The 288358-nt window shown below is 41.4% G+C and overlaps 4 protein-coding genes across 8 annotated transcripts in view; 2 read left to right on the top strand and 2 right to left on the bottom strand.

Moving 5' to 3' along the window:
* The window catches only part of LOC117827979 (solute carrier family 66 member 2), a 63228-nt gene extending 51217 nt beyond the window's left edge, over positions 1 to 12011 (top strand). For all 3 annotated transcript variants that reach the window (XM_034704900.1, XM_034704899.1, XM_034704901.1), the window contains one exon: positions 8535 to 12011. In XM_034704900.1, coding sequence (XP_034560791.1) covers positions 8535 to 8745 — 211 coding nt within the window. In that variant the 3' untranslated portion in view covers positions 8746 to 12011. The remainder of the gene's footprint in view (positions 1 to 8534) is intronic.
* A 4135-nt stretch (positions 12012 to 16146) lies between these two features.
* kcng2 (potassium voltage-gated channel, subfamily G, member 2) lies at positions 16147 to 83346 on the bottom strand. Its single transcript, XM_034704217.1, has 3 exons — positions 82871 to 83346; positions 58248 to 59136; positions 16147 to 20011 (listed from the first exon to the last, which is right to left on the bottom strand). The coding sequence occupies exons 2-3, from the start codon at positions 59028 to 59030 to the stop codon at positions 19184 to 19186; spliced, it is 1611 nt and encodes a 536-aa protein (XP_034560108.1). The 5' UTR covers positions 59031 to 59136; positions 82871 to 83346; the 3' UTR covers positions 16147 to 19183.
* Positions 83347 to 140860: 57514 nt separating this feature from the next.
* ctdp1 (CTD (carboxy-terminal domain, RNA polymerase II, polypeptide A) phosphatase, subunit 1) lies at positions 140861 to 281719 on the bottom strand. 3 transcript variants are annotated; one of them, XM_034704475.1, is made up of 13 exons: positions 281213 to 281715; positions 276453 to 276536; positions 271838 to 271931; positions 270257 to 270385; positions 261471 to 261621; positions 258871 to 258961; positions 255946 to 256112; positions 249779 to 250816; positions 239812 to 239953; positions 237850 to 238080; positions 228529 to 228682; positions 201256 to 201491; positions 140861 to 142753 (listed from the first exon to the last, which is right to left on the bottom strand). In XM_034704475.1, the coding sequence occupies exons 1-13, from the start codon at positions 281497 to 281499 to the stop codon at positions 142576 to 142578; spliced, it is 2982 nt and encodes a 993-aa protein (XP_034560366.1). In that variant the 5' UTR covers positions 281500 to 281715; the 3' UTR covers positions 140861 to 142575. The 3 variants fall into 3 exon arrangements, with proteins under 3 accessions (XP_034560366.1, XP_034560368.1, XP_034560367.1); XM_034704477.1 differs by lacking the exon at positions 140861 to 142753 and adding an exon at positions 197676 to 198364 and having other exon boundaries at positions 281213 to 281719; XM_034704476.1 differs by lacking the exon at positions 140861 to 142753 and adding an exon at positions 199806 to 200110 and having other exon boundaries at positions 281213 to 281719.
* Positions 225789 to 227103, top strand: LOC117827745 (zinc finger BED domain-containing protein 1-like). Its single transcript, XM_034704478.1, has 2 exons — positions 225789 to 226203; positions 226341 to 227103. Exons 1-2 carry the CDS (start codon positions 226012 to 226014, stop codon positions 226857 to 226859), a joined length of 711 nt encoding a protein of 236 aa, XP_034560369.1. The 5' UTR covers positions 225789 to 226011; the 3' UTR covers positions 226860 to 227103.
* Positions 281720 to 288358: the final 6639 nt, after the last annotated feature.

Raw genomic sequence — 288358 nt, 5'->3', positions numbered from 1 at the left:
TGCAGTGTTAATAGTTTTCAGGTTGATGCTATCATTAGACAGTCCACAGCTTGGAGAGCCAGAGGTACATGCTGAGACTGAGCAGCCTTCCATAAAACAAATACAATAAAACATACACAGACAAACACAAAACACAAGGGACGTCCACACAGCCAACTGCAGCCTTATAAGGCTTGTGGGCTTGAGCTGTTTCCCAGTATGCTAGATAAGAGTGCCAGAGCCTTATTTAGCCTGCAGGGTGCTGTCCACACACACAAACACACACAGCCACGTGCTGGGATAGATCTGTATTGACGGGGCCGTCACCCCTGTGGCCAGTTGCATGGTGCTTTGGTGTTTAGCATGGCTGCAGAACAGAGCAGCTTGGGGCTCCCTGCAGCGGATCACCACAGCTGGAGAACCTTAGGATCATCCATCCAGCATGTCCCTCCCCCGTCTGCTCATATCACTCAGGGAGCCGAACATGAATCAACCCACTTCTGTTCCTTCAGGAGGAAAACCTTATTGGATTTCAGAAATGGAACTGAATATTTTTATGTTAATCTTTTTTTCATTAAACCGATTACAAATAATTTAGCCAAAGCCAGAAGACAAAAGACATCCAGAATTAAATTCTAAAATAAGTTTGTCCCCTTTGAAACATAAAATGAACAGAATGGTTACAAGTAATGAGAAACGTCAGTGCCCAATCCGTGACAGTGTTCTATTACAGCCAATACATATATATTTAGAGAAATGTCCTGATAACATTAATAATAATAATAATAATAATAATAATAATAATAATAATAATAATAATTATAATTATAATGATACAAATAATACATTATTATAATAATAATATTACAATAGTAATAATATTAGTATTAGTATTAATAACAATCATTTTAATAGTAATAATAAATATAACCCATAACAACAATGATAATAATAATAATAATAATAATAATATTGAAATAATAATAATAATATTTGAGTATTAGTATTAATAATGATAATAATAATAATAATAATAATAATAATAATATAATAATAACAATAATAACAATAATAATAACAATAATAATAATAATAATAAAAATAATGAGAATAATAACACTACAAATAATAATACAATAATAATAACAATTATAACCAATAAAAATGATGATAATAACAATAATAATAATATATTTTTTTTATAATGCACTCAAGATTGAGAAAATCCCAAAGTGCTAACATGTACTCAAAGGTGAAATGCAAATTAAAACTTTTAAACTTTAACTTTCTTTAGATATTTGTCCAGACACTGTTCAGTATCGCCAGCATTGTGTGATATGATACCGTTTCATACTAAAATGGTGACCATTAACAATCAAGTTTTTAACTTTAATTTCTCCTTAGGAATAAGTTCACATATTTTAAAGAATCTTAAAAATCTTCTGCATGAGAATTTACATATCATTGTTGCTCCCGGACACAATGAGGATTCACACTGACCACTTTCTATTCCAGCCTTGAGCCCTAGACACATGGGATTAGTAATGCCTGACCTCTCATAATTGGTGATAATTGGGAAGGACGTCTGTGTTTTTAATACGTGCAGATCGACTGTTTGTCAAGTATAAATTCCAGGACATATCATACCATATTTTGAGACATACAGAGCCCCTCCTATAATTTTGATCCAGTCTGAACTGGCTTCTCAGTAATTTGAGGTCGTAGACTTTTCTCAGGAGCTCTCTGTAGATTTTCTGCCCTTTGTCAGGCCAAATGATGGACATTGTAAACATTGTCTGACATCATTTTGAGTCTGAATGAATCCGGATCATATTGTTGATTCATACACTGATGGTGTTCTGCCATCTACAAGAAAGAGATCATGAGTATTTCCTCCAAAAACAGAGTGAGACTCTGTCTTTGTTTCTACCATCTTTGCAGTGTGCCAGGTGACATCAAGAGACAGTCACACACACACACACACACACACACACACACGCACACACAGTTATTTAAAACTCTGAGGACCACTTTTGGAATCAAGGCCCAGCATTTCCATACTTTGCATGTGCAGCTTGATACTAAAGTGATTTCACTTGATGTAGCTTATTTATTTAGCCCATGATCTACATCAGAGTGCTGGATATGTGCATTATAAACAACGTTAATATGCTGATATAATATGATGTCTCCAGATCATGTGCTATTCCTTCTTAATCTAATGTTTTCCTATAGCACATCACTTATCCGATGTTGGATCAAGTCTTTGCAAATATCTTTATTCAGACACACACCAGTCATCCTGCGTAGTCGGTCTCAAACTATGCTTTTGGACTGCTTCACTCAGGTCTCAGGCACTTGTACGGTTGCTGAGTTCACATCTGCAGGGATGTGGCTGTTGCAGACCTGGAGAAGTGTGGATTGTAGATGTGCTGTAAACTTGTCAGATGTTTTTCATATTAAATCAAAACTGCATTGTAATACTGCTGCAGTGAACAGCTACACAACCTTGTTTCAGACAGAGGATAAAAACTGAGGAACAGAATCAGATATTCAAGGAACAGTTTTGAACTGTGACTCATGCAAAGCTGCTCTGGTACACTCCAAGAGTAGAAATATAAAGCTGGAAAGGATCATAAAAGGTCCCCTTACAAGTATTTTGGTAGGTGCATGATAATTCAGCGCTAAAGTCTCCTTTCCTCCACGTTTTCATTACCTGAGGAGCCGGTTGTTTAGAAGCTCGCAGGTTGTCAGCTGCAGTACATATGGTACATGAGTATGTATTAGGGATGCTCCGATCAGATTTTATGCTGCCGATTCCTATACCGATCAGCCATGAGTGCCGATCACTGCCGATCACCGAAACTGATCACATGGATTTTCTGTACGTTTTTCAATTTAGTTGTGGTGAGTGCTACATCATCTGGGAAAAAAGGAACCATAAAATCACCTTAATTTAGAAAAAAACGTCTTTTTACTGACTTCTTCAAGAGACAAAATACAAAAAAAAAAACAACCTTGCAGGCACAATGCAGCAACTATTCAGTCAAAAGGACAACTGAAAGACAATTAAATGTGCCTGCTATCAGTAACACAGTCTTTAACAGATTGGAAACATTAAGGCTCTCAACAGGCTAAATAGTGCAGAAAGTCAAATAAATAAAAGACAATATATCTCACAAGTTTGTCTTTCAGAATATGTTTGAAACTCGTGAAACTTACAGAGAATGGGATTCCTTCTCTAGGGAGACGTTCGATGTGAGAGTACACTGCCTGGTGGAGCTCTGACAGCGCTACGTCTCTATGAATTATTTACGTCCCGGTGGCACGTAGCGGGGCTCCAAGTGAGAGAGCAGTCGGCGGAACCCGGTGTCTTCCACCACTGAGAAAGGCTCATCTAGCCCGATGAATTCAATTATTTTTCGGGTTATTTGCTTAGCCTTCTGACTGTCACGCTCATACAGGCGAGTGTTGCCACCGTGGGCTGTGTTAGCTGCCGTCTGACTGATGCTGCTCCGGCTGTCTTCTTTTCATTCACTGCTGTGAGTCTCAAAAACTCACCATACTCCACCAAGTGTTTGTTCTTTAAATGTCTTATTAAATTGGTTGTGTTGAAACTTTTTTAACGTGCTTCCCCTGCGAGGTATTTTTTCGTCGCATGCGTTGCAGGATGCAAACTTTACATCACTCTTAGACTGTCTAAAAGTTCCACACGGCAGACATGTTTGTTGTGGTTTGCCGCTGCGCGCCTGAGCAGGGTGAAGGAAAGGAGGAGGGGGCACATTACACACAGGTCCTCTTCAGGCTGCAGGCTGCAAAGTATGAGCTACAGGTGATGGTTTTTTATGATCGGCAATGAAAGGCATTGATCGGCAAACGCCAATCACATACTTTTTCACAGAAATCGGCCGATAATGATCGGTGGCCGATCGATCGGAGCATCCCTAGTATGTATTTACACTGAAAAAAAAAACCCGCAATATCCTCGCAACAATTTGCACTCATAATTTTCAGGTACATTTTACTGCTGCAATATCAAGTCAAACTTACTTCCCATTATCAAGTAAAATCGACTTAATACTTAATGTAACATTTGTGAATCAGGACTGAGTGGTGAACTCATGATACAACGCTTATCTCAACTTGAAAACCGAGCTGGGTTTCAAATGATGACTGCACAGTGCATATCCAGTCCCCTGTACAGATTGTCTGGTCCAATGTTGCTCTACCTAAGTGCTGTACTTAAGCTGCAGCCTGCAGCTCAGCATGCTTTCTATTCCTGCCTCTATATGTCTCAGAGAAGATGACACATACAGTAGATCGTCAGACACGCTCACACCTAGTCCCCTGGCCCTCCCCATGTTACCTCCTAATAGGCGACCAACAGAGGAGCTGATCAAACCTGAATCCTGCCTCTCTCATTAGTACCTGTAGGTACACAGTGTTGTAATGTTGACCAGAGATGCTGAGGAGCAGGTAAGGAAAGGGAGGGAGCAGTGTGGAGTGAAGCGCTCTTTTCAAAGAACTAACAAGCTTCTTACTGAGAGTGGAAAGCATATTGCCTCCCTCCCTGCCTCCCCTCCTCACAAACAGGTATAGAAAGGCGCAGGCGATTGTAAGGAAGCGGTGGGAAGATAAATGGACGAGGAAGAAGTGCTGTAGAGAGTGGGCTTCAGAAAAAGAAAAAGTTGTGAAAATGGAAGCAGGGCATTCAGAGATTATGCCCAGAAAGAGCTAGGAGATGGACGACGTGGTAAATGGCAAGGTTTGCACAAATTGGCCGTAAAAATGAAAAGGGCTAAGGTGAGGCTGCAGGCATGAATAATGTAAGAGAAGATTTGGCAGCAAAGCTGCGTTTCGACCGGTGGACCCAGGGTCTAAATTTAGTTCAGGGGCCCCTAAAAAGCCCCTGTTGGGGGTTAGTACTTTTCAAAGGTCCCGGGACTTTCTGGGGGTGGGGCCTACAATGCTGAACATGTCTGATTGGTAGATTAACCTCAGTGTTTTTATTCTGCCCCCTGTCCACAATAACATCACAAACATCTGTGATTCACTTGATTTCTCTTTCTTTCATTAGTTTTGATTTGTTCTATCTTTTTTGTATGTGTGTGTACTTTTCAAAAGAAGAAGCTGTGATTCTCTTGATTTAGCAGCTTGTAATAGTAGTCTTCTCTCAGTCCACCGTGAATGAGTCTCTCCCGGTGTTCTGGTTTTAAAAGTGACCCTGTAAACTGGAGACCTTCAGCTGAACGTGTCAGTGTTTGTGGAGTTTACACAGCTGTTGAAACACAGAGGGAGTTCCTGGGAATGCAAACTAGTTTAGTTTTTATTAAGATTTCAAAATATCCTCATCAGATATTTAATGATCGTCTAAAGACGTTTATGAGGGATGCATCCGGCTGAAAGTCTCCAGTTAACAGAGTCGCTGTTTAAACCAAAACACCGGCCGATCTCTCCCACGGCTTTTTGAGTTCAAAAGGATTTTAAAGGCGTGTTGAAACGTCTTTGCTACTCGCACTTATCTCCTCTGACGTGTTGATTCAGTGAATCCATCTGTGATGAAATATAGCACCATCTAAAACAGCACCAGCTGAGTCTCTTCATGCTAACAGGCTAACTGTTGTGTTGCTCATAATGATACCTGCCTGTCCGTCTGCTTCTATGGTGTCATCTGTGATGAATGGCATTCCTCTTTGTTTTACTGCCCTCTACTGTTCTGGTGGTGTAGTGCATTTACTTTTTTTTTCTCCATACGTCACTGACCTGATTTGCACAATCTACCCGGGACTTCAGCCTGTGGTCGAAACGCAGACAACAATGGGGGCACTGGAACCTTTTAGTTCAGGGGAAAGTAGTTCTGGGGGCTAAGAGACCCCGGAAGTCTTGGTCCAAATGCACCATATGAGTAAAAGACACAGAGACGGACTGACCGAGCAGACACTAGATAACCTCTCATGCATCCTTTACATTTGTAAAGAGGCTTATAGACAGAAAGACAAACACAGAGACGAGGCCTCTGCTTCTACAGCATGTTGGATACTGAGCACAGCTTTGTTCTGTGATATGTTTATTTCACGATGCTCTGAAAGACTGACAGGACATGTGGCTGAATTCAACAATGAGTAATAGCTGATATTTTGGAGTTTTTCCAGCACTTGTACAAATAGACAAATCTCTAAAGCACAACCTCCCCCGTAGTTTAAAACCTTAAACAGGTAAATCAAATATACATTCAGGACGATGCTGCACGTCTGAATACAGCTGTAAATAAACCAACAACCCTCCAGTTCAGTGGAGCAGGGAGCAGAAATACCTCTTGCGATGTGTATTCAAATAGTGCTGACCAACCAAACGTTCCGCCTGAGTGAAAGGATTTCAAAGGTCTTAGTGTGCGCTTGTATTGTTGTAGGCAGGTTGCTTTAGGAGGCACATCTGAAAAGTGCTGTGTGAGTGTGTGTGAACACAGGAGCATTGTAGACACAGTGCTGGCTCAGTCCTTTCTTTGCCAGCGTTGCCTACACTTATCCCTGCCTCAAGCAGAAAGTATAAAAAAGTACACTCCTCTCACAGAAGTGAGCTCTGGAGGTGATGTGTGTCCTGATATTGTCGCTGGAGTGGAAAACACACATAACCAGCACTGCTTTAGACGAGGCCTATGTTTTCTGCTTTTCTTTTAAAGACTTGTAAATACATTTGCGTGCTTTGATTCCAAGGCTTTGTTCTTGTTTCTTTAACTCTCATTAGGACTTCCTTTTTCACCTCATTAGCATAGTTTACTGTGATTCCCAGTGTTAGAAAGAGGACTACGCTCATGCTTATCCCATTTCAGTGGGGCTTTTCTCTCTTCACTTTTAAATCCATTCATCCTTTCCAAGAGAAAACCGCACTCTGAGAAAATGAAAAAATGAATTATGGGGGGATGTGCTTCTCTCTTTGTCTGATCTGATATTCATTTTTCTGACCTCTGCTGTGTAACCAGGCTGAATTTAGACACAACAATAATATTCTGTCATTCTTCAGTGTATCTACAGCGGGGCAAAAAAGTATTTAGTCAGCCACTGATTTTGCAAGTTCTCCTACTTAGAAAGATGAGAGAGGTCTGTAATTTTCATCAGAGGTACACTTCAACTATGAGAGACAAAACAAATCCAGGAAATCACATTGTAGGATTTTTAAAGAATTTATTTGTAAATGATGGTGGAAAATAAGTATTTGGTCACCCACAAACAAGCAAGATTTCTGTCTCTCACAGACCTGTAACTTCTTCTTTAAGAAGCTCTTCTGTCCTCCACTTGTTACCTGTATTAATGGAACCTGTTTGAACTGGTTATCTGTATAAAAGACACCTGTCCACAGCCTCAAACAGTCAGACTCCAAACTCAACCATGGCCAAGACCAAAGAGCTGTCCAAGGACACCAGGAAGAAAATTGTGGACCTGCACCAGGCTGGGAAGAGTGAATCTACAATAGGCAAGCAGGTTGGTGTGAATAAATCAACTGTGGGAGCAATTGTAAGAAAATGGAAGACATACAAGACTATTGATAATCTCCCTCGATCTGTGGCCCCATGCAAGATCTCATCCCGTGGGGTCAAAATGATCATGAGAACGGTGAGCAAAAATCCCAGAACTACACGGAGGGACCTGATGAATGACCTGCAGAGAGCTGGGACCAAAGTAACAAAGGCTACCATCAGTAACACACTACGCCGAGAGGGACTCAAATCCTGCAGCGCCAGGCGTGTCCCCCTGCTTAAGCCAGTACATGTCCAGGCCCGTCTGAAGTTTGCCAGAGAGCATATGGATGATCCAGAAGAGGATTGGGAGAATATCATGTGGTCAGATGAAACCAAAATAGAACTTTTTGGTAAAAACTCAACTCGTCGTGTTTGGAGGAAGAAGGATGCTGAGTTGCATCCCAAGAACACCATACCTACTGTGAAGCATGGGGGTGGAAACCTCATGCTTTGGGGCTGTTTTTCTGCAAAGGGGACAGGACGACTGATCCGTGTTAAGGGAAGAATGAACGGGGCCATGTATCGTGAGATTTTAAACCAAAACCTCCTTCCATCAGTGAGAGCATTGGCTTGTGATCAAACAAGTTAATTTAGAGCCCTGGTTTATACATGTATATACATGTATGTACATGTATGTACATGTATATACATTTATATACGATCCTATTTGTCTACCAAACCCGGGATACTAATTGTACTCATAATGACATTACCAAGCTTTTAATTTTCTTTTACAAAATATTTATTTCTCTCACCACTATTATCAACCTCATTTTATAAGAATGTTTAGACAACTGTCGTTTCATGTATCTTTTTACTCTCTGGAAAATGCTTTGTAACTTTGACTAGCTGCAAAACTTGTTTCAATTTTGTTCTGAATAAAAACTTCAATAAAAAAATAAATAAAAACCTTCAGTCTTCTGATTCTGTGTTGTTAACTTTTAGCTGACTTGTTATAAATCCTCTTTTTTATAAAGAGATATAATATAATTACATTAGTCTCATCAGTGGTGTCATCTCCTCTTGTCTCCTCTCCCAGTATCAAGATGGTGCTAATGTGGACCAGTGGAGACACCTTTAAAACCGGCTACTTCCTCCTCACCCAGGCTCCGGTCCAGTTCTGGATATGTGGCCTTCTACAGGTCTTCGTTGACTTTGCCATCCTGTTCCAGGTCTACTACTACAGTCTCTACCCACAGAAGCCGCTGTCCCACACCGTCTCTCACACCACCAGTGCCAAAGCCCTCTGAAAGCTTCTGCCAGCTCCCAAAGGATCTGGCACCACCCACAAACAGCAGGGAGGAAACGCTCTTCGAGGATCATTGGACGTGTATAAACACACATGAGTACCACCCCACAGTGACATGGTGCAGGCTGCTCACCCACTCCTCAAAGTATGCGTAGACACACACACACACTCATAAATAAGGCATGAACATACACAGACACGTTGTGGTGTTGGAGTGTCAGCAGCCAGAGCTGGAGAACATTTGTTACAAACCTTTTAGTTTTATTTACGCCACTGACGTCCTCTCAATGCAGCGGTATGCTCGTGTCTTGGAATGCAGACTTATCTCCGTCAATCAAGCTGTGCATGTGGAGAGTATTATGCACAAACATGAAGATATGCAGATGTATGCACTGGAATCTGCGCTCAACAAAACCTGGACCAGCTTCTGTGGTCCACATTAGCTGATGATTGTAGCATGGACCCTCTGCCTTAAACACACACATTTAAACATAGCTTGTTGCTTCACCAGCAACACAAATGTAAGGATCAATCAACAAATATCACAACTCCACTGAATGTAAAAGATGGCATTAGTTTTTAGTTTGTTGTATTCTCTGACACGGTGGAGAGATGCTGGTCAGTCTACCACGTGTTGGACAGACGGCGGCGGCGAGGAAACAAGCTGGAAGACACTCGAGGCAATCAGAGATCACCAAACAAAGAAGAGTCCTAGAGGCTTACAGAGCAAACTCACTGAAAACAATGGTCTTTAAAATGAATCATGATGTTCAGGCTGCAGGAGTCATTGAACGGCCGATGCCAACATTTTTGTACTGAAAATATTTGTAATATTTTGTATATGATTTTGAAGACTTTCATTCCACAGGAGTCAGAGTGATACAGCACAACACACACACACACACACACACACTGACAGAGGGGCTGAAGGAAGAGTGAAGCCAAGATGACATGTTTTTCAGCAAAGGTGACATTTTTGGTTTATTAACAGACGTACAAACAGAATATAAAACAGGAAGTTATAGAAACAAGAAAATGATTGAGAATGACTTGAGTAAATCACAGAGAGAGATGAGGTCACAGTCAGAGGAGCTCTGCACAGACTCATCATCACCTGCATGTATTGCTCCTTAGCTACAGCGCACATTCAGGTTTAAGACACATGGACGGTCTTAGCTCAGTTTATTTGATCTAGCTTGTCCAGAAGCTCCTTGAAAATCTTTCCTCCGTGTCACAGTCCTGTTACAAGTTTTGTCCCCCCTCCGTCAGAATGTAATCCTTCTGAGACGACAGGCTGTCTTCATTAACATCTGATTTGATCCATATTGATTTGCCAACTGTGATAGTTCTTCAGCCGTATTTTTCTGCCAGTGGTTTGTTTACGTTCTGTTGTTTTTCATCTGGTGGAAGTTAGTGTCATAAAGGGCTGTACAGGACTCAACGTGTGTTCAGTTGTATTGAATCAGCCTTTTCAATAATCAGTAACTGACTTCCTGCATCAGCACCGGTCTTCAACATGATGGCTGACTGATGTGAACTCAGTCATCAGCTGTGGTCTCACGTTTTCAGAGAAACATGCTGAGCTTTAAGGCTGATTTATACTTCTGCGTCGCCCCTACACAGCAGGGGCCAACTTCAGCGTGAGGACCACATACTTGTGTGTCGATGTGTCCGTGTCGCGCAGCAATTCTCCTCTGAAACGCTTGAGGGCATTGTGGTCTCTCTGATAGCCGGTCGCCCCGCTACGATCTCTGCACGTCAGCTACGTGCGTAGGCCTCTGCGTAGGTACAGGGGCTACTCGGACCTCCAGCGTAGGCTACGCCGTCGATTTGACGCAGAAGTATAAATCAAGCTTTAGTCCCCTGAACACAGCACATGAGCTTCAATCAAAGACTGTATTGGGGAACATCTTCATGCTGTGTTTGAGTTATTGGGTCTGTTAGTTTATAAAGGGAGGAGACCTCTAATCTTGATTTGGCTTTCTGTTATGACCCTGATGAAGCTGAGGACCTGGGAATAAGATAAGGGCAGCTGAACATCTGGTGTCAGGATGTCATGTGACCCTTAAACAAATCAGAAGTTAAATCACAGAAACCTCCCACTGCTTGGCAGCTCTGAATTTGGCTTTGGAAATAAAGAACTGATACAACTTTAACTCCCTCAGGCTCTATCACTGTTAGGACCACAGCTGAGATCAACAGGCAGCTCAACAAAGTCCAGACTCTCTCAGACATGATTATGACGTGTGGTAGCAATGGTTAGCATTAGCAGTAGTAATCACAGCTGAAGGTGTAACAAGAGACTTAAGTTGTAATGAAGCTGCATTATTCCTTCAGAGGTCTGCTGTATGCTTCAGTGATACTTCTGAGCATGCTCAGTAACATCACATCATACTGACTATGGGCACCACTTTCTGGCCAGTTCATTATTTATGATGCAGATCCAATAACTCTCCTGACGTCCCCCTCATGACTCCACATGGCGGTGTGAAGCAGCCTCGTGAACCAGTCAGGATTTGTATTGTTGTTGTTTTTGTAATTTTTCTCTGTGGAGAGGGGAAATGCCAAACCAGGAGGTGTACGGCTGTCAGCCCGTCAGTGAACTGTTTGCCGGAGCAGACCTGATTCTGTCCTCTTCATTTTCAAGCTCAAGAAATGGAAACTTCAGTTTTTTTGTCCTCCGGGGACGTAGACAGAGTTGATTTTTCTTTGCTTTTCCTTCCTGGAAATACACAACAGCCGGATCTGAAGGACTGACTGGCTGGTTTCTCAGCAGTATGTGTGTTAGCATCTGTTCCTGGTTTCTGTTCTCATTTTTATAATGCCAGTTAAAGAGAGTGTTGTTGAGGTGAGGCTGGCTGTTGTATGAGATATATCAGTGTTTTGTTATGCTCACCTGAACCATTATATCCTCAAAGTTACGATTGAGTTACTGTTCCCTCACCAGGTTTTGATTTGACCTGTTTTACTTTGTATTTTGTATCATTATTTTTTACCATGTCCAGGTATTTTCCATAGAAACTGCCAAGGTTTTCATTTCTTCTATATGAAGCCCACTCCTGGCTTCAAATGTACCAAAAACATCATTTCTGTATTTTCATTTTGCTTCTTTTTCTTTGTTTCTTTGTATTTTTTGTTGTCGATAATTTGCCAACTATCCACCTCAACATCTCATGCCATCCGTCTAAACTTCAGGCTGTATAAATCCCATGCATTGTTGAGATTATAATTTGGCATCATCTCCCAATAAAGGACGTTAGAAAGTTGTGTCATGCTTTGGATGCTTTGCAGAGATCCAGCGGTGCTCCCAGCAGCAGTGCATCCCTGGCAGACTTCAAGTGTGAAAGAACAGAGAAGCCCACCAGCCCTGATCCTTTTTTGGGCTTTGAGTAGAACTAGGTAGTAAACACATTATAATCTGCTGGGCTTTCACAAGAGCTCTCAATTTACAGGGAGGGGACGGAATAAAAGCTATACAGCAGCAGGGGTACATAAAAAAAGAAAAGTATGACCATGATAATGATCGTTAAAAACATTTTCTAATTGTAGACGCCTCTTTACCTCACACTAAGGGTGCATCTCAAAGCTCCTCGCATCATTTCCTCGCGTCTTAGTCCCGCCCACCAGAGATGAGAGGAGATAAAACGAGAGGAGAGAGGAAAGAGGAGATTTGTATTTAGAGAAATGAGACGTCCTCTCCTCCGGAGACGTTGGTTTGTGATGACAGCTTTAACAGCTGTTTGTGTCTGCACTCATGTTCACTGTAATAACTCTGATCAATTTAAACAGTAACAGAGCTCTGTCTCTGTGTTTACCTGTTTAACACACACCTGTTTAACACACACCTGTTTAACACACACCTGTTTAACACACACCTGTTTAACACACACCTGTTTAACAATTATTTATTATTTTAAGGGAAAATAGAAACCATGCAATTCTTTTCAAACCCTGTGCTCATTAATGATCAGCCTCATATGAAACTTTATTAACCTGACAGGAAATATAACACGTGTTTTTACTAACAGACAAACTTTACTGTCAGACTTCTCTTCATGAAGAGAACGAGAACAAACAGGGAAACTAACAGGAGGAATAACTGATCATTAATATATATTCTTTCTGATATTAGACTCTATTACTCTATTTCATTAGACAGTGAATCTGAAATAAACAATTAAATATAACATAATCCATCCTCTGTTGTATTGAATTTATGATTTTATGTTCAGTTTTTTGTTTTAAAATCTCACATCAAACAATTTTTAATCTCAGCTCATCAAAAACAGACTGTTTAGAAACTGACATATGTTTAATGATCTGTTTCAGGGCACCCTTAGTGCCTGTTTTAAGGTCTGTTTCAGGGCACCCTTAGTGCCTGTTTTAAGGTCTGTTTCAGGGCACCCTTAGTGACTGTTTTAAGGTCTGTCTCAGGTCACCCTTAGTGCCTGTTTTAAGGTCTGTTTCAGGGCACCCTTAGTGACTGTTTTAAGGTCTGTTTCAGGTCACCATTAGTGACTGTTTTAAGGTCTGTTTCAAGGCACCCTTAGTGACTGTTTTAAGGTCTGTTTCAGGGCACCCTTAGAGCCTGTTTTAAGGTCTGTTTCAGGGCACCCTTAGTGACTGTTTTAAGGTCTGTTTCAGGTCACCATTAGTGACTGTTTTAAGGTCTGTTTCAAGGCACCCTTAGTGACTGTTTTAAGGTCTGTTTCAGGGCACCCTTAGAGCCTGTTTTAAGGTCTGTTTCAGGGCACCCTTAGTGACTGTTTTAAGGTCTGTTTCAGGTCACCATTAGTGACTGTTTTAAGGTCTGTTTCAAGGCACCCTTAGTGACTGTTTTAAGGTCTGTTTCAAGGCACCCTTAGTGACTGTTTTAAGGTCTGTTTCAGGGCACCGGTGGTGACTGTTTTAAGGTCTGTTTCAGGGCACCCTTAGTGACTGTTTTACGGTCTGTTTCAGGACATCCTTAGTGACTGTTTTAAGGTCTGTTTCAGGGCACCTGTGGTGGCTGTTTTAAGGTCTGTGTCAGGGCACACTTCGTGACTCTTTTAAGGCCTAATTCAGGGCACCCTTAGTGACTGTTTTAAGGTCTGTTTAAGGACATCCTTAGTGACTGTTTTAAGGTCTGTTTAAGGACATCCTTAGTGACTGTTTTAAGGTCTGTCTCAGGGCACCCTTAGTGCCTGTTTTAAGGTCTGTTTCAGGTCACCCTTAGTGACTGTTTTAAGGTCTGTTTCAGGGCACCCTTAGTGACTGTTTGCAGGTCTGTTTCAGGGCACCCTTAGTGACTGTTTTAAGGTCTGTTTCAGGGCACCCTTAGTGCCTGTTTTAAGGTCTGTCTCAGGTCACCCTTAGTGACTGTTTTAAGGTCTGTCCCAGGTCACCCTTAGTGACTGTTTTAAGGTCTGTTTCAAGGCACCCTTAGTGCCTGTTTTAAGGTCTGTGTCAGGGCACCCTTAGTGCCTGTTTTAAATTCTGTCTCAGGGTACCCTTAGTGACTGTTTTAAGGTATGTCTCAGGGTACCCTGAGGGACTGTTTTAAGGTCCCTCTATTCTCTGTTATTAAACTCAGCTGATGTTAAGTTTCAGTTAAGTTTGAGCCGCTGCAGTGTCCAATCAGTGAGAGGTGTTCGATAAGGGGCGTGTCTGTCAGAAAAAAGACTTCTGCGAGGTCTGATCTCGTGTTTCGGCGATTATCCCTCTTCCGATCAGTCTCTTCTCTCCTGTCTCCTCTCTCCTCCAGCAGAATTAAGAGCTTTGGGACACAAGTTAAAATTGCGGGTCAGTAACTACTTCTGATTTGGCCAAGGAGCGAGGAGCGAGGAGCGAGGAGACTGAAGTTAAGAGCTTTGAGATCCACCCAGAGTTATGTTGAGTTCAGTATTTCCAATATGGCTCCTGCCGACGATTGGTTTCAAAACAGTGTTTGAAGAACAGATGGGTGACGTCACGGACACTACTCCCATTATTTATACAGTCTATGGATTTACTTTAATGCTAGCTGGACTAAGTTAAATGGACTGAGCTAAAGACATTGTTTAGTTAATTTGCTTAAAGCTGGGGTTGGTAGTCACGGAAAACTAGCATGAATTTGAATGTAGCATTTCCTCAGGACTCTGTCTAACCCCCCTGTCAAAGCTCCTCCAATGCCGCCCCCGCTCACATGCATGAGCGCCGCTGATTCGCGACCAGTTTCTGGTTTCCTCGCTCAGAGGTCCCGTCGACTCATTCTCCAGGTTCCCTGTTGGCGGCCAGGCTGAATCAACTGCAGTCCTGTGTTGTAGATCTCCAGATCTGTGCTTCCAGACCCCCCTCCTCCCACTGATGTGTTCTCCTGATGACTTTTTGGTGTTTTGTTGGGACGACTTGTATCCGTCCCTTAAAGCTAGGGTTGGTACTCGCAGAAAACTAGCATGGATTTGAATGTAGCATTTCCTCAGGACTCTGTCTAACCCCCCCGTCCCCTCCCCTTGGAGCTCCTCCGAAACGAGCACCGCTGATTCACGACCATATGATGGTGACTGATTCAAAACCGGTCCTCAGCACATGGTTTGTGTGATTGGTTTCATCATTTGGCTCCTGATGGCAGGGATTGGTTGGTGTTTTCCCAGGTTTTCTCCGGCTGTAGATAGCAGCTTTTTTTACCTCTTTTTGAAGAACACATTATGTATTGATTACCATCAGGACAGAAAGATCATTTTAACCAGTATAACAAAAAGTGGATCTAAATCTGACTACCAACCCCAGCTTTAAACAAAAAAACTAATAGATAAAGCAAAAATGTACTATCCAGGCAAATACAAGTGTTTCCAAAAAATCCATTTAGCAGTCTCTGTTAGAAATCAGTGTTTTAGAAAGGAGATCTTTATGGATAATTTGTCTCTGAGTAAAAATGCTTCTTCACTGCTGGATGTGAAACAGAAGATCAATGCTCAGATCTGTACACCTGAAACGAGAGTCTGACATCTCCCGTCCATACAATCAGCTCGTTGTTTTCTCATTCACATTAAGCTTTAAAATGTGCTCTGAAGTATCAGAGTCTACAACAAACTGCTCCAGCTCACCGTCATGACATGAAGATCCAGGGTCTATTTTTCCCTTCAGCATCATCATTTTCAGCATCACCTCAGAGCTCCGGCTGTGTGAACATGAGAGTTCATTAAACAGGCTCCTCTCAGTCCAAGCTGAACATTTGGTGGAAGCACTGACACCATCTATAAAACTTACAGAGCAGGGAGCCGACATCACTCCGGAAACGGCTCATTTATTATTAATAACGGGTGTGGGAAAAAAACATTAACCAAGACACAGACAAACCAATTTAGGATGTTCTAGCACACAGTGTCCTAAATCTAAGAGCGTCCTTGTTAGTGGTTCAATCAAAGCCTCTCCACATGGGACAGTGTTCATTATCATCTTTATTTCATGGGTTTATGATGCAAAGAACAAATCTATTTCAATAGTTTCTATATTAATGATGTCTCATTTGTATTTCTTCAAACCAAAGACATGTGGTTATAATAGCATTCAATATTCTGTGTAACGTTTCCATGCTCACTGATTCCGCTCATTCAGTGACTGCGATTCAGAGTTGGCAGGTTTAACTTCAACTTCCAGCAAACACTTTTATTTGCACTGCAGAGCACCTTCTGCTTTGATGGGATCCGACTTGACAACAAATTGAGGAAACAAAATGTGAATGTGTTTCTTTGGAGTACAAAGGCACTCAAGTCAAAGGAAGAGAAAGGGGTTTTATTTGCAGTGATATGAGGGAATCCTGTAAGACTGAAATGTGTTTGCAGTATCTGAGAAAGTTGGAGTCTGTTTTTCTCACTGCCTGGATGTGGATGAGTAATGTTTGCCTCTTTGAAGAGAATCAAAGGGTGTTTGCCTCTGATTGGTTTCATTAACGTTGAGTTATCACTCAGACGTAAGGAAATGTACGCCACTGCTCACTTTAATTAAACAGGTGATCCGAAAATTTGCACCAACAACACCTCCATGTCTCCAAAAGAACGTCTTCCTCTCACCAGTGCACAGTCTACATGTGGTATAAATGACTCTTAAGGCCAAATTCCACCTGATCCGTGTCCGGTCCGTCTCTGATCCGTCACAGCACCAGATCTGATAGGTTTCTATTCTAGTCAATGTGTTAACTTCCACTGGATCCGCTCTGTTGCGTTCCGGCTGCATCTCTGCTCCGGCAGGTGGGAGCCCTCCGGATCAGATACACAAGACTTCTATTTTTTCCCGGATGCCGGAGCACAACGCATCGATCTCAACAGAGCAGATAGAGCGGGACAGGAAGTCAGGTTTCATCAAAACAAAATGAAAACATCAGGTTAATTTTCAGAATAAAACACCCTGTGTTATCACCAGATCGTATTGCACTTAAAGCTGCAGTTGGTAGGATTGGGGTAGAAAACTGTGCTCATTTTGTGCTGTGTTTGGCAAAAAAGTCATAACACTCCTCAACAGCCATCAATAAATGAGGTATTTTGAGATTATTGCGAGATCTCTGTGTTTTCCTATGCCTCTTTATCCAGCAATCTATAAATTCCAATCGCTCCCGTCAGCTCCGACCAATCAGAGCCACTCCCCTGATGGTCCTCCTACATCGTCCTGATTGAGCGTGCACTACGATCTGTTTGTGGGCGGGGCTTACAGGAGCAGAGAGGGGGGGAGAGGGATGTAGTGAGAGGGAAATCTGGTGTGGAGCATAGACTATATATAATGGACAGCGTCGCTCCGCCTTTTGCCAAAGTACGGTTTTGAAGCCAAAATTTCCCGTTCCAGATTGCTGCCATCATGTAAATTTTCTGCAGCCAGAGTCTGCACAGTAGGGAATTGGTGTGTTTCCACGGTAACAAGCTCCGCCCTACAGCGTACCGTCCCGAGGTCCTACGGAGTTTCTCTCTACGGCAGCTGTCAATCAAAGTAAACCTGGAAGTAAAAAAGTTTTTTAAACTCTAATAACTAAAGAAAAAGACACTTTTCAGGAAAAAGAGGCCTTGAACACAAAACAGTCAAATAATAACTACATATCACCACAGCATACGGATGGGAGAAACATTTGTACCACGTGTGTGATTTTTTAAAGTTGACTGCAGCCCCATTCAAATGGATGGGGGAGACAGAGTTTTTACTGCAGCCAGCCACCAGGGGGAGCAGTTTTTGTGGCAGCCTCACTTCAAGCCGAGCGAGATGACGTCCATTTTATATACAGTCTATGGTGTGGAGGGGTAGAGTTGACTTTCAAAATCTCTCCCTGAACTGATGTTTCCGGACACGGATCTGGTGGAAATCCCGTGTTAGCTATTACAAACAGTATCCAGAAAGTTCTGCAGGTAGCTCTAACTTGGTGGTGGTTAAGATGTGTGAGTCCTGCAGATGCACTGATTTCAATAGTTCATGGAGAAGATTTCAGAGCTGCAATCATCAACCTTTAAATCAAATAAATGAAAGATATTATCCACTTCACCTCACACTGTCTGCAGCTCCCTGCAGACATCTCTCTGGCTCCAGACCTCCACAGAGAGAGACTTAAAGGTCTGAATGAGCCGGTCTAGTTAACACGACACATCTCATGTCCTCTGCTATATTATTGGAATGAAAGACTGTACATGTGTGTGTAATCCACATCACAGGAGCAGTCTGTCAACATCCAAATAACGTGTGAAACTCAATCAGTGCGGCTGGATGTAGGAGGCTTATTACTAAGTGTTAAAACATCTTTACATTTAATATCTGAACCCCTCAGGCTGTCGTCTTGGTTTGACTGGCAGTGGATGTTTCATGAACACACTGAGAGATTTTTTATCTTTTCTTAATGCAAGAACATTTATGACACAACATAATAAAGAGAACATTCATGCATGAGAGGCTCTGTGCAGAAGACAAGTCTGAATAATTTAATGAAAATATGCTCCTTCTGTGGTGAATATAAAAGCAGCCTTAAAATATATCTACTATGACTTAAGATGCAGGAGAGTACATGGATGATATTGCATTAGAATAATATATATATATATCCCCTAAAATGCAGCTACATGGAGGGATTGATTATTAGACGGAGGGTTGAATACTGTGATTTCTCTTTCTCTGTATGTCAAATCTGAATCGCAGTCAGAGCACCGTCTCAGTTATGTTTTCATCTCATTTTAATTAGGTGGTTTAATCATAAACATTGTACACTCATCCATGTTTTCAAGTCATATTTGTGCAGCAAAAAGATCCCTGCATCTCCACTGTAAAACTGAACATATTCAGAAATGCTCTGCTGCACAGGCGCTTCACACGATCAAAGCAGAGACCTCGAGCTCCGGAGAGAGAAATCTCCTCCCAGCTCACAATCCTACAGCTTGTCAACTTTGAAGTCCCAGCGCCCGGCGTCACAGCCTCCCCGGCTGCCACTTGACACAGCACGGCAGACGGAGCGGCTACGTTCGCATGGACACTCTAATCTCAGCAGCCCTCTGAGCCGCCATGGCCTTCCTCCGCTGTAAGGTCGAGGCCGTGGCCTCCGTGATGCCGTGGTAGCTGTCCGTCTCTTGAGAGTCCTCGCTGTTTTGAGACTTGGTGCTGTCCTGTGAATCCGGCTTCTGCCTCAGTGCTCGGTTCTGTTCCTCCTTCAGCTCCAAGTACGAGCGGGAGAAGGTGTGAAAGATGGAGGTGACGGGGAAGGCCATGAGGAGGATGCCGCTCAGGATACTGCTTAGCGCCACCACCTGGCCGGGGATGCTTCTGGGCACCATGTCTCCGTATCCGACTGTGGTCATGGAGATAACGGCCCACCAGTAGCTGCCGGGGATGCTTGTGAACTCCTGCTTGGCCCCCATCTCACTCTCAGCTAGGAACACCAGTGGAGAGAAGAGAGCCATGGCCACACAAAGGAACAGGAGCAACAGGCCGAACTCACGCGTGCACCTCCTCACCGTCAGACCGAGCGTCTGCAGGCCTAAGGAGTGACGAGCCAACCGCATCACGTAAAAGATCCGCAGAGCTCGAAGGACTCGAAGAACTAACCCCACCTTCTCCAGGTAGTTGTTCCCTGAGCCTGTAGGCTTCCCTCCCACTGACAGAGAGTCCACGATGAGGGTGATGTAGTAGGGAAGGATGGCCACCACGTCTATAACATTCAGAGGAGTACGGAGGAACATACACTTGCTCTGGGTCTGAATGAAGCGCAGCATGAACTCCAGTGAGAACCAGGCAACGCACACAGTCTCCAGGACAAAGATGTTAAAGCACCTCTGGGAGCACTCACCCTGCAGAGGACAAAGAGCAAAGAGTCAGACATCAAGGCTGAAATACGCTCATACAAAAGCACCATTCAGCGTGCAAGACTTTGAAAGTGTCTCAGATAAAGGTTGAAAGACAGACAGGATGAAGCTCAGTAATCAAGAGTCCATGTCAGAGGCAGCAGTGTGATTGTTGGTTTGTTGTTTATAGCAGAGATGGTTTCATTTGATCTCACAACAGAAAGATTGTTCTTTTAGTTCACAGAACAAAACACAACAGAGAGAGTGCTTAAAGATTCATGGAGAGGAAAGCCTCCAAACCTCCAAACACTTTGTGAAATGTTAATAAAACCAGAGTTTGATGTTTTGCAAATCATTTAAAGTCCATATTAAATTTAAAATACTGTGAAGACAACAAACCAAGTTTTAAAACGGAGGAATTGTATTGTTCAATGTAAAATATCAACTTAAAAGTTTGGGCACGGGCATGTTTCCTATTGGGTAAAAAAAGTTTGAGCTTACAGACAATTTAATTTTTGAATAACACTAATAGTCTTGATTTGGAAGCCATGCAGTGACTTCCACTACAGAGTCATGTCTGTTTTTAATGCAGTGACTTCCATTACAGAGTCATGTCTGTTTTTAATGTGGTGATCTCCACTACAGAGTCATGTCTGTTTTTAATGTGGTGATCTCCACTACAGAGTCATGTCTGTTTTTAATGTGGTGATCTCCACTACAGAGTCATGTCTGTTTTTAATGCAGTGACTTCCACTACAGAGTCATGTCTGTTTTTAATGCAGTGACTTCCATTACAGAGTCATGTCTGTTTTTAATGTGGTGATCTCCACTACAGAGTCATGTCTGTTTTTAATGTGGTGATCTCCACTACAGAGTCATGTCTGTTTTTAATGTGGTGATCTCCACTACAGAGTCATGTCTGTTTTTAATGCAGTGACTTCAACTACAGAGTCATGTCTGTTTTTAATGCAGTGACTTCCACTACAGAGTCATGTCTGTTTTTAATGCAGTGACTTCCACTACAGAGTCATGTCTGTTTTTAATGCAGTGACTTCCACTACAGAGTCATGTCTGATTTTTTTAATGCAGTGATGTCCACTACAGAGTCATGTCTGTTTTTAATGCAGTGATCTCCACTACAGAGTCATGTCTGTTTTTAATGCAGTGACTTCCACTACAGAGTCATGTCTGTTTTTAATGCAGTGATGTCCACTACAGAGTCATGTCTGTTTTTAATGCAGTGACTTCCACTACAGAGTCATGTCTGTTTTTAATGCAGTGATCTCCACTACAGAGTCATGTCTGTTTTTAATGCAGTGATCTCCACTACAGAGTCATGTCTGTTTTTAATGCAGTGACTTCCACTACAGAGTCATGTCTGTTTTTAATGCAGTGACTTCCACTACAGAGTCATGTCTGTTTTTAATGCAGTGACTTCCACTACATAATCATGTCTGTTTTTTTAATGCAGTGATTTCCACTACAGAGTCATGTCTGTTTTTAATGTGGTGATCTCCACTACAGAGTCATGTCTGTTTTTAATGTGGTGATCTCCACTACAGAGTCATGTCTGTTTTTAATGCAGTGATCTCCACTACAGAGTCATGTCTGTTTTTAATGCAGTGATTTCCACTACAGAGTCATGTCTGTTTTTAATGCAGTGATCTCCACTACAGAGTCATGTCTGTTTTTAATGCAGTGATCTCCACTACAGAGTCATGTCTGTTTTTAATGCAGTGATCTCCACTACAGAGTCATGTCTGTTTTTAATGTGGTGATCTCCACTACAGAGTCATGTCTGTTTTTAATGCAGTGACTTCCACTACAGAGTCATGTCTGTTTTTAATGCAGTGACTTCCACTACAGAGTCATGTCTGTTTTTAATGCAGTGATCTCCACTACAGAGTCATGTCTGTTTTTAATGCAGTGATCTCCACTACAGAGTCATGTCTGTTTTAATGCAGTGACTTCCACTACAGAGTCATGTCTGTTTTTAATGCAGTGATTTCCACTACAGAGTCATGTCTGTTTTTAATGCAGTGACTTCCACTACAGAGTCATGTCTGTTTTTAATGCAGTGATCTCCACTACAGAGTCATGTCTGTTTTTAATGCAGTGACTTCCACTACATAATCATGTCTGTTTTTTTAATGCAGTGATTTCCACTACAGAGTCATGTCTGTTTTTAATGCGGTTATCTCCACTACAGAGTCATGTCTGTTTTTAATGTGGTGATCTCCACTACAGAGTCATGTCTGTTTTTAATGCAGTGACTTCCACTACAGAGTCATGTCTTTTTTTAATGCAGTGATCTCCACTACAGTCATGTCTGTTTTTAATGTGGTGACTTCCACTACAGAGTCATGTCTGTTTTTAATGCAGTGATCTCCACTACAGAGTCATGTCTGTTTTTAATGCAGTGATCTCCACTACAGAGTCATGTCTGTTTTTAATGCAGTGATCTCCACTACAGAGTCATGTCTGTTTTTAATGAAGTGATCTCCACTGCAGAGTCATGTCTCCTCCAGGTGTTTTTTAGTGTTACACAACTTTTAACCTGTTTTGTCATCCCTGTTCCAACTGTTCTGCTGCTGGTATCTAATTTACAACATGTTTTTCAGAAAACAATTCTCACAGCATCCCCACTCTTTGGCATTAGGTTGTAAATCAAACCTGAGTGATCATGCAGTGAAAACTGTAAGAGGGGCAAAGCAATTGTACACAAGAATTGAACTTCGAGTCATTTTGTGATTTTTTACTGCCACTAAAGCTGAAATATTCTCTCATTTATGTGATGATCATTCTTTAAGACTGCTGGAATAATGTTCATAAATATTTAAAAACATAATTATAAGAGATTACTTGGTTATTGAGTCAAAGTTACCCTTGGGGGGAACATAAATAAAAAATATAGTGAGAGTTCATTTATCCTGCAATGTCATTAAGTGTTATTTTAACCCTCCTATTATCTTTCAGGTCAATTGGACCCTATTCAATGTCTAACGTCACTAAATTAATAATTAACATCATTTTTTTAGCTTCATATTTCATGAAATTTCTTCATTTAATGGGGACAACTGGGAAAACCTAATATTAAAATGTTGAAATATTCAAATTTCCTGTGAAAAAAATTACACATCGGTGTTCCTTGGGGTCAATTTGACCACAGGCTGTTTTAGCAGTATATAACATAAGAAAGATCAACATTTAACGTACAGTTCTTTTAGTTGTTTTGGATGATTTTGAGGTCACTATAAAATAAATTGTTATAACCTAAAGAAACACCTGAAACAGAAACCTGGGTAACAATCAGTTTCTGGAGGTTTAAATTGCTGGGGTCAAATTGACCCCAAGGATAAAAGATGTTTGCAAGTTTGAGGGTAACAGGAGAGTTAATGAACAAATAAATCTTTGCTTTATTGGTGTCAGCTCATTGATAGATTGATTGATATGAGATAACGTGGAGACATGAGGCAATGATAAAAAAAACTGTCCTCATGCTTTTATCCTGTAAATCTCTCTTCTCAAATGTCGTGTAGTACTTTGAAACAGGTATTTGAATCTTCTCACACTCCTGCAGAGTGGTTTACTGTATTCTTGGTGCAGATATTCATGATCAGACTTTTGAGATTGTGCTGAGAGCATCATCGGGACATCTACACACGTTCTATCTCAAGGTGTAAATGTGCAGAGGTGTGAATACAAAAGCTAAAACTTTTTATTTGCATCTGCTTGGTCAACAGATCTGCTCCGTGGAGACATTATTAACTCCCCTCTCAGAAGAAAAAGTCCTCTCAGATTGAACCTCATGAATCTTTTAGAGAATACATTTAGTTTTGCATACAGCCAGTTCTTTTTGCCCTTGAGACATCAAACCACTAAAACCATTAAGGTCTGCATATCACTGATCTGCAGAGATGGAGTTACAGTTTTTCATTCAGCTGCAGCAGCAGCAGCAAAGCTTCAGTGCGTAAATGAGGCTCAAATAAGAAACTGTAAAATAAGAAAGTGATGACATTGATCTGTGAAGTCATCATGATCAGAAGTGTTCAGATCCATTTACTGGTGTTTTGTTCATCATCAAAGTCTCAACAATAAACACTGAATGTCTCTGATCCTGTCTCTGATCAAGTTTCAAATGAGCCTCTGACCAACCTTCAAATGTGACTTTGAAACAGGTTTGGAAATAAAAAAAAAACAACAATCATCTTTAGCTTGAATAGTGTGGGTCTGTTATTTTATCCGATATCTGCTTTTGAATTTTTTATTATGAACATGATTTTTCACATTTCAACCACATAAATGTATAGTTAGTGTGTGGAGTCCAACGTCATGGCCAACACAGCACACCACACACTAACAGACGCCCTTCACCAACAACCACAGTCCTGGCTCTAATGACTGGAGATCCCACAAGCTCTTTAACATCACTAGAGTAACGGCCAAATTCCACCAGATCCGTGTAGGGTCCATCTCCGATCTGTCACAGCACCGGATCTGATAGGTTTCTATTCTCATCAATGTGTTAACTTCCACTGGATCCGCTCCATTGCGTTCCCGTTCCCTCCTTTGATCCGGCAGGTCAGAGCCCTCCGGATCAGATAAACAAGACTTCAATCAATCTCAACAGAGCAGATGGAGCGGGACAGGAAGTCAGGTTTCACCAAAACAAAATGAAAACATCCGGTTAATTTTCAGAATAAAACACTCTGTGTTATCACCAGATCGCATTTCACTTAACTACAACAACAAACCAAAGTCATGATGAGCGGAGCCAGGCCTGGAGTCAACAGGTCAGAGGTTTTCAGAGGACCAGAAAGACAACATGGATAAGGAGAGGAGGAGGAGGAGAATCCTTGATTCAGTGATTACCACGGGAAAACCTCGGTCACATGACTCCAGCTGTCTGGAGGTCCTGCTCCGTGATGCGTTCTGAAAACACAACTGGTGGATGTTGACGGATGAGAGAGGACGGACCACAGCGGATTGGAGATGGACCGAACACGGATCTGGTGGAAGTCCCGTGTAAACAAACATGGTGAACGACAGGGTGGCTCTCCAGGTAAATATCACCATGGAACGCTGACTGACGAGGAATCACTGGGACTATTTTCAAAAACTGTAAACATAAATCAGTTAGCTTAACATGCTGATGTGAGTGGTAGAGCCGCTAAGCTGCTAGCATGGCTATTTACTATAGCTGGATGGAAAGCCTAACTAAAATTGAATTTGACTGGTTTAAATATAAACACAGTTGAAATGTAAAACTCTATTATCCTGAGTTAATTATGAATTTTGTATATCTGGTGTTGACTTTAGTATGACAGCACACCCTGCCATCGAGAGGGAAGAACAGAGCATGTAGACAGGGAATACTATTTTGTGTTAGTCAACATCACATCAAAAAGTCTCTGCTGGATGAGATCCACAGTTAAAACAAACAGCGGGGAGTCAGTTCTCTGCCTCAGCACAGCTCCAGTCCCTGCCCAGCTGCTAACAAGCCTCCATACTTTTGTTTTGAAATGTGAAATGATAAAATTACCGTGCGGTTAAGAGCAAAGATCTTCACAGCATCAGTTTTTTAGGGATTTTATGCCAAATTGGATCAGAAATGTGAAAACAAAAACACTGTTCAAATCCCCCGGTTTGAGAAAGCCAGAAACATTTGGATAGATAACAGAAGCCACAGTGTTTTACTGACTATTATTGTGTTCACTGAGACACCCCCTCGATTCAGTGGAGACTCAAATATAAACGTCCCTTCTGGTAGTCTAGCTCTCAGTTTATTATCTGAGTCCTCTTCATATAATTCACTTCTTGTCCCTGTTATCTAACTTTTAGTCGTCTACTCTTCTGCTCACCGAAGTCTTTCTGTTTTGGACCAGATTAAACGTGGAGGAGAAAAACATGGCCTTCTTGAGGCTCTGCTGCTTGAGTGCTAGAGTTGAAATCAGAGCTGAAATCCACCCTCTTACCACATGCTCTCATTTCAGATCCAAAGTGCGGAGTCTGAGGATTCAACGGGATAAATGTGCTTCTGCCTAAACCCTTAAGGAGCTCACTCATTAACTCATGTTTGCAAGTATGTTTTACACTTCCTCTGCTATTCTGCTCCTCAGCATCCACAAGGGAGTCTGTTTTGCTTGTGACACACTGTAACTGATACTGTCCCTCTCCTTCAGCAGCTTATTTGTAATGTTTCTGGCTGAATGCATCTTCCACTCCCTGCCCCCGTACTCTACGCTGAGATGCATCTGATGTGTGCACACAGGATCAAATTAAAAGCACACGGTTATCCATGTGAGCAATCAGTGGACTCTGATCCTGTCACTGCTCCAAGACAAGCATGTAAAGCAAACAAAGCGGGGGGGGGGGGTCTCAACTCGGATCCATGCAGATGAGCTGGAGTGGGTGCGATTCACTCACAGAGCTACGAGTGCTTCAAGTGACAAGTTGGTCTTTGACACACCCATGCTTTTAATGGATTTATTCACCACTCTCATTCATCCACCTCTATGGACTCTGCTTTGGGACTGAGTGCTGTGTGCGTGCGTGCGTGCGTGCGTGCGTGCGTGCGTGCGTGCGTGCGTGCGTGCGTGCGTGCGTGCGTGCGTGCGTGCGTGCGTGCGTGCGTGCGTGCGTGCGTGCGTGCGTGCGTGCGTGCGTGCGTGCGTGCGTGCGTGCGTGCGTGCGTGCGTGCGTGCGTGTGCCGGACAGATTGAGTTTCCACAATTTCCCTCTCCTCCAGAAACCACCTCAGTGTTCTCCTTCAAAAGCAAAAATCTTGTTACAGAACAATAAGTTGATTGTGTGAATCCTCCAGACTTATGGTCAAGAGAGGGCTTCTTCCATACTCGAGGATGCATGCTCAGATGCAATACTGATGCAAAAGCAGATAAAAAGAAACATTTGTCTTAAGAATGATGTTTTATTCTACTGTTGACATGCTTTGATGTTTTTTCACATGAAACCATCAGCTGCCAGGCAAGTGTTCAGTCATGCATATTTAAATAGATGGAGACCAGTAACAGTCTGGATGAAGAGAGCTCTTTTACCAGAAAAGACATCATACTGTATATAAAGATAACACTTATTGACTGATGTGCACTTTAACAGACTGAAGTTTTCAGGGGTTTTAGACGGATATATAATCTTCTGTTGACAGAAATTCTGCCTCCACACTTTCCCCGTATGTAAATTTCTCATGCATGTTATAAATATCTATGAGCTTTTAACTAGGCGAAGTGATGCCTTCCTGGACTTAAACGGAGGTAAAGAAGTAAAAGGGATTTACAGTGGGGATGTTCAATCAGTTCTGATGGTATGTGTTGTCAATGAAGCAATAAATTACTTCAGCCTGGAGCAACACTCGGCATATTGTTGTTGTGTACCAGGGTGAATTATGCAAACGGCCAGAGCCTTGACTCCACTGCATCCCCTCCTGCTGTAAACTCAGGCTCCACTGAGAGTCAGCTCAAAAACTGTGAAGGGTAGTCTCCTCAGTGGCATCATAAATATTCATATGTCAGACCTTATTCTGTAGCTGGACACGGCATGATTTTTAGGCTGGCCGCACACTAGATGACTGTCACAACCCATGTGCAGAAAAATAAATATTCTAATAATAAAAGAACAAAGCTTATTAAAATGTCCAAGCTCTAAATCTAAAAGAAAACACTGGAAACACTGGGATAAAGAAACACGGTGAACACAAGGAAGACGTACAAAGATCTAATAAGGGACAGGGGAAACAGAGGAACTAAATAGAGTAATCACACAGGTGTGAACACAGGACACAGGTGAGACTAATGAGGGGAATCAGAAAGGAGGGAAACACACAAGGACAGGAAGTAACACTAAACTGGACACAGAGGGATCCAGAACTACAAAATAAAACAGGAAAAACAAGACAAGAGTAAGAAACATAAGAAAATACAACCAGCTGCTGTAGACGTCCTCCTGCTGTGGACGTTCCAGACTCCAGCCGATACGGACGTGCTGGACTCCAGCGGCAACAGCTACTACTACTCATCTCATCACTATCACCACTCCCTCTCTCTCTTATTCTCCTCTATCCCTCTTTCCAGACCCAACTCAGTCTCAGCAGATGTCTGTCTAACATGAGTCTGGTTCTGCTCAAGGTTTCTGCCTGTTAAAGAAAGCTTTTCCTCGCCGCTGTAACTAGCTAAATACTGTGAGGTGTAGAGGTGGACGGTAAACCGGTGTCTTTACCGTCACCGGTATTACATTTTGCAACAAGATGGATTTTGCAATACTGTAATTACCGCAGCAAAGCTTTGTTACACATAATTTGGGCCAAGTAGTTATATGTGGGAGATTTATTTCTCCCAACTTACTGAGAGATCACCTTTTTGCTTTGCTACAGCCATTCTTAAAAGTAAACGCTCATACACATTTAAGGCCGGTGACACAGAGTCAGTGACGTCGCTTACTAGAGGAAGTAAACATTTACCGGTGTGCAGAAAGCGAAACAGCGAGCCAAAACACAGCTGAGAGAGGATACTATTATAGGAACCCAATGAGCAAAGTTACCGAACCAGATGGGGAGACTAACTTGGAAAAACTGGTGCCGAAAAAAGGAAGTACCTCTTCCATTATTTGGAACTGGTTTGGCTTTGAAACATCTGACACAGAGCAAACTACTCTAATTTGCAACATGTGCCATCGTGCTGTGTCAGCCAAAGTCAGTAACACCAGTTATTTGTTTCATCACCTCTGAACCATGCATGTCTGTGAGTATGAGCAGGCTACGAAAGCTAAAAGTGCTCATGGTTTTGCTGCAGCCGGCAGCTCTGCAACAGCAGCGCGCCCGAAAGCAACGCAAATGTCAATACCGGCCACTGACCGTCCTCTCGTATGGCACAGCAGTATTGAAGGTGGCCAACGAGCACACTAGTGAAATAATTGCAAATGGGCTAAAGGAAGAATGTCTGCCTGTGGCTTAGACGAGGCTCGTCCGGTGTGCATGATGATGGACAGTGGTGCAAACATAGTTAGAGCACTGCAGCTCAACAGGCTACCCTGTTTTGGACACAGGCTGCACAATGCTATAGGTAAGTGTCTATGGTCAAACCTCAAAGCCTAATGTGTGATACAACCGAATTAATAAGGCTAACAGGTAAATAGGCAAAAGCAAGTCCTTGAAGATATATTTTATATTAGATAAAGGTACTGAACATTTTTCAACAAAAGTAGTGTCATTAAAATAAACATATTGAAGCAAAGAAAAATAAAAATATCACAGTATTCTTCAGTTAAGCTATAACATTTAATTAGTGATGCATTAAAGCTTTGTATCTGGTAAATACAGGGGTCATTTTGGAACTACTTTAAGTTGTGAATTCAATTGCTCAACCTTTAATGGCAGACACACACATATATGAAAAGATGTTTCTTTTTTTAAATCTACATTTTTTAATTTAACAGAGCAACTAGGAGCTGGAGAGGGTTTGCTGTAGTGATAAGCCAAGTGTTTTTGCTATCATGTTTTACAGCATAACTGTGTAATAATTATATGGAGAAATAACTCCCTCTTATCAGGCTGCCCCAATAAGTCTCTAAAGATTCTTCAGCTAGTTCAAAACGCTGCAGCTCGAGTATTGACTAAAACTAGGAAGAGGGAGCACATTTCTCCAGTGTTAGCTTCTCTACACTGGCTCCCAATAAAATGTAGAATAGAATTTAAAATCCTTCTTTTAACCTACAAAGCCCTTAAAAATCAGGCACCCTCGTATCTTAAAGAGCTCATAGTGCCCTATAACCCCTCTAGAACTCTACGCTCCCAACATGCAGGCTTGCTAGTTGTACCTAAAATCTCTAAAAGTAGTATGGGAGGTAGAACCTTCAGTTATCAGGCCCCTCTCCTTTGGAATCATCTACCAGTCAGGGTCCGGGAGGCAGACACCCTCTCCACTTTTAAGAGTAGACTTAAAACTTTCCTTTTTGATAAAGCTTATAGTTAAGCTGGATCAGGCTTGGACCAGCTTTTGTCATGCTGCTATAGGCCTAGACTGCCGGGGGAACTGGCACACTGACACACTGGGATCCTAGCTCACCTTCTTCCCCCCAACCCCTTCATCACTTACTTTAACTCTGCCTGTCCCATTAAAGTTACTAACCATAGACCTTTCTGGAGTCCCTGAGCTCCATTGTCTCGTAGATTCCTCTGAGCTGCCGTTGACGTCCTCCTGCTGTGGACGATCTGGACTCCAGCTGATACGGACGTGCTGGACTCCAGCGGCAACAGCTTCTACGACTCGTCTCATCACTATCACCTCTCTCTCTTACTCCCCTCTATCTGTCTTTCCAGACCCAACTCAGTCGAGGCATGATGGCTGTCTAACATGAGTCTGGTTCTGCCTGAGGTTTCTGCCTGTTAAAAGGAAGTTTTTCCTCACCACTGTAACTAGCTAAATACTGCGATGTGCAATGCTCATGATGGATTAAGGTGGGGTCAGACTGAGTCTTACCCTGTCTTGGTGTTGGCTCTCTGTTCATAATTTGACATAGTGTGGTCTAGACCTCCTATGTTTGTAAAAGCGTCTTGAGATAACGTTTGTTGTGATTTGGCGCTATACAAATAAAGATTGATTGATTGATTGATTGATTGATAGGTAGAGATGCAATAATAGTGCTGCATGTAAAACAGCTTTTATTTGAAGTACCTTTCTTGCAGTCAAAAGTAAACCTCCGAGATGAAAATGTTGAAAAGTTAATGGCCTTGCAATGTGGTTGTCGTGGCTCAGTGAGAAGTTGTGGGTGGAGGGTGAGCAGGGATATGGGGCCGATGAGTTCGCAACATCCAGTTGGGGATGCCTTCCAGTCTGCTCCTCTCTGGGTACTATGGGTATTCTGTCAGCAGCAGTCTAACCTGGAATCTGACCGGGGAGGCTCCTACACTTTCCAGAGCGGTAAGATAGTCGTATTGACACCACACCATTATTTGGACCAATAATCAGTCACAACAAGCCTTTAATCAGGCCGTGCCACCTCCCTGATAATTGTGGGTAGCGAACTGGGCCATAAATCATGACTAACATTGTGTAGTGTTTGGCATGCCTTTGCTAGTTTGCAATTCCAAAGAAGGCTGGGACTGGAAATCCAAATTCAGCCAATGGTTCACACTTTGCACCGATTTCGATCATGACAAATGGCAGCGCTAGTTTCACAAGGTAAATACATTCTGCAGCTGTGCAACCTACCGCCTTAGTGACAGACAATACAGGAAACAACTGCAGCCATATCATATCATTTCACTAGTTCAACAACAGGAAAGAAATCCCCTCAACTAGATCTGGTTCACTGAAACGACGCCTTCTGACAACCTTTGCTATAAAATTTAAAATGTGGTCTGAAAACACGTCTTTGAACTCGCGAACGCCCCCTGCACAGATCACAAGGACACGCTTCATTGAGGGGTTGCTCCACTCTTGCTTTTTTCAAACACCCTGTCATGGAGGTAAGGCGTAGTTATCTTTATTTGAAGTGAGATCACACTCCATGTTGTAATTGTACAAAGAAGGTTTTGAAGATCAAGGTGGTAAGGTTTGGCTTATCCAGCCAGCTTCATCAAGCTGCAAACCTTTTCAGAATATCATCCTCCTGGCAGACAGCATTTTATCTCCTACTATGTCAGTGTGTCAGTGAGGAGTGATTTGATGAACTAAAAGAAATAATAACCAGTTACAAAGTCATTAAACAATACCACAACAATGGTACACAAATAGCAAACAGAGAGACATCTAACAAACAAATCCAAGAATTCAAAATACTGAAAATACAACAGAGTAAAAGGCAAATAAAAAAGACAATCATTAAAACATGATCTCCTTTGAAGAGACAGAAATATGAAGGAAAAGCCTGTTCAAAAGTTTGAGAAGCTTTGTAAAGTGGGGCAGTGACTCAGCCGATCTGATAGAGTGGGAGTTTGATCCACAAAGTTGGAGCAATAAAAGTAAAGCATGTTCTCCCCTTTGTTTTACGCCTGAATCTGTTCACAGTGTTTGATTCACTGATCACAGGCGCCTCAGAGGAGATTAGGATCCCTGAGTTCTGAAATACGGAGCATGGCCAGACAATAAAGTAATCAATACATGCTTACATACAACTCTTTTACAAATATAGAGCAGTGATTCAGCCGGGACTGGAGTGATGTGTTACCCATGTGGAGTTGTGGTAAATAAGCAGCAAGCTGGTGAAGACTGTCAGTAACATCAGTATGTTGGATGCTCTCAGCCTGGAGCCAGGGTTAGAAGAATCCTTCTAGAACACCTCTTTAAGTAGGAACTGGGTCAGGATAAAGGTGTGTGTTTTTAGTCTTTGTGTTAAGAAGTCAGATTATGTCAGACCTTGACACTCGGCATGCTGACAGCTGGTATCATAGGAGCCAACCTTGAATACTTTAACAATTTCAAGTCTGAATCCAGGGATGCTGGAAGTTCCTGCAGGATGTTCTGCTTTCTTCAAGCTTCTACATCTTAGTAGCTCAAAGCAGTGTTCATTTTGGCGGCTATTTTAGATTTAGTCTTTTTTTTTCAATTTTCTTTTTATTTAAGTTCAAGATAGATTTATACAGCACACACAAATGATCACTTTTTTTCACAAGAAAAACAAAAACAAAGAGGACAGACAAAATTACTACAAACAGAAAACACAACAGTCCATGTGTAGCAGTGAACTAAGGGAGTTACAGTACAGCTGTAGATTAACCTGAAATCCGTTCTATGGGGGTTAATGAACTCAATCCATCCTTTCTAACATTTATCAAAAACATCACTTTTGAGTCTCAAAGTAAACGTTAGTTTTTCCATTACAAAAGTGTCATGCATCACATTAAACCAATCTACTAATGCAGGTGAGTCTTGACATGACCACTTTTTCGTTATGGCTTTTTTGCTGGTAACCAGAATTACTCTAAACATGTACACTCTGGAAAAGCCAAGAAGTTGAGGTGGTATCTTACCCAGATACAATACTTGAAAACATAAATCAATCTTGTTTTTAAAACTTGTTCCATACTATCTCTGATTGACTTCCAGTAGTTTTCAATCTCTGAACAATCCCAGAACACATGAAAGTGGTTTGCTCTCTGAGTCCCACACCCTCTCCAACATGCTGTCTGCCCCTCTGAATGTTTTTGTACAGGTGTTATAAAAAACCTAACAAAGTTCTTCCAATTGTATTCTCTCCATGACAGGGAGTTGGTTGACTTCCATTGCTTGGCATTTAAATCCTCCCACTCCTCCATCGAGATTGCAAAGTTACCCTCACGTTCCCATTTCTCCTTTATGTAGGATGTACTCGCTTTAGATTTAGTCTTAAGGCTGATTTATACTTCTGCGTCTCCCTTACGCAGCAGGGGCTGACGCGGACATGAACACCATTTACTTGTTCATCGATGTGTCGATGTGTCGCGCAGCAATTCTCCTCCGAAACACTTGAGGGCAGTGTGGTCTCTCTGATAGTCGGTCGCCTCCTTCTGGCCCCGCTACGATCTTTGTTTCCTTTTCCACAGAGATTCAGATCAGAATCAGAATCAGAATCAGCTTTATTCGCCAAGTATGCTTGAACACACAAGGAATTTGACTTAAGTAAACTGTGCTCTCTTTGTACAAGGCATAAGAATAGGAATAAGAGCGTGTTCTGTTAATCTACAGCTGATACATGTTGCTGTTTATCATACAGACATGATTACATGAAGAATAGAGAGGAGGAGATGAAATACATGGACGAAAGTGATATAAATGCGGGAAATACAATGCCGCCGAGCGGACCAATCACAGGGCTTGTGGTCCGCGTCGATTCTACATGTAGTTACATTTTGGAGGAGGTGCACGTCAGCTATGTGTGTAGGCCTCTGCGGAGGTACGGGAACTACGCGGACGTCAAGCGTAGGCTACGCCATCGATTCGACGCAGAAGTATAAATCAGGCTTTTACCTTTAGATGAAAATGCCTGTTATAGTCACATTTTAGTCTTTTCAGTCCTTTATAGTTTTAGTTTAGTTTCAGTCAACGAAAAAATCCAAACATATTAGACTTTGATTTTTGCCAAAACATTTTCTCTATTTAAAAAAACTTTCTTGATGTGACCACTGTGAAGATATTTTGATTCTCTTGATTCAAATAAAAATGACATGAACACAATATAAGGGCTGTGTTGCACTTTTACGACGGTCCCTGAATGCACCTGCAGTGGCACGCTCAATTGAGAACCAGTTTTTCGTGTTTCCACAGCGTGTGAAGCGGCTCCCGGCCAGGAAAACCAGTTCCAGAGCAGCTCTCCACTGGTCTAGAACCGCAAACTGCTTACATCAGGGGTGAGGGGCAAGGGGCGGGGTTAGCGTGATCAAAAACACAAACCAAATGTGTTTCTTCCATTGTCCTGCAGCAGAAAAATAAAAGAGACTAATGGATTCCAAGGCAAAGCAGTGGTCGGCCGAGGACACAAGCTGCAGCTGTCGGCCATCATTGTTGTTGTGAGGGACAAAGCGGTCACGTAAATCTGACGTCATGACGTGCCTCTTCCATGGGTGCTGCATTGGTTCGCAAATTCAACCAGCTCTGAACCAGCGCGAGTACCAGCCCGGAAATTCACGTTGATCGAAAAGAGGTATATTGGCAAGACATGTAACCCCAAACTGCCCCTGGTGGCCGTGCCAGCAGTGATTTGTGTGAATGGGTGAGGGTGACATGTAACGTAGAAGTGCTTTGAGTGATCAGAAGATGAGAGACAGAGCTGATAAACACAGACCATTTAATACTGGTGCTGGTTATGGAGGTTACCACAAACCATCTTCTGAAGACTGCTGCTGCACAGACTTACCAGTAAATATACTTTAAAGGGATTAACCAGCCCCAAAACACAAACTATCTTCTCTCATGTCCACATGACTTATGGATCAATATACACAACATCAATATACACAACAAAGCACCGCACACCTCTAAAGATTCAGAACACATTTCATCAAATAAAAAATATACAAGTATTAATAATGTTTCTACTCCACCTGCAGAGTTTGGGGCCTTCCAGGTGCAGATGTTGTGAATTGCAAACTCTACACAACCATAGTGGAAATATATAAATGTGCACTTATGCCCCTTTTTAGACTAACACCCTGTTTCCTGCCACTCACCTGGTGCATTCTGGAACAGGCTCCTGCCCCCCACAGTTCAACATAGACTCAATAACCATTAGTGCCTATTTGACCTGTTACATTTCACTGTCAGCACATGGACTCACGGCTGTCGGCTGCAGATCTACTGTCAGAAAATACACTTTTCACTCAGGAGTATTTTCCTCTCCTCATCTTAATCCCTATCTCACAACCTAAGAGTGACATGCATTCATCCACAATTCTATAACAATGCATGCTGTGGAGGGAGGAATCTGGAGTCTGTATGTTATACAAAAATTATAATAAGTAAGATGTATATATTCACTAAGTTAAAAGCTTGGTGACCCATTGTGTGTCTAATCATTTCTTAAGATGATGACCAAATAATCTGAGCAGTGAGGACTCCGACTTGGTCTCAGACTCGAGCATTGACTGCAAAAGGACTCGGGTGACAGAGAGGAGGACTCAGCTTATATATTGATACAGACTGTTTTAAAGCTGGAGTAAGACATCCTGAGAAAGCCGCAGCAGTTAGCTTGATTTTGAAAGCACACAGGCGAAAAGAGCCGTCCCCCTTCTTCAGGGCTGTCTGTAGGGAGGGGGGAGGGACATGTCTCCAAACACATGAACGCGCTGTGGCAGACTACAGCTGGAGGATGACATCACGATAGATAGCTGTGGAGAGGCAAGCGATTGACTTTATTTTCATTGAAGGAAAACATGTCTATCTGTGTTTGTTTTTTATCATCTGAATACAGCTAGAGTAAGTTGTTGCTGCCGGGCTAATAACTCCTGGCTAGCCATGTTTATTTTGATTTAGCATTTCATGATGTTTTATTACTAAACGGCTACAGTACCTATACATTTATTAGCTTTCACCATTGTTGACAGTCTTCATTTTCGTGTTGGAACTTCAACATATTGACTGTTTTTTGTGCTTGTTAGAGCTCTCATGATGACTGCTGATTACGATCCTGAGCCAAGCACCTCAGGTCGGAGAGGACGAGACCGGGGTCCAGTGCAAGGCGAGCCAGACGAGCGAGAGGGAGAGCAACGACCGGGGACGAGCTCCAGATCCTGGGGACAGCAACAGAAAGTTCCGCCATGCTGCACTGACAGGTTGTTGCCTGGCAGCATGGAGCACTTGGTGCAGGTCATAGAGGAGTAATACCTTGTTGCTGTATCTGGAAAATCCGTGACCCTTACCCAGATCCACATGGATAGTATAAAGGTTTCAGTGGGGAGTGAATGAAACTATGACATGATTACATACAATACTTGTATGGTGACCCTTTAGTTTCTTTGCATATATTTTATATTTATCTTCATGTAAAAAAAATACTTGAGTGTGCTGTGTATACATTTGTTAAATAAATCTTTAAATTTACACTGGCCTTCTCTCTTCAAATTGCAAAATAATTAAATCCATATCAAGTAACATACAACATTATAAACAAATAATTGCAATATCAAAGAGTTGTTTTACATTTACTTTTATTAGAAAATGTATTTTTACAGAAATATAAATAATGGCTGTTGAAGGTAAACATGTTGACGTGGATCATCTGGCCTCCTGGTTCTCTTCTTTGGCATCCCCCCAGTTGCTGTCAGCCTGTGCAAGCCTATGCGTCCCGTGTTCTAACGGTGTGGACATCGATGTTTCCTTCTCGTAGCTATGAAAACACAGACAAGACAGCATGTAGACTTTGTACAATACCCCATTCCTGCTGATAAAGGGCAACAGAAGAGCTAGCAGCTAACAGACTGTATACAGGTCTCTATAAACATAGCTACAAGCCGTTAGCCGGCCGCTAGCATTAGCCGAAGTTACCGCTAGCTGTCTCATAGATGAACTAAACCATGAACACAAAGACAAATGAAATGACATGATTACCTGTCCAGTAGAAAATCAGCAACCATGGCGTCGCTTTAGAGACCCTTCAAATCCTTCAGCTGTCGTGGAAAGCATCCTGAATATTGACTCGTGTTTGTATCTTCACCCAGCGTTTTGAAGTCGTCGCCTTTTCCATCACAGTCTCCCTCTTCTTGCTCTGCGTAGCGGCAGAACTTGAGGGCAGAAGTTGGGCTAAAATCGTCGGTTTCTCTCTCTCTGACATGTTTATCAGATGTTCTGTGTTAGTGAACAGCCTGTTGATGACAATCTCAGTCAGGTCACGCGCACTACGGTAAACAGTAGGTGTGTCTTTCGGCAGGTCACAGGTCATCCGGCAGGTCAGCCAATGACTGCCCTCGGTGGCGAATGAATGATTGGATGAACGTATTGCAGTCTAGCTGCTGACACAGACAAGTGAGATTTCTCATCTCAGTGTTAGACCACTTTGTGTATTACTCCCTATTGATGTATACATTGCTTTTTGCTAGTGATTGATACAAATATATCAGAAGAACTTGTCCTACTCCAGTTTTAATGTTCATGTTTGATTTTGTATGTTTCATATAATGTATTCCGTTCAGAGCGAGGGCTGGCAAAAGCGTTCGCCTGCATGCGCGTTCACCTGCATGCACGTTCACGTGACGTCTGCCAGGATTAAAAGACGCTACCAGCCGTGCGTTCTTCTTTCAAAGATTTCACAGTAAATGCAGCGAGAGCAGAGCGACATGTTGGAGATTTAAGAGCCTCTTCAAGGAAAGACAAGCTCAAACTTTAACAGCCATCTGTACAGGATGAACCCAGAGAAGAGAGATGCTAAAGTTACTGAGCCCATTCATCACTTTACTGTGTTAGCATGCTAACGATAATATTATTAAACCACAGTTATTAAGTTGATTGGTAAGTTAGAATTCTGATGAATAGTGTTTGGGCTGAGTTTATTGGACACCAGCAGTGATCCCAGTGCAGCAGAATCTCTGAGCGCGTCCTCTCATTGATAGAAGCGCGGCGTGCATTAACACACGGCACACAGCGCTGTGACTTCATTCATAAATCTCCAGTCACACCGGCTGGATTTCATTAGAATCTCACTGCAGTGGCAGTGAGACCTCGTCAATTTACTAAAATCAAAACTGGATCACAGTCAGTCCAGGATCAGGATCAAACACATTTTAAATGTCCAGGAAAAACTGCAGTTTCTCTGAAGTCTTATTAAACTAAAAAGGTTTCTCATTAAAAAGCCAGAAGCGTCCTCATGCTGTAACGTCTTCTGGTAAAAGAAACATTCACCTTTCCCGGGGTCGGCCCAAGTGGCAACCTCCGATCTCAAAATATGAAGCCCATGCGGAAGTGTTATAAACTGCAATTCATCGAGTGTCCACTAGAGGCATGCTGCAGAAACACCAGAAACCACATACACACCCATTCAAAGAGACGATCTTTACAGCAGTAATAAACATGTTTACAGCCTGGGTCAAAAATGGCTTAGGTCGACGTAGCTCATTTCTCTATCAGCACACACTGTACGGGGTGAATTTATTTCTAACGCGACGGTTCAGAAGATATTAAGATTACAAGTTTTTGCTCAAATAAGGACATGAGTGACTTGACTGACAGGGGGGTACACATAGCTGTTGACTAGGAGGCTCAAACTCCGCCTCTTTACCTCACACCAAGTCTGGTTGAGTTCAACATTTCCAATATGGCTCCCGCCGTCAATTGGCTTCAAAACAGCGCTCAGGACAGATGCGTGACATCACGGATACTACGTCCATTATTTATACAGGATATACTGTATGTCTGCCCCATACCTGCGCATCTAGGTGCAAAACCATCAAACTATCAAAAAGAGCACTAAAATAAAATAATAATAATGCACATGACATTGCACTCAATATAAACAACAACAAATAACTAACATAAAGTAAATATGTACACAAGATGATGGAAATCGCTCCAACAGTAATGATAATGAAATGTGTTCATTTCATACAAAAGGTCCCACAAAGTTAGTCCAGGATCAGACAGTCAGACCAGGTCTACATAGTCAGTCAATAGTTTAGACTAAAGCAGCCGCCCTCCTTGTAATAAGTAATATTACCAATGAGGCCTCGACTTAGATGTGAACACTGAGGACTCGGGACTCGACTCGGACTCAGGGTTTGGTGACTGGACTACAACACTGCCTCAGAAACCCGGTCTTCTGAGCGTCAGTGGAGTGGATTTCCTCAGTGCCTCTGGAGGTTTGTGTGTGTGATAAGACAACAGAAGCTTATTAAGCAGGCAAACAGCTCTGCTGTACTCAGATGCAGTGATTACATACGGTGTAGAACATTTAGAGATTTTAATGAACATCATCTTCAGTGAGATGAGGGGTCTAATCCTCGGCTGCAGCAGAGTGATCCACTGTTTTAATCATTTAAAAAATGTTCTTATTTCTCAATGTCCTGCAAACCCTGCTGCATCTAAAAACATGGCATACTGGCTTCATTCACTGTTGTTGTTTATCAATATGTATTATTATATTCAGTTCTTTGGGGAGGGAAGGAGAACTTCATGACAGTAACAGCTGCTGTCTGTGCTTCCCTGGACCAAAATATTCTCCACCCTTCAGCCCTCGATGTTCAGCAGTGTTCAGACACACTGTTCTCCTAAAGCCACAAACACACGTTACACACTTTAATGCATGTGTCACCTGCATCTAGCGCTGTGCTAATAATGTGCTTCATCAATTTACACCACTGTACACATTAATGCATTGTTCCTTCTGTTCACCTGATAATGGAAGAGCTGGCCATCCATTACAGCCTGCAACATCAGGACCAGCGTGCTCCTCCATTGGAAGCCCATACATGTTATTTATATCATGTTCACTGCTGCTCTGACAGCACAAATTCCCCATGGGAGCCATTACAGTTTCATCTTATCTCACCTAATCTAAAGTATCACTGATATTGATGGCTGATGCCTGACTAGTGTATCCTCTCACTTGTGAATCCCCGTGTTCTCATACATCACTGTAACTGAAGCACAGCAGGCAGCACAGAGGCAGTGAGTTAGAGACATGTGCAGCTCTAAAATCCTTCTTCACAGTTACATCTCATACAAAGTGACTTCAGTTTATTTTGATATGAAGGGAGTGAGCGCTTCAGCACAAAGCTGTAACATGCAGAGTTTTTCATACATGAGCCTGGGCCAGGATAATCTGACTTAACTGATTCAGAAATGACTTCTAGAGATAAGAGTAGAGCAGTGTTCATTTTGGCAGCTATTTTAGATTTAGTCTTAGTCTTTAGACAGAAATGCCTGTTAGTTTTAGTCACATTATAGTCTTGGATTTTTGCCGAAACATTTTCTCTCTTTAAAATAATTCACGTATTTGATCAGATATCAGTATCAGGGTTGTACCAAGTGTTAAAATAGTCAATATTTCACTCTTTAACACTTTTGCTTCTGTAATATCTTAAGTGAAATAATTCAGCCTGTCCCTGCTAAAGAGTAAAAAGAATGTGAGATGTGACCACTGTGACTGTATTTTCATTCTCTTGATTCACAGAAAAATGCCATGAACACAATATAAGGGCAATAGCGCAATAGCACATTTACAACGGTCCCTGAGTGCACCTGCAGTGACAGGCACACTGGACAGACCGTCAGTTCATGGCAAACATCAAATATTTTTAAAGGCAAACTCAAGACCTATCTTTTTAGTCTTGCTTTTAAATAAGTTTTATTTTTATTCTTAACAGTTTTATCTATTTATTTATTTATTTATTTATTATCTATTTCAAATGTAGTCACTTTTATTCTACTTTATTTATTTATTTACTTATTTATTTATTTTAAGTCTCACATCTTATTTTCTTTTAATGGTTTAATATTTTAGTCTTTTATTATCTTAGAAATGTATTTTACTTTGGTGATTTTAATTTCCTGTTTTGAGTTTTAACATCTTATTTTACCTCCAGTGTTTCCTCATTAAGATAACATGAGAGCGTTTCCTCAGTTCATTCAGCAAATTATTTAGATTTTTTATTTATTTATTTTATTGTTTTTATTACTACTGTTGCATATTGTGTTGTTAACCTTAGGATTGTGGGGGGGGGGTTTGGGGCTGGGGCTGGGGCTGGGATCTTTTTCTTAATTTATTCTATTTGAAGTTGTTTTTATGTACAGCACTTTGTGTTACAATGTCATTGTGTGAAAAGCGCTTTATAAATAAAGTCTGATTGATTGATTGATTGAATATTAAACAGACGTCCCCCAGTTGTGTCTTTGTCACTAACGCACACCGGAGTAAAAATCAATGAAGACGAGACAGATGCATGGAGGTGAGGAAAGCTGGTTCATAAAGCGCATTAGCTCGTCATAGTCTTGTTTTCGTCATGATTCTCATTAACAAAATGAACACTGGAGTAGAGGCAGGATACCATACTTAATACATGACCAACAATAACAATACTGTTACAATGAAATAATCAATCAATAATAGTGGAATTCAACCGTACGATAATACAGCACCGTGTCAAATTAACTGAAGAATACAAAATGTCACTAAAAGGCAAAGCACATGTTTAATGTGTTATTGACTTCACCTTGGTTTGGTTTCACAAAGATGAATCAATGTTCATGTTAACCTGATTGATTGAACCTGTAACAGCTGCAGTTGTTTTAGATTTGATGCCAAAAACTACGGCCGGATAAATCTTTTGGAACATGACTGAACCATTGTAGTGCATATTACATTATATTATATAATTAACTTTGTTTTATTATATTATGTTATATTACATTATTATTTTTTACTACAACTTAAAGTCATATTAATACCAATATTTATTTATTATATTGTTTAAGCTGTTATTACCAACTAGGGATGCACGATAATTATCGGTGTTGATAATTATCGGTTCTAGGGATGGGAATTTAAAAAAACCTTGTAATCGGTTACTCAAGATTACTTGAGTACTCACAATTACTTTTTTTTTTTTAACTATAAACAAAAGTAAATAAATAAAAGTCCGTCGGACTGCCTTTTCTTCAGACATCTTTTCCACTCTCATAGTTGTTGTTCTCTGTGATGGTAGCTTGTACTCCGACTCGACTAACGCGATCAGCTCTTTGAAGCCTTCTCCTTCCACAAAACTTAATGGAAGCATATCTCCAGTTAACATTTTGGTTATTATCAGGCTAATCTTCTCCGCTCTGGTTTCATCACAACAACGTGTGCTAACAGGGTGAGCAAAGACGTGATGCCAGACTGCCTGTTATCTGTCTCCACTGTTTTCTCCTTGTGCTTTAAGCGTATGTGGTTAATCATCAAACTAGTGTTTCTATGGTATGTAAGTTTAACGCTACATATCTTGCACTGCTCATTAACTTCATCGTTTTTTTTAAGTACTTCCAAACATCACTTGACAGACAAAATGGTTGAACATGTTGTCAGAATATGTCAGTCATATTTCTGTACATCTCCATCAGACTTTTTTTCTAAATCTGTCCTGAATTGGTAAATTGCTCCAATAAATTGTGAAGCATTAGATCAACCAATGATCAACCAGTTTTCTGAAATAGCTCAAAGGTGCATCTCATGAACCATCAACTTGCAAGTATATATATAGCCGGAGCACAACACAATGTTACAATGTCTGACAATGGAAGGACAAGGAACTGGACTGGGTCAACAGCCAGAGAGAAGGAGAAGAAGAAGAGGAGTGAGGCTGCGTGGTGGAGGAGTTGGGAGGCAGAGGAAGAGGCAGAGGACATCTGCGCGTTCCTGATAAGATAAGAGCCACAATACACTAAGGTGTAACTTACAATTTACAATAACTGTCATCAAATCTTAGCCATAGTTCAGCCATAGTACCAGAGTACACTGGTATATTGACAACACGACTCAGCAGTTTGTCTTATCCGTACACATCGACACAAGGACTTGTCACTCTGATGGCACTGACATGTTCATTGACACAGATATTTACTTTTGAGAGATGGACTAAGGATTTTGAGCAAGATACTGGCTTTTGCAGGTAATCCATGGTGTTTTGCTATTTGTACCAATTGTTTTGACAAATGCACTTACTGTTTTGCAAATGTCGAGGATGATTCAAGAAATGTACCAAAGCGACTGAGAAAAACTGTAATAGAACTGATCACATTAAGACACAACTTATCTCGTAGGTTCCTCTGAGCTGCCGTAGACGTCCTCCTGCTGTGGACGTTCCAGACTCCAGCTGATACGGACGTGCTGGACTCCAGCGGCAACAGCTACTACTACTCGTCTCATCACTATCACCACTCCATCTCTCTCTTATTCTCCTCTATCCCTCTTTCAAGACCCAACTCGGTCGAGGCAGATGGCTGTCTAACATGAGTCTGGTTCTGCTCGAGGTTTCTGCCTGTTATAGGAAGTTTGTCCTCTCTGCTGTAACTAGCTAAATACTGTGAGGTGCAATGCTCATGGTGGATTAAGGTGGGGTCAGACTGAGTCTTATCCTGTCTTGATGTTGGGTCTCTGTTCATAGTTTGACATAGAGTGGTCTAGACCTGCTCTGTTTGTGAAAGAGTCTTGAGATAACGTTTGTTGTGATTTGGCGCTCTACAAATAAAGATTGATTGATTAATTGACTGATGACAAATGTACCCTCACACCCCGGGAGACAATCACTGGATATCCTTTATTTTATGGAGCAAACTGCTTCCTTTCAGGTAACACTGAGAGAAATGTTCCTTGGAATACATTTGGTATTTCTGCACATTGTTTCAATAAACAGCAGAGAGACTGCTCTGGCTGCAAGCTTACTGATGCAAATGCTTCTATGGTAACAGGAGAGGGATTTTCTAATACTTAAAGCCGATGATGTTCCCTCTTCATGCGCTGAGAGGCTGTTTAGCTGGGTGTGCTTGCAGCTCTGCAGGGAGGAGCAATTAGAGAAAGCTCAGCTGAAGTATTTTCTGTTAACAGTAAGTAAACGGAAACAAGGAGAAATGCTTTTTAACCTTTTAGTCACAGTTCAGACCTTTGGTTTGCAGTGTACCAGTCTGCTAAAGCAAACAGAGGACAGATAGATAGATGTATATAGATATATAGCAAGATAGATACATACCTGTGGGGATATAAAACAAAAGGGTAGATGTATGGTTCCCAGCTCCATGTCAGGATGGATTCAGAATTTATGCTTACTAATGAATACCTTAACGTGTTTCATGAATAAGTCCAACATTGATGTATGGTTTCAACTTTCAAGTTATTAAAACTGGTCTTTGCTGCAGCTTTTCTGCTCTCATGTCAGACAAACAAACGTAGACACTGTATTTTCTCATTTTCAGCTGCCAGAGCTTTACTAATTATTGCTTACTGCTGCATTATACATGTTCAAAACAAACTCAGATACACAACCCTCACTGGAGAAGTGCCCGACAGAGCGGTCCACAAAGGTTATTAAAAGGATTTATTAAGAAGGGTTATTTTATGATGCTTCTCATCAAACGTATGATTATGATTCCATATTTAAAAAATGCTTTCCTTTACGATAAGGTGGTTCAGAAACAAAAAACATTATTTTCAGGCAATCATGCTACAAAATAATAAATTGTAAGATGTCCCTATGTTCAAACATTTGTAGTTTCACATTAAAGGTGCATCAAAGCTGCCAGAGCAACATTATCCCAATCATGTTTCATGCCACCTGCCAGGAAAGTCCAACATCCCACCAACTATTAAAACTCCCAACAGTCCTGCTTGAAAAACTTAGTAGTCTGGTTTTGACTCGTTCTCCTAAAAGTGCATTTAACAGTCTTGGTAGAAATGGAATGAAGTATTCATAAATGTGTTAAAATGAATAGAATCATTTTGTTTGTTAACTTAGAACATGCCTTTTAACATTGGACTTCCACCAGATCTGCTGTGGTCCGGCTCTGTGCTCTCTCGTCCATCAACAACCACCAGTTGTGTTTTCAGAACTCAGCACGGAGCAGGACCTCCGCACAGCTGGAGTCAACTGACCGAGGTTTTCCCGCGGTAATCACTGAATCAAGGATTCTCCTCCTCCTCTCCTCATCCATGTTGTCTTTCTGGTCCTCTGAAAACCTCTGACCTGTTGACTCCAGGCCTGGCTCCGCTCATCATGACAGTTTGTTCTTGTAGTTAAGTGAAATACGATCTGGTGATAACACTTTGGGCCCGATCTACTAAAGGTTTGCGTGTATGAAAACACGTGCAAACTTGATGCGCACGCAAAGCAGATGTACTAACCGGGTGCACCGAGGATTGCGTCTGTCAAATGAGCAAAATAGAGCTCGCAATCCATTTAGCGTGTCTGCAAAATACATGCAGATTATCAGAACGCGCAAAATACTGGGAGGAAGAGATGAAAATGTAATCATTTAGCACACACAATGTGATTTATCAAACCTGAAACAGATAGCGGGCAGTGTTTTTGCGTCTATATTTAGCACGTTTGAAAGACAGGTGCAAACTGGCACAGCGTTACGCGTGCAATGTTTTAGTTTGCACATGCAATATAGCGCTCGTTATTTGAGATCATAGTAGATCAGGCCCACAGTGTTTTATTCTGAAAATTAACAGGATGTTTTCATTTTGTTTTGGTGCCTGACTTCCTGTCCCGCTCCATCTGCTCTGTTGAGATTGGAACACAGCGGAGTGGATCCAGTGGAAGTTAACACATTGACTAGAATAGAAACCTATCAGATCCAGTGCCGTGACAGACCGGAGCTGGATCTGGTGGAATTTGGCTGTTAGACGATCCCGCTTTTGTCCGATGGGTTTTAAGGAAATATATATATCATATTGGGGTCAGTATGGTAGCTTAACTTTCAACAAAGTGGATCACAAATGAAACATAAATGATGACACGATAAAAGGAAAGAGTGCGTGTGGAAGTTAACACATTGACTAGAATAAAAACCATCAGATCCTGTGCTATGACGGATCGGAGACGGATTTGGCCGACACATGGAAGGGACAAATTAAGCTTGTATGTGGTTTTGTATTTGTCCAAAATGGACCAGTTGGAAGAAGAAGGAGAAGAAAGCTGAGCTCTTGTACACTAAAGAATACATATTGATAGCCACATGTGAAGGTAAGAAACTTGACAAATGGAGGCTCATACTTCTCATTTATCACAGCAGCTCCTTGTCCTTGAAGGCAAACGCTGCTTATAGAGCTTCACATACAGGAGCGGTGAGCAAGGGCAGGGGCGCATTTCAATCTAAACTCTGTCTCCTGGATATCACTAGCAAACTGCACCTCTGATCTCTGGTATGTCATGCCGGCTCAAACGTTGAGCCTGCCTGCTGGATGAGGTTTAGGTAACATAAAGGAGCTGGGGTATGTGTATTTGTGGGCAGAAAAAGCAAACTGTTACTTGTCATGGTAATTTACAGCTCTTTTACAGCTCTTCTCTGCTCAGTGGCCTCACACAGCTTTTGATTGGAACTGGAGTTTGCTGACGTTAGCCTAAATGGCAATATTCCAATGGTGATTTAGAGTTTATATTCAAAGTGAAATCATTCCTCCACTCATCAAAAATTATTCACCAACACTGGATGAGGAACACAAATCATAAGCACCATGATGGATTGCACATTAGTCTGGGTCTGAACAGCAGTATTTCCACTCAGACAGAAGGAATGAGTTAGGTGCAGCTCTCGTTTTCTGCAGAGACACTATTCTCTGTTCCCCTTCTGCTTTTTCACATATTTGTCTTCCACAGATCCACACCCTCTGAGCTCTGCGGTTCCTCTTTGATGATATATTACTGGGGCTGGGTGCACTTTAAAGTGGCAAGGATTTACATAAGAATGGAGTGTATAGGGCTCTGAGGCACGAGCAGAGTCACTGAAAGGTTAGATCCACAGCCGGGGCTCCTGCTGGTGATAAATGGGACAAGAGCACAGTTTCCAAAGATGCTTATGAACAGAGTAAGCAATACTGAAGGAAGGAATCGACAAAACACTGGAGATGTTTAATGCTCTATTCATTCAGAGAGTGGTGAAGAGGGAGCATGAAATGTGAAATGCATTATGGCTTCTGTTTTTCCTTGTGTGTCTGTGTGTGTGTGTGTGTGTGTGTGTGTGTGTGTGTGTGTGTGTGTGTGTGTGTGTGTGTGTGTGTGTGTGTGTGTGGATGAGGATAAAGAAAGGTCTCCCATCCATTGAATGCCTTTCTATGAGCCACATTAGATTAGGCAGCCAGACTAAGTGCTCTCCATTGCAGGCAGCTTTTTAAAAAATTCTGCTTTCTGCCTGAACTCTGTACTCAGGACCAGAAGAACCGGGTGCAGAAACCATAGACTGTAAATAAAAATGGACAGCGTTGCTCCGCCTCTTCCAGTTGTACAGTTCTGAAGCCAAAAAATCCCTCTCCTGGGCGCAGCCATTGTGCAGCCAGAGCCTGTGAAGCCACTGTAATAACCTCCGCCCTACAGTGTAGCGTCACAAGACTTTGAAGTTTCTCTCTACGGCGGCTGTGAATCAAAGGAAACCCGGAAGTAAAACCCCGTTTTTTAAACTCTAATAACTAATGAAAAAGAAACTTTTCAGAAAAAAAGAGGCCTTGAACACAAAACAGTCAAATACTAACTACATATCACCACAGCATACGGATGTGAGAAACGTTCGTACAACGTGTATTTATTTTTTAAAGTTTGACTGCTTTTTTGACCTATACTGCAGCCAGCCACCAGGGGGCAGACACACGGCTGAAAGCCTCACCACCAAGGCCTTATCTGGCACGCTTGGCAGAAACCTGTCCGCTTCCTGCATTGTAGGTTGCATTGCATTGTAGTTATGCTGCCATAGGCTTAGGCTGCCGGGGGGAACTGGCGCACTGACATGCACTAACGGGGGGGGGGGGGCCCCCCCCCCGTCACTTACTTTAACTCTCCCTGTCCCATTAAAGTTACTAACCATAGACCTTTCTGGAGTCCCTGAGCTCCCTTGTCTCGTAGGTTCCTCTGAGCTGCTGTAGACATCCTCCTGCTGTGGACGTTCCAGACTCCAGCTGATACGGACGTGCTGGACTCCAGCGGCAACAGCTACTACTACTTGTCTCATCACTATCACCGCTCCCTCTCTCTCTTATTCTCCTCTATCCCTCTTTCCAGACCCAACTCGGTCTCAGCAGATGGCTGTCTAACATGAGTCTGGTTCTGCTCGAGGTTTCTCCCTGTTAAAGGAAGTTTGTCCTCTCTGCTGTAACTAGCTAAATACTGTGAGGTGCAATGCTCATGGTGGATTAAGGTGGGGTCAGACTGAGTCTTAACCTGTCTTGGTGTTGGGTCTCTGTTCATAATTTGACATAGAGTGGTCTAGACCTGCTCTGTTTGTAAAAGAGTCTTGAGATAACGTTTGTTGGAATTTGGCGCTGTACAAATAAAGATTGATTGATTGATTGTCCTCCTTTTTCACTGTGTAATTAAATTAAAGCCTACGTCCATGCCTGACAGCTTTTAGCTTTGTGAAAGAGAAGTTAAAAGTGGTGAGACGCTTCAGGTGACTTCGATGGCTTGCATAACTATGTTTAAAGGGATCTCTGGAGAGTACAGAATCAAATATCAAACAGCTGACTCTGCTGTTCCTCTCAGCTTTAAAATAATGCTGCCATCGCTTGGCTCAGTGTCTTGGTTTTCTGGCCCTAAACTGTATTGTTTTGGTTCACTTACAGCCCACATGGTTTTCACCCACAGGAGGCAGCTGGAGCAAACTGCACAACCTGTGTATCACTCAAAAAATAGAAGCAGGCAGAAGTAAGAAAATATCTAGTGAGCATGGCCATATTCTGCAGCAGTTGTTGTGTAGAGAGAAAACCTCATTTACACCATTTAAAACCACTGGAAGTTTGTGCCTACGATGATTTTATGCAACCGATCTAAAACATTAGCCATGTAAATCTAAAAGGTGAAGATGAATCAGGTTTGTGTCATATGATCTCAAGTTTAATTCAATAATCAGCCATAGTTTTTTAATTCAACTTGAATGTCAGCTAGTGCTGGGTGATGATTCAATAACGATTATTGTTGAGATATAATTTTTCTTGATATAAATATAGAAAATGTTTGATAAAAAATTGATATAAATAAACATGTAATTACACCACCCAGCCACCTAAAAAGTGGCTAATGAGCCTTAAACGCTAGTTGCTACCCAACATTAGACAGAAGAAAAAGGCGGCATTGGACAGCCAATCATGTTGCAGGGTGAGAGGTAGGCGGGGCTTAAAGACGTTTGGAGCAGAATGTAAACACAGCTGAGAGGAGGGACAACGACACTGAAGAAAACTCAAAGCCTAGCAGCTCAAAGCAGAGTCGTTAGTCTGACACTGAGTCGACTCTGCATTAATCATTAACATAATAAGAAATTCAAGAATTTCTACCAGTCCAGTTGCCTTACGGATCAAGCTTTGGATTACCATGACCTGGATGACTGAGAGCCTTCACAGATTATTAACTTATTGCACTTCCTTAAATATACTGTCAGGATGTGGGTAAAGGAAGAGCATGGAGAAAACTTCTGCTGTGCATTTCGGACACGTTTAATGTCCACCGTAACCGTAGGACAACTGAACCCTGAATAACCGTGATGCATTCATGTTAGCACCATCAGAAATGATGGATTCAAGAAGCTCATCAGAAAACTAAATCCAGATACAAACTAACATGTCAGCTCCTGAGTCAGGATCATTGTCTTTCTATCCAACATGGAGTGCGGTTGCTTTCATACCCCAACACCAGAACCAGAACTGAAACCTAACAAACACACTGCATAACGAAAGATAATATGCTATAGAATTGGGAAATGCTCATTTCATTAGTTTCATTGTCAGAGGGAGATCTGAGCAGTTGTGACTGGCTATCAAAGCTAATGGATATTAGGAGGCTGTGTATGGAGTATGAGTGGGCAGACTCAACAGAAAGAAATGTGGTAATTAGCAAAAGCAATTCACCAAGCTGGATTCATGAAAGTGTTCAGCTCCTTGAACGCTTGGCTTTACATTCGTCTGAATTTTTGCAGCAGAAGAAGTGAGGGGCGTTAACAGAGCACAAACATCAGAACACAAACATGTCCTAACAAGGAGAGGAGTCTGCATCGCCACGTCTGTCTGATCAAACAGTACGGGTTCATGGAGCGCCATCACACCTGCATTTTTCTTTTCAAGCCATCGTGTTAAAATCAACTTTGTCTCATTTGATGCTGTGTTCATTTACGAGCATGTTACACTTCCTAACAGCCGGAGGCTGCAAGTACTTTCACAGCATCTGAGGTTCAAAGTGATGTTGTTTCCTGATGTGCCTCCTCATATTAACTGTACCTGGCATCAACACTTTGTCTTTATTTACCCTCTACAGTGTTGATGCCAGTGAGGAAAGTGTGAAGATGGCAGCATACACCGTATAAATAATGGACGTAGTATCTGTGACGTCACCCATATGTTCCTTAGTGCTGTTTTGAACCCAATCATCGGCGGTGGGGGCCATATTGGAAATGTTGAACTCAAATTACCTTAGTGTGAGGTAAAGAGGCAGAGTTTGAGCATCCTAGCCAACAGCTATGTGTTCCTGCCTGTCAGTCAAGTCAGTCATGTCCTTATTTGGGCAAAAACTCGTAATCTTAATATCTTCTGAACCGTCGCGTTAGAAATAAATTCACCCCCCATACAGTGTGTGCTGATAGAGATATGAGCTACGTAGAGCTGAGCTGTTTTTTGAACCAGGCTGTAAACATGTTTATTTCTGCTGTAAAGATCGCCTTCTTTGAATGGGTGTGTATGTGGTTTCTGGTGTTTCTGAAGCCAGCCTCAAGTGTACGCTCGATGAATTGCAGTTTATAACACTTCCACATGGGCTTCATATTTTGAGACCGGGGGTTGCCGCTTTGATGGCAGATTGGGGTTAATCTTACTTTGATGTGTAGGTTTTTCAAGAGTGACACAGCCATCTCATTAATCTAGTTAAAGCTGGGGTTGGTAGTCAGATTTAGACGGAGTCCTGAGGAAATGCAGGAGGAGTGAAACTCACTTCTTTCAGGCATGTCTGCGTAGTTAATTGGTGCCACAATGAAATGGTTTTCAGACACTGACAGCACTAAATGTGCACCTAAACACACCTGTTGCCTATTGATTCAAATAACTGAAGCTGTGGATTCAAGAAGCCATCTAAAGACATATGGAGCCTAATTAGAGATAAAATCTGGTTATGTTTCAGCTGCTGCACATTTCCCTTTCATTCTTTTTGTCGTCCTGATTGAATTTCCCTTTGAAGCACTTCTTGCTATCACCCCTCCCCCTTGCAGATGAAGACATATCTTGGACAGCGGAGGCTGCAGGATTGTTCTTTAATCACACAACAGTCTGCTGATGTCATTCAAAGGATAAATTAGAGTAAAATAAAGACACTCTGGAGCCAGATCTCTGAGGCCTTCTCAGAGTCTCCAAGGTAAATGAGGACATGAATAGGCTGGGGTGGATGACATCATCAGCTTTAATACGCTCTCTTTTTGCCTCACTTGTCAAAGACTGTGACAACACGAGCCGTAAGTGGGAACAAAAGCCGGAGGTGGAAATATTTCTCCTTGTTCAGGATGAAAGCTTCATGCAGCAACAAGTGGATGTGCTCTGCTCTCACTTTCAGACCTAATGAGAAACCAGAGACTGTTGCTTATTAGCATTAACTTTTTGTTCCACTTAAAGGTTGTAGAGTTGATTTATTATCAGATGTTTCTTTGGGGAATTCACTCCTGAGTAACAGCCATACAAACAGAAAGAAGCAAAGCATGCAGCACCAAACTGAACCTTGCTTTAAGCATCACAGGAACCTCTATTTATGAGTGAATTAATTGCCATCCGACTAACTACAGCAATGTGCCAAATACTGTTGGTGAGGCAGTGCATTGGCTTGGTCTCTCAGAGTCACTCTGGAAAACCTCTCTGTGATGGCAACACTACAGGACTTCTGCCAGGTTGTAAGAACTGAGTTATTTTCTGACATTATGTTACTTTCTACCAGAAAAGTGAAGCTCATGATAAATGAGCAGCTTTCTGAGCAGAGGGTTAGAGACTGTGTAAAGAAAGGTTTTGAAGCAAACACTCAATAACACTCTTTATAATATAAAGATTAATAACAAAAGAAAAGTAACCAGTCCACTTTCTGGAGTTTGGAATGTAAAATACAGTTATGGGCATCTAGTACTGGTCTTCAGCCTTGTCCCTCTTGTACAGAGATGTTACACCCAGGAACAGCCTCGAATGGGCCTCCTCTGGCACTCTTATGATTCAGACCCATCTCCTCCTCTTTCGTTCTCACGTACTGCAACCCTCCCTCCTTTTTTTTCTATTTCTTTCTTTCCTTCTATACGTAGGGCCCTAAAGACGGTTATGGTATATGGACTTGTACTTATATAACGCGTTTCTAGTCTTTCTGACCACTCAAAGCGCTTTTACACTACACGTCACATTCATCCATTCATACCCATTCACTCACTGATGGTAGCGGCTGCTAATGTAAGGGACCATCAGTGTTAGCTAATCTCATTCGTACACATTCACACACCTTTGAACAACAGAGGGAGCAATTTGGGGTTCAATGTCTTGCTCAAGGACACTTCGGCATGTGACTGCGGAACTGGGATCGAACCGCCTACCTTCCGAGCTACGGAGCTACGGGCGAATCTCCTAACAAGCTTTTCAACAACATTTGATATGTTGCCTTTGCACTATTGTCGATCAAATAAAGATCATAAATGATCTGCAAACCAAAAAGTGTGTTTTTATAAACACTTTGCACTGTGTCCCGGCGTTTTAACATTGGGGTTATTTAAATTGTCTGTGATTAAAGCTAGGGTTGGTAGCAACGGAAAACAAGCATGAATTTGAATGTAGTATTTCCTCAGGACTCCGTCTAACCCCTCCCCCCCCCCTCATGCACGAGTGCCGCTGATTCTCGACCATATGATGGTGACTGATTCCAAACCGGTCCTCAGCACATGGTTTGTGTTTTGCACTACGTCAACTCATGTCTCACTCAGCGGTAAGAAAACACCAAAACATTCTCATAGTGAAAGTTAAAAACACAAACAAACAGGAAATGTACGCTCTGCAGGAGGCGGGCAGAACGGCAGGACGGGATTTGATTGGTTTCATCATTTGGCTCCTGATGGCAGGGATTGGTTGGTGTTTTCCCAGGTTTACTCCGGCTGTAGACAGCAGCTTTTTTTACCTCTTTTTTAAGAACACATTATGTATTGATTACCATCAGGACATAAGATCATTTTAACCAGTAGAACAAAAAGTGGATCTAAATCTGACTACCAACCATAGCTTTAAATGAGACAGTTTGATGTAAATGCATATGAAAATTACTTTTAAAGAATTGCACATCACTGGTCAATGATTTAACGTGCATGCAAAATAGAAAATGCTTTCTGGGAACTGTCTCAAGGCTAGAGCTCCATCCATATAGTACAGTTCAAAGGCCAACATTTTTTGATGGTAAAAAAAGCTCAGATGTTTTTAGAGTTGCTGCTCTGGTGTCTTGCTTTCATTCTACACAGACCTGATCTAGCTGTTTCCCTCTGTTTCCAGTCTAAATAATAATAATAATAATAATAATAATAATAATAATAATAATAATAATAATGCATTTTATTTAAAATGCGCCTTTCTTAGCACTCAAGGTCATAGTACAGGGCAGAGTTTAAAAACAATATCAAAATTAAAGCTGGGGTTGGTAATCAGATTTAGATCCACTTTTTGTCATACTGGTTAAAATGATCTTTATGTCCTGATGGCAATCAATACATGATGTGTTCCTAAAAAAGAGTGAAAAAAAGCTGCTATCTACAGCCGGAGTAAACCTGGGAAAACACTAACCAATCACCGTTTTTTGGCTCCCCAAATTTTAAACCAATCAAATCCCGTCCAGCCGTTCTGCCCGCCTCCTGCGCGTACATTTCCCCTGCGTGCACTCCTCCGAGTCCCCGTCTCCTGCCTCTACTTCCCCTGACTCTACTGACTGCCCCTCTCGCTCGTCCTCGGGCCTGTCCCCTCTGACCTGATGAGGTGCTTTGCTCAGGACTGTAGTCCAGATCAGAGTCTAAAAAGCTCTCACCAACAAGCAGAATAATTAATGACGTTCAGTAAGTCCTACAGAAAATATATATTTATTGTAGCGTCCGTCCGGACGCTGTAGTGATGACGAGCCGATTCGTGAACACGTTGAGCTTTAATAACCGGTCACTGTCGGCCGTGATCACGCCAACCAACAAAACAACAATCAATGTTTGAATGAATGAAGAACTTCTCCTCTTGTCTCTCCTCTCTCCCACTCGCACACCCTACACCTCTCCTGATGCCTTCACTGACCGTCAACACTGTAGGAATTAAGAACATCTACACTGAACACGTTTAACAAACAGTAGAGCTGTTACAGTATTATATATGTGTTATAACTTTTCTCCTGATATCATGTCACCAGTACAACTGGATAATGCTAGCATGATAGTTGTAGAGTACTAACAGCAGCCATGTTTGTTTGTGTTTTTAACTTTCACTATGAGAATGTTTTGGTGAGGACCGGTTTTGAATCAGTCACGATCATATGGTCGAGAATCAGCGGCACTCGTGCATGTGAGGGGGGGGGGTCGTTTTGGAGGAGCTCTGAGGGAGGAGGGGAGGGGTTAGACGGAGTCATGAGGAAAAACTACATTCAAATTCATGCTGGTTTTCCGAGACTACCAACCCCAGCTTTAAGCTGCTAAAATCAACAAGGCATGATACAGTGCAATTAATACAAACAAATGAAATGATCAGGATCAGATGCAGTGCAGTGAAGGGGTGTAATCTGAGTGAATATGACAGTTTAAAAAGATGTGTCATGAGATGTGATTTAAAAATGGAAAGAGAGTCCATATTACGGATGTCTGGTGGGAGGGAGTTCCAGAGGCGGGGAGCAGACCGGCTGAAGGCTCTGGACCCCATGGTCAAGCAGGCGGGTGGTGAAGTGAGGTGAATAGAAGAAGAACACCTGAGAGTGCGGCTGGGTGTGTTGATGTAGAGGGGTTCAGAGAGAAAAATAAATATATAAATGCTAGTGTTGCTGACCGTGCCCCAGCTCCACTGACATACCGAAACCATCTTCTCTCCTAACTTACAGGAGGAATAAGAATATGTACTTCTTCCGTTGCTTAGCGCCGCTCCAGTGGCTGCTTGTTGCAGCAGCTCTCTCTTCGTTGACTCTTTTTTCACATCTGTTTACTTATCTTTGTATTTGGAGCCTGTCATGACTTTTAATGACTCATTTGTTGGCCATCGACACCAAACTGGCTACGTTTGCAGTGGTGTTTTTACCATTTTTGTTCTGTGTCCGGAGATCCTGCGTGTATCCATGGTAACATTGTTTACATACGAGATCAGCTGTTGGCAGCCCGTAGCATGTTGATGCTAAACGATGCTAGGCCCCATGTTCCCTACGAGCTGAGGAGAATTAGGCAAGCTAAGAAAAGACAACATGGACCTGTCCTTCCACCCACCGTTATGAGGAATGTAAGATCTATCTACGATAAGGTGGACGAGCTAACCCAGCACCAGAGGGAATACTGGCAGAGTAGCATCATGCTAACAGAGCTAACACCGGACACGAACGCCACATTGGAAGGATTTCACCTGCTGTGGGCGGACAGGATACAGGAGAGCAAGACTGAACTAACTGGTGAAGGAGGCCAGCTCAGTCCTGGAACCTGTGGAGGTGGTGGCTGACAGGAGAATTATGGCCAAGCTGTCGTCTTTGATGAACATTTCTTTTCTACACAGCGTGCACAATTATTAGGCACGTGAGTATTTTTGTGAATATGTTAAAAACTATGTTAACAGTCGTTTTCAAATTTGTCAAGAAGTCAGATAGTGAATATATTTCTTCAACTGTGTGGTTAAAATGATGCTTTTTAAAGTACGTTGGCTGTATTTGTAAATTAATGCAGAATCTGCAGAAATGAGCGTGCCACATTATTATGCAAGTTGGTGATAAGAGCATATAACTTGTAAAAATTAAGAACTAGGCACCATTTTAAACGTTCTATTGATTGAAAATAATAATATTTACTACAACTGTATTCAAACTTCAACAAAAACAACTGTTTTCTTTACATTTGTTTCATGAGGCGATCCTCTTTTGTATTTTCCTGCATGGAGGAAAAGACATTCAGCTCAAGTGAAAAAGATGCTAGTGTTCATGCATGAGCACAATGCACCGTCACATGCCTCACGTTATTCCCAGGACAGGATGACATCTCAGGGCTTTAAAGAGGATCGCCTCATGAACTGGCCTGCCTGCTCACCTGATTTCAACCCGACTGAGAACTTGTGGTCAATAAAGAAGATAATTTACAGTAATGGCAGAAATACAGCTCAAAGAGCCTCTTTGGAAAGCCATACAAGGTACAGCTCACAGAGTCAGCAGAGAAGTCATCAGAAACCTCACTGAATCAGTTTACAGTGACCTCTGACCCTCACTGAAAGAAAAGGAGCTTACATTGGACATTTGAGAAACACTTTAGATTTGAAATGTTTTAAAGACATTAACAGTTTTATTTTGTAAACAAATGTAAAGAAAACTGTTGTTTTTGTTGAAGTTTGAAAACAGTTGTAGTAAATATTATTTTCAATCAATAGAACGTTAAAATGGTGCCTAGTTCTTAATTTTCACGAGTTATATGCTCTTATCACCAACTTGCATAATAATTTGTCACACTCATTTCTGCAGATTCTGCATTTATTTAAAAATACAGCCAACGTACTTTAAAAAGCATCATTTTAACCACACAGTTGAAGAAATATATTCACTATCTGACTTCTTGACAAATTTGAAAACGACTGTTAACATAGTGTTTAACATATTCACAAAAATACTCACGTGCCTAATAATTGTGCACGCAGTGTATATATATTCTTGTTGCAATTCTTGTACTGTACACCTTCTTGTTTGCTGCTGTAACTCCATGAATTTCCCTGTTGTGGGACGAATAAAGGAGTATCTTATCTTATCTTATTAGCCTCTGAGAAGTCATACATTTCCCTTTGTTTTTAAATGTTGGTGTAAGCACATAATCTTGGATTGCAAAATCAAAGAGGCATTTTAAAACAGCACATATAGCAGTTTAAATACATCTGTTTAGCATCTCTGTGAACATGCAGCAATGTAAGACTTAATGCATTTCCAACCAGAGCTCCTAATTAATTTAGCGGTCAGCTGGTCTAGATAAGGTTTGAGTAAACAAGCCTTGACTGTACGGATTGAGGCTTCATGGCTACAATTTGCATAATCATTGCATCGTTACATAACAATAACGAGAAGCTATTTCATATTCATTTCAGATTATTTCACATTTGTTTTTTGGAAGCAGGTCAAGTAAATCAACAGCATGGGGAGAATATCTGTGGGATTTTACAGAACTGAAGCCCAAAACCAGATTATTCATCTGAAGATGTGCAAACAGCCTTTTCTTCTTATGTTGTGTTCACTCTCGATTACAGCGTACAGTTGGGAACACGCAGATTTAATGTTTCTATATTAAGAACTTTGTGCAGCAGGAACAGTAAGTGGAGCTACACAACGGGCTGCTTTTCAGGTGAATGGTGAGGAAGCCTGGATGTCCCTGAGCATTCCCCTCTGTCACGATGATTTACAATAAAGCCCAGGAAGACTCCGTATGTGGGCTGCCACATCAACATAATCTGAATCCTTATGTAGCAGCTGTAGAGCTTTCACATCCCTGAGGCTGTTGGTTTGAAAAAGGAATCCTGGGACCTGAGTGCCTCCAGTTTATAGATATGTGTGCAGTACAATGCCATAACTACTTCTGTGTCTTTAAAATTGTGTTCATGAACCATCTGAACATCTGTTTTGTTGTTGTTGATGTTGTTAAAAAGCCGCAAAGAGCTTCTTTTACCCACAGAAGTCAGATAAGCATTACTGTCTTTTTAGCTTTCATACAGCTTGTAATTTGATTCAATCTCACCTAAAAAAGATCACAGATGTCTTGCTTTTGAAGTCTTTGTGTGAGTGACAATGATAATAATGTGGAGGCTGAATGAATTTAGTGCAGTAATCATCAGAAGGTCATTCCAGGAAGAATAAAGGAACCCAGACATCTGTTAAAATCTGTTAAAGAAAGAAGTGATCAGCAAAGAGAGATTAACTCACCCTCTCCTCCTCCTCTCTGAGGTCTGGCATGGTGCTGACACACAGCGTCACAGCAGTGATTGCTACAAATACCACTGACAAACAGGCGAAGATCTTCCCTGGCAGGCCGGAGTGAGGGTTCTCCACCATGTCCCGAAGTCGTCGCATGCAGCCCCCCGAGCAGGTCTCCTCCACCTCTGGAGGGAGCTGCTGATTCTCCTCACAGGACTGTGGAGAGGTGAGATCATCCTCCTCCTCCTCCAGCCTCTGCTGCTCCTTGTACTCCTCTTGCCTGAGCCGCAGCTTCCTGAGGCAGCACCAGTCCAGGTTGTCCTCCTCCACCCCCCAGTACAGCAGCTCCTCCTGGAAGGACAGGGCGCACATCTCCCTCAGCAGGCGCAGCTTCCCCGCAGCCAAGAAAGAAACGATGGTGCGGAAAGCTGACGGGCTTCGATCAAAGAAGTACTCGTTACGGCTGCCGTCGTAGTCGTCACACACGTCCATGATCTCGGCCTCATTGCTACAGCCGCGCAGCTTGCCCAGCCGAGTCAGGGGGAACTCCTCCAGCGTGGACCAGGGGATGCAATACTTGATGCCCCCAACGTTGATAATGGCTGCTCCATCAGCCAGGCCAATCTCATCTCCATCCTGTTGGCGAGACTGGGGCTGAAGAAGGAGCTGGGCCCGCTTGTAGAACAAACCCTTCTTAGGGACGACCTCCTGAGTGTTCTCCACACGGCCGAAGTGGAACGGCGTAAACTGCTGTTCAGTGCTGCCAGCTAGGAATGCAACTTCCTGGTACATTACTGCTACTGATGGACTCTGTCCTGCACAATACGATGGAGAGGAACTTCACAGGGTCTGTGAGGTGACTAGTTGCTCGTCACCCATTCAGCAACACAGTCTGACTCTGTAGGGCAGAGAAGAAAAGTAACCTTTACTCAGTGTTTATGCTAAACATGAAATGTCACTGTGTGAAGAGTCTGAAAGTGGAGCTGGTGTGACTGGAACTGATAAGTTTGGTCCTCTCTGGGAGCTGAGCGTTGGACTGCCTTTCTTTCTTTAGATATGATAAACCATCACCAGACCAATTCAACTCTGTGAATATGATCTGTCCGATTCATTCCCTTTTTTCAGAGAGAATCGGTCGCTTTTGGACAAGCCTCTAAAAGCAATCGGAGAGAAGAAGCGACGTAGAACAGAGCGGCAGAAAATGCATAATGACAGTGTTTAACGGCAGATCCATTTCCTCTCTCTCTTCAGCTGTCCTTTCAAATAAATGCAAAACGGCCAAAAATATAACTTGAGAAATGTTAAGATGGAATAAAAGTTTGTGATAAAAGCTTCAGGTCAAACATAAAGTTGCACAATCATGATGTCTCTTTTTTTTGTCAAGGCTGAAATTAATGAATTTAACTTCTGATTAGCTGAGGTGTTTTGAGCATAGACTGTATAAAATATACCCATTTGTTTCTTAAAGGTGACATATCACACTTTTTTCATCAATATATATTGGTCTAAGAGGTCCCCAAAACATGTCTTTAAAGTTCATGCTCAAAAAAACACTTTGAAATCAGATTTTGGCATGCCTGAAAAACCCTCTTCTTCAGTCCTCCTCAGAACACTCTGTTTTCCCTCTGACCACGCCCCCTCAGGAAGTGGATGTGCCTCGGCTGTCCAGCACGTTGATCTACTGTTTACATGTTGGCTGAATATACACAGCTGCTGTTACTTCAACCCTCTGAATCTGATCCAGAATCTGATCCTGACGGAGAGGCGCCTGCAGCAGGACCTTTCTGAAGGATTGGTCACAGATTTAGTGTTTCTTGTTGTTTTATTTATCAGTATGTCGACGTGTGTCTTTGTACACAGCCACGAACATGTAGCTATGTGGCTATGCTAACTAGTGCTAGCACTTATCTATGATAAATAAAAAATAATCCACTAGATCTTCAAATCTGCAGACGTGGGGAGTAAAACCGACCTCTAACAGAAAGGCAGCAGGACCTTTCTGAAGGATTGATCACAGATTTAGTGTTTCTTGTTTTATTTGTCAGTATGTCGACGTGTGTCTTGGTACACAGCTACAGCTACAGCTATGAACATGTAGCTATGTGGCTATGCTAACTAGCGCTAGCACTTATCCATTATAAATAAAAATCATCCACGTGGGGAGTAAACCGACCTTTGTGTTTATTAAGACAGCCTACAACTAGCATGCCTCCCTCCTAAGCTCCTTGTTAGCACACATGTGTGCAGGTAATGAAAAACAGAGGAGGGATTCAGTATTATTTTATACAGTCTATGGGCTGAACAAGCTCCGAGCTCTGACTCCGTGATAGACCGGATATTGTTGTTACGTAACAAAAACACTGAAGTCTGAAACGGCTCGTTTCACACACATTTACAGAAAGGTGGAGAAATCAGAACAGGGGCAGAATGGATTTTTTCATTCTCAGGGGGTTTGTAGACAGGCCAGGGAAACATATTTCAGGTAGAGAACCATTAAAAAGTCAATTTTGCATGATATGTCACCTTTAAGCGCTGTTTTTGGGCTAATCGGCGGCGGCAGCCATATTGCTGCTGTCGAGCAACTGTGATGTAAAGAGGCCTCCTAGCAGACAGCTACAGTGTTCCCGCCTGTCAATCAAGTCAGCTGTGCCTCTCATTGGAAAACTCAATATCTTTGAAAGTACCACGTTAGAAATAAATTCAACCCCCATACAGTGTGTGCCGATAGAAAAATGAGCTATCCAGACTACACTCGTCTTTTGAACCAGACTGTAAATATGTTTATTTCTGCTGTAAAGATCTGCTTTTTTTTATTTCAAATATTTTTATTGAGTTTTGAACACATATGACAATACAAAACACAGCACACCCAAATACAAAAAAAAAAAAAAAAAAATAAGACAGAAAACACCGGGGTTGGGCGGTAATGTTCTACATTGCCACAGATGGTACTGTATTGTGCAAAACAAGGAAGACGAACAGGTCTCTGCGGCAGTGATAGTAATACCTGACATAGTGCAATAGCCCTTCCCACCCTCCCATCTCCTCCCTCCATCCCCAGCTGTCCTGAAAAATTGAGGCGTAATATGTAAGAGTCAGTTTGCAGCGCACCACACAGAGTCAGATCTTACTTCTTATGCCAAGGGCCGTATAAAAGCTCATCTTATGATGGTTTAGTTTGGGTGTCATGAAAGTAGACTAAGAAAGGGTCCCATGTCTCATAAAATTTCCTCTTCGAGCTACTGATAGAAAAACGTAGCATCTCGAGTTTAAGACAGGACATTACATCCTGACGCCACTGGTCAAGCGTGGGCAGGGCAGCACCCTTCCATTTTAGCAGGATTGTACGTCTGGCCAAGAGCAAGGCAAAGGCAACCATGCGGTGTTCTGTAGGAGTGAGGTGGGGGTTATCTCCACCAGCAATACCAAACAGGGCAAGAGTAGGGCTAAGATTTACATTTTTCTGTAATACTTTAGACAAGGTGTGGAATATATCATGCCAGAATTTCTGCAACTTAGGACACAGCCAGTACATGTGTATCAGGGAAGCATCATTACAATTGCACTTGTCACAGGTGGGAGTTATATCGGGGTAGATACTGGACAGCTTGACCTTGGACATGTGAGCCCTGTGGACCACCTTAAATTGAAGCAGACAGTGTCTAGCGCAGATGGAGGATTTATGTATTGATGATAGAATGGAGTCCCATTGGTCATCAGATATGTGTCCCAAGTCCTGTTCCCAAGCCGCCTTAATCTTGTCCAGTGGTGAACTTATCAGCTTCGAAATGGTATTGTGTAATTTGGACAGTGCACCTCTGGACAGTGGATCGAAGGAGAGAAAGGTGTCAATTGGGTTAGCTATGGGTACTGAGGGGAAACAAGGCACAACCGAGCGGACATACTGTCTGACCTGTAAATACCGAAAGAAATGTGTTTTGGGTAGGTTGTATTTCTCAGTCAGTTGATTAAAGGAAACAAAACAGCCGTCTTCAAACATGCACGCAAATGACCTGATGCCCCTTTCATGCCAGGTCCGAAAAGTCGAGTCAGAGCGCGAGGGGGTGAAAAGGTGGTTGGAAGCAATCGGACTCAGAGGGGAGAAGAGTTTGTATCCAAAAGATCTCCTAAATTGGGTCCACACCCGAATGGTATGACGCACTACTGGGTTATTCAGTGATTTTGGTAAGGGGCAGTCAAGCGGCGCACCGAGGAGTGCAGGAAGGGAGACATCTCGGCATGAGTTCAGCTCCAGAGATGTCCAGTCTGGACCGTCCGACTGGAGATAAAAGCGGGTCCAAAAAGTAATACAACGAATATTGGTAGCCCAGTAATAATGTCGGAAATCGGGGAGTCCCATACCTCCGTCCCTTTTGGGTCTCTGAAGCAGGGCTTTGCTAACTCGAGGCCTCTTGCCCTGCCAGATGTACGAGGAGACAATGGAATCTAGTGAGACAAAAAACGATTTTGGAATAAATACTGGAACACACTGAAACAAATATGTAAATTTTGGGAGTATGTTCATTTTTATAGAGTTAATTCGCCCAGCGAGCGATAATGCAAGGGGGGACCACTGTGACAATAATGTTCTGACCTGGTTCAGCAGGGTAATAAAGTTTTCTTTTAAAAGGTTCTTAAACTGCCGGGTAGCTACCACTCCCAAATAAGTAAACTGTCTCTCTTCAATTTGGAATGGGACACTACTGTAGTCTAAGTCAAACGCCTCTCTGTTTATTGGAAACAGTTCACTCTTGTGCATATTGATCTTGTATCCAGATATAGATCCAAATTGCTCAAGCAGGGAGAGCGCTGCTGGAAGAGAGGTATCTGGGTCCGAAATAAATAGCAAGAGATCATCTGCGTATAAAGACACCCTGTGCTCTATACCCCCTCTCCAAATACCAGAGACACCCCGGCTGTTCCGGAGAGCCATTGCGAGCGGTTCGATCGCTAAGTCAAAGAGAATTGGGCTTAGTGGGCAACCCTGGCGGGTGCCGCGACCTAATGCAAAGGGCTGAGAGACTGTGCTGTTAGTTTGAACTTTAGCAATGGGAGAAGCATACAATAATTTAATCAAGGCTATAAGTAGCGGGCCTAAGCCAAAGTTTTCCAAGACTTTAAACAAATATTTCCACTCTACGCGATCAAACGCCTTCTCGGCATCTAGTGATACAACACATTCAGGGACATCACCAGAGCTCGAGTAGAGAATGTTAAATAAGCGTCTGACGTTAAAGAAGGAGTGTCGGTTCTTTATAAAGCCAGTCTGATCCTGCGCTATTATTAAGGGGACAACTTCCTCCAACCTGCGTGCCAGTGCCTTAGCGAGGACTTTCGCATCTGTGTTCAACAGGGAGATTGGTCTGTACGAGGCACAGTGGGTGGGGTCCTTACCCTTTTTAGCTATAAGAGTGATACGAGCCTCGTTCATCGACTGAGGGAGTGAGCCATTCTTAAGAGACTCTGAAAAGACAGTAGCAAGGTGTGGAGAGAGAAGTGCTGAAAATTTCTTAAAAAATTCAGCTGGAAAGCCGTCAGGGCCAGGGGATTTCCCGGATTGCATGGATGAAATAGCTAGGGCTACCTCCGCCTGGGACAAAGGGGTCTCCATTTTCTCCACCAACTCTGGTGGAATGGTTGGGGTGGGCAGGGGGTCAAGAAAGGCCTTAATAGCTGCATCATCACCGTTAAATTGTGAGGTATACAGTTGGGAGTAAAAGCTTTTAAAGGTATCATTTATCTTGGTGGGGTCTAGAGTAGTGTCTCCGCTGTCTGTGTGAATACTTGTTATAAGTTGTTTAGCCCTTAATCCCTTTAGTTGATTAGCTAGTAGTTTCCCAGTTTTTTCACTATGTTCATAGTAGGTGCTTTTGCTTTTTGACAGAAGATTTTCCGTTTGGTAAGTGGTAAGTAGGTCAAACTTAGTTTTCAGTTCCAACCGTTCATTGTATAGTTCTGGAGTTTGTTTAAGTGCATATTGTCGATCGATTTCTTGAATTTTGGATACCAATTCCAGCTGTTCCTTCTGAGACTGTCTTTTCTTATTAGCAGTGAACGCTATAATTTGCCCCCTCAAGTACGCCTTAAATGCATCCCAGACCACAAGAACAGAGACAAGATCTGCTTTTTTGAATTGGTGTATGTGGTTTCCGGTACTTCCAGAGCCAGCCTCAAGCGGATCCTCAATGAACTGCAGTTTTTAGCACTTCTGCATTGGACTCATATTTTTAGACCGGAGGTTGATGCTTGTTTTGGGGAGACTTGGCCAGGCTGATTACTGTAAAAACAACACAACTCAAAACCTAATTCACTATTTCATATCATATTTTCTATTTCATTTTGAAACATTTGGGGTAAAGTATTACCCGCACCAAGTTCCTAAGTTTAAGTGAGAGTTCTGCAAAATATGACTTGTGATCTAAGATTTTCTGTCATCATTTTGATCTATATCTATATATATTTTTTTTTTAACAGCTAACATGTATTTAAAAAAGAAAAAAAAATGAAACTATAGAGGTCATGCTTGTTAGTGTTAGGAGTGAGTTAATGTCTGTATAAGTCCTTTACTTTATTTTTTTGTTCTGTTTGTTGATTTTGTTTTTGTTTGTTGTTTCATGTTACTGTTAATGTAATTGTCCCCTGTGTTTTACTGTTTTATTTTTTATTTGTTTGGGTGTCATCTACATTATGTTAAATGTTCAAAAAATAAATTATACAAAATAAACAAAATGTAATCACTTGTTTTGGTGGAACTGGATGATATCTTATGGATTAAATATTTTCTTCTCCCCTCTGAAGTCCTCCATCTGAAGATTTCCCTGCTGGATAGATTAATCTAATGAACATTAACTCATTAGATCTACACAGATAAGTAGTGTGAATGAAATCTTGAAGCACATGGAGATTTTTTTCACCACAACAGGACGTGGAACACCAGGCACAGTCGACTCTGCAGCCTGGGGGAGGGGAGACATTTAACTGAATGAAAAATCCAAACACAACGCTGTAGAAATGCTCCACCTTAATTCATGCTCAAGAATAGAAATCTAATTCCCCAGTAATGTATTATAACACACCACAATTCTCTTTTGAAAGAATACAAGGAAAACATATATGTAAGGGATAATGTATAGTTAGCAGGTAGTTATGGGAAAAATAACCCCTTCAGGTTGGACAAGACCGTGACATTAATAACAACCTGCTAACCATACATTATCCCACTTATTACTTGGATAATAACTTAAGATACAAACACGCTGTTAAAAACATTGATTAAAGATGATTTATTGATTTAAATGATTTATGTTTACAGTTTTTAAAAATAGTCCCAGTGATTCCTCGTCAGTGATCGTTCCATGGTGATGGATTCTTCTCTGCCTGTTGCTGTGGGTTGAACATGAAACTGTCCTCATTCAGCTCTCCTTCTTCTCTGAGCTCTGTGGTTCACACACCTTTAAAAAGAAACTAATGTCACAACTTTGAACCCTGCTGCTATCATCACCACCGCTCATGGTTGAAGTTTCTTTGTAGAGATCACCAACCTAAAGTTTCTCTCACCTGCTCCGCTCCTTCATCATATTGATGGACAGGATCCAAGATGGACACGTATGTAGCCTGCTGATTTAGCATGCTAACTGAAGCTAACATTTTAGCTATATTGTATTGATGCTAACGGAAGCTAACAGTTTCCCCTCACCTTACGGTCTATGGTGTCAACAAGCAGAAGCTAAATGTGTCAGAACTCTTTACTGTGGATTGATTTGACATGATGTGTGATCAGTTTGTCTCTGGTGTTGATCATGTTAGTGAAAGTTAATAACCGTCGTCAAGGGGTTTTGACCAATCAGAATCAAGCTTCTTACACAGCCGAAAGATCAGTAAGATAGCCGTGTAATAATGGTTGTCAGGCCTTATGCCCTGATCACAGACCAGGGCCCATATGCACATCCAGCAATTACACAAACAGGACCATTAGCCTTAAAGTGCCATTATGGAACGGCCCATTTGGCTGTAGCGTTATCCGCATGCACGACTGCAAATAATTGGCCAATTAACTAATTGCGCCATGAAAGCGAGGCTGGTGCAAAACGTCATATGTCCAGGGAACCTCCTGGAAAACCCCGATCCAACAAATTCAAACTGCACATGCCTGCTACGCATAAACAACAATAAACATGGCGAGCAGTACCGCTGTGACTGAGAGAAGATCAAGAAAAAACAATGTTTCAGCAGAAGAAGAAATGGACATTTGATTAGAAGAATATAGAATGATAGAATGAGCAAACAGCTGTTATCAGCAAGTCAATCCTCAAAGAGAACAAACAAGGAGAAAGGGAAAGTTTGTCTTCAGATCTTGAACCGGGTTAATGCGTGTGGTGTTTCTGAGCGCACAGTAGAAGACCTACAAAATAAAATAAGCAACATGAAAGCGGCTTTGCGCAACAAGCACCGCCACCAACATGGTCCAGGTGGAGGACCACCTGTCCCCCCATTGAAGGATGAGGACTTGTTAATGGAGTCGTTTGGGAAGGATTCACTTCACAGTGTTGCTGCTAGGTTACCTAAGAATTATGTTGCATCTCCTAAATCTGAATTTGATGTATATTTCGACATCGTCATACTTTTCCAAAGGATTCCTTTGATCCCTAAATATCTGTTGTCTTCTCATATTTTGTCTTAAACAGTAACGCATAAGCACAATGTCCTCCATCCTTTAAAGAGGTGCGGTAATCTTGCCGTTAGCACCTGTAATGGTGAGGTCTACCTCCATTAAATGTAATGCTTTGTTGGGGCGTTAACCTGGCTCATGCATACCGCTAATCCATTTTTTTTTCATCATTTGTACAAACGGCCCATTTTCATAGCTAATGGATGGACATGCATATGGCCCCTGGTCAGCAAATGAAACAGAAAATTAATCAATATTGTACCCAATCAATCTTTACAACCTTTTCTATCCTAGTCCAGGCTGCTGACTGAAAAGGAGCTGCTTCAACAGATCTGAACTCTGAAGGGAACAGAGAGCCAGAGGCGTCAAAACAGACAAACTCCTGTGGATTATTACCTGTGTAGCACATTTATTATTTAACTGAACGCAGAATACATCAATCCAAACACCGTAAAAGCTGCAAAAAAACATGCTTCAGTAAAAACAGAAAGAAGCAGTAATCAATTTTCTATTTCCAATCTCAGTGAGCCTTAAAGTGCTTTATCAGCTGGACCCCATCTTCACCAGGATCTTCAACAGATCTCTGGAGCTGTGCAAGGTCCCCTCCTGCTTCAAACGCTCCACCATCATCCCTGTCCCCAAGAAACCCTCCATCACAGGACTGAATGACTACAGGCCTGTTGCCCTGACATCTGTAGTCATGAAATCCTTCGAACGGCTGATGTTGAGCCACCTGTAGGACATCACAGGACCCCTGCTGGACCCCCTGCAGTTTGCCTACTGAGCAAACAGGTCTGCCGAGGATGCAGTCAACATGGGATTGCACTACATCCTACAGCACCTGGACTCTGCAGGGACGTACGTAAGGATCCTGTTTGTGGACTTCAGCTCGGCGTTCAACACCATCGTCCCCAACATTCTCCACCAGAAGCTCTCCCACCTCTCTGTGCCAGCCCCCACCTGTCAGTGGATCTCCAACTTCCTGATAGACAGGACACAGCAGGTGAGGCTGGGGAGTATCACATCCAGCACACGGACAGTCAGCACTGGCGCCACCCTTGGGATGTGTTCTCTCCCCACTGCTCTTCTCCCTCTATACAAACGACTGCACCTCAGGGGACCCCTTTGTTAAACTCCTGAAGTTTGCGGACGATACCACCATCATTGGTCACATCCAGGATGGTGATGAGGCTGCATACAGACGGAAGGTGGAACAGTTGGTCCTCTGGTGTGGCCAGAACAGTCTGGAGCTGAACCCACTCAAGACTGTGGGGCTGACAGTGGACTTTAGACGAACCAACCCCCCCAACTTCCGGTTCCTGGGATCTACTATCTCCCAGGACCTGAAGTGGACCTCCCACATAGACTCCATAAGGAAGAAGGCACAGCAGAGGCTGCACTTCCAGACAGCTCAGGAAGTTCAACCTGCCCCAAGAACTGTTCATCATCTTTTACACCTCCATCATCCAGTCTGTCCTGTCTCTCTCCATCAAGGTTTGGTTTCCCTCTGCCTCCAAATGTGACAGGCACAGACTGCAGCGCATAGTCAGGTCTGCAGAGAAGATCATTGGAGTCAGTCTGCCCTCCATTCAGTAACATCTCTGCAGACCCCTCACACCCTGGACACTCACTTTTCAAACTCCTCCCCTCCGGTCGGCGTTACAGAGCTCTGTACGCAAAAACATCCAGACACAGGAACAGTTTCTTCCCCCAGGCTGTCACACTGATGAACACTTAACACTGTGTCATAAACCAGCTACCTCATGGACAGCCACCTTCATCCTTGCACTATTGCACATTATCATGTTTGTCTATTGTTTCTTTTTATTGCACTCGTGCCTTTTGTACTTTTTTTAATATATATTTTTTATTAGTACTTGATTTTTAGTGTCTGTCTTTATGTTTGTACAGGGAGTACGCAAAAATACCGGAGTCAAATTCTTTGTATTCTTGAGATACATTGAGATTAAAGTTCTCTGTGATTCTGATTCTGATTCTGATTATGTCAGAAAGTGAATGAACACATTAATTTTGATCAATGAGCAGAGATATATGAACCATAAAAGTGCTTTAAAGCACACGTGAAGTCAATACATGTTTAATGTTTAATGTCTGTGCTAATGGTTTATTTATTCATTTCCATATGAACACACACACACATTTCTTTACCTCCACATGCTGATGGTGCACTCAGTATTAATATGACAATAAAACAATATGATTTATATACTTTTACTATTGATGGTGAAATATCTTAAGTGCAAAAGCAGCAGCTAAATACAAATTATGAATGAGGGAACAACCAGCACAAGGAGAAAAGGAGAAACTTGAAGTGAATGATTTCCTCTTCAATGTAGCATACCTGCCAACATTGGATTGGGAAAAATAGGGAGATTTTCTAGAGTATCGTAAAAATCTGTCTATACCCAGCAACCCCGTCCATATATAACCCTGAACTACAGATGAATACACTTAATAAATGGATATGTAAGTCAAATACTTTAAATGTCTCTTCATTTCAAGGTTTGCAGTAAAATAAAATATTGAAAACATACAACATTTACGAATCCATGTCTAATAAATATGGCAAAACTCATCAACATGTTGAAGAGTGAGAGTAGAGTGAGCCACTGCAGTGAGGAGTAACACAAACATGTTCCAGGTAGAGGGGTTTGTGTTGACACCATATTTTGATGTTAACACCATTATAGTATTATTTCAATACAGGAGTCTCTGTAACAGGAATCTACATCTCTATGTGCTTTTTAAAGTCATTTATCTGGGTCCTTTAAATCCTATTTATTAGCTACAGCTAAATGTTCTCTGACCTACAGTAACCTCTGCATCCTCAGCCTCTGCTGCTTTCTGCTCTTTATTTAAAGAAGGAAGAGATTTCCTCTGCATCTCCACCTGAGGTTATCAGGTAGAGTTAAGTGATTTCATAACTTCACCTGTGATATTGTGATAGTGACGCTGTCAGCACTCTGTCATCAGATTCACACAGCTCTAAACTCTCCTGATGAACTTTAAAAATGATGCTGCATAATTGCACGTCACAACTGAAGTTAGCTATAAGAACAGGGCTAACCCACTTTAATGAGGGATGGATCAAATCTATAAACAGTGCAGAAGTTTGTTGAACTCATAACAACTTGTCTAATGAACACTTCAGCAGCTTAAGTGGGTCCCTCAGGTAGATCTGTGACACCGGTAGCGTGTCACAGATCTACCTGTCGCTCTGTGTCTGTGGGTCAGTGGGTGTGTACCAGTACCTGCTGTCAGAAACCCTCTCATGCAGCATCTTTTGGATCTAACCATCTACAGGGAGAGGAGGGGTGGATGTTTTTTGGGGTTTGAATATAAGGCTCAAGTAGAGGACTTCTTGAAAAAGAAGTTGAGGGACACTCATTTGATTGACATCAACATCAATCAGGGAGATTGTCCAGAGAAATAACAACTCGGGAGTACAGTGGGAGAAAAAGTTAAAAAGCGGTAGACTCCCGCCTGAATCGGGAGTGTTGGCAGGTCTGATGTACTTGTGTGAGTATAATAAGTGACAAGAGAGTAAGAAGTAAGGTCCATCAGTTGATCACACAGAGTCAGAGTGATACTCATTACATTTTAGGGGGGCACTTTCTGTTTTGTCCAGTTTTGTATTCCTTGAGGATGGGCCTACACTCATATTGTGCTCATTCATCATCCAAACACAACACAGAGGTTTTTGATGAGATGAGGAGTTCTACCATCAGAGGGACAGTGACAGCCCATAGAAAGACTACCCATTTCATTAATCCTCGTCAAGAGGACTCAGAGAAATTCTGAAGCCCTCAACACAACCCGCAAACACGAAGTCAGACAGATTTTCATCATCGTCCATCAGCATGTGTTGCTTGTTCCCAATAACAGATGTTATAATATGCAGGTGAAAATTAGCTTATCATATAACCTACCTATATGACACATGTTGATGTGTGGACTAAATTGTCCCACATGGTTCAGTCTGCATTGCTCACCTTCCAGAGCTCCCTGTCTCACTGTTTCACCCGCTTTCTTCAATTTTCAGAAGTTACACCATTACCTTTGGTTAGTGCTGGGCGATAATTCGATAACCACAATTATCATGATCGAATTTTTCTCGATATAAATATAAACATTTTCAATAAAAATTTGACATGAATAAACATGTAACTACACCCCCCGGCCACTTAAAATGGAGTGGGCGCTAATGAGCCTTAAACACTAGTTGCCGCACAACATTTGACAGAAGAAGAAGGCGGCATTGAACAGCCAATCATGTCACAGGGTGAGAGGGGTCCAGGGCTGAATGTAAACACAGCTGAGAGGAGGGACAGCGGCACTGAAGAAAACTCAAAACCTAGCAGCTCAAAGCAGAGTCGTTAGTCTGACACTGTGTCGACTCTGCATTAACTATTAACTTCATACACTTCATTAAATATACTTTCAGACTTGCTTCTATGTGACTTCTTTTTTTCTTTCTATTTTATTTATAGAAGATTTTAAACATTTTAGACAGACAGTGTGATATACAACATAAGGTATAAAAATATAGAATAAACATCAATTGTCACATCTGAATGTCAACTCCCTTTCCCACCCCCCATTACAAGGCCATTCAACAACTACAAAAAATATTTAGTAGTAGTAATAATAATAATAATAATAATAATAATAATAATAATAATAATAAAATAATAATAATAATAATAATAATAAATACATGCATAAATTAATAAATAATAAAATAAAATAACATTGATAATACATACATGGGAAATAAATAAATAAAATAGAATAGTCATATTAATTAAAATAGACAACAAAGAGTAAGTTAAAATTGCACATATCAGTCCTCCAACTGCAGGGAGAAATCTAGAGAATGTATATAGTTCAAAAAGGGATCACAAGTAACATGAAATGATTTCACCGAGCCTTTTATTGTAATCCTGAGCTTCTCAAGCTTCAAATTATAAAGCACCTCTTCATCCAATGAGAAGGGGGGGCGGGGGATGACTTCCCTTTTTTTCTACTTTTAACACACTTTTTTTTTAATTTAACTAATTCATTGTTTTTAATTTTTCTTGATTATTTAATTTTTTTATCATTAATTTTTTCATTTATTATTTTAATGTTCTTTATCCTTTTCTCTTATCTCTGATGTGATGTTGTCCTCTTCTTAAAACCTTTTTATCGTCATTTAATGCCTTTATTTATTTGTTTATTTATTGAATTATTTTCTTTGAAAATCCTCTGTAACAATGATTTATGGATCTACTGTTTCTAGGGATGGGCAATGATTTTCGAATAATTGTTCACCTAGTAAAAATCAAAGAGTTACTTTGAATATTTTCTCATTTAAAAAGTAAAATTTTTCATCGTTTTTACCGGTTCCTGGTTGTAATACGTATTCCCACCAGACGGTGGCTACAGAGCGTCTGGAAGCTATTTGCTAACCGCATTAAGTCAGCCTATTTTCACCTGCGCAATATTTCTAAAATTAGACACTTCCTATCTCAGAGCGACGCAGAAAAACTAGTCCATGCATTTGTTACCTCCAGGTTAGATTACTGTAACTCCCTCTTATCAGGCTGCCCCAATAAGTCTCTAAAGATTTTTCAGCTAGTTCAAAACGCCGCAGCTCGAGTATTGACTAAAACTAGGAGGAGGGAGCACATTTCTCCAGTGTTAGCTTCTCTACACTGACTCCCAATAAAATGTAGAATAGAATTTAAAATCCTTCTTTTAACCTACAAAGCCCTTAAAAATCAGGCACCCTCATATCTTAAAGAGCTCATAGTGCCCTATTACCCCTCTAGAACTCTACGCTCCCAACATGCAGGCTTGCTAGTTGTACCTAAAATCTCTAAAAGTAGTGTGGGAGGTAGAACCTTCAGTTATCAGGCCCCTCTCCTTTGGAATCATCTACCAGTCAGGGTCCGGGAGGCAGACACCCTCTCCACTTTTAAGAATAGACTTAAAACTTTCCTTTTTGATAAAGCTTATAGTTAGAGCTGGATCAGGCTTGGACCAGCTTTTGTCATGCTGCTATACGCCTAGACTGCCGGGGGAACTGGCACACTGACACACTGGGATCCTAGCTCACCCTCTTCCCCCCAACCCCTTCATCACTTACTTTAACTCTGCCTGTCCCATTAAAGTTACTAACCATAGACCTTTCTGGAGTCCCTGAGCTCCATTGTCTTGTAGATTCCTCTGAGCTGCTGTAGACGTCCTCCTGCTGTGGACGATCTGGACTCCAGCTGATACGGACGTGCTGGACTCCAGCGGCAACAGCTTCTACGACTCATCTCATCACTATCACCTCTCTCTCTTACTCCCCTCTATCTGTCTTTCCAGACCCAACTCTGTCGAGGCATGATGGCTGTCTAACATGAGTCTGGTTCTGCCTGAGGTTTCTGCCTGTTAAAAGGAAGTTTTTCCTCTCCACTGTAACTAGCTAAATACTGCGATGTGCAATGCTCATGATGGATTAAGGTGGGGTCAGACTGAGTCTTACCCTGTCTTGGTGTTGGGTCTCTGTTCATAATTTGACATAGTGTGGTCTAGACCTCCTATGTTTGTAAAAGCGTCTTGAGATAACGTTTGTTGTGATTTGGCGCTATACAAATAAAGATTGATTGATTGATTGATTAAATGGAGCGCTGCCTGCAAGCTAGTTCAGGCAGACAACTCGAGCCGCGCTCATCATACTGACACGTCACCACCTCTCCATCAGCTGATCTCAACATCCTCATTCGGCGGTCTATTTAAACGGCAAGTCTCCCTGTCTCTGCCTCTGCTTGCAGCGCTCCTGCTGTTCTGCTCAGTTCTGTGTGAAGTTCGTCCCCACCTCCTCCCCGGCTTCCACCTGCGGGCTCCGAGGGGGGTTAGTCCTCTCTCATTGCTCCTAATGTCTGCATTTAAATAATCTACAAGGAGTAATGAAGTTCGGAGCCCACACGTCAAACACAATACTGTATGCTGCAATAAACTTATTAAGAAAACGTGAGTTGTCTGACTGAAATAACAGAAGAAGAAAACATTAGAGACAGTCGCAGAGATTTTCTCTGTTTCTGAATCTCACACTACTACACATGCATTTCCAGAGACTGAGCCTGACTGTAAAATGTAAACACACATGCCACGACACGTCACAGAAACACCGACATAAAGATGGAGACAGACGCTGTCAGTGCCCACTACTAGCAGCACCTCGTCCTGCTGCTGGTTAACGTGACTGTCACATAGTTGGGTGAGGGGTGTTTATTCGAATAATCGTTGAATAGAAGCCAATGATTATAAAATAGTATTTTAACTTGAAATGCCCATCCCTAACTGTTTCATCACTTAATTCTATTTAATTTGAGTTTATTCTTTTTAATCTTTTGCATTGCATTTTGGTTTTGCATCTTTAGAAATTCTACACTCCTATCTGTCTGTTAAAGTTTTTTACCATCATCCGAATCCTGCCACGCTTGGTTAGTCAATCCTTCAAACAATCAATCAATCTTTATTTGTATAGCGCCAAATCACAACAAATGTTATCTCAAGACTCTTTTACAAACAGAGCAGGTCTAGACCACTCTATGTCAAATTATGAACAGAGACCCAACTTCAAGACAAGGTTAACCTCAGTCTGACCCCACCTTAATCCACCATGAGCATTGCACCTCACAGTATTTAGCTAGTTACAGCGGAGAGGAAAAACTTCCTTTATCAGGCAGAAACCTCGAGCAGAACCAGACTCATGTTAGACAGCTGTCTGCCTCGACCGAGTTGGGTCTGGAAAGACAGATAGAGGAGAAGAAGAGAGAGGGAGTGGCGATAGTGATGAGACGAGTAGTAGTAGCTTGTCAAAGTACTTTGTTTGTAACATTTGTTTTTAAGGTGCTATATTAATAAAGTTATTATTATTGTTATTATTATGTGTCACATCTGTTATTATTATTGTTATTATTATATCATGTGTCACATCTGTGTAACTTTACTAGTATTACTTTCTGACGGCAAAGTAAAGCACAGAACGTTTTCTAAACACATCCGTGTTTGGGTCAGGATTTCCTTAAATGAGCTAAATGACGTGGTAAAGCTGACCTTGTCTGCAGTGTGGGACAGTTCAGCTTCAGGGATCCAAATAAAAAATAATGATACATAAAAATAAAAATAAAAAATAAATGAATAAATAAATAAAAACCTTCAGTTGCGATTTCTCAACAAAGGAGCAGAGCTGATCAACATCAACTCATACAACCCCACAGGTGATGCAACTGTCCCTTTAACTGAGGAGAGGCTGCTGACCACTGCTCCATAGACTGAGGAAACCTCAGGAACTCAAAACCTTTTCAAAGACAGTTGGCTGATCCTAAAAAAACTACATTAAAGAGATGATGATCAAGAGATGCCAGCTTTTAAGCTTTTGACGTTGTGACAGTGATTTACAGCATCCTGCTTTTTGGCTGAATCAGATCTGTTTCATCACTCTCTGATCAAACAGTGAGACGTGTCAGTCAGAGAGGATTGACATGTTTCTCATCCTCTGAGGAAAAAAAGGGTCTTTAAACCCAACTACACATCTATGGAGTCATTCTGTTTCAACAAGCTAAGACGTTTCTTGATTTTATTAAACATTGCCGTCTGGATACACCATCGTGAAAGCACAGGGTGAAAGTCTACCAGTGATCCTTGAATGACTGTAGTGGACCTGAGGCTGCGGAGCTGATGAGGGGAGGCTCAACACATCATCACAACAAATTAAGAGTGGGGACCCTCTGGCTATCCTCAGAGTTTGCTCCTCTGCTATGAGGCCAATCATTTTCCAAGCAGGACGTTTTCTCCCTGCGAGGAGGCAAAGTGCAGCACCTCTACTACGAGCCTGCAAAGTGCCTCTGACAGCAGCAGCTTATTGAGTCTGACACTGCACCCAGAGATGGCTTCAGGGCCACAGCAGGAATTCATTCAACTTATATAGGAGGAGATCAACAGAAGGGCAAATATGTCTCTTTAACATTCAAGCTTCTGCTGTTTGGGCTTTTAAAAGTATTACTGATTTAGAGTTTCCAGACCTAGAGGGCATCCGTTTGACATTTTTGGAATTGTGCTTTTTCCCTTTCTTGCTGGCAGTTACATGATAAGATTATAGTTAATCATATCAGCATAAAGACTGAGCTGGGGAACCAGCAGGCCTGGCTCTGTCCAAATTAGGCCTGCATGATACAAGTCATTACTGCATTGTGGGATAACATTATCTATTGTGGACTGTGTTTATATAGATTGTAGGAAAAAAATGTATTAGCACTGGTGATACAAACCTACTTTGCATTCAAGAAGAACAAGAACTTGGCCACCAACTTCCTTTTACAGCAGAACTTGGACAACGATTAAAGGAGCCATCTTCATTTTGACTTTTTTTGTGTGTGGATTGAAAACTTGCGGGAGTTTTCGTTAGCTTAGCTTTAAGGCAGCTTCTCAGCTTGGATGGAGCTGAACCCAAACTCCAAATAAGGTATATTATTGAGGTGTTAAATCTATTCCACACTCCATGAGACTTAGAAATTACACTGGTAGTCAATTACACATCTAAAGATATATGCTACCGCCACTTAGTCAGTTGTAATTCTGACGTCTGACAGTCTGCAGCTGTGAGCCTCACACATAGGCCCACCTCAGTTGGAAGCAATGACTTGTGTGTATTTTTAGGTCTTGGTGCAAAAGCACTTTGACTTTTAAGCCATTAATAACTAAGTATGCATTTTCGAAACAGTCTAAACCAAGCGGCAACCTCCGGTCTCAAAATATGAAACTCATGCAGAAGCGTTATAATTGATTGATTGATTTTTTTTCTTGTTTTGTTTTATTTTGCTGCCTTGCTTTTCTTTGCTTTTTTGCACTGTTTTCCTTTTGCTTCCTATTGTATAATTGTATTTTCATATAAAGCGCTTGGAGAACCTTTTAAAGCGCTTTTATAAATAAAATGTATTATTATTATTATTATTATTATTATTATAAACTGCAATTTATTGAGAATCCGCTTAAGGCTGGCTGCAGGAACACCAGAAACCACATACACACCCAATCAAAGAGACAATCTTTACAGCAGAAATAAACATGTTTACAGCCTGGTTCAAAAAACTGTTTAGGTCTGAATAGCTCATTTCTCTATCAGCACACACTGTATGGGGGGTGAATTTTTTTCTAATGCGACGGTTCAGAAGATATTAAGATTACCAGTTTTTGTCAAAATAAGGACATGACTGACTTGACTGACAGGCGGGAACACATCGCTGTTGGCTAGGAGGCTCAAACCCTGCCTGTTTACCTCACACCAAGTTAGGTTCAGTTCAACATTTCCAATATGGCTCCCTCCGCCGTCTTCAAAACAGCGCTCAGGAACAGATAGGTGATGTCACAGATATTACGTCCGTTATTTATACAGTCTATGGTTCATATGTGTCAGAACAGCCAGAACCAAGGAGAGCAACCACCCACATGTTAGAGCAACTTCTCCAAACTGTCCAGGTGTGAGAGCACTTTGAAAAAACAAAGGCGAGGTCTTGTTTCGCTTCTTAAGTGAAAACAGCTGTGTATGTGGACTTGGGGAATACAGAGTCTTGTCAGAAAATCTTGTCAGTTTACAAAAGTGTAACAACAAGTCAGTAGTATCTAATATGTTTTCTGAGTAAATGATAGTGCTTCTCACATTTAGTCTCTGCATCACATATTTGTTTGTCTGCAAAAAATATGCCAATGAGTCAGTAAAAACAAACACAAGCAAGGATCTGGCACACATACAAACCGGACTATTAGAGCATCAGCGTACCTATTACATGTGATTCTGAGCGACAATTTGCTCTCATTTCAAGTACTTTACATCACTCTGTTCCTCGTTAGAAGAGTCAAGTACAGCAGGTGAGGTCATTTTCTTTCATCCTCAACAGGAGAGCTCTTTCCTGCAACCTCAAGGCCTCTGTGCATGTGTTCAGAAACAAAATCAGTGAACCATCACTCTCTGAACAACATGAACTCTTCTTCCTCTCAGCTCGAGGTGACAGACGCAAACAGGAGCTCTCTTTCCTTCTTCAAAATTAAGAAGATGGAGACTGCATGTAGACCCTGCGCTGTTCTCTTACCACCAGTTGCTCATGCAAATATAATTTACATGCCTCTCTGCATAAATCCACAGCCTATGCATCACTGATACATCTGCCTTCCCACATCCCCTCCATCTTCATCTAAAAGAGGCCCTGAAGCAGAAGTCTATTTTGGGACAGAGAGATCTTGACTGACACTGAACCATCACCTGACCTGCTGCTAAATCAGACTGATTGCGCCTCCTCGATGTGAACTTTCAGTCAATGACAGTCCGTACTCCAAAATATGAGGACAATTAAGTTCTCTGCCTGCAGAAGCAGTGCAGCAATTAGCGGAGAGAAAACGGTTTTATAACCTAGAATGACGCCAAATCTCTCTCTCTCTTTCTGACTCCAACAATCATGGGAAGAGTCCTTCTCACAGAGCAATCACAGGGGCTGAAGGGAGAGGCACCTTTTAGACTCTGAGTCACAGGAAGTGAGCACATTTTTAAAAAGCTTTAACATTATTGTTTCAAATTACAATGCCATTATTGAGGCAGCAAAACATGAAGGCCTGGTTTCAACAGCATGAATAATAAATGGGTTGATCCAAGTAGACAAGATTTCCCTTATTCTAAAACGTCACTGTTTACATGGTGTAAGCACAAGTTCATGAGACATGTGATTTTACTTTCACACGAGGAACCTTCTTTCTTCTACAGTCAATCAGCAAACTACAGTGTTTAAGGGAGTGCAAAGTATATTCTATTAAACAAGGTCAACTGAGCTCCTTAATGCATTATTCTAAAATCACAAGTGAGGAAGGACAAATGCCCCCATCTCTGCTCACCAAGTCTTCCCAGCACATTTCTCTGCAGGCCTGTTTGTCCAAAATAAGGTTAGCTCCAACTTTTCCAAACAGTCACGTTAACCAGCGTTGCCAACTTAGCGACTTTGTCGCTATATTTAGTGAGTTTTCAGACAAATCTAGCAGCTTCTTCTGGTGTTAATGGAGACTTTTGGAGACTGACGTGAAAGCATGTATCGTTCTGACTCGGGGAATCCACAGGATGCGTGTGCGCCGCGTTACGGCTGCAACACGGCTCTGCTCCATCCCGGGGCTTTCGCCCTGGTCCATAGGATGCGTGTTTGGAGCGGCGCGCACTCCGGAGCAGGAAACTCAAGATCCCTCGAGAACTCCAAAACGCGCGAGAACAACACAGTATAAACTTTTCCTCGTCCATGGTGTCGGATATCTTTTGAGACTGACGTCTGGCCCGATGCCACAGGTTATGACGTAATGTTGAAGAAGTGGTGAAATTTACGATCTTGTGTTTGCACATGGTGTTTATTTTGAAAGTGAGCGGATGTTGCATATGATCCTCGTGCCTGACTTCCGGGATAGTTCGATCATTTCTGTGTCGATTGACGCGTGCTGGGCGCGGAGAGCGGCGAAAATAGACTCCCCGCGTATCTCTGGCAGAGCGGCGCGGCGGAACACTCCAGAGACTGAGCTGGGACGCGCCGCAGCGCGCCCTGTGGACTCTAGAGCATTGACTTGAATGGGAACCTATTTGCTGCGACGTGCGCGGCGCAGCCGTAACGTAACGCGACGCATCCTGTGGATGTGGGCTTTACTCTACTCAATGAGCAGTGGATGCTGCTGTGAGTCCCTCCTAGCTGCATTCAGAGCAGGAGGAGTTCACCCCTCAGCATCCAGACTGCTAATGTATCATGCACGAGGACACCGCTGATTGATCCCGCCTCCTGTCTCTGTTTGGTCCATTTAGATAGTTAATGTAGATTGTATACAATAAACATGTAGAACATGTTCTGGTTGAAAAATGGAATGTTTTACTTTGATTTGTTGGAGGCTCCTCAGTGTAGTTATAAACATATTTAGGGTGTTTTTTAACCTCTTGTTGTCTCTCCTTCAACGTTACTCATCTCTCCTGCAGCGTCCATTATAATTACAATTATGCAAATTAAATGATGACGTCATCTAGCGACTTCTAGCGATTTTTAGGACAGCCAATAGCTACTTTCCTCCCTGAGGAGTTGGCAACACTGAGCCTCTCATCTCAGACAATGTAGCTGTAATCAATGAATCAATGAACAATTGTTCTTGTAAAAGTATTCTTGACATTCAAAAAAGGGGATGTGACACAATGGTACAACAGGTAAAGACAAATAAACAAAGGAATACTTGGCTGAATGTATTTTAGTAAGCCACATGGATAAGTTAACGACCATTACTAATGAGCTATCTTACTGATCTTTCAGCTGTGTAAGAAGCTTGATTCTGATTGGTCTAAACCCCTTGACAGCAGTTATTAATTTCACTAACATGATCAACACCAGAGACAAACTGATCACACATCATGTCAAATCAATCCACAGAGAAGAGTTCAGACACATTTAGCTTCCGCTTGTTGACACCATAGACCGTAAGGTGAGGGGAAACTGTTAGCTTCCGTTAGCATCAAAACAACATAGCTGAAAACGTTAGCCTCAGTTAGCATGCTAAATCAGCAGGCTACAGATGTTTCCATATTGGATCCTGTCCATCAATATGATGAAGGAGCGGAGCAGGTGAGAGAAACTTTAGGTTAGTGATCTCTCCAAAGAAAGTTAAACGAAGAGAAGAAGGAGAGCTGAATGAGGACAGTTTCATGTTCAATCCACCACAACAGGCAGAGAAGAATCCATCACCATGGAACGATCACTGACGAGGAATCACTGGGACTATTTTTAAAAACTGTAAACATAAATCATTTAAATCAATAAAATCATCTTTAATCAATGTTTTTAACTACGAGTTTGTATCTTAAGTTGGTAGCCAGATAATAAACAGAGTAATGTATGATTAGGGTCTTGCTTCACCCTGTCAGGATTCTATTTCCCATAACTACCTGCTAACCTTACGTTATCCCTTATGTACTGTAGTAAACTTTGAAAATGGACGTTTTATAAAATAAGACAAAAAGGTAACAGTGGACTGTTAATGTGATGCTGACCTGCGATTTATTTTCCTCTTTGTTTTTTCTCTAAAACTCATTCATCATATCTCCTCCTGTGCTTCTGTCATATCCACCACAGCTGTCACATACTGATGTTTTAATCACCCTCTCCGTGTTGGGAAAAGCTGCACGGCCCTCTCCCTTTGGCATGGGCCCACCAAAAATACAAAACCATCCAGCGCCTTAGCTGGAGACTTCAGAACTACACTCCCGATCTGTTACACTTCATATCAGCACCGCTTCATGAAAGTTACTGAAGTACAGAGAACATCTCTAATTGAAATTGAATCTGCACTCTGTGCCTGGCAGTCAGTGTCAATCAGGCGATTCAAAGGGCTGGATTAACATAGTGTGAGACAGGGATGAGGAGATAATGGGTTGAGTAAATTGCTGCAAGGGAAAGGATCTATTTGATGCCATGAGTCTGAAAGCAGGGAATGTGATGTTTGTGTGGAAGCACAGTCATTAGGACACAGAGTTTAGAGATCACAGCAAAATACAAAAGACAACAACAGCTGCCTACTTACAAACACATGAAATGTGCCACATCACTCCTCTTTTCTCTGTTTTACATTCTCATTACGCCCCGCTTCTCCATCCAAAAACCCTTTACGCTCATTGACTCACCTTCAGCTCCCGAGCAGGAGGACTAATGAGTGAGAAGAGATGCTGTTTAATTTGGGTGCAGGGCAAATTTTGTTGTTGAAAGCCACCAAGATACAGTGCAAGTTGTCATATTTGGAACATCTGTGCTCATTAGTTTGTACTCAATGGCTTCAAGGGCCCACTGGTGTGTGCTAAGACCGGAGGATTTACTGCGCAGGAGAGACAAAGGCATCCGTCTCCTCACATCAACAGGTTAATGATCCCACACGGGGAGGCAGTGGCAGGAACATATGGACAATCAATAGGAGAAAGTGGAAAGGGGGGATGTCTTTTGAAGGCAGGGTCGCTTCTGATCTACTTATGTTGTAACTCTTTTACTGAAAATACTGACAAACCCAACAAACAACAGAACATGCTCCAGGCTGCCTGAGGAGAGTCACAGCACTCTCTCATAGATGTCTTTAAGGGAGGACTGAAGATAACAGTCTTATATGGTGATGGTGATGACAGGAGCTCACCATGAGGAGGAGGGGAAGAAAAGTACCACGAGGACACTTCATGAAGCACTCCGCCTGCAACATGGCACTTCCAAGTAAAACATTTAAAATCAGTGACTCTTTCACTCACTCCCATGTGGAAACCAAAGCGATACACACAATAAATAAAGAATTTTATCACACATGAGAGATATACTGCAACTATCCAGGCTCCAATCAAATGTGTGCAGTGGCGTGTCCAGAAGGGTGGGCAAGGGTGGCACTGGCACCCCTTGGAATCCAATTGGCCACCCCAGGGACCACCCCAAAATCCTAAACTATGACTGGCTGTTAAAATCTTTAATTTGGGATGAGTTAAAAGGCTGACAGTAGATTTCTTGATTAGTGCCCTCAAATGTGACTTTGAAAAAACATATTTTTTTAGTCCTTAAAGAATCAAGCTTAGAAGATTTAGGACACTTTGTCATGTTTGTGTTTTAAGTCAAAGGCAATATAACAACTATAAAATACTTAAATGAAAGTAGGTTGTGAAGACAGAAAGGGTAAATGTGATTTATGTGTAAATGCACTGGCCACCCCTGCCTATGTGAGAGCCTCGGTAGGGCCACCCTGGTCAAAAAGTTCTGGACATGCCCCTGAATGTGTGTTCAGTCATTTAAGCTTCCTGATTATGGCTCCGATAATTAAAATGTGTCTTAATTCAATCAGAAACACAAAGTGATGATGGGATAAACATCCTTGTTCCCACACTTACCCAGTGTCTCGGGCTTGTGTCCATCTGGCTCAGCTTGCTCGCACGGTCGGAACAGTCAACATGCAGCATGCCTTCAAGTTTTCCACGCAGATGCTCTGGGACATCGCAGGAAAAACATGAACTCTGAACACGATTCGTAGCGCTCACATGCCGCGAGGACTCTTAATGATTCTGAAACTCGCCGTCTAAACGTTTAAAACATGAACGCGGTGAAACGCGTGCCAAGCGCCAAAACAATGATTGGGTCCGCGAGAGACGCAGAAGAGGTAGACATGTTACTCCACAGCAGCTGATACTCAGTCAGTCCAGTCCTCTCTCCACGAGAGACGACGTGGCAGATGTTTGCAGAGGAGTGTTTGAAGCTCGGAGAAAGTGAAAGGCTGTTTCCTGCTCCCTGATGGTCACTCCGTTCTCCGCTCAGGTGCGTCCGGAGCTCGGCGGCGCGCTGCGCTCTGCCCAACTGTGTCTCTGGGAAACCACGAAGTGCTTCAGAATAATGCCACAGCGTCAGTGGGAGTGTTCTGTATTTATGTCTTCTTCCTGCTGTGCCACGGTCTGGACTCTAATTATTACCTTTCCCCTGAGAACGGTTTGGACCATATCATCATCATTTGTCTCACCTGGCAACAACATTTGACTAACAAATGATTTCTGCTTTATGAAGCTGATCACTGAAAATGACTGATGCTTATGTAGGTCAGAGCTCAGTGCTGTGTTGACATAATTGCGATTTTATTTAGATATCAACCAAAAACTCATAACTGGGGTCCTTTTCTTATCTTTGTTCTTCAAAACACATTGTCGTGTTAGACCTGACTCCAAACGAAAAAAGAACTGAAGAAGTCTCAGCAGGTAAGCGGCATGATGGGGTTTAGAAAAGGTTTAAATATGGATTTAGATTTTGCTTTTGTTTTACAACAATCTTTTTCCCTTGGCTGTCCTGTTACCGGAAGCCAGATGTATCTCATTTTGTTTGGTTTTCTCTTTATTATTTCTGTATTGTCTTTGTTGTTTTTGATCTTTGTCTGTATGGAAAATTAAATAAATATATCATGACTTAAAGCTGGGGTTGGTAGTCTCGGAAAATGGCATGAGTTTGAATGTAGCATGTCGTCTAACCCCTCCCCCCCTCCCCTCGGAGCTCCTCCAAAACGACGCCCCCGCTCACATGCACGAGCGCCGCTGATTCATGAGCAAATGAACGTGACTGATTCAAAACCGGTCCTCAGCAAAACATTCTCATAGTGAAAGTTTAAAACACAAACAAACATGGCTGCTGTTAGGACTCACAACTATCATGCTAGCATTATCCAGTTGTACTGGTGACACGATATCAGGAGAAAAGTTATAACACATATATAATACTGTAACAGCTCTACTGTTTGTTAAACGTGTTCAGTGTAGATGCTCTTAATTCCTACAGTGTTGACAGTTAGTGAAGGCAGTCAAGGAGAGGGTGTGTGAGAGAGTGTGCGAGGGCGAGCGGTAGAGAGGAGAGACAAGAGGAGAAGTTCTTCATTCATTCAAACATTGATTGTTGCTTTGTTGGTTGGCGTGATCACGGCCAACAGTGACCGGTTCTTAAAGCTCAACATGTTCACGAATCGGCTTGTCATCCCTGCAGCATCCGGACCGACGCTACAGCAATCTACATTTCTGCAGGACTTACTAAATGTCATTAATTCTTTTGCTTGTCAGAGTCCCCGTGGTGAGAGCTTTTTAGACTCTGAGTCAGACTACAGTCCTGTGCAAAGCACCTCATCGGGTCAGAGGGGACAGACCCGAGGTCGAGCGAGAGGGGCAGTCAGTAGTGTCAGGGGAAGCAGAGGCAGGAGAAGGGGGCTCGGAGGAGTGCACGCTGGGGAAATGTACACGCAGGAGGCGGGCAGAATGGCAGGACAGGATTTGATTGGTTGAAAAATTTTGGGACCCAAAAACGGAGATTGGTTGGTGTTTTCCCAGGTTTACTCCGGCTGTAGATAGCAGCTTTTTTTACCTCTTTTTTAAGAACACATCATGTAATGATTACCATCAGGACATAAAGATAATTTTAACCAGTATACAAAGTACCACAAAAAGTGTATCTAAATCTGATTACCAACCACAGCTTTAATATGGACTTAGGCATCCACCACATAGGACACTTTGGGCCCGATCTACTAAAGGTTTGCGTGTATAAAAACACGTTCAAACTTTATAGCTCGCGCAAAGCAGATGTACTAACCGGGTGCACCGAGGATTGCGTCTGTCAAATGAGCAAAATAGCACTCACTATCTATTTTGCGTGTTTGCCTTCATGAATATGACGAATACATGTAGATCATCAGAACGCACAAAATACTGGGAGCAGGAGATGCAATTGTAATCATTTAGCACATGCAATGTGATTTATCAAACCTAAAGCAGATAGTGCGCGGTGTTTTTGCCTATATTTAGCACGTTTGAAAGGCAGGTGCAAACTGGTGTTACACACACATGGCTGCGGTCACTGTAAGCTCATCATAACATCGCGTTACAACATGCCCGCGGGGCTTACAAGCATTACTACAATTTTTCACACAGTTATGTCATTTTGAAGTCAATCAAACGGACATGAAGTCTAACAAACCAAGAGGACAACAAAAATAGCTAAATAAAACAACACAAATTCAATGCAGTTCAGCACCACGGATAGCGACCGCATCATCGTGACAGCGGAGAAGTTCTTTTTTCACTCTCTATCCTTCTTTCCTTGCGCCATGATTGCAGGGCAGGCTGACCAGATGCACAGGTCTGTGTCCTTATATGGTGGTTATTTTCTATTCATGGGCGGGGATTTATGCTAATTGATGATCACCGGGCGCGCTGTCAATTTACGATGGGTTGTCATTCATGATCTTACACACGTATTTACATTCAAATCTGAGTTTCCTGTGCCGTTCATGAATCCGGAGTAGAGTTCTAGTAACGTGAGCTTTTATGTGCCAAGATACACACAGATTGGAAAAACTCACGTTTCATGAATGAGACCCAATGAGAGACAGCACAGAGACAATAATTGCAGCAGTCTGATTGATGCTAAAGTAAACAGTGAGGATGGCAGTAAAAGCCTTCATTTGCAGGGTTTCTGGTTTGTAAATACCCGCTTACAGCTCAGGGTGAACGCTGCAGATGTGGTGACATGAAAATTGACTCTGGTCAAATTTAAATGGGGTTCATCGACTAAAAATAGGATCACAGCAAGGTGACTGTTCCAGGAACTGAAATATATAATGATGTTAAACTCCTGTTCATCGTGCTGGAATGTCAAGTAAAAACCTGACCTCTCGCTAGTTCAAGAGGTTTGACCTCTGCAGAGGCTTTCTTTACAGAATAAAACATAACTTCACAAGGAGAAAAGCTTCACCAAAATGTCTTCCCTTTAAAGTGACAGCAGTTTAGTTTTCTTGCTCCTGAGGAAATGCTACATTCAAATTCATGCTAGTTTTCCGTGACTACTAACCCTAGCTTTAAGAAGAAAATGCTTAAGAATGGTCAAAAACGTATTCCAGGTTATGATTTAATGAAGGGCAGCTGTGGCTCAGTGGGTAGATTCTCAATCTGAAGGTTGGTGGTTTGATCCCAGCTCCTGCAGTCACATGCTGAAGTGTCCTTGAGCAAGACACTGAACCCCAAGTAGCTCCCTCTGTAGTTCAGCGGTGTGTGAATGTGTATGAATGAGATTAACACTGATTGTCCCTTACTATAGGAGCCTCTACCATCAGTGAGTGAATGTGGTGTGAATGGGTGAATGTGATGAGGAGAGTAAAAGAACTTTGAGAACTAAGTAAGAAGAGATATAGAAGTCCATTAACCATTTACTCTCAGTCTTAAGTGTGCAACTCAGTGCAAAATGATGCAAAAGGGTCTAAATATTGTACATCATCAAGTTTTGTGATTAGAGTAAGTCCGATAAAGAACAGCAGCAGTAAGTATTGACTTGCTTTATGAAATATCCTGCTTCATCTCCTATCTGTTTACATTCATCATCCATGGGAAGTCAGTATGCTCACTATTGGATTTCTTGCTGATATCTATCATGCAGATATTTCTCAACTCATTTTTGCAGCCCATTTAAGCCCACACTCGTTTCGTGTGTGTATTGTCCTCATCGTTGCATGAACAGTGCTGCATCAATAGATATATACTCTTTGTATTGTTTATCCATCAGCTGCAGATATCACCAACTTGTTCCATTAACAAATTATATCAGATTCAGAAAAATGCTTTTTCATGCATTTACTGTGGAAACCAGATAATCACTACAACTTCAGGGTACATGCGAAACATTCCATATTCATCTTTATTGACATATTGAACCTGTGTGACTGTGGCTGTTACAGGAGGATGGGTTAACAAACCTCTGAGGCCTTCACAGAACAGCTGTGTTCATACTGACAGTTTAGTAAACACAGGTAGACTCTATTTACTAATGAGGTTCTGAAGGCAGTTGGTTGCACTGGATTTTATTCAGGGGTATCAGAATAAAGGGGGTGAATACTTATACATGGCATACTTTCAGATTATTATTTTTTAAAATCTTTAACAGCATGTATCATTTTCTTTCCTCTTCACAGTTCTGCCCTACTTTGTGCTGGTCTATCACATAGAATCCCAATAAAATAAATTTAAGTTTGAGCTTGTAACGGGACAAAATGTGGAAAAGTTCAAGGGGTATGAATACTTTTGGAAGGCACTGTATATGAAGTGTTCTTGTTGTTGTGGCCATGATGAAGTACTGCTCTCTCCAGAACTATTATGGTGCGTTCACACCAAACACGAATAAAATCATTGCCGCAAATGGATTACATGTAAAGTCAATGTAGAGATGCGAGTAGACGCGAGTAGTGGTCTGGCGACGCGTATCGGGCAAATTGGGCGGCGCGATTTGCGCAAATGATTCGAACCATTCGCGCTAATAGCACGCATTGGCGCGTACGGCGGGATTTGATTCACGCAAACAATTTGCTCTAGCGAATGTATCGCGACGCGATAGCCAGTCAGCTTGCAGATCACCTGGTGACATGTGTTGTGTAACGTATGGACCAGCAGAGATTCCCTCATCTGGAATATATGGGACACTTTGATTATATCTCCGTGAGGCTTCCCCAAACTCTGTGACTCTACCTGTTTTTATGGGATCAGGAATAAACAGGAGCTCACTGTGAGGACAGAGAGGGAGGAGGATTATCTGCTGAGTTGTGAAAACTTTGTGTCACTTGAATCCAGCTATGGGTTGTAGTAGGAAGTTAGCTCTGCCCCCTCCAGCATAGCCGGCTTCCCTATACAATGTACACAAGCTCAACCTTGTTTGATGAAAACAGACAGCTGTGGCATGGGAGCCCCCCTCCCTCTCGCGAATATTTGCGTCTTGTGCACTCTGTACAAGCGATTTTGACACATGAATTGAGCGAGTCATTCACACTCACATATTCAAGCGCATAACGCGATCGTACGCGTTTGGTGTGAACGCACCATTAGACCTATAGCAGCAATAAAAACTAAACAAGCATATGAACGAAGAAAGTTACCAAAACATTTTTTAGTGATGATGGATTCAACTTAGATTTTTTTTGGAAAAGTTATGTTATTCCTTCTTTTATCAATCAATCAATCAATCTTTATTTGTATAGCGCCAAATCACAACAAATGTTATCTCAAGACTCTTTTACAAACAGAGCAGGTCTAGACCACTCTATGTTAAATTATGAACAGAGACCCAACACCAAGACAGGATAAGACTCAGTCTGACCCCACCTTAATCCACCATGAGCATTGCACCTCACAGTATTTAGCTAGTTACAGTGGCGAGGAAAAACTTCCTTTAACAGGCAGAAACCTCGAGCAGAATCAGACTCATGTTAGACAGCCATCTGCCTCGACCGAGTTGGGTCTGGAAAGAGGGATAGAGGAGAATAAGAGAGAGGGGGAGAGGTGATAGTGATGAGACGAGTAGCAGTAGCTGTTGCTCCAGCACGTCTGTATCAGCTGGAGTCTGGAACATCCACAACAAGAGGACGTCTACGGCAGCTCAGAGGAACCTACGAGACAAGGGAGCTCAGGGACTCCAGAAAGGTCTATGGATAGTAACTTTAATGGGACAGGGAGAGTTAAAGTAAGAGATGAGGGGGTTGGGGGAAGGGGGTGAGATAGGATCCCAGTGTGTCAGTGCGCCAGTTCCCCCATCAGTCTAAGCCTATAGCAGCATAACTTAGATCTCGTCCAAGCCTGATCCAGCTCTAACTATAAGCTTTATCAAAAAGGAAAGTTTGAGGCCTACTCCTAAAAGTAGAGAGGGTGTCTGCCTCCCGGACTCTGACTGGTAGATGATTCCAAAGGAGAGGGGCCTGATAACTGAAGATTCTACCTCCCATACTACTTTTAGAGACTTTAGGTACGACCAGCAGGCCTTTTAAAGGTCACATAGTCGAGCTTTGAGTTGTACTGGGGACAAACATCATCAGCCATCCCCTGAAAAAGACTGTTCTGCTTTGAAATAGCTGCACTCATTTGTTTTATTCACCTGCCTTTGACACATCACTCCTGTCCTGACTTTGAAGAGGAGGTACACAAAGTATCAGGCATACACTTTAAAGGCATCCAGAAACATATTGCACTATCTTAAAAAAACCTGCCTTCCTCTGGCCAAAAACAACTTCATGTGACTTTAGGGAGGAGGACCATAAAGAGAGACATCGCTTACGTTTGGGAGAAGTTAACAGGACTTTTTAATGGAGCTGGGAAATCACATTGTCAGCCAAAAGAGAACCCTTTAAAGGTCTCCTCTGGGAATTATTAAATCTGCAAGTTGATTCCTCTTTCTGTTTGTGTCTCTCACTTTAGTTGATTATTTTCACAGTAAATTCCAGCTCACATCAAGGTAAGAAATCCTCCCTGGCCTCTTTGTCTTCTGGCAGACATTATAAATCTGTCATCAGTTACCTTGAATTTATTCTCTCTCACCACTCAGACTCCACTCTTCCTGTACCACTGTGTGAACTTGTTTTTCACTGAGTTCCCACTTTACTTGATGAAAGGAAAAAGGAAGTTTGTTGTTGTTGTGTAAAATCATATTTAATTTAAGTGTTCTAGGTCGGGCAGCTATTTTGGGTTTTCATGGGTTACATGAAAAGCTTGCTTCATGATGAATATTCATAACAGGCGAAAAAACAACAACAAAAAGACATTTACAGTCTGAGAGATAACTGCAGCGACAGAACGATTAGCTGCTCTCCACACACTCCTGACATTGATAATAACCATGCTACAAATGTGCTGCATCAGCTGTTTGGAGACAATAAACTTTGGTTTCATGGTTTGCTCCTTCACCTCCTGCTTTAGGAATGCAGGGACTGCCTGATGGAAAAAAAAGAAAGAAACTGCTGACTATGTTCACAGCACCTTTCCAGCACTGTGTCCCAGACCTGAAACAGAAGAGCACTTCTAGACGAAGCTGATCAAGACGTGTTTACAGTCAGACACAGATGGTTGATACTCATATTGTCCATTTAAACACTGTTCTCGTGTCTTAGGTCATTTGTTATGTTTCGTTATAGGCTCAGGAAGAAGTTGTCAGACTGTTTTTTAATCAAATGACCTATGGTTTCTTACCTTTTCTTTTGTCTGACATAAATTAGATCTGAGATAAAGTTGGTAACATTGATCCAAATCTGTTCATTTCATCTTAGCTGATTAAATAAAAAATATTGATTGAATATTTTCCATGCAACCAAATTTGAACATTTTGGTGCACTTAACAATTCAATTTTTTTGTGTCCTCATGATTCACATTTAGACACGTTTAAAAGAGACAAGTTAATGAGAGATAATATTCATTTTACAAAGATTATGTGATATTTAATTATTGTCAGTCTTCTTTGGCTCTTGAACTCTACAGGAAGAAATCCTTCTTCTGACCTACAAAGCCCTTAATGATCAGACACCTTCTTAAAGAGCTCATAGTGACCTATTACCCCTCTAGAACACTACGCTCCCAACATGCAGGCCTGCTGGGCGTACCTAAAGTCTCTAAAAGTAGTATGGGAGATAGAACCTTCAGTTATCAGGCCCCTCTCCTTTGGAATCATCTACCAGTCAGAGTCCGGGAGGCAGACACCCTCTCTACTTTTAAGAGTAGGCTTCAAACTTTCCTTTTTGATAAAGCTTATAGTTAGAGCTGGATCAGGCTTGGACCAGCTCTTAGTTATGCTGCTATAGGCTTAGACTGATGGGGGAACTGGCACACTGACACACTGGGATCCTATCTCACCCCCTTCCCCCCAACCCTCTCATCTCTTACTTTAACTCTCCCTGTCCCATTAAAGTTACTATCCATAGACCTTTCTGGAGTCCCTGAGCTCCCTTGTCTCGTAGGTTCCTCTGAGCTGCCGTAGACGTCCTCCTGCTGTGGACGTTCCAGACTCCAGCTGATACAGAAGTGTTGGACTCCAGCGGCAACAGCTACTACTACTTGTCTCATCACTATCACCTCTTCCTCTCTCTCTTATTCTCCTCTATCCCTCTTTCCAGACCCAACTCGGTCGAGGCAGATGTCTGTCTAACATGAGTCTGGTTCTGCTCGAGGCTTCTGCCTGTTAAAGAAGGTTTTTCCTCTCCGCTGTAACTAGCTAAATTGTAAGGTGCAATGCTCATAGTGGATTAAGGTGGGGTCAGACTGAGTCTTACCCTGTCTTGAAGTTGGGTCTCTGTTCATAATTTGACAGAGTGGTCTAGACCTCCTATGTTTGTAAAAGCGTCTTGAGATAACGTTTGTTGTAATTTGGCGCTATCCAAATAAAGATTGATTGATTGAGGTATGACCAGGTGATGCAAACAACTGATGACTGCAGGATCATGTGGAGGAGTGAGCACAATGATGAATTGAATTAGAAAAAAGAGCATAAAGAAACTCTTCCTGACTGAACGTTCACTGGAGCTTCATGTGATCTTAATGGAACATCTAAAGCATCAGGACAGTTTATTCTCTTATATTTCTTCCTCTCCTTCCACTATAAATATTTTCGAAATTTGACCAAAGTTTTCAAGTGGAGTGCCTCAAGGCTCCGTCCTTGGCTCTTCTTCATTCTCCTTTTATATATAACATTCAGGTAAAAGATTTCTCATTCAACTCCAAAATCAAATGTACAATTATTCTTATATTGTCATTTTCCCAGCTGTCGAACATCTGCTGCAAAAGAGATGCCATATTTTGTGTTGGATATCCAATCTAAAGGAAAACATCTATTTTATAGGTGCCTAAGTTTTACTGACACCTGTTCATAAAGGACAAACCCTCTTTGTCTTCAAACCATCTTTTGTGTTCAGTTGATTTGAAATGTACAAATTAAAAACAGACATGACTTTGTAGTGGAAGTGGATGAGTGCCTGGACCATATTTTCTTAATTTTAGCGAAATTACAATAAATAGGCGGCCCTGTCTGCACAGAATTGTAGCCTAGCTTACCTGCCAGTCATCTGGGAATTTTCTCAATAAAGGGGAAGAGCTCACCGATACTCATTGTGGCTAGCAGGAGCACTAGTGTAATGAAATTCATACGAACCCACTTAAAAAAAAACTGAAATATCCCCTTCAAGATGGACTGTGGTGAAATTGAAAACCTTCCTGTGTTCTGTTAAATCAAATTTTGCCATTCTTTTAGGAAATCATTGGATGATGTGTCCTCTGTCCAAAGAGGAGAGGGGGATGCTACATAATGGTAGACATGCCCCCCTCACAACTCATTTACACAGCATCCAGCATTCTTTGGAGTTCAGGTTTTAATACAGCGTAGCTTATCTGAAATGTACAAGCTTTTCACTTCCACTCTCTCTAACTAGTTTGTCAGCACTGATCACAAAACAATGTTTAGACCAAACATAGGATTCTCCAGGATATTCTAATCCAATGTGTTTGTTTGTTTCCTGTTTAGTAGCTTTACTCTACCATCTGTTCACATATATAAATACTGAGATAACTGACATATGTGACCCAATATGCCATTTTAGATGTTGAAATTAATATTTAAAGTTGTTATTTTCTAATATTACTGTTTCCTTAAGAATTGATTGAGTCTATGTACTATTGTAAAGGTGTTCATTTTGCCTGAGAGATTTATTGATTTTCTCTACACAATGGGTTCTTTCTTCTCTACCTGAGTTCAAAGTGTATCCTTCTGGCACAATGTAAATAAGGAATCCAATAATCCAGGGTTTAGCCTTGTGATTATGACCGGCGGTTATAATGAGATGCTCACCTGGTGAAAGATCTCAATATAACCAAGGCCACCAGAGAGGACTTCTACATTATGCATGTACACAAGCTCATGAAAATTCTCTCTCTGAGCTCACAGCTGGTATCAGTAAAAAAGCTCAAACCTTCTTGTGAAAGAAAAAGAATGACCTTAAAGACTCTTCTGTCCTTGATCGTCAGCAGAGTGGCTAGAGCACACCTTAAGCAGCTGCCCAACAGCCCTGGGAGAAGGCCGCTATCGCTGGCGGCATGACCGGGTACTGAAGCCCACTGCAGAGACAATCTCCAACTCTATGGCCAACATCAAACATGCCTGCCACCAGAGGGGCATTAGATTTGTCAGGGCTGGGGAGCATCCCCATGCGCAGCCTAAACCAGGAGTCGGGATCAGTGTTAATTTCTTTAACAAATTTTTTCATGAGGAAAACGAGATTATGACGAGCTGAAGTGCATCACTGATAATAAAAACTCTGACAAACATATGTTTTGATTTTGTCAACAAGACGATGACGAGATGAAAACATAAGTTGCAGACAGCCTGACATTCAAAATCCATGTTTCCCCCGCTGTGCGTCTAATCTTTAAAGATTAAAGTGATGACTTCCTGTGACAGACTGAGTTATTACCTGAGGGGCAAAGTGTTAGCTTGGTCTCTACCTGCAGCAGGTGTGCTTTATGAACCAGCTCTCCTCACCTCCATGCATCTGTCTCATTTCCATTGAGGATTTTTACCCCCGGTGTGCGTGATGGGTGCGTTGGTGATACATCAGACACATTTAGTAAGTTTGGATCAACTCCTTGTCATCAAAGATGCAGATGCATTTCAGAGTGCCGTGAACTGACTGTCTGTCCAGTGCGCCTGTCACTGAAGGTGCATTCAAGGACCGTCGTAAATGTGCAATACGGCCCTTTCATGGCATTTTTCTGTGAATCAAGAGAATCAAAATACAGTCACATCAAGAATGTTTTCTTTTGAATTTTTTTTGTAGGGACAGGCTGAATTATTTAACTAAAGATATTACACAAAAGTGTTAAAGAGTGAAATGTTGATGATTTGAACACTTGGTATAACCCGGTTACTGATATCTGATCGACTACATGAATTATTTAAAGAGTGAAAATGTTTTGGCAAAAATCAAAGACTAAAATGTTTTGAGTTTCCTTTGACTAAAACTAGACTAAAACTATAAAGGGCTAAAAAGTCTAAAACTTGACTAAAACTAACAGGCATTTTCATCTAAAGACTAAGACTAAATCTAAAATAGCCGCCAAAATCAACACTGGTCGGGATGTTCACCTCGGCGTCAGATTGTGAGCTGCAAGTTGATCTGGGGAAACAGCTCAAGTTCCCAGTCCACATCACGGCAACTTCTTTAAGGCCAGACGTGGTGATAACATCAACCCCCTCAAAGCAAGTGCTCCTGATAGAGCTGACAGTGCCCTGGGACGACCGTATCGAGGAGGCAAATGAACGGAAGCAGGCCAAGTACCAGGAGCTGGTGGACCACACTGCAAAAACTCAAAATCTTACCAAGTGAAATTGTCTCATTTTAGTCAAAATGTCTTCTTCCACTTGATTTAAGATACATTTACTCAACAAGTTACATTTGAGCGAGATAGAGGGACTTGTTTTAAGACAATATATCTTGAATATACATGCACACAATGAAATACCTACTTTAGAGCATAGCTGGCTTATCCTAAAAAAACAACATGACTGAATATTAGTATATCCAGCTCACTATGGGAAGACATTATATCTCAAAATGCTCAAATTAAACTTTGTCATCTTATTTCAAGTACAAGATGGTCTTAAACCTAGAGAAGTGCCGCTATAATACAACTCAGATTAAGGTGAATATATCTCAAATGAAGAAGTTGACATGAAATGTGTTAGTGCAGAAATCTTTTTTTGAGTGAAAAAATACTAATTGTTAACATTCCTGTCTTATTCTGAGACACTAAGCTTTAAAATACTGGTAAAACATTGCTTAAAATACGTTTTTCCCTGCTAATTTTAAAATCACAGTTTTCTGAATATTACATCTTATTTTAAGAAATCTTACCAAGCAAATTTTCACTTGTTCTATTGGCAGATTTTTTTGTTTATTTCAAGGTAAAAGTACCTTGAAATACGTTTTTTTGCTTGTTTTTAGAGGGGCATCTTTTCCAGTGTGATGTTTTGTCAATTTGTTACTTGAGCTTCCTCTAACTGAGTCTGAGTTTACCTTTAAAGTTTGCAGACGAGAGGCCAAGATCATACTATTCAATGCACACCACCTTTACAGTAGAGGATGATTCAATACCTTTTGCTTCATGCTGCCTTTTAGCGATGATTGGTACTTCCTGAGTCCACCCTTTATTCAGAGATGAATGACATTTAAGAAAAAGCCCATGAAAGAGAGAAAAAGTGCTAAGTATAAATGCATCTCAGTAATTTATTCATCTGTAAAGTGCTTTCTCTATAAATCGATTTGACCATTATGACTCATTATCTCATAATGATGACTGCATGGTGGAGAGCTGCACCTTCTGGGGAGGAGGAGGGAGATATTTTTCACTTCAAGGAAAATCAGCGAGAAAGGTAAATGGCTGTGAGGTTGCCGTGGGGATAAATGCCATTCAATGGTGACATTTGGCTTTTCTCCCCTCTCTGTACACGCATTTATTTTACAGCTTTATTTCTGCTCACAGCCCCATTAGCTGTTGCCCCAGTGACGGCTTGTCTTGCTATGGTCCAGAATGAAACAGTAATGGAACAGCCCTATTCCATTATGTCTGGCAAATTATCTGCATGTCAGTGAGAATAAATGGAAGTTACTGTACAGCTGATTTTTATGGACAAGAATCAGCTGGCAATGAGATTAGGCTTTAGAGTTTTTTGTTTGCAGTGGTACCAAGTCTTAATATATGGCGCATAGAGTCAGTGACATCGTTTAAATCTCTTCTTAAAACCCAGTTTTACAGACTTTTATGTGACTTCATCCTTTTAACCGCTTTTACTTCTATTTCATTATTATTATTATTAGTTTTTATCCAACTAATTCATTGTTTAAATTTGTATTTGATTATTTATTGTTTTAATGTATGTATTCATTTATTTTTCCTTTTGTTATTTTAATGTTCCTAATTTATCCATTTCACTTTTTCAAATTTTCCAGAAGTGATGTCGTCCAATCTGATGACTCTGAATGAGTAGCCTAAGGTGTCGGCGGGTAGTAAAAGCAGTAAAGGGACCAATAAGACACATGTTGGAATTTGTCACGTGGCGATGGAGCGTTTAATTTCCTTTCCGTCAACGCCTGGAAATGCTTCTGCCTCCTCTGCGCTCTCTCTTGTGGTGTTCCACAGGGATCTATTTCGGGTCCCCTTGCTTCCCCTGGGGCAAATCCTGCAAAGGCTCAGTGTAAACGTTCACTGCTATGCAGATGACACTCTGCTCTATGTCCCATGAAAGCCTGGCTCCACTGATGTTTCTCACATTATGTCCTGTCTGACTAAAATCTAAGTTTGTATGTCTGAAATGTTCTGACTGACTGACTCCATAAGTGCAGTCATTGTCATTTCCCCCTCTGCCCTCAGTCTGCCTGCTCTATCTAATGATGTGTATATGCATTTATTTATTTAACACTCGACTATTTTAATCAACTTTAATCCAACACCACCGAGATTGCAGTAACTCAAAACACTGCTGCCAAGTTTTTAACACATGTCAAGGGAAGCACATCATCAGTGATGTTCCTGGGGTCACTGGGTGTTTTGGGTCTCGCAACATCATACACCCTCTCTCAGGTGACCAAGCCTGGGTTGGGTCCCAGCAGCACTTGCCCACGGCTCACTCCTCCTGAGCCACAACTATCTGGAGGCCCTTTCCACTGCCTCCATGGCAGACTTGATGGCTTTCCTCTTGCACCTGAATCTGCAGCTCATCTCAGCTGAGCCATCCACAGGACTTTACAGGGGTGTCAGGGCAACAAAATGATGATGCAATAATCAGTATTTTGAAATAAAGATATAAAAAACATAAGGGTTTTCCAGATTACTAGATTAATCAGAGCACATCATTTCTGCTTTTAAGGGGCGGCTGTGGCTCGGGGTGGAGTTGGAGGATCCCAGGTTCCTCTGTCCACATACTTAAAGCTGGGGTTGGTAGTCTCGGAAAACTAGCATGAATTTGAATGTAGCATTTCCTCATGACTCCGTCTAACCCCTCCCCCCCTCCCCTCGGAGCTCCTCCAAAACGACCCCCCCCCCCCCCCCCCCCCCCGGCTCACATGCACGAGCGCCACTGAGTTGCGACCATATGATCGTGACTGATTCAAAACCGGTCCTCACCAAAACATTATCATAATGAAAGTTAAAAACACAAACAAACATGGCTGCTGTTAGTACTTACAACTGTCATGCTAGCATTATCCAGTTGTACTGGTGACACGATATCAGGAGAAAAGTTATAACACATATAATACTGTAACAACTCTTAATTCCTACAGTGTTGACAGTTAGTGAAGGCATCAGGAGACTGAGGTGTAGGGTGTGCGAGCTGGAGAGAGGAGAGACAAGAGGAGAAGTTTTTCATTCATTCAAACATTGATTGTTGTTTTGTTGGTTGGCGTGATCACGGCCGACAATGACTGGTTATTAAAACTCAACGTGTTCACGAATCGACTCGTCATCACTACAGAGTCCGGGCGGACGCTACAGCACATCTACATTTCTGTAGGACTTACTAAATGCCATTCATTCTTCTGCTTGTCAGAGCCCCCGTGGTGAGAGTTTTTTAGACTCTGATCAGGACTACAGTCCTGAGTAAAGCACCTCATTGGGTCAGAGGGAACAGGCCCGAGGTCAAGCGAGAGGGGCAGTGAATAGAGTCAGGGGGAGCAGAGGCAGGAGACGGGGGCGAGGAGTACACACCGGGGAAATGTACGCGCAGGAGGCGGGTAGAACGGCAGGACGGGATTTGAATGGTTTAAAATTTTGGCACCCAAAAATTTTGGTTGGTGTTTTCCCAGGTTTACTCCACCTGTAGATAGCAGCTTTTTTTTACCTCTTTTTTAAGAACACATTATGTATTGATTGCCATCTATCGACATAAAGATCATTTTAACCAGTATAACAAAAAGTGTATCTAAATCTGATTACCAACCCCAGCTTTAAGTGACTACGGGCAAGAGACCTAACCCCAAAATGCGTTCTGAGATCAGACTGAAGGCCAAATTCCATCGGATCCGTGTCTGCTCTGTCTCCGATCCGTCACGGCACTGGATCTGATAGACTAGTCTAGTTAGTGTGATCCGGCTGCATCAGAACGCAACGGATCAGATACTCAAGACTTTTTGCCGGATGCCGGAGCAGGACGCATCAATCTCAACAGAGCAGACGCAGCGGGACAGGTTTCACCAAAACAAAATGAAAACACCCAGTTAATTTTCAGAATAAACACTCTGTGTTATCACCAGATCGTATTTCACTTAACTACAACAACAAACCGTCATGATGAGCGGAGCCAGGCCTGAAGTCAACAGGTCAGAGGTTTTCAGAGGACCACAAAGACAACATGGATGAGGGGGTTGACGGAAGAGACAGCACCGAGCTGGACCGCAGCGGATCGGAGAAATATCTGGTGGAAGTCCTGTGTAAGAGTTCCAGCCCCTTTGAATTAGGGATGAATCCACATTTAATCACCTTATACAGTTAGCAAGTGTGTAAGTGAAATTAGGCCAGATATGCTTAATCACTAGTTAAATAAATTAGTCTTCATTTAAAGTTTCTATCTGTCAGCTGGAAGTCAGTTGGGTCTCTCCTTTGTCTTCACAAACACGTGTATCTGAGCTGCTCAGATTGGACCGAGGTCTAAAGATTGGTGCTGAATTAATTTTGTAAATTTATGGTTCCAAATGTAAAAAGGTGGGGGTTAAGATAGGTCTGTTTTGGGATGACCTGGTCTCTGGTCACCTCAAAGGAAGGAGTTTTAATCCTTAATTTTGATAAAAGTTTTTCCTGGTATTTTGAAAAATTCACAGGCGCTGTCCTCACTACAGTTGGGTCTCTGCTTTGTCTTCACAAACGCGTGTATCTGAGCTGCTCAGATTGGACCTTGAAGGTCTAAAGATTGGTGCTGAATTAATTTTGTAAATTGTTTTATTTTTGTTTTAATTTTCACTAAAAATTAGCCTCTGCTGCTGCTGCAAAGAAAGTGAATAAGAAAAGTGAATATATATCCACTTTAGATTTTGTCTGCTAGAAAATCCAACCAATGAACAAAGGACTAGTTAAAGATAGGAGAGGATAGTTAAAGAAATTCAAAAACATCCAACTGTAATACTATTTTGTTACTGCTATTTTAAACCCTATAATAAGTCATTGTTTGTCCTCTTTGGGAATCTGTACATCAAAAACACCATCACTGACCAAATGTTCCTGGAACAAACTGATAACAGAGCAATAGAGGCAAGTCTAAATAATCCCAAATAAAGACCAGGGCCAGTATGCACGTCCAGCCATTAGTGGTGAAAACGGGCCATTTGTACTAATGGTGAAAAAAAATGGATTAGTGGTCTGCATGAGCCAGGTTAACGCCCCAACAAAGCATTACATTTGATGGAGGTAGACCCCACCATGACAGGTGCTAACAGCAGGATTACCTCACCTAACTCAAAATTTAAAATTAAATGTGCTTTATTGAATGTTAGATCACTGTCTGCTAAAGCTGTTTTAATAAATGAGATTATATCAGATAATCTCTTTGATATATTCTCACTAACTGAAACCTGGCTGGGTGAGAATGAATACCTTAGTTTAAATGAAGCCACTCCTCCTAGTCACCTTAATGCTCAAAACCCTCGAGTAATTGGCCAGGGTGGTGAAGTGGCAGCTATTTTCAATTCTAGTTTTCAGATTAACCCTAGACCCAAACTGGGCTGTTGCTCCTTTGAAGGCCTAGTTCTCAGCTTTCCCAATCCAGTTTCTAAAACAGTGCGACCAATCTTATTCGTTCTAATTTACCGCCCTCCTGGCCCGTACTCAGAATTTTTAACTGAATTTTCAGAGTTTTTATCTAATTTAGTCCTCAGCTCAGATCAAATAGTCATTGTAGGTGACTTTAATATTCATGTAGACGTTGATAATGACAGCCTTAGCATTGCGTTTATGTCCCTGCTGGACTCAATTGGCTTCTCACAGGTTGTTAACAAACCTACTCACCGTTTCAATCACACCCTCAATCTTGTTCTGGCTTATGGTCTTGAAATTGAGGACTTATTAGTCTTCCCACAAAATCCGCTGTTATCAGATCACTGTTTAGTAACGTTTGATTTCCTCCTAGTAGGTTCTACTCAAGGTAATAAAAACGTAATAACCTGGAATTTGTCTGATAGTGCCGTAGCTAAGTTCAAAGAGGCTATCCCTGCTGCGTTAAACTCAGTATTTAGTCCAACCTTAGCTCAAAGCTTGTATACTAGCTCCAGTTTCTCACAGCTAGATCAGTTTGTAGATAACACTACAGGTTCTCTGCAGGTTACCCTAGACCTAATCGCTCCTCTTAAACAGAAGACTATTAGACGACAGAGGCTAGCTCCGTGGTATAATGCTCAAACCCGTGAACTAAAACAAAACTCTAGAAAACTAGAAAGATTATGGCGCTCCAATAAAACAACTGAAACCTGCTCACTTTGGAAGGATAGTCTTAATAAATATAGGAAGGCCCTGCAGCATGCTCGAGCTGCTCTTCTCTAATAGAAGAGGATAAAAACAACCCTAGGTTCCTCTTCAGCACTGTAGCCAGGCTGACAGACAGTCATAGCTCCACTGAGCCATGTATTCCTTTAGCCCTCAGCAGTGATGACTTTATGAGCTTCTTTAATGATCAAATCTTAAAGATTGGAGATCAAATTAGTAACCTCTTACCTTTAACAAGTGTAGGACCCTTTACCAACAGCGGGATCATTGAAACGGCGTTAAAGCCAGATGTATACCTAGACTGTTTTTCACCCATTGACCTTCCTGAACTGGTTTCAACAGTTTCTTCAGCTAAACCATCGACCTGTCTTTTAGACCCAATCCCAACTAAGCTGCTTAAAGAAGTCCTTCCACTAGTTAGCAGTTCTTTACTCAGTATGATTAATATGTCTTCACTGACAGGCTATGTTCCTCAATCATTTAAAGTAGCTGTAATTAAACCTCTCCTTAAAAAGCCCACTCTTGATTCAGGCACCTTATCTAACTATAGACCGATATCTAACCTCCCCTTTATCTCTAAAATCCTGGAGAAAGTGGTGTCAGTTCAGCTCTGGGACTTTCTTAAGAGCAACAGTTTGTTTGAGGACTTTCAGTCGGGGTTTAGAGTCCACCATAGCACAGAGACTGCACTGTTAAAAGTAACCAATGATCTACTAATGGCCTCAGACAGTGGTCTTCTTTCCGTACTTGTTTTATTAGATCTTAGCGCTGCATTCGATACGATTGACCATCAAATCCTGTTACAGAGATTAGAGCGACTAATTGGCATTACAGGAACTGTTAGCTTGGTTTAAATCGTACCTAACAGATCGATCTCAGTTCGTTCACGTTAATGAAAAGTCCTCAGTGCAGACCAGGGTTAGTCAGGGAGTTCCACAAGGATCAGTGCTAGGACCAATTCTTTTCACCTTATATATGCTTCCTCTAGGTAACATCATGAGGAAACACTCAATTAATTTTAATTGTTATGCTAATGACACTCAGCTCTATTTATCAGTGAAGCCAGAAGAAACCAATCAGTTATCTAAATTAGAAGCTTGTCTAAAAGACATAAAGACCTGGATGACCAGAAATTTCTTACTGCTAAACTCAGAAAAAACTGAAGTGATTGTTATCGGCCCCAAACACCTCAGAGAGACTTTTTCTAATAATATAAGTACCTTAGACGGCTTTAGTCTGGCATCCAGCACCTCTGCTAGGAATCTAGGAGTCCTATTTGATCAAGATTTATCCTTCAACTCTCAATTCAACAATCTCAAGGTCAGCCTATTTTCACTTGCGCATTATTTCTAAAATTAGACACTTCCTATCTCAGAGCGACGCAGAAAAACTAGTCCATGCATTTGTTACCTCCAGGTTAGATTACTGTAACTCCCTCTTATCAGGCTGCCCCAATAAGTCTCTAAAGACTCTTCAGCTAGTTCAAAACGCTGCAGCTCGAGTATTGACTAGAGCTAGGAAGAGAGAGAACATCTCTCCAGTGTTAGCTTCTCTACACTGACTCCACATACAATCTAGAATATAATTTAAAATCCTTCTTCTAACCTACAAAGCTCTTAATGATCAGACACCCTTGTATCTTAAAGAGCTCATAGTGCCCTATTACCCCTCTAGAACACTACGCTCCAACATACAGGCCTGCTAGTTGTACCTAAAGTCTCTAAAAGTAGTATGGGAGGTAGAACCTTCAGTTATCAGGCCCCTCTCCTTTGAAATCATACCAGTCAGGGTCCGGGAGGCAGACACCCTCTCCATTTTTAAGAGTAGGCTTCAAACTTTCCTTTTTGACAAAGCTTATAGTTAGAGCTGGATCAGGCATGGACCAGCTTTTGTTATGCTGCTATAGGCTTAGACTGCCGGGGGAACTGGCGCACTGGGATCCTAGCTCACCCCCTTCCCCCCAACCCCTTCATCATTTACTTTAACTCTCCCTGTCCCATTGAAAGTTACTAACCATAGACCTTTCTGGAGTCCCTGAGCTCCCTTGTCTCGTAGGTTCCTCTGAGCTGCCGTAGACGTCCTCCTGCTGTGGACGTTCTGGACTCCAGCTGATACGGACATGCTGGACTACAGCGGCAACATCTACTACTACTCATCTCATCACTATCACCTCTCTCTCTTGCTCCCCTCTATCCCTCTTTCCAGACCCAACTCGGTCGAGGCATGATGGCTGTCTAACATGAGTCTGGTTCTGCCTGAGGTTTCTGCCTGTTAAAAGAAAGTTTTCCCTCGCCACTGTAACTACCTAAATTCTGCGATGTGTAATGCTCATGATGGATTAAGGTGGGGTCAGACTGAGTCTTATCCTGTCTTGAAGTTGGGTCTCTGTTCATAATTTGACATAGAGTGGTCTAGACCTGCTCTGTTTGTAAAAGCGTCTTGAGATAACGTTTGTTGTGATTTGGCGCTATACAAATAAAGATTGATTGATTGATTGATTGTTAGGCTGTTCCTACGCACTTCCACCCTGTAGTGCACGCCAAATCGTAACCATGTAAATAAAAGTTCTTCTGTAGATTATTTCACATGAATGAATTAGAAAATAATTCTTAGGTAATCTACCAGTAACACCGTGAAGTGAATCCTTCCCAAACAACTCCTTTAACAAGTCCTCATTCTTCAATGGGGAGACAGGTGGTCCTCCACCTGGACCACGTTGGTGGCAGTGCTTGTTGCGTAGAGCCGCTTTCATGTAGCTTATTTTATTTTGTAGGTCTTCTACTGTGCGCTCAGAAACACCACACGCATTTACCCGGTTCAAGATCTGAACAAAAGAAATTTCATTCCATATCATGCGACAGCTTGTGTTGGTATGGCCCTGGTGTGTCATGTCACTGATTTTACTTTAATACCAAACATTGTAAAGAATCTTCTCATGAATAATGATATTTCAAGTCAATGCAAGTCTTATGCTACATCATACCTTAAAAAAAGCATCCACCCACATTATGTTTTTAAATTGTTCAAATTATCAAAACATATATGTACATGGTTAGAGCATTTATAGTGACACACAAAGAGAAGTCACATGACTCTTCAGTTCCTCCCTACTGTTAGCTCATTGTTTGGGTTACTTAACCAGACAAAATCTAAAGTGGATATATATTCACTTTTCTTATTCACTTTCTTTGCAGCAGCAGCAGAGGTTAATTTTTAGTGAAAATTAAAACAAAAATAAAATAATTTACAAAATTCATTAAGCACCAATCTTTAGACCTTCAAGGTCCAATCTGAGCAACTCCGATACACGCGTTTGTGAAGACAAAGCAGAGACCCAACTGTAGCGAAGAGAGCGCTTGTGAATTTTTCAAAATACCAGGAAAAACTTTTATCAAAATTAAGGATTAAAACTCCTTTCTTTGAGGTGACCAAAGACCAGGTCATCCCAAAACAGACCTATCTCAACCCCCACCTTTTTACATTCGGAACCATAAATGATGACACAGGAAGAGCTGTCTCCCTGTCCAGATCTCCTTCTCTCTGTGTTTAACTTTTTCCAGATGTGTGCAATTAAATGCTTTCTTCATCAGAAAAGGACTTGTGGACATCGCCAGGAGAAAGGACGATAAAAATTATTTTCAGCTCACACTCTAAGGGAAGTTTTAGACATTTCCAAATGTATATTAACACATGATTTTATCATTCTGAAGCTAAGATAAAAACTTTCATTTTGAGACTTTGATAAGAATAATGAAATTCCCAGAGTTCTACAATGTATAATGACAAAGTTATGAAACATATTTTAATTGTGTTTTCTTCTATGTGGTCAACACCGTCATCTAGAGGAGACGACGTGGTAGATGTTGTATTGTGTAAACCCTGTGTTATAAATTCTGTTAGTTATTTTAACGTCTCACAAGTTATGAAATCGTCATTCTAAGATAACGATAATTATTAATGAGAAATCCTTTATTCAGAGGCTGTGTTAAAGTTGAAATCCAAAAAGGAGGAGGGAAAGTCCTGTGAAGGCCTATAAAAACAGACGCGAAACCCCCTTGCCTTCTCTTCACTTCCTGACCCTGAAGGCTGATTTATACTTCTGTGTTGAATCAACGGCGTACCCTATGCCGGGGGTCCGCGTAGCTCCCGTACCTACGCCGAGGCCTACGCACGTAGCTGACGTGCACCTCCTCCAAAATGTAACTCCCCGTAGAGCCGACACGGACCTCAAGCTCTGTGATTGGTCCGCTTGGCGGCTTTGTATTTCCCGCATTTTCAACACTTCCGGGATCCCGGACATCGGCCGCACATCGGCTGTGTATTTGATCTCCTCCACTCTATTCTTCATGTAATCATGTCTGTATGATAAACAGCAACATGTATCAGCTGTAGATTAACATAACACGCTCTGAATCGATGTGGAAAAGTAAACAGAGATCGTAGCGGGACCGGAAGCAGGCGGCCGGCTATCAGAGAGACCGCACTGCCCTCAGGCGTTTCGGCGGACAATTGCTGCGCGACACAGACACACCGACGCACAAGTATGTGGGGCTCATGTCCGCGTCAGCCCCTGCTGCGTGGGGGAGACGCAGAAGTATAAATCAGCCTTTACTCTTCTTTCTGGACGCACACGTCCTGGTGCCCCTGTCAGGCAGCTCTGCTGCCAGGCCCCCCTTAATTTTAGGCCTCTACTAAGATTTTAGGCCTCCTTTGTCCCTTGTGGCAATTCTATTTTTCTAGAAACCTTTATAAGTTTATCTTTTATTGAACTGAAGTCCATTTTTCGTTTTAAGAACGTTTTTCTTATTTCTAGTCTTTTACACTGATGCCACGCACAGCAAAGCAAAGCTTGTCTTTTTGATAAAGACATTATTCTTAGTCTACGAGACTTTTTTTCCTCTTTTTGATCAACAAGCATTTAAGAAATTTCCACATCTCTGGAGCTGCAGTCTGTGGACGAGACCACGTGACCACGCAACAGAACCAAGCCGTCTACCCCCGGGCCAGCTGATTCAAATCTCCTCTTCACGGCGCCATTTTTCGGTTCTTCGGATGAAAATCCGGCGGACACGAAGACAACATGCCGAGAAACTGGAGCAAACTCCTCTGGACCCATCGGAGACTCACTGACGGTTCTAAAAGATAGTAAGACTGTTCCAGAATTTCTGTGGTCGAAGTTGATTTAGGCTTCATTCTGAAAGTCCCATAGTTTTACTTTATTTCCAAATCAGAGATTTAAATTAGTGTCTAAAACTCTGTTTTAAACAACTAACTAAATCGCTATCACCAATAGTAGTCTTCTACTAGCTATCCTTGCTCAGAGTTATATTTGTCTGTTTATCCGTTTGTCTGTTATTCATCTATGTTCATTATCTGCCAGAATCATAATCTATTTTTCATTCTATTTACATTAAACTTCATATATTATAAAGGATTTTGTCTGTATATTCATTTCGAAGCAGGGTGGGCCAATGTGTTTGTAAAGAATTCATAACTTCAGATTTAAATTGTACAAGACTGATTTTTATTTGGTCAATCATTAGTGTTCAATTTTCATTATCAATCACTGTGATTGATCCACAGATTTTGACTCTGGGTGGCGCCCCATTGATTTATACGAGGAAAATTATATGAAATATTAATTTCATTGAAAAAAATAAATTTAATCTAATTTTTTTTTTTGAAATATTAATTTCATATTTAATATCTGAATTACCCATACAAACTTAATCTGATATAGAAACACGTCTTTAAACAAAAACTAATCCGACTTATTTAACCAGTGATGAAGCATATCTGGCTTCATTTTACTTACACACTTGCTTACATTATAAGGTGATTAAATGTGGAAGTAGTTTCTAATTCAAAGGGGCTGGAACTCTTAGAATCCTGGCTCAACGCCCTGGTAGTAAAAAAATGAAGTGTGGTCTCAGTTACAGGACCGTGAAAACCCTTTGGAAGAGAACATTTTCATTTGTAGACCTGCAGTGAAAACAAATGTCTTTGAGCTGTCTTTATGCAAGGATGAAATAAAGGGAGGCAGTATTTGAAAACCAAGGTGCAGGATTTATCCGTAAAGATGGTCCAAAGGGCAGTAGCTCTATAGTTTCAGCCTTCTGTAATCTACACCAGTGTAGACAGTTGTATTCACTGAGGAGAGGTTCACATCTCTGCACAGTTTTCAGACTTGTCAGGCTGTCGAAATGTGGGGATAGAAGTAAACTCCTGATCACAGTAGTGTTGGTGGTGAAGATAGTTTCATCTGGAGTTACAGAGATGAGAGTTTTGAAGAAAGTAAATAATGTAGGGCCTCCTGGCAAGCTCTCTTTTTGGTATCTCGTCCCTTCAGAGAACAGGTCTTTCTCTCTTAATTGGCCGCATCAGGTTGACAAGTGCTCGACTGCTGTGGTGCAATATTGAAGAGAGGAGAGAGGAGCCAATTCCCACACCAACTGCCGTCCTACTGTGGTGTCCTTTTTTCTTCGCATCTTTCATACCACATCTTCGTTAGATGGAAGAATCCTCTCTTTACCGAGCCTGCAACCAAAGTGACAGGAGATGAAACAATCCACTCGTTCACCACAGAGACGGAGTTAGCAGCAGTGGAACCTCTCATGGCAGTCTTAATGAAGCTGAATGTGCAGTGGTGCACATATTGTGCACTTGTGCATTAACATGTGTGTGATTTGATTTGCGAGGAAGAACAGAGAAATTGGTATTAGATTTGAGCATGTTTTGATTTGATTTGAAAGGGAAACAAGCAGGGGTGGAAAATGTCAACGTGTCCACCAGGATGCACATCGGCTCCTGCATCTAAAGAGCGCAGAGACACAATACTTACTGCACAGTTTACATCAGCTGTTTTACCTGCACGTCTTTCACTTGCACCAATCCCACGAGTAAGAGATGAAACAGGAACTGCGTACAGAACCTGACGTCTCTTGTCAGACAGTGAGCACAAACGAGGAGCTCTGCAGGCTTCAGAGAGCGGTCTCTGCAGCAGCTGGATGAACTTCTGACTGCTGACAACCTGGCTCCACTCATTTTGCTTTTCTTACACACATCCAGGACTCTCCTGGCAGCTGAAGACGACATTGAGAAAAAATCTATAAACATCTCTCCCTAACAGTTCTTATACAGAGCTCTTTGGACTCATTCTTCTTGAAACATAAATGGGCTGCCAGTGAGATAATTCCACTTCCACAGGAGACAATAAGGCAGATCTCTGCACCAATACAGCACAGAGAATGCCTTTGAGTAGCTCATTTGTTTTGAACAGAGGTGAAAGGATCCCACTCTATCATCAGATTATTTTCTATATAGAGGGAAAAGATATTGTTAGGGTCGTCAGGTGATTTGGCTTTATGAAACAAAAATATATCTGAAACAAAATAAAGTACAATTTGAAAGAATAAAATAAATATTGAAAAAAAACTATAGAAAAATAAAGCATTCACAACATGCATATGGCAGCCTCTTCCCCCAGACATCATGCTCACAGCTGAATCATTAAGTACTGTTCTTCTGTTCCCTCCAAGGTTAAAAATCATGCAGACGTTCTTACTCTTATTTCAGCGCTTTGAACACAATTAATAGAAAAATTCCTGAGAGATATATTATTTAGTCTGAAAACATATCTTATATCTAAGTTATTAACTCATTGGTTAACAGCACTATGACTATATAATATAAATGTCTTAGCCAACAGTATTCTTAGAGATGAACTGTTTGGATGTTAGTGTGGAGTCTTATCTATTTCAGCGTATGATCAATGAAATGTTTACCTTGAAGTATAGCCCACTTTATTTTTACTACTCCTAGTAGCTGATCAATGTATCAGCTGTAACTTAGTCAGATTTCCAATCCATCAATCTTTATTTATATAGCGCCAAATCCCAACAAATGTTCTCCTCAGACTCTTTCCAAACAGAGCTGGTCTAGACCATCCTCTATGTTCTATTATTAACAAAGACCCAACATCAAGACAGGATCAGATCCAGTCCCATCTTACAGACAGGACTCAGTCTGATCTCATCTTAATCCACCATAAGCAGAGCACTTTGCAGCATTTAGCAAGTTACAGTTAGAGCTCATGAGCTCAGGCATAAAGTCGGAGAAAATGGCCGAGAATTTGTGAGAGTGCTGAGGTCATGTTTGTGCCACCAACTTTGAAGTCTTTTGTGTGTGGTTATTTTATTCTCTACTTGGCAATGTGCCAATGTCGAATCTGATCTGGCTTCAGACTTTCCTATTTGATAAAGCTTATAGTTAGAGCTGGATCAATCTTGGACCAGCTCTTAGTTATGCTGCTATAGGCTTAGACTGACACACTGACACACTGGGATCCTCTCTCATCACTTACTTTAACTCTCCCTGTCCCATTAAAGTTACTAACCATAGACCTTTCTGGAGTCCCTGAGCTCCCTTGTCTCGTAGGTTCCTCTGAGATGTCGTAGACGTCCTCCTGCTGTAGACATTCCAGACTCCAGCTGTTACGGACGTGCTGGACTCCAACATGAACAGCTAATACTACTCATCTCATCACTATCACCGCTCCCTCTCTCTCTTATTCTACTCTATCCCTCTTTCCAGACCAACTCGGTTGAAGCAGATGTCTGTCTAACATGAGTCTGGTTCTGCTCGAGGTTTCTGCCTGTTAAAGGAAGTTTGTCCTCTCCACTGTAACTAGCTAAATACTGTGAGGTGCAATGCTCATGATGGATTAAGGTGGGGTCAGACTGAGTCTTATCCTGTCTTGGTGTTGGGTCTCTGTTCATAATTTGACATAGAGTGGTCTAGACCTGCTCTGTTTGTAAAAGAGTCTTGAGATAACATTTGTTGTGATTTGGCGCTATACAAATAAAGATTGATTGATGATGATTAAAATGAATGTATGCTTGCACATTTTGATAATAATGATAATAATAATAAGAAGAAGAAGAAGAAGAATTATCATTATTATACTATTATTATCATTATTTTTAGTATTATTATTTTTAGTATTATTGTTTTTAGTATTATTATTATTATTATTTGAATAATAATAATAAAACACTTATTTATGTAACATAAATGGAACTCAGCATCACATTAACATTGTCATCATGAACACATAACTATGTTGACATATCCATTAACACACCACTGTTCAACAACCTCACAGAGCAGAGTCACTAACACGGCCAGAGACTCTTATTTGGTGTTATTTTTACCTTCTTCAGAGCTGGTGCTGTGAAGAAAGACCTTGAGGCTCTGTGTGCTTTCAGAAATATATCGAGCCAAGCTGAAAGAGAAAGTATGTAGTTACTCCAGTGGTCACGAACAGCAGAAATACCTTCACCGAGTGTTTGTCCTCCTCTCTTGGTACTTCACCAGTGGGATTTTCAAAGGCTGGATTACTGAAAGAATCCACTAATGCTGCCTGTTTTTGTGAGGGTGATTGAAATTGGGCTTTGTAATGAACCTGCAGTTACTTAGACAGTTTACTGCTGTTACATTAAATGTTCTTTTACAGCAAAGCAATCACCCCTGCAAACATTTAGGCAATCAGGGCCGGGTGCTGAGCACGGCTTGAACTACAGGGGTAAAAAACAAACTGGCAAAGAGTGGCCTCTGCTGCAATGAGGACACTACCTGTTTAATGAACAACGGTCTGCTTTTCTATCTTACACTGTGACATGAGAAAGCACATCGCAGCTCCCACTCAAGCCAGGGGACAGAGGCTTTATGAGCACTGTAGATCAAAGTGGCATTGATATTTTATTTTAGACTAAGTCACAGATGTTTTCTTTCTTTGAGAATCAGGTGGAGGAATTATTCTCCTCTTTTTTTTTTTTAAGATTACAAAAATCCATGTGTTGTGAAGCCAAGCATCATGTTAGAAGAAAGAAACGTAGTTATTGGGATAAACTCCTTGAGATGTGCCATCTCGTTTTAGAGGGGGTCCCAGACAGACATTGACAAATAGAAACAGTACAATACAAAACATGAATCCTTCAAAACAAAAACAAAGAAAAAATGTTAAATGTACTGACTTGTACTTATATAGCGCTTTTATAGTCTGTCTGACTACTCGAAGTGCTTTCACACACTACTCATCGCATTCACCCATTCATACCCATTCACTCATTGATGGTAGAGGCTGCTAATGTAAGGAACCATCAGTGTTAGCTGAGGGGTATACTACGAAGCGAGTTCAGCAAATCCTAGATATCTTCTCCTGATCCGGCTTCACTGAACCTAACAAAGGAGATCACACTAAACTGTCATACGCAGCTGGTTATCAACATGTTGAGTCAATCCAGAATTACCCTGAGCGGGTTCACATGAACGGGGCGGAGAAGGCAACATGTGACCAATCACAGACACAGACAACCTGCCGTCAGCACATCAACATGAAATTCAAACACTGCACTGACATTAGAAAAATATGAAGAAGTTAAAGTCACAATCCAGATTAACTTCAACAAAGATGTGTTTGAAATAGAAGGAAGAACTGAGGGATAAGACAAAACCTGTTTAAATGCGCAAATGACGTCTTATTTCTCATCATTATAACTCTGTTTATTGATCATTAGATATATCTGACTATAAAAACTGTGTATTCATCATTAGATATATCTGACTATAATAACTCTGTTTATTCATCATTAGATATTTCTGACTATTATAACTGTGTATTCATCATTAGATATATCTGACTATAATAACTCTGTTTATTCATCATTAGATATTTCTGACTATAAAAACTCTGTTTATTGATCATTAGATATTTCTGACTATAAAAACTGTGTATTCATCATTAGATATATCTGACTATAATAACTCTGTTTATTGATCATTAGATATTTCTGACTATAAAAACTGTGTATTCATCATTAGATATATCTGACTATAATAACTCTGTTTATTGATCATTAGATATTTCTGACTATAAAAACTGTGTATTCATCATTAGATATATCTGACTATAATAACTCTGTTTATTGATCATTAGATATATCTGACTATAATAACTCTGTTTATTGATCATTAGATATATCTGACTATAATAACTGTTTATTGATCATTAGATATTTCTGACTATAATAACTCTGTTTATTAATCATTAGATATATCTGACTATAATAACTATGTTTATTGATCATTAGATATTTCTGACTATAAAAACTCTGTTTATTGATCATTAGATATATCTGACTATTATAACTGTGTATTCATCATTAGATATATCTGACTATAACAACTCTGTTTATTGATCTTTAGATATATATGACTATAATCACTGTTTATTCATCAGTGAAAAGAGGGTTTGTACACTTATACAACCACATTATTTCATTTTTTATTTTTTATTCTTCCCCCTAAAAGATTTTAATTTTGTTTTCAATTGAATTGTTCATATCATAGGTCACATTAAAGGTGGAAAAAGTTCTGACATGATTTATCTCGTTCTCATTATTTTACACCACAAAATCTGGCATTTTAACAGGGCTGTGTAGACTTTTGCTATCCACTGTATAAAATCATATAGGTAGACAAAGTGTCCTGCCCGTCTCTTCTCCACTGCAGGCTTGACCGCAGTTCAGATCAACTCACAGGGCTCCGTGATCGAGCGATCTGATTGGTCAGTGGGCGGAGTTTACTACAAACTGATCTCTGATCCTGAGCATAACCTGCTCCGGAGCAGGTTAGGAGTTCAGCATGAGTAACCATGGTGATCTACCCTGGTAAAGAGTGAACCACCTTCATAGTACTGAAAATCCAGAGTTAACCCTGAAGTTACCTCGATAACCGCAAATCTGACAGGAGTACACATCTCTGTTTACTACAGCTAATAGCAGCATAACTAAGACCTGGTCGGAACCTAGTTCAAAAAATGAGTTTAGGTCTAAATAGTTCATTTCTGAATTTTTTCGTAACGCAGTTGTTTCAAAGATATTAAGATTACGAGTTTTCCATTAATTAGAGGCACAGCTGACTTGATTGACAGGCGGGAACATTGTAGATCTCTGATCTCTCATTTTGTACACATTCACACACCGCAGAACAACAGCGGGAGCAATTTGGGGTTCAGTGTCTTGCTCAATGACACTTCGACATATGACTGCCAGAGCTGGGATCAAACTGCCAATCTTCCGATTGTAAGACGACCAACTCTACCCACTGAGCCACAGCCGCCCCTAAAAAACAAACAATTAAACAAAAAAAAACAACAACCAAAACAACAACCAAGGAACAGTCCCCTGTTTGCGGGTTGTCATCAAGTCCCCCGACTTAACGACGACGACGACAACAACAACAACAACAACAACAACAAAACAAAACAGAGGCTGGTACAACCTTAAACAAGCTACAACCGACAAGAGAAAAATAGATAAAATTCAATAAACTAAAGGAGCATTGATTAACCCTCCTGGTATGTTGCGGGTCAAATTGACCCTTTTAAAAGTCTATCTTAGGCAATATAAGCCTTCCAAACCAGCTAAATGCAGCATAAAAATCTGGGCAGCATGTGACAGAAGAGGTGTCGTGTTAATTTATCAACATCACTTAATAAAAATAAAAAAATTAAATGTAAAATAAAATAAACAAAAATCTATTTAATGTAAAACTATTGTATTTATATTTAGGGCTTTCCAATGTACATTTAAAAAAAGTTTCAACATGAATTTTAATGAAAAACAAGTGAGTTATCCTCATTGAACCATGATCTGTGAGAGTTAAAGAACACCAATGGACCAAATCTTTAAATGATTTGTAATGGAGTTAAACATTTGATTAAAAAAATGTCTATTGGGCTTTTTTGGGGTTCTGACACTTTTGGATAATTGAATATGCCCCAGGTCAAATTGACCCAGGAACATTATTGCTGTTCCAGAGAAACGAACATAACAGGAGAGTTAAACACACATAAAATAATAATAATAATAATAATAATGATAATGATAATGATAATGATAATAATAATAATAATAATAATAATAATAATAATAATAATTGCTATAAAAAATAAATGAATAAATAAGTAAAGGAGGTAGAGGAACAGTGAAGGCTTTAATGAAAACGTAAATAGTTTGTTTTGGGAAAACAAAGAATTTTTAAATAAGGGAAAAGAAGACAAAGAACGAATATTTAACGAATGAAAATTATTCCAGTTGAAAGGATCCTGAAACATAAAAGCTTTTTTACCAACTTCCTTGGCTGCAAATACCATCAAAAGAAAACGATATGAACTTCCTAATGAATAACTTGAAGCAATAGGTATTAAATAATATTTTGAACAATCAGGATAGTTCAAATCAGAACATTTAAAAATAAATTGATACCAGTGAAAATGTCGTCTTATGTCTGGAGGGAGCTGAGACTGTCAAATATTATGCAACGGTGTGTGAAAAAAGAGCAACCTAATATAAATCTGGAGTCTATTGTAAATAACATTGAGAGGATGGAGATTAGTTTTAGTTGCATTTTTATAAACGATGTCGGCATAATCGATAATGGGTAAAATTAGTTGTGTCACAAGTCTTTTTCGAACATTGAATGTAAAGCAATACCTAGAGCGATACAGGACACTGATACTCAGCATGTTAGTGTATGACATCACCTTTATGTTATTACCTACTATGTTTCATAAGTCATTAATCAGACGTGTGATCAAATTATATGATTATATCATAAGGGGGTCAGGCAGTGGGGGTAACACATTTACTGTAAAAATCAAATGTATTGATGAAAGAAAGGGTGCAGAGGAACACTGGTGAAATCATATTTGAACATTAATCTATACCTAACTGTCAGACAGGAATATAAAAGTGTAACTCTCTCACACATAGGTGTAGAAATGATGGGAATACTACGTCAGTGCTGCTGATCTCCCACATATATATATATATATATATATATATATATATATATATATATATATATATATATATATATGTGGGAGATCAGCATATATATATATCCTGGATCTAAAGGTCACCAGGATGCAGCACTTTAAAGCCTGTGAAAAAGCCATAAGTCAGCGATCCCGAGCCGAGCCTCATATCCCTCTGCAGCGGAGACACAATTGGCTCATCATAAAGCCGTCAAGCAACCCAGTCATCCACATGAGCACACACGGCAACACCTCACCACCACAAATAACACACCGGCCATTAATGCTCTCATACGGTTACCACGGAGCTGCTTCTGCTTTGGGATATTAGTAAGAGTGTTTTCTCTGGGAGCAAGAAGGCTGTCTTTGAATAGTTGATAGGAAGTGTGAGGTTGCTATTGTTTTTTGTATTCCCTCCCACGCCTTGCTCCTTCATATCTGTTTATTCAGTAACAAACATCATGTTCCGCTCCATCTGTTGCTAGAAGTGTTGCCTTTTTGAGAAACAGGAGCAAAAGTCTTGGATTTTAGTCAAGGCACATACACGATTTGACTGTCTTAGCAATTTGAAAGCAATATCTGAAACACAGTGATGATTTTATTCTTTCTAAGGATAATAAAGGAACTCATGTTCATGTTTGCACTGTGAGCTGAAGCAGTGCATCACAGTATTAATGTCTTTCACATGTTTGAAGAGTAAAACCTATGTTAATACACAAAGTAACACATAAAGATGGTGTTATCAGGCGGTTGTTTTAGCTTTTCAAAGTTCCAGTGATGTTTGGAGAATCCAGATTACATAAACTGCATAATAGCTCACAGAGCCATAAATAAGTCTGCCTGTATGAAACACAGTTTGTTAAAGGACTTTGATGTTTGCAAACAGAAGATGGAAAATCAACGGCAGTACATGGAAATGGATAAAAATACCATGGGTTATGATGAGTGCTGTATTTCTGGAGAAACAGAAATGAGCTGAGGTGTGAGGTTTGATTAATATTCTCAGTCACTAATGACTCAGGACTACAGAGCTATCGGCTGGTAATAGCTAGATCTTCCACTGACAGACATACCATGTGGATATATGGAGTGATTCTTAGTCTTGCAGACCAGTTGTGCCTTGTGACAGTAATTTATTATATATTCAGAGACTAAAGTTTGACATTAATATCACTTAATTCTATGCCAAGTGAAGCTTGTGCTGTGAGGGGGGATGCATTAAAGCTCTAACGCTCATTTATTTATTTGTTTGTGTCAAGCCGCAACCTGCGCAAGTGTTATAAACTGCAGTTCATCAACCGTCCACTTCAGGCTGGCTGCAGAAACACAACGGAAACAACAAGTTGTGGAAAGAGGGATAGAGGAGAATAAGAGAGAGAGGGAGCGGTGATAGTGATGAGACGAGTAGTAGTAGCTGTTGCCGCTGGAGTCCAGCACGTCCGTATCAGCTGGAGTCTGGAACGTCCACAGCAGGAGGATGTCTACGGCAGCTCAGAGGAACCTACGAGACAAGGGAGCTCAGGAACTCCAGAAAGGTCTATGGTTAGTAACTTTAATGGGACAGGCAGAGTTAAAGTAAGTGATGAGGGGGGTTGGGGGGAAGGGGGTGAGATAGGATCCCAGTGTGTTAGTGCGCCAGTTCCCCTGGCAGTCTAAGCTAATAGCAGCATAACTAAGACCTGGTCCAAGCCTAGTTCAAAAAATGAATTTAGGTCTGAATAGTTCATTTCTCTATCAGCATCATTTCCATTAATTAGAGGCACAGCTGACTTGATTGGCAGGCGGGAACACTGTAACTGTTAGCGAGGAGGCTAAACGCCCGCCTCTACCTCACACTAGCTCGACAGAAGTTAGGTTGAGTTCAACATTTCCAATATGGCAGCCGCCAACCATTGGCTTCAAAACAGCTCTTCGGGAAAAGATGGGTGGCGTCACGAATACTACATTCATTAATTATACACACTCATCACACACGCATTTAGAGGAGTTCTTCTGAAGCAGGCATCGTTGAGATCGCCTAGAAGACGAGGTCTGTGTTAGCTTCCAATCAAAGTCAGTTTGTTTGCAGCAGCAAGATCAACCACAACCAGAACACATAGCTGATCCACTCCAGTAATGAGAGAGGTAGTTGGCATAAAAATAGCAACAGGCTAATGTTACTCACTGTCTGCTCCACTTCATAACCGGCAGAAAGGCTGGTGCAAGGCGTAGCATCCTTACAGGACTAGACATCGACTGGTTTAACAGCTGGTTTAGTTCTGAGACCTGGAACCAAGGGAATTCATCATCACTGGAACTTCTACTTTGCAAGCTGCTCTCGTACCGTTACATACAGCTGTTAAGTCTCTTGAACTTCAAATGACACTGCTCTGCAGAGCAATGAAAGCTCCTCTCATGCCTCACAAGTTTGCAAACGTCTGTATTTTTGTGCGTGGTGTCCAACATTTGACAAGTCTGCTCACCTGCCTAGCATTTTGGAGCTGGCTTCCCATCATACAAAGTGTGACCAGTATGCTTGGCAATTGTTTACCAGTCCATTGGAGAACACTGGACAAAATGCCCCTCCAAAAACAAGTAAAAAAAAAAGCAAAAAAAAATCTGCCGATAGAACAAGTGAAAATTTGCTTGGTAAGATTTCTTAAAATAAGATGTAATATTTAGAAAACTGTGATCTTAAAATTAGCAGGGAAAACTTATTTTAATCAATATTTGACCTGTATTTTAAATCTTAGTGTCTCAGCATAAGACAGGAATGATAACAATTAGTATTTTTTCACTCAAAAAAAGATTTTTGCATTAATACATTTCACGTCAACTTCTTCATTTGAGATATAGTCACTTTAATTTGAGTTGTATTATACACTTCTCTAGGTTTAAGACCATCTTGTACTTGAAATAAGATGACAAAGTTTAATTTGAGCATTTTGAGATATAATGTCTTCTCATAGTGAGCTGGATATACTAATATTCAGTCAGGTTGTTTTTTAGGATAAGCCAGCTATGCTCTAAAGTAGGTGTTTCATTGTGTGCATGGAGTTTGAGGATGTATATTTTTATTTGATTTAGAAGAAAGAGTGTCTGAAAACTGAAACCCACCCTTTAAAAAAAACAACTTTTCTTTCTGTCTTTCTTTCTTTCTTTTATCAATGGAGCTGTTTTCTGATAGATTCTCCAATAAAATGCATTTACTTAAATCAAGTAAAGGGTTTGTCTTAAATCAAGATTATCCGTCTTCTACAAATAAGATCTCAGCTTGAAAAATGTCTGAAATGTAAAATAAACCTTGTTTCTTCTAAATTATAACTCAAAACAAGATCATTTCAAGATTGTTTGACTTAACAAGATATTTAAGATGTCTTAAAACAAGTCCCTCTATCTTGCTCAAATGCTACTTGTTAAATAAATTTATATTAAATCAAGTGGGAGAAGACATTTTCACTTAAAATAAGACAATTTCACTTGGTAAGAGATATTTTAATAACAAAACAAATGAGCCACTAGTGTGAGAGCATCCTAAGATAAGTAGTTACCATATCTGCACCACAAATGTAATTGTAATAACAGCTGAATGTTACTTTAGCTGAGTACGACTTTGAAAGAGAACCTCTCATCCCTCCACAGCTCTAAAGCATAACTGGCTCACTCTCAGTCCTGACTCCTCCAAGTCATGAACTACCAGATCAAGCAGCATGGTGGTCTAATGTACAGTCATGGCCAAAAGTTTTGAGAATGACACAACTATTCATTTTCACAAAGTCTGCTGTTTCAGTTTTTATAATGGCAATTTGCATATACTCCAGAATGTTATGAGGAGTGATCAGCTCAACTGCAATTAATTGCAAAGTCCCTCTTTGCCTTGAAAATGAACTTCATCACCAAAAACACATTTCCACTGCATTTCAGCCCTGCCACAAAAGGACCAGCTAACATCATTTCAATGACACACAGGTGTCACACACATTAACACAGGTGTGGGTGTTGATGAGGACAAGGCTGGCGATCAATCTGTCATGATTGAGTGACTGGACACTTTAAAAGGAAGATGGTGCATGACACCATTGTTCCTCATCTGTTAGCCATGGTTACCTGCAAGGAAACACGTGCAGCCATCATTGCATTGCACAAAAAGGGCCTAACAGGGAAGTTTATAGCAGCGAGTAAGATTGCACCTCAGTCAACCGTCTATCCAATTATCAAGAACTTCAAAGAGAGAGGTTCAATTGTTGCCAAACAGGCTCCAGGGCGCCCAAGAAAGTCCAGCAAGCGCCAGAACCGTCTCCTGAAGGTGTTACAGCTGCGGGATCGGGCCACCACCAGTGCAGAGCTTGCTCAGGAATGGCAGCAGGCAGGTGTGAGTGCATCTGCACGCACAGTGAGGCGAAGACTTTTGGAGGAAGGCCTGGTGTCAAGGAGGGCTGCAAAGAAGCCACTTCTCTCCAGTAAAAACATCAGGGACAGACTGATATTCTGCAGAAGGTACAGGGACTGGACTGCTGAGGACTGGGGTAAAGTCATTTTCTCTGATGAATCCCCTTTCCGATTGTTTGGGGCATCTGGAGGAAGGCTTGTTCGGAGAAGACGAGGTGAGCGCTACCATCAGTCCTGTCTCTTGCCAACAGTGAAGCATCCTGAGACCATTCATGTGTGGGGTTGCTTTTCGGTCAAGGGAGTGGGCTCTCTCACAATCTTGCCTAAAAACACAGCCATGAATAAAGAATGGTACCAGAACGTCCTCCGAGAGCAACTTCTCCCAACCATCCAAGGGCAGTTTGGTGATGAAGAATGCCTTTTCCAGCATGATGGATCACCTTGCCATAAAGCAAAAGTCATAACAAAGAGGCTCGGGGAACAAAACATTAAGATTTTGGGCCCTTGGCCAGGAAACTCCCCAGATCTTACTCCCATTGAGAACTTGTGGTCAATCCTCAAGAGGCGGGTGGACAATCAAAAACCCACAAATTCTGACAAACTCCAAGCATTGATTATGCAAGAATGGACTGCCATCAGTCAGGATTTGGTCCAGAAGTTGATTGACAGCATGCCAGGGAGAATTGCAGAGGTCTTGAAAAAGAAGGGTCAACACTGCAAATATTGACTTATTGCATGAATTCTGTGTAATTCTCAATAAAAGCTTTTGATACTTATGAAATGCTTCTAATTGTATTTCATTATACCATAGAAACATCTGACAAAAACACCTAAAAACCCTGAAGCAGCAGACTTTGTGAAATTGTTATATTTGGGTCATTCTCAAAACTTTTGGCCATGACTGTATATGTCAACAGTGTCTTTAAAGCCCTCACCATCCACCGCAAATGAACCTTTACATGCCGGAATTTCATGGACTTGGAGTTCCCCTCTCCTTGGAGAGAAGATCTCAGCACATCCTTGAATTATATCCTAGAGTCTTTCCAACTCTATTAGCTCACAGATGAACATCAACGACTATGCCATCAGGGTCATATCTCTGTACCAGCCACCTCTATTCCATCTCAGGACAGAGCATGACAATGGAGTTAAAACTGGCACCAGCTCCTCTCCTCCTGGAGGTGCACCTTCTCATATGATGATCATGTCCAAATCGTCCCCCGTCACTTCCCCCTCTTCTATTTTCAAAGTGAACAAAGTATCATAGCAGCCATTCTTTCTCACAGAACAAATATGCTCTGTGAGATGAAGTGTTTTTGGAAAGGTTGTGTTTTTTCATACCTATCAGGAAGCGTTGTTCCTGTGCCATGCTGTGTTTGTGAAAGTCATGTTTACTTGATATCGTGTCCTGTGAATTTTCATGTTCTAAAAATGAAAGTTTAATACTGTGTTGAGTGAAACGTTGTTCTGTGTTGTTGTTGTTTTTAAAATGTCCTTGTGCCACCTTTAAAAAAGACCTAAGTTAAACATATTCTATCAAAGTGTTCCTTCTCTACTTCTGCAACCTCTTTCAGACTAACTTTAAAAGTAAGGTTATTAAAGTGTGTTCAGTCTTGACTCAATATAACCTGAAAGGGGAACATATCACTTACTCTGAACATGCCCTCCAGCAGTCCAACCACATGTGTGACTTGATTTATCTGCTTCCATTATTCAGTTTGGAGCTCGTGCTGTTATCTATCTCACTAACTTCCTCTTAGGGTGATGGATAATCATGCTTGAAGACCTTGTAGGATTACATGGCTGGTAACATGTATCATTCAGAGCATGTACAGTGATGATGAGGAAGCAGAGAACCCCTGCTCACAAGAGTTGAAAATAAAATGAATGAAGCTTTAATCCTCTGTGTATGATGCAATCATTTATTTTCATGATTAAAAACACATCTGTAACTGATTGAGTCAATAACAGTGGATGCAGGATTCTGTAATGCTTGGTTAATTCAAAGTAATCAGTCTTTTTTACTCACTCAATAAAGGAAGCGTTCACTGATTTACAGCCGTCTGCTGACCAACATACTCTCACAGCTGCTGCACGTCTGCACTCTGGAAATCCAAGGTGTGAACGCTTTAGAGAGCCTTTGATCTGAGCTCTTTTATTATTCATCACCTTGGATCACCTTTGACATGCACTCACATGACTCAAGATGTAGAAATCTGTTATGACACACATCATTTCTGATCACAGAAAATCAAACCAGTATCTTTTAATGGACCTCATTACAGGATTAAGAAATCACTGCATTTTAACTTGTTCTTCTTCTTATTGTCATCATCATCATTATCATCATTATCATCATCATCATCATCATCATCATCACTATCATCATCATCATCATTGTTATTATTCCATCCACTTGTTTTTCAGCACAACTTTGTAACTTCAAAATTCGATTTAAAAAAACAGATATAAGAAATTATTCTTAAAAAGTTAGAAAGGCAATCAGTATATATATACACCAACACAGTCTCAGCAGATGGCTGTCTAACATGAGTCTGGTCCTGCTGGAGGTTTCTGCCTGTTAAAGGAAGTTTGTCCTTGCCACTGTAACTTGCTAAATGCTGCAAAGTGCTCTGCTCATGGTGGATTAAGATGAGATCAGACTGAGTCCTGTCTGTAAGATGGGACTGGATCTGATCCGGTCTTGATGTTGGGTCTTTGTTAATAATAGAACATAGAGGGACCGATCTACTAAAGGTTTGCTTGTATAAAAACACCTGCAAACTTGATAGCCCACGCAAAGCTGACGTACGAACTGGGAGCACCGAGGATTGCGTCTGTCAAATGAGCAAAATAGCACTCGCTATCCATTTAGCGTGTTTGCCTTCATGAATATGCAGAATACATTTAGATCATCAGAACGCACAAAATACTGGGAGGAGGAGATGCAAATATAATCATTTAGCACATGCAATGTGATTTATCAAACCTGAAGCAGATACCGGGCAGTGTTTTGGCGTCTATATTTAGCACGTTTGAAAGGCAGGTGCAAACTGGCACAGCGTTACGCACAAATGGCAGTCACAAAAAGGAGCCATGCCATATCTCCTATGGAGAAACTCCTTGCAACACTGCATTTTCTTGTAATAAAAAAATAATAAAACATCACAAATTCAAAGCATTTCAGCACTACGGATAGCGACCGCATCATTCTGACACCCCCTTTAACTTTTTCAACTGATGAGAGCACAGTAGGTCACTGTATCAACAGATATACAGTTAGTAAAATTGGCACAGCGGCCCACATGTTCCCATACAAACAAAAAATCCATGTGAAGTACTCGGCCTACTCACCACTGTTTGGACGAGCCTTGAGCTCTGCAGACTTGTCCACGATGCGCTGTATGTCCATTTTCTTTGCTCTGTCATTCTCAATGGACAACATGGTAAGTCCACTCAGTTTCTCCTGTCCCACCATGCTCCTCGAGGGGTTTTTAATTAGTTTTAACTTGGAGAATGAGCGCTCAGAAGTTGCAACCGTGACTGGAAGAGTCAAAAATAAAAGGAGGTCGCTGCAAACCTCACTACTGGGTGGTTGACAGTGAGCATTTTTGCCAGATCCCTAACAGACTTTTGCTTTGGTATCTGGTCCCTGAAAGAGGTTCTAAAAGAAAGCAGTTGGCCAGGGAAGCTGGGGGCGATGTCCCGAATGTAGTGCTCACTAAGCCGCCAGGCAGCTTGGTGTAACTCCTCATCTCGTGCTTGCAGCAGTGTGTTGGGGTGAATTGCCTCAAACATGTTCACAGTTCCATTTAAGCTAATCGTGAATCTTTGGGACAGTTGCTGGATGATGATATCAAGACAGGCATTGAAAACGTTCACCCGAAAGTTGCTCTCTGCGTCAGTGAGGCGACAGTCTTCATCAAAGTGACGCCTAACTTTTCTGGCCCTGGTTGTTTCAAACTGCGATTGACTTCCCAATTAAGTAGCTAGAGCAAGAGTGGCAGACTTTTGAACTAATTAAATGTGTTCAATATAAGAAATTTTATGAAGGGAAAGTTTTTCCTTAGTTCTTCTGCGGATATCTTGCCATCTTTTTATTTCATCGGCAGATCTTCTGTTTTTTCTCCCAGTATTCACCTTTTCACAGGCCTCCCAAAAACGCTGAGATGTCTCTGCTGAAGTTCACCAATGCGTTTATTTGTCTCCTTCACAAAGACCTCCAACTCCATGGCTTCAACCTTCATTTTTCGTTTACGACCATTCTGCTCTCTCAAACTCTCCATGGTGACAGCCGATAGCACACGCAAAATCCTCATTTAAGGGCGGTTCGTTACACTTTTGCACTCGTTATCATTTGCACACGCAATCATAGTAGATCACCCACAACACGCCCAGAAATAACACACGCAACATAGCGCTCGTTATTTACGATCTTAGTAGATCAGGCCCAGAGTACGGTCTAGACCTGCTCTGTTTGGAAAGAGTCTGAGGAGAGTTTGGATTTGGTGCTATATAAATGAAGATTGATTGATACCATTAAAAGCGCTATACAAATTTGATCAATTATTTTTGTTATTTCTATTATAACTTAGATCTACAAAGTAGATTAAATTAATTATCCATTTTCATATACTGGTCATGTATATGTGAAAGTATGGGTTTGATAGCAGACAAGGAGTTTTGTGTAAGACTTTAAAAAGAGAAAAAACCTCCTGTTTTCTTATGTCCACATAATGAAAAGTAATGGAGTAAGTTCAATTATTTTATAAAGCTTAAGTTTACTATTTTATGAGCTTTTAATAAAATTTTCATCCAGAAATTCTTTTCAGCATTTCAAACTTAGGTTTTTAACTTTTTGAAAATTTTGCATTAGAGGATACACACTACTCCAAAAGATTCAACTTCAGGATCTATTTTTGACATTTTAGGTGCAAGAATTTGTTGACAAGAGAGGTTTTTTGTTCAGGAAATAAAAGTGAAGAACATTTAAGCATTCCAAAATAACCTTCATGTTAAGTATATGCTGCATTTGCCTCACTGTCACGCTGCAAGCAGCATGCAGTTTTTGATTAATAAAGCCGAGCTACATATAAATATTTTCCTTTTTCATGCATTTTAGATAATGATGATGACACAGATAGCTCTCAGGCAGCAGTCCCCTCAACTTCGGCTTGGAGGCAAGTTACCCTTTTCACGCTTGCTGCTCAGGGAGCTAGGTGGAATGAGGAGAGGATGAATGAATGTCATCGGGCAGTGACCAAGTTCATGGTGAAAGGGTTACATCCTTTCTATGCTGTAGAACAACCTGATTTTCGGTAGATGGTAAAGACATTCATATACAGAAAGTCAGTCTGTGAAGGCTACAGCTCAAAGCAGATATACATCAGTATGTGGACACAAATGCCTATTTTTCTTAAGAGGACTTGTGTATTTGCAATGTTATATCACTGACATTTGATATCCTTTTAAGATAAGGAGTGTTAAGCAGTAATTTAGCATGTTCAAGAAGACTGTTTTTTCCTGACTGTGTGTGTGGCTTTTTTATTTATTGTATCAGTCTATTTTATTTAGGCTGTATGTTGTTTCAACTTATTGTTCAGTATGTTCAAGTTGAATATGTTCATGTTCAGTCTTGTGCAGACATAATTTTGGAAATAATAAAATAGTTCCTTTTGGCGTGGAACACTATGTAGAACTACTTTTTTTCCCCTCAAAAAAATACTCAAGAATCGTTCGGAGAATTGATAAGGAATTGGATTGATAAGAAGAATCGACAATGGCATTGACATTGATAAAATGTTTTCAATTCCCACCCCTAGGTTGCAACCACTAGACATGGTGTCAGTCATGTTTGGATGTTTTAAAATGTGAGCAAAGATTTGATCCTATAATGTCAATGATATTAAAAACCTGTAATATACAGTATTATATTTTTACACTCTGAGATAAACTGGCTTTTTAAATGATGTTATGCATGTTGTCTTTAAGAGGGTTTTGTTTTCTGATAAATGTGTCTCAACTGCAGCAGATAAAGTAGCTTGTTATAGGTCTAACCGCTCTGCACAGGCTCTGTCATTGCTCGAGCTGCAGCAACCACTCACCCACCCTGCAGAGCTGTTGTTGACCTTGATGCTGTTGACCTTTCAAAGCGCAACAAATCAGATAACAGTCATAAGTGAGTTAACCTAAAGGGATTCATGCAGCCGGCTGGGTGCAGAGATGTATCTGTATGTTTCCAGAAGTCTGTGAATGTTGTTATCACCTGAAGGCAGCTTACTAACCAACCATCATTTAACTCACAAGAGCACACTTAGACAAATAGATGTGGTGAACAACTCTTTTTGATATAATGCTAATTAAGAGCTTTCTAGTTTCTGTTCTGTGGGTTTATATCGAGCATCAGTCGTCAGTTCTATAAACACATCTCCACACCCTGCAGAGTGTTTATTAGTGAGGTACAACACATCCAACACCTCAAACTGACACCTCTGTTAAGATAGTAGAGAGTAAATCCATTGCCTCACACACCCTCAGGAGTTCTTTGTTTCCTGCTTTAAAGACAGACTGCCTTCATCAAGACCGGTGCTCACTTCTCAGTCCCTCTCTCAGATCGTCTATCAGCCCTGAATAGAAGTCCTCACACAGCCCTGACCTCAAGTGCCAATCAGACCAAAGCCTCTCATTGGCTTCATGTCCCATCAATCAAATCATGACTCCAACTTCAGGACAAGACAAAGACAAAGGAGGAAAATGAAGCTCAGCGGTTGAGATCTGAGATGTGACAGTGTATCCTTGGGAAGGTGCCAGTGGGAGTTTCTGTCACTCAGCAGTGAAGAAAGCATTCCTCATGCCGGTCAACCTTTGGATCCGGAAAACAAAGTGCTGAAAGCTGCAAGAGTCTCAGCCTCTCTCTTATCAAAGTCTGAGTGAGCAGCTGAAGGTTTTATTTCTTAATCCAAATTAAAGCACACAGCAAGTATAAAAAAAAATAATCCCACTTACTAGCTTTTTCAGAACTTTTAATTACTTCATCTTTAAACACAGAACCACCCAGCAGGAACATATTCCAACTGCAGAGCGAGGATCACTGAGCGTGTGCTGCTGAGCTGAAAGCTAAATGTTGCTGCACGTTTCAACCAGAGAACAGTTTGTTAAGCAGATTCACAGAAACTGACATAAAGCTTGAGGAGTTAATTATGACAAATTTATCTTTGCTCTATAAATCAGCTGTTCATCATCTAGCACAGGAGTTCCCAAACTTTTCAGCCTGTGACCCCAAAAATATAGGTGCCAAAGACTCGCGACCCCCACTGTCCCTCAAAGGGATTTAATGTGGCTTCATTCAGCTGGTCTGCAGAAAATGACCCTACATGAGCATGTGTCTGTGTTTCCTGTGCTGTTATGAATGAACCTGCTGCTACTGATGCTTTTGATAATTAACTGTTCACTAACCGTAAACTTAGGAGTCATCTGGAGAAAAGAAAGGCAGAAAACTCATTCCATTTTATATTTTCAAGGTTTTATTTCAAGTTTTGCTACTATTTTTGTTGATATTTTTTTACTATAATGGGTGAAATGTATTATTTTAGATAACTTTTGTCATTCAACTTTCTTATTGCATTTTTTTCAGTATTTCTTCATTCACTACAAGTTAACAAGTTATATATAAGTAACACGAAACCAACAAAGAGAAGAAAAAAAAAATACAATAATAATAATAATAAAGAAATAATAATTAACAGTAAAAACAAAAAGGAAGATAAACATGAGTAAACAAGGTAAATAAACAAAAATAAATAATAATAATACATTTTTTTTTAATTCTGGAAGACATCTTATGACCCTCCATTAGTGTCTTGCAACCCTCCAGGGGTCCCAACCCACACTTTTGGAACCCCTAGTCTAACAAACACGTCTGCTTCTTTTGTCATAGAGACTTTTAAAAGTCTCTGGCTGTTTCAGAAATGGCCTTCTACATACTACCTACTAATGTTATAGGCAGTAAGTTCTGCCTACTACACACTGCGTTTGAATTCAGTCTGTAGTATGACTGTTCTGTTCGATCTGTGTTGCAGTACGCTGGGCCAGACATTGCTGGATTTCCGGTTTCGGAAAGTGGAAGTAAACAACAGCGAAGCCGATAGAGAAACTCCTTCTTTAGCATCACTTTTGATTTAAAAAGTTAGGAAGTGGTTTATATGTAATTTAATAACTTTCACAGCACCCAAAAACGGGTTTCCTCCCGTCAAAAAAGAAGGAAAAAGAAAAAGCGGAACAAGCGCTGTGCATTATGGGAAACAGTACGTGAGGGAGACTGGTCTGATGCATGCTGTGAAATTTTCCCGAATTAGTAGACATCCGGGGAGTTTTGGCATACTGCAGAGTTTGGTCTTGTTCACATACTACATACTGAATTCTGGCCAAATCAGTACTTACTGCTAGTATAATAGGTGGTTTCAGCCTCTGTTACGTGCATTGAGTCAGGACGAGAGCAGGACGGAGAAATGTATGAGCGGCAGGACGGCATTTGATTGGTTCCTACCATGAGCACCTCGTGGCAGTGATTGGTTGCTGTTTTACTCGGTTTACTCACGTGATGTATTGATGCCACCGGGACATAAAGATCATTTTAAACAGTATAACAAAAAGTGGATCTAAATCTGACTACCAACCCCACCCTTAAAGACCCATCTATTCAGTCTGGCTTTTATGAAGGCTTTTTAATATAACTTCTTTTAGTTTAGCATTTAATTTAATATTCTATTGTTTTATTTATTTTTGACTCTTCAATTTCTCTTAATTTATTACTATTTTGTTCTAATATTTTGTTTTTTTTTATTAATTTTTGACTTTTATCTTTACCTTTTTTATTATTTGAACTCATCATGTTTTATCTTTTATTTACTTATTTTTGTATCTATTTCCCTTTGTTGTTTATTTATATATATTTATTGCAACTGGTTTGCTTTGGTCCGTACTTATATCCATTTCTGGTTCATGTTTAGTCATGATATTACATTTATTTATGTTATTTTATTTTTTCAATTGCTGCACTTTGAATTGCATTTAATTTGTATGAAAGGTGCTATATAAATGAAGCTTGTTTGATTGATTGATTGATTGATTGATTTATTGATTGCTTGATTGATTGATTGATTGATTGATTGATTGATTGATTGATTGATTAATGGTAGCAATGAGTAGGTGTAAGCTAGCTTGCCACCTGAAATTTTTGACAAAGGAACGTTGAAAACATGGAGCCGACCTTGGCTTCACTCAGTTATGCACAAAGAGGGGGATTGTGTTGGACCCTAGCGGCAACCTCGAGTCTAAAAATATGAGTCCAATGCGGAAGTGCTAAAAACAGCAGTTCATCGAGGATCCGCTTCAGGCTGGCTCCGGAAGTACCGGAAACCACATACACACCAATTCAAAGAAGACGATCTTTACAGCAGAAATAAACATGTTTACAGCCTGGTTCAAAAGACGAGTGTAGTCTGGATAGATCATTTCTCGATCGGCTCACTTTGTACGGGGGGTGAATTTTTCCTAACGCAGCAATTTCAAAGATATTTAGATAACTAGTCTTCCAATGAGAGGCACAGCTGACTTGACTGACAGGCGGGAACACTGTAGCTGTTGTCACACTCGCTCAACAGCAGCAATATGGCTGCCGCCGCCGATTGGCCTCAAAACAGCTCTTCAGAAACAGATGGGTGACGTCACATATACTACGTCCATATTTTATACAGTCTATGGTTAGACCGTCAGTCTCAGGTAAAGAAACAGCTGCTTGTAGTCTGTATAGTGATCTCTGAGGCTTTCAGCTGGATGATGATTCTGGTAATCTGTTTTCCACTTACTTGTCCATCTCTCTGAGATTGCTGTATTGAGGATCCAGGTAAGATTTTTCCTGACTCTAAGCGTTTTTGCAAATCTGACATCACACTAGGACACAGTATTTATTGGTTGCCTAACAGTTGTTAAACGTTCTGCAGCATCTATAACCATTATTGTAAAATCAGTCATAACTCCAACTCCGTTGTTAGCATACTTTTGAACTTCAGTATTCCAGACGATCACTGTGTCTCTCCATCTTTCATCCCTCTGGCGCCGTGGTTGTGAGTGACGACTCGCCATAGTTATGAGTTCACTAACTTGTCCACTGTTGTGATGTAAACAAAACATGTACTTTTGAGGCGCGTTCCCGCTAAGTCCGTAAGGGCTTAGGGCTGTCCCACTGTCAAATCATCAAGTGTGTGAGGGATCTCTCGCTGACTTTTTGAGCCCTTTATGCCCCCTCTCTGCAAGTGGGCATTTTAGCAGACTTAGCGTAAGGGAATTACCCAGAGTTCATAGCATTGTGACATGAAACACAGGATTCCCAGGGGAAGCCCCGTGAGCATGGAAGAGTAAACTAACGCTGAGCATGACATAAATAAAGAGAGAAAGTAAACAAGAAGCCTGAAGGTACAATTAATGTTAACGTTACAAAACAGTTTGCCTGTAAGTATAAATGTAGAAAACAGCCTTAATCAGCCTAACTCTATTTCTCTTCACACATGTGTATAAACAGTATAATTTATATATTTATAGTTATATATTTTAAATGTGTGGTTAAGCAGTCTGTACGGTAAGAGCCTGGATCACATGGCAGTCAGTCAGTCAGTCCCCTAAGTGCCTTGAATTTGAGAAGTCAAAATTGTGCAATAAAAATTCTCAACACTGCTAAGGTGAGCTTCGTGACGTCATGCAGGTTTCGTGAGACATCTCAAAGTGCTCTCCCATTCCCAGTTCTAGGGTTTGAGCCCTTACAGCCTCCTGCCCTCAATCACTTTACAGGTGACGTCATTTAAGTCAAGAAGGACTCAGGGTTCAGGGTTCAAGGTTCAGGATTCAGGGTTCAGGGTTCAGGGTTCAGGGTTCAGGGTTCAGGGTTCAGGGAGGACATTGAGATTGGGCTATACACTCATGCTATCAACATGCACTTAAGGAGTGAGGAGGCGGTATAAAGGCAATTTCTTGTTCAGGTTAAGATGTCAGACTGATCGATGAGATAAACTTATGGAGAAACAAATGGTTGTCTTTTGTCGAGTCTTTATTATCAACACTCTTTACAAAGAGGGAGAAAGCAGTGACAACGAGTGATCTTTTCTCAGTCAAAGTCATAGTGCATGAAAACAGAGTATATGAACCAGTGAAAACACGTGTGTCATATCACAGGAAGCTCTTCCAAAAAAGGTACAATCCTCTAGTCTAACAGAGATTACTGGCTAAGCAGAAAACAAGACACATGAGAGAGCACAACAGGATACCTAAAAAAGCTACGTGAGAAAGCTAGAATGGGAGTACAGGAATCCCCCGCCTGCGGCCTTGGAGAAATCTGCACCAGCACCAGTTTCCATCGAACCTCCCGTCTGCGACCTTTGGAGAAACTGCACCTGCAACAGTTTCTATCACTCTTACACAGAACATGAGTCATTTTCCACCACAGCGGCCATCAACCAGCAGCCCCAGAGCAGTTGGGGATTCAGTGCCTTGCTCAAGGGCACCTAGCCAGTTCCGGGTCTTGAACCAGTGACCCTGCAGTTCCCAAGCCAGGTCCCTATGAGCTGAGCTACTGGGGCAGACATCAAATACAAGACAATCTCATTTTATTGTGTGCGTTTTTGTATTTGGAGTCAAATTTTAAAGGCTGGAACAATGTAATATAGCAAGCTAAGCTAAGCTAAGCTAAGCATCGTGGTTTAAAGTGACAGCTTGTCAGTGGATTATGTTCTACTATCTGATTCTGAAAGTCAACAATAGTCTTTTGAGTCTCTCCATTAAAACTAAATCCCTGAAATCAAATCCTGATTGTAATATTCAGTTCAAGTCTTTGTAGGAAATGTCTATTCCTCTGAAGCCATTGTGTAGTCATCACTCTTCATGACAGTTACTCAGCTGTCATAGTTCTTCTTCTCAGAGGGCTGCAGTGATGTTTCCTCAATGACCCCATCAAAGGTTTGTTAGGATGTCAAAGTGTTCACCTGTCCCCATGTCAGGTCAGACACATCATTTCCTGCTCGCTCATCAGGTTATTGGGCCTCATTTACCGACCGTTCTTAAGAACACATTTGTTCTTTATACACATTGAAGAAGTTTTTAATTCTGACATTCCCCAACGTTTTCTGATCTGGGATTTATTCGTAGCTAAGAACAAAATACAAGAACACTGCAGAGCGCTCTGACGCACAGCTGAGTGCTGACACGTCAGAGTCAAACTGCTGGATAGAGTGGTTTCCTTCATTTTTCACATTTATATATGTAAGACTTCATAAATATGATTTAATCAACTTTTACTTAAATCATGAAATGTTTATCTTAAAGCTGGGGTTGGTAGTCATGGAAAACTAGCATGAATTTGAATTATCATTTCCTCAATGCTCCATCTAACCCCTGCCCTCGGAGCCGCTCAGCGCTCCTCCAAAACAACGCACCCGCTCACATGCATGAGCGCTGCTGATTCACGACCATATGATGGTGACTGATTCAAAACTGGTTCTCGTGAAAGTTAAAAGCACGTAAAAACATGGCTTTTGTTAGTACTCACAACTCACAGCGAGCGGGAGAGAGGAGAGACAGGAGAAGTTTTTAGTTCATTCAAACATTGATTGTTGCTTTGTTGGTTGGCGTGATCACGGCCGACAGTGACCGGTTATTAAAGGTCAACGTGTTCACGAATCAGCTCATCATCCCTACAGCATCCACACGGACGCTATAATACATACATTTCTGCTTGACAGAGCCCCTGTGGTGAGAGCTTTTTAGACTCTGATCTGGACTACAGTCCTGAGCAAAGCACCTCATCAGGTCAGAGGGGACAGGCCAGAGATTGAGCAAGAGGAGCAATAGACAGAGTCAGGGGAAGCAGAGGCAGGGGAGGGGAGTGCACACTGGGGAATTGTATGCGCAGGAGGCGGGCAGAACGGCAGGACAGGATTTGATTGGTTTCATCATTTGGCTCCTGATGGCAGGGATTGGTTGGTGTTTTCCCAGGTTTACTCCGGCTGTATATAGCAGCTTTTCTTACCTCTTTTTTAAGAACACATTATGTATTGATTACCATTGGGACAGAAAGATCATTTTAACAAGTATAAGAGACAGATATAGATCTACAGACATGGAACCATAAACTGTATAAATAATGGACATAGTATCTGTGACGTCACCCATCTGTTCCTGAAGCGCTGTTTTGAAGCCGATCGGCGGCGGCTGCCATATTGGAAATGCGGAACTCAACTTAACTGCTGTCGAGCGAATGTGAAGTAAAGAGGCGGGCCTTTAGCCTCCTCGCCAACAGCTACAGTGTTCCTGCCTGTCAATCAAGTCAGTCATGCCCTTATTTGGGCAAAACTCGTAAGTTTAATATCTTCAAAAATAATAAGTCATAAAAAAATGTACCCCGGACAATGTGTGCTGATAGAGAAATGAGCTACGCAGACCCAAGTTGTTTTTTGAACCAGGTTGTAAACATGTTTCTTTCTGCTGTAAAGATCGTCTTCTTTGAATGGGTGTGTATGTGGTTTCTGGTGTTTCTGCAGCCAGCCTTAAGCGGATCCTCGATGAACTGCATTTTATAACACTATCGTATGGGCGTCATATTTTCAGACCGGTTGCATGAAACATTAATATTAACCTGATGTACAAGATGACATAAGACAATAATAAAGACTACAGTTTGAATAATAAATGATGAAAGGAAAACGTATTCTCCCCAACAGGAACTCACCTTCACACACAATGACTGATCTGTCACATGTCAATCAATTTACAGCTTTTAGAATAAAGTCACTAAAGTACAATTGGATCAATTTTTGGATGGAAAGTCTGAGATGTGTCTGTCTCAGAAAACTTTCCTTCAGATTAGAGATGAAACATTTTATTTCACGTCCTCTGCTTCGCGTCTTTTTCTGGTCACACCATTTCTGATGAAGGTGATCTTTGAATGAGTGATGTTTGAGAATATATTTATTTATATTCACTACTTAGGCTTTAAATATAACAAAAAAATATCAGCTTGTATATCAGCACTTCAAGCAGCCCTGCCTCCGTATCAGATTAAATGAATTACTTAGAGTTAAGTTTAATCAGCTAAATTGAATGTTTGCATTCCAGATGTCTCTCCTCTTCCTTTCTTGTGCCTGTGGGATTCCTGTGCGTGGCCCTGCAGTGTCATGCCCTTATACACACATCAATCTTTATTTGTATAGTGCCAAATCACAGCGAACATTATCTCAAGACTCTTTCACAAACAGAGCAGGTCTAGACCACTCTATGTCAAATTATGAACAGAGACCCAACACCAAGACAGGATAAGACTCAGTCTGACCCCACCTTAATCCACCATGAGCATTGCACCTCACAGTATTTAGCTAGTTACAGCAGAGAGGAAAAACTTCCTTTAACAGGCAGAAACCTCGAGCAGAACCAGACTCATGTTAGACAGACATCTGCCTCAACCGAGTTGGGTCTGGAAAGAGGGATAGAGGAGAATAAGAGAGAGAGGGAGCGGTGATTGTGTAGTAGAGTAGTAATAGCTGTTGCCGCTGGTGTCCAGCACGTCCATATCAGCTGGAGTCTGGAATGTCCACAGCAGGAGGACGTCTACGGCAGCTCAGAGGAATCTACGAGACAAGGGAGCTCAGGGACTCCAGAAAGGTCTATGGTTAGTAACTTTAATGGGACAGGCAGAGTTAAAGTAAGTGATGAGGGGGTTGGGGGGAGGGGGTGAGATAGGATCCTAGTGTGTTAGTGCACCAGTTCCCCCGGCAGTCTAAGCTTATAGCAGCATAACTAATACCTGGTCCAAGCCTAGTTCAAAAAATAAGTTTAGGTCTGAATAGTTCATTTCTCTATCAGCACACACTGTACAGGGATGAATTTTTCATAACGCAGTAGTTTCAAAGATATTAAGATTACAAGTTTTCCATTAATTAGAGGCAAAGCTGACTTGATTGACAGGCGGAAACACTGTAGCTGTTAGCGAGGAGGCTTAAGGCCCGCTTCTTTACCTCATACTAGCTTGACAGAAGTTAGGTTGAGTTCAACATTTCTAATATGGCAGCCGCCGACCATTGGCTTCAAAACAGCGCTTCAGGAAAAGGTGGGTGGCATCACAAATACTACGTCCATTTATACAGACTCATCACACACGCATTTAGAGGAGTTCCTCTGAAGCAGGCATCATTGAGATCGCCGATGAGTCTAAGCCTATAGCAGCATAACTAAGAGCTGGTCCAAGCCTGATCCAGCTCTAACTATAAGCTTTATCAAAAAGGAAAGTTTGAAGCCTATTCTTAAAAGTAGAGAGGGTGTCTGCCTCCCGGACCCTGAGTGGTAGATGATTCCTGAAGGAAATGTATTTTATTGGGATAAACTCCTTGAGATGTGCCATCTCGTTTAAGAGGGGGTCCCAGACAGACAATAACAAATAGAAAACAGTACAATACTAAATATACAACAAAAGATGAATCCTTCAAAAGAGAAAAACCAAACAAACAAACAAACAAAACAAAAAAATAAAAAACAACAACCCATGAACAGTCAGACAATAAACCAACTCAATGACAAAAACAACAACAAAAAAAGAGGGGTTGGTTCAACCATAAACAAGATATAATCGACAAGGGAATGAAAGCATTTAAGAATAAACTGATACCAGTGGAAAAGTTGTCTTCTTTATGGAGGGAGCCTACCGAGACTGTCAAACATTATGCAACGGTGTGTGACAAAACAACAACCTAAAATAAATCTGAAGAGTCTATTATAAATAATATCGAGAGGATAAAGATTATTTTTTGTTATATTTCTGTTAACGATGTCAGCATAGTCGATAATGGGTAAAATGAGTTGTAAAACAAGTCTTTTTCGAACATTGAATGTAAAGCAATGCCTAGAGCGATACAGGACACTGATACTATATCTTACTTTTTTAATAAAATTCTCAATATGTGTTTTATAATTCAGTTCAGAGTCTAACCACACACCTAGGTATTTAAATGTATTAACATTTACAATCTGCCATCGTTACATTTAAGCACCAATGATTGAGATTTTGTTTTTGACTTGAGGTTTTGATGCACTCCAAACAGCATAGAATACGTTTTATTCTTATCAAGTATTAATTTATTAGCCAGCAAGCAAGTTTGCAAAATGTCAAAATTAGACAGTAGGGTCTGTTGTATTTGAGAGATAGATGGCTTGGAGGTATATATTATTGTATCATCAGCATATAGTTGAATATTAGTATTAGAAAAAATGAGTGGGAGATCATTAATAAAAATAGAGAAGTGAAGTGGACCTTATGTAGAACCCTGAGGGACCCCTCTCTATTGAGTATGAATATCAGATCTACCAAAGCAACGCATGCCGAGAAAGACCTATGAAGTAGAGCTTATCCAAAAGCAGGTAGTGGTCGACCAAATCGAAAGCTTTGGTTAGATCTATATATATCGCTCCAGTATGGTTACCACAATCAGATGCAGAGAAAACATCATTCGTGAATTTGAAGAGAGCATAGTTTGGGGAGTAGTTGGATCTGAAACCAAATTGATATTGAGAAAGTACATTGTTGTCATTAAGATACAGTGATATATGATTGTTGAGGTCGAGTGTCACCACTTTTGTGGAGAGGTGTGATGCGGCCAGATTTCCAGATGACAGGGATTACATATGTGGATAATGAGAGGTTAAATAAATCAGCCAAGGGATAAATAAGAATATGAGCTGCTAATTTAATGAATTTTGTCTCAATCCCATCAAGTCCGGGACTGCTGCTCTCTTTCAAATCCTTAATGGCATTGCTGACATCATTAGGAGATATTGTAAGAAAATTAAAAGAGCTTTGGAAAGGTATTAGAGGTCATACATACATTGTTAGAAATTAAATTGGAACAGACAGAGGAAAAATGCTGATTGAATGCACTGGCAATAACAGAAGGATCATTCAGTATTTTATCAGCAACTCTTAATTGTCTAATTGAACATTTGTTTGTCATATGAAGTACATTTTTATATTTTTCCAAAACTGTTTAGGATTTTTGAATTTATCACTCAAACATTCTTTGCGATAATTAGATTTAGTGTTTCGGACTTGAGTTTTGCTGATATTTCTTAGTCTCCTGTACATTTCCCGGTCAGCATGTTCCTTTGTAGAGTGAAACTTTGCCCATGCTTTATCCCTCTGTCTGAAAAGGGATACAAGTTCTGAATTGATCCATGGTAAATGATTGCCTTTAACTTTTGAAAGTTTCCAAGGAGCATGTTTATCAACTACCTTTGTAAATTCAGAGAAAAAGAAATCCCAAGCATTTTGGACATCAGGGATTAACTGAAATCTCCCCCAGTTTATAGAAATTAGGTCATTAATAAACATATCTGAATTCATTTTTAACTGTCTAATTTTAACAAATTTTGGTGGGAATTTGGATACTTTAATTTTCCATACACAAAAGACTGTAGAATGGTCACTAAAACAATCTGCCAAGACACCTGCTTTTAAGATTTTGTTTGGATGTGAAACAAGTATCCAGTCGAGTAAGGACTGGGAGGTGGGACAGATTCTTGTGGGTTCCTCAATTAGTTGTGTTAGATTTAAATTAGCAAAAACATTTTTATGTCTGTAAGAGGACTTATCTAACCATTTTTTTGTTAAAATCACATAATCATTTCATTGCTACAGTCAATTGAATTAATAGTTGAGTTCAAACAACTAGATGACTCGGCAGGTGCAGCTGGGGGTCTGTATATACTTCCAATTGTAATATATTTATTTTCATGTAGTATTACTTTTACAAATATGCACTCAAAATGATTTGGCTCAACATTGGGAATTATCAATTCAGAACACCAGTTTGATGAAATGTATACAGCAACTCCACCACCTCTGGTGCATCTGTCTGCTCTGTATAACACATAGTTTGGTATTGTGATTTCATTGTCTGCAGTTCTACTACTCAGCCATGTTTCTGAGTGCAATGATACCAGGTTTGTGAAGGGCAACCCATGCTCTCAGGAAATACATTTTTGGTACAAGGCTCCTGATATTCATATGTATAATTTTTAATCCTTTTATATTATCCAGTTTCCATTCAAACAATAGGTAGCTCTTTCTCTGTTCCTGTGTGAACTAAGGATTAAGTTGCCCCATAGATATAGTAAAGGTTTGTACAAAAGGACACATACATTACAAATACACAGGCAAACATAGAACATAACAAATACACGTCTAACTTGAATTGTGGCCATCCACCGGGCCAACAATCAGTAGGCCAGGACATCACAGAAGTTAAACAAGAATAAATCTCTGTTAGAGATCATTGACTAGCACCGTTTGCTCAGACTGTAAAATGACAAAATAGAGTGATTAGAGGCAGGTAATCTGATAAACAAACTAAATTCAGTATAGTCGTCCAATTAAATAGCCCACTTGAAGTTAAGTTCACAGAGCTTTTTCTTGACCGTGTCAAAGCAGCGGCGTTTCTTCGCCAGCTCGGCACTGAAGTCTGGATAGATATGAATGTAGAGCAACTCTTTCTTTTCTCTGGCCAGACGTAGGATTTTGACTTTATCCTGGAAGTTGATGAGCTTTATCAGAATGGGTCGAGGAGTGGCTCTGTCATCTCTCCGGGTAGTTGGGCTGCGATGAGCCCTTTCGATGGCCGGTGTCAAATGCTCTCGCCCCAGGAGCTCCGGGATAAGCTGGGACATGAAACTGAGGATTTTGCGGCCCTCCGCCGACTCCGGAATCCTTAAAAAGCAGACATTTGAGGATCTACAACCACAATTCCAATGAAGTTGGGACGTTGTGTTAAACATAAATAAAAACAGAATACAATGATTTGCACATCATGTTCAACCTATATTTAATTGAATACACTACAAATACAAGATATTCAATGTTCAAACTGATAAACTTTATTGTTTTTAGCAAATAATCATTAACTTAGAATTTTATGGCTGCAACATGTTCCACAAAAGCTGGGACAGGGTCATGTTCACCTCTGTGTTACATCACCTTTCCTTTTAACAACATTCAATAAATGTTTGGGAACTGAGGACACTAATTGTTGAAGCTTTGTAGGTGGAATTCTTTCCCATTCTTGCTTGATGTACAGCTTCAGCTGATCAACAGTCCGGGGTCTCCGTTGTCGTATTTTACGCTTCATAATGCGCCACACATTTTCAATGGGAGACAGGTCTTGACTGCAGGCAGGCCAGTCTAGGACACTCTTTTACTACGAAGCCACGCTGTTGTAACACGTGCAGAATGTGGTTTGGCATTGTCTTGCTGAAATAAGCAGGGACGTCTCTGAAAAAGACGTTGCTTGGATGGCAGCATATGTTTCTCCAAAACCTGTATGTACAGCATTAATGGTGCCTTCACAGATGTGTAAGTTACCCATGCCATTGGCACTAACACAGCCCCATACCATCACAGATGTGTAAGTTACCCATGCCATTGGCACTAACACAGCCCCATACCATCACAGATGTGTAAGTTACCCATGCCATTGGCACTAACACAGCCCCATACCATCACAGATGTGTAAGTTACCCATGCCATTGGCACTAACACAGCCCCATACCATCACAGATGTGTAAGTTACCCATGCCATTGGCACTAACACAGCCCCATACCTTCACAGATGCTGGCTTTTGAACTTTGCGTCCATAACAGTCCGGATGGTTCTTTTCCTCTTTGGCCCGGAGGACACAACGTCCACAATTTCCAAAAACAATTTGAAATGTGGACTCATCAGACCACAGAACACTTTTCCACTTTGCATCAGTCCATCTTAGATGAGCTCGGGCCCAGAGAAGCCGGCGGCGTTTCTGGGTGTTGTTGATAAATGGCTTTTGCTTTGCATAGTAGAGTTTTAAGTTGCACTTACGGATGTAGCGCCGAACTGTATTTACTGACAGTGGTTTTCTGAAGTGTTCCTGAGCCCATGTGGTGATATCCTTTACACATTGATGTCGGTTTTTGATGCAGTGTCGCCTAAGGGATCGAAGGTCACGGGCATTCAATGTTGGTTTTCGGCCTTGCCGCTTACATGCAGTGATTTCTCCAGATTCTCTGAACCTTTTGATGATATTATGGACCGTAGATGATGAAATCCCTAAATTCCTTGCAATTGTACGTTGAGGAACATTGTCCTTAAACTGTTTGACTAGTTTCTCACGCACTTGTTCACAAAGAGGTGAACCTCGCCCCATCTTTGCTTGTGAATGACTGAGCAATTCAGGGAAGCTCCTTTTATACCCAACCATGGCACCCACCTGTTCCCAATTAGCCTGTTCACCTGTGGGATGTTCCAAACAGGTGTTTGATGAGCATTCCTCAACTTTCTCAGTCTTTTTTGCCACCTGTCCCAGCTTTTTTGGAACGTGTTGCAGCCATAAAATTCTAAGTTAATGATTATTTGCTAAAAACAATAAAGTTTATCAGTTTGAACATTAAATATCTTGTATTTGTAGTGCATTCAATTAAATATAGGTTGAACATGATTTGCAAATCATTGTATTCTGTTTTTATTTATGTTTAACACAACGTCCCAACTTCATTGAAATTGGGGTTGTACTTTGGTTCTCCAAGTCATCCACTTTATCAACAAGGTAGGCATTTTCCTTCTGGAGTTGTTGAAGCCGGGTTTGGAGACCCTGAACATTATCTTCGTTTGAGCTGACTCGTTGCTCAAGCTCAGAAACTTGCTCAGATAAGGTGTTAAGAGATAACTGAATGTTGTACAGGCTGTTTTGGATCGGATCCATCTGTGTGTCGAGATGGGTCAGCATATTTGTCTTGATTGTTTGGACAGCCTCCGACAAAGTTTGCAACGAGATCGCTTTCTCCATTGTCTTATGAGCTCAGCGTGCACTCAGCTTTCAATCTCGAGTGATCTGTCCTTTTCAGGTTAGCTTATATAGGTTATTTTGATTCTGAGGTATTGCTCCTTCTCAAATGAAGTTTAGGATCAATTAAAAGTTTGTTTAACTATGGTGAAGTCATTCACAGACCTGAGTTTCCGGTGCGGTCAGTCACGGTGCGGCCATGATGTTTTGGATGGGAAATCAAATCAATCTAAAAGCATCCATGGTCAGGGTGTATCCTCCTGTGTCCTTTGCAATCAACATTACTTCCTAAGACTCATAACCTTCACTGAATGACTAAATGATAGCTATCACCTCTCCCCTACCGACCATACACACCAATCGTATGTTTATATATAGTTGAACTAAGAACTAATCTTCTCCCTCTGGTGTCTGATACTGCAAACTGAAGACTTGTGCTGTCTGTACTCTCCAATGATGAGCCGGCCTGTCTTATACTGGACTTCCACCAGATCCGTCAGAGGTGGGCTAAGGTCCGTCTCTGATCCACAGCGGTCTGGCTCTGTGCTCTCTCGTCCGTCAACACCCACCAGTTGTGTTTTAAGAACAAAGCACGGATCTGGTAGAATTTGGTCGTTAGTGTAATAAGTAGGAAGAGAAATCAGAGGCTTGTCAACACACGTACCAACCCAGTGAACAGATATGGAACAAGGCCTAATGGTTGTGATACAGTTTTCATGACATGGAGGTCATTAACGGAGAATCACGCTGCAGCAGGAGACTCTCAGTGCCAACATAATATTATGAGGCAAACGTTCAAACCAGCAGAGAATAAAGGAGACGTGACTCTCTCAGTGATCAGGGACATAAAATACTTCATGCATGTTACACTCAGACAAAAAGAACAACTGTTGAGTTCTTTATAAACATCTTTATTCAATGAAAGTATTTTATCTCTCAGGGTCACGTAAGAAATAGACTTTACAAATACTTTACGTTAGCTGTTTCACCAAAAATTCATGGTTAGACCATGCCAACACAAAGGAAACAAAACACACAGGACGTTACTGTGAAGGACCATCTGGATGAAAGTGAGGAGAAGTCATTCATTCAGCAGAGACCCACACACACATCTGCTCTCCTGCCTGGAAACAATAACATGTTCCTTCAGGGTCAGGAAGAACTCCTACCGAATGATTTCAACAGAGGCAACAACAAAAAGTCAGTGCTGTAGGTTTCACTCTAAAGACATGCAAAATATCTAAACGACAGGATGAGACAGCACCGCTGCACGACAGTGGTTCAAGAAGACAGTGAGGATTCGATTCTTCGATAAACAGAAACCCTGAAATGTGGGATCCAAGTGAAGTGTGTGCAGGATGGCTGCGTTTTCCAACCAGGCGGGTTAAACCAAAGAACACCAGAGAGGTTCATGATGCTGGTGACTCCTGCTCCGTGTCCTTGCTGATTCAGACTTACTGGGTTTTTGGGGCCGGCAGGGAAAAAAGGACTCATCTTAGCTTATTGTGTTATACTCTATACTGTAGAGGGGTCCTGTCCACCAACAGGACTAGAACCACACTTTTTAAAGGATCTCTGGCTGAATCTACGGTGCTCTTTTTATTTGGCATTCCTGCTCCCACCCTATAACCACCAAGACGGTCGAGAGATTCTGTCCCTTGCTTTGATCATATGCAGCGAAACCTTTAGAAAACATCACAAGTTCATGTTAAATATCCAAATCATGGATTAATAATCTATGATAGAAGTGTGACCCTCTGTTGGTCCACATGCAAACTTCCTGGACCCTCTAGACTGTGGTGTGGAGCTGGAGGTAGATGTCTGGGAGTCCTACTCTTCAAAACCTGGGCAGAAAAAGCAGCCATCTGCATGGTGAGACAACACCGTGTGTGTGTTTGTGTGTGTGTAAATGATGTCTTTTCAACATATAGACTCCAGTGTACTTGAGGCCTTGTAAGAGTGCCTGTAGAGGGCTGAAGAAGGAGAATAGGAGCTATTATAAAACACATGAACAAGACATAACCCTGGGGTCTAGTTCAGTTCACAATGATAGTGCATCCTCAAGTGGCTGGTTATCACAAACATGACAAGCTTCTCTTACCATCAAACTATCAAAAGTACAAACACCATGAGGAGGAAGAAATGACTTGGAAAAACACATTCAGATGTCTTGATCCGCTGGCTGCATTGAAGACCCAAAGAAACGGTTCAGGCCCAAAGAGAGTCAAACTGGAAGTCCAGAGTCAAACATGGAGCTACACGCTGTGGCAAACCTCTCTGAACTCTTTGGCATAAACGACCAGAAAAAAAACACTTCTTCTTCTCAACGATATAAAAATCCAAATAGAAAAGTAAAAGAAAAAGGTATCAAATCCCACGTCTGCTCAGGTTTGTTATCTTACAATAAAATGTTAACCTCAAATTGTTTTAAGCCAAAAAGGCCGTATATCAATGCTACAAAAAATAAGCCTTTATTTACACGGCGACACATCATTCTGTACAGGACACTCCTTTATTACAGCACACACTCACACAGACTCCAAACCAGAAAAATAGGATCTCTATGTACCACTTGCTCGGGCGACTGGGGTTGATTTGTTTAAACAAGTCTCTTCACATAAAGTCATTTAGCTCCGCCTCCAAGGCAGCCGCCATCTCGTCTGCCTCTGAGCTGCTGCCGCCCTCTTCTTCAGCGGAGTCTTTAGAGGACTCGTCGGCAGATTCCTCCGCCTCCTCCTTCCTCTCCTCGGTGTCTGCCTCCTTGGCTTCATCGTGCTTGCGTTTGTGGCCCCTAAAGAAAGAAAAAAAAAACAAAACAGGGCCATTCAGAGAGAAAACTACGGGTATGTTGAACTCATCTGCTGAACCCTGGAACTTTAGACCACTAAACCCACAAAACACCAAAACCTGCCTGTGAACTAGCTTGTGGTTAGCTATCAGTCTTCATCTCTCTGTAGGAATCAGTAAAAGCTTTTAATCTTTTAAATTTATGATGAAGCCTTTAGGATGCTCTGGTTATTTGCTGTAACATGTTGTATGTCAACAATTTCAACAACAGAGACAGTGAGTGCAAAGTTAGCATTAGCCACCACAGGCGCAGTAATAAGACATGGAGCGACACCTGGTTTTCATCTAAGACGTGAACACTTCCAAACCAGGGCCCGTATGGACGTCCAGCCATTACACAAACAGGACCATTAGTCTTAACGTACCGTTATGGAACGGCCCATTTGAAGAGAAGAATATAGAATGAGCAAACAGCTGTTATCAGCAAGTCAATCCTCAAAGAGAACAAACAAGGAGAAAGGGAAAGTTTGGCTTCAGATCTTGAACCGGGTAAATGCGTGTGGTGTTTCTGAGCGCACAGTAGAAGACCTACAAAATAAGATAAGCAACATGAAAGCAGCTTTGAGCAACAAGCACCGCCACCAACATGGTCCAGGTGGAGGACCACCTGTCCCCCCATTGAAGGATGAGGACTTGTTAATGGAGTCGTTTGGGAAGGATTCACTTCACAGTGTTGCTTGTAGGTTACCTAAGAATTATGTGGCATCTCCTAAATCTAAATTTGCTGTATATTTCAACATTGTCATATTTTTCCAAAGGAAAATCCTTAAATATCCGTTGTCTCTGCATATTTGTTCCTAAACAGTAACACATAAGCACGATGTCCTCCATCCTTTAAACAGCCTAACAGGTGAGGTAATCCTGCTGTTAGCAACTGTAATGATGGGATCTACCTCCATTAAATGTGATGCTTTGTTGGGGCGTTAACCTGGCTCATGCAGACCACTAATCCATTTTTTTTCATCATTAGTACAAACGGCCCATTTTCATAGCTAATGGACGAACGTGCATCGCATCAGGTCACCTCTACCAGCTGAGGATGGTCATCGAGGAAACATCAATCAATCTTAATTATAAAGCACCAAATCCCAACAAATGTTCTCCTCAGAATCTTTCCAAACAGAGCAAGTCTAGACTGTCCTCTATGTTCTTTAATTAACAAAGACCCAACATCAAGACAGGATAAGATCCAGTCCCATCTTACAGACAGGACTGAGTCTGATCTCATCTTAATCCACCATGAGCAGAGCACTTTGCAGCATTTAGCAAGTTACAGTGGCAAGGACAAACTTCCTTTAACAGGCAGAAACCTCCAGCAGGACCAGACTCATGTTAGACACACATCTGCTGAGACCGTGTTGGAGAGAGGGGTAGAGGGAGATGAAGAGAGAGAGAGATGATAGTGGTGAGATGGATAGTAGTAGTTGTAGCAGCTGGAGTCTGGCACGTCCACAGCAGCAGAGATCCAGAGGAACCTAGATTGGTCATGTCAGCATCCAATCAAAGAGGGATGTTTCCTGCTAAACTAAGCTTGGGGTCTGCAGTGTTATCCAATGATACAGAATAAATATAAACATAAACTCAAAGAGCAGCTGCTGATCTGGAATATGAAAGTGATCCAGTAAACCGATCTGTCCGTTTAAAGAGAGAGGGAATAATTCGTCATCTTGCCTGTTCAGCACGGCACGTCCCCTTGAGGAGGACACGATGCAATAAACAGACTTGTTCTCCATATAGACTATATGTAGAGCAATCTCACACCGAGACACTCACTGAGCTGCTCGGAGACTTGAGGGCTCACTAATGTTTAAGAAAAAGGCAACAATGTGGTGAGGGATTCAGAATCCTCCAGGAGCTGGGGATATGAAGACAAAGGAGACATGGATCAGGGATGGAGGGAGGAGGGAAGGACAGATGGTTAGATAGAGTGAAGAGGAGGAGGGAAAGAATGTATGTCTTTGAAGATATGATATAAAGTTTCAAGGATCTAAAAACCACACCAATACCTTCAAATAAAGAACCACTATTAATAACAAAAAGTCTTGAGTCGTCTAGTTTCATGAGGCCATGATTTGGCCTTTTAACAAAAGGAGCAGATCTGGAGCTTTGATGTCAAACCTGCACATTTTAAAAGGTCTGAAACTTTCAGGGAAAAGTTAACCTCGGGGAAATATGCGTGTTTGCTTTTTTCACAGAGTGACAGGATAAAATCTCTATCCATCTGCTTAACATAGAGCTGTCATCGGCTCAAAGGCTCAGAGAGAGAAACTGGCTTCCACACTAAATGTTCATGGACTTAATCCAAGCCAAGAAGCGAGAAACCTCGGTGTTTTATTTGACTCTGATTTTAATTTTAAATCACATGTTTGTTTTATCACCAAAACAGCTTTTTATCATTTAAAGAACATTTCTAGAGTGAGGCCGTTTCTCTCTCTGAGCAACACAGAGAGACTAATGCACGCTTTTATAACCAGCAGGCTAGACTACTGTAATGCTTTCCTTACTGGTCTTCCAAAAAAGTCAAGTTAAGTCAACTTTATTTATCTAGCACATTTAAAAACAACCAGTGTTAGCCAAAGTCCCTTAAAAGGTAAAAAGTAAAACATACATGAAAACAAAAATAAACAACACAACATTGCGGGATATTAATGTCCTCTTCACGAGGAGAAGGCCAAAGAGAAGAAATGGGTCTTCAAGAAAGATTTCAAACATTACTATTGCAAAGGCTCGGTCCCCCCGGGTTTTAAGCCCAGTTTTAGGCACATCCCGGAGAAGCTTGTTTGCTGACCTCAGTTCTCGAGCTGGATTATGAACATGAAGAAGATTAGCCAAGTGGGATGGTGCCAATCCATTTAGGGCCCTGTATGTTAAAAGGGCAGTTTTAAAATCAATCCTGTGACGGACTGGGAGCCAGTGGAGAGCACGCAGCACAGGTGTGATGTGCTCCCTCTTTTTCGTTCCAGTCAGGACACAAGCAGCAGAATTTTGAGCAAGCTGCAGGCGCTGAATAGACACGTCTAAGCCCACATACAAAGAGGTACAATAGTCAAGCCTAGAAGTAATAAAGGCATGTACTACTCTCTCTAAATCTTTGGGAGGGAGATAGGCTTTGAACTTAGTTATGAGTCTAAGCTGGAAGAAGCTGGAACTAACCACAGAAGATATTTGTTTTTTAAATTTGAAGGCACTGTTGAAATAAACACCAAGGCTCTTTACAGAGGAGTGAATATTTGCTCCGAGAGGGCCCAGAGTGCTCCCATCGAACTGTTGGGGCTGTCCAAATACAATGACCTCAGTCTTATTCTCATTTAGGTGCAGAAAGTTTAGGCTTAGCCATAACTTGACGTCGTTCAATCGAAAAGGACTGCAGGGATCCGTTCCTTTTTAAGCTGAACGGCATGTAAATCTGCACATCATCAGAACACAATAAACAAACTGCAACTAATACAAAATGCAGCAGCACAAGTTTAAACAAAGACCGGAGGGAGAGCACACATTACGCCTGGTTTCAAATCTTTACATTGGCTCCCTGTTGTTTTTTTTGATCGATTTTAAAATTCTTCGACTACTTTTTGGTTGCATGGACTTTTTTTGGACTTTTAAACGTAAACAAAAAGCGTATCTATTCAGTCTGGCTTTTATGTAGGGTTTAACTATTTTATTACTTACTTTTTAAATGTTGTTTTATTATTTTTTGTAAATTTTAACTGTTAATTTTATTTTTATTTATTTATTTAAATTGATCTATTCAGTTTTATTGACATTTTTTTGCCTTAATTTTATTTTCAACTCTTATCCTTACCCTTTTTAAATTTATTTATTTTAACTATTTATATTCTTAATATTAATTTGACACCGTAACCTATTTTAATTACACATATTTTATTGTTGCTGGTGTTCATAAGTCTATATCTAAAATCCATTTTAGTTTTTTTTAATGTCTTTATGCCATTATTTTATTTCTGCTTCTTTCTTGTTTTCAGTCGCTATAAAGCACTTTGGGTTGCATTTGATTTGTATAAAAGGTGCTACATAAATAAAGATAGATAGATAGATAGATAGATAGATAGATAGATAGATAGATAGATAGATAGATAGATAGATAGATAGATAGATTGATAGATTGATAGATTGATTGATTGATTGATTGGAGCCAGTAAGCAGTTAGCCTAGCTTAGCATGAAGACTAGAGGCATTATCTATTCCTCTGATCTTTATCTTTTGTTTCTATTTCTGTAGTTTGATATGTTTGCTCTGTGTACTCTAATGTTTACCCTCGGTCTTTATCCGGGGCTTCAGCTGTAGAAAGAGCCTTACAAATAAAATGTGCGACTGTAAACATGCCATCCCTCTGTCCGCTGCTCTCCAGCCTCTCCATGTTCCTCCCCTGCAGAGTAGCTTATTAGCATGATGCTAATGAGGTGTGCAGGGGTTTTGTTATGGTTATTGTGGAGGACTGACAAGGGCTCTGCTAAGAGGGACCCTCTCATTAGACCACATCGCTGTCAGACAGCCTCGCTAACCTCCCACAACAGCAGGGCTCTGCTTGTGTGCTCATTAAAGGTCAGATGTCGACTACTATCAACAGAGAGGCTTGGTGACAACACATTTACAGAGGACCCCTGTAGACCAGCTTGGTGTGTGAGTTAAGAGGGATGGTGTTGTGTTTTTGTTGCAGCAGTGAAACGCTGAGCCTCTAATTTGACAAGTTTAACTTTCAGGTATAGGAAGGTGTAGACTCAGTGTGTTGAGTAGTATAACGCTGTGCTTAGAGTGAGGGTGAGCTGGGTGGTTGATGGTGTTTTGGCACGCGTGAGGAATCCCCAACAGACCACAATCAGCAGTATTTTCCTTGTTATTGAGCTGCTGGGTCACACTGAATGAAATGTGGAATCTCGCTTTATTTCCTTATTATACTCATTTATTTTTCTTGTTATATTCATGTATTCTCTCTTAATAGATATATTCATATGTTTTCTTTTGTATGACTTATCAAGTCACGAGCTAATAGTAGGGTATAAGACCAGCATCTGTGCAGCTCCTGGAAAACATGTTTGACCGAGGTCAGATCTATTTGCCTCAGAATCACAAGATCAGTCAGCCAGGATGAGATGGTTCATCTTTGCTGATTTGCTTTGAAAGCACAGGAAATGTAAGCTCGTGCTTTTACGGTTGTATGTAAGCTTAGGATATTTCTGGCTACTAAGGCCACGTGTTTTATGTTAAATGAATGACCATATGTGTATACATTTATAGTCTTCTATGCATGGTGACTTATAAGTCACAAGACTGATGTATGCCTCTATTGTTTCCATGTGCTATGCTTTAAATCGATATCCTTCTCCTATAGTTGCAAACCACGTTTCCCTCCTCCCCAGGGCACGAGGAGATGTGTAAAGAACTGTATGTTTCCCCCCTCCCTTACACCTCCCTTATGTTTGAAGAACTATAAAGTATTGAGCATCTCTGTCATTTGTCAGAGAACTTCGGATGCTCCCTGAGTATGCTGTAACTTCTCTCTCATGCAGGCTTCAAACTTTCCTTTTTGATAAAGCTTACAGTGAGAGCTGGATCTGGCTTGGACGAGATCTTAGTTATGCTGCTAAAGGCTTAGACTGCTGTGGGAACTGGCGCACAGACACACAGGGACCCTATCTCACCCCCTCTCCCCAACCCCATCATCACTTACTTTAACTCCCCCTATCCTATTAAAGTTACTAACCATTAGTGGTGCAACGGATCATCGCTGATCCGTGATCCGTATGGATGCCTCTCCACGGTTCAGCACGGACATGGTCCGCGGATCGGTTAATGAAAAAAGTTGCGCGTGTTCACGTGATGACCGCATGTTCAATCCACACTCACTCGTGAAGCGCAGCGGTAGTGATGGCAAGTGAAGGAGCAGAGGAACATTATAACCCTCCTGCATCTTGTAAGTCACATGTATGGGAGCATTTTGGTTTCCCTGTGAAATACAGTGAATGCTGAATGTGCTTGAGCCACGTTATGAAATTCCGTTGCGCACCCACTAGACCAGAGGCCCTCAATACGCGGCCCGCAGACTGCATCCGGCCGCCTATTTGTGGCCCCTGAACTGTTATTTCTTCACTCTGTGTTTTGGTCGGGTCACCCCGTGTTTACCGGGACTTGTCTCCATGTCAACGATACGCAGACAGGCTGTTACTGGGTCACTTAGAGTCCACTGCGAGTGCAATTTTTAACTTTCACTTTCGTTTATGGAGCAGTTCACATATTGGCACTTTGCCAGCTGTAGGACCCTAGAATGCAAGAAAACGATGTGTTCCAAGTTTGTTGCTCAAAGATAACTGGACAGTGAAAATCAGCAATTGAAAGAAGAATGGAGTGAAACTTTTAAAGTTCATCTGCTCCTTCACTTGCCATGCCATGAAATGCAGTGAATGAGGCAGGACTGGGCCAACAGATAGGGTGCTTTGCACATGCAGTACATTTTGAGTTGAATGTTGTTTTTATTTAATGGGCAAAGTGTTTTACAAAATAAATGGAGGGACAAAGTTGTATTTGTCTTGTCTTCTTTCTTTTTTTCTTTTTTTTTGCTGATCCGAAAAATGATCCGATCCGTGACTCAAATCCGTGATACGATCCAAACCGTGAGTTTTTTGATCCGTTGCACCCCTACTAACCATAGACCTTTCTGGAGTCCCTGAGCTCCCTTGTCTCGTAGGTTCCTCTGAGCTGCCGTAGACGTCCTCCTGCTGTGGACGTTCTGGACTCAGGCTGATACGGACGTGCTGGACTCCAGCAGCAACAGCTACTACTACTGGTCTCATCACTATCACCGCTCCCCCTCTCTCTTATTCTCCTTTATCCCTCTTTCCAGACCCAACTCGGTCGAGGCAGATGGCTGTCTAACATGAGTCTGGTTCTGCTCGAGGTTTCTGCCTGTTAAAGGAAGTTTTCCTCGCCGCTGTAACTAGCTAAATACTGCGTGCAATGCAATGCTCATGGTGGATTAAGGTGGGGTCAGACTGAGTCTTATCCTGTCTTGGTGTAGGCTGTTCATAATTTAACTTAGAGTGGTCTAGACCTGCTCTGTTTGTAAAAGAGTCTTGAGATAACGTTTGTTGTGATTTGGCGCTAATAAAGATTGATTGATAGAATTCCTGCAGTATATCCATATATTCACATAGAGAGTGAGTGGAAGCTTGGTTAGTGTGATTCTACACCCTGCCCAACCATCCCTCTTTCATATTTCCAAATATTAACAGTTGCGACAGCAGGGGTTGGAGGGGATGACTCCCTCCATTGCTTTCTGCTCCACATCATTACATCCAATCTAAATCCTTGTCTATTAATCCAACCACCCACCGTCTCACAGTGGTGAGAACTCCCATCACATTTACTCCTGTCAGCTCTTCAGATGGGAGCCGCTTATTACAGAGTTTGTTGGTTTCACATGCTGTTAAACTGGGAACAACTTTACTTACATGTCAGGTGTTTTAACAAACACACCACTCATAAACGCACCTTCAGGTAATGCTCAGGGCCTGTATGCACATGCAGCTGTTAGCGCTGAGAACAGGCTTTGTTCTAATAGTGAAAAAAAATGGATTTGCAGTATGCATGAGCCAGGTTAACGCCCCAACAAAGCATTACATTTAATGGAGGTAGACCTCACCATTACAGGTGCTAACAGCAGGATTACCTCAACTGTTAGGCTGTTTAAAGGATGGAGGACATCGTGCTTATGTGTTACCGTTTAAGACCAAATATGCAGAGACAACGGATATTTAGGGATCCAACGAATCCTTTGGAAAAGTATGATGATGTTGAAATATACAGCAAATTTAGATTTAGGAGACGCCACATAATTCGTCGGTAACCTACCAGCAATACCGTTTTTTTTTTTCCAATACCACTCGCCATGTTTATTGTTGTTTATGCGTAGTAGGCATGCACAGTTTGAATTTGGTAGATCAGGGTTTTCCTGGAGGTTTTCAGGACATATGACCTTTTGCACCAGCCTCGCTTTCATGGCGCCATTAGTTAATTGACCAATTATTTGCAGTTGTGCATACCGTTAATGCTACGGCCAAGTGGGCCATTACATAACAGTACGTTAAGACTAATGTTCCCATTTGTGTAATGGCTGGACGTGCATACAGGCCCAGGTTTCAGACCTCACTGGTGTCACAGATTCCAATAATACATCTAAAAGTCGAGATCATAAAGAACATATCATTGTATTAATTTGATTCACAAATTAAAAGAGACATTGGGGAGAGCTGCTTTCCATCATTAAAATTGGCTTAAAAACTGCAAAATAATGCAATTTCAAATAAGTGATTAAACATAAATGTAATGGGGTGCTGGTGGCCTAGCAGTCTAAGTGTGCGCCCCATGTACAGAGGCCATAGTCCTCATCGCAGCGGTCGCAGGTTTGACTTCCGGCCTCTACCATTTGTTGCATGTCTTCCCCCTCTCTCTATTCCCCACATTTCCTGTCTCTCTCTAGCTGTCCTATCAATAAAGGCAAAAAAACATAACCTAAAAAATTAAAACAAAAACAAAAAAATGTAATTGCATGCGAGTATAAATACTGCGATTAATCACGATTAAAAATAAAATAATCATGGACATTCCTCAACAGGGAGGTGATTACTTTCAGGAGTTGTTTTCTGTTTGTACTATGGGAGTATTACTGCATCAGGGGTATTAAAAGGTCAGCTACAGTGTCTGCTGGAGAGAAATCCAATGAGTAAAATTATTTATCAAAGTTAGAAAAACTATGTCTGCCCCTTAGTTGAGATACATTTCATGGAGCTGTGTGTGTAAGTCCAGCAGCACAAATGCATCTAAGGGAGGATTTAGAGTGGCTGTGTTGGCCTACAATTTAATCTCACTGTCATGCAGGGAAACTATCTCCAACCATTAAGAAATAAGCTCTCACTGAAGTCAAAGGCTGTAAACTCTACCCAAGGCTTCCCAAAGTAGCAGTGGTGAGAGAAGAGGCAGATAAATATGAGTGGAGGAAGCCGTGTAAAAAAAAAAAGAGACTTCAAACACTTCTGACAACTCTGCTCAGAGCAGTTGAGGGAAAAGAGGAGTAAAAAGGCAAATGGAGTGTGAAAGAGGAGGAAACAGAGCATGCAAGAGAGAAGATGGGGGTAATGAACTAAATAATGAACTCGACTTTTAGGACGCACACCCACTCTCCTTCATTAGATTCCTTCAGTGTCGGGGGGTCACACAGGTCTCATCAGAAAGAACAAAAACCTAAACATGTCGACATGATGGGTACGATAACCATCAGTGTGTGTTCTTCATTCTGGCTCTGTGCTGTCAATTAACATACACTGCGAAGGCCCTGGAAACGTAAATGGAAAATTTAAAATTCACATAGAATATCATAATGTAATGTGTAATCAAGCTTCAACAAATGTCTGAGTGAAAATAAACATCCACAACTCTGAATAAACTCTGTTCAAAAACATCTTATTTTACAGGTCGGAGCATTTCTCAGGACTGTGTGGGCGTGGCCTAACTCTTTGATTGACAGGTCAAGAGAGAGTTCACAGCCTGCATGTTTGAGCCGTCTGACTCTGAATCTAAAGACATCAAAACTCCAGAATCTGAAAATTATTCATTTACAATGGTCTCTGAGTGCTGAGTCACAAAATACTTCAGAATCAGGACTTATTCATTAGTCACCCCTCCGTAGTCTCCGGGGCATCAGGACCATGGGATGCCCGGTGCAGAGGAGGCTGAAGTGTAGTATGTGCACACAGAGGAGCTCGGCTCCGGGTGTCAGAAAGAGCTGTTTGTCTAAACTTTGAGCTGTTTTGGGAAAGTTAGTGAACCAGTCCTGAGGAAAGTTAGTGGATCGGTCCGGGGGAAAGTTAGTGAACCTGTCCTGAGGAAAGTTAGTGGACCGGTCCTGGGGAAAGTTAGTGGACCGATCCTGAGGAAAGTTAGTGAACCGGTCTTGGAGAAAGTTAGTGAACCAGTCCTGAGGAGAGTTAGTGAATCAGTCCTGGGGAAAGTTAGTGAACCGGTCCTGGGAAAAGTTAGTGAATCGGACCTGGGGAAAGTTAGTGGACTGTGTCTGGGGAAAGTTAGTGAACCGGTCTTGGAGAAAGTTAGTGAACCAGTCCTGAGGAGAGTTAGTGAATCAGTCCTGGGGAAAATTAGTGAACCGGTCCTGGGAAAAGTTAGTGAATCGGACCTGGGGAAAGTTAGTGGACTGTGTCTGGGGAAAGTTAGCGAACCGGTCCTGGTGAATTGAGCCGAGCATGTGCAGGACTGCTTTAGCCACTTGGCCGCGGCTCAACTCAACCGCGTCCCAAAGTTTCCCCAAATCAACCGCAGTTATAAAATGGAAGAATGACAACAAGCTGTCATCTTCAATGGTGGATGTACAGACAGGGACACAAGAGCACAGCGGTGCAGAGAGACAGCTATACAGACAGACTACAGACAGTACGTGATTAGCAAACAAGCTAGACAACACTGAGGGGAGCTGGCTGAGACGTCAGGAGACGGTCTGAGCAGGAGCGGAGTAGTTTTGTTGAACATGTGTGCACGTGACTCAGTGTTTCATTTCTGATTGGTTAGATATTTATTACGTAATAAATATCAGGTTAAACTAGCCCCCTTAAAACCCAGTGTGAAAACGTGTTAAATAACGTAATTGAACATATTTGAAAATGGATCGAAGTTGAGTTCTAATATTTTGACATGTTTTTTAGTATTAACATATGGTCTTAAATATCAGAGGTAGAATTATTTTGTTGATTTGGGTTCCCAGAGGAGTTGTTTGTAGTACTCAGCTGTTGGAGTAACCTGGGTACACCCAACACAGAGGTGTGTGTGAACGTGTTTATTGAATAGGCTTGTATTTTGGTGAACTGAACAGCTCAATTTGCAACATAAGAGCATAGTTCACTCTGGAGACAGGGAACGACAGCTCACGTTCCAGGAGGACCCGAGAGGCACCCAGAGCACTCAGTTTTACAGCACCTGGAGCAGGATTAACGGCGTCTGGCAGGCATTCAGCATGGCCTTTTGCTGCCAGCACTTCAGATGCAGTCAGTGGTGCTGATGAAGCAGGCTCCTGCCAACATTTGAATGAATCAGGACAGATCCTAATGGGATAAAAACTTGCATGATTTGAGAAGTGTAGATTTAGTGAATGGAACATAATTTACTTTTTGTGTTGGTTGTTCAGTGTTTCTTTAGCTTTAGCCCTTTTATTTAAGGAGGTATTAAAACTATCTCACCTACACTGTCTTTTGCAAAGCACACTTCCTCTGTTTGTTTGGGTGTTAGAATGGTAAATGTACTTCTATATCTGTTTTCTTTCTGAGCACTCAAAGCTCTTTTATTCTACACGTCACATTCACCCATTCACACCACATTCACTAACTGATGGTAGAGGTTGCTATATTAAGGGACCATCAGTGTTAATCTCATTCATACACATTCACACACCGCTGAACTACAGAGGGAGCAGTCTGGGGTTCAGTGTCTTCCCAAGGACACTTCAGCCTGTGACTGCAGGAGCTGGGATCGAACCGCCAACCTTCAGATTGAGAGATCAACAACTGTACCCACTGAGCCACAGCCGCCACATATCCAAGCCTTTAGCCAAATATTCAGCCAACAAATAATAGTTATAGATCAATCAATCTTTATTAATATATCACCAAATCACAACAAACGTTATCTGAAGACGCTTTTACGAATGAAGAAAGAAGGTAAACTGGTTCATTCTTTGGACCATGAACTTTGATCAAAATTAAAAATGATGAACTTAATGTGTGTGAACTTGCACAACACTGCCCACACCACTCTTTGCCTCTGTAGAACTGTCTAGTAGTAGAAGTGGATACAAACTGATCAGACATTTCCTCCTGTGTGCAACGTTTGTGTGAAAGAGAAACACTTGTCTGACTTGTATCAGTCAGAAGTCTCTAAAATTAGTATGGGAGGTAGAACCTTCAGTTATCAGGCCCCTCTCCTTTGGAATCATCTACCAGTCACCTGATTGGTAGATCTACTTGTAAGAGTAGGCTTCAAACTTTCCTTTTTGATAAAGCTTATAGTTAGAGCTGGATCAGGCTTGGACCAGCTCTTAGTTATGCTGCTATAGGCTTAGATTGCCTAAGGATCTGGTGCACTGACACACTGGGATCCTATCTCACCCCCTTCCCCCCAACCCCATCATCACTTACTTTAACTCCCCCTGTCCCATTAAAGTTACTAACCATAAACCTTTCTGGAGTCCCTGAGCTCCCTTGTCTCGCAGGTTCCTCTGAGCTGCCGTAGACGTCCTCCTGCTGTGGATGTTCCAGACTCCAGCTGATACGGACGTGCTGGACTCCAGCGGCAACAGCTACTACTACTCGTCTCATCACTATCACCACTCCCTCTCTCTCTTATTCTCCTCTATCCCTCTTTCCAGACCCAACTCGGTCGAGGCAGATGTCTGTCTAACATGAGTCTGGTTCTGCTCGAGGTTTCTTCCTGTTAAAGGAAGTTTTTCCTCACCACTGTAACTAGCTAAATACTGCGAGGTGCAATGCTCATGGTGGATTAAGGTGGGGTCAGACTGAGTCTTATCCTGTCTTGGTGTAGGCTGTTCATAATTTGACATAGAGTGGTCTAGACCTGCTCTGTTTGTAAAAGGCATTGAGATAACGTTTGTTGTTGATTTGGCGCTATACAAATAAAGATTGATTGATTGATTTATTCACAAGAAAAGAGCTTCAGCAACAGTAGAGGCTGTTTATATAAACCAAATTCAAGAGTGTATATGATATGTCTATCTACACTCATGACAAGTTATTGTTAAAAAAACAGAGCCCTTCAGAAGGAGGGATACGATATTCCGCTCAGCTCCACTGTGTATCTTATCAGAGCACATCCTCCACAATCCCATATCACTTACAGCAGACGTGTCAAATGTAGATGGCTGGATGTATTCACTCCCCGTCCCTAATGCATTAAATATCTCCATACGAAGGGAGCTGATAAGCAGCAGAGTTATCCATTGTTTTTATAAAGACCTTATCTTTTCCTGTCCCTCATTTTATCATCTTACAATGAGAACTGAAGAACAGGAGGATAAAATGACAAGCTGTGGGGGAGGGAACGATTCTGCCTCGCCTTGCTTCAAAAAACAAAGTCTTTCAGCGGTAAATAAGAAACCAAAGTGCATGAATGTGCAAAAAACATGCACTTACACAATGACTCAGTCACTTTCTTTGAGGCCCTAGCTTTTAAGGCTTAAAAATGTTGACAGCAAACTTATGAAGGATGCTTATGGCTGTCAGATTTATTCTGCTAAGGTGCAGGAATTCAGTTAACTGATATCTCAACTGTATGGAAGTGCTTCACCACATCTGGAGCCATCAGTGGGGGAGGAGGACAAAACATGTCCTGCTACTAAAAAAGACAGGTCTATGTTTTTCTTTAAGCTTTATTCAACACTCACACACCTAAAATAAATTATAAGTTCACATGTTTCAATTTGGGGGCTTTGTCTGGTAATATGAAAAAGGGCTCTTCATTTTTGGCCACTTCGGGGTCATGAATCAAGCTATAAGCAGAGCATTGGCATGCAATAACCCTTCTTATTACTGGCTCTCTTACTGTTCTTTCAGCTGTGTAAGAAGCTTGATTCTGATTGGTCAAAACCCTTGACGACGGTTGTTAACTTTCACTAACATGAGCAACAACATAGACAAACTGATCCTACGTCATGTCAAATCAATCCACAGAAAAGAGTTCAGACACATTCAGCTTCTGCTTGTGGACACCACAGACCGTAAGGTGAGGTAAAACTGTTAGCATCGTATTGGTAGACCAGTAGAGGGCAGTAAAACAAAGAGGAATGCCATTCATCACAGAAGACACCATAGATTCAGACGGACAGGCAGGTATCATTATGAGCAACACAACAGTTAGCCTGTTAGCATGAAGAGACTCAGCTGGCGCTGTTTTAGATGGTGCCATATTTCATCACAGATGGATTCACTGAATCAACACGTGAGAGGAGATAAGCACGAGTAGCAAAGACGTTTCAACATGGCTTTAAAATCCTTTTGAACTCAAAAAGTCGTGGCAGAGATCGGCCGGTGTTTTGGTTTAAACAGCAACCCTGTTAACTGGAGACTCTCAGCCGGATGCATCCCTCATAAACGTCTTTAGACAATAGTTAAATATCTGATGAGGATATTTTGAAATCTTAATAAAAACTAAACCAGTTTGCATTCCCAGGAATTCCCTCTGTGTTTCAACAGCTGTGTAAACTTCACAAACACTGACATGTTCAGCTGAAGGTCTCCAATTTACAGGGTCACTTTTAAAACCGGAACACCGGGAGAGACGCATTCACGGTGGGCTGAGAGAAGACTACTGTTACAAGCTGCTAAATCAAGAGAATCACAGCTTCTTCTTTTGAAAAGTACACACACATACAAAAAAGATAGAACAAATAAAAACTAATGAAAGAAAGAGAAATCAAGAGAATCACAGATGTGTGTGATGTTATTGTGGACAGGGGGCGGAATAAAAACACTGTGGTTAATCTACCAATCAGATACGTTCAGCATTGCAGGCTCTGCCTCCCTAAAGTCCTGAAAAGTACTACCCCCTAGCAGGGGCTTTTTAGGGGGGAGATTATCTACCCCTGAACTAAATTTAGACCATGGTTCATCCGGTCGAAACGCACGTAGTTCCAGGGTAGAGTTCATCTGGTCGAAAAACGCCTAAAGAGAAGACGTCTTCCTCCTGACAGTTTAAAGGTGAGGGAAGGACATTTGTTATTGGTTACTGTATAATAAAGAACAGGCCTCAGATTTAAATGTTGGGACAGTAAACATACCAATAAACAAGCGTCAAATGTCAGCCTGTTCCTGTGAAAGGACAGACTCTTCAAATGACAAACTCCAAAGGCAGGGCTCCTGTAAGAGTTCTTTTTTAAGGAAGTTTTAGAAACAACTCAAAAGCTGCTTAATTCATTCATAAGCTTGGAGTGTCTCTGTTCATGAAATATTTGAGATTAGTTTTTGCTGAGGGATTTTCCTTCCTTACTCTTTAACAGAGATGTGCAAACAACCTTCTTGCTCCTGCTGTCTGAGGAAAAAATAAAGCCCAGACACGCAAACGTGAGACGACGACGAGGCGACACATGCAGGACAGATATTCTAAAAGTGAAACCCTCACACAGCTCTGAGTGTCCTCCATGGCACAAATTAATGGAGTCCTCTCAGTAATAACAGCCCTTGATTCTAACACTTATTATTCTCAGGGGAGATTACCTGGTGTTCATAAGTTTAAGTATGCACATACCACATCAGCTTGACTGAAACAAGAACACCTGCAAAGAGCTCGTCTGAGTTGTTTGATTGGACATTAAACAGAATTATAAACCTATCATGTGAGAGGGGACACGATGCAGAGAAGTTCTTGTTTAAGGTTTTACTTCACTGAGGTTTAAGTTTCAAATAAAACCCAGAGATTAAATCATAGTCGAGGTGAAAGCAACAAAGCTGCGGAGGAGCCTTAGAGCAAGACCGACTTTGATACTCCCACCAGAACGCTCTACTCATTAGGCTGGGCTGTGGGTGCAGAACGCTGAGCAGTGTCTGAGCTCAAAGTATTTCCTACCAAACCTACTAATTGCCTCTCTATGACGAGGTGGCTCCTAATGAGGGACTCTTCACACCTCCATTGTTGGCAGCTGTCTACTGACTGGCATAATTGCCATCTATTTCTCAATACTGAGCACTATTTCCAGAACACGGAGCGTCTCAACCAGTGGTAGTTACGGTGCAGAGGAAAGTGTGTTCAGATGAAGTTTGAGGTTCAGATTTACATCTTGGCATCCAGAATGAGACTTCCTGTGTGTGTTAAATGAGGTGGCTATGGCTGGTCCTCACATAAGGAGCGTGTTTCCTGGCGAGAACAGGATGTAATTGGCTTGGGTGAGGAATAAAAAGGTTTGAGAGTTGTAGCTTTCTGAAATGTGATAAACATTTGTGTTTATCACTCAGTCAACTGGAAAAAAGTACTCAAATACCCGTTTTTGACCAACGGAACCGGGTTGTATTACTGGACTGGTGCTCGCGCTGGTTGGGAGCTGGTTGAACTCGCAAACTAACACGGCACCTGTTTGTTTTTCCGCCCACTTGAGCCCGTGGAAGAGGCACGCCATGATGTCAGATTTGCTGTACGTGACCGCTTTTTCCCTCACAACAACAATGATGGCAGTCTCCTGCGAGGACCAAACTGCAAGGAAGCAGCTTCTCTCCTCGGCCGACCACTGCTTTGCCTTGGAATCCATTAGTCTCTTTTATTTTTTCACTGCAGGACAATGGCGGAAACACGTTTGGTTTGTGTTTTTGATCATGGCAACCCCGCCCCTGGCCCCTGACGTAAGCTGTTCGCAGTTCTAGACCAGCAAAGAGTTGGTGCCGCTCTGGAACCGGTTTTCCTGGCCGGCTCTCCCACAGTCGAAACACGAAAAAACGATTCTCAATTGAGCTCCGGCTCCGAACCGGCCCTGAAACTGCCTTGGTCGAAGAAGGGTAAAAGACAGATTAACGACGCTGTCAGTGCGCCATGACCAAGCTCTAAAGACAAAGACAACAATCATTTGAAGTCAAGACTAACATTAACACTGAACCATGAACTGTGTCCTCATCCATTACAATGAGTTTAATCAGGGGTGGAGCCAGTCTTTTTGGACTGGGGTGGCCAAACTTGGGCACTGACTGTTGTTGGGGGGGGGCACAGCTGACTTGATTGACAGGGAACACTGTAGCTGTTGGATAGGAGGCTCAAAACCTGCCTCTTTACATCACACTCAGCATAGATTTTTAACGTAAAAAGATAACTCAACAGAGTGGCAACATTTAAATCTACTGAACTCTTTAAGGACTCAGAATGAAAGTGATTGCCCAAAATGACCGTTTAAAGCATCAACTAAAGGAATATTAAAAAGTAGAGAAGCTACCACCTCTGCAGCTTGTTGAAACACAACACACATGTCTGATTCCAATATAAATAATGCCTCTGACAAGGTGAATAGCCAATCATGGTTAGGAATTTCAGGGCTGGCCATGGCCCCCTGGATACACCTCTGAGTACGGTAAGTAGGTGGAGCTCTGGCACACACTTTTCAGTAGTTTGGGGCTAAATGAGATAAAGCACACTATTCTGGTTATTACTTGGATCAATGCAATTTGATTCCCCTTGTGCTGTTTCAAACAACCAACAAAACCTTTACTTTTTATTTAACCTTCATTTATCCATGAATATTCCCATTGAGATATGAAGTCTCTTTTACAAGGGAGTCCTACAGCAGCATAAAAATTTCACAGAGAGAACAAGACAAAACAACAAACAATAACAATAATAACTTTACTTAATTAATAAGTGATCAGCGTTAAGCAGTAAAACATGTGCACAAGCTAATCACATGATCCTTTATCCCAGTTTTAAAATCCTTCAATCCAATTAAAGGATCAAGTTTTAGGTGAGCTCGTAGCTCAGACCGGGATGAGAGAGCAAAAACATTAAAAGCACTTTTACCAAAAACAGAGCGAGTCCGAGGAATGACTAACAGAAGATTACAGCCACTGACGACTTTAGGAGTCAATAAAGAGTACAAATAAGATGGCGGATCATGGAGTACGGCCTTATAAAGAAAGACATACCAATGCTCCAGTCTTCTGTTGTGTGAGGGGGACAACCTTAGGTTTCATACAAGATACAGTGATGTGTGCAGAATCCTAAACCAGAAACAAACCGCAAAGCAGCATGGGACACTGAGTCCATTGTTTTAAGTGAGGCTGAGGAAGCATGCTTATGCAGAATATTTCCAGAGTCGATTACAGATAAAAAAAAGTTGCTAGAATAAGCAACAAAACAAAAACAGCGTTTGTTTCTGGAAAAGAAAAACAACTTCACCCTCAGTGTTTCGGTTTGACTCTCAATATGACGATTAAAAGACAGACTTTCATCTAAGAGAAAATATTTAAATGTTGGGACACGTTCAATCAGCTCATAAGTAGAAGTACAAATCTGAGAGTCTCTTAGACTTTGAGGAGTACATCACCTCAGTCTGTTTAAGTCACTTTGCATTATGGTGGATGATGCATGGTGCAGCACTGCTAAGAATTTTGGGTATGTCTGTAAAGCCTCTCAGTCATGGTATATTTAGGCCAGGGACTCCTCAGCAGTCAGTCACAAGCCTTTAGCATGAAAGGCAGAACATCGTAAGAACTTTAAGCAAGTCGTTGCTTTGACATCGCTCTCTCATATAAAAATGTGGGGTTCCTCGTCAAACCCGTCCTGATGAAAAATAAAGTTGTCCTCGTTTCCTCAGAGATGAAATGAATAGCTGAAAGCACCAGTCACTGAGAATGCCAAATGTTATTCTGGGTATCTTGTCAATCACAATCTAAAGTGACGCTATGTGAGGAAGGTTGATGGAAAATACATGTTCAAAACAAACACAATCTCTAACTCATAACAAGCCTTCACAGAGACGGTGTACAATGAAGGAGGGAGTCCTCACAGTGCAAGAAACATACGGAGGGACAATCAGGGTAGGAGATATAAAGGTTGTTTGTTAGGTCCTCAGAAGCACAGGATAAACCAACAGAAACACATTCTGTATACACTGTACAGTGTGAGGAATATGACTTATGCATGTGTGTATGGGTGGTGATAAACAATGATTATTAACAGGCCAGCCTTCCCCTGAGATGTATCTCACTGCTTCATAGTGAGATCAATCCAAACCAAGAGCAGAAATAGAAAAACTGCTTGCATCACCAGCTCAGAGCAGCGAGCCTGCAGGGAAACTGGGTCAGATTACTTGCAGTTTTAGTCCTTCCTACTTCTGCCTTTGTCCTCTTTTCATATATGTGAAAAGGCTGAGTAAGCATTCTTATTCCTCACAGCTTGCCCTCTTTCGTGCACTGCTGAGCTTTGTTTATGGAGGACAGGGAGTGTGCAGATCATTGTGCAGTTTCCTCGTGTTCTCTGCTGACAGACACATCCTGCTGGATTCTGTATGCTCCCAGGGGGCAGCCGAGCAAGGCGGATGGCTGTCAGTGTCTTTTTAACCCGTGTTACGTGTGTAATCCTCCTTTCCTGCATGTGGCATCTTTCAAAGCTCTCCCGGGATTCAGGTGTCAGGCTTTATCGTAAGACTAATAGGACACATGGGTGTCACTCCACAAAACGTCTCCAGGGCCGGATTGATCGACTCCACGAGGCGATACAAGGCTTCCAAGATACCTCTCACAACCCATTCCCATACTACTGTAGAATAATAGAGAGTGTTTGGTGAGATCTACTGAATCATCTACCAAATTAAGTCCTAACGTGGTCACAAAACGTCCTGCTATGACAGGAGAAAAGGAGCAGAGACAGCGTGGCTCTGGCAGCTCTGACACTTTCTGCTCTGGTGCTGTCTGTCAGTCAGGCTGCGATGGTGGCAGCAGAAGACTACATGGTGTGCTGAGAGTTTTTTTATGACTGGACACAAACCTTTACTTTCTCTGACTGAGTGGAAATATGCTATTACATCACCCATGACGGATGACGGATGACATTAACAACCAAATTCCACTAGATCCGTGTCCGGTCTGTCTCTGATCAGTCACAGCACCGTTCTGAAAGGTTTCTATCATAGTCAATGTGTTAACTTCCACTGGATTCCACTAGTGGATAAAAAACCCAGGAGATGGCATCACTGCCACATACTGAAGCAGGATATTCTGCTCAGCTTTGATCATTTTATTAATATCTCATGCCTGAAACCAGAAATGTTATGTAAATCTGTCACCAGGCAAAGTAGCATAAGGAACAACTGGGGCACAACTAGTGGTGATGGTAAAATCACACAGTAAGACCTCCCTGGGTCAGTCAGCTTTGTCCATAAAAGGCTGTCAAATGTGGAACACACTGCCAACTGAAATAAAACTAACACAAGATATAGAGACTTAAACAAAAGCATTAAAGTATGGCTAAAGCAACATCAGAGATGTGAGCATTTTTAATCTTAAGATGATCTTTTCTTTTTTAATTGAAGTTATATTTTTTCGGGCATTTTTGCCTTTATTAAATCGGAAAGCTGAAGAGCCTGCAGTCTCTGCGACAAGGGCTATAGCCTCTATATACGGGGCATGCGCTTAGACTGCTAGGCCAACGGCACCCGTTTAAATGATCTTGAACAGTTTGTTGTAATTTGATGTAACCATGATGTAAATATTCACCCCCTGGTCTTCTTTTATTTTTTCCACACTTGTTATTGTTTGCATTATTCTATGTAATCTTGATATCTTTCCATCTTCCTCTATCTTACTAAAAGCCTAACGAGGGACAGGAGTTGGAAACTGGCAACAGCTATAATCTCTTTATGTGAAGCATCAGTTACTACTAGGGATGCTCCGATCAGGTTTTATGCTGCCGATTCCTATACCGATCAGCCATGAGTGACGATCACTGCCGATCACCGACACCGATCACATGGACTTTCTGTAAATTTTTCAATTTAGTTATGGTGAGTGCTACATGATCTAGGGAAAAAAGAACCATAAAATCACCTTAATTTAGAAAAAAAAACGTGTTTTTTCTTACTTCTTCAAGAGAAAAAATAAAAAAACGTTGCAGGCACAATGCAGCAACTATTCAGTCAAAAGGACAACTGAAAAACACTTAAATGTACCTGCTATCAGTAACACAATAACAGATTGGAAACATTAAGGCTCTCAACAGGCTAAATAGTGCAGAAAGTCAAATAAATAAAAGACAATATATCTCACAAGTTTGTCTTTCAGAATATGTTTGAAACTCGTGAAACTTACAGAGAATGGGTTTCCTTCTCTAGGGAGACGTTCGATGTGAGAGTACAGTCTGGTGGAGCTCTGACAGCGCTACATCTCTATGAATTATTTACGTCCCGGTGGCACGTAGCGGGGCTCCAAGTGAGAGAGCAGTCAGCGGAACCCGGTGTCTTCCACCACTGAGAAAGGCTCATCTAGCCCGATGAATTCAATTATTACGCCGATCACATACTTTTTCACAGAAATCGGCCGATAATGATCGGTGGCCGATCGATCGGAGCATACCTAGTTACTACAGCTGTTTGTAACAGACAGAAGTTGTACTATTTTGTTTGCATTGTTCCTATCAAATAAACTATAAAAATAACTAAAAAATACTGCAGCCCAGACACAGCTCTCAGCAAATGGAACATTTTCACCCTGACTGCACGTGGCTGCCAGCGTTGGTGAATAAGGTGTGATTTGCATTGAGGCTGGTTTGAATAGAAAAGGGTATTTTGTGCACCAAATGAATTCACAACGGCTCATTTCACTGTATGCAAACAACACAGGAGCACAGAGACGCCATGTAATCTGCAGAGCAGTTTGTGGAGCTTTAACCCTTTGTGCGTGCTCTGTGAAAGAGAAGATGTCGTTTTTGGATCATTTGCACACGTTTAGCTCGTGAAAAAGCTGCACGGATCTTCAAGAGTCAGGAAGCACAGTAAAAATATCTGCTGACGTCGAGATTGGTTTTGTGCTTAGGACACTGAAAATTAATTAGATTTTTTCAAGAACACGTTGAGCTGCCATTATTCATTAATGTATTTTACATATTCATTATATTTTATCTAGGTATGCTGGAGTAATTGGGGGTTCACTGTGTTGTTCAAAGGCATGTCATTGGACATAATGAGGGAGCAACAAGCAGTGCTCCTTTGCTTAGGGCAATCTTCATTATACACAAACACCATCAAACATTTCTTCTTCTGATTTTTTGTTTCTTATCACCCGGCCTTCTTACTGATCTTCTGGTTATGTAAGACGCTTGATTCTGATTGGTCCAAACCCCTTGACAGCGGTTATTAACTTTCACTAACATGATCAACACCAGAGACAAACTGATCACACGTCATGTCAAATCAATCCACAGAGAAGAGTTCAGACACATTTAGCTTCCGCTTGTTGACAACATAGACCGTAAGGTGAGGGGAAACCGTTAGCTTCTGTTAGCATCAAAACAACATAGCTGAAACGTTAGCCTCAGTTAGCATGCTAAATCAGCAGGCTACAGACGATTCCATCTTGGATCCTGTCCATCAATATGATGAAGGAGCGGAGCAGGTGAGAGAAACTTTAGGTTAGCGATCTCTACAAAGAAAGTTAAACCATGAGTGGTGGTGATGATAGCAGCAGGGTTCAAAGTTGTGACATTAGTTTCTTTTTAAAGGTGTGTGAACCACAGAGCTCAGAGAAGAAGGAGAGCTGAATGTGTTGGGGTTCTTTTTCCCATAATAACCTGCTAACCATACGTTATCTATTTACTTGTTTACCCACACAGATGCTGCAGATACGCCTGAAACGCTTCTAGTATGGTGATGAAGGTCATGCAGATGTGCTGGTCAGTCATTAAGAAGCATGTAGACTTAGATTTATTTGTAAGTGCATTTGGACGATGATAATGGGTATCTGCCAATGCTCCCAATGCAATAATACAACAGTACACTTGTAGGGAAACCACTGTGCAGACTCATGCTATCACACACCTCCTAAACTAATCTGACAGATGACCTTTTGGAAGCTTCAACAAACTCCAAATCACCTTTCCAGCAGTTGTTTGTCTGAATACAAGCTCCACACAGCATGGCAGGAGGAAAGAGTTCTCACCAAGGCTGCTGAAGAGTGTTTGTGCCTGACAAATCACATAATCACCCAGCCTGCCGCTCCAACAGGAGCAGCTCTGACTGTCACAAGGAATGAGACAGAGTTAATGCTTCAGCCAGCTGCATACAGATATAAATCAGGAGCAGGGGAGGGGACATTTTACTGAAAGGCTAAATTTAATTAGGCTGTTTGTTTCACTTTTGTCCAGAATGTCAGACACCTGCAGAAACTCCTGCTGTAACAGTAGGCATTTAATTAATTTGCAGCCAGCATCAGCATGCCCTGCAGCACAGAACAGAGAAGAAGAAGAAAGCTCTGGCACGACAAAGACGCCACGTCTTTAAGTAAGTCAGAGAGAAAAGCATTCATTAATGCAAACAATAATTTGAGCACATACCGGAGAAATGAAGCCCCATTACTGGAGTCTTCAGGGCACTTGGGGGCAGATGTTCTAATTGGAAAGTCTAACTTATAATACAGGGGTCTTTTAGCCCCCAGAACTACTTTACCCTGAACTAAAAGGTTCCCGTGCCCCCATTGTTGTCTGCGTTTTGACCACGGGCTGAAGTCCCGGGTAGATACTGCAAATCAGGCCAGTGACGTAACTGTCTGACGTAGGCCGGTGTTCTGGTTTAAACAGCGACCCTGTTAACTGGAGACTTTCAGCCGGGTGCATCCCTCATAAACGTCTTTAGACGATCATTAAATGTGCGATTAGGATATTTTGAAATCTTAATAAAAACTAAACTAGTTTGCATTCCCAGGAACTCCCTCTGTGTTTCAACAGCTGTGTAAACTCCACAACACTGACACGTTCAGCTGAAGGTCTCCAGTTTACAGGGTCACTTTTAAAACCGGAACACCGGGAGAGACGCATTCACGGTGGGCTGAGAGAAGACTACTGTTACAAGCTGCTAAATCAAGAGAATCACAGCTTCTTCTTTTGAAAAGTACACACACATACAAAAAAGATAGAACAAATAAAAACTAATGAAAGAAAGAGAAATCAAGTGAATCACAGATGTGTGTGATGTTATTGTGGACGGCGGGTGGAATGAAAACACTGAGGTTAATCTACCAATCAGACGATTGTGTGATTTTTTTAGAGCGAATATTCGAACATCATTTTGAAGCAATTTTGCCAACACATAGTAAACTGACAGCACGCTCCTCGAGATCATCAATTAGCATAAATCCCCGCCCATGAATAGCAAATAACCACCATATAAGGACACAGACCTGTGCATCTGGTCGGCCTGCCCTGCAATCATGGCGCAAGGAAAGAAGGATAGAGAGCGAAGAAAGAACTTATCCGAGGCAGAGATTTAAATTATTTTGGGCGAAGTGGAATGTAGGAAGCACATTTTATTTTCTATGGATATAAAATGGTAAGTCTCTACATATAAAATACATGCATTTGTATAGACGACTACATTTTTATGACAAGCCAGACGTCTCTCACAGCTCCATTCTCCAAACGGGTACCAACGCAATAAGCTGTCATGCGTCCCCCACCGGTCCACCGAGCCACAACGTTGAGCAACACACAGTTTGCATCACATATCAGCTTCACATTCACGGAATGAAAGTTTTTCCGGTTCATGTATGCAAATGCATCATCAGATGGAGCCTTGATGTGTATGTGTTACACATCCAGCAGAAGTTACTGCTGGATGGTTGACAATGAGCATTTTTGCCAGATCCCTAACAGACTTTTGCTTATGTATCTGGTCCCTGAAAGAGGTTCTAAAAGAAAGCAGTTGGCCAGGGAATCTGGGGGCGATGTCCCGACTGTAGTGCTCACTAAGCCGCCAGGCAGCTTGGTGTAACCCCTCATCTCATGCTTGCAGCAGTGTGTTGGGCTGAATTGCCTTAAACATGTTCCCAGTTCCATTTAAGCTGGTAAATCTTTGGGACAGTTGCTGGATGGTGATATCAGGCATTAAAAATGTTTACCCGAAAGTTGCTCTCTGTGTCAGTGAGGCGACTGTCTTCATCAAAGGGACGCCTAACTTTTCTGGCCCTGGTTGTCTCAAACTGCGATTGATTTCCCAATTAAGTAGCTAGAGCAAGACTGGCAGACTTTTGAACTAATGAAATGTGTCCAATATTAGGGATTTTATTAAGGGAAAGTTTTTCCTTTTTTCTTCTGCAGATATTTTGCCATCTTCTTTTTATTTCATCGGCAGATCTTCTGTTTTTCCTCACAGCATTCACCTTTTCACAGATGGCCTCCCAAATCATGTTTCTTCTGTCAACGCTGAGATGTCTCTGCTGGAGTTCACCAATGTGTTTATTTGCCTCCTCCACTAAAACCTCCAACTCCATGGCTTCAAACTTCATTTTTCGTTTACGGCCACTCTGATCTCCAAAACTATCCATGGGGACAGCCGTAGCATACGCTAAATCCTCATTAAAGGGCGGTCCGTTACACTTTTGCACTTGTTATCATTTGCGCACGCAGTCATAGTAGATCACCCACAACACGCCCAGAAATAACACGTGCAATGTTTTAGTTTGCACACACAATATAGCACTCATTATTTGGGATCTAAGTAGATCAGGTCCTAAGACATCTACCAAAGTCGTCCCTGGTTTGACATTTCTACTTTTGAGCATGGTTTCAGGTACTTCATCCAGCACTGTGTGTAGGTTCCTGCACATACTGCCAATATCTCAGACACCAATAATCAAACACTGACAATAGAACTACTGATCAACCCCAAAGTGCTGACTGATAATGATTTTACACTGCTTTAAGTATAACGCCCACACATAACCTGTGCAAGACATGAATAATTAAGACCAGCAACAATTACATAACCGGCTCTGTGAAGGAATTGAGATTTCACACTGAATGATAAAAAGCAGGAGAAGAAGAGCAGACCCTTCATGAGAACATGCTTTCTGTTAATCCCCATCATGAGGGCAGGGGGCCAAACTCCAGAGCCTGCAGGACCACAGAACAATAAACACTCTGAGGAGGAGAAAAGAGCAAGAAAGCAAGAGTCTGATTCACCCAACACCTAAATGGGCTGTGTTTTTATATTTCCCTTTCAACTAGGTCAAAGCACAGAGTGAACAAAAGGCAGCTCATGCTGATGAGACCGAGCAGACCGGTTGTTTCTGCTGTTCGGAGCAGAGACAGATAAGAGTTTCATCGTCTCTCTGAGGTCGGACTGCGTTTGATCTCTGTGAAATGATCAAATGTTTAAGATCAGGATTATATTTCTTTTAGTGTGAGATAATTCTCTCTGATGCAATTTTTATTACCTAGAGATGTTATGTAAAATAAATATGAATACTTCATACCATGTTATGTAACCGTGCCTTTAACAAGGCAGAGATGTTTTGACAAAGCAACGCAGCTGTAAACACCACGAACACACCACAAGCTCTGCAGTGTGTGTCTGTCTCATTTGAAGCAAACAAATGAGTTCTTAAACAAAACATCCTGAACTCAAAGTGAAGAGCTTATTTATTCTTATTCTTCTGCCACTTGTACACAAGCCACAACAAAATCAGCTGCAGTCATCCTGGCTGAGCGGTGAGGGGGCGGAAGCTTAGCAGTTTTATGAGGTGATAAATGTCGAGTATGATAATTTACTCTCGCTGCATAAACCGTTTTCCTTCTTTTTAGAGAGAAGTTGACACTGGATAACTTCCACCGTGTGAAGGCATCTAATGTGGTGTTTAATCAGGGATATATCAGGTCTGGTGGAGGATGCTGGTTCACTGAAAACCCTCATCAATGGTTCATCTGAGGGTGTGGACATACGACGGGCCCATCGGCACATGCATTCACAATCTGAGCAACTCATATCGGACTTCCACCAGATCTGTGTCTGGTCCATCTCCGTCCTCTCTCGTCCATCAACACCCACCGGTTGTGTTTTCAGAACGCAACACGGAGCAGGACCTCTGGACAGCTGGAGTCATGTGACCGAGGTTTTCCCATGGTAATCACTGAATCAAGGATTCTCCTCCTCCTCTCCTCATCCATGTTGTCTTTCTGGTCCTCTGAAAACTTCTGACCTGCTGACTCCAGGCCTGGTTCCGGAACACAACGGAGAGGATCCAGTGGAAGGGTGTGGACATTGACTAGATTAGAAACTTATCAGATCTGGTGCTGTGACGGATCAGAGATGGACCGGACACGGATCTGGTGGAATTTGTCCGTCACTGTAGAGTGGGTGGATGAGCCACCAACCGTTCATTTGAGAGATAGACAACTCTGCAGCTAAACCTCAGCTGAGTCTAGATTCTGACCGTTAGATGTGGCTTTATATTCCCATTTCTACACACTCTACTTTTAAAGCTTCAGGGATTTCGCTTCAATGAATCGATCCTACCTCAAGTGAAAAAAGAGAAAACATATCAGCTTCTTGTGCAACGTTGTGCTGACTTGGTGTGATATGCATTGTCTGTTATGCCTGAGCATCACACTGAAGCATCTCTGATATGAGAGCCTAGCTTAGCACTCTAATGAAGCTAACAAACATGTCCAATAAAACAGAACAGATATCCATGTGAGCAGTAGATTGATACACAAAAACAGCCATTAAGGGGGTAAAATGAGTTAGCTTCAACACTAGCCGGGACTCAGAGAACCTCTTCAACCTTAAAGAAGTTTAGCCAAACCTTATGCTACCCTTTTTTAGTTCCAACACTAAAATTGTCATCATTTGGTGTCTTGATGGACACTTGAAGGAGTGTGTTTTATTCATCTTGGGCTAAAATGTCAATATAATAACAAGGATTGGGGTCTCGCTGTGCTAACCAAATATTAAAGACGTGTTTGTCATCAGGAAGCGAGGATTTACGGGAGGTAACTTTATGTTTTGTGGATTGAGCTGTAAAGAAAACAAAGCAATGATTATATAAGACTGCATACAGTCAGATATTTAATCAACAACTCTCTTTTATACTTTATTTTACCCACCTGAGGTCCTGTAAATGTTCCTTGTTTGTCCTGATTTCTCTCTATAACCACAACTAGAGAATAACAGTCTCCAGAGTGAACTACAAACTGTCTGCTGAACAAAAACAAGAAGGAGCTGGATCCAGTTAGACCGTCAGATCTGCTGCCTCTCTGTTCCCTGTGGTTCTTTTGCATAAAGCATCACAGACGGGCTGGGCTGGCAGACAGAAGCGCTCAGTATCCAGTTTACTGACGTCACTTTGGATGATTTAGGAAATGAAGTGAAACTTTTTCAAAAGGAGAACTCTTTGAAGAGGGAAAAGGTTGCTGCTTGGACTTGCCAAATCAAAACTACTAGCATGATGTGTGTTGGGCCTTTAACAGTAGAGAGCAGCTGAGACAAAGAGGGAATCGACCAGAGTCATTTGATCAGTCGATGCTTCAACAGGGTGGAGGTTTGGAGCTTGACTCAGTGCTTTTCTCCCCAGTATCACATCAACATAAGATATTACAAACTACATCCATGCTTAGCCCGTTATCAGCTATACTATGATACCAAAGGAGCATTTCTTTAATGTATCTACCTGCTGGTTGGTTTGCTTGTGTTGTGTTTTCAGGACACGCTGTATTAACTCTTGCTGTTTCCACAAAACAACAACTTGGTTCTCTGTTCCTGACGTTCATCCAACTCAATCAATCAATCAATCAATCAATCAATCATTATTTATAGAGCGCCAAATCCCGACAAATGTTATCCTCAGACTCTTTCCAAACAGAGCAGGTCTAGACCGTCCTCTATGTTCTATTATTAACAAAGACCCAACATCAAGACCGGATCAGATCCAGTCCCATCTTACAGACAGGACTCAGTCTGATCTCATCTTAATCCACCATGAGCAGAGCACTTTGCAGCATTTAGCAAGTTACAGTGGCAAGGACAAACTTCCTTTAACAGGCAGAAACCTCCAGCAGGACCAGACTCATGTTAGACACACATCTGCTGAGACCGAGTTGGGGTTGGAAACTGTCACCATGAATGGGTTTGTTGCGGTAACATCTTTGGTCAGCTGGCTTCCTGATTGGCTATTGCCTCTTTCCATGTGAAAGGGCACGCTTGGCTGTCCTCGGCGGCCTGATTGTCTTTCGACAAGATCAGGGAGGTGAAATCACTCTAAACATACCTCACACCTCCGGAAAATCTAACAAGATCATCTTTACAACCATCAGATCATTGAGCTTTTACTGACTTTGGTTTTCAGGGAGAAATTGGGCCCAAAATCTACAAATAATCTTGTAGGATATACCAAGCTTAAGACATTAGATATTATGATTCAATTTTCAAGGATTCAAAGTAAGAGGTAACCAGTACAATACATGAGTAAACTGTCTCAAAACCTACAACTATCAAGAAGAAACAGTTCACCCTGGAAGAAAGTCCACACTTAATCACAGTAAGAACTGAAAGAAGGTGCCACATGATGAGTGAGAGTAGGGCTGGGCAATGATTCCGTTTCAGTTTCGGATTCATAAAAAATGTTCGATAAAAATTTGATATAAATAAAAATATAACTACACCCCCAACCACTTAAAATGGAGGGGCGCTAATGAGCCTTAAATGCTAGTTGCCACTATAGACTGTATAAATAATTGACATAGTATTTGTGACATCATCCATCTGTTTCTGAAGCGCTGCTTTGAAGCCAATCGTCGGTGGCAGCCATATTGCTGCTGTCACGCAATTGTGACGTAAAGAGGCGAGCTGTGAGCCTCCTAGCCAACGGCTACAGTGTTCCCACCTGTCAATCAAGTTAGCTGTAATCTCAATATCTTCAAAATTGCTTCTTAAGAAAAAAATCCCCCCCCCCCGTACAGAGTGTGCCGATCGAGAAATGAGCTATCCATACTCCACTCGTCTTTTGAACCAGGCTGTAAACATGTTTATTTCTGCTGTAAAGATCGTCTTCTTTGAATTGGTGTAGTTTCTGGTAGTTCCGGAGCAGCCTCAAGCGGATCCTCAATGAACTGCAGTTTTTAGCACTTCCGCATTGGACTCATATTTTCAAACAGGAGGTTGCCGGTGGTTGCCACCCAACATTAGACAGAAGAAGACTGCATTGAACAGCCAATCAGGTTGCATGGTGAGAGGTAGGTGGGGCTTAAAGATGTTCAGAGCAAAATGTAAACACAGCTGAAACGAGCGACAGTGACACTGAATAAAACATAAAACCTAGCAGCTATAAGCAGAGTCATTAGTCTGACACTGAGCCGACTCTGGTTAACTATTAACTTGACACACTCCATTAAATATACTCTCAGAGTGTGGGTAAAGGAAGAGCACAGAGACAAGTTCTGCTGTGAACACGTTTAATGTCCACCGTGACTGTAGGACAACTGAACACTGAATAACCATGATGCATTCACTGCACTGTGGGAAACAACATCACTCTGCCTGTAACCCTTAGTAATCTAAAAGGGGAGAGCACAACTCAAAACAATACTCTATAAACTGATACACTGAATACAATCTGATATATGTTTGTTGTCAATTTAAATCAAATTATCCAAATAATCTCAACATGAGAAAAATAGGAATCTACAAACTAAAACTTCACAAAAATCTCATTTTACATGAAAGACCTGCTTCCTGTCAGCACTGTCAGAAATGATGGATTCAAGAAGCTGATCAGAAAAACTAAATCGAGATACAAACTAACAAACTGTCTTCAACTTTCACTCAGGAGCAAAAATCTGACTTTACATTTAAATGATAGAATGGTTTGATATTTATCATGATTATTATTGATAACGACTGATGTGAAATATTTTATCCTGATAACATCATTTTCAATATCGCCCAGCTCTAATTGAGAGATATCTGAAGCCAGAGTGAAATGGTGATAAGATGGTTATGAGTTTTGAGCAGATGAGAAAGCAACATACCTTCTATTTGGATGAGACTCAATTTGACTGCTTCTCTTTTATCCCCGACCACAACAAACCCGAGCTTTAGGAGTTATCTCGATGAAAAACAAACTTCCACTGCTTCATCACAGAACAGTGGGCTGATTCCCTCCTGAGCATCCGGAGCCTAACGCGTAAAACAAGGGAGAGGAAATGTGTCTGCTGCTGCGACCAGTGTGATATTCTTGATGCTCCTGACACTCTGCCAAATGTTACAAGCAGTTTTTACTCGAATGAATCTCCAGTGCCAAGAACAACAGGCCCAACTTACTGCTGGAAATAAATCTCTCCCAAGACATCTAGTAAGAATGCCTGAATGAGAGTGATGACAAATAAAACCAAAGAAGCCAAACCAGCAGGAGAGAGAGTAGAAAAATGACACACAATGTCCTCCATTCATTTACGTGTGCTGCAGCTCTTACCACTCCATGTCCACACTGCAGACCTTTCCTGAACCACTGAGAGAGCTGTAGGAGTATCTGACCGTCCATTTACATCAGAAGTGAAGCCGAAGCCTTGATTGTGCTGTGCACCATAAGCAGACATCCTTCTATAAAAAGAGACTGCAATCAAGTCCAGACTAGGGATACATTTTAAGTATTTTCTGTGATTGATCTTTGGAAATGTTAACAATCAATTATTGATTAATCAATTAAAAAAACATTGAGTTTTCTTAGGTCAAAAACAATGGCAAATCCCTTTTTGTCCCCCTAAATTATATTTTCCACAGCAACGAAATGTGTACTACTGATATTATACACGACATACGGGTAATATGTTTAAAACGCTGAATATCAACGATCAGGCTCATACAGACAGTCTTATAAAGTGAAGGCTCATAATACTAACAGAAAAGTACTTCAGACTCACAGAGTCCAGTTTTCTGTCTACTTGTTCTTATTGAGAAAAATAAACGTGTGTATTTGGTCAGGTGTCAGCCGGGAGAGCAACCAGGTCAGAATCAGTCCAGCGTCAGAAAAGCTCAGACGGCTCTGATGTTGCTGCTCCGCAAACATAGCATATTAGCAATCCCCACCAGTCTGTTGGCTTTGTATCCAAAGGTCGAGAAATGTCCTGTTTAAAGTTGTCAACCTTCGTGTCCATGTTGTTGTTGGCAGCAGTTGCGCATTGATCCTCTATAAAAAGCGTTCGTAGGGACCTGACGCCCAGCCGCCAGCTGAGCGTCTTCGCTGTGGGCAAACATGCTTTACACTTAAAGGAACTCCCTGATTATAGGGATTTGCATTTATTTTCAAATATTCAAATATTCATTCACTTAGTAAAAATTGAAGAGTTACATTGAATATTTTCTCATTTGATAAGTACAATTTTTCATCGTTTTCACTGGTGCCTGGTTGTAATACGTATTCCCGCCAGACGGTGGCTACAGAGCGCATTAAAGCTGTTTGCTAACTGCATTAAGTAACAGAAGAAGAAGACTGCTAACTGCATTAAATAGTAAAAGAAGAAGAAAACATTAGAGACAGTTGCAGTGATTTTCTCTGTTTCTGAACCTCACATTACTACACATGTATTTCCAGAGACTGAGCCTGACTGTAAAATGTAAACACACACGCCACGACACGTCACAGAAATACCGACATAAAGATGGAGACAGACGCTGTCAGTGCCCACTACTAGCAGCACCTCGTCCTGCTGCTGGTTAACGTGACTGTCACATAGTTGGGTGAGGGGTGTTTATTCGAATAATCGTCGAATAGAAGCCAATGATTATAAAATAGTATTTTAACTTGAAATGTCCATCCCTAGCTACAAGTAATTTCTTATCAATCAATTGATCGATACTCAATCAACTGTTAACATCCCTAGTCCAGACTTATATCAAAACTCAAGAAAAAGTCTTCTTGTCACGTTTCTGTAGAGTTCACCAAAATAAACGTTAGACTCTAAAAGAACAGTTGGAGGTGAGTTTGAAATCTCTGAGGGAAGAAACAGAACACACTAACAGAAAATTAGATATGAGGGAGGTCAAATAGATACACAAGAAGTAAGCAAATCATAATGAGAACCTCAACATTGATTGTGGAAGTTCCAGTCTCCACCTGATACGGACGTGCTGGACTCCGGTGGCAACAGCTACTACAACTCGTCTCATCACTATCACCACTCCCTCTCTCTCTTATTCTCCTCTATCCCTCTTTCCAGACCCAACTCGGTCGAGGCAGATGGCTGTCTAACATGAGTCTGGTTCTGCTCGAGGTTTCTGCCTGTTAAAGTTTTTCCTCGCCAATGTAGCTAGCTAAATACTGCGAGGTGCAATGCTCATGGTGGATTAAGGTGGGGTCAGACTGAGTCTTATCCTGTCTTGATGTTCAGAATCAGAATCAGAATCAGCTTTATTCGCCAGGTATGCTTGAACAAACAAGGAATTTGACTTTAGTAAACTGTGCTCTCTTTGTACAAGGCATAAGAATAAGAATAAGAATAAGAACTACAATAAAAAATAAAAATAAAAAATATAATAACAATAACCTTAGCTATAAATACAAAGAAACAACAAATAGGCTTGACTAATATGTACAGGCTAAAATAATATGAAAAAGTGCAGTGGTGAGTTGCAGAGGTAGTTTTACATTATAAAAATAGAAGTTAAATAGTACAAAAAATAGAAATATGGAATTCTGCTTTGAGAATTGTTGCATTGTATATCTACATGTATATTTACAGAGAGTGTTTATCTGACAGGTATGACACTGTTATGGTTTAGTGTTCATCAGAGTGACAGCCTGGGGGAAGAAACTGTTCTTATGGCGGGTTGTTTTGGCGCACAGTGATCTGTAGCGCCTGCCGGAGGGGAGGAGTTTGAAGAATTTGTGTCCAGGGTGTGAGGGGTCAGCGGTGATGCTACCTGCCCGTTTCCTGGCCCGGGACCGGTACAAGTCCTGGATGGGGGGCAGGTCGACACCGATGATTTTTTCTGCAGTCCTTATAGTCCGTTGCAGTCTGTGTTTGTCTAGTTTGGTTGCAGAGCCAAACCAGACAGTGATGGAGGTACACAGAACAGACTGGATGATGGAGGTGTAGAACATGATCAGCAGCTCCTGGGGCAGGTTGAACTTCCTGAGCTGACGCAGGAAGTACATCCTCTGCTGGGCCTTTTTCCTGATAGTGTCTATGTGGGAGGTCCACCTCAGGTCCCGGGAAATAGTGGATCCCAGGAACCTGAAAGAGTCCACAGTAGACACAGTGCTGTTTAGGATGGTGAGGGGGGGAGTGGGGGGGGGGGGCTTCTCCTGAAGTCCACTGTCATCTCTACCGTCTTGAGCGGGTTCAGCTCCAGATGGTTCTGACTACACCAGAGAGCCAGCTGTTCCACCTCCTGTCTGTAAGCAGACTCGTCTCCGTCCTGGATGAGACCGATGACGGTGGTGTCGTCTGCGAACTTCAGGAGTTTCACCGAGGCGTCCCCTGAGGTGCAGTCATTGGTGTAGAGGGAGAAGAGAAGTGGGGAGAGAACACATCCCTGTGGGGCGCCAGTGCTGATGGTCCGGGTGCTGGATTTGATGCTCCCCAGCCTCACCTGCTGTCTCCTGTCCGTCAGGAAGTTGGTGATCCACTGACAGATGGAGGCCGGCACTGTGAGCTGGGTGAGTTTCTGGTGCAGGATGTCTGGTATGATGGTGTTGAACGCAGAGCTGAAGTCCACAAACAGGATCCTAGCGTAGGCCCTTGGGGAGTCCAGGTGATGCAGGATGTAGTTAAGACCCATGTTGACTGCATCCTCCACCGACCTGTTTGCCCGGTAGGCAAACTGCAGGGGGTCCAGCAGGGGGCCTGTGATGTCCTTCAGGTGGCTCAACACCAGTCTCTCGAAGGACTTCATGACCACAGACGTCAGGGCGACGGGCCTGTAGTCATTGAGTCCTGTGATGGTGGGTTTCTTTGGGACTGGGATGATGGTGGAGCTTTTGATGTTGGGTCTGTTAACAATTTGACATACAGTCATGGCCAAAAGTTTTGAGAATGACACAACTATTAATTTTCAAAGTCTGCTGTTTCAGTTTTTATAATGGCAATTTGCATATACTCCAGAATGTTATGAGGAGTGATCAGCTCAACTGAAATTAATTGCAAAGTCCCTCTTTGCCTTGAAAATGAACTTTATCACCAAAAACACATTTCCACTGCATTTCAGCCCTGCCACAAAAGGACCAGCTAACATCATTTCAATGACACACAGGTGTCACACACATTAACACAGGTGTGGGTGTTGATGAGGACAAGGCTGGCGATCAATCTGTCAAGATTGAGGGACTGGACACTTTAAAAGGAAGATGGTGCATGACACCATTGTTCCTCATCTGTTAGCCATGGTTACCTGCAAGGAAACACGTGCAGCCATCATTGCATTGCCCAAAAAGGGCCTAACAGGGAAGTTTATAGCAGCGAGTAAGATTGCACCTCAGTCAACCGTCTATCGAATTATCAAGAACTTCAAGGAGAGAAGTTCAATTGTTGCCAAACAGGCTCCAGGGCGCCCAAGAAAGTTCAGCAAGCGCCAGGACCGTCTCCTGAAGGTGTTACAACTGCGGGATCGGGCCACCACCAGTGCAGAGCTTGCTCAGGAATGGCAGCAGGCAGGTGTGAGTGCATCTGCACGCACAGTGAGGCGAAGACTTTTGGAGGAAGGCCTGGTGTCAAGGAGGGCAGCAAAGAAGCCACTTCTCTCCAGTAAAAACATCAGGGACAGACTGATATTCTGCAGAAGGTACAGGGACTGGACTGCTGAGGACTGGGGTAAAGTCATTTTCTCTGATGAATCCCCTTTCCCATTGTTTGGGGCATCTGGAGGAAGGCTTGTTCGGAGAAGATGAGGTGAGCGCTACCATCGGTCCTGTCTCTTGCCAACAGTGAAGCATCCTGAGACCATTCATGTGTGGGGTTGCTTTTCGGTCAAGGGAGTGGGCTCTCTCACAATCTTGCCTAAAAACACCACCATGAATAAAGAATGGTACCAGAACGTCCTCCGAGAGCAACTTCTCCCAACCATCCAAGGGCAGTTTGGTGATGAAGAATGCCTTTTCCAGCATGATGGAGCACCTTGCCATAAAGCAAAAGTCATAACAAAATGGCTCGGGGAACAAAACATTAAGATTTTGGGCCCTTGGCCAGGAAACTCCCCAGATCTTAATCCCATTGAGAACTTGTGGTCAATCCTCAAGAGGCGGGTGGACAATCAAAAACCCACAAATTCTGACAAACTCCAAGCATTGATTATGCAAGAATGGACTGCCATCAGTCAGGATTTGGTCCAGAAGTTGATTGACAGCATGCCTGGGAGAATTGCAGAGGTCTTGAAAAAGAAGGGTCAACACTGCAAATATTGACTTATTGCATGAATTCTGTGTAATTCTCAATAAAAGCTTTTGATACTTATGAAATGCTTCTAATTGTATTTCATTATACCATAGAAACATCTGACAAAAACACCTAAAAACCTGCTCTGTTTGTAAAAGCGTCTTGAGATAACGTTTGTTGTGATTTGGCGCTATACAAATAAAGATTGATTGATTGATTATTAAGTAATGTATAAAATAATATATGGTTACACCTAATCTAAGATTTAAACTGAGAGAACATAAAATATCCAGGTAGAACATTTAATATAGAATAAAAATGCAGAAGATTGTTCTGCTTTCCAGGAGGTCGGTCTGCTGCAGCATTGGAACAAAGAACCAGCACGGTGGCCTTGAGACCTCAGGTAATCTCTTGACTGCATACTGAAACCCCTTATATAGAAACACTGATGAAAAAGCTTTGAGAATTCATTGAAACCTACTACAAACACATGATGCTCAATCAGCAGAAACACTCCATGTAGTAGTGCTGCTCCAGCAGATACAGAGCCAGAGCCTGAATACATCCTGCGTGTTCAGGTGGTGAGTGGTTCAGGTACATTACTGCGGCATCAAAAACATCTCTGGAGAGAAAATAAAGGACCATTATGAGAAATATTTACCACGGAGCTCTTTAGCTGCAAACAACATGTTGAAGAACAGCCACCACGTATATTTGGAGAGGCACCAGCTGATGAAGCACACATGAACAACACGGTCAGTGAGAACTGTGCTCTCAGCTAAAACCTCCTGTTTGTAAGCATTTCTTTGTATCCCACAACGCCTTGCTCTGAATCAGATGAATAAGAACCAAATAATGACCATGCAGCCCAACGAGGACAGACAAAGGGTCACACAGCAGGACAATCGTCAGCCGTGCTGAACAATGTAGCTTGCCACAGAGCGAGGAGGAGGTTGGCTGTTAGCTTGGCAGTCATGAAGTCCAAATGATCGACAGTGGTAAACAGCGACCGCTGTTTGAATTTCCTGATGTAAAATGTATCACATTGAAGTTCAATGTTTTCCATCAGTCATTGAAGAGAGTGAAAATGTAATATATTTTGGACTCATAACTTTGGAGAGCTTCAGGAGGAGTGGACTGAAGCTGGAGTCAGAGCATCAAGAGCCACCACACACAGAGGTCTTTAGGAAAGAGACTACATAGTGCCCTATTACCCCTCTAGAACACTACGCTCCCAACATGCAGGCCTGTTGGTCCTACCTAAAGTCTCTAAAAGTAGTATGGGAGGTAGAACCTTCAGTTATCCGGCCCCTCTCCTTTGGAATCATCTACCAGTCAGGGTCCGGGAGGCAGACACCCTCTCTACTTTTATGAGTAGGCTTCAAACTTTCCTTTTTGACAAAGCCTATAGTTAGAGCTGGATCAGGCTTGGACCAGCTCTTAGTTATGCTGCTATAGGTTCAGACCGCTGGGGGGACTGGCGCACTGACACACTGGGATCCTATTTCACCCCCTTCCCTCCAACCCTCTCATCATTTACTTCAACTGTGTCTGTCCCGTTAAAGTAACTAGGCATAGACCTTTCTGGAGTTCCTGATTTCCCTTGTCTCGTAGGATCCTCTGAGCGGCAAGAGCTCCTACTATTCGTCTCATCACTATCACCGCTCCCTCTCTCTCTTATTCTCGCCTGTTAAAGGAAGTTTTTCCTCTCCGCTGTAACTAGCTAAATACTGCAAGGTGCAATGCTCATGGTGGATTAAGTTGGGGTCAGACTGAGTCTTACCCTGCCCTTTTCCACCAGCCCGCCTTAGCCCTACTCTACTTGACTTGACTCGACTGTACTCAGTTTGTGTTGCGTTTCCACGGGTGCGGTACCTCGTGAAAGATACCAGTTTTTCATACCTGCTCTGCTCTGGTTCCAAGCAAGCTGAGCCGATACTAAAAGGTGACGTTGACGGACTGCCGGCCACTGATTGGTCAGAGAATGTCGTCACCCAATAGTCATGAGCACGACGCCCAACACAGGAATCAAACCCGCCAGTTATAAATATTTCTTCTCGCCGCCTGCAGCCTTCTTTTGCTTTCCTCTCTCGCTCAGCCTGCGACAAAAAAGCCACAGGCTGAGCAGCAAGTACACCATTGCCTCCATTGTTTGTGATTGTTGTGTTTGTTTCACGTTCAAAATGACGTGAACGCAGTTTCCCGCAGCGGTTTTGCGCAGCTGAGTTATGACGACCCCGACCACTGGTGGAAAAGGTACCCAAACCGAGTCCAGTAGAGTCCAGTAGAGTCAAGTCCAGTCGAGTCGGGCTGGAACTGTGTAGTGGAAAAGGGCCAATAGAGTGGTCTAGACCTGCTCTGTTTGTAAAAGCGTCTTAAGATAACGTTTCTTGTGATTTGGCGCTATACAAATAACCACGTCAGAAGAGTCTGACCTGGGCTAAAAAAGAACTGGAATGCTGCTCAGTGGTCCAAAGCCTTCTTTAAAGGTGACATATCACGCTTTCTTCATCAATATATATTGGTCTAAGAGGTCCCCAAAACATGTCTTTAAAGTTTATGCTGAAAAAAACACTTTGAAATCAGATTTTGGTCTGCCTGAAATGCACTCTTCTTCAGTCCTCCTCAGAACACTCTGTTTTCTCTCTGAGAAAACGGCTCTCCAGCACGTTGATCTAATGTTTACATGTTGGCTGAATATACACGGCTGCTCAGAGATCACGTTACTTCAACCCTCTGAATCTGATCCTGACGGAGAGGCGCCTGTAGCAGGACCTTTCTGAAGGATTGGTCACAGATTTTGTGTTTCTTGTTGTTTTATTTATCAGTATGTCGACGTGTGTCTTGGTACACAGCTACAAACATGTAGCTATGTGGCTATGCTAACTAGCGCTAGCACTTATCCATGATAAATAAAAATCATCCACTAGATCTTCAAATCTGCAGACGTGGGGAGTAAAACCGACCTTTGTGTTTATTAAGACAGCCTACAACTAGCATGCCTCCCTCCTAAGCTCCTTGTTAGCACACATGTGTGCAGGGAATGAAAAACAGAGGAGGGGATTCAGTATTATTTTATACAGTCTATGGGCTGAACAAGCTCCGAGCTCTGACTCCGTGACAGACCGGATATTGTTGTTACGTAACAAAAACACGGAAGTCTGAAACGGCTCGTTTCACACACATTTACAGAAAGGTGTAGAAATCAGAACAGGGGAAGAATGGATTTTTTTCATTCTCGGGGGGTTTGTAGACATGCCAGGGAAACATATTTCAGGTAGAGAACCATTAAAAAGTCAATTTTGCATGATATGTCACGTTTAAAATGAAAGTTAGCATTTCATTCAAGGTCCTAGAGTCTGGAGGAAGAGTGGAGAGGCTCAGAGTCCAGGATGTTTGAAGTCCAGAGTGAAGTTTCTGCAGTCTACGATGGTTTGGGGTGAAATGTCATCTGCTAATGATAGTCTGATCCAAATTTCTATTCAACGCATTCCTCCATTTCCATGTTCATGAGTTTACAAAATCCAATACAACAAATCAGAGGTAAGGATTTAGGCATCTTTAACTTCTTAATACCTGAGGGGAAACTGGGTCACTGCAGCAGTAGAGATAGAGTTATATTTTATAACAGGCTTTTAATAATTGTAGTAATGAGGAGTCTGCTTCATCATGTCTTTCAGACAGCCTACAGATCCATGACTGTGCCATTTAAGTTAAAATGAGTCACAATAAAATCCCCCTCGCTCACTACTCACAGCCTGAGCCCACTCAAACCGCTGTCAGACAGCTGCCCCAGGCTGACACACAAACAAAACTTCTCATGAGGAGGATGTTATGAAGTACAGGATCTTTAAAATGTAAGAGAAATAGAGCGTCATCAGCTTTATCATGTGCTGCAGTCAAGAATCAATCCTCAAGTTTATCCAGCAGCAGCAGGAAAGATGGACTCTGAGTGACCCACAGTGAGAGGGCAGGGAGGTAAAAGTCTGAGCTTCATGGTCTCTGTGTTTCATTCATGTGTAATCCGTCTCAGACTCCAGCTCTTCTTTGATCTCCCACGGTGGGTGCAGGCAAAAAGAAGTCATGACTTCATGCTCTGCCTCCTCACTGTGCATCCATCCTTTGATTAATGAGGAGTCACCGTGTAACCACTGGCTGCTTCTCCAGATCTTTAAGAGGTATTAGCTGAAGGACTCCTGTTTCTACCTGAGTGATGATGTCAGGAACCTTTGCTGTGTAGTGTACAGAAGTTTACATTTATTAACCTGTGCATGACAGTGTTCACGTTTCTATGTGCCATCTACAGGGTTCGTACACTATTTTCATAGTCAAATTCAAGTACTTTTCAAGGACTTCTAAGGTCGATTTTCAAACTTTACAAGTACTGTAAGCAGTTGTAAATTGCATAATGTGGTAGAATCGGTTGTCGATGAGAAACTCTGTGTCGTGCCTTTGTATCCAGCAGGAGAGCCTGCCACTCCGTGGCCACCGGCTCAGGCACCACACGGTAATTTTAGACAAAACTTGTCGCCAACCGACCGCAGTCATGCGATAACCTGCCCCGAGCTACAAACACCCCGCGGGTGACAGCGGTACAGCTGCTGGGAATCATCACACCACCTACACGTTATATGGCACAGTGCTTCTACATCACACATGCCTAGCATGTAGCATAAACAGGCGGTTGGCGTCAACAGATAATAGGCTAATTAACGTGTATGGCTAACGTGGTAGCTAGTACACCTGTAAACGTGCCTTTCATATGACTGGAGAGTGCAGACTCTCCCATAGCCAAAAGTCTGATCTCTTTTTTGCAGACTTTGCAGCAGGCAGCGCGTGAGTCTGCTCCACGTCTTATCCATAGTCTATATTTATTGTTTTCCAGACATTGTCATTGAACCGACAGCCTCCTGGCATGTTGGTCTACGCACTGTCCTCTTGGGGGCGATGTCACGTCACACATGACAACAGACCAGCATGTCACACACGCGAGCCCATCAGGAAGAGTGGTTATTTTATTGTTTTTACATTTGACTATTTTATTTCTCTCCATTGAATCGATCTGTTGAGTCAGATTGATGTTAATTGTGGAATATATATGATTACAATTTCAAGCATTTACAAGCACTTAGACCAAAATTCAAGCATTTTTCAAACCTTGAAAACACAACATTAAAATGTGAGCATTTTCAAGGATTTCAAGCACCCGACTCTGTATCTAGAAAGCTTCCCATAAAAGAACAACTTCTTTAAAATCTGTGTCGGGTGAGGTACTGCCATGTCTGTGACGACTTCATGGGAGGCCACAACACATTTTGAATTTCCCACTTTACTGTCTGACAACCTGATTGGAAAATGTAAAAACCCATTTGCACTCCATCATCACCTTAGCTCTGGTGATGTTGTAATAACACGCTTCCTCAAGATGGCAAGTTCCCACTTTCATTTTCACTCTGTAATAAATACACTCCAGAGGTACACGGGGCAGGAAGGAGGAGCTGCTCGGAGGACATATTACCTCAAGAGAGACAGGAAATTAAAAGGGAGAAGGAATGATAACAGCAGACGAGTTGAGCAGTGAAGGGTCTGATTGCTGTTTGACGTCATGAAGGGAAATGTTGGATGTAACTCAGTTAGAAATCAGAAGAGAAGAGAGAGATTAGAAATCTCAGAAAACATGTCACTTCAAAGATCTCCATCCATGAATTCAATTTAGGCTAACTGAATATCAAATACCTTACTGTGTGATGGGTTGAGCTCTCTGTCTCGCACAGACTACATGTACCAGAATTCATTGTGCCTAAGGCTTTTTTCAACCGGAGGAACTTTACTGCAGAACTACATGTGTTTCGGCCGGTGGACCCAGGGTCAAGATTTAGTTCAGGGGCGGATAATCTCCCCTCTAATAAGCCCCTGTTAGGGGGGTAGTACTTTTCAAAAGTCCTGAGACTTCCGTGGGGCAGGGCCTGCAATGCTGAACGTGTCTGATTGGTAGATTAACAGCAGTGTTTTTATTCCACCCGCCATCCACAATAACATCACACACATCTGTGATTCACTTGATTTCTCTTTCTTTCATTAGTTTTTATTTGTTCTATCTTTTTTGTATGTGTGTGTACTTTTCAAAAGAAGAAGCTGTGATTCTCTTGATTTAGCAGCTTGTAACAGTAGTCTTCTCTCAGGCCACCGTGAATGCGTCTCTTCCAGTGTTACGCTTTTAATCAGATATTTAATGATCGTCTAAAGACGTTTATGAGGGATGCATCTGGCTGAAAGTCTCCAGTTAATAGGGTCGCTGTTTAAACCAAAACACTGGCCAATCTCTGCCACGGCTTTTTGAGTTCAAAAGGATTTTAAAGCCGTGTTGAAACGTCTTTGCTACTCGCGCTTATCTCCTCTCACGTGTTTATTCAGTGAATCCATCTGTGATGAAATATAGCACCATCTAAAACAGACCAGCTGAGACTCTTCATGCTAACAGGCTAACTGTTGTGTTGCTCATAATGATACCTGCCTGTCCGTCTGAATCTATGGTGTCTTCTGTGATGAATGGCATTCCTCTTTGTTTTACTGCCCTCTACTGGTCTGGTGGTGTAGTGCATTTACTTTTTTTTCTCTATACGTCACTGGCCTGATTTGCTCTACCCGGGACTTCAGCCCGCTTTCGAAACGCAGACAACAATGGGGGCACAGGAACCTTTTAGTTCAGGGGAAAGTAGTTCTGGGAGCTAAAAGACCCTGGAACTCTTGGTCGAAATGCACCTATAAAAGTCCAGGCAGAGTTTAAAAATCCAGTGTCACATAGTCTGTAGTTCTTCATCATCTTCAGCAACTTCATCAAATGATGGAAAACTTTAAACTCGACTTATTACAACAGCAACAACATAAGATGTTCATCGAGAAATAAGGTTGAGAATGAGCTAAACGTCCCCGTACTTTCTCCAGAAAGAACTCCTAACGTCTGTCACTCCCGTCCTCGTTAAGAAGAATCCAACAACAAAAAGTCACTCAGTCAGCTGAATCTGATGACGACAGAGTGAACATCTCCAGACACATTCATGGACACATGCCATTGTTATTATCTCTGAAGTTAAAGTAAAGCTAAAGTTGGGAGTAAATCCTCCAGCCATGCGTTACTTTGCACCAAAAGTTTGTCTCACTAATCCTCAACTGGAAGCAAAGCCTCTGTTTGTTGTTTGGCTCGGCTCTGTAATCAGTCTGCAGTCTCTGCAGCCCTAATGAACTGAGTGTGATGAAATTCATCTGTCTGTGGGACCACTTTGATACATGCAGTTAATGAACCAAATACTTGAACAAAGGTCCACTCTGACAAAGTTCATGTAAACTATGAAAGACGTGAAACGTGGTTAAAATCATTTTATTTTTCAACAAACTGTTACTAAGTATCTGGGCACGGGGGAGGATTTGATTGAAATTACCTCCACTATATGAAGTCTATGTACCAAGCCAGTACTGTTCACTCATTGTGCTGCTCATGGAAACTGTCTTATGGTCATGACAATCAAATAAGAGTACAAGAAGTAGGGCTGGGCAAAATTGAAAATGATGTTATCATGATAAAATATTTCATATCAGTCGTTATCGATAATAATCATGATAAATATCAATTCATTATATCATTTAAATGTAAAGTCCGATTTCTGCTCCTGAGTGAAAGTTGAAGAAAGCAGACAGTTAGTTTGTATCTGGATTTAGTTTTCTGATGAACTTCTTGAATCCATCATTTCTGACGTTGCTAACAGGAAGCAGGTCTTTAATGTAAGATTAGATTTTAGTGAAGTTCAAATTTGCAACTGAATTAGAAAGCTTTCCCAATGGATGAATAAATAAATTAATAATTAAAATAGGAATCCTTTCAGTAAGATATCATGAAACACACCAGCTACACAGCTTTAAGTGTAAACATTTCTTCATCTTTCAATGTGTCAAAAACAGAAAGTCTAGAAGTAGTAGTCTGTCATTAGCTGATTTAAAACATGGAGTTTCCTATTTTACCACAACAAGGAAAAGTAAGTCCCACCCACACGAGAGGAAGAAACAAAACATTTTTTCTTGACAGAGCCTCCTCATAGTCTGCTCGTGAATAAGTGACAATCTCTGACCGCTGCTCTATAGTGGGATGTGTTTTTTAATTTATCAAAGAGCCCGTTTAGTGTTTTAAACACCAGGATGAGAAATCAGAAAAGTGCATAAGAGGAATGAGATATGACATCTGTGTGAAAATGGGATCAGAGTTTCAGAAGCTCATGTTCCTAAACAAAATTATGATATTCAAGGAAGGAAGTGAGAGATTGAAGCTAAAGGCGTTTTTCGACCAGTGGAACTTTACCCCTGAACTACGTGCGTATCCATCGGTGGACCCAGGGTCTACATTTAATTCAGGGGTAGATAATCTCATGTCTGATTGGTAGATTAACCTCAGTGTTTTTATTCCTCCCTCCGTCCACAACAACAACACACACATCTGTGATTCTCTTGATTTCTCTTTCTTTCATTAGTTTTTATTTGTTCTATCTTTTTTGTATGTGTGTGTACTTTTCAAAAGAAGAAGCTGTGATTCTCTTGATTTAGCAGCTTGTAACAGTAGTCTTCTCTCAGTACACCATGAATGCGTCTCTCCCGGTGTTACGGTTTTAAAAGTGACCCTGTAAACTGGAGACCTTCAGCTGAACGTGTCAGTGTTTGTGGAGTTTACACAGCTGTTGAAACACAGAGGGAGTTCCTGGGAATGCAAACTAGTTTAGTTTTTATTAAGATTTCAAAATATCCTCATCAGATATTTAATGATCGTCTAAAGACGTTTATGAGGGATGCATCCGGATGAAAGTCTCCAGTTAACAGGGTCGCTGTTTAAACCAAAACACCAGCCAATCTCTGCCACGACTTTTTGAGTTCGAAAGGATTTTAAAGGCGTGTTGAAACGTCTTTGCTACTCGCGCTTATCTCCTCTCACGTGTTGATTCAGTGAATCCATCTGTGATGAAATATAGCACCATCTAAAACAGACCAGCTGAGTCTCTTCATGCTAACAGGCTAAAGGCTGATTTATACTTGTGCGTCAATCGACGACGTAGGACATCGGCTGCTCATCAGCTGTGTATTTCACCCCCCCCCCCCCCCCTCATTCTTCATGTAATCATGTCTGTATGATAAACAACAACATGTATCAGCTGTAGATTAACAGAACACGCTCTGAATCTCTGTGGAAAAGTAAACAGAGATAGTAGCGGGGCTGGAAGCAGGTGACTGGCTATCAGAGAGACCACACTGCTCTCAAGCGTTTCGGCGGACAATTGCTGCGGGACACGGACACAACTACGCACAAGTATGTGGTGCTCATGTCCGTGTCAGCCCCTGCTGCGTAGGGAAGAAGCAGAAGTAAAAAATCTGCCTTAACGGTTGTGTTGCTCATAATGATACCTGCCTGTCCGTCTGCTTCTATGGTGTCTTCTGTAATGAATGGCATTCCTCTTTGTTTTACTGCCCTCTACTGGTCTGGTGGTGTAGTGCATTTCCTTTTTTTTCTCCATACGTCACTGGCCTGATTTGCACAATCTACCCGGGACTTCAGCCCGCGGTCGAAACGCAGACAACAATGGGGGCACAGGAACCTTTTAGTTCTGGGGGCTAAAAGACCACACACACACACACACACACACACACACACACACACACACACACACACACACACACACACACACACACACACACACACACACACACACACACACACACACACACACACACACACACACACACACACACACACACACAGAGGGTTTGAAAGAATGCTTCAGATGAGGGAATAAAACTGTAATTAACTGTTATTAACTTATTAAGCAAGACGAAGGAGAAGACAAGCAGGGCATGAGAGGAAGACTTTCACAAACCCCAAAGTGAAGGGATAAAATTAGATGCTGACTTCATTAAAAGGCCTACATACGCCTTGTAAGATTCACCACTCAATGTTGTAGTTCCTACGACGGAGCAATATCATTTATTCATGCAGCTCGTAGTTCTTTAAGGACAACTTCATTTGAGATGCCTTCTACTGAAAGAGAGAGCCACATTTGGAAGACCAGAATTCAGCCTGATTGCTTGATGAGCAAAACACATGATAAGACACAGGTAAGGAAGGAATCTCTTTCTGAAACGTCTGTAGAAAAAGAGGCGAAAAATACATTAATGATAAAAATGTATTTTAAAAAAAGTAAACAACCCATGGAGCTGTGTCTGCTCTGTCTCATCTCAATGTCTCAAGTTTCATCAGATGGTTAGAGATGAGGATTCAAGGACCTTTAACATTCATCCTCTCACTTCCTTGTTACCTCTTAAAGCAGTCAGAGCTTTGGGTGCCACTGTTCATCAGAAACCCTTCTCATTAATCCAGTTAATGACTTTTAACAAGTCTACATATGAGCTGAAAGACCAACCTGCAGACTGATCCTCCTTGCCAAGCTACAGAGATGCATTAGGCTTGAATAAAAGCACTGATTGTGAAGGTGCGCAGACAGAAACAAAACACAGACGGGAAGTTAAGGCTGTCGGGGTTAAGCCAGTTCAAGGCTGTTTTTGATTGAACAAGGACAGCGTATTCTCCTCTTTGCTGAGCAGCTAATTAGAGGAGACAGTAATGGAGGGAGGGATGCTCTAAACATGTTGGGAACAACTCCGCGCTGTGTCATACTCTATTCCCAAATGTGCTCATTTTCTCTCTATGCCAGTCAAGCCAGTGATGCTCTACTCTCTTCACTTACAGAGCTGACCCTGAACGAGTCAGCTTTGTTTTCCTCAAGTGTTTGTGCCAGTGAAGCGCTGAGTTCACAACCAGCGCCATCACAGCGCAAAAAGACTGTTGACAGACACTTGATGAAGAAGGTTTCCGTAAACACATTCTTGCACACTACAAGATGAGGAATGAAAAGTTTCTTATAAAACAAACAATGATGCAGAAATCGTGTTTCAAGATCAGACCTCAAAGCCACATGCTGGAGGAGTTCTGCCTGTGGCTTTCACCATGGTGCAGTCGGAACAATGTTTGGATTCTCTTATGTTTTTTATTTGACGATCACACACACACACACACACACACACACACACACACACACACACACACACACACACACACACACACACACACACACACACACACACACACACACACACACACACACACACACACACACACTCCGTTTTGTGTGGCAAAATCACTGTAACTGCCGCAAATTTTTTCTTCTTCTTTTGCCATTTAATGCAGTTAGCGTTCTTCTTTTTTTGTTACTTAATGCAGTTAGCAAACAGTTTTAAGACACTGTAGCCACCGTCTGGCGGGAATACCGTATAATAACCAGGCAATGGGATGAAAAACTGTACTTTTAAAATGAGAACATTTTCAAAGTTACTCTTCCATTTTTACAAAGGGAAATCATTGCCCATCCCTACCAAGTGATGCACTGAATGTGAAAAGAGGCAGAAAACATAATGTGCAACATGAAATCATTCAAAGGTAGAGTCTTGCTAACCCAAATCATGAATATCAAAAAGAAAGCATATCTATTAAGTGAAAAGAGTTTCACAGCACGAGGAAATGTTGGTAAACGTTCACAATTACTGTCTTAAGGTGCATTTGGACCAAGAGTTCCATGCCATTCATCACAAATGACACCATAGAAGCAGACGGACAGGCAGGTATCATTATGAGCAACACAACAGTTAGCCTGTTAGCATGAAGAGACTCAGCTGGCTCTGTTTTAGATGGTGCTATATTTCATCACAGATGGATTCACTGAATCAACACGTGAGAGGAGATAAGCGTGAGTAGCAAAGACGTTTCAACACGCCTTTAAAATCCTTTTGAACTCAAAAAGCCGTGGCAGAGATTGGCCGGTGTTTTGGTTTAAACAGCGACCCTGTTAACTGGAGACTTTCAGCCGGATGCATCCCTCATAAACGTCTTTAGACGATCATTAAATATCTGATGAGGATATTTTGAAATCTTAATAAAATCTAAACTAGTTTGCATTCCCAGGAACCCCCTCTGTGTTTCAACAGCTGTGTCAACTCCACAAACACTGACACGTTCAAATGATGGTCTCCAGTTTACAGGGTCCCTTTTAAAACCGTAACACCGGGAGAGCTAAATTTAGACCCTGGGTCCACCGGTCGAAAAACGCACGGAAGTTCCAGAGTAAAGTCTGTAGTTCTAGGGTAAAGTTCCTCTGGTCGAAAAATGCCTCTAAAATGTGATCATATTTGATGAAGCTCATTATTTCATGTTGTTCAGAGCAGCCACTCTGCTAACTGTCTGTAAACCAGACGTTTATTTTCTTGAACTTTGCGCTAAGGGTGTAAATATATCTTCATGATCTCAGAGACAATAAAACAGAGAGAGACCATAAAAGACATTATCACTTAAATGCAGTTGGTTATCTTAATGAATCCTAAATGTACTCAAGATAATTTGAGTGGATGTGGACGTGGTTTGATTCCCCGTTTGTAGATGGATCAAAGCAGAATGCATGAAAAGAGAAGAGCGAGGAGAAATGTTGCTTCTACTTTTGACAGAAACATGAAAGAAAGACGGACACAGATAGTGATTGATGGCATGAACAAAACAGTTCCTTAGCAACAGATGTACGTCTCTTTTGTGCCAAATGCTGACTGACTGAATGTCAACTATTAAACCAGGTCCTGAGGGACTGGAGGTCCCACAGAGTCTAAATCAAGAAGAGGCTGTAAGCATTCTTTTCACAGATCTGAAATAGCCTCTAATGCAACACTGGGCAACAATCCAGTCAGAGTCCTCCTCTCAGTCAGACGGGAACATTACGCTTAGAGTCCAGCAGACAGAGGTGGTGTTAGTACACAGAACGGGCCTGTGTTTATCTTAGCAGAGAGTAAAGCATACTTCTTCTTTCCACTGTGAGAAGACTCCTGTGAGCTAACACTGGAGTCAGAAATACAGAATATTACTTATTCATAATCGATACATGGTGTTTTATTTTGTGAATGTGTTTTGAGGTCTATTTAACGTCTAATCTTTGCAACTTAACCAACTTGTATGTCATACCCTATGCACCTGGATTGCATTTATAATAAAGTTTATGAGTTTATGATGTGTCGTTCTGCCCATCTCCTGTGTTTCCTTTATTTGACTGTCTTCTATAAATATCACAATAATTATATCATCCTTTTTTTTATGATGATTGTGAGGTGAAATCTGGAGTCCTTACAGCCCCATGGACAATGTCTTGGTTCTGCTTCTTAGCTTCAACTTTGACCCTGTTTTTCTCACCTTCATAGAGAGCTATAGGGGCCGGTCTTGAGGGAGTATAATAATGGGCATACACAAACATTCACCTACCTGCAGTGATGCCTATTCATTATTTCACTTCACAACAGAGCTCTGTATACCATTACCCCTCGGTCTAAGGTCCCTGTATGGGGGTTGTGCTATTAATGAAAGAAATCGGTTCCTCTATGGAGAGAACCTCTTGGTTCAAAACAGATTACATAACTGCTGAAGATTTCCTGCTAGTGGTCCTGCTTTCTGTTAAGGGCATTTGGGCATTTCAAGCCAAAATACTATTCCATAATCATTGGCATCTATTCAACAATTATTTGAATAATAATCAGAAGGAGAATTTATTCAGAGTTTAGACTTTTGCCAACAGGGAGGAGTTTCACTTATACTCTGAGGGGCAGATCTAACAGATATCTTAGATCAGGGTGTAGCTAGGACAGCACTGTGAGTTTTTTAAAATACCAGGAAAAACTTTTATCAAAATTAAGGATTAAAAACTCCTTTCTTTGAGGTGACCAGAGACCAGGTTATCCCAAAAAACAGACCTATCCTTAACGCTGCGAACCATAAATGATGACACAGGAAGAGCTGTCTCCCTGTCCAGATCCCCTTCTCTTTGTGTTTAACTTTTCCAGATGTGTGCAATTAAATGCTTTCTTCATCAGACGAGGACCTATGGACATCGCCAGGAGGAAGGACGATAAAAATGTAATACAATGAATATTTAACAAATGTTGGTTTGCTGTGTTATGTGTTTTAAACTGCTCGTGACAAAGATGCACCTAGACTTAGATGCACACACAGAGACCCTCACACACACAGACGTATCCTTATCTGTCTATCTAAATCAAGTCGTAAATACCTTTCTCTCCCTCACTCCCTGAGGGACAAGTTTTAGACATTTCCAAAATGTATATTAACACGATTTACATGATTTATCATTCTGAAGCTAAGATAATAAGAATATTGAAATTCCCAGAGTTCTATGATGTATAATGACAAAGTTATGAAACATGTTATAATTGTGTTTCTTCCATGTGGTCAACACCGCCATCTAGAAAAGAAGACGCGGTAGATGTTGTATTGTGTCCCTGTGTTATAAGTTCTGTTAGTTATTTTAATATCTCACAAGTTATGAAATCTGCATCCTAAGATAACGATAACCATTAATGAGAACTCATCTTTGACCTTTAGAATAGAATAGAATGCCTTTATTGTCATTGCGTGACTTGCATACAATGAAATTAGGAGCGCAGCTCCGTTGGTGCATACATACCTATATACATAAAACAACAATAGCAGCAAGAGAAACAGTGTTCTGGAAATAAAACCTTTTAAAAAAAAAGAAATGACTGTAAAAATAAATAGTATTAAGTTATAGAGTATTTACAGTGAGTGCACATCGGGTGGGGAGGGGGGGGGGCAGAATATTGCACATTGATTTTATTGCACGGAAGGAAGAGTGCAGTCAGTGTGTTTTATGGTGATCGTTCAGAGCGTTGATGGCTCTAGGGAAAAAGCTGTCTCTGACTCTATTGGTCCTGGTTTTGTGAGACCTGTAGCGCCGTCCTGAGGGCAACAGGTTGATTATGTGATGTCCTGGGTGGGACAAGTCCTTTACAATGTTTGTAGCCCTGCTGAGGTAGCGAGAGCTGGCAATTTTGTCCAGGGAGAGCAGAGAGCAGCCAGTGATCTTCTGTGCCGTGCTGATCACTCTCTGCATAGTTCTCCTGTCTGCTGCTGTGCAGCCAGCATACCACAATGTGATGCAGTACCCCAGAATGCTCTCCACGGTGGCTCTGTAGAAGGCCACAAGAAGCTTCTCCTCCAGATTGTTTCTCCTGAGCACCCTCAGGAAGTGGAGTCGCTGCTGGGCCTTTTTCACACCGCTGTGGTGTTAGCAGACAAGGAGACGTTGTCTGTGATGTGGACGCCTGGGAATTTGAAGGAGTGGACCCTTTCAATGCAGGCCCCATTGATGATCAGTGGAGCCAGGTCCATGCTGCGTTTTCGGAAGTCCATGATGAGTTATTTTGTTTTTGTGGTGTTCAGTGAGAGGTTGTTCACAGAACACCACGCCGAAAGTTTTCCTACTTCATCTCTGTAGGCGGACTCATCTCCGTCAGAGATGAGCCCGACCACGGTGGTATCATCAGCAAATTTGATGATGGAGATGGAGAGATAGGTTGGTGTGCAGTCGTATGTATACAGAGAGTACAGGAGTAGACAAGTACACATCCTTGCGGGGAGCCAGTGTTGAGTGTTATGGTGGGGAAGAGGTGGGGGCCGAGTCTGACAGTTTGTGGGCGGTCAGACAGGAAGTCCTTAATCCAACAGCAGATGGAACAGGAGAGACCGAAGTGGGAGAGCTTGCCAGTTAAAATGTCCGATGGTTCGCGATCAGCCGCTCAAAGCACTTCATGATCACAGGCGTAAGTGCGACAGGCCTGTAATCATTCAGACTGTCGATGGCTGATTTCTTGGGGATGGGAATTATGGTGGCAGATTTCAGGCTGGAAGGAATGATGGACTGGGACAGGGAACAGTTGAAGATAGAGGTGAAAACCCCGGTCATCTGATCCGCACAGGCTTTGAGTACCTTCCCAGGTACTCCGTCCAGGCCTGCAGCTTTTCCTGGGGTTTACAGTTCTCAGTACACGTCTCACTTCGTGTTCCTGAAGTATCAGTGTGCTGCTACAGGAGATGGTTGATGTGGTGTGACTGTGTTTGGTCTTACGGTCTCAAAACGGGCAAAGAAACGGTTTAGTTCCTCGGCCAGAGTGGCGTCACCATTCACAGCCACCTGGTTATTGTCTTTGTACTTGGTGATGTGCTGAATTCCCTGCCACATCTTCCTTGGGTTGTTGTCAGTGAAGTGCTCCTCAATTTTCCTTTTGTAAGCCTCCTTGGCCTCTTTGATGCCTCTTCTCAGGTCCGCTCTGGCCACGCTGTAGAGGGTGTTGTAATAGTTTTTGTTTGTCAGGCAGAGATGGTCCGAACCAGCAAGATGGGGGAGGAGGGTGGCTCCGTATGCATGTTTGATGTTGCAGTAAACATGATCCAGGGTTTTATCCCCTCTGGTGGCACACTTCACGTAATGGACAAATTTTGGCAGAACAGTCTTTAAGCACGCTTTGTTGAAGTCACTGGCAACAATAAAAACTCCATCGGGGTGGGCGAGCTGCTGTTTGTTTATAGTCGCGTGCAGGAGGCTACACTAAAATTTGCATGGTAATTATAATACAAATCCTTTATTCAGATGCTGTGTTAAAGTTGAAATCCTAAGGAGGAGGGAACCTCCTGTGAAGCCTATAAAACTCCAGACGCGAAACCCCCTCGCCCTCTTGTATTCTTGTCACTCTTCCCGGACACTCCTGCGTCTCTCCTTTTGGGAAGCGCCTCTGCCAAGGCCCCCCCTTCTTTTAGGCCTCTCCTAACACTTAGGCCTTTTCTTAATTTTCTTTTGTCCATTTGTGGCAATTCTAATTTTCTAGAAACCTTTTTCCGCTGTGAAACCAAAATCAGCGTTGATAATTTTACTGTAACCAAAGTAACTTCTTTAAGTTTATCTTTTATTCGACTAAAGTCTATTTTTCGTTTTAAGAACGTTTTTCTTATTTCCAGTCTTTTACACTGATGCCACGCACAGCAAAGCAAAGCTTGTCTTTTGGATAAAGACATTATTCTTAGTCTACGAGACTTCTTTTTATATTTTTGACCACGAGTCATCACTCCCACATCTGGAGCAGCAGTCTGTGGACGAGACCACATGACCACTCAACAGAACCAAGACGGATACTCTGGGCCAGCCGATTCAAATCTCCTCTTCACGGCGCCATCTTTCGGTTCTTTGGACGGAAATCCGACGGACACGAAGACAACATGCCGAGAAACTGGAGCAAACTCCTCTGGACCCATCGGAGACTCGCTGACGGTTCTGAATCACAGTAAGACTGTTCCTGAATTTCTGTGGTCGAAGTTGATTTAGGCTTCATTCTCAAAGTCCCATAGTTTTACTTTATTTCCAAATCAGAGATTTAAATTAGTGTCTAAAACTCTGTTTTGAACAACTAACTAAATCGCTATCACCAATAGTAGTCTTCTACTAGCTATCCTTGCTCAGAGTTATATTTGTCTGTTTATCCGTTTGTCTGTTATTCATCTATGTTCATTATCTGCCAGAATCATAATCTATTTTTCATTCTATTTACATTAAACTTCATATATTATAAAGGATTTTGTCTGTATATTCATTTTGAAGCAGGGTGGGCCAATGTGTTTGTAAAGAATTCATAACTTCAGATTTAAATTGTACAAGACTGATTTTTATTTGGTTCAATGGTGTTCAATTTTCATTATCAATCACTGTGATTGATCCCAAGATTTTGACTCTGGGTGGCGCCCCATTGATTTATACGAGGAAAATTATATGAAGTATTAATTTCATTAAAAAAAAAATTTCATTAAAATACATTTGTTGAAATATTGATTTTTTTCATATCTGAATCACCCATACAAACTGCTACAAGGGGTTCCCAAACATTTCAGCCCGCGACCCCAAAAATATAGCTGCCAAAGATTCGTGACCCCCACTGTCCCTCAAAGTGATTTAATGTGGCTTCATTTAGCTGGTCTGCAGAAAATGACACTACCTATTAGGGATGACCACAATTAATCGATTATCGATTAACTGATTGTTAAGAAATTACTCGAAACACACATTTTTGTTATCAATTTTCCGTCACGTGTAACAAACATCACGTGGTCTCATATTACATTCATCTATCATGGAGGTGTTTTAAGTTTAAAGCATGTTTCCATGTGAATCAGCTGTTAAAGGTGTTGCGCACAGCGGAGACGCTCAGCTGGGGGCTGCGGCTGTGCGTCAGTTCTCCACGTGCGCTTTTTAAAAGAGGATCAATACAAAACTGCTGCCAACAACAACACGGACACAAAGGTTGACAGCTTTAAACAGGATATTTCCACCTTTGGATACGAAGGCAAAAGACAGGTGGAAAATTCAGGTACGCTACGTTTACAGAGCAGCAACATCAGAGCCGTCTGGGCTTTTCTCCAGGGGGACTGATTATGACCCGGTTGCGCTCCTGGCTGACACCTGACCGAATACACATGTTTATTTTTCTTAATAAGAACGAGTAGACAGAAAACTGGACACTCTGAGTCTGAAGTACTTTTCTGTTAGTATTATGAGCCTTCACTTTATAAGACTATGTCCGCGGAGAATATTTTAATGAGCCTGATCGTTGATATTCTGCGTGTCAAACATGTACCCGTATTCAATCCCGTCAGTTAGATGCATTTTGTTGTTGTAGAAAATATAATTTAGGGGGAAACAACGTATTTGGCATTGTTTTTGACGTAAGAATAATAATGTTTTTTCTTATCAATTAATCGATAATTGATCGTTAGCATTTCCAAAAATCGATCACGGAAAATACTTAAAATGTACATCCCTACTACCTATATATATATACTGTATATGAGCATGTGTCTGTGTTTCCTGTGCCGCTATGAATGAACCTGCTGCTACTGATCCTTTTGATAATTAACTGTTCACTGACCCTAAACTTAGGAGTCATCTGGCAACAAAGAAAGGCAGAAAACTCATTACATTTTCTATTTTCACGGTTTTATTAAAAATGATGTCATCCACAGGAGTTACGTAGTTATGTATTTAAATTAAATGTGTGAACTTATGTTTGTTTATTATGTGTATTACTATGATGTGTGTGGGGACTACTGTTGCAAACCAAATTGCCCCTCGGGGACTAAAACATTTTCCAAATCCAAATCCAAATCTGTGAGTACTTTAGTTTTAAACAGTAAGTATATAGTATCAGGAAATATCAAACTTCGTTATTTTTTCAAACATCAGACAGCCCTAGGAACACAATGCAGAATAGTTTTTTCCCCACCATCAGCCCTCTGTGTACAAAAAGGAGCATCCTCACTGTGTCCTCCCAGGAGGAGTTGATGGGGCATCACAGAGTAGAGGCTTAGTTACTTGTGTTTCTTGGTGGAAGGATCCCAACCCCCACCTGCCAATTTGAACTCATTGTGGTATTCCAAATCAAACTCAAACTCTTTTCTCTTTCTTCTCTTCACCACCACTGCATGAACCGGAGTCGGATTCCCGAGGTTTCCAACAACAGCTCAACAACACAGCGGACAGTGATTTCAGGCTTGACTCATTAGCAGTAACAGAAGGTGCCTGGTGACAGACAGACTGATGGGTCCCAAGGAGTGCGGCGAGGAAGAAAATCACCACTCTGCTGCCTGCTGAGCCCTCAGTAGCCATGGATACTGGGCCACAACCAGATCATGTAGAAAAAAACAGGACAGTTTTCTTAACGTATGACTGGTGAGGGAAAAACAAGAACAGGGCATCATCTTTTTAAAGTTCTGACAACCACAGCAGTGAGGCTGAGCACACACATCCAGACAGAAAGAGAGGCAGGACTCCAACATTAGAGCTCACAGCACAGTCCAGACCCACCAAAGAGTCTTAGGATCTTAAACTTGAGGTGTTTCTAAGCATACATTTGAACCAGGACTACAAGTCGGTTAGACAAACTACTAATATTCTAATTTTTCTGGGCTTGAAATGCAGGTTATATGTTGTGTCTAAGCTGTAGCACAGCCACTGGCCACTAATCGGGCTCAAGCATAATTGAAGAATATCTTCAGGTGCTTTTCAGACAGTACTTCTCTTTAAAGAACTAAATGGGTGGCCCCATTATTGTCTGCGTTTCGAGGCCTGAAGTCCGGTGGAGGTTGCGCAAATCAGGCCAGTGACGTATGGAGATAAAAAAAGAAAGAAACTGCACTTCCCCACCAGACCAGTAGAGGGCAGTAAGACAGAGACGAGGGCCATTCAACAAAAAATGACACCATAGATCAGACGGACTGGCCGGCATCCTCATGTGTGACGCTACAGTTAGCCTGTTAGCATGAAGGAGATTAAAGCTCCAAAGACAAATTGGATTCAGAGCCAAATGCTCGACTTAAAGCAATAGAAGCGATTTCAAAGCCATAGCAGGGATCGACCGGTGTTCCAGTTTAAAAAGTGACCCTGTTAACTGGAGACTCACAGCCGGATGCATCCCTCACAAACGTCTTTAGACGATCATTAAATATCTGATGAGGGTGTTTGAATTTTTTTTAAATTTGAATAAAAACTAAACTAGGATGCATCCCCAAGGAATCCTGTGTTTCAAAAGCTGTTGTAAAGTCCACAGGTTCCACTAGATGCCACCTTCATTGTTGTTAGAAGTTAAGATGTATGAAAAGTAAAAATCGATCATTTCTGAGCTGCATTCAAACACTCAGATGTTTTGGTGACTGCGGTAATTGCGGCGTGATAACTACCAGTAGTTTGTCGGGTTGGTCTAAGCTGCGCGATCAGTACTTAGGTTCATGTTTTCGTTTTAGTGACAAACACACATCCATCTGTATTCCCCTTCTCTTCAGAGTAACATTTCTGCATTACAGTGCGTATTCAAGAACACAAAGCAGACAGCCCTGATTAAAACTGTTCCCTGTGGGGCCACTTGGGGTGTCAGGTGTGCCATATTCAAGTTCATAACAGACCGCTGTTACAAACAGAACAGATAACAGGAGACTGAAGAGGGTTTGAAGTTCCTTGCCAAGATTTGAGTCAAAGACTGAGGTAAAGATGAGCTCATGCATCAGAACAGCTCCAGGGGACACAGGCGATTCAGTAATATTGTATCACACTGTAGTCTGTTGTCTCAGGTTCATTTAATGCATACATGGAGAGAGTTGTTCCTGAATGCTGGAACAAGATGCACAATTTCCTGATTTAAGATTTACAGATACGACAAACAAAGGATGAACAGGAGATGAATAAACCATCCGTAAGAAGAGACTGGATCCACGAGTCTGTCTGAACTGGCTCCTGTCCTTCAGTCATAAGAGACTCATCAGAAATCTTCAGCTGCCTGCTGTCTGTTTGAAATCTGTCTCCACAGCAACAGAGCAGACTGTCTGGCCTCAGCATGTCCGCACTGATTGAGTGGTGAGTTATGACTATAGTTAGAGGAGAAGTAGGACCTGAGAACAACATCTCTAAATGGACAGTTCTGTCCAAGTTATGTATTCTGTTTGCCTGGAGGTGGTTAAACGAGACAGCGAGATGAGACAGAGAGACAGAGAGACAGAGAGACTGAGGAGAGAGGTGCATGTAGACAACAAGCTTACATTTTTACAGCTGTTCTCATCTTAAACTCAAAGTACAAATCAAATATGAGCCAAATTATTTTATTTTGATGCTAGATTTGAAAACTTTAGTTCTTTTTAAACTTAGGGATGTATCCGCCCACTTTGAGATATTGTTAGAACAAGTGTTTTGATACCGTCGTGAACCCGTGATGGTATGAAATGATGGGTCTTCAGTGGAAGTGATGGCAAAAGCAGACACATTCAGAAATAAGCTCGGGTCAGTTAAAAAAGCGGAAGTCCTCATGAGAGGAGGATCTCTTCTGACATAATCCAGAATTTTTTGTGGGTATCACTGTCTTATTACGGTGTCTAGAGCAGCACAGTACGGGCTTTCCTTGGTTGCGTCCATTCTGAAATTTACTTCCTGACCCTCATTTGAATTCCACACGTCACGGGCATCACGTGATTGCAAACAACCTATCATGTCGCAGGGTGAGAGGAAGATGTGAGGGAAAAATACAACCAGGTCAAACAACTCTACAGGAAGTGTTTTCTTCCTGCTGATTCTACAGCATGGACTCTATGAAGGAACAAAGTTTAGATGTTTTCATGTTCTGGAAGTGAAGTGTGTGATACGACCATTAACTCTGGATTCATGTGATGTTTTCATCTCTGCGGCAACATGGAAATAATCAATCTTACCATGCCGGGGGCGCCAGGAACAATATTACCTTGTTCATTAACACAGAACTACTTATTTCAATCAACGCTTGAATTAAACCGACAACCTCTGCCGGAAAAAGTTGAAGTACCCTCTGGCTCCACTCGCTTACTGTGCCTGTAGTTCTGACTTTTAACTTCTCCTCTAGAATCAAAGCTTGTTAGTAGTTAGACTGAGAGTTGAGATAGAGAGAGAGGGGGGAAGAAGAGCCACAGATGCAGCAGTGAAGGCAACAAAAACAGGAAGACCCTACCAAAGAGAAAAGATTTTTTAATGAAGGTCTAAGTCTCACCTTGGGACACTGTCCTGCAGTCTGGCGGGAAACTCAGTCTTCATTTCCTGGTCCACGCCCGGTACCTCAGGACCTGGGCCTCCTCCTGCTATCTGCCCGGCTTCTGGCTGCTGCTGCTGCTGCTGCTGCTGCTGCTGCTGCCGCTCCTCCTCTTCATCCACCCCCTCAGTGCTGGTCTTCTCCTTCCCTCTGCCCTCACTCTCGTTGTCGCTCTCCTCCCCTAAGATGTCGTCCACCTGTTTTTTAAAAGAAGGAGCTCAGTGAGATGTTGTTGAATGTAATTGTTCAAAGCTTAAGACAGGACTTGTCATCACAACATTTCATACAACACACAAATACACAACAGGGGGATTCCTCTCTTTTCTTTCAACATTTCTTGTCACTGAGAATAACCGAGCACTCTCAAGCTCCCCTCAAGCGCAGATTAGATTAATTATGTTATCTCCATCCATCCATTGAATACTGAATACTTTTGTTCTGTCATGATTTAGTAACCATCACCACACGAGTAAAACAGCTTACTTTAAGTGTATAATATGAAACAACATGCATCCACTTAATCCATTTTATAAAAACTAGAAACTTTGAACTGATTGAATCATGTCTGCTTTAAGTGTTGCACAGGGAAATTATGAGTATGAGCCCATTCCCTTAATGCACTGTAGAATTCCAATTATGCATTTAATTATATCTGGAAAATGGTTTTCCTTTCAGAAATAATTGGGCTGCTTGCTGGACTGTAATCTCAGAAGGTAATTAGGAGTGTCATTTAAGCAACGAGAGCCTGGAAGTCATTTTTTTTCTTATATAGTGAAGTAACGCAAGAATAACTCAATATTAGGGGTTGCTCTTGATATTAGCACTGAGCATCAACATGTTTGACATGGATCTCTCTCTATTTAGGGAAATGCTCACAGTGTATTTCAGGCCAGGGTTTGAACACCAAGCTCTTCAACCTGCTCAGTGATTACAGAGCTATAGCCAGAGGCTGGTTAGCCTAGCATGATGAGAAAACTGCAAACCTGGCTCTCTGGCCTGAAACCTGTGGTCTCATAAATGGACTTGTTAATTAAACTTTCTGTGTGTGTGTGTGTGTGTGTGTGTGTGTGTGTGTGTGTTTCAGATTCCTTAAACAAATTATTAAATATTCACAAGTCAGTCCAAAGGCTGGTTCATAATTCTGCGTCTCCCCTACGCAGCAGGGGCTGACGCGGACATGAGCACCACATACTTGTGCGTCGATGTGTCCGTCTCACGCAACAATTCTCCTCCGAAACGCTTGAGAGCAGTGTAGTCTCTGATAGCCGGTCGCCTGCTTCCGGGCCTGATACTATCTCTGTTTACTTTTCCACAGAGATTCAGAGCGTGTTCTGTTAATCTACAGCTGATACATGTTGCTGTTTATCATACAGACATGATTACATGAAGAATAGAGAGGAGGAGATGAAATACACGGCCAATGTGCGGCCGATGAGCGGGGATCCTGGAAGTGCTGTAACTGCTGGAAATTCAATGCTTCAGGGCGTAGGCCTCTGCGTAGGTACAGGAGCTACGCGGACCTCCAGCATAGGCTACGCCGTCAATTCGACCCAGAAAAAAAAATTCAGGTTTAAAAGGTTATGATGGACTTACGTCCGGCTAGCAGGGTCCTGTTTTAAGATTAAGTGCAAAGCAAAAAGACTTTAGGCTGTATTTTTAGATGATGTCAAATGTTTTGGCTAACATTGCTAATCAAAGATCAGGTATTAAAAGTTGTGATGTATTGAAACACATTTTTGTATTTGACTTAAGCAGTGACATAAAAATAGTTGTGTTTAGTACTGGGCGATAATTCCATAACGATAATTATCGTGATATAATTTTGCTCAATATAAATATGACAAATGTTCGGTAAAAATTTGATATAAATAAACATGTAATTACACCCCCCAGCCACTTAAAATCGAGGGGGCTCTAAAGAACCCGTAAACGCTAGTTGCCACCCAACATTAGACAGAAGAAGAAGACTGCATTGAGCAGCCAATCAGGTTGCAAGGTTAGAGGTAGGCGGGGCTTAAAGATGTTTGGAGCAGAATGTAAACACAGCTGAAACGAGCGACAGTGACTGAAGAAAACTGAAAACCTAGCAGCTCAAAGCAGAGTTGTTAGTCTGACACTGAGTCGACTCTGTGTTAACTATTAACTTCATACACTTCATTAAATATACTTTCAGGATGTGGGTAAAGGAAGAGCACAGAGACAACTTCTGCTGTGAACACGTTTAATGTCCACCGTGACTGTAGGACAACTGAACACTGAATAACCGTGATGCATTCACTGCACTGTGGGAAACAACATCCCTCTGCCTGTAACCCTTAGTAATCTTAAAGGGGAGAGCACAACTCATAAACTGATACACAGAATACAGTTTGATATTTCTTTGATGTAAATTTAAATCAAATTCTGAAAATAACCTCAACCTGAGAAAAATAAGAATCTACAAACTAAAACTTCACAAAAATCTCATCTTACATTAAAGACCTGCTTTCTGTTAACACCGTCAGAAATGATGGATTCAAGAAGCTGATCAGAAAACGAAATCCAGATACAAACTAACAAACTGTCTGGTTTATTAAACTTTCACTCAGGAGCACAAATCTAACCTTACATTTAAATGATATAATGATTTGATATTTATCGTGATAATTATCTATATCGACTGATATGAAATATTTTATCCTGATAACATCATTTTCAATATTGCCCAGCTCTAATTGAAACACATTTTTGTATTTGAAATAAGCAGTGACATAAACATAGTTGTGATGGATTAACAAAATGAACAAATGTAGATTTTGATCCCTCCTTCCTTGTGGAAGAACGTGTAAGGCCAGGTAACAAGCTCGTCCAATAACATTTCCGAACACCACCACGTTAATGTTATTTTGTTCTCCTGAGAGCAAACTGCAGCTATCACTGGCTCATCACTCTCCATGGGTAGCATGTCATCTACTCTTCCTTCAGGTTACCGTTAATTGATCCGACAATCATTAGATCAATGGAGAAAATCTAAGGGGTATCTAGCTACAGTAAAAATGCAGCATGTAGTCCATTGTCAATGTAGTAATGTCAATGTGTAACCAAGGGAAAAACAGGATGCAGGGGGACTATCTCTTCGGGAAGGAGCCCGGTCAATACTTATAATGATAACGACCATCAGTGCTGGTCTTACTCTGGTTCAGTGTGCTTATTTTTATCTGAATAACCATGGAGGCGACCAGAAAAACACATGGCAGGACTAAAATCAGAGACTTCTTTACTTCACCTGCAGCTTCAGCACTGACAGTTCATGCTAGTTCTTGTGCACCCCATCAACAGTCTTTACGTCCTTACTAAGAATGTATAACAAGTCTCATCGAGTCTTTATCAGGGAATGTGTGTGCCGATGGAGAAACTAGCTATTCAGACTAAAGCGTTTTTTGAACCAGGCTGTAAACATGTTTATTTCTGCTGTAAAGATTGTCTTCTTTGAATGGGTGTGTATGTGGTTTCTGGTGTTTCTGCAGCCAGCCTCAAGTTGACACTTGATGAACTGCAGTGTTTAACACTTCAGTATTGGCTTCAAATTTTAAGACCAGAGGTTGCCGCTTGATCACAAAATGCCAACCTTAGGACGCACCTTAGACCTGGGACCTGAGCAACATAATGACCCTGTGGTGGCTTAACTACGGTGTGCTGAAAGGGACAAATAGCACATGAGAAAAAAAAATATATATATTTTTTTTTTACTTTAATTGCATCCAGATGAACGCCTTAGTGCTGACCCCCAATTTATACAGAATGTGCTGTGTTGTGCTACGGCTGCACAACGCACTGCGCTACACACTGCGCAGCAAATATGTTCCCATTCTAGTAGACGCTCATGTTCAAACAAGGAGCGCCACGGCGCGTCTCAGCTCTTTCTCAGGAGCATGCCGCTCCGCCAGAGATACGCCTTAGGTCTATTTTTGACGGAGCCCGTGCCCAGCACGCGTCAATCTGCACAGAAAAGAACAACCTGATTTATGTACCCTGTTGTACCCTACAGCTGAAGTGAGTATGTTTTTATTTATTTTGAATTGAATTAATTTATTTTTGTTTTTGTTTGTTTGTGTGTGTAGATATATATATCTATACACAATTACTTTATATATAACTATTTATTTTTGGTTATTTTTTGTCTTGTGTAATTTGTTTAAAGTCGTGACCACATGTTTGATGCCAGTTGTTGGCAATACTACATTTTGTTGTAAAAGAAAATGTGAAAATGTACAAAAAAAAAAAGAAAAAAGACCGACCTGGACAGGAAGTTAGGCACGAGGATCGCATGCAACATCCGCAAATTTCAAAATAAAACATCATATACGGACTCACGACTGTTTAAAGATCGTATAAATCAGAAATACTCATCGATTATGGATGTAAGCTACAAACAGCCACATATCAGTGATTCAGGTCGACTACAACAGGACTTTAAGATGATCACTGTGCCAGAAAGTAACAGGACTTTAAGATGATCACTGTGTCAGAAGGTAACAGGACTTTAACATGATCACTGTCAGAAGGTAACAGGACTTTAAGATGATCACTGTGTCAGAAGGTAACAGGACTTTAAGATGATCACTGTCAGAAGGTAACAGGACTTTAACATGATCACTGTGTCAGAAGGTAACAGGACTTTAACATGATCACTGTGTCAGAAGGTAACAGGACTTTAAGATGATCACTGTCAGAAGGTAACAGGACTTTAAGATGATCACTGTGTCAGAAGGTAACAGGACTTTAAGATGATCACTGTGTCAGAAGGTAACAGGACAACAAAGTAGAGCAGAATTATTCATATTAAACTCATCTAAACCTGCAAAACGAAACTTTACAGTTATGCAGGATACTCAGTGATGATTAAAGCACAAAGTAATGGAATACTATCCAAATGACCACAGAAAGGCTCTGTAACCTGTTGTTTGTATATGGTTCTCTCTGTGCTGGACCCAGCTGATCCTGGCTGCTCTGAGCTGTGCTACACTTTAAGCACGCATCCTGTGTAGGAGGGTGCGTGCACATGTGGATGAGGTGTGAATTATGGTTTAGCATTTTGCAATGATCCAAAAAGCCAAAAATTCCAAAAACAGCTCACAATAAGATCTGCAGCAACCAGCAGGACATTAATTCAAAAACAGCAGTATGAGAAGGTTCAAGTGAAACACGAGAAGTCACATTTCACCTACTGCATTAACAAAAGTGGTTAGCACTAAAGAACTAGTGTTACAGGTTATCAGGCGCGAAGAGCAGAGGGTGAGAGGAAATGCCGGTCTCATTCAGATTTTAAAAACTAAGATGTAAAAATGTGACATGCCCAGGTTTCCCCCCTCTGTGTGGGAAACACAGGAATTGGCATTTATTATATATTATAGAAGTAAAAAGCTATTTTAGATTTGGTGTAAATCTGAGAACTGGTGTGACAGCATCATGATCATGACCCTATAAAAGGCCAATCCTCAGATCACAACGTCAGTGAAGGTCTTATCACCTCAGCTGAAGCATTAAGTACCTCCACCAAATACTCTGCAAACTCATCTCAGCATCTTTTTCCCGGCTGTGATCAAAGGGCCCCCCACCAAGCTTTTCAAAGCACAGAACGGCTGTGGGTCTGATCGCTCTGAGTTTGGGGAAAGTGTAATTTCAAAGCATTCAAGGATTTATTTCAGGCTAAAAGCTTCAGGTTAGCTCGGTACTGTTACAGCCCACCTGTGGTGTACTGAAATCATGTTTGTTTTGGAAGAAGACGGGAGTTATAGAGAGCAAACACGTAGAGGTGTTAGTCATGGCTGCTTTTTGTGCTCTCAGAATGATGTGTATTGTTGAATGAAATGCCCTCATAGTCCCGCTCTGCTTACGTTTTGGGGCTTTAGCCTCATTATTGTTCCCTCTCTCATAGTAGCTGACATTTTAGGAGAGTGCAGTGATGCTTCGTCTCTGAACGAGAGGAAGAGAGGACCCACACGGTGCAACCTTTGTCTCTATCAGTAAATGGCAAAGCTGTCAAATTAATTTCTCCATCCATAAACATCTACATGGCATACTGGGGAAACTTTATTATGTCGTCAACACAGCCACAGGAATTCTCTGAGGGAGCCTGTCATGATGATCAACATGAAGTTATTTGTCTTGTTCCTTATCGCTATGCTAATCAAGCTATAAAGCCTGCACCATTGCCTCCTTTCATTCAGAGCATGCATGAACAAGGCTACAAAGACAGAAACTTGACTCACACTCATATTAGTTTGAAGCAGGGGCGAGTGAAGATATCGTACAGTCTAAGCTAGTTACAATTTGTTATAGCACGTTGTTGGTACGTTTTCCACCGATACGCAGATCACACACAGTCTGTTCTGAGTTTCCTGGTCATGCAACACTGACAGGTTGAGTGTGTGTCTCACTACAGGCTAGGGCTGAACAATTATGGCAAAAATAATAATTATGATTACTTGATTGATATTGAAATCATGATTAATAATACGATTATCCATTGATATAAAACTTGAGTATTTATTGAACCACAACTTAAAAGAACAATCAAAAATAAATTAGTAACTAGTAAAATAATAATAATAATATATTAAATAATAGTAGGGATGCACCGAAATGAAAATTCTTGGCTGAAAACTGAAAACACCAAAATAAATTATTATGCTAATTATTAGTAACATCACATTTACCGCTATGACTGTGTACTAACCTCACTAAAATCAAGGCATTGCAATAGCATAAATTAATATTAATGCTTCAAAGAATAAATAAATTACAAAATTGACACACAGACACACATACATACCTATGTATGTATTTATTGATTGATTCCTTCATTAATTAGTTCATTTTTTATTTATTTTTTCATTTGTTTGTGATTCATTCATAATTTTCCTTTTAGGTAATGATATTTTGCAGCATTACAAAATGAAAAGAGATCACATGAAAATATGTTAACTCACCATGACCCCCATCAAACAAGTCTGCAATGCAACACTATACTCATGCATAGACCACAGAAAGAGGATTTTATAATCCTCTCTGTTCAGAACTCAGGTCTTTGTAGCTTCTTACTAAATCTGTATTATCAGACTTTCCTTTCCTCTCCTCCTCCCCTGTTCATGTAATTTAGACATTGACAGGTACTTTATTTCACTCTTTGAGATCTGTCAAGCTACTACACCTGACAGCATGCTGCTTCCTGTTGCAGCCGTTTCAAAGTGAAGTTTTTTGGACTACATAACATGAGGGGACTTTTACTGTGAAGGGTTCTTCAGGAACGTAATGTTTATCTGCGAAGTAGCTTAACTACGATTAGCAGCTGCCGTCGGGAGTTAAATTGGGTTCAGTCGTTCATTTAGCTTCAAGTCACAGCTACAGACATCGATCCTAAACAATTTGGACTTTAGAAAACCAAGTTTTAACACACTTTGAAGCAGGTAGAATGACAAGGATGAGTTGAAATATCTGAAATCCAGCGAATCCATCGTGCCCCGATAGCCAATCAGCGTGCAAATCACCCGGTGACGTGAGGTGTGACGTATGGACCAGCAAGAGATTAACTCATCTAGAATATATGGAACACTTTGATTCTATCTCTGAGCAGCTTCCCTGAACTCTGTAACTCTACCTGTTTGTATGGGATCAGGAATAAACAGGAGCTCACTGTGAGGACAGAGGGAGGAGGATTATCTGCTGAGTTGTGAAAAACTTTGTCTGTCACTTGAATCCAGCTATTGGTTGTAGTAGGAAGTTAGCTCCGCCCCTTTAGCACAACCAGCTTCCCAATTCAATGTCTGCGAGCTCAACCTTGTTTGATAACAAAAAACTGCTGTGGTGTGGGACCCCCCCTCCTTTTTGCGAATATTTGCGACTTGAAGACTTGTTTACACGCAATTTTGATGCACAACTTGAGTCAGTCATTTGCACGAATGGAGCTTCGGCCCACATAGTTAATTTCTCAGCACACAATGTACGGGGGTGGAATGTGACGGTTCAGAAGATATTAAGATTACGAGTTTTTGCCCAGAAAGACATGACTGACTTGACTGACAGGCGGGAACACATAGCTGTAGGCTAGGAGGCTAAACCCTGCCTCTTTACTAAGTTTAGTTGAGTTCAACATTTCCAATATGGCTGCCATCGATGATTGGCTTCAAAACAGCGCTCGGGAACAGATGTGTGATGTCACAGAGACGAGGTCCATTATTTATAAAGACTATGGTGTGAATGCGACATCAGTGTTTCAAACAATGAAGCTACACCACGTCATTTAGCTAATGTTAGGAAACTCCAACCACAGCACCATCCACGATGTACAGTTGAGGCCAAAATGATTAGCCCCCCTTGTGAAATCAAATAAAACCCTTGATTTCTCCATTAAAAAGGATCATTGACAACAAGTGTTTGTTTATTTGTTTGTAGTCAAAATGTTAACTATGTTTGATTTGGATATTTTATTGATGCAATGAATTGAAACAAGAAAAGTTAAAAATTACACGTCCAAAATTATTACGCCCCTGGCCAATAGTAGTCAATAGTGCACCCTTTCTGAGCCACACCTGACAACAACCTCTTCAAGTAATTCTCTACAAGGTTGGCAAATGTTTCTCTGGAGGGATTTTGGCCCATTCTTCCAGTGCAAACTGTTCCAGCTGGTCCAAAGTACATGGTTTCTGAGCATGGACAATCACTTTGAGCACCCGCCACAGATTCTCCACAGGATTTAGATCTGGGCTCTGTGCAGGCCATCTTGAAATCTTGTGTTTCTTCCACACCCAGGTTTGTTTCTAACAGAGTTTTCTCCTTGTTTTTTGTAATGATGCAACGTGCAGCTGTTCTAAACACTGTAAACCACCTGGACATGACGGTATAGCCTTCCTCCTTATTATGAGCCTCCATTATCTTCTTTCTGAGCTCAAGACTGATTCCCTTTGTCTTTGGCATGGTTGGTATGACTAGTCTCTCAATAATGTGTTCAAGTACTCTGTTTGGAGTAGGGATGGGTACGATTACTCAAGTACTCGCCGTTGACCCCATTATTCAAATAGCATTTTGTTACTCGCACACCTGGCAAGATGTTAACTTGAACTCATACAGCGTTACATATGTGACCATGTGCTTTTTGTTTTCGCCTAACAGAATATAGGTAGGAAAAAAATTAACAGGATATAAACGTTTGACTTCTCTGGCCACGGCTTCAGCTTTAGTATACACCGAGCCAGATTTCAGCAAAAACAACTGTTTTACGGCAGCTACAGCAACTCTCTAGGGACACGTTATTCAACCAAAAGTGAAAGCACAACAAAAACAGAACCGTGTGAGACACATGCAGCATGTCAGTTAAAAAAAGTGATGTCTGGAAGTACTTCGAAAAAACAATGAAGTTAATGAGCAGTGCAAGATATGTGGCGTTAAACTTACATACCACAGAAATACTAGTTTGATGCTTAAAGCACTAGGAGAAAACAGCAGAGACGGATAACAGGCAGTCTCTACCATCACAGAGAACAACAACTACAAGAGTGGAAAAGGTGTCTGAAGAAAAGGCAGCAGAGCTTACTACAATTCTGGTCTGGTAGGTCCGTGTCCGACTGACTCTTATTTACTTATTTTTGTTTATAGTTAAAAATAATAATAATTGGGAGTACTCGAGTAATCATTCATTAGGAAATTCGAGTAATCGATTACAAGGATTACAGTAAAATCCCATCCCTACTTCCCTACTTAAGTAAAGCTCAATGCTGATTGGATGCTCGGGTGTTGTTCGGAAACCAGCTGACTGCACAGGTGTGTTTTGAAAGCAAAAAATTCACATGGGGGCTAATATTTTGACCACCCCATTTTCACTATATTTGATATAAAACAAACCTAAAAATGTATTTTACATTTAAAAATATACCAAAGCTAGTAAAATAGAACAGGTGACTGTTTGATTATATCCAGTTTTATCAATGATGCAAACATTGGGCAGAATTTAAGGAAAATGTTCCATAATTCCATGGGGACTAAAAATTTAAACATAATCTATATTCAGTCATTTTTCAGTGCTTCACTTTGCTGTCAGAAAGCCCATCAATGTGTTCTTCCCTCTGCAGCACACTGGTCAATTAACAGACACTCACCAGGAACGACTTCAAAATAAAAACATTAGTGTCTCAAAACATTTACATAACACTGACGATAAGCTACAGTGTACCTGCTCTGAAAAAGCAGCAGCAGCAACCTGAAGTGAGAGTATGATACATTTCCACGTTGGCAGTCAATCAGAACTCATTGTTCTGACCAATCCCTTTTACTGCTGGGTTATTGTTCCAGAAGCTTATGTTTTTTCCAGACTGAAGACTGCATGGGGAGACATTTACATACCAAATTCCCCAAATCCACTGAAGGGAGTTTATAACAAGCTTCATTCCCCGCATACAGACTTCAGCTGCAGAGAGGAGTCAGAGGTGGTAATGGGGCAGACAGCTGATGGCTGAACAGAGCAACACTGCCCTACAGGTCATTGTTTGGAGGCACAGAGGGAAACAGGGGCTCTGCATTAATAGAGGAGAGCTGACCTAAAGCACAGAGGAGAAGGAAAAGACTGAGAAGAATGAGAGGAGAGGTAAACCTGAGGATGTGGTGTTGAAGTACAACAAACAGTACCTGGGGAGAGTGTTTAAACTGTGTTCATATTCACCTGAGCTGCTCATTACTTCAGGGTCACATCGAAGGTAAAACAACACACTGCTTCAGACTTCTTCTGTGAACAATCTTGTTAAGAACACACACCTTTCCTCAACCTCCACTTCTTCTACAGGAGAGGACTCAAATGTGGTGAATACAAATATTTTCTGAAAGCAACAATTCTTAAGCAACTCTGCTAACAGGGTGACACTGGCCTCTTTCCAACATCATCTCAGAGCTCACTGCAGCGGAGGTTAGACGAGGGGAGTTACATAAGGCTGAACGGAAAACATTACTTTGGACTGGCACGGGTTCAAAGATGCAACGCCTCATAGTTCATTCAGAGAGCTCACATGTCAGAGTCTCATATCAATGGTGTTCTTTTCTTAATCTGTGAAGCAGAAACATTACCTCGACCAAATTAACTTCAGCTTTTCTGCAGCACGGACTAAAACTGGACACCTTGCCTCGGTGAGATGATTGAGGATATTTCTGTCTGGCTGCCTAGGACTGTGTGCAAATGGAAATTGGAGCAGGGGGAGTTCAGGGGAAGACGATGAAGTCTGGTTTGGATGATTGAGTGTTGTCTGGGAACATTCATTTGCAAGTTGTGGCCTGATGTAACTCACTCGTTTTGTTGGCTGTGAAATTCATGAAGATTTTCAGGACCAAGGACAGCGACTCACACAGAGCACCACATGATGTCAAAATAACTGCTGCTATACGGGCTGTTTATTAAGAACCTGGTTTTACTCATATTTATAGCTTGATTTATAAAAGCCCAATTTATTGAAAGGAAAATAAAACATTGAGATGAATAAAACGAGATGTTTCACGTTTTCTTATTTGTAAACGTCAGCTGGTTTTTAAAATGAGAAAATATTCAAAGTAACTCTTCAATTTTTTTTAAATGAACAAATATTTGAAAATCATTGCCCATCCCTAATAAATGCACAGATGAATAAAAGAGCATTACTGTGATAAACAATCAGAAATATCCATCTTAACGTGACCAACACTCTCTCGGTATAGCAATCAAAACCCATCTGCCCTTCCAGGACACACACCTGACTCAGAAAGTAAACTTCCTTCTATTAACACACCTCAGCTTTAGCAGCACAGCTACCCAGCCCTTTATATTAAAGATGATAAGAAATATCACATATGACTCTCACCAATGCCACTGTTTAAACCTCCATTATGTGACAATGTGTTTAAAGGTGACATATCATGCAAAATCGACTTTTTAATGGTTCTCTACCTGATATATGTTTCCCTTGCATGTCTACAAACCCCCCGAAAATGAAAAATATCCATTCTACCCCTGTTCTGATTTCTCCACCTTTCTGTAAATGTGCTGAAACGAGCCGTTTCAGTTTTCTGTGTTTTTCATACGTCACAACGCCATCCGGTCTGTAATGGAAGTCAGAGCTCGGAGCTTGTTTAGCCCATAGACTGTATAAAATACAACTCAATTCTCCTCTTACATTTTTCATTACCTGCACACGTGTGCTAACAAGGAGCTTAGGAGGGAGGCATGCTAGTTGTAGGCTGTCTTAATAAACACAAAGGTCAGTTTTACTCCCCACATCTGCAGATTTGAAGATCTAGTGGATGATTTTTATTTTTCATGGAAAAGTGCTAGCGCTAGTTAGCATAGCCACATGTTCGTAGCTGTGTACCAAGACACACGTCGACATACTGACAAATAAAACAACAAGAAACACTAAATCTGTGACCAATCCTTCAGAAAGGTCCTGCTGCAGGCGCCTCTCCGTCAGGATCAGATTCTGGATCAGATTCAGAGGGTTGAAGTAACGCAGGTCTGTGAGCAGCCGTGTTTATTCAGCCAGCATGTAAACATTAGATCAACGTGCTGGACAGCCGAGGTTAATCCACTTCCTGAGGGGGTGTGGTCTGAGAGCTCATTCTCATTTAAAGGCAAAGACACAGAAAACAGCCTGTTCTGAGCAGGGCTGAAAAAGAGGGGTTTACAGGCAGACCAAAATCTGATTTCAAAGTGTTTTTTTGAGCATAAACTTCAAAGACATGTTTTGGGGACCTCTTGGACAAATATATTTTGATGAAAAAGAGCATAATATGTCACCTTTAAAGTATTTGTTTGATTTGATGGTTAGCTGAACTTTGGATTTTTGGTGACAGAAAACAAACAGTTTTATGATTTCACTAAAGGAATGTCAATTTATTAAACCACAAAATGTAGCTTCAATTGTCTGATTTTATGATCCATCAATCTTTCGTTTAAACCCTCAAAAAGACACAAGTCCCAAAAAAATAAAAGACACAAGTCCCTTAAGGTATTTTTGGACCGGAGGAACTTTAACCCTGAACTACATGCGTTTCGAGCAGTGGACCCAGGGTCTAAATTTAGTTCAGGGTAGATAATCTCCCCCCTGAAAAGCCCCTGCTAGTGGGGGTAGTACTTTCGAGGGGCAGGGCCTGCAATGCTAAACATGTCTGGTTGGTAGATTAACAGCAGTGTTTTTATTCCACCCGCTGTACACAATAACATCACACACATCTGTGATTCACTTGATTTCTCTTTCTTTCATTAGTTTTTATTTGTTCTATCTTTTTTGTATGTGTGTGTACTTTTCAAAAGAAGAAGCTGTGATTCTCTTGATTTAGCAGCTTGTAACAGTAGTCTTCTCTCAGGCCACCATGAATGCGTCGCTCCCAATGTTATGGTTTTAATCAGATATTTAATGATAGTCTAAAGACGTTTATGAGGGATGCATCCGGCTGAAAGTCTCCAGTTAACAGGGTTGCTGTTTAAACCAAAACACTGGCCGATCTCTATCTTTACTACTCGTGCTTATCTCCTCTCACGTGTTGATTCAGTGAATCCATCTGTGATGAAATATAGCACCATCTAAAACAGCACCAGCTGAGTCTCTTCATGCTAACAGGCTAACTGTTGTGTTTCTCATAATGATACCTGCCTGTCAGTCTGCTTCTATGGTGTCATCTGTGATGAATGGCATTTGTCTTTGTTTTACTGCCCTCTACTGGTCTGGTGGTGTAGTGCATTTGCTTTTTTTTCTCCATACGTCACTGGCCTGATTTACACAATCTACCCGGGACTTCAGCCCACGATTGAAACGCAGACAACAATGGGGGCACAGGAACCTTTTAGTTCAGCATAAACTAGTTCTGGGGGCTAAAAGATCCTGGAACTCTTGGTCAGAATGCACCTTTTGTAATGGCCCTGATCTCCCCTAGCAGGATCCCAGCCAACACGCTACCCCAGGACCAGCCTGACTTCAAATCCATTCATACCATAGAGGAGGGTGACGATGAACAGATGATCAATTATGTTGTCAAGCACTCATGTATTGATAAGTGCTGAGTAGACCACAGCCAGAGGAAGCAGTGGTCTGTAATATTCATCTTAATTATACATGCACTAATCAGCCTCTCCACTCTGCCGACTCATGCAGAAGCTTATCCTTCTCAGTACTCCCAAAGATTATATCTGGCTGAAGACGTGTGAGATCAATACCTTCAGGCGGAGGGAAAGCAGAGATCAGTTTGATGGATGACTGTGTGAGGTCTCCGATGATCCCAGACTTAATGAGCCATGTTTCAGAAGGTCCCTATAGTGCCACACAAGTCACACTGTCCCCGACCTGTGTCTAAATCATCACCCTACTCTTCATAATGATTCACATTCTCTCACCTACACTAAACTCATCAGGGTTTAATCCTATTTCATTATCTGCCCACCGCTGTTAGAAGGGGCTCTGAAGTGTTTTCTAAAGTACAGGCTTGTCACTATCATCAAGTTATCTGCTTATTGTGCTATCTGAGGGCATGCTATCTCTGCTGAGCTAAATATTGACGTTAGAATTTATGAGTTTAAGTTCTGGGACTTTATTAAGGTATTTTAAGACCTAAATCCAGTTGTGTAAGATGCTTGATCCTGATTGGTCAAAACCCCTTGACAACAGTTATTAACTTTCACTAACATGAGCACCATATACTTGTGCGTCGATGTGTCTGTGTCGCGCAGCAATTCTCTGAAACGCTTGAGGGCAGTGTGGTCTCTCTGATAGCCGGTCGCCTCCTTCCGGCCCCGCTACGATCTCTGTTTACTTTTCCACAGAGATTCAGAGTGTGTTCTGTTAATCTACAGCTGATACATGTTGCTGTTTATCATACAGACATGATTACATGAAGAATAGAGAGGAGGAGATGAAATACACGGCTGATGTGCGGCTGATGTCCAGGATCCAGGAAGTGCTGTAAATGCGGGAAATACAATTCCGCCGAGCAGAACAATCACAGGGCTTGTGGTACCCGTAGATTCTACTCGTAGTTACTTTTTGGAGGAGGTGCACGTCAGCTACGTGTGTGGGCTACGCTGTCGATTCGACGCAGAAGTATAAATCAGACTGAGTCTTACCCTGTCTTGGTGTTGGGTCTCTGTTCATAATTTGACATAGAGTGGTGTAGACCTGCTCTGTTTGTAAAAGCGTCTTGAGATAACGTTTGTTATGATTTGATTGAATGATTGATGTGATGTGATGGTCTTGGAGCAGAATATTAAACACAGAGGGATCACTCCTGCCTCATAATATCTAACTAAAGGCTGGGAGCTCGTGTAGACCATGGTGTTGGTGAAATTAGTAAAGAAAATAATCCAGCATGTTCCAGTCGTCACACTAACAATAAGGGAATGGTGGTTGCATTGAAAGGTCAGCTGGCATACTGCTGAGCTTCTTTGCTGGGCAACTCTGCAGGTGATGATCAAGGTAAACTGACACATACCACCATGTAACCACTGGTGACATTTAAATGTGACACTGTCTACCTGACTCAGATGTGGACCTTACCTTAGCCAATTAAGACAGGTCCTTTCCCTTTGCCCTGAAGATCAGAGTGTTTAAGAACATCACATGCTGCCCTTTAGCTACAGCGGCCCGTGGAGGCTGACATTTGAAATACAGTGTATTTACAAATGGCTCTTCCTTCGAGTGACTTTCTCTCCTTTTCTTACAGGACAGAAGATGTTAGACAAGGAGCTGGTTGTGCTTGAAGAAAGTTAACACACCGACTTCCAAATTACGATAAAGACACAGAAGTCCCTGAGCCTCTGTGTTAGCAAATCACCAATTTACAAACTATGCTCTAGCTCAAAATGACCTGTCATAGAGATGTAGGCTTTTTATCTATAGTCTGAAAATAAGCCCCATACTGTATACTCAATCTGTTTGGACTGGGTGCTGTGAAGGGTACTAGCTCTGAAGATATTAACACTATTTAAAGTGGCAAACTGTTCAGCATGAACATGAAGTGATGAATATGATTAAATCAAAAGTTACATCTCTGCATTAGCTGCAGAAAACATGTACTATTGTCCCTTTTCAACCGAGGCAGTTTCAGGGCCTGTTCGGAGCTGGCGCTCAATTGAGAACCGTTTTTTTGTGCTTCGACTGTGAGTGAACCGGCTCCCAACTCTTTACTGGTCTAGAACCGCAAACCGCTTACGTCAGGGGTGAGGGGTGGGGTTGCCGTGATCAAAAACACACCAAACGTGTTTCCGCCATTGTCCTGCAGTAAAAAAATAAAAGAGACTAATGGATTCCAAGGCCAAACAAAAGGGTGCCGTGTTGGTTCGTGAGTTCAACCAGCTCCGAACCAGCAAGAGCACCAGTCCGGAAATACAACCCGGTTCACGTTGGTCGAAAAGAGGTAATAGTGAACTTTGCATATTCCAGGGTCATGACTCAGTTCATGCATTGAATCCGCTCGCACGTGTCTCGTTCTTGGGAGACTTTTGGACATTGGCAAACCAGCTGAAAGGTGACTTAATGCCACCTACTGCATGCATGTCCCGTAAGGTTGCATTTGTGTACATGAAACTTATTTTTTTTTTTTTAAACGCAGCCTTGGCGATTTGAAATTGCATTCTATGACATTGCGATGTCGGTTTTAATTTGATTAATCCTTCAGCCCTACTGCAAAGTGCTCTGCTCAAGGTGGATTAAGATGAAATCAGACTGAGTCCTGTCTGTAAAAGATAAAATACAGATTGATTGATTGAAATGCAACATATTCTTAAATTCGACATTATTTGGGAACTAGATACGAAAGGTGTTCAAATACGTCATATCAATATTCAGCAGACATTCATATATCCTCAGTGGTGCAAAGGTCCAGTATCTTAACCCCTTGATGGCAGAGTTCTAACATTGAACGTGTGTTCTTGTGCTTAGTAAAGATATTTTCAAATTGATTTCAAGTATCCAGATGATCAACATCTACTTCAAGGATTCAAGGATTCAAGGTTTTTTATTGTCATACCAATACAAGCTGTTGCATGATATGGAACAAAATTTTGTTTCTCAGGTCCCGCATTAAGCAAAAAGAAGAGCATAAAAAAGAGCATACACTTGCAGCTATATCTTCTGTTGATGTTGGTTTAATATGTGTATGTTTTTGTTTACAGCTCATTTTTTAACAGCCTCAAATAATCAAAAAAAATTGCATCAAAGTTATTGGAAGAGTTTAACTCTTTAGTTTCGATGTGAAAAATTAACTGAACAATATTATCTCACCACAACTAAATCAATGTCTTATGTAGTAAACCTTTTTTGCAGCTAAACAATTTCTCGTGTGTACAAAGCTTTGGGCTTGAGTTACATCGAATTTCCACCAGATCTGTGTCCGGTCCGTCTCCGATCCGCTGCGGTCCGGCTCCGTGCTCTCTCTTCCGTCAAAACCCACGGAGCAGAACCGCCGGACAGCTGGAGTCATGTGACCGAGGTTTTTCCGCGGTAATCACTGAATCAAGGATTCTCCTCCTCCTCTCCTCATCCATGTTGTCTTTCTGGTCCTCTGTAAACCTCTGACCTGTTGACTCCAGGCCTGGCTCCACTCATCATGACGGTTTGTTCTTGTAGTTAAGTGAAATACGATCTGGTGAAAACACAGAGTGTTTTATTCTGAAAATGAACCCGATGTTTTCATTTTGTTTGTCGTGCCTGACTTCCTGTCCAGCTCTATCTGCTCTGTTGAGATTGATGCGTCATGCTCCAGCATCCGGCAGACCGATCAGAGACAGACTGGACACAGATCTGGTGGAATTTGGCCTTTAGTGCCTGATATTCAGTCAGAGGATGTTTACGTGTAGTATCCTTGGGGAAGTCATAGCATGAGCCTGTATTGCCCACTGACTGTTACAGCTGTAGTTGGTAAAGGCTTAGTAAAGCCTTTAGCCTTCAGTTTGTTTGTTTGTTTTTCTGGTCTTGAGTTTGTCAGGATCAGTTTGTTTACACGGGTCGGGTCCTGAAAGTGAAGGCTTGTAGGAATGTTTCTTGAATATTTGAGTATAACCCGAGTATGGGGTTCACTTCCTCTCCCATGCAGAACTGTTGTAACACTTGATTATATAGAATAATATAGAATAAGAGCCTGCATATGCCTGACATTTTCAATATATTACATCAATAAAATTATTTCAAGCTTTCATAATAAAAGGTTTGAGATCTGCCTGAAGCGATGAAGGGGTTCAGTGCCTGTATGAAACAGAAACAGCCTGATAAGTTGAAACATGACCGCATTCCCTCTCCTGACCGCTGAACTTCACTCAGCTTTATGCTCAATCATTCTAAATGTCACATTTACACAATAAGTGCTGCTCATGGTTTGGGAATAAAGCTTGGTGTGAGCACTGAACACCTCATTAACAGCTGGATCTCTCACTTATACAGTGTCACAAAAGCAGGAAGCATGGCCTTTCTAAAAGGTTGGAAATTAAAGCCCATGACAAAGTTAGAGAGGGGGAGAAAAAAGCAGCTCTGGCCTTAGAACAACAGGCGTCTGATGTTTCAAGATAAAACAAATGCCAACTTCTGAAATAGCTCTGCTACCTTCATACTACACTGAGAGTGATGCTAGAGCACGGGTGATCTGGTCCCTGGGTTTACAAGGAATGAATAATGAACAAAGAAGTGACATCAACTCGCATGTTTATAATTCTGTATTAAGAGGGTACAACACTTATAGAGACAGGAAGCAACAGGATTCTTTAACACTTAATGAAAGAGGATTCCTAAAGAGACCGAGGACTCTCAGAACAACACGTCTTTGGCTCAAACACTTCTCTGATGGTAAACAAAGACATTAATGTGATCAGTGTAAAAGTGTCCATCACATGGTTTACATTTGAGTCTACTCAAATGATAAATGAGTCATCATGAAGAATCATCTTTAAAAACACTCCCTCTGAAGGAGACTGAGGGAATCTGTTTTAGTCCCATCATCCTGGTTCAGACAGAATCATACAAAGGGCCCGACCCTGCCTCTGACATAATGTACCCTTTCCAGATTAATAATAGAAACACAATTTCCACTTTGCTTCCTCCCAGCGTCGACATAATGTCTAATGGGCACAAACAGAGACGTGATCTCTGAAAATATGCCCAGCTTCTGCTGTATCTGCTGCATCCAGAGGACAAATGGAACCATTACCTTCAGGATGACTTTTATGAGGACCGGCTGAATCACAGGGATCTCATATGAACAACTCCGAAAGATCTACAGCTTTCTTTCCATTCTTTGTTTTTATGTTAGTTTTCCTTTTAGTGAACTACTGAGAGTTTACATTACTCTCTAGCCAAACAGAAACCAAAGCTTGACCAGGTATGTGGTCCAGCTTTGTTTCTCAGCATGCCTCAGAAGTTTGCATATCGGGTATTTGATGGAGCAACATGAGGGAGATATGTGGTAACATTGGTTTGTGCTGGAGTAAAAACATGATACAGAATAAGTTAACAAATGTTGTTTATTAGCTGAAACTCACAGTTCCTCTCTTTTATCTAACACATCGTGTCTCCAGATTCCAGTACTTATCCAAATAGTGCTGTGCTGTTCTTTTTGACCACTTGAGATGCATTTTGACCAAGAGTTGGCCTCCAGAACTACTTTCCCCCAGAACTAAAAGATTCCTGTGTCCCCATTGTTGTCTCCGTTTCGACTGCGGGCTGAAGTCCCGGGTAGATTGTGCAAATCAGGCCAGTGATGTATGGAGAAAAAAAAGTAAATGCACTACACCACCAGACCAGTAGAGGGCAGTAAAACAAAGAGGAATGCCATTCATCACAGATGACACCATAGAAGAAGACAGACAGACAGGTATCATTATGAGCAAAAAAACAGCCTGTTAGCATGAAGAGAGTCAGCTGGTCTGTTTTAGATGGTGCTATATTTCATCACAGATGGATTCACTGAATCAACACGTGAGAGGAGATAAGCGCGAGTAGCAAAGACGTTTCAACACGGCTTTAAAATCCTTTTGAACTCAAAAAGCCGTGGGAGAGATCGACCGGTGTTTTGGTTTAAACAGCGACCCTGTTAACTGGAGACTCTCAGCCGGATGCATCCCTCATAAACGTCTTTAGACGATCATTAAATATCTGATGAGGATATTTTGAAAACTTAATAAAAACTAAACTAGTTTGCATTCCCAGGAACTCCCTGTGTTTCAACAGCTGTGTAAACTCCACAAACACTGACACGTTCAGCTGAAGATCTCCAGTTTACAGGGTCACTTTTAAAACCGCAACACCGGGAGAGACGCATTCATGGTGGTCTAAGAGAAGACTACTGTTACAAGCTGCTAAATCAAGAGAATCACAGCTTCTTCTTTTGAAAAGTACACACACATACAAAAAAGATAGAACAAATAAAAACTAATGAAAGAAAGAGAAATCAAGTGAATCACAGATGTGTGTGATGTTATTGTGGACGGAGGGAGGAATAAAAACACTGCTGTTAATCTACCAATCAGACACGTTTAGCACTGCAGGCCCTGCCCCCCGAAAGTCCCTGGACCTTTGAAAGCACTACCCCACTGGCAGGGGCTTTTTAGGGGGAGATTATTATTATTCCTCTGGTAGAAATGCACATAGTTCAGGGGTAAAGTTCCTGCAATCGAAAAACGTCTAAAGTCTTCACTTGAAGATCGAGGTTGAAGATGACGGCATAAAATGAAATGTTGGATTTGACGATATTGTGCTGTATGTTACTAATTTTTAGAGTCACTATGAAGCAGAAAAACATCTTTTCCAAACACACAGCCAAACATAAGCGCAGCAGTTCTCCCACTGAGCTGTGGCCTGCAGCTACAGTTACTCAATGTCAGAATTTAATTATATTAATAATTGGGCAGACTGTTTTGCATCTCATCGACAGGAGTCTGTTCATCATTTAAGCATGACCAATCACACTGACATCCACATCATTCAATTACATTTCACCAAAATTGTTCATTTCCTCACATTATCTATAAACTGAACTCGATTCAAAGGTTAAAGCTAGAGCAGGCAACTTTATTTCAATAGAACTGTGCTCAAAATAAGCATAGCACGTCACCAACAGCATGTTCCTTTAAATAAATATGGGTCTGATCTGCGTCTGTAAGTGCCTGGTCACATGTCCCAGCCCACGTGAAAAACCATGGGGCTCCTTCTCCAGAACAATCACCTGCTGAGAGGCTCTCAACGGAGCTCAAGGAACTGCTTGTACATTTTCTTTGCAGTGGTATTAGCAGAAATCAGACTCCATTAAAGAGTATAATCCAGCTGCAGAGCTCCCAGCCATTAGCAATCACTTCATCGGACGAGGCAGAAGAACAAAAAAGAGAAAAGGCAGAAAACACAACCTTGTATGTAAAGATCTGAACACCAGCCAAGATGGAAAAGTACGAAGCAACATCAGGGGATGAGTTGCTCTGAATGTTTCACTGCCCTCTGTGGATTTACATTCACTATCTCCAACTCAACCTGGGAAATAACCAAGCAGAGAAACTACAAACTTAGGGAGTGGCTCGTACTACACTGTGTTCCAAATTATTATGCAGGTAACCTTTTCTTGAAAATCTGGAAGACTGATGTTCAGAAAGAAATAGTGTTTTAGTCTGATGTATTTAAGGCCTGTCAAGAATCAAACAAGAGGTTGATCAAAGACCCTTGGCAATCAGTCAGGACATTTTTAAAGCTGTGGGGCTCGAAGACATACCCAGGTCTACTCCATGTGGGACGCTAAGACAAGAGACAAAGGTCCAAAAGGCAAAGAAAAGACCTCCACTGAGGAAAACACATGAAAAACGACTGGAATGGGCTTAACAACACATGAAGGCCGATTCCTCCAAAGTTATATTCACCAATGAGAGCCGGGCAAGCCTTAAAGGACCAGACGGGGGTGCATCTGGTTGGATTTCAAGTGGCGTTATGTTCTGGGCTGTCATTGTTGATGATGAACCTGTTGGTCCTTTCTGGGTTCAGGATGGTGTAAAAGTTTCCTTCCATGGAGGAAAAGACATTCAGCTAAAGTGAAGAAGACGCTCGTGTTCATGCATGGCAATGCACCGTCACATGCCTAACGTTATTCCCAGGACAGGACGGCATCTCAGGGCTTTAAAGAGGATCGCCTCATGAACTGGCCTTCCTGCTCACCTGATCTCAACCCGACTGAGAACTTGTGGTCAATAATAAAGAAGATAATTTACAGTGATGGCAGAAATACAGCTCAAAGAGCATCTTTGGAAATACATACAGTTGTGCTCATAAGTTTACATACCCTGGCAGAATTTATGGTTTCTTGGGTAGTTTCTGTTGTCTTTATGATATTAAACACAGTTGTTTGATAAAAATTATGCTTCACCCAACCGCTAACCATGAGTGAAAAAAAAGTTTTTCTCTTATCATTCATATTCTCGGAAAAATGGCCAAAAAAATCACAAATTCTGCCAGGTTATGTAAACTTTTGAGCACCACTTTACAAGGTGCAGCTCACAGGGTCATCGGAGAAATCATCAGAAACTAAATCAGTGTACCAGTGACCTCTGACCCTCACTGAAAGGAAAGGAGGTTATATTGGACATGAGAGAAACACTTTAATTTTAAATGTTTCAAAGACATTAACACTTTTTGTACACAAATGTAAAGAAAATTCTTGTTTTTGTTGAAGTTTGAATACAGTTGTTGTAAATATTATTATTTTCAATCAATAGAATGTTTAAAATTGTGCCTATTTTTTATTTTTACAAGTTATATACTCTTATCACCAACATGCATAATAATTTGGAACATGGTGTGGATGACACTCGTCTACGCACGGTTCACACACAACTACTCAGAGTATTCTAGAGATGAGTGTTTGCTATGAAATTTTAAAGTTTCTCATGTGGACCCTCAGGTTTTAAATGAACGCTCCACACTGCATCTGTCAGTACACAACTACGTTAGAAACCATGCTCCTATATACAGTATAAATGCACCTCTTTCAACACTTTCTAGAACAAACTCTGGCTCTGTTCAGCGAGACAGCAGGAGGAAAATAAGAGACATTTCTTTCTGAGCACTCAGAGTGTCCTTACAATCCTCCACCAGCCAGCTGCCACTTTAATTAGATTCCTGTTAAAACCAGGAGGCATCATAACTCCTAATATGAACTTGATGAGTTAACCACTCCTCGCCTACGGTGACAGGAAGTAAAACAGAAACAGGTCGCTGAGGTCAAAACAACGCATAGCAATAAGTCACTTTATTCTAGTCAGGACACTATAATCTAATCTCATCATTGATGCTTGTATAACATGTTGTTGGGACACAGTGTAATACAGAGCGATATATTAAAGTTCGATAGATGCGGATGGATTTACCCAACCCTGGGTATTCAGACACCTGCGTCATTCTTCAGTCCGTGATGCCTCCAGACTAGGGATCCACACAATCAATCGATTATCGATTAATCGATTGTTAAGAACGTGCTTGAGTAATTTCTTTTTGTTCGATTTTATGTCAGGTCAATATTAAACATGTGTCTTCTCATATTTAATTTAACTGATGAGGTGGTGTCATTCGAAGCATGTTTAATGACTCCCAGTCACAGCTAGAGGGCGCAATCTGACTTTTTTGTGGCGGGTCAGCCAGATAAGGTCATTGACGTGTAGCGGCAAGAGAATGAAGAGAGCTAGGCGAAGTGTTGTGTGGGACCATTTCGACCTGAGTGATGGAAACGCCACCTGTAAACACTGCAATTCGGTGTTTAAATACAATACAACGACAACATCAATGCTCTACCATCTGAACAACGTTCATTCCGGTGTGATGGCTGGACCATCGTCTCAGCAGAAACAACCAACTCTCTCCTCAGTGGTTGCTCGCCGAAGCTGCGACCCATCACGGGCAGAAAAAATAACACAGTCTGTCTGTGCAATGATCGAACAAGATATGATGCCTATCAGCATGGTTGATGGTCAAGGATTCCGTCACATGATGCATTTGCTTGAACCAGCGTATCTTATCCTGTCCCGAGTTACCATCACAAGACGCATCGAGATGAGGTACGAGGAAGCCAAGTCGGAGATGCTAGCGAAGTTAGCTAGCACTGCTACTAAGGTTACATTGACCACCGACTGCTGGACTGCCCTCACGACTGAGAGCTATGTGACCGGACCCTTGCCACTACATCACCGGGGATTGGCGAGTCATCAGTGTGGTGTTGCTCACTAGAAGCCTACCAGGCCGCCATACAGCAGACCACCTCTCTGAACAATTAAAGGAAGCAGTGGAGGAATGGGGGCTTGAAGGAAAAGTGATTGCGTGCGTGCATGACAATGCGAGGAACATCACCGCAGCAAACGACCCCACCAGAGTGCCTTGGTACTCGGTACCGTGCTTCGCACACACACTGCAGCTCGGAGTCAATGATGGATTCAGTGTCTACCTGAAAAGGGTAGTATCTGCTGCTGGCAAGTTAGTGAGCCATTTTAATCACAGTACAGTTGCCACTAAAGCTTTGCAAGACAAGCAGCGCCAAATGGCATTGCCACTCCACAAGCTCATCCAGTCCACCAAGACACGGTGCAATTCTGTGTGTGACATGTTTGACCGGCTACTGGAGCAGCGGTGGGCCGTAGTTGCCGTCCTATCCGACCGGACTGTCACAAAGTTGGACGCCGCTAAAACGCTGGAGCTCAAAGAAGAATACTGGCGCGTAATATAGGACATGGCACCAGTTTTGGCAACACTGAAGTGCGCGACAACAGTGATGTCTGCGGAGCTGGAGGTCTCCATCAGCAATATTTATCCCATCTCTTTCGGCCTCATCGATATGCACCTCCTGAGAAGAGAAGAGGACTGCCCACGAGTGATGGAATTCAAGGAAAAAGTCCGCTCCTCCCTGCTTGAGCGCATGATGGTACGTTTTGTGCATTCTTTCACTATAATTTCCAAAGCATTGCCAAATACATTCCACAGGAGCGTATTAACTTTATAATAAGATATGCTTTGACTGATGAGTGATTTTAAACTTTTTTCAAAATTATATAAACCCAGATCCAGTCCGAGAGGTTCACATCCTCCCCTCCCATGGTCGCAACGATGCTGGACCCTCGCCACAAGCATCTGGGTTTTTTAACACCAGCACAGCGACTGGATGCCAAATCCAAGCTTATTGAGATGGGGGAGGCAGTGGATATGGTCCTCGCAAACCCACTGGCCGAAGGTGTTGCGCCCGACAGAGACTCAGCTGCGCACCGAGTCTCCGCGATGGCACTGCTGTTGGGGGGGAATTACACAACACCGACTGCAACTAACCGCACGGACACGGAGGTTGAGAACTTTTTACGGGAAATTATCCCATCTCTGGATACACAGCCGACAGACTGGTGGAAAGTAAATGCGGGGCGATTTCCCAGACTGGCGAAGCTTGCGCGCCAGTATCTCTGTATCCCAGCAACATCAGTTCCTTCTGAGCGTGTGTTTTCCTCAGCCGGACTGATTGTGTCCCGGTTGCGCTCCCGACTGACACCTGAACATGTGGACAAGCTTATTTTTCTCAACAAGAACAAGTAAGCAAAAAAGTGGACACTGTGAGTTGGAAATAAATTCCTACTTAGTTCTCCTATTTCAAAAAAATCCACATGTTATAGTTTGAGCCACGCTCTTTGACTGTATATTTGCTGAGATTATTTTTATGATCCTGCTCCGCATGTTGATGTTCAGTGTGTTGTATAATTTGTACGCCTTTATATGTTCTGTGCAATACTGTTAATTGTATGCGCTATGTTGCTGTGCAAAATAAAGCTTTATTATTGAATGAACAACGCTTTTTTTTTAATTGTTTTTGTCATAAAAAAGTCTGTTTTTTTTAACGATTAATCGATAATTGATTGTTAACACTTCCAAAGATCGATTAAAGAAAATTCCTAAAATGTACATCCCTACTCCAGACCTCTCTGGACTTTCCCTTTCCAGCTCTTTGTTTACTTCTGGGAACCCAAATCAACATACACATTCTACCTCTGATATTTCAGACCATATGTAAACACTAAAAACTATGTACAAATATTAGAACTCAACTTCAATCCATTTTTCAAATATGTTCAATTACATTATCTAACACATTTTCACACTGGGTTTTAAGGGGGCTGGTTTAACCTGATATTTATTACGTAATAAATATCTAACCAATCAGAAATGAAACACTGAGTCACGTGCACACATGTTCAACAAAACTACTCCAGATTACTGTCTGTAATCTGTCTATATAGCTGTCTCTCTGCTCTTTGCACCGCTGTGCTTGTGTCTCCCTGTCTGTACATCCACCGCTGAAGATGACAGTTGGTTGTCATTTTTCTATTTCCCTAACTGGGGTTGATTTGGGGAAACTTTGGGACACGGTTGAGTCAAGCAGCAACCTCCGGTCTAAAAATATGAGTCCAAAGCGGAAGTGCTAAAAACTGCAATTCATTGAGAATCCACTTGAGGCTGGCTGCAGAAACACGGGAAACATACACACCAATTCAAAGACAATCTTTACAGCAGAGTAAACATGTTACGTAGCTAATTTCTCTATCGGAACAGACTGTATGGGGGTGAATTCTTTTAGATATTGAGATTACGAGTTTCTATTATGAGCATAGACTGTAAATAAAAATGGACAGCGTTGCTCTGCCTCTTCCCGTTGTACGGTTCTGAAGCCAAAAAATCCCACTCCTGGGCGCAGCCATTGTGCAGCCAGAGCCTGTGAAGCCACTGTAACAAGCTCCACCCTACAGCGTAGCGTCATAAGAAGCTGTGTGTCCTTTGAAGTTTCCCTCTACGGCGGCTGTGAATCAGATCTAAACCCAGAAGTAAAACCCTGTTTTTTAACCTCTAATAACTACTGAAAAATAAACTTTTCAGGAAAAAGAGGCCTTGAACACAAAACAGTCAAATACTAACTACATATCACCACAGCATACGGATGTGAGAAACATTCGAACGACGTGTATTTCTTTTTTTAAGTTTGACTGCTCCCCCATTCAAATGAAGGGCCCACACAGTCCTGAGAAATGCTCTGACCTGTAAAATAAGCTGTTTTTGAACAGAGTTTTTTCAGAGTTGAGGATGTTTATTTTCACTCAGATTTACGTTGAAGCTTGATTACACATTACATTTTGTTATATTGTGTGAATTTTAAATATTCCATTTAGAGGCTTTAAACACAAGGTGATGTGTAATGACTCCTCCCCCTTCTTACCTCTTTGTCCATTCTCTCCAGATCCTCCTTGCACAGCGTGTACAGAGGCATCGTTTCGGACATGCTCAGCTGACGTTTTCGACGCGACGGTCCAGGCTGCTCGTCATCTTGGCTGGGTCCGGCCACGTCATCTGGATGACTCTGTGAGGTTCCCCTGGTGTGTGATAACAGCCAAACAGGCTTAAAACAACATTCATGTCGACAGAGTTCACTGCATGGAATCCTGCTGAATTAAAGAAGACTTGAAAGTATTCATTAAGCTCGTCAACTAATTAGGAATATGTTTACTCGTGCAAAAAAGCAACAGGGAAGTTTGGTAGTTTTCCCCTATGGGTTCATACAATCTCTCTGTGCTGGCTGCTTGAAGGTAGAAGCACATGAGAGCAGTTAATAAAAGCAAACTGCAAGGACGATGACTGACGATGGATGCAAAATATGAACACTTAATGTGAAATTAGCTAATGCAACTCAGGTAAATACAGCTTCAGCATAATGATCACAAGGAGGAAAACAGATAACCTTACATTTTAATATCATGTTATTACAATATGTTATGAAAATAAATCAATCAATGAAGTAATTATAAACACTAAGAAGTTATGTTTCTGTGGTTTTTTAGCATTTGATTTTTTTTTTATTTAGACTTTGAGTTTTTCTGAAATTCCGAGTTACAAATTATTGTCAATTGAGTGATCTTGGAATAATTGGACATAATTGGTTTCATCATTTGGCTCCTGATGGCAGGGATTGGTTGGTGTTTTCCCAGGTTTACTCCGGCTGTAGATAGCAGCTTTTTTTACCTCTTTTTTAAGAACACATTATGTATTGATTACCATCGGGACAGAAAGATCATTTTAACCAGCATAACAAAAAGTGGATCTAAATCTGACTACCAACCCCAGCTTTAAGCAGAATGAGACGGAGAGCTATCACAGATGCATTTGCCTTCTTAACTTTCCATGTAAAGGTATTAAACCATCAGGAACCCACACGAAACTCCTTTTATTTACTTCATTACTCAAAAAGCCAGAAAATCATTGATCTGTATTTTGTTCACGACAGTTCCTCGATATGTTATAATGCTACAATTTCATTCAGCTGATGCTTTTGTCAAAAGACAAATACTTCTGAGATAAAGTCAATGCAAGCAAGGATCTATGAGGGAGGGAAAAATGTGAGAAAGCTACAAAAATATTCGCTTTGATTCCTTTTATCATCATCTTCATCAACAAAGTCTAAATGTCATTGCAACAGCCTCAAAATCTGCATCAATGTAGTCATCATAACAAGGAACGAATCATTAAGTTCATGAAGGAGCTGGGTGTGGAGCAAGCAGCAACCTCCGGTCTCAAAATATGAAGCCCATGTGGAAGTGTTATAAACTGCAATTCATCGAGCGTACACTTGATGCTGGCTGCAGAAACACCAGAAACCACATACACACCCATTCAAAGAAGACGATCTTTACAGCAAAAATAAACTTGTTTACAGCCTGGTTCAAAAAATAGCTTAGGTCTACGTAGCTCATTTCTCTATCAGCACACACTGTACGGGGCGAATTATTTTCTAAAGCAACGGTTCAGAAAATATTAAGAATACAAGTTTTTGCCCAAATAAGGACATGACTGACTTGACTGACAGGCCACATAGCTGTTGGCTAGGAGGCTCAAAATCTGCCTCTTTACCTCACACTAAGTTTGGTTGAGTTTAGCATTTCCAATATGGCTCCCACCGATGTTTGGCTTCAAAACAGCGCTCAGGAAAAGATGGGTGACGTCACGGATACTACATCCATTTTTTTTATACAGACTATGGTCTGGAGCCTTTTTCTTGAAGGTGGAAAGATATCAAATGGTGACTCATTCCACCAAAGAAAGACTACAGAGGACAGGATACAGTTCACAAAGTTTGGGTCGGGACCAAGGTTATTATAATTTTGCATTTTTTATTAGCGTGATTTCTAGTTTAGTTGAGTTTTTAGTTTTTGAAAATGTTTAGTTTTAGTTGAGTTTTTATTAGTTTCAGTATTAGTTTGAGTTGAGTTTTTATTAGTTTCAGTATTAGTTTTAGTTGAGTTTTTATTAGTTTCAGTATTAGTTTAAGTTGTTTTTTATTAGTTTCAGTATTAGTTTTAGTTGAGTTTTTATTAGTTTCAGTATTAGTTTGAGTTGAGTTTTTATTAGTTTCAGAATTAGTTTTAGTTGAGTTTTTATTAGTTTCAGTATTAGTTTTAGTTGAGTTTTTATTAGTTTCAGTATTAGTTTTAGTTGAATTTTTATTAGCTTCGGTATTAGTTTTAGTGTAGTTTTTATTAGTTTCAGTATTAGTTTAAGTTGAGTTTTTATTAGTTTCAGTATTAGTTTAAGTTGTGTTTTATTAGTTTCAGTGTTAGTTTTAGTTGAGTTAATGAGTTTCAGTATTAGTCTTAGTTCAGTTTTTATTAGTTTCAGTAATAGTTTTAGTTGAGTTATTATCAGTTTCAGTATTAGTCGGCTGGGTGCTCTACCTTGCATGACAAGGTAAGCTAGGTTAGCTGTCTTGTGTGAGCTTTTCAAATGGACTTTAAGATTAGTGGGATTTCCCCCCTTGAGAAATGTTCCACATATTTTATCACCTTCCACTGCAAGGCACTTCCTCCTAGATACACAGTCATATTCAATGTGATCCCAAATGGGGCTCTGCCGCTTTCTCCAGACTCTCGCTGCCATTAACGCTCTGCTAGCAGGTAAAGTGAGGACGCTCTGCTAGCAGGTAAAGTGTGGACGCTCCGCTAGCAGGTAAAGTGTGGACGCTCTGCTAGCAGGTAAAGTGTGGACGCTCTGCCAGCAGGTAAAGTGTGGACGCTCTGCTTGAAGGTAAAGTGTGGACACTCTGCTAGCAGGTAAAGTTAGGATGCTCTGCTAGCAGGTAAAGTGTGGACGCTCTGCTATTAGGTAAAGTGTGGACGCTCTGCTAGCAGGTAAAGTGAGGATGCTCTGCTATTAGGTAAAGTGTGGACGCTCTGCTTGAAGGTAAAGTGTGGACGCTCTGCTAGCAGGTAAAGTGTGGACGCTCTGCTAGCAGGTAAAGTTTGGACGCTCTGCCAGCAGGTTTAAGTGTGGACGCTCTGCTTGAAGGTAAAGTGTGGACACTCTGCTAGCAGGTAAAGTGAGGACGCTCTGCTAGCAGGTAAAGTGTGGACGCTCTGCTAATAGGTAAAGTGTGGACGCTCTACTAGCAGGTAAAGTGTGGACGCTCTGCTTGAAGGTAAAGTGTGGACACTCTGCTAGCAGGTAAAGTGAGGATGCTCTGCTAGCAGGTTAAGTGTGGACGCTCTGCTTGAAGGTAAAGTGTGGACGCTCTGCTAGCAGGTAAAGTGTGGACGCTCTGCCAGCAGGTAAAGTGTGGACGCTCTGCTTGAAGGTAAAGTGTGGACACTCTGCTAGCAGGTAAAGTGAGGATGCTCTGCTAGCAGGTAAAGTGTGGACGCTCTGCTAATAGGTAAAGTGTGGACGCTCTACTAGCAGGTAAAGTGTGGATGCTCTGCCAGCGGGTAGTGTGGACACGTGCTTGCGCGACTACACCAACTGAAGTTAAACTGGCAGAAAACAAACAAAAATTTATATCCACTCAAAATACTAAGTTTAAATATGAGATTTGATTTGATGTCTTTATTGCGAACATGTCAAAGTAAAACAGAAAAAAACAAAAGAAAAAAACATAAAAGTAGAAAACAAGAAACAGTTATATAAAAGAAACAAAATCAATCAGTTCCATTAGCGAGCACTGACACATTTTACTTTTCATGTGTGAAAAGGAGCAGGAAGAAGTTAAAACTGATCTCATCATACCCCTTCATTCACTATTATCTGGCATTATACTAGAGCACTCCCACAAGTCAAATCTTCATAATCTTCATACTTACATCTACAATCAAAATCAAACCCCTCATGATTATCAACAGTTGTCTTTCTCCTTGTATCTCATGAAAATAATTTCTTTATATCTCTTCTTGAACTGGATTATGTTCTGACATTGTTGTAGCTCCATATTAAGACTGTTCCACAGTTTTACTCAACAGATTGAAATACAAAAACTTCTCCTTGTTGTCCAAACACTCACCATCTTTGATCTTAACTTCTAGATTGACAAAGACGAGCACTAAAGACATTTTCTCTGTGATTTTACTTTATTTTAGTTAGTTTTGTTAACTCACAATACAGTTACAGTTAGTTATCATTTTTGTAAAGCCTTGTTTTATTTTTATTATTTATTATTTTTGTTATTTCATTACCGATAATAACCTTGGTCGGGGTCCTGAGACACAGATAGGGGGTCATGAGATGTCTTCCAGAGGTTTTTTTTTTTTTTTTTAAAGTTATCAAAAAATAGTACATTTTACCCATTATAGTAAAAAGTATCGACATAAATAGTAGCTAACCTTGAAATAAAACCTTGAGGGCACGGACTTAGCCTAATGGTTAAGTTGCATGCCCATGTAGCGGATGGCCCGGATTCGAATTCAGTCTACGGCCTCTTCCCCCCCCCATTTCCCAGTTTCATACACTATCAACTGTCCTCTCCTCTATGAATAAAGGTGTAAAAGCCCAAAAAATATAACTAAAGAATAAATATATGAATGAATAAAACCTTGAAAATAGAAAATGTAATGAGTTTTCTGCCTTTCTTTGTTTCCAGATGACTCCTAAGTTTAGGGTTAGTGAACAGTTAATTATCTAAAGCATCAGTAGCAGTAGGTTAATTCATAACAGCACAGGAAACACAGCCACATGCTCAGATAGGTAGGGTCATTTTCTGCAGACCAGCTAAATGAAGCCACATTAAATCACTTTGAGGGACTTTAGCACCTATATTTTTGGGATCGCGGGCTGAAAAGTTCGGGAACGCCTGGGATACAGCGTAGAGGAATGTTTGGACGGGACCTTTCATCAGCCGGGAGCGAGAGATACTAATGCTCAAAACGTATAATTTTTGTAAAGCACGGGGTACAGAAGTGCAGGTTTGTTGCTGGGATGCAATAATTAGATGAGCAGAAGCTTCTCTTCGATTAAAGAATAATAATCAATATGTGTGATGTTTGACTTAATTGGGGAGAGGAAGCTTCCGTTCTTCCTGTTGGCAGAGCTTAATTAAAAAGATCTCCTGTGATGATTAAATCCAAGTTTATGCAACACCCTGAAAACACCACACTGCCTCTAATCCATGAATTATGTGGCCAATTTCATGCCTGTGCTTAATAATTCGTGTCATCTTTTTAAAAGAAATACATCCAAGTGGCCTGTGAAAAGACAGCTGAAGTCTCTCACAGACAGACTCTCTTTGGCATCCCAACAACAAGCTGACATGTAGGACACAAACACACAAACACACACACGCAGAAACTCCTTATTAGCATCTGTGACTGATGAATGAGTGACAAACAGTGTCAAAGGTCACAGAGAGCTGTGAAGCTGCTCTGCATCTGCAAAATACTACCAGTTTAAAGAAGACATGACTGATAATTTGTATATATATATATATATATATATATATATATATATATATATATATATATATATATATATATATGTATGTATATATATATAAATGTATGAGTCGAAATAGTAATAATAAAGTTTGTTTTCCAAAAGACAGATTTGACCTGGCACATCAAACGTGTCTTTGATTATGTTTTCAATGACCAAGCAAGCAGACAGTAAGAAAATACAAGCTGGAGGCTTTTTTCGACCGTTGGACCCAGGGTCTTGATATATATTGATATCGACTGATATGAAATATTTAATCGTGATAACATCATTATTAATATCGCCCAGCACTGTGTAGCAGATCACAAATGTATTGATTTCCTAACTTCTGTTGTCTGGATGCACCAGCAGATGTTGGTGCAGTGTGACTGAACACTTTACTTAAATATTCAACAGTGGAGATGTGCAAAGTGTTCAGCCATCTGCCATGTTTACAGACCTTTCTTCATATGAGATGTTTGTGATATTTGGAGGCAGGGAGATCCTCTCCTCCACAGGACGAGATGAGCCTCTGAAGGTGCATTCGACCCCAGAACCTCAAACGTTTTGTTGGGGGGGACCTGTCACGCCTATTGTGTGCAGGGACAGCTACATTTCGACCAAGAGGTCTGGGGTCTTTTAGCCCCCAGAACTACTTTCCCCTGAACTAAAAGGATCCTGTGTCCCCATTGTTGTCTGAGTTTCCACTGTGGGCTGAAGTCCCGGGTAGATTGTGCAAATCAGGCCAGTGATGTATGGAGAAAAAAAAGAGTAAATGCACTACACCACCAGACCAGTAGAGGGCAGTAAAACAAAGAGGAATGCCATTCATCACAGATGACACCATAGAAGCAGACGGACAGGCAGGTATCTTTATGAGCAACACAACAGTTAGCCTGTTAGCATGAAGAGACTCAGCTGCGCTGTTTTAGATGGTGCTATATTTCATCACAGATGGATTCACTGAATCAACACGTGAGAGGAGATAAGCGCGAGTAGCAAAGACGTTTCAACACGGCTTTAAAATCCTTTTGAACTCAAAAAGCTGTGGCAGAGATCGGTCGGTGTTTTGGTTTAAACAGAAAACCTGTTAACTGGAGACTTTCAGCCGGATGCGTCCCTCATAAACGTCTTTAGACAATCATTAAATATCTGATGAGGATATTTTGAAATCTTAATAAAAACTAAACTAGTTTGCATTCCCAGGAACTCCCTCTGTGTTTCAACAGCTGTGTAAGCTCCACAAACACTGACACCTTCAGCTGAAGGTCTCCAGTTTACAGGGTCACTTTTAAAACCGTAACATCGGGAGAGACGCATTCACGGTGGGCTGAGAGAAGACTACTGTTACAAGCTGCTAAATCAAGAGAATCACAGCTTCTTCTTTTGAAAAGTACACACACATACAAAAAAGATAGAACAAATAAAAACTAATGAAAGAAAGAGAAATCAAGTGAATCACAGATGTGTGTGATGTTATTGTGGACAGGGGGCAGAATAAAAACACTGCCCTTAATCTACCAACCAGACACGTTCAGCATTGCAGGCCTTGCCCCCCGAAAGTCCCTGGACCTTTGAAAAGTACTACCCCCCTAGCAGGGGCTTTTCAGGGGGGAGATAATCTACCCTTGAACTAAATTTAGACCCAGGTTCCACCGGTCGAAACGCACATAGTTCAGGGGTAAACTTCCTCTGGTCGAAAAAACGCCTTTTACTCCCCTCATATTAATGTTAGCAGACACAGAAATCTTGCTCTGTGTTACCTGCACGTTCAAATAAGCAATTACTCACAGTCTTCAGAACTGCTGTGAAACTTCTTTACTTTCCAGATTTTACTTTTGAATCAGACGAGCTTACGTTTGGATATTTTATTATGGAAATTACACTTTCAGTTATTCTATTCAACTGTTTTCACCTGCTTTGCCCTGATTCATAGCTGGAGGTGACTGCAGACGGATGTCAGTGTTGTAGCGGGGGTAGCCTATGCTCACCTGCTGGATCTTTGAAGGTGTATTTTTACAAAGTCACCATGTGGCAATGCAGTATAGCTTCAGAACAAATCTCAGCATGCAGCCTGTAATTGCTTTCTGATTGTAATATGGAGAGGTGAATAGGTTATGATTTAACATACAGTGACCATCTGAAGTGATTGTTGCAAATTGATCTTGCTTTCAAGAATGATTTCAAAGGTTTATGTAACAGGGTCAGACACAGGGATTCTTTGTTTGTGTGTGTTTTTACTTACTTTTTATTTGCATGTATGTTTCATTAATAATTTTAATAATTGCTGTGTTTTTATGCATTTGTGTAGTTTTTAACTGACTGATTTTATTAGGTTTGAGATGTAGCTTTAACCAGTAGGTGTGTCAAGCAATGACTGGGACCTGGTGAGACATACCTCAACCTTTTAATGAGGTAATCAGTATCAGGTGCGGCGGAGGCTGGGCACAGAAGGAGGACAATATAAGAGGAGCCTCCACTCAGCCACAGGTCAGGAAACGAAACAGAACGATATGGGTATAGCGAGAGACAGTGTAGCCTGGGAGAAGGACGAGACGCAACGGGTGTACTACTACGCAGCAAGGAGACGAGGGATCCCGCATCGAGGAGTGTCAGCAGAGCAGCGAGTGTCCGCCAACGCTATTTCACACAAGCCTGGGTTGGTAGTCGGCAAACCCCGACCCCGGGAAACCATGAGTTTCCCAACCATAGATCGGTTTTGAAGCCAAAATTTCCTGTTCCAGATTGCTGCCATCTTGTACATTTTCTGCAGCCAGAGTCTGCGCAGTAGGGAATTTGTGTGTTTCCATGGTAACAGGCTCCGCCCGAGGTCCTACGGAGTTTCTCTCTACAGCAGCTGTCAATCAAAGTAAACCCGGATGTAAAACCCCGTTTCTTAACCTCTGATAACTAACGAAAAAGAAACTTTTCAGAAAAAAGAGGCTTTGAACACAAAACAGTAAAATAATAACTACATATCACCACAGCATACGGATGTGAGAAACATTCTTACCATGTGTATTTTTTTTTTTTTAAGTTTGACTGCAGCCCCATTCAAATGGATGGGGGAGACAGAGTTTTTGACCTATACTGCAGCCAGGGGGAGCAGTTTTTATGGCAGCCTCACTTCAAGCCGAGCGAGATGACGTCCATTTTATATACAGTCTATGGTCCCGACCAGATTGTAGGCGGCACCGGGACATATTAAAGTGCTGGAGTGACACCAATTTTTACCTGATTAAGTAGAGCAGTTCTACTCATCCAGGTTGTTCTGTCCCCTTAGGTCTCTTTGAAGAGTCGACGTGAGGCAGGCTGCGTTGAGGAGCATCAGAGGTTCAGAGACGTGGAAGGAACGTTCCCATCAGACTTGGACTTTTATTTCCCTTTGTTAAATAGTATTTTGTCGTTTTTACACCTGTTGCCTGTTTTAGAGTCTATTTATAAACATTTTATGTTAATAAGTAAAATCATTGTGTATCCTAGTTTCCTGTCTGATTTTTAACTCTGCTCCCCCTTATTTTAAGAACCTGTTTATTTTAACGAGTGCTAGGCTCACTATTTTCAATCCTAGGTGGCGTTGTTGGCAACTTTTAGTACTTTTAACTTTACAAGTTTTTGCCCAGACACATTTACACTTGCCTCAGATTTTAGCATAGCCTTATTAGATTCTCTACTTGGTAACATAAATGCATTTTAACAATCTAAAGCCAGATTTCCTCAGGCTTCAACTGGATAACACACCCTGCACAGAATCTGGTGTTTTATGATGCATCGTTCTTAGTACTGATCAGTAATGCTGCTTTAACTTTGTTCTCACCTGAGACAAGATTGCTCTCTTTGTTCAGAGAGCAACAAAGACCCTGACGCCTGGAGGTAGGGGGGTAGCCGTGGCACCTGAGGGCCCTTGCGGATCAGCTTCCCAGTGACAGGGTCATAGGTTCGAATCTCAGGGGCCGGAGGTGGAGGTCTGTGTTGAATTGCTGAGGGTTGGAAGATAGGCTTCTGTAAAGAGCCCAGATTGTCGAAGAATGCTGCTGGACTGTTGCTCCTGCAACAGAAAATAAATCAGATTTGGAGACGTCTGCAAGAAAGACTTTAACATGCTGTGGTTAGGGGTGGGCGATAACATGATGTTTTATGGCAGAATCATGATCACAATCTTATCACCATTCTTTATCACCTCTTTTTAAGACTTTTTTGCAAGTTACCAACCAGTACAACCAAACTAATTTCCCTTTGTTAAAAAACATATTCCTAAAGGACATAATATTAACAGAGTGTTAAGGACAAAGTACCTTTTCAAGAGATTTAATGTGTGTGAAATGTTGTTTCAAGGTCAGCCTTTTTTCACTTGCGCAATATTTCTAAAATTAGACACATCCTGTCTCAGAGCGACGCAGAAAAACTAGTCCATGCATTTGTTACCTCTGGGTTAGATTACTGTAACTCCCTCTTATCAGGCTGCCCCAATAAGTCTCTAAAGGCTCTTTGGCTACTTCAAAACGCTGCAGCTCGAGTCCTGACTAGAACTAGGAAGAGAGAGAACATCTCTCCAGTGTTAGCTTCTCTACACTGAATACCCAGAAAATTTAGACTAGAATTTAAAATCCTTCTGACCTACAAAGCTCTCAATGATCAGACATCGTCATATCTTAAAGAGTTCATAGTGTCCTATTACCCTTCTAGAACACTACGCTCCCAACATGCAGGCCTGCTGGTCCTACCCAAAGTCTCTAAAAGTAGTATGGGAGGTAGAACCTTCAGTTATCAGGCCCCTCTCCTTTGGAATCATCTACCAGTCAGGGTCCAGGAGGCAGACACCCTCTCTACTTTTAAGAGTAGGTTTCAAACTTTCATTTTTAATAAAGCTTATAGTTAGAGCTGGATCAGACTTGGACCAGCTCTTAGTTATGCTGCTATAGGCTTAGACTGCTGGGGGAACTGGCACACTGGGATCCTATCTCACCCCCTTCCCCCAACCCCCTCATCACTTACTTTAACTCTGCCTGTCCCATTAAAGTTACTAACCATAGACCTTTCTGGAGTCCCTGAGCTCCCTTGTCTCATAGGTTCCTCTGGATCTCTGCTGCTGTGGACGTGCCAGACTCCAGCTGCTACAACCACTACTCTCTCTCTCTCTCTCTCTCTCTCTCTCTCTCTCTCTCTCTCTCTCTCTCTCTCTCTCTCTCTCTCTCTCTCTCTCTCTCTCTCTCTCTCTCTCTCTCTCTCTCTCTCTCTCTCTCTCTCTCTCTCTCTCTCTCTCTCTCTCTCTCTCTCTCTCTCTCTCTCTCTTCATCTCCCTCTATCCCTCTCTCCAACACGGTCTCAGCAGATGTGTGTCTAACATGAGTCTGGTCCTGCTGGAGGTTTCTGCCTGTTAAAGGAAGTTTGTCCTTGCCACTGTAACTTGCTAAATGCAGCAAATTGCTCTGCTCATGGTGGATTAAGATGAGATCAGACTGAGTCCTGTCTGTAAGATGGGACTGGATCTTATCCTGTCTTGATGTTGGGTCTTTGTTAATAATAGAACATAGAGAACGGTCTAGACCTGTTCTGTTTGGAAGTGTCTGAGGAGAACGTTTGTTGGGATGTGGTCTGAGACAGTGCATTAAAAATGACGTGGACATGCGTGTTTATGAGCGTAGAATTGCAACAGATCGAACGTGTGGATACTACAATCTCTCTGTATTGGCAGAAAGTAGGAATGTTCCAATCCTTCACTATCTGGTAACGTCCTATCGCACACCCCAAACTGTGATCAACATGAACTATGCTTTACCTTGGTGTTCTTGAATAGTCCTCTTTGAGAGGGTACAACTGCTCCTCCACTCTCTCCCAGCGCTCCAGACAGCTCCAAAGCCAGTCAGGGTTGACCACATGGAGGTGCTTACAGCCTTGGGCCTGGCGGACCTTCTCTGTGCCTGAGGAGCAGAAGGTGAAAATACTGAGCTCATGATCGAACGCTAGCTCAACCCTCTGTGGATCTGCAGGATTCAGATCAATGGTTAGACAATAAAGTCTCAGTCCTTTCATTGTGCACTCATTAGTTTTCTTTAAAATCCAAAGTCATGTTTTGTTCAGTGAGGTACACAGAAAGGAGTGTTTCTGCTTGAATAAAATGTTATTGATGTTTAACACAAAGACCATCTTAAAGCTCATTAACCTTAGGTCACTTCAGTCATGCGTGGCTTAAAATCCAATGCTTGTTCACATATTGACGACCACTGTGTGAGCACACATCCTGATCAGTCGCTGTGCACGATTTGTGAAGTGTCACATGTTTATTTCGTATTTCATCGTTGTTTTGAAAGTATAAGTATGTTAGTAGCTGAAAAAACCTGCACATTCCAACAGCTGCACCTTGATTCTAGGGCCATCTGAGCCTACCTGTTAAAGGGTATTTGTCACCATGTGGGTGACAGTATTAATTCTGGCAGCTATTTTAGATTTAGTCTTAGTCTTAAGACGAAAATGCCTGTTAGTTTTAGTTACATTTTAGTTTTTTCCGCCCTTTATAGTTTCAATCTAATTTTAGTCGACGAAAACTCCAAACATATTAATCTTTGTTTTTTGCCGAAACATCTTCACTCTTTAAATAATTCATGTGGTCCATCAGATATTGGTAACAGTGTTGAAATCGTCAACATTTCACTCCTTTAACACTCTTGCTTGTGTAATATCTGAAGTTATATAATTCAGCCTGTCCCTGCTAAAAAGTCAACATTTTGATGTGACCACTGTGACTGTATTTTGATTCTCTTGATTCATAGAAAAATGTCATGAAAGGACTGTATTTCACATATACGACGGTCCCTGAATGCACCTGCAGTGACAGTCGCACTGGACAGACAGTCAGTTCAGGGCGCTCTGAAATGCATCTGCATCTTTCAACAAGGAGTTGAGAGACTCTAGAAAGGTCTATGGTTAGTAACTTTAATGGGACAGGAAGAGTTAACGTAAGAGACAGGAAGAGAGAGGAGAGAGAGGGAAAGACAGGATCCCAGTGTGGCAGTCTACGCCTTTAGCGGCATAACTAAGAGCTGGTCCAACAGTAAAACAGAAACAGATGTCCCCTGGTTGTGTCTTTGTCACTAATGCACACCGGGGGTAAAATTCATCAATGAAGATGAGACAGATGCATGGAGGTAAGGAGAGCTGGTTCATAAAGCACTCCTGCTGCAGGTAGAGACCAAGCTAACACTTTGCCCCTCAAATAATAACGAAAAGATTAGACGCACAGTCGTCAACAAAATCAAAACATACGTTCGTCAGAGTTTTTATTATCAGTGATGCACTTTAGCTCGTCATAGTCTCGTTTTCGTCATGACAAAATGAGTCGTTGACGAACATTTATAGTCATAATTACGTTAACGAAATTAACACTGGTGGGTGATGCATGAATTTGGCTGGAGAGACCTGTGGTGCATGGATGATAACCGCATTAGATTCCTGTAAGAGGCAACATTCGATGTGTTTCCACACCCCAGAACCTCAAACATTTGGTTGGGAGGGACCCGTCATGCCCATTGTGTGCAGGGACAGCTACATTTGACACCATAGAAGCAGACGGACAGGCAGGTATCATTATGAGCAACACGACACTTAGCCTGTTAGCATGAAGATACTCAGCTGGCGCTGTTTTAGATGGTGCTATATTTCATCACAGATGGATTCACTGAATCAACACGTGAGAGGAGATAAGCGCGAGTAGCAAAGACGTTTCAACACGGCTTTAAAATCCTTTTGAACTCAAAAGGCCGTGGCAGAGATCGTCTGGTGTTTTGGTTTAAACAGCGACCCTGTTAACTGGAGACTTTCAGCCGGATGCATCCCTCATAATCATCTTTAGACGATCATCAAATATCTGATGAGGATATTTTGAAATCTTAATTCTAGTAATAAATACTAGAAATACTATAAAAAATCAGACATGTTCAGCATTGCAGGCCGGGCCCCAAAAGTCCCGGTACCTTTGAAAAGTACTACCCCTCAAGCAGGGTGAGATTAAATACCCCTGAACTAAATTTAGACCATGGTTCCACGGGTCAAAAGCATTTTGTTCAGGGGTAAAGTTCCTCCGAAAAATGCCTTCAGACAAACAACTCATGCCTGTTTTTGTGATATTCCTCCAAAAGATACTGACGTTATTAAACTAACATGATGCTCCACAAAAACTAGTCAGCTAGGACAGTCACCAAACAGGGCAGGTCTATGATTAAATAGATGAGGGTTAACTGTACTGGCAACACATGGGCTATTTCTGAAATGAATGTACAATTCTACAAACACAAAATGTAGTTGCAGCAAACTTTTAAGACTGTGACATTTTCTGATGATACTGCCCCGATCCTATCTTTGCCTTATGGGAATCTTTCTGTCTTACTCAGGCACAACACGAGCAGCTAAGGAGTGCCTCTCTCAGAAAGCAAACTAGAACTGGTCTCAATGAAGGCTTGAATCCTCTTTTACTGCTCTTCAGCAGAAGCTGTAATGTTTGTTTGTTGTAATGTATAAATGCACTAAGAAGTAAAACGCAGGTCTGCTGAAGCAGTAACATCTGATGACAGTTAAATACAGAGAGGGGTTAAAAAATACTGGTCTAATCACCACCCATGATAAAATACAACACCTTGTAGCCGTCAGGTTCAGATGACATAGATCAGGCCATACAGATTAATATATTATTTTAGCATCAGCATAATTTGGTCTCAGAAGTGCAAATCAAGTATCCATATAATGTCCTTGTCATCATCTTTTGTTTTTGAAGCGTCGTAAAAAAATAAAAATAAACATCCCTCAGCACGAAATGTCAGACTGCAGTGAACCGTGTTTCTGTCAATCAGGTGAGTCTAATAACAAGAACAGGCTGTTTCAAGGTCCTACGCAGGAATCAGCTCGAACACTGGGAACCACTTATTGTCCCCTTTGGGGGGACTGGAGGAAATCACTGCATTAAAAACAGACATTACCCACCCGAGAGTGACAGGAAATTTCTTCAAAACATGTTTGATACAATAACCTCAGAAAGTGCACTACAATCTGGGCCTATGGCCCCCTCTTGGAAGGAGGCAACCATAGTTGTCATACACAAGGAAGGCAAGGATTCCACTAAATGTGAATCGTACAGGCCTATATCATTGTTGAATACAGACAACGTTCGTGCTCTTAAGCCAAAAATGGCAGCCATTGAAACCCATTCAAACCACGTTTTTTGATCCTGGAATTACTACATCAGAAAAAAAGGTTCTGAGTTACTCATTGTTGTGAACCAAACCACAGGGACCTAAAATTTTGATTTTTACCATAGAACACCAGATGGCGCCATTTTCTTAGTTTTCATCCCTTTGCCAAATTCATGCTACTCTCCCTTTGTCCACTAGGGGCACAAATCCTGCTCTAGAGTACCAAAGGGCAAATGGGTTCAGACTTTTTTGAGTTCACTGCATACCTTGAGATGTCTGGAAGTGGTGTATGTGTGTGTTTAGTGAAATTATTTTGTGTGTGTGGGAATATCTGTAGCCAAAATTGGAGTAATGAATTCCTTATGGGAAAAATGCCCTGATTAAATCCCCACCTAAAAGCATAAAACACTCAAAGTTTGAATGCCATTATTCTGCAGGAAAAAATCATATTTTTTTTCAAAACAGCTTTGACATTGTAGGTTTGCCTTCAAAATCTATGATGTTCAGGGTTTTCAGCTGAATGAACCACTTTTCATGTTTCCACTGTGGGCCAAACTTCATGTAGGTTTTGATTATCATTTTTTTGGCTCTTTTTGGGAATTTTTGCTATAGTTTTACAATTTGGAGCCTTCCATGCAATTTTGAAATTAGATTCAACCAAGGAAGGTCTCTGTGTGTTGATATTGATCCTCAAGATTGATGTATGTATATGTGCATGGTGACAGTAATGTGTGTGTGTGTGTAGGGGGGATCAAATTATAGCCAAAAACCTATAGAGAAAGCTCAATTTTCATGGGTTTTTTCATAACAAAGGATCAGTCACAGACTGGCATATGAAGGGTTAAACTTTTGAAAATAAAATTTGTTTCAATTGATAGTGATGAATGACTTCCATTGAAAGATTTTTTTTCAAAATTAGAAAAAATATATTATTGTATGGCATATTTATAACAGTTTAGACTGCCCACTTTTGGTCAATTTGAGGCCAAAATTGTGACTTTTTGATAAAAAACATGACTTTGCAAAAAAAATAATGCAGTCATTTAATTAGTGTTGTTGTGAGTCATCAACATATGTTAAAATGTGTTGACCCCAAATTTTTTTTTCCAGTTTTCATTGTATTATACAGGAGATAATAATTTAGTGTTTTTTCATCCCCTAAATTCCTCTCTCTGGCACTGTAACACGTGTTAACTAAAGGGTTAATTATAATATTAGTGAATGTTTAGTATGTATCATTAACACTGAAGTTAATTTAAAGATTAAAAAAAAAATTGGAACGATCCATCAATATATGACATATTTATATCAGTTTAAAGCAATGCCCATTTTTGATCGCCTTAAGACCTTCAACGTAACTTTTTTAAACATAGGACATTACATGAAAAATAATGCAGTGATAAAAAAAGTGTTGTTGTAAGTCATCAACATATGTCAAAATGTGTTGACTCAAAAAAAGAATTCCAGTTTTCATTATATTATGCAGGAGCTGATCCATTTTTGGTGATTTTCTTCCCCTAAATTCCTCTCTCTGGCTCTTAAACACGTCGTAACTAAAGGGTTAATTATAATATTAGTGAACATTCAGTATGTCACATTAATACTGAAGTTAATTAAAAGATTTAAAAAAAAATTGGAATGATCCATCAATATATGACATATTTATATCAGTTTAAAGCAATGCTCATTTTTGATCGCCTTAAGACCTTCAAGGTTACGTTTTCCTAGGGCTTACAGAGGTGGATCCAAACACTACACTCTAACCCGCAAAGTGCTGTTAAAGTGAATGGGTTCTTATCAGACCGTTTTGTTCTTGAATGTGGGTGTAGACAGGGTTGTTCCCTATCACCTCTATTGTTTAATATCTGTATTGAACCACTAGCTCAACTCATTAGAGACAACACGGACATAAAGGGACTGACAATGAGTAGAGAACATCATAAATAAATTATCGCTGTACGCAGATGATGTTCTCTTATATCTAACTGAACCTGCAACTACAATCCCTCACCTAAAAGACGTTATTTCCACATATGGGCTCCTCTCAGGCTATAAACTAAATGTAGATAAAACCATAGCTATGGATATAAGTGGTAATATTTCACAATCAGTCAAACTTCAAAGTGGTTTTAAACGGACAAAAGATGGTATTAGATATCTTGGCATTCAGATTCCACGATCATTAAAAAACCTATATGATACAAACTGCAAACCCATAACTCAGAATATTAGTCGGGATCTGGACTGGTGGTCAACTCTTCCACTATCTCTGTTAGGCCGTATTGAAAGCGTACAAATGCATATACTCCCTAAGCTTCTCTACCTGTTTCAGATGCTGCAAAATTGATATTCCTAAATCCACATTTGATAAATTAGATAGACTTAATTCAAAGTTCATTTGGCAGGGACGAAGGCCAAGAGTTAGACTGAAAACACTACAACTTCCTAAATCCCATGGAGGCCTGAAACTTCCAGATCTTAGGCACTACTTCTGGGCTGCACTAGGGATGGGTACCTTTCACATTTGAACCGATACGGTACCGATACCCGGTACCTGGGAATCGGTACCGGTACTCAACGGTACCAATTTCCGGTACTTTTGTGTGTTTATGTGGTAATAAATATTAATTTAAAAAAAAAAAATCTCAAATTTGTTTAATTTAACATATTAATTTAATTTAACAAGAAAGGAACAGAAACAGGATTATATAGGTGATTAGATATATTAGCTGACACATGCTCGTAGCGTCTAATTGCTCTTTCGGGAGTTTATCAATGAACACACGTGAATGCCTGCGGACGGAAAAAGTAAGTTCTCCGTCTCTTTATAATAACAGGACACACAATTTACTTGTTGGGCATTCACGCACAGAGGAACGGTTAGAAACAGGGCAGGTAGTCGGAGCGAGAGGGTCAGTCTCAACCATAGACTGTAGAAAATAAACGTAATACTCTGCCTCGCGGTGAGTGCGCGCGCCCGCCAGCTGCAGGCTCCGTTTGGTACGCTGTCTAAACATCGAAAAAAGTTTTTGTGCTACTCCCTTACAGGGACATTTTTGACTAAACAAAAAAAATGGAATAAAGTCTTGGAACCCACCCCAATTGAGGAATGTCTGTTAAAAGTACAAACTGGAAACAAGGGTAAGAAGATCATATGTCATTTTTATCAAATATTTTCAGGTATGACTTTGATAATACATTGCAGATAAAAAGCAGATAAGAAACCGAAATGAATGTAGTCATACTGGAGAACACGTGAGGAAATATGCACTGAAGCCCATCTTGTAACCAATTCTAATTCACGTGGGGAATTCAAGTGGAAGGTGATAATGAGATTCTTCCGGATGCCAGTTAAAGTGGCTAAAATGGGCCCAGCATATTCTAATATATGTTGGAGAAATTGTAGTAGACAACATGCCGACCATACTCACGTGTTCTGGACATGTGCCAAATTAAAAACATTTTGGGAGGAGGTTTTTAAAGCACTAGAAATTATATTCCATCAAAAGCTTACAAAAGATCCAACAGTAGCACTACTGGGTCGAACACCAAGAGGCATGATGGTAGAGCTGAAAAATATCTCTTACAAATACTTATTACAGCTGTTCTGAAATGTATAACAACTAAATGGCTAAAACCTGACCCTCCGACATATAGTAGATGGACTGAGAAGGTATTGGAAATCTATCACATGGAACGCATAACATACTCCCTAAGACTACAGAAAGAAACATTCATGAAAAGATGAAACCCTGCCATTTCAGTAATGCTTCTAAGCTGAAGCTACGACATACATGTGTACACGCACGCATGCTCACGCACCCGCACACACCCGCACAAACCCACACAAACCCACACAAACCCACACCCACCCACACCCACACAGCCGCATCTGCTTTTTTCTTTTTTTTGTATGTATATTTATATTTTTTACCTTATGACAGAGTTAAGTCATATCTATCTTGCTGGGTTATTTTTATTTTATTGTTGTGCTTATCCTTGTAATCATATAGATACAGCTGTAAACAAAAAAGGAAAAATGAAGAATTGTGAATACTATTGTATAAATTGTTGAATTTGAAATAAAAACTAAAAAAAAAAAAACTCAACCAGACACATGAGGGATAGAGAATAGGGAGTCTTTTCACTGGGCCCCTACGACATTACAGAAATTCATCTCAGGGGTGTCATCATGTGACATTTAACCTTTTGATTAAATTATAATATCTCCTAACCACTCCAAGCCTGAATATGGATTCAGAAAGGCATGAATAATGAGATTGACAGGGACATTTCTTTTACCTATGCTCGTTATTATCTGGAAACTAAAAAAAAGAAAGTATTTTACGTTATGTGCTTAATTGATGCTGAATGTGCCTCCTGGAGCCTGCAGTCATCTGCCTCTGGATTCATTCACTGAGGCTGCAGTTCAAACTTCAGCAAACTCTCATTTCAGCCAGATGTGTTGATCTCCTCCATTTAAAAAGAGCCCCAGTTAAAAGTTGTTTCATTTTGTCCACATTATTATCACTTTATTTATGAATGTACTACGAATATTTTTGTATTTACTTTACTCTGATATGTACAGTGGATTTCAAAAGTCTCCCACCCCTGTTAAAATGCCAGGTTTTGTGATGTAAAAAATTGAGACCAAAATAAATCACGTCAGAACTTTTTCCACCTTTAATGTGACCTATAACGTTAACAATTCAACTGAAATAAAAATTAATATCTTTTAGGGGAAAGAATAAAAAATAAAAATCTAAAATAATGTGGTTGCATAAGTGTACATACCCTCTTATAACTGGGGATGTGGCTGTGTTCAGAATTAACCAATCACATTCAAACGCATGACAAACAGTACTCAGTATACACCTGTCATAATTTAAAGTGACTTTGATTAATCCCAATAAAGATCAGCTGTTCTAGGAGGATTTTCATGACGTTTCCTCAGTTCATCTTACAGCAAAAGCCATGGTCCACAGAGAGCTTCCAAAGCAGCAGAGGGATCTCATTGTTGAAAGGTATCAGTCAGGAGAAGGGTACAAACATGTTCCAAGGCATTAGATATACCATGGACCACAGTGAAGACCGTCATCATCAAGTGGAGAAAATATGGAACAACAGTGACATTACCAAGAACTGGACATCCCTCCAAAACTGATGAAAAGACCAGAAGAAAACTGGTCAGGGAGGCTTCCAAGAGGCCTACAGCAACATTAAAGGAGCTGCAGGGATTTCTGACCAGCACTGTCTGTGTACTACATGTGACAACATCTCTCCTATTCTTCATATGTTTCTGCTATGGGTAGGGTGACAAGACGGAAGACTTTTCTTATGAAGAAAAACATCCAAGCCTGGCAACATGTTTCAAAAACACACATGAAGTCTCCCAAAAGCATCAAATGTTTCATGGTCTGATCAAACCAAGGTTGAACTTTTTGGCCATAATTCCAAAAGGTATGTTTGTCATAAAAACAACACTGCCCATCACATAAAGAACACCAGACCCACAGAGAAGCATGGTGGGGGCAGCATCATGCTTTGGGCCTGTTTTTCTTTAGCTGGAACCAGGGCCTTAGTCAAGGTGGAGGGAAGTATGAACAGTTACAAACACCAGTCAGTTTAAAACAAAACCTCCAGACCTCCATTAGAAAGATGAGGATGAAGAGGAACTTCACCTTTCAACACGACAACAAACCAAAGCATACATCCAAATCAACAACAGCATGGCTTCACCAGAAGAAGATTCAAGTTTTGGAATGGCCCAGCCAGAGTCCAGACCTGAGTCCAGACCTGAATCCAGTTGAATATCTGTGGGGTGGTCTGAAGAGGGCTGTGCATAGGAGATGCCCTCACTATCTGATGGATTTGGAGCTTTTTCATAAAGAAGAATGGACAAATATCACCACGTCAAGATGTGCCATGCTAATAGACTCCTACGAGTGCTGTAATAAAATCAAAAGGTGCTTCAAACAATGATTAGTTAAAGGGTGTGTACACTTATGCAACCACATTATTTTAGATTTTTAGTGTTTATATTTTCCCCCTAAAAGATTTTTTTAAGAATTTCAGTTGAATTGTTCATGTTATAGGTCACATTAAAGGTGGAAAAAGTTCTGACATGACTTATCTTGGTCTCATTTCTTTACATCACAAAACCTGGCCTTTTAACAGGGGTGTGCAAACTTTTGCGATCCACTGTATAATGTACTTTGTACGTACTGATTGCAGTTCTCACGGCGTCTTTGTGCTCCACAAGGCCTGAATTAAACGCCCGTTTTAAAGAACTAAGCTTTGTCTGTGTCACCGTGACGAGAGTTACAAAAACTATGCAGTATGTATGACTAGCTACAGGACAGAGCCCGGAACACATTCTCTAAAGGGGATATTTCAGTAAGCATCTTATCTAATGTAAAAGGTACTTTGTGTAATATATACATTTAATAAACGTAATATTATTTACAGAATATATAAAACCCACATTTATGCACTGAGAAATAAACTCAGAGTATGGAGGGATGCATGTGTCAAATAATTCATAGAGCTATTGTTTGTACCCACCAGCTCTTGCTGCGATGAGATGTGTCGTCCGACTTGGATCTTTGGAGCTCAGAAGCAGATTCTTGCCGATCTTGGCCCCTAGTGCTTTGGCGTGGTAGAACTCCCTGGTCCTCTCCATAGGGTAGTTGGTCGGGTACAGGCCACTGAACACAATCATCGTGCCCTCCAGCGTCTTGCTCTTAAGCTCTGGGACAATCTTTCGGATGTCCGGTGTTTCAGGAGCCTCCTTCATCAGGTAGGCCTGGTAACGTGCATAGTACTCTGCGTGGATCCTTTCCAGCACTTCCTCCAGGTAGATCAGGTGATCATCCTGGTCAATATCGATCTCTTCTTCCTCCTCTTCATCTTCCATACTCTGGTCCAACAGCTCCTCGCCCATGGTGACTCCAGATTGTTCGCTATTCTGGGATTCAGTTTCAGGCTCTCTCCGGTCCGAGCAGCCGTTTCCCAGCTCAGGATCAGGGAGCAGAACTCCTGACGGTTCTGGCACATCAGAAGTGGTTTCTTCCTCACAGTGACCTGTACTGTTCCCTTCCTTTGCCCCTTCCCCATCACCAGCTTCATATGTGGCCTTTTCCTGTCCAGATTTTGTTGACTTGATTTCACTGTCGCTCCCTGAAGAGGGAGGCTTCTCTGTTATGGAGTCATTGTCACTGTCACTTGAAAGGTCAAAGTCCAAGTTATTGGACTCATGGCTTGGTACTGATGAGTTCGCACTCTCCTGTGCTTCTCGTGTCAACAGTGTCCTAACGCTCTCTTCATCCTTAACATTAGTTCTGTCGTCCACCTGAGTTTCCCTTAACCCTGGCAAAGACTCTGCCTCAGTTTCTGACCCTTTACCTGATTCATCCACCACGACCCCTGACGGATGTGTGCGTTCATACGATAGCGCTCCCTGAGAAGACGGTGACGTTGAGGACTCTTCCTTTGCAGATGTGTTTTGGTCTTTCTCCTTTTTCCTGGGGCCATTACTCAGCTCGTCCACACCAGGCGTCCCTGCTGGCTCTGCACTCTCTGCTGATCGACTCGCCGGGCCTCCTGAAGGAATACGAGAAGGTGACTGCACAGTATTCATGAACATATGCACCAGAGTTGATAGGTGAGGTAACCGAGCAAGGTCACAGATGAATGGATACTGGTGTCAATAAAGCCAATAACCACCCTGAGAACTGCAAAGTACAGCAGACCTCAATATTATATACATAATTATGGAATGAAGAGAAGAAGGGGATTGCATTTCAGGACATGAAATTTATTCTATGAATTCATTTTGCACATTTTTTTATCTATCTGGTTAAATAATAAAAGAGTCATTCAACTCTCATACATGAAGTCTGTGACCTCCTAGGTTCCTTTAAGCTAGGGCTGGGCAATAATTCGACAACGATAATTATCAGGATATAATTATTCTCAATTTAAATACGACAAATGTTCAATAAATTTCGATATAAATAAACCTGTAATTACACGTCCAAACCACTGGCAAGGGGGGCACTAATGAGTTGGGTGGCAACGCTAGTTGCCACCCAACATTAGACAGAAGAAGAAGACTGCATTGAACAGCCAATCATACTTTACAATGTAACATTCAGTCCAAGGGATAACACTGAGTTTACATCAAGAAGAGCTGTTTGAGCTGCAGCTTTGTGGTGTAAACTCTTCCTCCCCAGCAAATGAGATACCTCTGGGCACAGTGACTAATAATGTCTCCACATGAGTGTGAAACAAGTGATGACTGTCTGCAGCACAGAATGATCCGCAACACAGTGCTGTGTGTTTTTAATGGAGGCAAAGTGGCATGAACTCATTAAATGGAACAGAAACGTGTCGTCTAATCTCTACAAACACACTCATTGATAGTACTCGTTTAAAGAAGTGTACTGTATGACTCCGAACAGTGAGGCTGGAAAGACAGGAGGAAAAGCTAAATAATGTGAGGAGGCAGAGCATGCTAGACCCGCCACGGGTCAGTAGCCTCTAGAACACGAATGCAGCTAAAGACTGTAGACTGTGCATGGTGAAACTTTCAGACAGTGTTTCTGACTTTTATGTAGAACTAAAGAGGCTTTTTTAAACTTCACACAGAAAGAGAACAGAGCTCAGCAGCTCAGTCTGTATCAGTGAAGGAGTTGCTGCTTTCAGCCCTATGCATTCGAACAAGCTAGGCCAGCCAAGGGAACCTGAAGTCATCGTCAAGGGTGCCTCATGCCTCGAGTCAGAAGGCAGTTTGTTCTGGTCTAGTCTCCTTCATAAATGTTTAAAACTCAACAAGTAATCCATGAACCGACCAGTCAGGGTCTGGGAGGCAGACACCCTCTCTACTTTTAATTGCAGGCTTCTAACTTTACTTTTTGATAAAGCTTATAGTTAGAGCTGGATCAGACCTTAGTTATGCTGCTACAGGCTAAAGGCTTATTTATACTTCTGCGTCTCCCCTACACAGCAGAGGCTGACGCGGACATGAGCCCCACATATGTCGGTGTGTCCGTGTCGCGCAGCAATTCTCCTCCTAAGCGCTTGAGGGCAGTGTGGTCTCTCTGATAGCCGGTCACCTGCTTATGGCCCCGCTACGATCTCTGTTTACTTTTCCACAGAGATTCAAAGCGTGTTATGTTAAAGGGATATTTCAGTTTTTTTGAAGTGGGGTCGTATGAGTTACATTACATTAGTGCTCCTGTTAGCCACAATGCATGCCGGTGAGCTCTTCCCCTTTAATGAGAAAATTCCCAGAGGACCGGCAGGCAAGCTAGGCTACTTTCTCTGTGGACGGGGCCTCCTATTTCGCGTAATTTCGCCAAAGTTAAGAAAATATGGTCCAGGCACTCATCACAATGCAAATGCATGCACCAGTAGAAAAAATTGGAGCTATTCAGTTTGCCTTTTGTTTTGGCACTATTTTCGGACGCACCTCAAGACCTGTGTTCTTTCGCTGCATGAGCACGGGTACTCTGTAAACTCTGGTTCATAGAGGTATCCTCTTGTGTCCACAAAAATCGGCATGTCATTGTCGCTATCAGAATCACTCATTTTTGCAGTTTGTAGTTTTTGATCCTAAAAGTGTCTGCTAAAAATGCTACGTGCTTGTTGATCCAAACAGCTGATCGGCGTGTATCCGTGCTGATGCAGCGGAAGAACACTGAAGTATCCCTTTAATCTACAGCTGATACATGTTGCTGTTTATCATACAGACAAGATTACATGAAGAATAGAGAGGAGGAGATGAAATACACGGCCGATGAGCAGCCGATGTCCTGGAAGTGCTGTAAATGGGAAACACAGCAACACCGAGCGGACCAATCACAGGGCTTGCGGTTCGCGTCGATTCTACGGGTCGTTACATTTTGGAGGAGGTGCACTTCAGCTAAGTGTGTAGGCCTCTGCGTAGGTACGGGAGCAACGCGGACCCCCGGCGTAGGCTACGCCGTCGATTCGACGCAGAAGTATAAATCAGCCTTTGTTTCTCCCTCTCTCTCCTCTCTCATCACTTACTTTAATTCTCCCTGTCCCATTAAAGTTACTAATCATAGACCTTTCTGGAGTCCCTGAGCTCTCTTGTCTCATAGGTTCCTCTGGAACTCTGCCGTAGATGACCTGCTGCTTTGTGCGTGCCAGACTCCCGCTGCTACAACTACAACTATCCGTCTCACCACTATCATCTCTCTCTCCAACTCGGTCTCAGCAGATGTGTGTCTTACATGAGTCTGGTCCTGCTGGAGGTTTCTGCCTGTTAAAGGAAGTTTGTCCTTGCCACTGTAACTTGCTAAATGCTGCAAAGTGCTCTGCTCATGGTGAATTAAGATGAGATCAGACTGAGTCCTGTCTGTAAGATGGGACTGGATCTTATCCTGTCTTGATGTTGGGTCTTTGTTAATAATAGAACATAGAGTGGTCTAGACCTGCTCTGTTTGGAAAGAGTCTGAGGAGAACGTTTGTTTTGATTTGGCGCTATATAAATAAAGATTGATTGATTGACAAACAAACCAGTTTCTCTTATTTATTCTTTGGTTTTGTTGAGTTAATGATGTCCTTTATACTGACATGTGTTTGCTATTTATGAGATTACTGTAGCATGTCCTGATAAAGTCCGCTTTCAAAGTGAGGCATTTAAAGAAAACATGTATATTTACATTGAAATCAAATCAGCTTCAGTCTAAACGTAGTCTGTATTAAACTACATCAGAAAAAACTCTGCTTCTATTTGAGTGTATCAACAATAAGGGCCACTAAAGCCTGGCAGCTGTTGTAACATGGGAATAGTGCAACCAGGAGTTATCACTAATTGATGTGACAGCCTGAGTGTGGGTGTAAATAGGGGGGATCCTACAACAGCCCCAAGGGAGACACTCCGGCTGGCTCCAAACAGATTGTTTCCTGTAATAACTATGAAGGGATTCAAACAGAGTTTTTCTGAGGATTCCCTTCACATGTTAAACACGGACACAAAGAGTATTATTACTGGAACCCTTACTGACAACTTCTCCTAGCATGGGCTGATGATTCATGAAAGACTTTGTCGATAAAGGTGTGTGGACTTCACTTGAATGCATCTCCACAACAAATGAAACAAATGGAATAAACTGTGATATAATGAGTCTGTCAATACAAGGTTGAACGTTGGCCTTTCCCCAATAGGTGAGCTAACATTAGACGATTTTTTTGGCCAGAGGAACTTTACCCAGAACTACGTGCATTTGGGCCGGTGGACCCAGGGTCTAAATTTAGTTCAGGGGTAGATAATCTCCCCCCTAAAAAGACCCTGCTAGGGGGGTAGTACTTTTGAAAGGTCCAGGGACTTTCGGGGAACAGGGCCTGCAATGCTGAATGTGTCTGATTGGTAGATTAACCACAGTGTTTTTAATCCGCCCGCCGTCCATCATGCACATCTGAGATTGACTTGATTTCTCTTTCTTTCATTCGTTTTTAGTTTCATTAGATTCTCTTGATTTAGCAGCTTGTAACAGTAGTCTTCTCTCAGCCCACCGTGAATGCGTCTCTCCCGGTGTTCCAGTTTTAGAAGTGACCCTGTAAACTGGAGACCTTCAGCTGAACGTGTCAGTGTTTGTGGAGTTTACACAGCTGTTGAAACACAGAGGGAGTTCCTGAGAATGCAAACTAGTTTAGTTTTTATTAAGATTTCAAAATATCCTCATCAGATATTTAATGATCTTCTAAAGACATTTATGAGGGATGCATCCGGCTGAAAGTCTCCAGTTAACAGGGTCGCTGTTTACACCAAAACACCGGCCGATCTCTGACGTAGCTTTTTTAGTTCAAAAGGATTTTTTAAACGCCTTTGCTACTCGCGCTTATCTCCTCTCACGTGTTGATTCAGTGAATCCATCTGTGATGAAATATAGCACCATCTAAAACAGCGCCAACTGAGTCTCTTCATGCTAACAGGCTAAGTGTTGTGTTGCTCATAATGATACCTGCCTGTCCGTCTGCTTCTATGGGGTCATCTGTGATGAATGGCATTCCTCTTTGTTGTACTGCCTCTACTGGTCTAGTGGTGTAGTGCATTTACTTTTATTTTCTCCATACGTCACTGGCCTGATTTGCACAATCTAGCCGGGACTTCAGCCCACGGTGGAAACGCAAACAACAATGGGGGCACAGGAATCTTTAAGTTCAGGGGAAAGTAGTTCTGGGGGCTAAAAGACTCAGGAACTCTTGGTCGAAATGTACCTTAACACTTATAGCTTGTTGTATTAGCAGTGGACTGTACCAGGTTAAGTATGAGGCTAGTACTATGAGTAAAATGTATTTGAAATCTAAGTAGAACTCAAATAAGGAGCGCTCTTCAAACTCAAATATATTTATATGGAATTAAAAGAGGTCCCAGTGCAACACTGATCTGAGTCTAAGTCCTCGTATCACATTCAGTTTCTGTCAGAGCCAAAGGAAAGTAAACCCTGTGCCTTTATTTCAGTGGAAGTAATGGACTGTGTAACATCCAACATTTGCACTCTGAACTGAGGAGGGCAGACGAGGAATAGTGACTCAACTGGTCTCACTTGCTTGGTCACTGCATCTAGAAGTGCTTCTCTCAGGGATCTGCACACAGCAACAGAAACTAATCAGTGCACAGTGTATGTTTGGTTGTCCACTTGATCTTCAGTGTTGCGTAAACTGCCTGCAATATTCTCAAAGATGTGTAGGCACAGTACCTTTCTTTGCCATCTGAGCCTCCCTCGATCCAGGGGGAGCGTTGATGTCTCCTGTGCCCTGGAAGTAGATGTATTTCTTCACAGTGATGAGGTTAGGTGCAAACTTCCACACATCCTCCCGGTCATCAATTATGCAGACCATTGAGTCACCACAAGGGAAAAGATTCCTGCAGGAAAAGTGCACACAGCAGTTAAAAACAGCACAGGCTTCTGACAGACGTACAAACTTGTCCTGATAAAAGCAGCTGATCTGAATTCATCTCAAAGTATCGACAGATTCTTTTCTGCCATGAATCAAAACAAGATGCATTTCATTTTATGTTTTTGTGCTCCTGTTTTGATATACAAAGAAGATGTCACTGATTGCTGTTCATAAGTAACACTGAGAGGGAGCAGATCTCTACTCTTTCTGCTCATCCATAACCACTGACAGTGACGACAGAAAGTCCATGGTACAAACGCTAAGGGGGCTAAGGAACGGCGCCATTATTACCTTGTTAAAAAGCCAAATGAGTCATGCAGTAGGTTTAGTCTGCAAAAAAAACACAGGGCTGCAGGATGTGCAATCTGCCAAGAATAATATTGTCTTTCTTTCCATCATTGTGCCAGAAATGTATGATGCTAACTTTATCATGCACAAGATCAGAGACATTTTTATGGTGCATTTCCAATTCATTTGTCCTTGTCTCAACTGAAAACACACCACACTTATTACATTTACCATTTTAACTAAAACACTACAGAAGACAACGTCAGCAGCCGACACACCAGGCAGGAGAGTAACAGAGGCCGGCACTGACTGTCACCGTTACTGTCACACTACCAGGAACAAAGAAACACCTACAACCTGAAACAAGACCACACACTGACCAGCATTATCTTTCCAACAAAGATAGCTCCCTTTGATCCCCTCTGCTAAGCTGTGATAGGCTAGTACTTGAATAACCATTTCAAAACATCAACAACTAGGGATGTCCCGATCAGCTGTTCTGGCCCCCGATCCCGATCTGATTGTTATATTGAATATTTGCCGATACAAAGTCCTGATACGATACTTCTGTTTGCCTAGATAATAGTTGCACAAGAGATGAGAGCGTTAAGCTGCACTGTTTTTTTTTCTTTTAACAAAAATAAGTCATTAAACAAATAACTAAAACATGTCTTATGTTTATTCCATTTAACGTAATCTAGCTAGCATTGTTGTAAACTCATAATCTGTTTTACAAGCTGTGCTGTATGAGACCAAGAAACTGGTGTGCATCATTACAGCACGCTTAAACCCAAGGCTGCTCTGGACGCGACTCTAACGAGACAGAGCGTGATTCAAAACTGCAGCATCCGGCTGCGAGACGGATAATGTAAATATTCGAAACACGCCCGGTTGCATGCCACTAGCTACAGAGGGGCACGCCGGTATGGAAAACGGCAGCTGCCGCTAACCACGAGGATTCTAATGCTAATGTAACAGACTGTCCTGTATTTGGTTCATGCGTTTGCCTTCGCGTATAGCTTTTTTCTGTGCCGTGTCTTGCGGTGCACATGTGAGTTCTACATCAATATTCGATTTATTATCTCCTCATTATGTAAACACAGTTAAGCAAACTCAGAACACTTAATTACACTCACGCCTTCAACTGAATATTGTGTTCAGTGACAGCGGACGTAAATGATCAGATGAGATGATCAGCTCAAATGCTGATTACCGATCAATTAAAAAACGTCCAGATCGGCTCTGATCCGATAGTTGAAATGGAACGGGACATCCCTAAAATGGACAGGTCTCCCTTTTTTTCTCCGCCGCCGGACTGATTATGACCCGGTTGCACTCCTGGCTGACACCTGACCACGTTCACATGCTGATTTTTCTCAAGAAGAACTAGTAGGAAGAAAACTGGACACTGGGGGTCTGAATTATGTTTCTGTTCAGTTGTCCTGTTACAGTTAATCCACATGTTGTAGTCTGAGCCTTCACTCTATGACTCCACGTCTGCGGAGATTACTTATAAGCCTGCTCCTCACGTTGATATTCAGATTGTTAACGTTTTGAACACCTAAATATGATGTAGCCGTTTAATACTGTCAGTTATATACATTGTGTCATGAAGGAAATTTTGATTTAGGGATAAATGCATTTGGCATTGTTTTTGACATGGAAAACATTGTTTGCAGGTTCTGCACAATACCTGTCATTGCGCAGCATCTTCTTTTTTTATAGCCAAAATAAATCCACACAACTGACGGGCTGCCCCTCGTTGGTACTAACCTTTCTGCAGTGTCAGTTTATGTGGAGCCTGGGCCCACTTTGCGACAGGTTAAAGTGCAACATTGACTTCTCTCCCTGCTCTGCTCTGCTACACTCCACTCCACTCGCAAGTCACGTTGAGCAGTCAAATTGCAGCCTTTGCAGTTAGAAATCGCGTTTTATCATATCGAGATTTTATCGCAAATACAATTAATTGTTCAGCCCTAATCCCTATCAACCACTGATTGGAGGCATGGATCTACTCTGAAGAGTCAGGGGGGGTCAGGGTGACGGTCTTTCATCTGCATCGTTTTATGTCACGAATCGCTCAGTTACACAACATTTCTACCTGCCACCACGGCTGCATTGCTGTTTGGGGAATTGAATCTCTGTTGTGTGTGAATTAAAACCAAAACATGTGTATGAAAAAACAAAACACACATTTCAATCAATGAGACCTGCATCGAAAAACCTGGATCGTGGCAGAGCGTGACACCAGTGATGGTACTGAAAGCTGTACACACACAGGAGTGACTGATGTACAACTGGTTTCACCTTGATTATGTTTTTCCTTTGCTTTAAACAACCCTGCATAAAAATGCATCTAGATGGGTCAGGTGTGTAACTAACTCACCTGCCCACAGTTTGTGTTGCTCTCTCCTTTAACAGAGGCCAGGTCTTACCTTAGATTTCCTGTCTTGGAGAAAGGATCGATGCATTCATCTCTGGAAAGGATCCGATGAGAGAAAAGCTTCTTTTCAGGGTCCAGAAAACCTAAACAAGAGAAAAATACAAAACTACAATTACATTTCTCTTGTCTGAAATCTTTAACTTAACCATCTTCCTTTTCTTTCCAAAAGAACCTCCTAAAATTAGACCAACCTCCCAGGCTTTCTAATAAAGCTGCAAAAGAATAAAGCTATAGTTGAAACTCAAGGAATCTCCCGTGTCTGGTCTGAGAAAAGCAGCTCGAAGCTGGAGCACTTCTTTAAAACAGGCCAACCGCAAGCAGCAGCAGGGGTAGTCGTAAATCCAATTGAGAATGCATTAATCATTCATCATATGGAGGTAGAACAGAGGGAGAAGGAGGCTGCTTGAATTATATGCAGTATGATGACAGTATGCAGCCTGAATACCAAAAAAAAGCATATATAATATGGACATAAAATAAATGCATTCAGAGTCTTTCTTCCTACACCTCAACCTAATCTAGCCTTGAATCATGGACTGACACATCAGCTACCAGCCAAATGATGCTGAAGCTATGCTGAGGATGGGAGGATTGGTAAAAAGCCAAAACATGAAGTGGCTTTATAACATTCTAAAATGTAACCCCCTTACTCAACTTAAAAAAAAATGTTAGCTATGAATGACCTTTACAGATATCTTCAAATAAGATACTACATAACAGGATAATGCATTCACTTAAAGTTTGGAGTACGGTTAGAAAAACACTCAAGGGACCGGAGTCAATCTCAAGAGCCATGCCGATTGTGTCAATATCAAGTTTCCTCCCTCTACATGGGACAGATGGCTCAGACAATGGGCTGATGGAGGTCTAAGCACAACTAATCAGCTATTTGAGAGAAAATAATTGAAATCATTTACCCAACTTCAAGAAAAGTTTTTGCTACATCTGTTCGACCTTTACAGATATCTTCAAATAAGACACTACATAACAGGTCACCAAGAAAGAGACAGTCAGTAAAAACCCAAACAAAATAGAAGAAGACTTTATCAGTATTTCAAAAAAAGGCTTCCCAACTAAAAAGCATGTTTCTAATTTATATAAAAGGCTTACAGCTGACCTCTCTTAAAACACCTGGAACATCAAAAGAAAAATGGGAACTAGAGTTAAATGTTATAACTAAAGATGGTGTGCGGGAATATCTCTGTGCTAACAGCCACAGAGGAATCAGCAGCCAACTATGGAAAGAATTTGATTGTAAAATGAAAAAGAGGTATTTTCACACACTGTATGTTATTTCTTTGTATGTAAAAGAGCCCTCAGTGGCATTATGCTGGATGCAGTGTGGAAAATAGGGGACCACACACATATCTTTTGGGACTGCCCTAAAATTCAGGAATTCTGGATGAATGTCAAAGGACAAATCGATAAAAGCAAGTTTTTAAAAGTAAACTTAAGACTAAACTTTTTAATCTAGCTTTTAATTTGGAGTAATTTGTTTTTAGCCCTGGACTGCATTATTATTATTACTATTTGAATCATTGCTTCTACATTTATATATCTTATTTAGTTATTTATTTATTTATTTATTTTATTCCCTGTATTCATCTCATCTTGTCAACGCTACCTTACTTTTAACTTTTATTTCCACTCTTACCTATTTTATCAGTTTTGCTGTATTGATTTTATTTTATTTGTACATATTTTATTTATAATCCTGCCTTTTATCATTTTACCATTGCAGTTGTTTACTGTCTGTTATTTTGTGAAGCTCTTTGGGCTGCATGTTTATATGTATGAAAGGTGCTATATAAATGAAGTTGAGTTGAGTTGAGCTAATATTTTACTTGTCAATGTGCCCTTGGATCCCCTGATATTTTTGTTGAGAGTTTTACTCAAAGGTTTATATAACAGAGATCGGAGGTACATAATACATATATTTATGTTAATTTCCCCAAAAAGGATTACTATTAACTGGAAGGACACAAAGCCACCAAAAACTGCTCTGTAGTAACAGAGACTAAAGCAGGTCTACATCATGGAACAGATGACAGAAAATCTGCAATTGGAGACAAACTTTTTTATGCAAAGATGGAACTGAGTTCATATTTATTTGGACATGTAACCATGCGATCTGCATGACGGAGCTGAGCTCAGCATAGAGCGTGGTTATATGGGTGGCTCTGACCCATTCAGTTCTATGTATTTAATTTATATACATTTTTTTTTATTGTATTCATTTATTTTGTATAATTATATAATTATTATTATTATTATTATTATTATTCATTATATAGATGGTAAGTAATGTAGAAACTGTATGTCAAGCTGTGAAAAATCAAAATAAACAGTTAAAAAATTTTTTAAATAAAATGTAACACCCTCACTTATTTAAATGACTCAGACCTTACATTCACAGCAGTGAGCAGACATCAGCTGGGATACTAAACATGAGCAGACACTTCCCTCTCATGGACAAAACAAGGCAGTACAAGAAGAAGACTATGTTAGACTTTGATATAAAATAATCTCTGGATTAATATGATCGGTGCCTGCAATGTGGGAAAGATCTGAAAACAATAAAAATTCCTTTACCTGCAATAGTATGTGCATAAAGGCGGCTCCCAAAAGTGAAGACGTGTAACTCATAGAGTTTGGCAATTTTTTCCAGGAATTCTTTGCAGTGTGGGCGTAGTCGAGTGTGAAGCATTGGATCTCCTCGCCCGAGCTGGAAGTGGAAAATGCCCTGAGGGAAGTCAAAAGAGTTTTAATTACCAACACATTCAATCCAGTATCTTTAAGAATAGATTTTAAGATTATTTTATTGTTTTATATATCTCTTAATGGTCTTGCTCCTTATTATTTATCAGATTTGCTTTTATCATATGAGCCAGTGAGAGCCCTCAGGTCATCAGGTAGTGGACTTTTAATGGTACCAAAAGTTGGAACAAAGACTCATGGTGAGGCAGCCATTTATCATCACGGCCCTCGCCTTTGGAACACCCTACCTGAAGATCTGAGGGCTGCACACTTTTTTATATATATTTTTTTCATTTATTCTATTTGAAGTTGTTTTTATGCATAGCACTTTGTGTTACAATGTCATTGTATGAAAAGCGCTTTATAAATAAAGTCTGATTGATTGAATTCAAAAGAATCGCACACTTCACATGACACTGGGTTCTGCCTGATTACTGAGACTAACGCACGGAGAAATAACGCAATAAACCTGCAAAGGAGAGAAGACGATCTCTGTTACAACACAGTTAGCCTCCAGTTTGACTATTACTGGGATTTTTTTGGTCGCTGTGTTTGGGTCTGTTCAGTTCTGTCAGCCAAAACCATCTTTTAAGTGCATTAAAGTTTAATTTCTATCTGATACAAGCATTGTTGACGATGTGCTTGAACTGCATCCAACACGCATAGGGCTCCTTTCTATGGTATACAATAAGCTAACATCTATAAGACACAATCCCCTGGACAAAATAAAGGCTGCCTGGGAACGTGACCTGAACCTCACACTGTCAGAAAATCTGTGGGAATCTATCCTCAGGCTCATTAACTCAACATCTTTCTGTGCCCGCCACTGCCTACTGCAGTTTAAAGTCATTCACAGAGCTCACATATATAAAAGGTGGAGGGATGCTGCCCCGCCCACCCACAGCCAGTGGCTGAAAGACCTTATGATTTGTTTAGACCTTGAGAAGATTCGCTACTCGGTCACTGGCGGTAACAAAAAATTCAAAAAGATAAGGGGACCTTTCCTGGACCACATTACGAAACTCCCATCATTTTAAATAAGCACCCTCCTCTTCTAGTCTTTTTCTTTTTGAATAATACATCTGTGATACATTAAACTCATACAATTTGAATCCTTAATGTCTGTCTGTCAAACTTTTTCACTTTTCCGTTACTTGTCTACTTTGTAGGATACACAGTAGGATATTTAATTTTATTTCCTTTTTATTTTTTGTTTCTCTATGTCATTCTCTTTATTTCAGGCTTCATGAAACCCGAATTCAAGCACTTTGTCCTTTAAAGCTGGGGTTGGTAGTCTCGGAAAACTAGCATGAATTTGAATGTAGCATGTCTTCAGGACTCTGTCTAACCCCTCCCCCCCTTCCCCTCGGAGCACCTCCAAAACGACGCCAGATTCATCACCATATGATCATGACTGATTCAAAACCGGTCCTCACCAAAACATTCTCATAGTGAAAGTTAAAAACACAAACAAACATGGCTGCTGTTAGTACTCACAACTGTCATGCTAGCATTATCCAGTTGTACTGGTGACACGATATCAGGATGAAAGTTATAACACATATATAATACTGTAACAGCTCTACTGTTCGTTAAACGTGTTCAGTGTAGATGTTCTTAATTCCTACAGTGTTAACAGTTAGTGAAGGCAGCATCAAGGAGAGGGTATGTGAGAGAGTGTGCGAGGGCGAGCGGGAGAGAGGAGAGACAAGAGGAGAAGTTTTTCATTCATTCAAACATTGATTGTTGTTTTGTTGGTTGGCGTGATCACGGCCAACAGTGACCGGTTAGTAAAGATCAATGTGTTCACGAATCGGCTTGTCATCACTACAGTGTCCGGACGGACGCTACAGCACATCTACATTTCTGTAGGACTTACTGAATGTCATTAATAGGGATGCACGATATATCGGCATTAATATCGGTATCGGCCGATGTTTGTCATTTTTTAACATATCGGCATCGGTCTGATGAGTAAAATTGGGACGATATTAACAACCGATGTTTATTTCCGTCTAGTTGCTGTTTGTGTGGGATTTGGCCATGTGGTATCTGTTTGGGCATGTGACAGTGACACTGCAACACGGAATTGTGGGGAGTGAAACTAAAAGGAAGAAAAAATGTCAGCGGTGTGGTCGTTTTTTACGGTGTCGATTGAAGATACTCGAAAAGCAGTATGCAACACTTGCAAAGTCGAGGTAATGCGAGGGGGATGCCGCGTCAAGTCATTCAACACAACAAATTTAATATGTCACTTGAAAAACCGCCATCCAGAAGTTCACAAACAATGGCAGGAAGCTAACGCTACTAACGTTAGCCAGAAGGCAAAAACAACAGCAGCAGCCGCAGTTGGGAGCCCTATACAGCAAGTACTCGACCAAACCAAGAAATTTGCCAAGGACAGCGCAAAAGCCAGGTCAATAACGAATAAGGTAATGGAAATGATTGCTCTTGACGACCAGCCATTTTCCATAGTGGAGGACAGAGGATTTCGGCGGTTGATGGAGCATATTGAACCCCGCTACAGCCTTCCAAGTCGGCGCTACTTTTCCGACGTTTCCCTCCCTGCTTTGCACGAAGTCGTGGCCACGCATATCCACAAATTGTTGGACAATGTGACTGACATTAGTTTCACTACGGATATATGGAGTTCGGATGTAAGTCAGATGAGTATGTTGAGCCTTACTGCTCAGTGGATTGATGAAAACTTTGAAATGAAGAGAGCTGTTTTGCATGCACAAGAGTTTGCAGGATCGCATACTGGGGCTGCCATCGCTAGCGCATTTGACTCCATGTTTGCTCAGTGGAAAATTAAAAAAGACAATGTGCATGTTGTGCTTCGCGACAATGCTCGGAATATGCAGAAGGCAATGGACGAGTGCGGCGTTAAAAGCCTGGGCTGCATGGCTCATACGCTGCAGCTAGCAGTGCATAACGGAGTGTTAAGCCAGAGGAGCATCTCTGACTGTGTGGCTATTGGAAGGAAAATAGTCGGACATTTTCGCCACTCTCAACTCGCCACCTCTCGACTGAGAATCATACAGCAAGAGTTAGGCATGAAACCCAAGATGCTACAACAAGATGTCACAACCAGGTGGAATAGTACTTTTTATATGATGAAAAGTTTACTGGATCAGAAGCGCGCACTTGGTGTGTATGGAGCAGATCATGAGCTGCCTGCTTGTTTCAGCGCATATCAGTGGGGCCTCGTTGAAAACATGACCATGCTTCTCACTCCATTTGATCAATTAACGAGGGAGATCAGCTCACACTTGGCTACTGCTGCGGACGTGATTCCCTCTGTTGTGGCGCTGAAACGTTTGCTGAGCAAGACGGCTGACACAGACAGTGGCGTCGGCACAGCAAAGAGCACTCTACTGGAAGCTGTGAACGAGCGATTTGGAAGCGCTTTCTCCGAGCCGCTTTACTACTTGGCAACGATCCTTGACCCTAGGTACAAAGACCATTATTTTGACACGGTCACCAAGCAAGCGGCTGTAAATATGCTCCAGAAGCAAGTGGACAAAATGACGCACAGCGACAGAACTACGGAGACACCGGACACAGAAGAACCTCAAGAGAAGAAGATAAGAACAAGCGACGAGGGTGGAAATACGCTGCTTGACATGTATGATGAAATTCTGGAGGAAAACTTGATCATGGAACAGCACGCAGGCCTGACGAGCCGCACAAGTGTGCAGGTATAGTATTATCAGATCCTGTCTCTTATTCAAATAATGAAGCCTGTTAGAATCCTTTGTGTAATGATTTTGTATTTTTTATTAATGTGCTGTACATTCTATAGAGTTACTAGTCAATTTAATTAAATAAAAAAAAACTAATTGTTAAGAAATACCGTATTTAGTAATGCTTCTCTGCCCTCTTGTGGTCGACCTTTAGCACTGGTCATCTGCTCAGAGCAAAGTTCAACAAAGCTCTTAAGAGGAAAATGTTGTAATGTCCAGATTGCTGGTAATTTATCAGACATACATAGTAATACACTTGTCTACATTTCTGTAGGTGCATGGCTATTTGAGTGAGGCCCCCATCCCCAGAAATGAGAGCCCACTGAAGTATTGGAAAAGCAACTTGTCTCGCTTTCCTGCCCTGGCCAAAGCAGCATGCAAGTACCTTTCAGCTCCATGTACAAGTGTGGACAGCGAACGTCTCTTCTCTGCTGCATCACACATTGTTGATGAAAAAAGAAACAGGATCCAGTGTGAGAAAGCAGAAATGCTTCTCTTTGTCAAAAAAAACCTGCCTTTGCTGATGAAGGAGGCCTAGACTTTAACCTACAGTGTCATGTGGAAACCCTGTTTCAGTGTTTGGGACATTAATTTGAGTACATTGTGGCTGCTATATTAAGTTGGTAAATGTACACAGACTACCATGTCTTTTGAGTTAGTTATGTCACAGTTCTAATATTTTGATTTAGCATTTTTATAGATAGGACTTGAAATTGACTTGCACTAATTTGCACCTGTATAGTGTTTTTTATGTCTGCTTGGTGGAAACATTGTTTCAGTGTTGGGACATTTACTTGAAAATTACAGTGCAAGTTGGAACTGACAGTCAGGACATGTTTTTGATTTAGCCTTTTCACAGATTTGAGTTGAAATGCAGTGGAGCTTAAAACTTGTTTTGCAATTTAATAAATGCCTGGTTGCCATGAATACTGGTAAGTTTGTTAAGGTAACTTTGTCAGGATTTTATTTTGATTTATGATCATTTTTGTAATTTATGATCCAGACATTCTCACAGGAGTTTTGTGAGTTGAGGGGTTTAATTACACACTTGCTACAAGTTGTGAGGGTTGCTAAAAAGTAACACTGTTGGTTACTTGTGTTTTATGGTAGCCCTGTAACCTTCTTATTTAGAAGTGAAACACCTTTTGAAAATAAAGGAAGACATTCAAGAATTCTGTTTGCATGATTTTAAGTCTGTACAAAATTTTGTCATCTCAGAAACTTTATTTTTTTTAACATATATCGATATCGGTAAATATCGGTTATCGGACATAACAGAAATATTAATATCGGATATCGGTATCGGCCAACATTTTCATATCGGTGCATCCCTAGTCATTAACTCTTTTGCTTGTCAGAGTCCCCGTGGTGAGAGCTTTTTAGACTCTGATCCGGACTACAGTCCTGAGCAAAGCACCTCATCGGGTCAGAGGGGACAGGCCCGAGGTTGAGTGAGAGGGGCAGTAAACAGAGTTAGGGGAAGCGGAGGCAGGGGATGGGGACTCGTAGTACACGCTGGGGAAATGTACGCGCAGGAGGTGGGCAGGACGGGATTTGATTGGTTTAAAATTTTGGGACCCAAAAAACGGTGATTGGTTGGTATTTTCCCAGGTTTATCCAAGATGGCACCACGGACGGTCGCCCTGGTACTGCGCTCTCTCGTACTTGTTGCGTTTTTCTCTTTTATTGTATCTTTATGCTCCGCTTCTCTGGTTTCTTTTACCAGAGAAGAACTTATTAACACTGGACAGTCCACTGCTGAACTTTTTACACCGGTTTTCATTGAACCTGGAAGTTACACAGAGATTCTTGCTGGTGGAGCCGCAGCTCTCTATGGTCTTTGCCGGAGACGCCGGCGCCGGGGCAAGCGAGCAGGCGCGCTCGTCAGACTGAGACAGCAGGGGTTACGCAGTGCGCTCCCGTCCATTCACCTGGCGAATGTCCGCTCCCTGGCAACTAGATGGATGAACTGCTGCTCCTCAACTCAAGAAACACAGACTTTTGAGATGACAGTGGACTTCAGGAGAAGCCCCCCCCCCCACTCCCCCCCCCCTCACCATCCTGAACAGCACTGTGTCTACTGTGGACTCTTTCAGGTTCCTGGGATCCACTATTTCCCGGGACCTGAGGTGGACCTCCCACATAGACACTATCAGAAAAAAGGCCCAGCAGAGGATGTTCAACCTGCCCCAGGAGCTGCTGATCATGTTCTACACCTCCATCATCCAGTCTGTTCTGTGCACCTCCATCACTGTCTGGTTTGGCTCTGCAAACCAAACTAGACAAACACAGACTGCAACGGACTATAAGGACTGCAGAAAAAATCATCGGTGTCGACCTGCCCCCCATCCAGGACTTGTACCGGTCCCGGGCCAGGAAACGGGCAGGTAGCATCACCGCTGACCCCTCACACCCTGGACACAAATTCTTCAAACTCCTCCCCTCCGGCAGGCGCTACAGATCACTGTGCGCCAAAACAACCCGCCATAAGAACAGTTTCTTCCCCCAGGCTGTCACTCTGATGAACACTAAACCATAACAGTGTCATACCTGTCAGATAAACACTCTCTGTAAATATACATGTAGATACACAATGCAACAATTCTCCAAGCAGAATTCCATATTTCAATTTTTTGTACTATTTAACTTCTATTTTTATAATGTAAAACTACCTCTGCAACTCACCACTGCACTTTATCATATTATTTTAGCCTGTACATATTAGTCAAGCCTATTTGTTGTTTCTTTGTATTTATAGCTAATGTTATTGTTATTATATTTTTTATTTTATTTTTTATTGTAGTTCTTATTCTTATTCTTATTCTTATTCTTATGCCTTGTACAAGAGAGCACAGTTTACTAAAGTCAAATTCCTTGTGTGTTCAAGCATACTTGGCGAATAAAGCTGATTCTGATTCTGATTCTGATTTACTCCGGCTGTAGATGGCAGCTTTTATTTCACCCTTTTTTAAGAACACATTATGTATTGATTGCCATCTATCGACATAAAGATCATTTTAACCAGTATAACAAAAAGTGTATCTAAATCTGACTACCAACCCCAGCTTTAACTCCAGAATTTGATACACAGTAACATGAACATCTGGCAGTAGACAGGGATTTGAGGGAACAAGGGAGGGGGTTACTGATTCTTTTCTGTATCTTCCCTCATTCCAAGAGCTCACTGCACTGTATTAATCTGAAAAAACTAATGAAAATATTGTTGAGCAAAAAAAGAAAGTTTAATTTCTAGACATTCCCGGTGTAATGTATTTCATAAAATAAATATATGTTATTAAAACAAGGTGTGGCTACTGGGAGAAACATGTTTGGCCTCTTTTACTTCCAGGTATTCACTTCACTGTTGATTCCTCCGCCAAACAAGCACATGTGTAACTTTCATACAGAGGACAGGTTTTGAGTCCTGCCCTCTTCATTTCTAAATCTGACAAATAGTGACCCGTCACAGTGAGGTAAATCTGTGTTGCCCACTAGGTCCTACCACCTGTAGTGCAAAATTGGCTCTGTGTTTCAGCCAATGTCTTCTCCATACCTTTGCACACTGTTGGAATAACCTCAGTGCAGAGAATGTGCAGGAGGGTACTTTGTAACAAGGATCAAGTTTTTTCATAGGGTGACGAAGGCCCACATCTCCAGACATCAAAAAAAGCTGCTAATCCTGAGCACAGGAGTCTGTTTTTATGTTTTTTTGTTTCTCTGAACCAGTGGGCTGCGTATGATGGAAAGCAAAGGGCTGCTGTTTTTTGAATGACGACGTTACCTGCTGGGGTATCCTCACAAACATAGCTGATTAAGACTGGAATGTAATGCATGGAAGCAAGTTATGTGCAAAATCCAAAAATACCGCAATTCAGATGTGCATACTGGACGGTTGATGCTGTACAGAACAATGCTTATTACCCAGCTCCTCACTTAAGATTATTTTATTGATTTAAATGATTTATGTTTACAGTTTTTAAAAATAGTCCCAGTGATTCTATGTCAGTGATCGTTCCATGGTGGATTCTTCTCTGCCTGTTGCGGTGGATTGAACATGAGAGAGTCTTCATTCAGCTCTCCTTCTTCTCTGAGCTCTGTGGTTCACACACCTTTAAAAATAAACTAATGTCACAACTTTGAACCCTGCTGCTATCATCACCACCGCTCATGGTTTAACTTTCTTTGGAGAGATCGCTAACCTAAAGTTTCTCTCACCTGCTCCACTCCTTCATCAGGTTGATGGACAGGATCCAATATGGAAACGTCTGTAGCCTGCTGATTTAGCATGCTAACCTAAGCTAACGTTTTAGCCACAACGGAAGCTAACGGTTTCCCCTCACCTTACTGTCTATGGTGTCAACAAGCAGAAGCTAAATGTGTCTGAACTCTTTTCTGTGGATTGATTTGACATGAAGTGTGATCAGTTTGTCTCTGGTGTTGATCATGTTAGTGAAAGTTAATAACCGTCGTCAAGGGGTTTTGACCAATCAGAATCAAGCATCTTACACAGCTGGAACATAAGTAAGAGAGCCAGGTAATAATATATTGATAATTGTGTCATTCCTACCAAGAACACGTGTCAGAAACACAGACAGGTTTGAACAAATGCAATGTTCAGTTATTGATCATTAGAAGAGAGAAATGAGTTCAAGAAGTTTGTTTGGCCTTTAAAATATATATAAACATAACTTTAGTTTGTTTACAAGAAAACCCCAGAGGGCTCCTTTAAGGTTCCCGTCAGAAAGGTCGGGTACAATGTGGCCACACACTTTTAACGTAAAGCCTCAGATCTGTACAGCTTCAAACATTAACCCTCTGTGCATCACATCAAGTTTTAGTGTAAGAGTCTGAAACAGTGACATGATGGAGTAATACCTTGTTGGACATACGCTGGCAGTGCTGTTCAGTAGTGTGGATAAGGGTCTGGTCCAGATCCACCATCAGGACCAGCTTTTTGTTCCGCTGGAGTCTCTGCTGGTCTTCTCTGCCCAGCTGTTCTGCTTGCTGTTGGAATGCACAAAAACGATAAATGAGATATCTCAAGATTTCAAGGAAACAACACAAACCTAATCATCAATAACTTTTATTTATCAATCTGTTTATATCAGGCACCTCTCGTATGATTTCATGTCTTTATATTTTGATCATTTCACCTTTGTGATTTAGTTCTCCTTTCATTCTCCAAATACTACAGCTTTATGCACTATATCTATCCTTTATTTTTGTGTACCCATTATTTTAGCCAGATTGTAGAAGACTTATACATTTGACTGTAAAAAGAGAGCAGAATGTGATTATTTTTATATCGAAATCTCTTCTAAAGGACAGAATGAGCAGAGGGATAAAGGTACAGCTTTGCCCACAGGAGGCGCCAAATTCAGCACAAACTGAAAGTTTCTCAAGGGAGCTTTAAGTTTATGTCTAGAGGTTAGAATATAGTTTAAGGCTTAGTGTTTGCTAGGGGTGTAAGCAATTAATCCAGTATAGATGAATTGATTGTAAAGAACGCACTCGAACACATTATTTGTTTTCGATTGTCTATCACGTGGAACAAACATCATGTGGTCTCATGTTTGTTATCTAGTTCAAATTTTAGTCACTTTTTATTTTATTCATGTATTTATTTATTTATTTATAAATGTATTTATTTATTTATTTATTTATTCATTGTCTAGTTCAAATTTTAGTCAAATTTTATTTTACTTATTTATTTATTGTATAGCATCTTATCTTTTAATGGTCTAATATTTTAGTGTTTTATTATCTTAGAAATGTATTTTATTTTGGTGAGTTTATTTCCTGTGTTGAGTTTTAACATCTTATTTTACCTCCAGTGTTTCCTCATTAAGATAAGCCACTTCTTTTTCATTTCTCATTTATTTATTTTATTTTTATTGTTGTTATTATTATTATTGTTGCATATATTGTGTTCATAACCTTAGAATTGTGGGGTGGGTCTGGGGTTGGGGCTTGGGTTGGGAGGATGGGGGGTCTTTTTATTTTTTTATTTATAAATCTCTCTTTTTTTCCCTTTTTAATGAATTCTATTTAAAGTTGTTTTTATGCACAGCACTTTTTGTTACAATGTCATTATATTAAAAGCGCTTTATAAATAAAGTCTGATTGATTGATTGATTGATTGATTGATTGATTGATTGATTGATTGATTGATTGATTGATTGATTGATTGATTGATATAAAGCTGTTTTAAATGTCTCTGTTAAATACACTACATGTGTGTCCAGTGTTGTTTTATAAGGGACAGTGATTTGGTCTACATGTTTTTAAAGATTTCCACATGAGAAACTGAAAAGCTCTTACAAACATCCCTACAAGGATTAAACTTAATCTGAAGATTTGCTCTCGCATGGAAATGAGCACAGACAAAGGTTTCATGATGTGAAGTCTGCTCTACTGGCTGCCTGTGCTTTCAGGTATCTCCATCATATGACTCACCTCTGAGCTGACCATCAGCTCGGGGACACTGTGCACCATGGAGACCGTTGCTGTGGAGATGGGGATTTGCTGGTTCCCATTTGTGCTCTGCAGTCTATGAAAGACAGAGAAAGAGTGGGAGTCGTACAGTTTGTGGTTAATGTATCGCTCACATCTCTCTCACGTTACAACCAAAAAAAAACACAGTCCAGTCCTTCTAGTCCATTTTAAAGAACGAGTGTACAAATGTCTTTGTGCAAAAATATGTCAAAGTTTACACATGCTTAAAATGATATTAAACTCTGGTATCTCTATCACTCCAATGTGTAACACACCAGGGTTGGTTCTGTCAGCTGAGGAAGGACCAGAGACAAAAGGTGGATTGAGAGACATTCAGTTTCAAGTGTATGATGTACAACACTCAATTTTTTTGCCAGATAAAACACTTCAATATAAGAGATGAAGATGAAATACTTGAAATATCCAAGGGTTCTGTGTATAAAATCCAGGGTGGATCTTTTTTAGCACCCAAAGACTATTTAAGATTTAAGATACATTGTTCTGGGCAGGTTCAATAAACCATATCGAGGGTTTTTCTTTCTTTCTTTCTTTCTTTCTTTATTGATTCATTCATCATTCATATTGTTATTATTATTATTATTATTATTATTATTATTATCAAAACATAAAGGCAAACAAAACAAGGAGCTATTATAGCACTACTTTCTGAAAATACACTTTATTGTTAATTAAATAATTCCATATATGTTCTTTCATAGTTTTGATGTCTTCATTATTAATCTACAGTGTTTACAATAATTCAAAAAAATAAAAAACGTCAGATGAGAAGGTGTTTCCAAACTTTTGACTGGTAGTAAGTGTACATTGTTCTGGGCAGGATCAATAAACCATAGAGGGTTTTCTTTCTTTCTTTATCATTATTAGGGCCCGCGCACCGACAAGGTCGGCGAAGGCCCTTTTGAAACCCTAAGGATTATTATTAGGGCCCGAGCACCGACAAGGTCGGCGAAGGCCCTCTTGTAACCCTAAGGATTATTCTTTTTTTTATTTCTTTCTTCCGTATTTTGAATTTCCAATTTGCTTGCCTTAACGCGGCCCAAAAGTCCCCAACCGTTGCACATGGACCAGGCCTGGTGAAAATTTGATATTTTGGTGGTCCCGAAAAAAAATTCCCCAAAATGGCTAAACGGCGCCCCCTTGAAGTTGAAAATTTGAAAAGGCCAGCCCCATAATACGGTTCAAAATACATGCATTAAAAACTTTTGGGATAGGTATCATGCCAAGACCTACAAAAAATCCTCTTAACGTCATGGTGAAGACGGTCAAAAGTTATCAGACAGAATTTCTCTAAGTCAATTGGTGTGGGCGTGGCACCTCGCTACATTTGGAGGACATTTTGAAAAACTCTGAACAGTTATATCTCTCATATGCAATAATGGATCAGGCCCAGACCGGTCATGCATGATAAGTGCCACAGCCTGAACGCCTCTATAGGCAAATATTCAACAATATCATATAGCGCCCCCTACTGGCAGCAGAAAATCACATGTCCTACAGTTTTTGTCCAATCAACTCCTGCTTCGCTCACAATGTTGTTTTCACACTGCAGATGAACATTTGTCAAAAGGAATCTTCCTAAGTCAATGGATGTGGGCGTGGCCACGCCTCAAACTCTGATGTCTCGCCATGAAACAGGAAATACTTATAGCTCCTTCATACAGTGTTCAATTTGTTTGAACTTACATACACATGATCAGGGTCCATCCCTCAACACACCTATGGACTCATTTATCTACTACAGCCATAGCGCCACCCACAGGAAATGCGTTGTACTGACATTTACATACAATCTCCGATCTCTTCCAAATTTGACATGTTTCATCATGGACCCAGCCTGAACTCATCTACATACACATGTTTGTCATATGAATAGCGTCACCTAATGGACACAAGCAGTATTTACTCTCAGAACATGTTTTTAACATGCTTGTGATCACAACTCTTTCTATAATGATCTGTGATGAACAATCCATCAGAACTTAATTAAAGACACAGCAGCACCTACTGGTGACAGGCGGTACTGCAATGTACACTATGCTGATAGCTGCACAGGTAAGCTCACAGTTTCAGCCTAGGCAGCACAGCAACACCTGCAGCACATCAGGCGGTGCCTTAAATCAGGCAGTAGTGCACATCTGAGACTCGCGCTCATCAGGCGGTGCTTGAACGAGGGCCTGCACATCGCCGCTTGCGGTTTTAATTATTATTATTATTATTATTATTATTATTATCAAAACATAAAGGCAAACAAATCAAGGAGCTATGACAGCATACTTTCTGAAAATACCCTGACATAACAAAAACCCTTTTAGACAAAGGTACAGGATCTGGTTTTTTTTCCACTTTAAATGGTACCAGTCCAGTAAAACCTCTGGATGTTCTGGATGAGACCCTTCACAGATGGTTTGAAGTGCAATCCTTGGTCAGAACTTTCTAAAAGGGTTCAAAGTGGAACCAAAAAAAATGAAAGGCGCAAGCGGCGATGAACGGGCCCTCGCACACCTGCAGCCACCGCCTCATGTGAGCCCCTGCTTTCAAGGGCTGGCCCCTTGAAATTTGAAAATTGAAGGTGGCCCTATTGAGCCATTTTTGGGAATTTTTCACGGGAGCACCACAGTATCTAAATTTTTGCCAGGCCTGACGCATGTGCAACTATTAGTGAGTTTCGGGGCATGATGAAGGCTCCAAAAAGGCAATTTACTTTGAGGGTAGAAAGAAAGAATAAAAAATTCCTTGGGTTCCAATAGGGCCTTCGCCGACCATGTCGGTGGTCGTGCCCTAAAAATTCCTAGGGTTCCAATAGGGCCTTCGCCGACCATGTCGGTGCTAGGGCTCTAAAAGTTCCCAAACTGATTTCTGAGTTTGAAGTTATGCCTTCCTGTTTATCAGGTTTGAGCATCATAAACTCTAACAAAGCAAACTTCAAGGTGTTGATGTCACTGAAATTCCCAGAACAGTCCCTTAATACCTGCTGCAATTTGATACCAGTATTAATGTCTCTATTATCAGATAATCACATCCTTACCACAGGGACACAGAGCCTGCAGTCAGAGGACTTGTCTCTGTGTGACCTCTAGTGTCCTCTGATGGTATTAAAACTGGTTTAGATCAGGAGTGGTTTTACAGGCACATTATTAGGCCTGCTTCTGAAAAGGTCTCTCAATAATAAGTGTTAAATGCATGGTGTTTACTCTAAAGATCACATTGCAGAAGTTAACTTCACATGTTTCAGTGTGCTGTATGGGTCACAGTGTGAACAAACATGTCAGGAACATGTGAAGAACAGACAGAAACAAAGTGTAAAGAGTGACTGCTAGGGATGTAAGGATACACTCAACCCACGATTCCATTCCAATCCAAATTTTTGATTCACGATACGATTCACTCACAAGTCTCTAACGGTTTTCAAGAAAACTGGATTCAACTCTTAATTTAAATAACTTCTATTTTATTTCAGTCCTCAGATATGGACAGATGGGATATATATTTATTCTCATATATTTCTTTTTAAACAAAGTCATCCTTTTTCATTTTTAAGGTGTGTTGTTACTCAAATAAAACCACTGCACACTTTTTTTCAGCACCTTGCAAAAAAACTAAAATGGCCGTACAAAAATACCTTGTCGGAAAATTTCACAACAATTATAGAGAAATGGAAAGTGAATAATTATCAAATGAAAATATCAAATATTAAAACAAATTAGAGATAGACCAATATGTTTTTTTCAGGGCAGATACCGATACTGATTATTCGTAGTCAAGGAGGCCGATAACCGATATTTGGAGCCGATATTGATTTGCAGTAAAAGGGGAAATATTGGCGTCAAAATTTTGAATAATACAAACTCCAACACTTAACTTTGTTTAAATGCCTTTAAGCACATTAAACAGCTTTTCATATTTGCAATATGTAAGGTGTTTTTCATCTTAGACAATAGACATCTTTTTTTTTTTATTCTAACAAACAGTGCAGGGAGCTCCCGGGCTCAGCAGCATGTCTTATAAAGTTCAATGAAAACTTAGACAAATAAATAGCTCCTACAGTAAATAACGTTTTAAAATTTAAATATAACTGAAATGTTAATCTTTCACTTATCTTTGTATTATGGGGGTATTTCATTGTGGATTTACTGCAGCAGGACAAATGAACAGAATCAGATTTCAGACTCGGTGTCCAGTTTTCTCGTTCTTACCCAGAAAAATAAGCATTTAGACGCGGTCAGGTGTCAGCCGGGAGCGCAACCGTGTCAGAATCAGTCCGGCAGCAGAGAAAAAAAGTGAGCGAGCGTCTCCGCTGTGAGCAACACTTTCAGTCAGCTGATTCTGAAACATGCTTTAAACTTAAAACACCTCCACTCAGCGAGTGACGATAGAGCAGCGCAAGAGACTTGTTGAACAAGCAGAGTATAATGCAGATAGCGCCTTCTACTGTTTAAAAATAATATCCAGATACAAATTTTGTTGAATGGATTTTAATCCACTCTTATTTGTAGCAATTTTTTACCGTCTTGCGATATATCCTTACATCCCTAGTGACTGCTTTGTGTTTCCTTACTGAGTCAGATCCTGGCCACATTCAGCACATAAACCCTTCATTACTATTGGATGGCTGCATTCCTCCACTCTGATGATTACACCCCTGAAAAAGAAGAAGAAAAACATTATTGTGAACACTTAAGTTTCATTTTATGTATCAGGAGAGGCTTTTTAGTTCATTATTGAATAGATTTAAACACATTATTAGGTGAATGTACAAATTACTTGCGAGCCTCAAAACTATATATTGAGATGCTCTTACTAAACACCTTGTAAATCTTGCCCACATGCTTTTGTTTACAGTATTGAACAGCTTGATATAAAGTATGTAAGTCAATCCTGGGCAAGTCACTTCTAGGGCCCTATGATTTCCACGTTCACGGATCACTGACGGAATCAAGGAATTGGCCAATAATAACGGAAGCTACTGTTAAACGCGGAATATTGCGGAAATTGACATAATGTGACTGAAATGCTGTCATCATGAGGAGAATGAACGTTTGTCTGGGGAAATGTTTCCGGGGACCGCTCATTCTTGGCCCCGCCCGTGCATCTCCTCACAAACAACTGGCAGCACTGTTTTTGTTTCTTCGGTTGTTACTGTTTGTCTACCTGTCTTTCTCTCTGCTAATACATATCTGTACAATTTGTTTGTTTGTGTCATGAAGGAAAATTTGATTCAGGGGAAAAAACACATTTGACATGGAATAACTTCTACATTTTTTAATGATTAATCGATAATTGATCTTTAAAATTTCTGAAGATCGATCACGGACAATAATTGAAATTGACATCCCTACTGTTCATTAATGTCCGGTATTAAAATCTCCGATGTAAGCACTCCGATATAAGCAATCCATTCCAGACTCTGCTCCAGCACTTCTATCCAGCAGCGCCCGAATCCAGCATGCAGAGCCCACGTTATCACAACAACAGCGTATGCTATGAGTAGGAGTGTTGTCGGCCATGTGGCAGTTTCTTACATTTAAGTCTGAAAAACATGTTGCAGCTGAGTGCAAAACTTGTCATGCACAAGTTTCCCGTGGTGGCACAGAAACGGGGAAGTTTAATACGACCCACCTCAATGCGCATTGAAGCAGCATTACAAAAAACAGCATGAGAACGTTCGCAATCTACCTCTGTGAGGCCGCTATTGAACGTAAGAACAATCGTTACATTACTGGAGTGCGTCTAATCTTTAGAAATAAAAGTGAAGCATTCTGTGACAGACTGAGTTATTATCTGAGGGGCTCAGTGTTAGCTTGGCAATACCTGCAGCAGGTGTGCTTTATGAACCAGCTCTCCCTGCCTCCATGCCTATGCTCCATGCATGTCTCACTTTCATTAATGATTTTTACCCCCCTGGTGTGCGTTAGCGACAAAGACACAACCGGGGGACGCTTGTTTACTATTTGACGTTTGACGTTTTTTGCCGCTCTCACTGTAAAAAGCTCCCGTCTAGAGCTTGATTTAATCCAGTTTGGTGAAACATCAGACACATTTAGTAAATTTGGATCAACTTCTTGTCATCAACAATGCAGATGCATTTCACAGTGCCATGAACGGACTGTCAAGTGCCTCTGTCACTGCGAGGTGCATTCAGGGACCGTCGTAAAAGTGCAATACAACCCTTATATTGTGTCCGTGGCATTTTTATTTGAATCAAGAGAATCAAAATATCTTCATAGTGGTCACATCAAGATTTTTTTCTTTTTACTTTTTAGCAGTGAGCGGCTGAATCATTAACTTAAGATATTACACAAAAGTGTTTGATTTATTGTTCTCTGTTTGAGTAATATCACTTGATCAAGCCTTTTCTAGCATTCCATACTTCAAAATAAAAGTATGTATGATTTGTGCTGATATTGTATCGGGTCGATATTGGTATCGGCCAAAATTCAAGGCTGCAATATCGGTATCGCATCGGAAGTGAAAAGGTTGTATTGGGACACCCCTACTTTATGTATTATCTAGTTCAAATTTTTGTCACTCTTTATTTCATTTTATTTATTATTATTTGTTTGTCTTTCTCTCTGCCGTTACTTATCTTTACCAATTGTTTGTTTCATTAAGTGGGTTTTAATTAGTATTGTATGATGCTGTTATCAAAATATTTGAATTTGTAAAATTGAAAAACTATAAATAATTTTTTTTTTTTTAAATAACAATAATGATAAGAAATGATAATACATAGCATTTGTTTTTATGTAATCACTTCACTCCTATTGAGGCATTTTAAATATGGGTGTATAGAAGAGAAATGGAGATTAGTTGTGCTCATTTAAATGCATACTGGTAGCACCATCCCTCTTATCAGGCTGCCCCAATAAGTCTCTAAAGATTCTTCAGCTAGTTCAAAACGCCGCAGCTCGAGTATTGACTAAAACTAGGAAGAGGGAGCACATTTCTCCAGTGTTAGCTTCTCTACACTGGCTCCCAATAAAATGTAGAATAGAATTTAAAATCCTTCTTTTAACCTACAAAGCCCTTAAAAATCAGGCACCCTCGTATCTTAAAGAGCTCATAGTGCCCTATTACCCCTCTAGAACTCTACGCTCCCAACATGCAGGCTTGCTAGTTGTACCTAAAGTCTCTAAAAGTAGTGTGGGAGGTAGAACCTTCAGTTATCAGGCCCCTCTCCTTTGGAATCATCTACCAGTCAGGGTCCGGGAGGCAGACACCCTCTCCACTTTTAAGAGTAGACTTAAAACTTTCCTTTTTGATAAAGCTTATAGTTAAGCTGGATCAGGCTTGGACCAGCTTTTGTCATGCTGCTATAGGCCTAGACTGCCGGGGGAACTGGCACACTGACACACTGGGATCCTAGCTCACCTTCTTCCCCCCAACCCCCTCATCACTTACTTTAACTCTGCCTGTCCCATTAAAGTTACTAACCATAGACCTTTCTGGAGTCCCTGAGCTCTCTTGTCTCGTAGATTCCTCTGAGCTGCCGTAGACGTCCTCCTGCTGTGGACGATCTGGACTCCAGCTGATACGGACGTGCTGGACTCCAGCGGCAACAGCTTCTACGACTCGTCTCATCACTATCACCTCTCTCTTACTCCCCTCTATCTGTCTTTCCAGACCCAACTCAGTCGAGGCATGATGGCTGTCTAACATGAGTCTGGTTCTGCCTGAGGTTTCTGCCTGTTAAAAGGAAGTTTTTCCTCACCACTGTAACTAGCTAAATACTGCGATGTGCAATGCTCATGATGGATTAAGGTGGGGTCATTTGACATAGTGTGGTCTAGACCTCCTATGTTTGTAAAAGCGTCTTGAGATAACGTTTGTTGTGATTTGGCGCTATACAAATAAAGATTGATTGATTGATTGATTGACCACTTGCTCCAAAGCACGTGCTGCTTCTCACTAATTTGTGTTATTATTATATTTTGTTATTTTGGGACTATAAGTGGACAGGTAGGAACAGGTAGAAGCAGGTAGGAGGTGGTGGTGCAACAGCGAGTAACTTTGAAAACTACAAACAGCTCTCTGTCAGACCACCTCAGTCTGTGTCCACATTAGAGATGTGACGTTCGCAAACGCGTCGTTCTTTAGAACAGCTCTTTTAAGTGTACGATGAGAGCCGATTCGCAGTTGCGAGCCGTTCATTTGGGAGCCATTTTCATATGCAGATTGCCCACGCTGCCTTCACGTATTCACCTGCTTGCGCCATGAGTCTTTTGTTTACACTTATTGTCTACACTTTGTTATTGTTTACATTGTTTTGATGTGGATTCAAGTCAAGGAGCTGAGCTCCTGTTTTTAAAGTAGTTCAGGTGAAGAAACACCAGGTGGTGTAGTACAATTTTGCATTCACATTTTCATAATGTCATAATTTTAATTCTAGTTGTATTTATATTTTTTATATACATATATATTTATACTATTTTTTTTTTCTGTATTGTTGAAATGTTCTTGTGTGGAAAATTTTGCAGTAAAGTTGTTTTGCACGGAAGTTATCTGTAGCCTGCATAGTTTTTATAGAGAAACACTTTATTTTATATTCTAAATAGTGATCTCACTGTGGAAGCATAGGGATATGGCATCATCTGTTTACAATGCCAAATGAAATTATAATCAATATTTCAGAATAATTCCCACCAATAGAGTATATATATTGGTGGGATGTGTGAGTTTGAATTGTTCTGATCCAAACATTATATTATAACTGCTACCAGTGATTGTTTCCTTGATAAAAACGAGTTACCCCTGGTTGACTTCTAAAACATAAATATATATATCAATGAGCCATTTGAAAGGAACGGCTCCTCAAGATCCGGTTCCCTTCAAAGAGCCATAAATCCCATCTCAAGTCCACATTTAGCACATGCGAGTATATTTGCATCAAGGCGTACAACACGACACAGCGCCGTACGTGATCTCCCTTCAAAATAAAAGCTCACGAGTGTTTTGCTGGTGAATTTAATGAAACAAAGTAACAGTGGCGCAGATACAGAAACATTAATTGATGGCAACAAATATGCTTTGACTTATATTGGATATGCACACTATTTTTTCAGTCTTTAACAGTTAAGAAACAGCTTCTTCTGTTTTATATATAATTTATTTTGAAAGTTTTGACCAAACGTCTCCTTTGTATTCACAGACTTGACAAGTAAGTGCTGTTTGAGTGCGGCTAACAAACAAGCTAACGTCAACACACCTACATATAAAGCAATGTTAGCTTGTTAGCTAGCTACTGCGGTACTGAGGGTGAAGTCGGGAACACGCAGAGCGGTACGAACCCCACAGCTGACAGGCAGCAGAGAGACTCACCCGGGGGGGATGACTTGACCCAGCTGACAGCAGAGCTCCTTTACTGCTCCAGCACGGTCCGATTTCACCTTCTTCACTGGCAGCCTGGGAGCTTCTGCCCCCTTCTCTTGAGGTATGGGGGCACACAGAGCAAGCACGGAATCCACCTTAACAAGTGACCCGGGCTTGACTTTCCACTCGAGGAGCCGCAGAGGGAGAGCTCCAGTCGGCCAGCGTATCTCTGCCACCTGCACCACGGGGCCCTGCGCCGCTGCACCGCCGCCTGAATCTGCTGGAGGTTCCTCCATCTGCCCTTCACGACCAAAACCTCCTTAGTTTTCAGCAACAGTCCTCTTAAATCCTACGCACTGGACCCCGCAGTATCCCGTGTACCATTAACACGTGTAAACTAACAGCTGCAAAGGAAATTAAAAGAAGCGCGCTCCCTGTGAGAGCACTGGAGCTTCCACTGTCAGCTCGGTTCGCTCTTCCCGCCCGTAAACAGGAAAGCGCAATACTGCAGCGATACAGCTTCCGGTAGACAGACCGGAGACATTAGACTGACGCACCGACCAGCTTTTCAAAATAAGATAAGATAAGATATACTTTATTTGTCCCCCGTTGGGGGAAATTCTTTAGATACAACAGCTTACAACACAGGACAGGGGAATACAACAATGTACTAACATAGTTAAAAAATATAATAACAATAATAATAGAAATTACAAGGATAAAATATAATATAATAAAATAAAATAAAATAAAGTAAAATTAAAATAAAATATGGCAACTATTACAGATATATACACACTATGTACACTTCTATCTGATAAATAGAAAAGGTAAGTTATTGCAAGATATTACTTTATTGATCCCGGGGGGGAATTCAGTTGTTGCAGCAACCCAGACATATGTACAATCAAGAATAAGTTTCAATACGTAAAATAAAATAAGTAAAAATCAAAATAGATAAATAAAGATAGAATACAATTTAGGTATATACAAATGTTACAAATGGAATTTAGATAAATACAAATGTTACAAATGGATTAAATAGAAGTAATTACAGGCAGTATTAAAAATGTTTCAGTAGTGACAGGTTGACATGGTGAGATTATGGTTGGTAATGACAGATTAAGCAATATGATAAATAAATATGGGTATATAATATGACCATAAGTTGTAGTAAACAATAATAATGTAATATAATAATATAATATAGCAAGATAATTATATAAAATAATGTAATATACATTATAATGTCATCAGCAGTTGGTACAGGATGAGATGATGGAGTGTGACAGACAATGCAGGGATGGTATGGATCTATTCATGGTGGGGGGGGGTCAGTGGTCAGCATGGTGCAGTCTGTGGCCTTCATTACTGTTTAACAGTCTAATGGCGGTAGGCACAAAGGAGCGCCTGAAGCGTTTAGTCTTGCACGGTGGTGGGATGATGCGCTGACTGAACGAGCTCCCCATCAGCCACAGCTCATCATGGAGAGGGTTAGAGGGTTGTCCAAGATGACTCGCAGTTTGTCCATCAACCTCCTCTCAGCAACTGACTTCAGACTGTCCAGCTCTAGACCAACCACAGAGCGGGCCTTCTTTACCAGCTTGTTGAGCTTGCTGGCCTCACCCGTCTTGATGCCTCCCCCCCAGCACACCACAGAAAGACCCACCAAAACACTAAAGCCATGAAGTTTATTCAAGCACATTAGAAACAACAATCTCACTGGATAAACTATCAGATTACACCTCTGACTATTTTTGGGTAGTATTTTGATTTATATATTTTACCTTTTTAATCTCGCTTTTAACTCAATCTTAATATTATAATAGTTTTATTTATTTACTTTTTTATAATTGTTTTTATTCACATTTAATCTTGTACACATGACACAAAACAAATAAACAATAAAACACAGGGGACAATTAAATTAACAGTAACACAAAACAAAAAAGAAACAAAAACAAGATCCACAAACAGAACAGAAAAAAATATGAAAATATGAGTCCAATGCGGAAGTGCTAAAAACTGCATCGAGGATCTGCTTGAGGATGGCTCAGGAAGTACCGGAAACCACATACACACCAATTCAAAAAAGACGATCTTTACAGCAGAAATAAACATGTTTACAGCCTTGTTCAAAAGACGAGTGTAGTCTGGATAGCTCATTTCTCGATCGGCACACACTGTACGGGGGTGAATTTTTTTCTAGCGCGGCAATGTCTAAGATATTGAGATTACGAGTCTTCAAACGAGAGGCACAGCTGACTTGATTGACAGGTGGGAACACTGTAGCTGTTGGCTAAGAGGCTCAAAGCCCGCCTCTTAACATCACAATCGCTCGATAACAGCAATATGGCTGCCACCGCTGATTGGCCTCAAAACAGCTCTTCAGAAACAAATGGGGGACGTCACGGATACTAAATCCATTATTTATACAGTCTATGGATCAAAATACTAAAGCCATGGAGTTTATTCAAGCACATTAGGAACAACTATCTCACTATCTACTAGTGGTGGACAAAGTACACGTCTTCATTACTTAAGTCAAAGTATAGATCCTCCTGGTCAAATATTGCTCCAATACAAGTGAAAGTTTTTCAGTCAGATTATTACTTGAGTTAAAGTACTGAAGTACTTGCTTTTAAAAATACTTAAGTATTCAAAATAATTCTTAAAAAAATCTCAAAACTTTTTTTTTTCAAAATAAATTAGTGCAGTCAAGAATACATAAGAGTACATTCTGTTACATTATGTTTATTTAGAAACCATTACTTGAAATCTCTAAAAACTATACCATGGAATAAAAACAGACACTAAGTTACTCCAAGCACAGACACCTTAGTTTGAAATGTTCATCTGGAATGAAACAAACGTTACGTAGCTCAACACGCTTTCTCAGGTTGGACAGTGAATGTTTGTATGTTTGGGCAGAGTGGGAAACAGGGAGAACATTTCAAACCATACGTATCATTCTTCATTTCAAAAACCTCTAACACGGGCTGAAGATATGGACATGGTTGCTCAGGTGGAGAATTATAGCCATCATTACCACCTCTACATGAACTGTCTGATCTGAGTGAAGTCTGCTCTGTGTTTGCTCCACGTTCAACCGTGGAGACGCACGATATACAGGTACGGCTAAACCACTGAGACAAACAGAACTACACAAACACAGTTTACTGTCTTAGGATCAGATTTCAGAAAAGATAAGGAGATTCATGAGCTGACTTCAAAGATAAAGTAGTGAGTAACTAAAGAACTGATAGAAATGTAGTGGAGTCAAAAGTACAATAATTGTCTTCTAAATGTAGTGGAGTAAAAGTAATAAGTTCCCCCCAAAAAATAACACTTAAGTAAATTACAGATACTCAAAAAATGTACTTAAGTACAGTACTCAAGTAAACAGTACCTTGTTACTGTCCACCCCTTGGAACTACCATCTCACACATCTCACATCTACTGAAACTGCACTTTTGTCAGTAACAGAATCGTTGCATATGGCTAAAGCAGTGGGTCAGTCCTCATTTCTCATGCTGCTGGATCTGTCTGCTGCTTTTGACGCAGTAAACCACCAAATCCACCCCTCCGGGTCTGCCCTCCAGTGGTGCAAGTCCTACCTCACAGGGAGATCTTTTAGAGTATCATGGAGAGGAGAAGTGTCCAATATGCATGGCTTATCAACAGGGGTACCTCAAGGGTCAGTGCTTGGTCCCCTCCTGTTCTCAATATACACCACATCACTTGGTGCAGTGATCCGCTCCCATGACTTTTCCTATCACTGCTATGCAGATGATACACAGCTTTTCCTGTCTTTTCCACCTGACGACACAACTGTCTCAGCTCGGATCTCATCCCGCCTTGCTGACATTTCTAAATGGATCAGGGAACGTCACCTAAAGCTCAACCTGTACAAGACTGAGCTTATTATCATTCCAGCCAGTCACACAGTTAAACCTCTGCAAATGATCCAGAACGCAGCAGCACGTCTGGTCTTCAACCAGCCTAAGACAGCTGATGTCACTCCCCTGCTCATTTCGCTACACTGGCTTCCAGTTGCAGCTCGCATCAGATACAAAACTCTAATCATGACTTACAAAGCAGTGACCAAAACCGCTCCAGTTTACCTGGAACCCCTCATCCAGGTCTACTCACCCGCTACGCTCAGTCTCTGAAAAGCGCCTAGTGCTTCCAGCACATAGACCTCAAAATCACTAGCTCGACTCTTCTCTTCTGTTGTCCCTAAATGGTGGAATGAATTGGCCAACTCCATTCGATCTGCAGAGTCCCTCTCTACTTTCAAAAGACAGCTAAAGACCCAGCTCTTTAGGAAGCACTATGCACTTAGCTGGACTGTTCTCCAATGTTGTCCCCAGTGGCAGATCATGTCGTCCAGCTACAATTGACTCACACTTTCCTGCTCTACTCTGGGAATCTGTGTTCAGCTCTTGAGTGACCCAGCACTTGGTACTTTGGTCATTATTGTGGTGATGTTAATTGTTGATGATGATAATGGAAGGTCTTAAATGGTTTGGTTGCCTCATTGTAGATGTTCCTTATTTAAAAAAAAAATATATATATTATTATTTACTTGTGTGCATTGCCTTTACACTGCTTGGCAGTACCAGCACCCAAATTGACTTGAAGCACTTTGTTACCCGTACTGATCTTGTTTCCTCTTGTCTAGATCTTTGCTTGTGTTGTTCTTGTTCTCGTATGTACGTCGCTTTGGATAAAAGCGTCTGCTTAATGACATTGTAACATTGTAACATTGTACATGCTCCCACTCGGTCAGATCTGCTCCCACTCGGTCAGATCATTCGGCACTACGGTCTCAATTTCTACTGTTACGCTGATGATACTCAGCTCTATCTCAGCACCTCACCATCCACCCAGCTTCCCCTCAGTCTCTAGTCAACTGCCTCCACGCCACAAAAACCTGGATGACAACTAAACTTCTCAAAGCTAACAGTAAAAAGACAGAGCTCATGGTTGTGGCCCCCAAGCCACTGCTCAGGAAGGTTAGAGATCTCCTCCTCCTTTTGGATGGCTGTTCCATCTCCCCATCTCCTGAAATCAGCAACCTGGGTGTCATTCTTGACTCCACCCTATCCTTCCAGTCACACATCAAATCTGTCACCAAGGCTGTTTTCGAAATGGCCTACCACATACTACTTACTAATGTAGTAGGCAGTAGGTACTGCCTACTACATACTGCGTTTGAATTTAGAATCAGAATCAGAATCAGGATCGGCTTTATTGGCCAGGTATGCTTGAACACACAAGGAATTTGACGTTCCTAACAGATTTGCCTCACTTAGCAACACACCTGCTAAGACTGTAAAGCCTCAGAAGGCTAGCACTCTGGTCATTGGAGACTCCATAGTCAGAAACGTGAACTTAGCAAGGCCAGCGGTGTTAGTCAAATGTCTCCCTGGGGCCAAAGCGGGTGATATCGAGGCAAATTTAAAACTGCTGGCAAAGGCTAAACATAGATTCAGAAAGATCATAATTCATGTTGGCGTTAACGACTCCCGGCGACGCGAGTCAGAAATAACGAAGCTTAATGTGGGGTCGGTGTGTGCTTTAGCTAAAACGATGTCTGACTCAGTAATTTTCTCTGGACCCCTTCCTACTCAGCCCGGTGATGAGTTGTTTAGCCGCACCTCATCACTCAGCCACTGGCCGTTGGGTTGGTGTCCGCAGAACGGCGTGGGATTCATTGATAACTGGAGATCGTTTTGGGGCAAACCTGGTCTGATTAGCCGAGATGGCATTCATCCTACTTCGGATGGTGCCGTCCATTTAACGAGAAACATGGCAGATTTTATTAGTTTAGAAAAGTGACAACCCAGAGTGCAGACCAGGAAGCAAAGCTGCAGTCCTACACGCTCCTCTGCACTTCCTTTGGGGAGCCACTGTTTATATCACATAAAGGCTGTTTCCGAAATCGCCTACTATACTAGCAGTACGTACTGATTTGTCCAAAATTCAGTATGTAGTAAGTAGTATGTGAACAAGAGCAAAATCTGCAGTATGCCAAAACTCCCCGGATGTCTACTGATTCGGGAAAATATCTCAGTGTGCATCGGACCAGTCTTCCTCGCGTACTGTTTCCCATAATGCACAGCGCTCGTTCTGCTTTTTCTTTTTCCTCATTTTTTGACGGGAGGAAATCCGTTTTTGGGTGCTGTGAAAGTTATCAAATTACATATAAACCACTTCCTAACTTTTTAAATCATAAATGGATGCTAAATAAGCTTTTTATTTATCGGCTTCGCTGTTGTTTACTTCCGCTTTCCGAAACCGGAAATCCAGCGAAGTCTGGCTCAGCATGCTGCATGACAGATCGAACAGAACAGTCATACTACATACTAAATTCAAACGCAGTATGTAGTAGGCAATACCTACTGCCTACTACATTAGTAAGTGGTATGTAGCAGGCCGTTTCGGAAACAGCCAGAGACTGTGTCTGTCCCCCGACTGAGACCCTTCTTGTTAAACAATCCAAACATCAAAGGAGTAAAGCAAAACAATCTGATTAAAATTAGAACCTTGAATGCAGCTGAACAGAATAATATTAAAATTAAATGTGGTTTACTGAATGTTAGATCACTGTCTGCTTGTCATAGACACTGCTGGAGCAGCCTGCTCCTCCTAGCCCCACCCCCTCTGCTCTCTCCTGCTCACACACCTGCAACCTGTTGGTAATCACCCCCTAGTATATAAGCCAGCCAGTTCCGTTGCTGGTTGCCAGATTGTTATGTGTGCTCCTGCCTGTTTGTGTTTTGGCCTGCTGTGTTTTCTTTTGTCTCCTTAGAAATTTGACCACTGCCTGTTGGCCTGTTTTGCGATTTGCCTGCCGTGAATAAATCAATTTTCTTCCTTAAATCTGCTCTTGGGTCCTTCCTGAACTGTGACACTGCTAACGCTGTTTTCATAAACGAGATTATATCAGATAATCTCTTTGATATATTCTCACTAACTGAAACCTGGCTGGGTGAGAATGAATACCTTAGTTTAAATGAAGCCACTCCTAGTCACCTTAATGCTCAAAACCCTCGAGTAATTGGCCGAGGCGGTGGAGTGGCAGCTATTTTTAATTCTAGTTTTCAGATTAACCCTAGACCCAAACTGGGCTGTTGCTCCTTTGAAGGC

This window comes from Notolabrus celidotus, chromosome 16 (genome assembly GCF_009762535.1).
Source record: "Notolabrus celidotus isolate fNotCel1 chromosome 16, fNotCel1.pri, whole genome shotgun sequence".
In the NCBI taxonomy this organism is placed as follows: Eukaryota; Metazoa; Chordata; class Actinopteri; order Labriformes; family Labridae; genus Notolabrus; species Notolabrus celidotus.
This window is presented reverse-complemented; position numbering and strand designations above follow the sequence as displayed.

Coding starts and splice junctions, on each gene's coding strand:
- kcng2 (XM_034704217.1), bottom strand. CDS start 59,030: ATGTACCAGGAAGTTGCATTCCTAGCTGGCAGCACTGAACAGCAGTTT. Junction 20,012..58,247: donor TCAGAGAGGAGGAGGAGAGG/GTGAGTTAATCT, acceptor TGTCCTCTGCAG/GGTGAGTGCTCCCAGAGGTG.
- LOC117827745 (XM_034704478.1), top strand. CDS start 226,012: ATGGCACCAGTTTTGGCAACACTGAAGTGCGCGACAACAGTGATGTCT. Junction 226,204..226,340: donor CCCTGCTTGAGCGCATGATG/GTACGTTTTGTG, acceptor ATATAAACCCAG/ATCCAGTCCGAGAGGTTCAC.
- ctdp1 (XM_034704475.1), bottom strand. CDS start 281,499: ATGGAGGAACCTCCAGCAGATTCAGGCGGCGGTGCAGCGGCGCAGGGC. Junction 258,962..261,470: donor TTATGCACATACTATTGCAG/GTAAAGGAATTT, acceptor TCTCTTGTTTAG/GTTTTCTGGACCCTGAAAAG. Junction 250,817..255,945: donor GGCTCAGATGGCAAAGAAAG/GTACTGTGCCTA, acceptor GTATTCCTTCAG/GAGGCCCGGCGAGTCGATCA.